The 285,532-nt window shown below is 43.0% G+C and overlaps 9 protein-coding genes and 1 non-coding gene across 41 annotated transcripts; 4 read left to right on the forward strand and 6 right to left on the reverse strand.

Annotated features, from left to right (window-relative positions):
* Positions 1-8,240: 8,240 nt before the first annotated feature.
* Positions 8,241-8,354, reverse strand: LOC123945302. Its single transcript, XR_006819149.1, has one exon. It is a non-coding gene; the product is annotated as a U5 spliceosomal RNA (small nuclear RNA).
* Positions 8,355-8,709: 355 nt separating this feature from the next.
* On the reverse strand, positions 8,710-10,838 carry LCMT2 (leucine carboxyl methyltransferase 2). The gene has a single exon (XM_046007677.1). It carries the CDS (start codon positions 10,821-10,823, stop codon positions 8,766-8,768), a length of 2,058 nt encoding a protein of 685 aa, XP_045863633.1. The 5' UTR covers positions 10,824-10,838; the 3' UTR covers positions 8,710-8,765.
* Positions 10,839-10,865: 27 nt separating this feature from the next.
* Positions 10,866-33,811, forward strand: ADAL (adenosine deaminase like). Of its 4 annotated transcripts, none has more exons than XM_046007679.1 (12): positions 10,866-11,212; positions 14,556-14,623; positions 15,880-16,095; positions 16,347-16,477; positions 16,980-17,040; positions 20,141-20,228; positions 22,109-22,190; positions 25,421-25,547; positions 27,051-27,131; positions 29,632-29,770; positions 31,547-31,647; positions 32,243-33,503. In XM_046007679.1, exons 3-12 carry the CDS (start codon positions 16,030-16,032, stop codon positions 32,435-32,437), a joined length of 1,071 nt encoding a protein of 356 aa, XP_045863635.1. In that variant the 5' UTR covers positions 10,866-11,212; positions 14,556-14,623; positions 15,880-16,029; the 3' UTR covers positions 32,438-33,503. The 4 variants fall into 4 exon arrangements, with proteins under 4 accessions (XP_045863635.1, XP_045863636.1, XP_045863634.1 ...); XM_046007680.1 differs by having other exon boundaries at positions 14,556-14,619; XM_046007678.1 differs by lacking the exon at positions 14,556-14,623 and having other exon boundaries at positions 32,243-33,502.
* A 115-nt stretch (positions 33,812-33,926) lies between these two features.
* ZSCAN29 (zinc finger and SCAN domain containing 29) lies at positions 33,927-47,197 on the reverse strand. 2 transcript variants are annotated; one of them, XM_046007688.1, is made up of 6 exons: positions 47,060-47,197; positions 45,674-46,106; positions 44,990-45,194; positions 42,234-42,923; positions 39,912-40,382; positions 33,927-38,177 (listed from the first exon to the last, which is right to left on the reverse strand). In XM_046007688.1, exons 2-6 carry the CDS (start codon positions 45,989-45,991, stop codon positions 37,312-37,314), a joined length of 2,550 nt encoding a protein of 849 aa, XP_045863644.1. In that variant the 5' UTR covers positions 45,992-46,106; positions 47,060-47,197; the 3' UTR covers positions 33,927-37,311. The 2 variants fall into 2 exon arrangements, with proteins under 2 accessions (XP_045863644.1, XP_045863643.1); XM_046007687.1 differs by lacking the exon at positions 47,060-47,197 and adding an exon at positions 46,667-46,804.
* On the forward strand, positions 46,100-84,965 carry TUBGCP4 (tubulin gamma complex associated protein 4). Of its 4 annotated transcripts, XM_046007693.1 has the most exons (19): positions 47,414-47,513; positions 49,905-49,958; positions 52,098-52,226; positions 55,238-55,360; positions 55,745-55,798; positions 56,983-57,039; positions 60,410-60,489; positions 62,739-62,940; positions 66,336-66,501; positions 66,723-66,847; positions 74,627-74,677; positions 75,573-75,678; positions 77,179-77,286; positions 77,743-77,881; positions 80,257-80,434; positions 80,922-81,056; positions 82,517-82,633; positions 83,267-83,406; positions 84,325-84,965. In XM_046007693.1, exons 2-19 carry the CDS (start codon positions 49,953-49,955, stop codon positions 84,335-84,337), a joined length of 1,929 nt encoding a protein of 642 aa, XP_045863649.1. In that variant the 5' UTR covers positions 47,414-47,513; positions 49,905-49,952; the 3' UTR covers positions 84,338-84,965. The 4 variants fall into 4 exon arrangements, with proteins under 4 accessions (XP_045863645.1, XP_045863646.1, XP_045863647.1 ...); XM_046007689.1 differs by lacking the exon at positions 49,905-49,958 and having other exon boundaries at positions 46,100-47,513; XM_046007690.1 differs by lacking the exons at positions 49,905-49,958; positions 56,983-57,039 and having other exon boundaries at positions 46,100-47,513.
* An 894-nt stretch (positions 84,966-85,859) lies between these two features.
* Positions 85,860-160,978, reverse strand: TP53BP1 (tumor protein p53 binding protein 1). Of its 4 annotated transcripts, XM_046007684.1 has the most exons (29): positions 160,855-160,978; positions 160,094-160,278; positions 159,796-159,889; positions 159,469-159,553; positions 150,526-150,656; positions 149,101-149,259; positions 148,702-148,761; positions 148,632-148,671; positions 146,845-147,011; positions 144,433-144,559; positions 143,339-143,433; positions 139,575-139,783; positions 127,804-129,127; positions 121,048-121,167; positions 120,088-120,291; positions 115,051-115,108; positions 112,434-112,526; positions 108,877-109,357; positions 104,879-105,031; positions 98,951-99,222; positions 98,137-98,286; positions 97,422-97,852; positions 94,698-94,889; positions 94,067-94,282; positions 92,201-92,416; positions 87,959-88,053; positions 87,229-87,428; positions 86,586-86,731; positions 85,860-86,204 (listed from the first exon to the last, which is right to left on the reverse strand). In XM_046007684.1, exons 1-29 carry the CDS (start codon positions 160,859-160,861, stop codon positions 86,017-86,019), a joined length of 5,898 nt encoding a protein of 1,965 aa, XP_045863640.1. In that variant the 5' UTR covers positions 160,862-160,978; the 3' UTR covers positions 85,860-86,016. The 4 variants fall into 4 exon arrangements, with proteins under 4 accessions (XP_045863640.1, XP_045863641.1, XP_045863639.1 ...); XM_046007685.1 differs by having other exon boundaries at positions 148,632-148,761; positions 150,556-150,656; XM_046007683.1 differs by having other exon boundaries at positions 148,632-148,761.
* Positions 160,979-191,290: 30,312 nt separating this feature from the next.
* Positions 191,291-211,416, forward strand: MAP1A (microtubule associated protein 1A). The gene is made up of 7 exons (XM_046009709.1): positions 191,291-191,559; positions 192,511-192,612; positions 200,366-200,448; positions 200,714-200,854; positions 201,092-209,258; positions 209,409-209,629; positions 209,829-211,416. Exons 1-7 carry the CDS (start codon positions 191,322-191,324, stop codon positions 209,982-209,984), a joined length of 9,108 nt encoding a protein of 3,035 aa, XP_045865665.1. The 5' UTR covers positions 191,291-191,321; the 3' UTR covers positions 209,985-211,416.
* PPIP5K1 (diphosphoinositol pentakisphosphate kinase 1) lies at positions 210,387-259,448 on the reverse strand. Of its 18 annotated transcripts, none has more exons than XM_046009710.1 (32): positions 259,427-259,448; positions 255,302-255,397; positions 254,651-254,825; positions 254,001-254,196; positions 253,485-253,575; positions 253,173-253,258; positions 252,686-252,840; positions 252,453-252,554; positions 251,845-252,006; positions 251,610-251,731; positions 250,232-250,333; positions 249,895-249,981; positions 249,702-249,777; positions 249,448-249,557; positions 249,280-249,362; positions 248,978-249,109; positions 248,691-248,812; positions 248,209-248,391; positions 243,810-243,951; positions 243,212-243,435; positions 242,770-242,897; positions 242,442-242,556; positions 242,169-242,276; positions 241,384-241,500; positions 241,068-241,232; positions 239,084-239,233; positions 238,382-238,472; positions 235,433-235,558; positions 231,597-231,779; positions 229,963-230,100; positions 218,725-218,838; positions 210,387-214,309 (listed from the first exon to the last, which is right to left on the reverse strand). In XM_046009710.1, the coding sequence occupies exons 3-32, from the start codon at positions 254,795-254,797 to the stop codon at positions 213,396-213,398; spliced, it is 4,671 nt and encodes a 1,556-aa protein (XP_045865666.1). In that variant the 5' UTR covers positions 254,798-254,825; positions 255,302-255,397; positions 259,427-259,448; the 3' UTR covers positions 210,387-213,395. The 18 variants fall into 18 exon arrangements, with proteins under 18 accessions (XP_045865666.1, XP_045865669.1, XP_045865668.1 ...); XM_046009713.1 differs by lacking the exon at positions 259,427-259,448 and adding an exon at positions 259,168-259,186; XM_046009712.1 differs by lacking the exon at positions 259,427-259,448 and adding an exon at positions 258,155-258,752.
* Positions 259,449-261,783: 2,335 nt separating this feature from the next.
* On the forward strand, positions 261,784-267,860 carry LOC123944807 (creatine kinase U-type, mitochondrial). Of its 5 annotated transcripts, none has more exons than XM_046010164.1 (10): positions 261,784-262,080; positions 262,818-263,135; positions 263,770-263,968; positions 264,174-264,269; positions 264,645-264,866; positions 264,993-265,078; positions 265,198-265,321; positions 266,956-267,090; positions 267,290-267,415; positions 267,618-267,860. In XM_046010164.1, the coding sequence occupies exons 2-10, from the start codon at positions 262,987-262,989 to the stop codon at positions 267,732-267,734; spliced, it is 1,254 nt and encodes a 417-aa protein (XP_045866120.1). In that variant the 5' UTR covers positions 261,784-262,080; positions 262,818-262,986; the 3' UTR covers positions 267,735-267,860. The 5 variants fall into 5 exon arrangements, with proteins under 5 accessions (XP_045866120.1, XP_045866119.1, XP_045866124.1 ...); XM_046010163.1 differs by having other exon boundaries at positions 261,784-261,987; XM_046010168.1 differs by having other exon boundaries at positions 261,784-261,987; positions 262,851-263,135.
* A 216-nt stretch (positions 267,861-268,076) lies between these two features.
* Positions 268,077-284,103, reverse strand: STRC (stereocilin). The gene is made up of 29 exons (XM_046009544.1): positions 284,058-284,103; positions 282,538-283,323; positions 282,425-282,449; positions 280,432-281,686; positions 279,374-279,436; positions 279,185-279,295; positions 278,841-279,007; positions 278,458-278,644; positions 278,218-278,333; positions 277,824-277,956; positions 277,287-277,469; positions 276,959-276,997; positions 276,614-276,781; positions 276,392-276,457; positions 275,849-275,974; positions 275,486-275,544; positions 274,565-274,688; positions 274,339-274,451; positions 272,660-272,795; positions 272,049-272,245; positions 271,759-271,849; positions 271,390-271,546; positions 270,580-270,749; positions 269,849-270,004; positions 269,329-269,471; positions 268,987-269,135; positions 268,639-268,736; positions 268,396-268,543; positions 268,077-268,204 (listed from the first exon to the last, which is right to left on the reverse strand). The coding sequence occupies exons 1-29, from the start codon at positions 284,101-284,103 to the stop codon at positions 268,098-268,100; spliced, it is 5,319 nt and encodes a 1,772-aa protein (XP_045865500.1). The 3' UTR covers positions 268,077-268,097.
* Between the last annotated feature and the right edge of the window lie 1,429 nt (positions 284,104-285,532).

A 285,532-nucleotide genomic window follows, 5' to 3' on the forward strand; every position in this document is an offset into this window, starting at 1 on the left:
GAAGAGACCATGTGTCACCCTGTAAGACCTAGCACAGTATTAAATAGTCATTAAACATTGGACTGACTGGCTAAACACTGGAGACAAACCACGCAGGGGAGGTCACAGACTACCCCCCTCCAGTTTGTCATGTCTAACATGAATGTCATATCTAACATAAATGTTAGTCCAGTCCAGTCCATGTCCTGGCCTAACATTTATAGAGTCCTTAGTGTACACCTCATACTGCACTAAAACGCTCTGTTTATGTTGTCTTATAAAATTCTTTCATCAACTTATGTGAGTTCCATTATTATACAATTATCTAAGGTCACATGATATTAAGGAGTGAAATCAGAATTTAAACCCAAGTCTGGGGCACCTGGGTGGCTCAGTGGGTTAAAGCCGCTGCCTTCGGCTCAGGTCATGATCTCAGGGTCCTGGGATCGAGCCCCACATCGGGCTCTCTGCTCAGTGGAGAGCCTGCTTCCCTTCTTCTCTCTCTCTGCCTGCCTCTCTGCCTACTTGTGATCTCTCTCTGTCAAATAAATAAATAAAATCCTTAAAAAAAAAATAAACCCAAGTCTGTCTGATTCCAGTCCCATGAGCCTAAACTACACAACTGCCCTTGGTTAGTTATGCAGCATGAACTTTTGTCACAGATCTATCTAGTTTCTTCTTTAGGATGAGCAAACCTTAATTCAGGTTGCCAATGGCTACACATTCGCTGTCATCCTCAGGTTTATATTTTACTCCCTTTCTATCCTGAGTAGCAGAACTTTGAATCTTCACTTGCAGGCTATTTTTCCCTCGGGTCTTTCCAGATTTTGCAGACCATATTTCTCATCTTGTGAAAAAAGAAAATGCTGGGGCACCTGGGTGGCTCAGTTGTTAAGCATCTGCCTTCAGCTCAGGTCATGATCCCAGGGTCCTGGAATGGAGCCCTACATAGGGCTCTCAGCAGGAAGCCTGCTTCTCCCTCTCCTGCTTCTCCTGCTTTGTGTTCCCTCTCTCACTGTCTCTCTCTGTCAAATAAATAAAATCTTTAAAAAAAATGCTATGAATAATACCATATAGGACACCTGGCTGACTAAGTTGGAAGAACATGCAACTCTTGATCTCAGGGTCCTGACATCAAGTACACCTTGGGCATAGTTCTTTCTTTTAAAAAAAGGGGGGGGGATAATATATTTCTTAGTTTCATAATCTTAGTAATCTTAGGAATTTGACGTTACTCTTATCAATGTAGGAAAGAGAAGGCAATCACTTATCAAAGAGGAATTCATCAGTTAAGAAATTGTCATGTAGGGGCGCCTGGGTGGCTCAGTGGGTTAAAGCCTCTGCCTTAGGCTCAGGTCATGATCCCAGGGTCCTGCGATCGAGCCCCACATCGGGCTCTCTGCTTGGCAGGGAGCCTGCTTCCTCCTCTCTGCCTGCCTCTCTGCCTACTTGTGATCTCTCTCTGTCTGTCAAATAAATAAATAAAAATCTATAAAAAAAAAAAAAAGAAATTGTCATGTAGATACCAGCTGAACAAGACATGCACAAAAACAATAAACAACTTGATTTTATCCCCCTGAGGTTACCTTTCTTTATAGTGGTGAAAGGATTTTTATTCAGAACTTGTAAGAAGGTAAACAATGCAACTGTAGCATGGTTGACAAGTCTTAGAAAGTGTTTAAATATAGCAGATTTTGCCTTTTAAAATATTTCTATAATGAGCATATATGTCTTATACAATAAATGACAGTAAGTGTTTTAAAATGAATTGTTGGCTAACACATAGCAGGATATGGAAGCCACAGTTTGTACTGTGTTCTAGCTGAATCGACACTAGTAGGAGTCTTAGGTGGTTAGCTCAAACCAAAAGTGACCGCTGGTGAATCTTAACCCAAACTGAAAATTTCAAAATATATTGGGCTAGAGGGTAAGTTGCAGGTTCAAGTTACTACTGAGTGGATCTTAATAGTTAGAATGTGGTTAATATACTGCTTTTCCTCAAAATAATACAAAAAATTCAATATCTCAGATTACTTATCTTTATTACTACTCACCAGATGTCTGAGTGGGAGATGGAGGAAGCAGTAGGACTAAGAATGGGGTTCCTGAGAACAGATGTGTATAATCACAACTGTATTCTAAAGGTTCTGGATGATTCTTTCTGAGTTTATGACTAACGGCACAGGCTTGCATGACAGGAGTTTGTGGTTTTGTTTTTGTTGTTGTTGTTGTTTTGTCATTATTCTTCACTGATATTTCTCTATTCTTCTATAGGAAGCCAGTGGCATAAGATTATTATACTGAAAGGGTATGAGAAAAGATTGGCTCCAAGAAGTTAAACACCCACAATGAGAGATCCTTGTTCAGTTTCAGTGTTTATAGTTTCAGGTGTTAGGAATATAAGATGAGTAAGATACTATTCCTGCCCTCAAGGAGTTAACTCTGCAGTGAGAAGACAGACTAGAAAACAGATTATAAGATAATATGGTTAAGTGCAATATGGAGGATATTTACAAGGTGTATTGAGATATAGAAGGGTAACCCATCCCAGCCTGAAAGGGTAAGGGTATTAAAATCATGGAATGCTTTTCAAAGATAAGCTTCAAGAGGTGCTTGGGTAGTGCAATTGGTTTAACATCCCACTCTTGGTTTCGGCTCAGTTCATAATCTCGGGGTCACAGGGTCAAGCCCCACATCTGGCCCTGGGCTCAGTGTGGAGTCTGCTTGAGACTATTTTTCCCTCCTCCCTCTACCCCTGCCTCCCATTTGTGCTCTCTCTCTCTCTCAAGTAAATAATAAATCTTAAAAAAAAAAAAGATAAGCTTTGAAAGGAGTTGTATACATACGTTAAGAGTAAGATAAGCATCAAGAGTCTCATAGGAAGAACACTGTAAGCAAAAGAACGGAGGTATTTGGAGACTCAGGTGTAGTTCCATATAACTGATATTTCAAGTCAGAGGAGGAGGTATAGCATGGGGTGAGGCTTGTGACATAGGGAATGTCAGACTCTGGCTTTATGAAAAATCTACTAATGGAAAATTACACAGCATGCATAGTAAATATTAATAGAGAAAGAAGTTAAAATCAGAAAAAAACCAAGACAGTGAATCTGAATGAAAGTGGCTCTGAGAAGGGCTCTGGGAGCCAGGAGCAGCCAGGCATGGGCCATCTCATAGAGGATTTGCCCCTCTTATTCTTTAAGTTACAATTTGTGTTTCCAACTCAGCCATTTTTATTTGCCAGTTCCATTCTTGTGTTTGGCCTGGTTATTTACAGTAGGCAAAGGAAAAAAATGAGTGAATGTAGAGAATAAGGAGGAAGGTTATAAAATAGACATTTGAGTAAGTGACTCTCCATTTGAATGTCTAACTGACATGGCAAAGTTAATATATCCAACTTGAACCACTGATCTACCTCCCCCTACTGCCCCCACAAATTTGCACCACCTTTTGGTGATGGCACCTCCAATCTTCCAGTTCCTTCAGACTAAAGTCTTAGAGCTCATTTTTCATTCCTCCCTTTTCATCATATTCCATACCCAGTCCATTAGGTAATTTTATTAGCTCTTCCTTCAGAATATACACCCAGTCCCACCATTTTTCACCACTCCAGTTGAATCCACATCATCTTTCATCTTTATGACTCCAACAGCTTTACAACAGGTCTCCCTGCTTTTACTCTTGACCTCCTACAATCTATTCCTCTTATGATGTCCAAAGGGATCCTTTAAAAATGTGAGTCAAATAGGGGCCCCTTTGGTGGCTCAGTCAGTTGGGTGTCTGACTCTTGATTTCTGCTCAGGTCATGGTCTCAGGGTCCTGAAATCAAGCCCCATGTTGGCCTCTGTGCTTGGCAGGGAATCTGCCTGAGATTCTCTCCCTCTGCACCTCCTGTCCCCTCTGCCCTCCCCCCATTCATTTGCTCTCTCGCTCTCTCTCTCAAATAAATAAAATAAGTCTTTTTTAAAAAATGTGAGTCAAAACCCTACACAGCCCTCCTTTTCACCCAGATCAAAGCTAGAGTTCTCACACTGAATTTCTTAAGGAGCTTTGCTCTGGCTATTCCCCCTACCTGAAATACTCTTTCCTTAACGATCTTCTTAGTTAACTCTTATTACCTTCCCAAATTTCATGGCTCCATAGAGTGATCCTGTCCACCCTTTTTAGTTATTGTAACCTGTTACCCCTATCCCCATGCACTCCTGATCCCCCTTATCCTATTATACTTTTACTTTTTTCCACAGTCCTTATCACTTCTAATAAAATATGTATTTATTATCCTTGTTGTTTAGTTTCTTGTCTCTCCTTGCTAGGCTGCAAATTCCACAAAGGATTATTTGGTTCACTGATCAATCCTGCTTAGAGTACTAACTACTGAATGGATGAATGAGTGAATGAGTTGCTTTGGTCATCTGAAAGCTTCACTTTATATTATCCAAATTTCCCATTGTTAACCTATCTCAGAAACTAGTACTGAGAAACAGAGGAATGAGTCACATGCATCTTAATTCTAGGGACTGAATAAAAAAAGGAAAACAAGTTTTCCTATGACCTGACCCTGTGGAGAGGGAAGAATGTATTTTCCTTATTGCTCTGAAGTTTTACATGAATAGTTATCAGATTTTTTTAAAATTTGGTTTGTATGTACGTATATATGTATGTAGGCCTTTCCTACACCTAAGATTATAAACGTACTCTTTTATACTTGTACTTGTGCTCATATAATTTAGTTTGGCTTTGTTTTTTAAGTCTGGTCTTTAATCCATCTGGAATTTATGATTGTGATTTGTGAGAAGTAGGAAGCCGACATCACTTTTCACAAATGATTAGCCAAGTAGTACCAAACTGTACATATACTTAAGAGGCCAGCCATTCATCACAGGTCTAAATGTCACTTTACTACACAATCTATTCTCCTTTTTTTTAAAGATTATATTTATTAACCTGACACAGAGAAAGAGAGTACAAACAGGCAGAGTGGCAGGCAGAGGGAGTAGAAGAAGCAGGCCCCCCCACTGAGCACAGAGCCCAGGACCCTGGATCATAACCTGAGCCAAAGGCAGATACTTAACCTACTGAGCCACCCAGGCACCCATAAACAAGAATATACAGATATTCTTGAATTCGTTGTTTCTTCAATCTATTCTGGCACCAATACCAAACTAATTACTATGACTTTACGATATATTTTGATTTTCTGGGATAATCTCTGATCTTAACATTATAACTCACTATTTATTATTAATTTTAGCCTGAATCAAACATAAAATCCATTCTTCATATGCAATTAATTGAACATTTACTATGTGTTATGCCTTGGAAATACAAATTGTTCGCTGGCTGCCCCCTGAATGGCTCAGTTGGTTAAGCATCCAACTTCTGATTTCGGCTCAGGTTGTGATCTCAGGGTTGAGATTGAGCCCCACGTCAAGCTCCATGCTGGGCATGGAGCTTGCTTAAGATAACTCTCTCCCTCTTGCCCTCTCACCCTCCTCCCTCTCAAAAAAAAAAAAAAAAAAATTGTTGGCTGGATTCAGTTGTCCAAATTTAAATTGTTTACTGAGGTCTAGATTGCCTTTTCAGTTAAGTTTTTAGAAGGGAAGAAAAGATGGGAAGGTTGGTTTTTCCTCTTAAGTACTGCTTAAGTTGCTGAAATAGCCATACATAAGATCTGCTTTACTAAATTTTTCTGAAATAGTAAGTCTACATATGAATCAGATGTTGAGAGGCTCTAATGAAAAGCCTAAAAATGTGGACAACGGCTAGGGAATGAGAAAAGCAGAATGTAGTATAATATACTAAATTTACAATTTATTTTCTAGCTTTAGACTGCCATTTGGGTGGCAAATAACTTTTTGCATAAATATTAGGGCAAGTTTTTTCCTCTCCCTGTATTAAACTTTGAGAGTTACACACCAAGTCATGCCCAGTGAAGCATCACCTCATCCTAGTAAGATCCTGTGTGTATGTGTTCATGAGCACATTTAATTACATGTTCCTACATCCTCAGATTGGCCTTTTGGCAAAGTTAACTCATTTCATTTGCAAAGGATATGGGGTAACCATGGTTCATCGCTGAGTAAAAAGGCATGAAGATCAGTTGGAAATTGCAATCAGAGAGGTTTTGGGTGTAATCTATAAAGCTAGGAGTAACACCAGGAAGCCTACCACATTTACCCATGTTGAAAGTTGAATTTTAAAAACTCTTATATAGGAGGTCTTTAAAAACTTTAATGCTCCCCCCACTAATTAAATGAATATTGACATCTGTTTGTGCATGGTATGTACAATAGTAATATTCAATATTAATTTATTTGAGTGTCAAATTGAACCTCCATCCAGTAAGTATTTATTAAGCATCAAGTATTTTGGGGATAGTGAAATGAACTAGACAGACCCAATTCCTTCCCTAGTCAAGGAATTGCCCCTTCCCAGCCAAATGCTTTATGTCATTGACCAAGAAAGATAAGTGAACAGTCTTTAAACTATGGAATGAAAGAAATCTTTTGTTTACATAATTATTGACATCCAAGGAAATCTCAATCTACTCTGAAGCTGATTAAAAGTTTCATAATTTTTGCTTGACATATTTTCGTTCTCTCCTTAAACATAAGTCCAAACATGATTAGCCAGGACTTATGACCCTCCTTGCCAGTGTAATGCTATTTTATATCCCCTTCATTACTGCAGTCAAAAACTGAGTTTAGTTTTAATGTCACACTAGACATTATTGGATCCCTATGAATAAGAACTCACCTTAGTGACTAGTTCTCATGTTCACCAGATTCTCCAAAGAGTACAGGCTTCTCTCCCACAGGAAAAGAAATAGTTGGCTACATTTGGGACTGCCATATGAGAGTATTTTCCAAAAGATATCATGTAGGATGGGTCCCAGAGTAGGCATGGGCTGTTCAGTGTTGGGTTTGGGATTACAAATGCATAGAGGATAAACCGGGACTTCAAGGTCTAACTAAGATCAGAGAAAGAGAAGACCAAACAGTCCTTGGGCACTGGAACATTATTGTTACATGTCAACTTCCTAACATCACTAAGGAGGATTAAACTTGCAGAAAGATAAAAAATGGACAGTTGATGGTAAAATCCAGAAAGCACACAAAGAAGTGACAGCACTGGCTTTTGAAGAACATATCCTAGAAGAGTTGTTCTTAACTTTGTTTACATATCCTCAGTGGTATGATATACTGTTTTTGAGACCCTGACAGAGTAGATACTCAAAAGAGAAATAGTCTTCCTTCTTTAACCAGTTTTTCTGGTATAAAAAGAAATGCAATCACTAAATGAGGTTAAAAAAAAAACAAAAAACAAAAAACAAAAAAACCCTTCATTGACTCTCATAACTGCACCAGGCTCCATATCAGAATTTTATAACAAAAATATTCAGCTGAGTTGGAGAAGCAAAAATCACTGTCCAACTTCAGTTCTCAATCTGGCCCAAATCTCTAATTAAACTGTTATGAAACTGGGATCCAGCACTAGTCCATACTGAGTGCTGCTCCAGAGGTACAGAGTTAATGCTGCTGACAAAACTTCTAAGTGTTCTAATGAGTAGAGCTTGAGAAGCAAATAATTCCTTAACTGAGTATGATGCATGTATAGGGTTAAAGGTGGAGGGCATGCTTAATCTGGTAATCACTTAGAGAAAATACGGGTAATTCCTCTGGCGAGAACAAGCCCAGTTACTCATAATGCACCACACCGGGCAGTACTCAAGAGGCACCATGCACTACTAATGTAGGTCTGGCTCACACCTACATTCTCTTAACAATCGTGCCCCCACCACCTTTTCTCTCCCCTCACCAAAACTAATGAAAAAAAAAAAAAAAAAAAAAAAAGATTGATGGCACCATCTGAGAAGTAGCATAATGGAAGGTATAACCTGGACTTTTAAGTCATTTCTAGGTTAGAATTCTAGAACTAATTACTACATAGCTGAGAACACTCATTTCATCAACATTCTGCTTTGATCCTTCCTGCAAGTTGGAGGCAGTCTGTGGTGAATTTAGAAACAAGAAATACAGAGCAGGCTTTCTGCCTCTGATTATATTCTTCCCAGTTATTTAGTATCTGGCCCACGCATAGCGTTACCAGATGCCAAGCTGTTAAGCCCTTTTTTCCTAGGGTTTATTAATATCCATATCTGATAAAGTAATGGGGTTCATTTCAGATTTCATACATGAAGAATGAGGTCAAACCATGTCTCTTCAGCCATATTCAACCTTGTATTCTTCTTTTTTAAAGGTAGTTTCGTAAAAACAAGGCCTCAAAAATTAGTTTAAAACTCATTACTGTTCTTCTCCATGGAAATCTTTAGAAAAAAGCAAAAGCTTTATGTACTCCAAAGAGAAACCAGAGTTACCAACTTTGTATTCTCACCAAGGATCTGTTTTAAACTTTTTCAAAGCCTAAGAGTGGAAAACTTTTCACTTGACTTAGGCTACCAGTCACCGTAACTCAATAAATGGATAAACTTAGATGAGGAAAATTAATAAACTAGGCACAAAGGGATCCAAAGGCTCCCCAATTCCTACTCTAGGACTGTATGGCCATTCTCTTCAGATAGGCCTACTCGTGTTTTATTTTTGTGTCATCTCTCTGAATGTTGTTATGTGTTTAACAAACTCTTTCACGTTCTGCACTGGATAGTAGTGCTAATGAGAAGGAAAAAAGGGGGAAGGAAGGAGTGGTAAGGTCTATAGAAACAGTCAAATCCTGTTTGTGGAAAACTTTATTGTCTAAGTGGGTCCTCAATATATCAAAAGTTCAGTCCTACTGTCCAGCATGTAAGGAAGAAAGGCCTAATGTCACTGTATGGGGGTTTAAGTAGGTGCCAAAGGAAAAGCAGTTCCCACCACCTCCAAGGAGCAGGAGCTGCTGCTCTTCAGGAAGGAGGATGCTGGTATGATTGTGTAACATTAATGGCCATGGCACACATGTTGTGCCAATCTGATACTCAGAGCTCAATCCTGTAGTCAAATCAATTACAGTCACTCCAGGAACTGAGGAAGAATGAATCCAGACCCCTCCAACTAGTAGAAGCTTCCCATTGAGCACATGAGCTGTGTGGGAGTACCTTGGTGTAATGGGAGGCTGGATGATTATGGATTCCCAGAGGAATCCACAAGAGATTGGTTTTAGAAAGAGTACAGAGCTTAGCGGCTCCTCAGAAGCACCCAGACCTCCAGCAATAAGGGCTCCCCCTTGCCAGCTGCAGGCACTGTGTGAATGCCGACCTTCAGGTGCTTCCCCCTCTACGGGGATATTGACCCAAGCCATTGTCCCCGTATGTAGGAAATGCCAGTCACTTAGTACAGGTTCTACCACACTTCGACCCCCATACACAAACAAGTATTTCTGATTGTCATAGGACACTTCTGTTGTTGAATGCCGCCAACATGACAACGTGAAATCTTCTGGATTCACCTTTGTTATTTTTACATTTAGGTCCTTGGTCGTATTATCCTTACTCTTAGAGATACCAAGTTGGAGAATCCCCAAGGCTGGAGTTACTGGGGACAGTCTCCCTCCAAGAACCAAAACCTCAGTGTCTGAAAGTCTTGTCATGGTGTGATACAGGCGCCCATCCCACTGGGTTCCAGTCTCACACCTGCGTATTTGGTTGCTTTTCCATTCGAAGTCACCATATCTTGAGAGCAAGTGAAACTTGCTCACTCGGCAATGCCGCCCTTCCTGCTCTCCAAATCCTCCTGCACTAAGAATAATGTTTCGGTTCAAAAGGACAGAGGCATGCCCATATCTCTTAAGGTTTGGGCCCCTGCTTGCACTAGTGACTACACTGGCAGGGAAGACGCCTGATGGAGAAGCAGGATCTATTCGAGGGAACACCTCTGAGGGTGGAAACACCAGAGTTTCGAAGAGAGTGTCTCCTCTAGAAGCGGCCAGAATGAAATAGTGGGCGCACTTCAAATGCCACTCCTCAAACTCATCAAAAGGTTCAAGATTCTCCACGCGCTGGCGTTCTTCTGAGGGGAGAAAGCAGCGATAGAATTCATTCATGTCCACGGCACAGCAGGCAGTCCAGCCAGCCTGCGGGAAGCGGTGCTTCTGGGCCTCCACGTCGGGAAAGCGGTCTAGACCATGCAGGGGAGAATTGAGCTGCCGAAAATGCTGCTGCATGACCTGGCCAAAGGCGTCATGCGGCCTCATCTGCTCGTAAGTCACGAAAATGGCATCAGGAAAACGCTGGGCTGCCCAGGCGATGAGGGCCGCGGCATCTTTCGGCTCAAGGTAGGTCAGCACAACTTCAGCTAGAAGCAGAGTGGGTGCGACCGCGTTAAGGCCAGCGGCGGCCAGGGCCTGATCCAAACGCGAGAGTTGTCGCAGGTCCACCCCTAGGAGGCGGTAGTCCACACTCTCAAAGCACAGCGCTGAGGCTGGGTCCCTGGTCTGGAAAGGCCCTGTTAACGCACACAGCTCCGGCGTATCTTGAATCCTCTCTGCCTTGCGCCGGGCCACGTCCGGAAAATCTACTTCCCAGACTGCAGCGCCGGCCAAATGGCCCGCAGATTTCAAGCGAAAATACAGCGAATCTGAACCCGCTCCCAGCGACAAGATCTGGGGTGGAAGAGTACTCGGTGCCGCGCATGTCCGTTCCAGGAAGGCGCGTACGCAATGCCCCACGGCGCATGCGCGGACGTAGTATCCGCGGTGGATGAGCGGCGTGCGCCGCGCGGTCCCCGGAACGAGCAGCGCGGCAAAGGGGTCGAGTACGTACCCGTGCGCGGCCAGGGAGCTCTTGCTGAGGGCGCTGCTGTCATTAGTGCTCTGTATTGCTCCAGCCCGACGCTCGCGGCTCCGCGGGCCCATGGTCGAGATGAGGGAGAGGAGAGACGGTTCGTCACCGGAATGAGCTCTCTTTCATTCTGCCGTACCCACCTCGGGGATTTCTGTACAGAAAAATCACCCCTCTTCCGTGACTCCCCTCCGTGCGTGTGCGTCACTTCCGCAAAGAGGGTACCTCACCAATCAAAATTGAGGAGGGTGTAGTTTGTGCTGAAGTTCGACTGTGAATGGCTTTTTTTGGATTTTTCTGGGACTGCGTTTTCGCGGAAGGTTGACCCCTACTGCTTATTGTGGTCACGTGGACTGTGTCAGGGAAGCTCAGGTTGTCGCTTTTCTACAAGCCTTTCCGTCCGAAGAGAAAATTTAGCTAAGTCCTCATAGTTGACTCAACTGTTGACAGAAATCTTTAAGGGGTGAGTGTGTGGGGACTGACAACCAGACCTTCTTGGACGACAGGGTCAGCATTGAGTAATCTGGTGGGGCAAAGTAGGGTTAGAACCACTGAGGTTAGTGGGTGGGCAGGAAGAAGAAGGGGTCATCCTCAGATGCTAACTACCAGTACTTATTTAATGTTTTCATAATTTAAAAAGAGATCTCATTTAAATCTGAAATTTAGTCATTGAGGCCAGGTGAAGAAACTTACAGAGGTTGTGATTCACCCCATAAATGATTCCCCACAGGTAAATACTGTTAATTCCCTTGTATTCGGGCTCTGCAAAGCTGACAAATAAAACACTCAGCCTCTGTTTCTCGGTTATAAAATGGCATTCCTCTCCACTTCGAAAAGTCTGTGATTCTAGGGTAATGTTGAATATATCCACGGCAGAGGGAAATCACATAAGAGAGGTGATTATTCCCTCTGATACCGTGTGAGTCTTGTCAGGGGTTTAAAATAATCATAAAGTTTCTTGAGTTGAGGGTCTGCAAGTCATCACTCCTAGGAAACCGCTTCCAGAGATATTTAGGAGATTTATAATTTATTGATTGGAATCTGGTGACTGACCGCAGGGGCTGAGGTGCAGAAGGGAATCGGGATAACTCTAAGTATGGTTATTTCGAAGCAGTCTAGCAGAATAGTAAGAGCAAGAGTTTAGGAGTCCAGCCAGTTTGGATTTGGATACTGTACTCAGAGGTTTGAGTCAAGATAAACTGAAAAGATTTAGTGTTGAAGAGCTCTTAATGACTTCAGGGAGAGCAATTCCTGTGGAGCAGTAAGGGCAGAATTCATGTTTCACCCTGAATGGGAGATAAGTAAATGGAGGCAGCCAGTCTAAATTGTGCTTTCAAGGAGCTTAGCTTAGAATGAAAGGAGGGACAGGGCAGTAAAGAGGAATTTGGGATACAAGAAAGGCTTTTGTTTGTTTGCTCTTTAGGTGAAAACAATAAAGTACATGCATGTTGGTTCCCTGAGGGAAATTAGCCAATGGAGAGAGAGGTTGAAGGAACATAAAATGGAGAGTAACTAAAAAAAAAAATAAAATAAAATAATGAGAGTAACTCAAAAGAAAAAAAAATTGAGAGTAACTGATGGAGTAATGACTTGAAATAGCTACGAGGGAATGGGATCTAGGGCACAGATCAGTGTTAAGGACAGAAGAATGAATCCTTTTTCTTGAGTTATGAGAGAAGAAAGTGTACAGATAAAGGTAAGCTAGGTGTCGGTGAGGGAATTCTTGCCTGATGGCTTCTCTTATCTTTGTAAAACTGGCAGCTGGGTTGTCAGTTCAGTGTGAGGTGATTGGGTCGAGTGGAGTGCTTGCGGTGTTTGGAATTGCCTCTGATGGAATGGGAGAAGCATTACCCTGAGGTTGTTAGGCCTGGGATATTCGTGTCTAAAATGAGAGGAGTAAGTGCTGCTTTCTGGGGTGTCTCAGAGTTGATTGCGGCCAAAGAAGAAGAAAAACAAATTGTAGGACTTTTAAAAATATATACAGTGCTGTAGAAGTGAATTTTTAAAAATTTAAGTGGTACTGGGGCATCTGGGTGGCTCAGTCTTGAAGCGTCTGCCTTCAGCTCAGGTCATGATCCAGGGTCCTGCTGTTGAACTCCCACATCACAGAGCCCCGTTTTGCATCGGGCTCCCTGCTTGGCGAGGAGCCTACTTCTCCCTCTCTCACTCCCCCTAGTTGTGCCCCCTCTCACCGTGTCTCTGTCAAATAAATAAATAAAATCTTTAAAAAAATAAAATTTAGGTGATATGTTAGAAATGCTACTTTTTTAAATAAAGAACAGATCAAGAAAACTGATTCAAGAAGAAAGAGAATGGAGCAAAATTTGTGATATGGGTAACAAAGAATTGTTTTCTGATTATTATTTTTTGATCTATTCATTCTTATGTAAAATGAGGATAATAATATCTCATGGGTTGTGAGGATTAAGTAAAACAACCATTTAAGAAACTTAGCATGCCTGGATCATGATAAGTGCTTAATAAAAAGTAACACATGTCTTTATTATTCTGAATTCCCTTTTCTTATTTGGGCATGAAAAAAGTTCTCTGGGAGACAGGAGACTTGGTCCTGGCCCTGCTCTAACTTGATGAAGTATAGTACAAATGTAGAAAGATCTTATCTCAGTGTGTTGCCTTACCGCTCCTCACTCCTATCCTAGCTTCTTCTCACCCACACCCAGTGTTGCCCAGGAAGATAGAATTTGGCAGGGCATGGTATTGTTGATGGCAGTATCTTAGGCATGGATCAGTGAAACAACAGTTTTTTAAATGTGTAAAGATTGTGCTTTGGGTGGATCTCAAATTTACAGAGGTTAACATTGTAGCCAGTGGGTCAGTAAATTTACTCAAAGACCAGTCCTGAGGGTGGTTTGAATGTAGCACAAAATAAGATCAGGATCCTAGAGTGGGATTGGAAATTTATTTATTTATTTATTTATTTATTTATTTATTTTTAAAGATTTTATTTATTTGACAGACAGAGATCACAAGTAGGCAGAGAGGCAGGCAGAGAGAGAGAGTGGAGGAAGCAGGCTTCCTGCCTAGCAGGGAGCCCTATGTGAGGCTCGATCCCAGGACCCTGGGATCATGACCAGAGCTGAAGGCAGAGGCTTAACTCACTGAGCCACCCAGGCGCCCCTATATTTATTTTTTTAAAGGTTTTTATTTATTTATTTGTCCGAGAGCGGGAGCCTACACCGGAAGGGGGAAACAGCAGGCCCAGGGAGAACCAGACTCCCCACTGAGCATTGTGGGACTCAATTCCAGGACCCTGGGATCATGACCTGAGCTGAAGGCAGACGCTTAACTGACTGAGGCACCCAGGCATCCCTGAAAATATATATAAAAAGCTAGCCATTTGTCAGATTTATTATCAGCCTGCTATGAAAAATGTCCTAAGTACTTTTTTAGGCTGTCATTCCATTGTCTAAACATAAAAGTTCTTCCCTATCAGAATTAATAATAATAAAATTGTTTTGCAAGGTTTTTTTTTAAAGATTTCATTTAATTATTTGAGAGAGAGAGAGAGAGCACAAGCAGGGGTGGCAGGGAGAGGGAGAGGGAGAAGCGGGCTCCCCACTGAGCAGGGAGCGGGATGCTGGGCTCTATCCCAGGACGCTGGGATCATGACCTGAGTGAGCCAAGAGCAGATGCTTAACTTACTGAGCCACTCATGCACCACTGTTCTGCAAGTTTTAAAAATTATTTAATTTTATAAATAATTACTTTAAACCATTTATTTATTTTTATTAAAATTATTAAGTAAATTATATAAATTTATTGATTAACATTTTAATGTATTAAAGTTATTTCAGAAAGAAGTCAAGTATTACATGCTTGTAAAACCTTTAGGTTGCAGAACACTATAAGGTAAGTTAAAGCAAAATTCTCTCCCCTGACCTTTGCCACTTCCAACCCATAATTATGAATAAATAAAACATGCTTTGTTCATAAATGCCATCTTTCTAAGCAATATATTTTGCTACTTTTTGGAAGTAACATTATATCATAGAAGTCTTTCCCTATAGTCATAGATACTCTGTTGGACTAAGATAAAATTAATTTAGCCAGTAGCCTACTGATAGACATTCAGATTGTTCCCAGTTTTTGCTATTATATGATATAAGAAATGTATTTGTGCATATCCTATAAGATATAATATAAATTTTTTTTAAGATTTTGTTTATTGGACAGAGAGAAAGAGAGTGTGCACACAAGCATGGGGAGTGGCAGGCAAAGGGAGAGGGAGAAGCAGGCTTCCCTGCTGAGCAGGGAGCCCAATGCAGGGCTCGATCCCAGGACCCCGGGATCATGATCTGAGCCGAAGGCAGACATCTAACCGACTAAGCGACCCAGATGCCCCAGGATAAATTCTTAAAAGTAGAATTATTGGGTCAGAAAATAAATGGTGTTTTGTGTTTGTGTGTGTTGATAGATAGTGCCAAATTGCTTTCCAAAAAGACCGTATCAAGTTTTGCTTCCACCAGAACTTTTACTCATACCTTCACTAATACTGGATATTTTTCTTTTGAGATCCACAATTTTTTCTGGATAATTTTATAAGTTAAGTCTTCCACATGAACTTTGAAAATCAATTTCTAAGAAATAACTTGGAATATTTTGATTAACATTGAGTTTAAAAGTCAATTTATGGTAAATTGATTTTACGTAGAGAAGATGTGTTTTTCCATCTTAACATTGTCTTCTATGTATTTTGGTAGGAGTAGTAAGCATGTTAGTTAAACAGCCTATCATTTTCATGTGTTACTATTTATGAAGCACCTACTATAGCATTTTGTTGAAGTGCCACTTTTATTTCATACTGTGTTGACCTTTCTGTGGATTTCTGTGGCTCTGTCCAGTCTTGCACAGTTTTTTAAAAAGATTTTATTTATTTATTGAGAGAGAGAAAATGTGCACACATGCATGAGCGGGGGAGTGGGGTAGGGGAAAAGAGATGGAGAGAGAGAAATCTCCAGCAGTCTGAGGCCTTTTCTTATTTCTAGGTTAGATTATTAATTTGCTTAAATAGCATTGAAGCGGCTTTTATCTTTTGAGGTATAAAATGGCAAAATTCTGTTTCTTTGTTTTTATGTCAACGTCTGAAAATGTTCACATTTGTTTAAATAGGGGAAGCCAAGCCCAGAGCTACATATACAGGTTATCTTATAAAAATGTGTGGACGTAACGCAATCTGAAGGAAATTCAAGACCACGAAACTTGCTGGCTAAAGCACATTGTACAAGAAGAGTATTTGGAGAAAGACCTTTCTGTGAAATCATGATGGAAGCAGAAGAACACCAACAGCCACGGACGACACCCTTTTACTCAGAATTACCTAAAGTGGTGAGAATTCAACCACAGAATTCTGGAGTGGTTGCTAATTATAAGGATGTCTGTGTTTGTTTGTTTGTTTTCCACACAGAAAAGTAAATTTTACCAGGAAAATTTGTAAGATTTATAAACCTTGAAAGTTATATATCTACATCTAGTAGGCAGTTTGCCTAGTGCAGATTACATACATCAGGTACCAGTAGGATGCTATTAATCTGGTGGATACTTGAGAAATTTTTACTGACTGTATTCTCTTGTTTTAGGAACTTCATGCCCACCTGAATGGATCCATTAGTTCTAATACCATGAAGAAATTGATAGCCAAGAATCCAGGTCTTAAAATCGACAATCAGATGACTATGATTGACAAGGGAAGGAAAAGAACTTTAGAAGAGTGAGTTTAGGGAAGTTTTGGACATACTTCTTTTTATCTCTGTTTGAGATTGGAAATAGTCTGTAAGAATCCAGATTTTAGTAGTTAAAGGAATTGGGTAGCCATCTGCTATAGAGAGTGTAACTTGACATACAGCATTTTTTTTTTCCAGCTGTTAGACCACTGACAGTATTTTTAATTCTTTATGTTGTTTATAAATTTATACTATATTAGAATATTCTTTAGACCTGAAAATGTGGGCTTATTGATTTTTCTCCCTGTTTGCTGCTATCTGCAGGGGGTGGGGAGTGGCAAAGAGAAACTGTCCTTTCCCACTTAAAAGTAACATTTTGTTTTCAGTTATTTGATTATCCTTCCAGGTCAGTGTAATTTTTGAAAAACCTATTCTGTAGTTCCTTACAATATATAATTAGTATTAGTCTAAAATATATACATTCAATTTAGTGGGCTTGTGTTGACAAGCTTTTGATGACTAGAGTATGTTAAAACTTTCCTGTTGCAGATGTTTCCAGATGTTTCAGATTATTCATCAGCTTGCTACTAGCCCTGAAGATATTCTAATGGTGAGAAATGAAGAATTATTAGAGTGGTTTAAAATTTTTTACGTAATTTATGCCCTTCTGGTTTTGCACATGAATTTTTGCTTTCATCAAGAGTCAAATGAAAAATATTTTTTGTTTTTTTATGCAACTCTTTTCAAAAGCCATGTAAGACATTTGCCAAGAGCTAATTATAAAAGATCTGAGAAGAGAAGCAAGGTCAATGTATTCTGTTACATAGAGGATAAAATCTTGTCCTGTTTTCCATATATAACATGAAATATTTGACCATAGGTGAGCATTCCTTTGATATATTTTTTAAAGATTTATTTATATGAGAGAAAGAGAGCACATGTGCACATGTGCAAACACATGATTCGGCAAGGGTTGGGGGAGGGGCAGAGCGAGCAAATCCCCAAGCGGACTCCTGCACTGAGCCTAAGGAGGGCTCAATCTTATAACCCTGATATCCTGATCTGAGCCAAGTACCAGGCAGGGACTCCTCCTTACCTCATTATTTTATTACTTTCAAAGCTGGTAAAAAGCTTTATTAAAATGTAGTAAGGGAGCACCTGGGTGGTTCAGTTGGTTGAGCATGTGCCTTCTGCTCAGGTCATGATCCCGGGGTCCTGGGATTGATTTCCACATCAGGCTCCCCGCTTCTCCCTCTCCCTCTGCCCTGTCCCCCTGGCTTGTGCTTTCTTTCTCTCTTGCTCTCTCTCAAATATATAAAATTTTTAAAAACAAAATAAAATGAGGTAAGGAGGAGTCCCTGCCTGGGTACTTGGCTCAGATCAGGATATCAGGGTTATAAGATTGAGCCCTCCTTAGGCTCAGTGCAGGAGTCCGCTTGGGGATTTGCTCGCTCTGCCCCTCCCCCAACCCTTGCCGAATCATGTGCTTGCACATGTGCTCTCTTTCTCTCATATAAGTAAATCTTTAAAAAATATAAAATGAGGTAAGGAATTAAGATTCTGTGATTTGACTTGGTGGTACTAAAATGAGCATCTTTAGGTGGTTCAGAAGGATGACACTGAGAGTGAAGTTAATAACATTTACATATAATAAATGAACACTGTAGGAATAAGCCAAGAGATTCTCTGTTGTGTGTGGATCACTTAACAGTCTAGTCAAGATGATCTGGATGTAATCTGAAAGAAAAAGGATTGGAATGTGCTTGAAATAATAATATTAACTATTACATGTGCCAGACACTACATTCAAGACTACTCTCTGAAGTGGGTATTTTTATTGTTCCCTTTTTGCAGATGAAAAAAAACCCTGAGGCTTAAATTGATTACATGTAACTTGCTCAAGGTCACTCACAGAGAGAGCAAGTGGTAGAATTGACTGTCTTTGGTTCTAGAGCTGATGTTCCTTCTCATTCAAGAGATGCAGTCTTACCATCCTTTGAGTAAGCAGAAACTTAATGAATTGTGAGGTACTCTGTCTGAAGAAGGAACTCGAATAAGAGGTGTCCTTAGTACCAGTTGCAGCATGGAGCAGAAAGGGCTGAGTCTGGCAGACACAGATGTGGAGCAAGGAAGTGTTATTGGACATGGGTAGGGATGATTCCACAGGTCTCGCTAGGACCTAGATAAATTGTCTCATTGCTCTCATTCCATACTTGCCAACAGCCTTCTATTGTTTTATTTGGTTTCACTGGCTGCTCAAGAAACGAAGAGAGGGGGCCTTGGATAGTAGCTGTGGTCTCATCAGTCACTGAGGACTGCCACTTCATACCCTCACTTCACCCTCCTTGTCACTGCATACATAACAGATAGGCTTCTGCATTGGCCACATGTGAGCTGGAGTAGAGGGAGTTGGCTTCTGTGTGTCTGCTCTAGAGCCAGTTCCGTAGCCTGCATAGATGAGGCCCACACTCTGGTGGTAGCATTGGCAGCAACACAGAGTGTGGGGAGCACCAGGGCCATGGGGTCCAGTGCCTGTGATGATGGTACAGAAGTTGCAGGGTCATGTTTGGTGGTGGAGGAAGCAGTGGTGTCTTGCTTGGTCCAAGAGTGTTACATGATTTTAAATGCTTTTGTGTTGTCCTGAGTTGTATAGTCTCTGAGGCTGATTCTCCAGACCTTCTAGTGAATCTCAGCTTAGTAATATTTATATTCTAATATTACAATAAGTTCCTTTTTGGCTTAGGTAAGCGCATGTGTGTACACACACACACACACACACACACAGGTAAGCGCATGTGTGTACACACACACACACACACACACACACACACACACCCCACCCCACCCCCCGATGAAGCCCAGACCTTGGATTACAATGAATCCACTAAAGTAGTCCCACCTTGTTAGGCACTGTCTACACAATCTGCCAACCCTTGTTCCCTTGCCAGGACGTTGCACTTGCCCACTTATGTGCATGTGGTCAAAACAGGTTAAGATTAGGATACCAACTGCAAGCACTAGCTAGGGCTGGTTGTCACAGCGTTTCCAACCAGGTCCTTTTTTCTTCTAGATTTGGTACTTTTTTAGGATTGATTGAAGAGAAGGAAAACATGCCCTCAATCCTTTTGATATCTTTTACCCTGGTCATTTAGTCATTTTTGGGTTGCTTAATTTGTGTTAAGTTGGATACCATTTTACTCATATTTATCACCGATTCTCTTTGCCAAAGAGAGTTTTCTTAGTACTCCTAGGGACAATTTCACCCTGCTTGAAGAAACTTTTGAAAAATACAACTTATTCATAAATAACTTGAATAAGAACCATAAGCCATGACTTTGAGTGGGACATCAGTAATGCCTAATCGTTTCAGCCACTTATTTCCATACATACCTTCCTAGTACTGCACTACACACTCAGTTTTAGTTTTGCTTCATTTCTCTGTCTTATCAGCTACTGTTATGAACACTAGAAAATGGAGAAATGGCTAAAAGGAGAGAAGAGAAAAAGTATGTGAGATGTGCAGACTTGTTTGATGTGAGCAGTCTCCAGCAAGGGTTGTGACAAAGCAGGTCATCTTAACCACCTGAGAGACTTCCATTATTTTTTGCAGATCAAACCTAATGCATGAAATAAAGCTGTAGCATTTGGCATTTTTATTGGGACCCTTTCACTGACATTATCAATATCGTGTCCATTGCCTTAACCATCAGGTCACAAAAGATGTCATTAAAGAATTTGCAGATGATGGTGTCAAGTACCTGGAACTAAGGAGCACACCCAGAGGAGAAAATGCTACAGGTAGAGTTTAATTACGTCTCAGCAAATGTACTTTTTCCTCTGTGCTTTGATGATTCATGTGTTTGTAAGTTGAGAATATGAAGCACTTACTTTTACACTGTAGTAGAGTCAACAGCCCAAATCTTCTGATGTGCATTAATGATGTACATTATTAATGAGTGAGGTGTTAAGTTAAAAAGTCAGGTCAAGGATTATGTGTTAAAGGGAAATTCAAAGGCCTAAAAAAATTTCGCTGGTTCTTGTTTTTTCCTCACTCTGAGGAAAGAATACTTGCTCCTATAGTTACATTGTCTTAAACAGAGGCTGCTTCTTGCTCCTTGCTTCAAGGGCACTTGTGAGACAGTGCCACTGAGTAGATGCTGAATTGTGTTTTATGACGATCACAGAAATGAAGGTTTTTCAGTCATTGCTCAGAGACTGATAGTGTCTTATGCCAGGAGCAAGTGGTGATGTGATAAAACCTCTCTGGATGGAGATGAGTGCATCTGGATGTGGTCTGGAGAAACTTCCTGGAACCCTCTTTTCATAAGGGCAGAATGGAGAGATATTATGTGGTGTCATTGGGTCCCTCTTAGTCCCTTGTCTGTGACCTGAAAAGGCTCTGCCAGTTCATCTTGTGACATGTGCAACCCAGGCATTTAGGGGAATAAGCTTTTTAAAACTCCATAAAGTAAGTGTTGAAATGGGACAAGCAGAAGATTCTTATCTCACATTTTTAAATTGTAGGATCAGTTCCAAGTTACCCTGGTGAGGATAGTGAAGGGGAAGGAGAGAAGAAACCTGCCACTTATTAGAGCTAGTTTGCTCTTTGAATGGAGATTCCAAGAGGGATGTTAACTTGATATGCAACAATAAGGGAATGGTTAGATAAGGGTTAATGGACTGTGAGGCAACCACTAAAAATATTTGCAAAGATACTATAAAGACTTGGGGATAACACTCAGAATATAGGACTGTATTAAACAACTGAATAGGATACATATATACCTGGTAGCATCTCATCTATTAAAAAAATATGTATACTTAGAAAAACAGAATGGTTATCTCTGAGTGGTGGAATTACATGTTACTCATTATTTTTTCTTTATAATTTTCTGTGTTATTGGAGATTTTGTGCCAAAAACAAGCATTCTGTGATTGGGTACAAGAGTATTTTAGAGGAAGTTGTTCTAGAGAGTGCTCTTTCAGAGCCCCCCAGAAGAAGAGGACTTGTACACCCAAAATTGGAAGAACTGCTCTAGTGCCCTGGACAGGAAACACTGAGCCTGACCAGGGTTGAAGAGACTGGAGCCCAAGAGGGGATTTTTTCCTGGCCCAGCAGGAAAACATTGTTCTAATAGAGGAAAATGGTTTGTTTTTGTTTCTGTTTTTTTTGAGGCCGAGCATTAGCAAAAGGCTGTTTTTCTGTTGTTAGAATAGGCATTTTAGATTTTTACAGCAATTTGTGCGTAGGTTTTTTTCGTTTTGTTTCTTAGTTTTTATTTTTTGTTTTTTGTTTTTTCAACTAGGCTCCACACTGAACACAGGGCTTAAACTCACGATCCTGAGATCAAGAGTTGCCTGCTCTACCAGCTGAGCTAGCCAGGCGCCCCATGAGAGTAGTTTAATGTCTGTTGGATCTAAGAATAGTTTTTAAATGGGCTTATATTTTATATGTCTTTCTTTCCATTTCTGCTTTTTAGTAGTTCATTTAAAAAATTTATTAAAGTACAGTTAGCATTTATGAAAATGTACCCATAGGACTATATTATAACTTCTCTCTAATTATGCCCTTGTCACAGCATAAAGTAAAAATGTAATTGTTCATAGAGGGATGCTGATGTTGAAGGATGAAATAGTTGATTATCTCTTTACAAATACTTTCTTTATGTCCTTTCCAGGAATGACTAAAAAGACTTATGTGGAATCTGTACTTGAGGGTATAAAACAGTCCAAACAAGAAAACATAGACATTGATGTTAGGTAAGAAGCATTGTACCTTAGTGATCACCATTTAAAAAAACTAGAATGTGAAAATGTTGTTATTTTGCTCAGAAGTGTAATGGATTTTTATAAATCAAACAATAACTGACTTTTAGAAAAATGGAGTCAAGAAATCTATTGCTTAAAGTATCATTTAGTTTCACTTATTTGTGGAGCATAACAAATGACATGGAGGACATTGGGAGAAGGAGAGGAGAAGGAAGTTGAGGGAACTTGGAAGGGGAGGCGAACCATAAGAGACTATGGACTCTGAAAAACAACCTGAAGGTTTTGAAGGGACGGGGGTGGGAGGTTGGGGGAACCAGGTGGTAGGTAATAAGGAGGACACGTATTGCATGGAGCACTGGGTGTTGTGCAAAAACAATGAATACTGTTACGCTGAAAAAATTAATTAATTAATTAAAAAAAAAAGAAATCTATTACTTAAAGTTGAGAATGCAGTTCTGAGTTCATTCATGTGGCAAAAAATTTTGAGTACTGTTGCTCTAGAGAAATACAGTTTCCCATTGCTCTTCAGCCAAAATCCAGACTTCTTATTTTGGCCTACATGGTCCCATGTGATCTGGTTGCCTCTCTTATTTCAATAGCCTTATGTGGACCACTTGTCATTATTACACACTGGTTTGTTCTCTGTTCCTCAAATAGCCCAAGAATGTCCCACGTCAGCATCTTTGTACATCCTGTTACAGTTCCTGCCATATCCTTGCATGGCTGGTTTTTCATTATCAAGTTCTCAATTTGGCTGTCCCTTCCTCAGAGGGGCCTTCCTTGACCACTTTATCTAAAGGTTCCCCCCACCCACCCACCCACAAATCCTCTAGTAATCCTTTCTATTTCCTTAGGGCACTCTTCTTGATAAGATCAGAAATTATCTTGTTTCATTTGTGTGTACATACCTACTAGAGTGTAAGTTCATGAGGCCAGGAACCTTGTCTTTTGTTCACCACAGTACTTAGAAGAGAGATGACACAAATCAGGGCTCAATAAGTCCTTGAAGGAAGAAAGCTACCTGTATAATTTCTGGCTATAAAATCTCTCCAAATTAAGCTTAACTAGACTAATACCCACACCCTTCCCAAAAGGAAGCAGGCAAAAGAAAAGAAGGGAATTCAGAAAAGAAGACCTACCAATGATGGATAAGTCTGTAGAGAACTATTTAATCTCACTAATCAGATAATTTTTTTTAAATTAAAGATTTATTTGCGAGAGAGAGAAAGTGTACAGGGAATAGGGGAAGGTCAGAGGGAGAGGGAGAGAGAATCTCACCCAGACTCCCTGCTGAGCATGGAGCCTGACATGGGGCTCGATCTCACAACCCTGAGATCATGACCTGAGCTGAAATTAAGAGTTGGACACTCAACCGACTGAGTCACCCAGGCATCCCAATCAGATAATTTTAAAGATTTTTATTTGTTTGTTTATTTATTTATTTGTTGACAGAAAGAGAGAGACAGAGAGGGAGCACAAGCAGGGGAAGTGGGAGAGGGAGAAGCAGGCTCCCCGCAGAGCAGAGCCCATTGCAGGGCTCAATCCCAGGACCCTGGGATCATGACCTGAGCTGAAGGCAGACACTTAATGACTGAACCACCCAGGTGCCCCCCAATCAGACAATTTTTTTTAAAGATTTTATTTATCCATTTGACAGACGGAGATCACAAGTAGGCAGAGAGGCAGGCAGAGACAGACAGGAAATCAGGCTCCCTGTTGAGCAGAGAGCCCAATGCAGGGCTCGATCCCAGGACCCTGGGATCATGACCTGAGCTGAAGGCAGAGGCTTTAACCCACTGAGCCACCCAGGCACCCCTTAGACAAATTTTAAAAAGAAATGTTACAATGCCATTTCTGTAGCACCCCCCCCCCCCCACGAAAACAGGGTAATGACCACTGTTTGTGAACTTACACACTGCTAGTAAGCGAATGGAATAAATAAAAGCTCTTTAAAAAGTAGTATGTATTAAGATGTATAAAAATGTTTCCTTCTGACCCAGTACTCCACTTCTAGAAATGTATCCTAAGGAAATAAATTGATTTTTGTGTAAGAGTCTTTATTGTAGTGTTATTTATTTGTTTGTTTATTTTAAATATTTATTTATTTTAGAGAGAGTAAGAATGTGAGAGAGCATGAGCAAAGGGGAAGGACAGAGGGAGAAGAAGCAGAATTCCTCCTGTTGAATGGGGAGCCCAACACTGGGCCAGTCCTAGGACCCTGGGATCATGACCCAAGCCCAAGGCAGATGTTTAACCAGCTGAGCCACCCAGGCGCCCCTATAGTGTTATTTATAAAAAAGTGGAAAATATCCTAAAACATTTAGCAGAAGACAGTTACATCATGTTATGGTCATATGATTTATATTGTTTTCTAATATTTAATGTCAGGATAAACTGTGAATTAAAAAAAAGACTGCATTTATATATAGTTGATCTAAATTTGATAAATAAATAAATGCTGGAGAAATTTTGTGTGTATAAAAAATAGATAAATTAATAAGTGTGGGAGGAAAATTATGCAATATTAGCAGCGATTCTCTGGGTGTTAGATGGTTTGTAGAATTTCAGCTAACATGAAGAATGAATTTGTATCAGCTATTGGATATGTGTTAGAATATTACCAATTTTTTAACACTTATTGAAATAATGAATCTAAGCCTCCTAGTGAAATAACACACCACCACTTAAGAAATAATCTTGCTAAAAAATTGAATCTGATCAAGCCTCTAGACTAGATCCAATTTTGAATTTATAAGAGATATAAGAAACAGGAGAAACAGGTTAACAACACAAGAATTCACTCAGCAAAATGAATATTGTAGGAGACTTTATAGAAAAGGATATGGTTTCTTTAAATTCAAGAAATAAATTCAAGAAAAGCGGTGAGGGTTTGCAGAGAAGGGAAGGTGGGGTGTGGAGGGAGTGCCTTCAGATTAAATCTGAAGTCCACTGTGGACTTTAGTTGAATTCTGAATCAAACAAAGAAACAAATGCAAGAATAAAAAAAACATGAAACATTTAAGAATTTGAACACTAACTAGATGTTGGTACTATTTAGGAATTTATGGTCTCGTGCCCTCTGGCAAAGTAAGCTGTCCTGTCAGGCTGTACTTTTGCTAAGGAACTTACATGTAGCCTACCATACCTCTCTGGCTGTACTCAGAGTTGTCTTTTTCATCCTCACTGTATTTGTTTTCAACTGTGTTTTTCTTATATTAAAGGTATTTGATAGCAATTGACAGAAGAGGTGGCCCTTCAGTAGCCAAGGAGACCGTTAAACTTGCTGAAGAGTTCTTCCTCTCTACTGACAATACAGTTCTTGGCCTTGACCTCAGTGGAGACCCTACTGTAAGCTGTTTTTCTTAAATACATTTTATTTCTGAAAAGTAGACTCAGGGGCGCCTGGGTGGCTCAGTGGGTTAAAGCCTGTGCCTTCGGCTCAGGTCATGATCCCAGGGTCCTGGGATTGAGCACCGCATTGGGCTCTCTGCTCCGCAGGGAGCCTGCTTCCTCCTCTCTCTGCCTGCCTCTCTGCCTACTTGTGATCTCTGTCTGTCAAATAAATAAATAAAATCTTAAAAAAAAAAAGAAAGAAAGAAAAGTAGAATCAGTTTGTGGGGTAAGTATTAGGTTGGGGGATCCTGCATTCTCCAGAGGTCTCGCAGACTCCCAGTGGATGAAGACCTATTCTTAAATAAAATCTTAAAAAAAAAAAAAAAAAAAAGGTGGATGGGGGGCAGCACCTGCGTGTCTCAGTCAGTTAAGCATCTGCCTTCAGGTCAGGTCAGGTCAGGTCATGATCCTAGGGTCCTGGGATTGAGCCCCACACTGGGACTCCCTGCTCAGCAGAAAGTCTGCTTCTCCCTCTCCCCCCTACTCATTCTCTCTCTTTCTCTTAAATAAATAAAACCTTAAAAAAAAAAAAAAAAAAAAAAGACCTGTTCTGCCCTGGATGACCAGAATGTCTATAGCAGCTGTTCTTAACCAGGGTTCTGTGGAATAATTAAGCCCTCTAAAAAAGAAAAAAGATTTGAATGAGAAGAGAGAAATTAAGTTATTACATACAGTGTATGTCTAATAATTAGTATTTAATTGTGGCTATGCCTTAATTATCTCACAGAACCCCTAGTTGAGAAAGGCTGGCCTAGAGCTTCTTGAATGTCAGATTCAAACACAGTGTCTCACTTATGTCACTATTGACATTTGGGCCAGATAATTCTTTGTCCTTGGAGAATGTCCTGTGTATTGCAGCATGTTTTGTAGCATTCCTTTCTTCTCTACCCACTGGATCCAGTAGCACCCTCCTAGTTGTCACAACCAAAAATGTTTCCAGATACTACCAAATTCCGGGGTGGTTGTGGGGGGGCGGGGGCAGAATTTTCCGGGGTTGAAAACCACTGGATTTAGATTGTCCCATGAAACTCGTTCTTAAGGCTTTGTCTAAACCTGGACCATTGTGCTCTTGTTTCATTCATCCATTTGATAGAAATTTTCTTTGCTGTAATCATACAGGTTCCTAAATCAGGTGGGTTCTCTTCCTTAGCACTAGATATCTAGATTTCCTTACAGAAATAAAACTTGGTAACCTCTATATCTAGTGTGGCTGATTGACTTCAGGTTCACTGGTATGTGACTTAACATTCTAGACAGCAGGGATTGTTTTTGCGAGCTTTGTGTTCCCTAAAGTGTCTGGCATACTGTAGGTGCTTTATAATGGAAATTTTCAAAGGAGTCAATCTGCCATTTTTTTCCTTGCCATTATTTTATTCCTTTGTTTATTGACACACAGTAGCTAATTCTTCAGTCTGCCTAGAATTTTCATGCATCTTCATTTTAACTTTTATCTTCAAGGTAGGACAGGCAAAAGACTTCTTGGAACCGCTTTTAGAAGCTAAAAAAGCCGGCCTGAAGTTGGCATTGCATCTTTCAGAGGTAAATAATATTGTAAAATTGGGCTGGAGAAGATAGATTATGGTGAAAATAATAATCATTTGTAAATGGCTAAAATTAAACCTGGAGGTTAAAAAAAAAAAGACAAGGAGGAAAGTAGAAATTTTTTAAAATGTAAATTATGATAAAGATATGACTTGCTTTAGTCCCTTGTTACTGTTTTATGTTTTTGTCATTTATGAGGGTGGCTATTGACTCACAGTACCACTATGTCATTAAAAAAGCTATTGACATCTTACTAGAGAAAATGCATAAGTTTTCATCTTCAGTGTTGTTATTGGCAAGCTGTCACTGAGAAAAGCACCAGTTCATCTCACCTGTCCTCGTAGGGTAAGGGACCTGAATGTATCACATGCACCGGCAAAAAAGGAAGTAGCTCGTTATTATTTTATAAGGCTCATCAGAAGATCGGGTGCCCATCATTGGTCCCCAGCTCCTTGGCAACATGAGTGCAATGACAGATAATGTAGAGATAATGGCTGGAGAACAGTCACTTTCTTAAGCACATCTCTGTGAAGCAAACAAGGGAGTCAACTACACTTTCCCCCATTTTACAGATGGGTTTACTTTATAAAGCAGTACTTCTATTGTTTTTTCTTTCTTTCTTTCTTTCTTTTTTTGACACACATTTTCTTTTTTCTTTTTTTTTTGACATACGAAAAGCTGTACATGATTAGTGACAGATTGATGAATCTGGAGTTTATTGTCTCAAGTGCAGGAAATAATACATAGGCTACTTACCTCGCAGAGTTATTTGTATTAGATGCAGTAATATATAAATGTTGAATAGCATCATGATTTAAAAATTAAGGAAAAATTGGAGCTTCTTGTCAATACTGATATTTTCATGTCCATAAGCAAAGAGTAATCTGGTGGCAGAACTTAAAAGGTAGGATCTCTGTTTCCACACTCTGAACAAAAAGATCTTTCACTCATAGGACTTCCTCTTGCTAACGTAACTGATGTCTGATTGAAGCTTTTGGTCAATAAAATAGAACAACCAGCATGTGTTACTGTGACCCGTTATCTGTGGTCTTTGTGCACAGCATCAGAACCTTCCCTTTACCTTAGTCTCTGTTGCTTTTCTTTTCTTTTGCCAATTTATTTCCTTAAAAATTCTTTTTAATATTCTTTATTCTGTTGCTTTTCTTGTTTGATCCATTGCGTATAAACACTTCATCATGTTATGGTCATTTGTCTTGTAGGCTATCTAGTAGATAGAGTACATCTAGACCTTTTCATGGTAGTTGTGGTATGTATGTAGCTACCTGTGTCAAAATAAAACATGAATGGGGCACCTGGGTGGCTCAGTCCATTAAGCGTCTGACTCTTGATTTCCACTTAAGTCATGATCTCAGGGTCATGAGATCGAATCCCACATGGGCTCTGCATGGAATCTGCTTGAGTTTCTCTCCTTCTCCCTCTCCCTCTGCCCCATCCCCCACTGCTTGAGCTCATTCTGTCTCCCTCTCTCTCAAATAAATGAATAAAATCCTTAAAAAAATAAATAAAAAATACAATAAAACATGAGCACACTACACACAAAATCTGGGCCCTGGAGTCAGATAGAGCTCCATGGCCTTAGAGAACTTAAAAAACAAAAAACAAAAAACAAAAACTTTATATTTTAACTACAAAAGTTAGGTATATCTGAAGAAATCCCAAGTGTAGAGAAGTGTAATATAGACGGAAAAATTAAAAAATGAAAGGTACCTTTCTCGTTTCAGTTCTGTTCCCGAGTTGATCCTATTACTTTTTCTGAACTTTAATTTTTTTTCATCTTAGTACTTTGTAAGAGTCTTTTGAGATTTAAAGGAGAATTTATGTGAAAAGGCACAAAGCAGGTCTAAAAGTGTTTATTATTATTATGCTTGTTAACCATAATTTTACTATCTTTGAAACAAATCTAGAAGAATATTGGGAAATGAAAGAGAAATGAAGAAGAAAGCTGGGAAGGTATAGATAGTTCAGCTTTCCAGAATGCATTATCTTCTCTGAGAGACAAAATAGCTGGCTACAGAAAAAAGTACCTTTAAAAATCACTGAAAGGGGCACCTGGGTGGCTCAGTCATTAAGCGCCTGCCTTTGGTTCAGGTCGTGATCCCGGGGTCCTGGGATCGAGCCCCACATTGAGCCCTGCATTAGGCTCCCTGCTCAGTGGGAAGCCTGCTTCTCCCTTTCCTGCTCCCCCTGCTTGTGTTGTCTCTCTCTGTCAAATAAATAAATCTTTTTTAAAAAATCACTGAAGGGCGCCTGGGTGGCTCAGTGGGTTAAGCCGCTGCCTTGGCTCAGGTCATGATCTCGGGGTCCTGGGATCGAGTCTCGCATCGGGCTCTCTGCTCAGCAGAGAGCTGGTTGTTCTCTCTCTGCCTGCCTCTCTATCTACTTGTGATCTCTTTCTGTCAAATAAATAAATAAAATATTAAAAAATTAAAAAAAAATCACTGAAAGAGGTTACTTATGCTCCCCCACTTTTTTTCAGATTCCAAACCAAAAACAAGAAACACAAGTACTTCTGGATCTGCTTCCTGACAGAATTGGGCATGGGACATTTCTCAACTCCTCTGAGGGAGGATCCCCGGATCTGGTAAACTTCGTGAGGCAATACCAGATACCACTGGGTAAGGTTTAGGGCTTCATGGCCTCCAGACAAGAGTGTACATTTGTCCCCAGCCACCAGGTTGCAACCCATATGTGGAGAACTCCTATTCTAAATATTTTAAGTGTCATTTAGAAATTAAAAGTTGCTTGGACATGTGCCTCCTGAGCCTTAAAGTAATAGAAAGTTTTAGCTTCCATTAGAGTATAAGCTCCATGAAAGCAGGGCCTTTGTCTGTCATGTTCACTGCTACATTCCCCTGTTCTTGGAACTCAATAATTATTTTACTGAAGGAATAAGAGTCATCTAGTATTTTAAAATGACTTTAATGAAATTAATGTGTTATGAAAATGTATGACATGTATTTAAAAATTAAGAATTATGGAAGATTCCAAGACATAGTTTTATATGTGTGTTGACTGTTAGGTATTTGTCTACATGTGTATTTAACAACAAATATTTATGAAGTGCCTGTTCTGTTTCAGTCACTGTTCAAATTGTTGGGAATAGGGCAGTAAACAAAACAGGCAAGGTTTCTTTCTCAAGGAACTTATTATTTTGGGATTGGTAAAAGAGACAGTAAACACTTACACAAGAAAATGTCAGTGTTTGAAGAAAATTAAACAGTTTGAGATAATAGTGATGAGATAACCACTGGTCAGTGTTATGGTTGGGAAAGGCCTTCTCCGGAGGAAAAAAAGCAGTTGGCTGAAAACCATTTTACTGAATGATTAATTTGCAAAAACATTTGTGTGTGATGTGTGTTTTTTAATTACTTATGGAGTTTTCAGCAATTCATAATGAGATTTTTTTTTTCTTTTTACTAAGGACATTTTTAAACATCCAGGGAAGTTGCGAAGATGGGAACACTTGCATAGTGATTAGTGTGGTAGTTCAGCTTTGTGCCAAGCTGTGTGAGGGGGGCAGGCTGCCATCCCTTAGACTGAGTTGGCCTTATGTTGAGGCTGCCATAAGTATCATACTGAGCAGATACCCACAATTAAGTCAGTGAAGTATTTCTGCTGTGGCTGCTGTGGCCATCATTCTTAAGATGGACTTAACTTGCAGCAGACAGGGAATAGATGGTTGTCTGAGTAAAGGAGTTCAGGGGTTTTCTTTAAGTCCATTTCTGTTCTTGGCTTTTTATATAATACTGTAACCCTCAAGCAGTGCTACCATTTGTTTTAGCCTCCACTAGAAGACCAGGAAGAAATGCAGCAACCATTCAAAAATTCCTTCATGATTCTATCCTGCTTTCTCCATGGGGACTGGCTTATAACATTCCCCTTTCCTCTCCATTTTGGATAAAAGAAAGGGGGACGCACATAGCTGTGAAGAAGGTATTAATTCCCTGTCTGGTACAATTGCTGCCAAAACTTGCAGCACATACATTCTGTACAACTACACTAATTGAACTATAAATTATTTATTTATTTATTTATTTATTTTTATTTAAAGATTTTATTTATTTATTCGACAGACAAAGATCACAAGTAGGCAGAGAGGCAGGCAGAGAGAGGAGGAAGCAGGCTCCCTGCAGAGCAGAGAGCCTGATGCGGGGCTCGATCCCAGGATCCTGGGATCATGACCCAAGCCAAAGGCAGAGGCTTTAACCCACTGAGCCACCCAGGCGCCCCTGAAGTATAAATTTTCATGCCTAAGGTCAGTTTTGTAAAGTGATGAACTATTGAAAATTAACATACCTCGGAAAAATTTCTCACGAATCTACTTGGTGAACACTGATGAATAAGTCTACTAATCTGCTTTTAATAAGAGACTTTTTCCTCCTTTCATCTAGAACTCTGTTTGACCTCAAACATCAAAAGTCAGACAGTTCCGTCTTATGACCAGCATCATTTTGGATTCTGGTACAGCATCGCCCATCCATCTGTGATCTGTGTAAGGTGTTTTGTATGAAGTATTTTGCTCCTTTTTTGTTTTATTACTGTAGTAGGTCGACAATCACTACTAGCTGACTGCCTTGTGTGCCTCATGTGCCTTGGGATGCTGCCCAAGTAGAGGAGTGAGAGAGGATCAGGGCATGTGAGGCTGCAGAGATCCAGGTGACTCAGGTTTAGCTCTATGGGTAAAGGTTCTAGGCAGTGCCCAGAGGAACCTAAAAAAATATTGATGCCCAAGTGCCCATCCCTTGAGATTCTGTTTTATCTGATCTGGGGTGAGTCCTGTACACAGATACATTTTAAAAGCTTCCTAGTGATTTTAATATGCAGCCATGGTTGAGAGCCCCTGCCCTGGTGTTTTTGGGTTTTGTTTTAAAAAGGATAAACAGGCCTATTTAGTTATAGATATGCATGGATGCATTTATAGACCTGTTTAGACTCTTAAAAGCAGCGTGGTAAAGAGGGAAATATAAACATGAGTTACTATTTTTAAAAAATCATTTCCTTGTTAATTTTAAAACTTTGGCTTTTTGTTTTATTTTGGTTTTTGGTTTTTTGTTTTATTTTTCTTTTGTTTTGTTTTGTTTTGGCAGACTGATGATAAGGGTGTTTTTGCAACAAACCTTTCTCAGGAGTACCAACTAGCAGCTGAGACATTTAATTTGACCCAGTCTCAGGTGTGGGATCTGTCTTACAAATCCATCGACTACATCTTTGCTTCTGACAGCACCAGGTCTGAACTGAGGAGGAAGTGGAATCATCTGAAACCCAAAGTGTTACATTTTTAAGCTGCAGTGAGGTGAACTACTTTTGAATATGTGTTGCAACCAAGAGCTTCCTGCCATCTCCCACATAGTAAACTTCCACTACTCCCTCTGAAGCACAGCAGCCAGGTACCACGGGCTCCATCACCAGTAGCTTACTCATGACTGGTCCCATGACTGGCAGGCTCTTAAGTCTTACAGAGCTTACCTCCATGCTGCTTACTGGAAGGGACCTGAAAGTGGCGGCTATCTAAACTCTCTACTTGGCACCTGGGTGGCTCAGTGGGTAAAAGCCTCTGCCTTCAGCTCAGGTTGATCCCAGGGTTCTGGCATCAAGCCCCGCATCAGGCTCTCTGCTCAGCAGGGAGCCTGCTTCCCCGTCTCTCTCTGCCTACCTCTCTGCCTACTTGTGATCTCTGTCAAATAAATAAATAAAATCTTTAAAAAAATAAAAAATAAACTCCCTACTCCACCAGATATTTGACTTAACAGTCCCTCTCCATTAATGATCATAAACCTTGAGGAAAATCAAAGGAGTTTGTCATCAAGAGTTTTAGAATAACTAAAGATGAGGAGAGGGAAAACAAATTGCCACCAAAACCGTTAAGCCTTGTAACTTGTGACAACAGTGCTGTGTATTTTGTTTTCCTTGTTTTACTCAAATTCCCTTAAGTATTCCTCAAAACTGCTGACTCCAGGTTATACTGTATACCATGGATTTTTTTGAATACCCAGTAGTCAGGGTTAATTTACTTTGGATGACCCTAGTGACAGATAAAGCTAGCTTCTGAGATCTGGCTTTGTCCCTCTCATGATTAATCCCCCTGGAATCAAGGTGGTGGGTTTTTTTAAAATGTTCCTAATTTATCCTTCTGTAATTTTGACCATAATGGAGCTATACCAACCAGATGCTTCTTGAGGTCTAAGGTACCTTAGGTTTCTATTTCCTGCTTTTAATCTGACTTCTGATTGTTCCAAAGTTTTGTTCCTGAAAGAGCACCATGGTGGATATAGAAGTAATTTAAACTCCTAACTAAAATATCTCCATATTACATGTTACTTTAAGCTTAATGATATCAGAGAATATATACCATTTTATATGTCTAAACTTTGATATGCATCTCACTGGACAGTTGAGTGTATAGGATTTTGAATTGAATAATGGAAGAATTGATTGCTTCTATCTCAGCTTCCCTTTCCTACCTGGTCACCATAAAAATAGTTCTCTACAGAGTTAGTTACTAACTATGTGGACTCAGAATATGGACTCAGCCTCCATATTCCAACTATAGTAAAAGAGAAATGGCAACAAGAGAAAACATACAAACATTATTAAGTTCTGTAGGATTGGCCATAGCAAGCAATCAAAAGGAAGAATGTGGAGCACCTAGTTGGCTCAGTTAGTGGAACATGCAACTCTTGACCTCATGGTCATGAGTTTAAGCCCCAAACCTACCTGGGGGTAGAGGTTACTAAAAAAAAAAAGTGGGCATCTGGATAGTTTAATTGCTTAAGTGTTTGACTCTTGGTTTTGGCTCAGGTCATGAGCTTAAGGTCCTGGGGCTAAGCCCGACCTGGAGGGCTGTATCTGGGTCTGCACTTAGCAGAGAGTCTGCTTGAGATTCTGTCTCTCTCTTTCTCCCTTTTTCTTCTCCCTCTTTCTCTCCTTTCTCCCTCTTCCCTGTTTGCAAGTGCATACTTTCTCTAAAATAAATAAATAAATACTTAAAAAAAATGGTAGTGTGGGGAAAATGAAGAAAAAGAAACAATAGCACTAGAAAACAACTGATGAGGATATGATTGTTCAGCTTCTGCTAATCCATCCTTACTTCCTTTGCTCTACATGTCGCTCAGTATGTCCCCACAAAGGTCTTATGAATATTAAAAGGGTAGGATGCACCTACTCCACCTACATCGGCCTTGGTTTCTCTTTCTTTGAATGTTGGCTATTTCTTGCTTCTTCCATCCTTAGGAATGGCAGACTGGGTAGGAGAAAAAGGTTTGTTAAGCTCTAGTTTGAGATGAAATGGGCTTTCCCCAGTAAGAGTTTGCCTTTGCCCTGTTCCTTAGGTACATTCTCTTCATCTGGAGGTTGGTGGGGAGAAGGGAGGCTGGTGCTGGGTCTTTTAAAGTAAGACTTACTGTCCATGACCAGTTATGATAGGTCATAATGCACTGTCCTAATGGATACAGATACAGACACCACAGAAGAATTTTCATTCTAATTTCTCTTCTACCACATCCTAATTTGTTTCTCAGTCTAGCACATAAAGATTCAAACAGGCATACTTCTGGTAAGCCCACACAGGGAGCCAAAAAAGTGGGTAAAAATTTCTTTTCCTAGCAACAACTTAGTAATTTGCACATGTATATTTGGTGGGGTGTGGGGTGGGGTGAAACACCTGAAGAAACACTGGGTACTTTATAGACATTAATTTTTATTAACGTGGTATCCCTGAGAGGCAGATTAAGGTGTAAACATTATTCTGCTTTACAGAAAGGGAGATGGAAACAGGTTGACTTACACACAAGACATCTGGAACCAGAATTCATATCTGCTGATACCCCCAACCAGTACTTTTTATACACAACTATCCATAAATATACCAAAGACAGTAGTCTCTCATATTAAAAAAAACACACATTTAAAAGACACACTTACTAAACCATCTCAAATCCCGAGGCACTGCTTTAGATTGGTGTTTCTTCTATCTTCCTGTCTCCTTAGGCCACATAATTAAGATACCATCTTGTCCTAATAAACATTAGGAAATTCTTTGTAGTAGGATCCCTCAACACCAGAACCCCACTCAACCTCTCATCTAACACAGCAAGCTATGAATTACAGAATATTCTATCTCCCCACTCCTCTTTGATACCTCATTCCAGCCACAGGACTCTGATTATATGTGAATATGAAACAGCTACTTATCCTAGACCTTAGCCATCTGTTCACATTCCTCTTTCCTCAGACCTGCCCCCTGTAGTATCTTCTCAAGATACTAGTTTCTGACCTTTGTCTCCCATAGGAACTAGTCCCCTCAAACAGCTCATTGTTCTTCTCCAGTGCAAGCTGGCTCTTTCATCAATAAGTACAACGCAGTATCTGATTTATTATAGCTGGATGGGACCACATCCTCATCTACCTCTGGCACTCCATGTCCCACCCAGTTAAGGCAGTTCTCTGCCTCATGCATAGCCTAGATAATACTATTCCTCAGATTTTGTGCTGTTCCAAGTTTTGTTTAACTTTCCTTACAGTCTGGCCTTTGCTCTTGGCTCCATCTGCATAAAACACCTTGCTCTCCAATCTTCCCATTTCTCACCCACTCAGCACTCAGTTTTGTGATTGGTTTGGGGATTTCATCCCACCCTAACTTACCCGGTAACCTTCCTTCCTTGAACACTTGCTGTTTCATGAAGCCTTCCTGAATAAAGAGAAGAAAATACCTCCCAGGTTTTTCTTATAGAAAACTATAATGCATTAGACCTTAACATTTATGCAAAATGTTACTAGATTTCTAGATTTCTCTAAAACTATTGCAGCTCTACATGTGCATTATTTGTCCATGTCAGTGTCATCTGTTTTAGGGTGTAAGAATAAGGACAGGGCTTGTTTACCTTGTGCTGTACAGGGCTCATCATACTACTATGAACAGGTGGGCAGTTATTCAATACTATTTGATTATACAGATCAAAATTACACTTGTGTTTGAAGAGCTTTTAGAAATAAATCTGTACATGAGTCCTGCATCAGGCTCCTTGCTCAGCAGGGAGCCTGCTTCTCTCTCTGCCTACTGCTCCCCGTTTGTGCTCTCACTCTCTGACAAATAAATGAATAAAATCTTTTTAAAAAAATTAATCTAGACAGTTGAATATGTGCATATGTGCAAGTGTTGGCAATTCCAGTGACCAAAGATAATCTGTCCTCCTTGCCATTAGGGTAAAGAGTTGTTGGCACAAAGTGGTCTGTTCCCTAATTCATGGGTATGTGGCAGTTTCTGCTCAATGCAGGTGAGTATTCAGTGCCCATGGGGTGCTGTGTAACACTATACTAGGTGTTTGTAGTGTGTGAAATGCAGACAGCCCCCTACTGGCAGCTTTAAATGCCTTCTCTCATATCAACCTATCCAGCTGGCTTGCTCTTTGCACTTCTGGACCAGCGGGACAGATGAAATTCATATCAGATGGAACAGAAGAAAAAAATGTATCAATCTAGAATGCTCTAAATATATATATGGAATATATTATGCTATTCCAGATCTTCTAGGGCTTTAAAGAACTTAAGAAATCCAGGGTTCACACCTCAATATTTATATAAGGTTTATACTGTTTCCCCATATAGAACACCTAGGCTTTTAACAAGATGATTCATAGGTCAGAACCAAGATGGATATTAAATTCTCCTTTAAGGTAAATGAAGAGTGGGCATGACAAATGTCATTCTGAGCACAGATTTATGTGAACAGGAAAAGCCACTTTTTCGCATTTCCATTATTGTATAAAGAGCTAGACCCATTCAGAAAAGTCTCACAACCTCTCCCTGAAATGCTGCTGTGGTAAGTTTTTCCAGTTGAAATGCAGCCGAGTAACAGAATAAATAAATACGTGGGATCTACTACTACATCCTCTCTATTAAGGAAATAACATAGGCACTGAGAGGTAAAAGTGTTATTTCTCATTTCCAGTGAAGGCAAGGAGAGAGACTGAAATCTTCCTTTCATTCTTAAGATATCTACCTTAGGAATTCATAGATCCAGGAAAAACATGGACAAAGTGGGGTAAATCTTAGAGTGTTTCTTAAGCTAGTTGGGCAGAGAATAGGAGATGGATCTACTATTGGAAGACTTTTCCTAACAATTTCAATGCATGTATCTTTTCTTTGAATTCTCAGGGGCTTACTTAGGTGCTGACTGTGACAGAAGTTTTTCTCGCATATGAATCTCTCGGTGCTTATTAAGGGCGGAGCTTTTACTGAAGCACTTGCCACAGTCATGACACCCATAGGGTTTCTCTCCTGTGTGGGTCCTATGGTGTGCACGTAAGTCAGAACTCTTACTGAAACTCTTTCCACAGTCAGGACACACATGGGGTCTCTCTCCTGTGTGTATCCTCCGATGTGCACTGAAATGAGAACTATTGTTGAAGCTTTTTCCACACTCTTCACATTGATAGGGCTTTTCTCCTGTGTGGGTTCTCTGGTGAATTATAAGGCTTGAGCTCTGATTGAAGCGTTTTCCACACTCACCACATTGATACGGTTTTTCTCCTGTGTGGATTCTCCTGTGGGTGATGAAATTTGAACTGTCACGGAAACTTTTCCCACAGTCAAGACACTTGTAAGGTTTCTCTCCAGTGTGGATTCTGCGGTGTCTGATGAGGCGTGCACTCCGACTGAAGCTTTTTCCACAATCAGCACATTTATATGGATTTTCCACTTGAGATATCTGATGCATGAGGTGGGAGTTTGGAACAAAGTTTTTGCTGTATCTGAGATATTTACAGGGTCTCTCTCCCAAGTAAGGTCTCTGATGATTTAGAACTTTACCTAAACTCCTCTCTGGGAGTGTTGGTTTTCCTCTTCTCTCCCCTGGGGTCGTTTCCCACTGTTGTCCTGATCTACATTCACTCTCACCACCTTTACCCTGAGTAAGATGCCGGGACAGTTTCCTTTCAGACCTTGCAAGTAATGTTCTATGTAGTTGTACTTCCTCAGAAATATCTCGTTTTAGATTCTCTTCATAATCAAATCCAGCCTCAAAACCTGATATAAGAATAGAATTTTAAAGGTTATACATTTCCTCAATATTATGTGCTGGGGGTAAAGTAAGTATCACATTAGATGATTAAAGATAAAAATTAGGGAGCACTAGATCCCCACTGACTACTACCAATTAGAATTCCAGTGTTTTTACTCCTGTGCTTAGTAACCAATCACATGTTTCTCATCTGTTATAGGGGCTGATTAATACATTCTTTTAATGCTTCCTGGATACCCATCATCTTCAGAAAACTCTCTCAGTATAACAAGGAAAACCTACCAGATTTAAGATAGGTCCAGGAGTACCCAGGAAAACCTTGAGAAACTTCTATATCCAAAAGAACTATCTGAGTCCCCCTCCTCTCAAATTCCAATGTATGTTGAGAATGAAAACAGAGTAGGAAAATATTTGGTGTCTTTCAAAGAATAGAAGGCCTTCTGAGAGAGAAATTTTGCTAGGAAATATCTCCCTAAAACAGTCTCTTTTCCCTGGAAGAATAAATATTAAATGTTCCTAAAGCACTACTCTAATGCCCAAGCTAAGCTTTTAATATTCTTCTAAGAGCCAAATACTAGGCTCTCCAGGCCTAGGCTATGTGAATTTGCAGATACTTGGCAAATTTTCAGTTTGCAAATTGACCTTGAATTTGCAGAATTTTCAGATGTTTCAGACAAATTCTGGATCCCAAATTCTCTGGACTAAATCTGAGAGCAAAGGAATACTGAGCGTCAGCCTGTTTATGTACCCCCTAAAGACAGTATTTCTATCCAGAAGCTTAGTCGTGTAAGATGCCCCCGTGAAACAGAGATTTGTTAAATTTAATGAAATCTCAGAACCTTAAATATGTGAGTGTGTATTGTGAGCCTCTGAGGAGGGTAATTTAGCACTTCCTAAACTTACATTTTTTTAGTGGAACATATTAATACCTCCATGGGGCACCCTTGAAGAATGTACATCTGAAGAACTTTTTGAAAAGAAAACTATTACTTATTAAATACTTACTGTGTGCCTGAGCACTGTGCTAGGTGCTTCACCATAGGACCTCATTTACATCAACTTCAGTGAGGTACATCGTAATATGTAAGCAAACGTAAAGGGTTAAATAACTTGCTCTGAGTCATTCAGCTGGCTAATGGACAAGAGAGTTAAGATTCACATACATGTATGACTCCAAAATCAGAATTATTCTTCCCACAAGGAGGGAAGCCATAGTGAAGTATTTCTTTTTCTTACACAACAGCTAAGTTTCAAACGGTCCATTCCCTAAGAAATCTTGGACTTTTGCCCAGCTGTGGCTGAAGAGGTTATTGGGTTTTCATAGGTGTGAATAAAGCAGACATGTGCAAGTTTGAAGTAGAGGAAAAAAAACATTTAACAAGAATGAACTTTCAAAATCAACTTCATCCCACTATGGGTATACAACATGCTACTTGGGAGATGTTAACTTTCATACTCCCTGCTAGGTAAACTGCCTAATAGCTCAGATGTAGATGAGAGCAAATTTATAAACTTTGCACCCATCAGACTGATGATGTATTATGAGACGGCAAGGCAGGTGAATAATTTATATCCCCTCTGTGAGCTGCTTTAATAGAAAAGAAACATGGAGAAGAGAGAAGAATCCATGAGAGCTGGGTGTAGAAGCCTGTCTCCTACTCTTCAGATTGTTGATTTTTCTCCTAAATCCCACTGTCTCCCTTCTGCTACTCAAACCTCAAAAAGTGAAAGGATCTTACCACTGGGGCTCTGGAATAAGACTGGAGCACGGGTCATGACAACCCCAAGGGGTACCTCAGTATCCTCTTCGTCATCCTCAGAATCTTCTTCTATGGTCTCTTCTGCAGCCTCAGCTTGCTTCTCAGCTTTGGTCTCACTGGTAGTCTGGATGGGGCAAGAGGCTGTCTCTTCTTCCTGGCTGTCACTGGGTAGGGCAACAACCCTGGCACTCACCAAAGCATCCATCTCTTCAAAGAAGGGACAGGTCTCTGGTGCTTGGCCATTCTTGACTTTCCGATAGCTGGTCTGTAGGCTTTTAAACTTGGTCCGACACTGCTCTGGTGTCCTTAAGAATCCATATTCCCATAACCGCTCAGCCACTGCTCCATACAGCTGGCTATTGCGGTGACAGTTCCGGAGGGCTTCGTAGAACTGGGTCTCACTAAGAATTGCAAGGTAAGTCTTTGTCTCTTCATAGCCCCAGTGTACACCTGCCACCAGAAAAGAAATTTCAGCACCACTTAGTCCAGGGCTTTATAGCCTCTATTCCTCAGTCCTACCAAGTGTATGATGAAAAACCACCTAAGCGTGGGCTCCTAGGTGAAAAAGTAAAAATACTTTGTTTCTAAAATCTATACAAACTCATTATAGAATGTTTTGCTTCTCTATATCCCACAGCAATTTCACAGGGACCTTGATTCCTATTTTCTCTTTAGCCATTAAAAAAAAAAAGTCTTTCACTAGATCACTGAAACACTCATTACATACACTGAGTCAAGAGTAGAGGATGCGTTTTCCCATTCTTCTAGTTATTTCTTTGGAATTCTGATCATAACTAGAAAATAACTTGCCAGGGGAATAAGACCTAGTCAATCACTGTCATGAGTCATCCCTAACTTTTCTGGTCACTCTTTTTCCATCAGCTCTACTTCCTTATGAATTAAGTGTTTCAAAGTATGACCCAGGACCCCAAGGAACAGTCTCCTACACAATCACACGGTTGCCCATTCCCTATTATGGCCCTTCTTCATTTGCCACAATCTCAAAAAAGCCCAGTAATAGCAAAGACCTGAAGGGTACAAGGTGAAAGCCTGAGAGTCATGCACCTTATCCTTAGGAGTAAAGGTCTGGTGGAAGCTGGAAAGAGGAAGAAAGTGAGAAGTATCTCCGGGCCTGAGCCTGTACTAGTGCTACAGGCTTCCTTTGGGCAGTACTTCAATAGGATTACAGGCTCTGCTCCTTGCTAGTCCCCAGGCTAGAGGGAAAGGAGATCCGAAGAGTTTTCCTCCCACTTGACAGCCACCTGGAGATGCTGCTGCTGCAATCATCCTCCACTCACTGTCAAGTAAAGGAGTTGGGGAAAGAACTGGAAGACAGAAAAAGCAGTGGAAAAAGATGAACAGATGATGAAAATAATGGCAGCTAGCATATGTGCCATGTCTGTGGTTTACCTGCATTTATTCCACTGTCAAAAAAAGAATGAAAGAAAAAAGCATACTGAGGGAAAAGAAGATAGGAAGACAAGAAACCTGGAACAGAACTGAAGTAACAACACACACATATAATAAAAAAATGAAAAGATCGCTGTTCACAGTGAAACTGCAACTTTAGAGAAGTAGTCCTGCTGCCACGCCCCATTTTACAGGTGAGGAAGCAGCTCAGAAATGGTCAGATGACTATCGAAGGTCAACCAAGGTGATTAGGAGTCAAGATTAGAAACAAACCACCGACTCCTATTCTGGTGTTCTTTCCGTAACAACATGGTTATAAAAATTATATCAACAGTAATAAATAATACTTAAAAACAGTTCCATGGGCAAATATTTCAACCAAGTGTTAAACTAAGATTTCTTACTACGTGTGTTGCGAATCTCCTATAAGAGTCTTAGAAAATGTTTCCCCAACTTTGGGAAGTCCCTCACTATGCTATGCTAAGTGAAAAGGAACACAAAATAAACTGACATTGAGAACTGGGGAAATAAAGCAGCAGTTTGTGTAAGGTGCTCAATAATATTTTCCTTAATAGCATAGTGCCAGGTTTTTCTCAGCTGTTAGTGATTTTATGATCAGGGAAAAAATATTTTAATAAAGAAATGGAATGACATTCTTTTAAAGAGCTCTAGAATTTTCTGAGTGTACATATTCAAAATATCTAAAATTACTCTGTACTATTATCTAATTTTCCCACAAGAGAATGAAATACACATAGAACTGAAAAGTGCCTGCCTCTTTTTCTATTTAAGTGACAAAACTGACAGGCAACATTAAACTTCCTGACTGCACATGAAGTCTCCTAACTCCTCAAATCTAATCCCAGAACCCCCAAAAGAAAAGCTTCTTACCACTTGGGCTTCGAAAAAGAACAGGTGCAGTTGAGTTGTCGGGGTCTTGGGGGGTGGCCTCCTGGCCCATTTCATCACTGTCCGACTCTTCAGCCACAGCCTCTTCTGCTTCCTCATGCTGCCAGCCCTCTTGTCCTGGCTCCTCTGTCTCAACATCACTGCCCACCAGGCCAGAGTGAGAGGCTGCCTCTTCCAAGCCATTACTGGGCAATGCAATGACTTGGGCACTCATCAGGGCCTCCATCTCTTCAAAGAAGGGGCAGGTTTCAGGTGGGTGACCACCCTTGACTTTCCTATAGCTCTTCTGGAGACCTTTGAACTTGGTCCGACACTGTTCCAATGTCCGAAGGAAGCCATACTCCCGGAGCCGCTCAGCCACAGCCCCATACACTTGGCTGTTTCGATGACAGTTTCGGAGAGCCTCATAAAACTCAGTCTGACTGAGAATTGCAAGGAGGGTTCTGGTCTCTTCATAGCCCCAGTGCACACCTGCTACCTTCTCATCCTCAAAGCCCCAGTGATCCTGGTCCACCCAGCTTCTTCTCTCTCTCTTGGGTAATAACAGATCAGCATGCATTTGTCTTTCTCCTGTGTGACAGCCTCTTGAGAGTTCCTTCTCCTTGGAGCCCAGATCAGGGGGCTCTCCTTGCTCCAACCTGGAGACCACACCGGATTTAGGAAATGGAAATCCTGCTTGCAGGGAAGCAAACAAAGGATATCACAATTTGAATTGATCATAAAAATACCTCTGAGTTCAGACCTGCCTTTTTTCGAATCCAAGAGGCTTATAAAGAAAGTGTCTAAGGAAGTGTTCTCAGAAAGTTCAATGGGTTGGAGAAAGTGGGGGAAATACATAAAACCTCAAGAAAAGAGAATATTTTCCAGAGCAGGGTTACAGAAAGGAAAAGGTTCTGTTTGTGTGTTCAGAGCAAATACTTTTGTTCCATGTTGCTCCCTAGCTCTCCTCACCACTTACAGGTCTTGGCACTGCTGGGAATCTTACAGGTCTTACCGGAGGTCTTGGTACTGCTGGGAATATTCACCTCCCATCTCCTATAAGTTCTCCACTTGGCGCTAGAGAATTAAACCAGAGTGATTCCAAGGGCGAAAAGAGTAGGGGAGAAACTTCAACTCATCCATTTCCTTCACAATGTCACCAAATTCTAAAGGCTTCTCCCACAGGATGTCCTGCTCTGTTCCTTAAGCCCCATCCAAGTCTAGAACCCTTATCCACTTACAGCCAGATAAATGCAGCAGTCACTGTTCTACCTAATTCCAGGCTCTTGCTTCCTCAGCTCAAACACTATACTGTTCAACCTTAACCTCCCATGCACTGTCCATTCATATCAGACTCCTCTCTAGATCACAGCAGACTATTACTCATCACTCTGGGCCTTTCCTGTAAGTCCTTCCTATCCAACTTTAACCCATTCTATGAGAAGTTGTATTTGCCAGAGCCACCCTACGAAGCCTTCCCTACTGCCCTCCCTCATCTCTTACTCTGCCAAACCCCTTTTGTACTCACACAAATTGACTAATAGTCATTGGCTGGCATGGTTTCAATATAGTTCAGTTCAGCACATATTTGTTTCCAATCACACCCTAAGCTCTTTGAGAAAAGGCACATTTACTTATTGCAGAGTACCTTGCAAGGCGTTAGAATGCATGGTGGGTATTCAAAAACTGATTAATTCTGCAAGTCTCTGTTTGGGGCTGAAGACTTGCATCTGGATTGCTAAACAGAGACCGTTACAAATGGCTGAGAAGGCTAGCTTCTTGGATGATAAGATCAGAATTCAAAACAACCTTAACAAGTTAAAGAAATGATCAAAAAAACCCCAAAGAGATAATAGGGAATTCAACTGAGAACAAATAAGAAAAACAAGTTCTACAAAATCAAATACAACAATAAGGAGTAGGCACAAAGACAATGGGGAAACCGGTAAGAGTCCTGAAAGTTACCGAGTAAACAATAATCACCAGTTAGTAGAGCTTTACTAAAAGAAAGTGTAGTGAAATTCTCAAGTAAAATTCCTACTCTGCCTCTACCTACCAGACCCTCCCTCAAATAATATAATTTAGTTCTCCACAATTAACTTGGTATTTGGAAGACTTCATTTCCAAAGGAGAATAACAAAAACTTAATAGGTCTAAAGAATAGCTTCTGAGGTGCCTGGGTGGCTCAGTGGGTTAAAGCCTCTACCTTCAGCTTGGGTCATGATCCCAGGGTTCTGGGATCTAGCCCCACGTGGGGCTCTCTGCTTAGTAGGGAACCTGCTCCCCTCCACCCCACCCCCACCCCCCCGCCTGCCTCTCTGTCTACTTGTGATCTCTGTCTGTCAAATAAATAAATAAAATCTTAAAAAAAAAAAAGAATGGAGCTTCTGAGGAAGAGCTTGAAGAAACAAATACAGTTCAATTTGGAGAAGGAAGATGACTAAAAAGAGGCTGTGCCTTCAAGTATACAAAAGAATTTTTATCTAGAAAATACCTAGTATCATCATTACCAGGAGGAAATAAAATAGTTCCAATTCTGATAAAAACTAGGAAGCCATCCTCTGGCAGACTTGTTCAAAGAGGAAATATAAAAATACTACACCAGAGGGCTAAACTACATACCTTCAGGAGGTCTCCAACAACTGCATACTCTACAATTTCAACTCATTTCCTGAAATCCCTTTCCCCACTCACTATTCCCAACCCTACTTCCCAATTTAGAATGGTATCCTATCTTCCCATATGAATCTACTCCTCACCGCTCCTTTGAAAAGGTCTGAGCTTCTCCTTTGGGTTCATCTGCTCCTGTGGTCCCAGGTCTGGGCTCCTTGCCCTCTCTTTCTTGGTTACACCCCTGGGCTGGGGTTCCACTGACTCCTGCCGAACACTTAATAACTCTCGTGATGATTTCAGGGGTGTCATCTTCTCCAAGCGCACTTCCTGCCCCTTCACAGAGACTGTGACCTAGAAACAACCCCCATTAATTGTCACTGCAAGGTTATAATGAGGGGCATTCCCAGAGGAGATTATTTAATACCCCAAAAGAGTTCATCCTTTTGGGACTTAGCTAGGTTTGGCAGGGGAGGAGGTTTAACAGTGAACATGGGTCTTTCTTATTCCATTAGTTTAGAGCAACTGGAGCTCCAGAAAGAAAAGCTCAAAATAGTAAACCCACCTACAGCTAAAAAATAATTCCCCTTTCTTCCCTCTTAAGTAAAGAACCTTAAGACTACGAATAACTCATTATGACAGGGTAGCAAAGGTACACCCAGGTATCATCTCCAGATAAGCTCTATCTGAAAAAGTTACCTGTTCCAGGACCTGAAGTATAAGCATCACCAAAGGAGATTGTGCCCCTCTTTAAAGCTGTATATACCTTAATATGGCCCTTTATCCTTGCCCCTTCCCAGTCACACACTTCTGAATTCCCCCTCCCTTCTCACCGAACGTCCAGGTCTTCCAGGCTCTCTTTCTAAATCTTCCACCAGAGCCACTGCCTCCTCTCCACTTTCTGGACATTGCTCCTGTACCCAATTCTGGATCTCCCCAGGTAAGATGGTCAGGAACTGCTCTAGCACCAACAATTCTACAATCTGCTCCTTGGTGCGCACCTCCGGCCTTAGCCAACGACAGCAAAGTTCCCAGAGTTGGCTGAAAGCCTCCCGGGGCCCAGCTACCTCCTGGTAGTGAAATCTCCTGAAGCGCTGTCGGAACGTCTCAGAGTTAGTGCCATTCCCTCTCAGAATGGGTTTGGCCATCATTCACAGCAGAAAGCAGCTTCCCTCCACTTAAGGGTTGGAGGGCTTACACCTATTTTCCCATGTCCTTGGAGAATCACCTGCAGATGAGTCTCTCAACTGTAAGAAGAGTTTCCTCCTAGGGTAGAGAGAGATGGCACTATCAGAAGAAATACACTCACTCATATGTCTAAAGTCTTGCCAAGAGTTGGTTTGACTTCCCATATACTCCACGTGGCCATGTGAGGTAGCACCAACTTAAGGACAGCAAGCCAAACAGCATGAAGACCTTTCAAAAGCTACCATTTCTGGGCAACTTTCAAGGCAGCCCGGCGAAGCAGCAAAGTATAAAGTATTGTCTGCCCTTCTTCCACCTCCCCCCAAACCTGATCCCAGTCAGCTCCCCTGACCAATGTTGCATAGTGAGTTCGAACCATATGGGAGACCTGGAGCTGGAGAGAATCTAAAAGCAAGGCACCCTCTTGCTGAAGACAACAAAAAGCCTCTGTCCAGCGGGTGGCAGCTGATCTCCCCTACTACCTCCGCAGTCCTTCCGGGGACCCTTTACATCCTCCCCGCCTCCTCAGACTACACAACTACCAATTCCCACCCGGGACAAAAATCAAATACTGAATACTGGGTCTTTGTTTTCCCTCACAGCCTAAGTAACCGCTCAGCAACTACTCGGGAACTACTGACGGGAAACCTCGCGCACTGGGAGGATTGGTTTGGGTTCCTGAAGCGAGGGCCGGTGGGCGTGGGGAGTCACACTGAGGTGGTGAAGAGAGGGAGTCCGAGGGGGCAGTAGTAATGGGCCTCCTGAGGACGAGTTCAGTTGCTGGCCAGGGGCTCCGGGCGCTGCGGGGTTCGCGGGAGCGGGACTCGACTCTAGGAGCGGCGGGTGCGGGATTCCGGCCTCTTTGTCTTCGGTCCCTCCGGCCAGGTCACTCTCGGAGCCGTCGTGCGGTCCCTCCAGAGGCCTCCGGCCGAGCTAAGGCGCCCTAAAAGCACCCTCCGGCCACCCCAGCTAGCGTCTCCTTCTCGGGGCTGCCCCTCAACCCACTCGCATCTCTGCCCCCGGGCCAGCCTCACCCTCTTAGGGTCGGGCCCCAGCCCCGGCTCTCCAGCCTCCCAGTCCAGCTTTCGAACCGGAAGTAAGAGCGGGCGACTCGGGCACTGAGGGCGCATGCGCAAGGGCACTCCGGCGATTCCTCCTGCAGAAGCTCGGCAGGAGCGAGCGACTGGGCCCAGCCGAGCGCGGCACACTTCCGGGACGTGGGGCGCCTATCCCGTAATATTTCCCCGCCGCTCTTCCCGCAGCAGTTGTCTTGCCACTTGGGATTCAGGACAAACCGCCTGTCCCAGGGCCTGTGCGCTTGTCGAGAAGGCGGCATTCGCCCCTGCGGTCCTCTGGAGGGACGTTGGAGGGGGGGGCGACGGATATAGGGACTCGAGATCCGCCGTGGGAATGATCCACGAACTGCTCTTGGCTCTAAGCGGGTACCCAGGGTCCATTTTCACGTGGAACAAGCGGAGTGGCCTCCAGGTACGGTCCAGCCCCTGCGCGGGAACTAGGGAGCGCAGAATGGGCGGGCCCGCGCCAGTGCCTGGGGGAGGAGTCTGCGAGGTCGAAGGGCGGGGCTTGCAGGGGTAGTGTTCGGGGAGCGAGTGCCTGGGCTGGTAATCCGGGAAGTGCCTGAGGGGCGTTGGCGCGTGGTCCCTCACCTCCGGAGGGCTGGACCCGGGCTGGCGAAGAGAAGGCGGACCCGAGAGGAGGGAGCACGCGACCCTGCCTGAGGTTGAGGTGTCTGAGCGAGAGTTGCTGAGGAACTCGTTGTGAAAGTGAAGGAGGCGTTTTCACCCGTTTTCACGCTTGCACTGCTTTAAAGTGAGCTTTGAAAACTAGTCCAAATACGTAGCGCTTAACACGCTATATAGGGGTCATCCAGTTTTGTTGACTAAAAAAATGAAGTGTTTCCCTCGTTGCTCCTTTCGCAGGAAATTTCTGCACTAGGAGAATTTGGAAGGCGATTTTTATGTAACCAGGAATGTATGAGGAGGAAGCGCTAGGTACTATATACATTCTCTCATTTAGTCTTCACAATTTAATCTTCACAACCTATCTCCATTTCACAGATTAACTCCCTGTATTTGGTAGCTAGTAATTATTGAGCTTCGTCTTGAACCCCAAGTCGGCTTGGCTCCTGTATCTGAACCATTCTTTTCTACTTCTGCTTTCTGTAATATTATCCAGTCCTCTCAATAACTTAGTAACTTAGGTATTGTTAGCCGGAATTGACGAAACAGCAAACTGAAGCTCAGAGAAATTTATGGTGACTAGTCCTCGTAATGGCAAGATTTGAATCTAGCTCACAAAGTCATGCCAATTCCAAACCAAGCAACATATTCTTAATTATAGAGAATAAATATAAATTATATTTATATATAAATATAAAATTATATTTAATTATGCTTAATATAACAATTATATCAATATTAATACAATAATAAATGTAATAAGATAAATATAATAATTATATTTATTAATTATATTTATATATTAATTATATTATTGATTATATTTATTCTCTGGTGGGACATGGGGGAATGGGTGAAATAGGTGATGGAGGTTAAGGGGTGCACTTCTTGTGATGAACACTGGGTATTGTTGCCATATAGTAGGTGTTCAGATATTTATGGAAGAAAAAAAGACTACTAAAAACAGAAAATATTGCATACTTTCTGCAGAGCATGTTTTTCACAATCAAATAAAGGGGATGGGGCACCTGGGTGGCTCAGTGGGTTAAGTCCTCTGCCTTCAGCTCAGGTCATGATCCCAGGGTCCTGGGATCGAGCCCCACATCGGGCTCTCTGCTCAGCAGGGAGCCTGCTTCCTCCTCTCTCTCTGCCTGCCTCTCTGCCTACTTGAGATCTCTGTCAAATAAATAAAATCTTTAAAAAAAAGGGAAAATTGTTATGAATGCCTAATATTGATAAAAATCATTTTATTATAACATTGAATATATGTACACATTAATCTAAGTATAAACTCAAGCATATTGCTCTTTAAAAACTGTAAAACCAATTATTTGTTACAAAATAAACAAAACTACCAAATGGATAAATTCAAAATAGCATTAATGTATGTTTCTCAACCTTGGCACTACTGACATTGTACACTGGATAATTCTTCGTTATGGGAGTGTGTCCTGCTTGTGCATTATAGGATGTTTAGCAGCATCCATGGCTTCTACCCACTAGATGTCAGTAGCACCCCCTGAATTGTGGCAATCAAAACTAACTCCAGACATTTACCGAATGGGGCAAAATTGCCTCTGATTGAGAACTGGTGATGTAATGTGACATATACTATTGTTTTGCTGAAATTAAATCTCCAACACTGAGTTTAATAATAGTATGACTGCTACAGATCTCTGTTTTGACGTCAGTAAGTCTGTGGTAAAGAATGCCTGTTCAGGGACCCCTGGGTGGCTCAGTCTATTAAGTGTCTGCCTTTGGCTTGGGGTTCGTGATCCTAGGGTTCTGGGATCGAGCCCCACATGGGGCTCCTTGCTCCGCGGGGTGCCTGCTTCCCCCTCTGTTTGCCTCTCCCTGTGCTTGTGTTGTCTCTGTCTGTCTTTCTCTCTCTCTGACAAATAAATAAGAATGCTTGTTCATATAAGTAGGTTGTACTGAATGGTATCAATAACTTCAAAGTACTGTCTGCTGTTTCAGAATAACTAGACCTTGAACTTTTCTAAAACTCTGTCAACAAAGCAGTGCTCAAAATTCCAGTTTTAATGGGAATTACCACTTGGTAACTGTGTAGAGCTGTCCTAATAATAAAAAATTGCTTTCATGTGTTGAGCACTTGCAATGTGCATGGCTTTATATGTATTAACATTTAATCCCCACAATTACCATCTCTACTTTCTAGGTATGAAGACTGAGGCACAGAGAGTTATTATAATATGCCCAAGTTTTCATGCAAGTAAGCAGCAACTCAGGGATTCAAAACTGGCACTCTGACTTCAAATATGAGTTTTGTTTGTTTGTTTGTTTCAAAGCCACAGGCAGGGCTTTATTGGGGGTATAGTTCCAGCTGAAGGGAGACACTGCACTAAACAGAGTAATTAGGTTGGCCTCCCAAAGACAGATTCTTAAGCACTGTGTTGTTAAGTTATTAACTTGGAGATATGGTTAGTGTTGTGTCATTAAAATATGCATGAAATGGATTCCTAAGGGGCGCCTGGGTGGCTCAGCCATTAAGCAGCTGCCTTCTACTCAGGTCTGATCCCAGCATACTGGGATCAGCCCCACATTGAACTCCCTGCTCCGTGGGGAGCCTGCTTCTCTCTCTCCCACTCCCCCAGCTTGTGTTCCCTCTCTCGCTGTGTCTCTCTCTGTCAAATAAATAAATAAAATATTTTAAAAATGGATTCCTAAACATAGTATGGATTTGGTAACAGAAAAATTCTTCTTTGCTCCTATTTATTACCACATTTACTATTATGTAAAGATGACATCCACAAAATACAGTACTCAATGATATAAATATGTAATATGCTGAGTTCTTTGGGGATAGTAACTACATCTGATTTTGTTCACTATTTAATCTCGGTATATTAACCAACAGGTGTTGGTTAAATAATGGTTGATCCTCCAAAGAAGATATACACTGGCCAATAAGCAAATGAAAAGATTATCAATATGGCTGATTATTAGGGGAATGCAGATCAATGAGATAGCATTTTATACCCATTCAGAAAAAATAAAATGACAAGTGCAGGTGAGGTCGAGGAGAAATGAGAACGCTTGTACATTACTGGTGGGAACAGAAGATGGTGCAGCCCTTGTGGAAGATAATAGGGTGACTCTTCAAAAAAATTAAACATAGAACTACCAAATGATCTAGCAATTTCAATTCTAGGTATATACCCAAAAAAGTTAAAGAAGAGACACGAATATGTATCGTATACAATGCCCAGATATTTGTATACCCACGTTCATGGCAGTATTATTTGCTGTAGCCAAAAGGTAAAAATAACTCAAGCATCCCTTGGCAGATGAATTGGATAAACAAAATGCCGAGCAAATATACAGTGGAATATTTTTCAGTCTTAGGAAGGAAATTCAGATGATGCATGCTACAACATGGATCAACTTTGGAGGCACCATATGAAGTGAAAAAGCCAGTCATCAAGGGACAAATATTGTATTTACACTTATTTGAAGTACTTAGAATGGTCAAAATTATAGAGACAAGCAAGAGAAGGGTGGTTGCCAGGGGCTGGGGGGAGGGAGGAATGGGAAGTTAATGTTTATTGGATACAGGGTTTCAGTTTGGGAAGATAAAAAAGTTCTGGAGATGGATGGTGGTGAGGGAGGCCCAACGGTGTGAATGCACTTAATGCCATAGAACTATACTTTTAAAGATAGCCAAAATGGTGACTTTTATGTATAGTTTACCAAAATATTTTAAAAATGTGGTTGAATGAGTACATTCTCCTACTACTTTGTTGTACTTGATCTGCTGTGAAACCTTTATATAGCACAGTAGGTTATTATTTGGCCTTCCTTTCAATTAAAATAATACCTAATGAAATGAAATACCAAATACAAATGAAAATATGGACACTATTTATATGTTGAGTTATAAGGTGCTTTTATAGATTATAGTATGTTACATTAATTTTACATTTTTATGGAAATGAAAATAAAATTTAAAATTTCAAAGAGAATTTGTAAATCTTAAGAATATATCTGAGAAACTCCTGGAGTCTGCAGATCCCGGTTTGAGCAGTAGCTCTAAAAAGAGACTTTGTTGAAATCAGGTAAAAAACTCCATATCCTTATATGGAAGATTGCAAAAGAAACAAGTAACAGTAGCCACCTCTGGGGAAGTTGGCTTGTTTTCAATGTGCAACACTTTGTAGTGTTTTATGGCGTGTTACCACCTATTTCGATAAACCTAATTAGGTCAGGGATGGGGAGCAACACCTTTTTAGCAGTTTGGAATTTACCCAACTTAAATGGGCATCCTGAGAAGGGGAGTGATTCATAGTATGAAGCATATGAATCACCTCAAGATACATGGGCATCAGTGTTTTTAGCCTGTCCTCTTCTGCAGGTGTCACAGGACTTCCCATTTCTCCATCCCAGTGAAACCAGCGTCCTGAATCGCCTCTGCCGGCTGGGCACAGACTATATTCGCTTCACCGAGTTTATTGAACAGTACACAGGCCATGTGCAGCAACAGGTAGGCTGCTGGTCCCAGGGAATGGACATCCCCAGAGGTCAGGAGCCATGTCAGGTTTTGAGTGAATCCATTGGTAATTGATATGAAGTGAGTCTTAAGATGTTATGAATTTCTTATCATTGGAATTATTCAAGTGAGGGCCAGGTAACTAGCTCAAACAAGGGAAAAAATATACACAGGGACCAATCTAGGCAGATTGGTATAAGAGAAAATATGCTTTGCCTGAATTTTTGGAGACCTGAGTTAAATTAGTTTGAGCTGGACCAGAATTCCAATTCCAGCAGTAAAAACATAAAGCATCATTTCAGATCTTTTTGTCATTTTCTTCTAACTTCCTTAGTCACATTAAGCCAATCAACTAAGCTCTTTGGGCTTCATTTTCCTTATTTGAAAATAAAAGAGTTAAATCAGAGAAGGTGCTTGGCACATAGCAAGCACTTAAATAGTATCCATTAATATGAGTGAATTGGAAGTGTATACTGTTAGTTGTGATTAATGGTGTAGAGGTCAAGGATTTGTGTCCTGCTCTATCACTTACTGGCCATAGACTGCTTGGCAGTAACCTAATGCTCAGTAACTTTGGCTCAGTTCACTTACCTATAAAGTAGGGGTAATAAGTGTACCTATTTCATAGAGTTGTAAGAATTAAACAAGGTAATTCATGCAAAGTGCCTGGCACATAGTAAGCACTCATATTTTTTTAAAGAGAAATTTTTAAATTCCCTTTCTTTTTTAGCAGTCTGTAATTCTGTCTGTGGTAAATAAAAAGATTGCTCGATTGTGTGACTGTGATTCAGTGATGACTGTTGCCCAGTTGAAACAATGATTCTGGTTGGGGAGAAAGGTGGGATTTCTAGAAAGGAAAAGGAAGGATTCCTGGAATAATGCAATCAATACCCTCTCTTACATAAATTGGTTGTCAGGCCTTTGGTGCTCATCTGTGGGGCAGAAGAGTTGGAGAATAATGTGTTATATTTCCCTTTCTGGGACAGGGATTCTGATTCTCTCAAAAGTATTATATTGGAAATGTGTAAGCTAAATGTGAGCTTAAAATCTAAGCAATGCCATTTTGCTATAAAATCATATTAATGAGGGCACATGAATTATCAGAGTTGGAACCCATGTATATATATTTATACAGATGAAAAGGCCTCTAGTTTTAATTTCTTAAGTAACACTTAAAAGAGAAAAAGCTGTCCTGTATTCCTGTGACTATATGGATTTTATCTTATATAATAAGTGAATTCCTACTTTCCCAAAATCTAAAGATAGCTATAGTGCCTCTTTTTTTTTGGAACAGTAAAAAGTATACTTAATTTCTCTTTCATTTTGTGATAAATGAAGACGTTTAGTTCTCTGGAATGACAGAAGATCAAAACAAAATTGGCTGGTTGCAAGCCCATCTGGTCGATTTCACCCTATACCCATGCCAGTCTTATTATAGCTGGGCTATAATTTATCTCCAGGAACTGCTAGTACCTTTTGCAGCATCCTCTGACTATACCAGGCCTCATGACCCCTGAGGCTGAGCTTCCTATCCTGATGGTTGTGGTGTCCTGTGATTGTATCTGCTGCTACTGGAGCCTGATCACCAAGTCAGGAGAACATAGCCCGAGAGGCTGGTCATCGTGGCCTCTAGTCAGCTCCCTCTGCAATTCCCTGTGTAAAATACAGAAGAGGCTCTTCGAAAAAAATTGCAGGTCTCCTGAAAGACAAGCCGTATTCGCGAGTAGGCTCTTGGTGAGGGTCTTACCACTCCTCATGTTGACGATCAGATTCGTGCTCCTGATGAGTTACCAGGCCAGGAGGGAGAAGGGATGTTAGAAGGATGATTGAGGTCATTTTATTTATTCAGTAAATATTTACCCTGTGTTCAAAGAACTGTGGTAGAAGCTGAAATACAAAGATGAATAAAGTGTGTGTCCTTCCTTCACCAAGCTCTTGGTGTAGGGAAGGGGGCATATAAACCAAAGTACAGTTCCAGCACTACATAGAGATGCTCTGAAAGCAACAATGTGGGGGTGATTCGTTTCCTCGGGAGAGTTAGGAAGGGCTCTGAGAAAAGAGATGCTTGAGTTGGGTCCTGTAGGAAGAGTAGGTATTTGTCACAAAGATGAGTACACTGTTATAAGTGGAACACATCCAGATTCATGGGGGTGAGAAATAGAAGCAAGGCACATTTGGCGAACTGTGGGTAGTTTGGAAATGAGAATGTGAAGTTGGAAGCAGTAAAAGATAATTTTAGAGAGATAGTTAGGGGTGCGAATGTAGAAGCCACTGTATGCCATGCAGAGGAGTTGAGATATTATTTTGGGGCAATGGGAAGCCACCAAAGGGATTTAAGCTGGAAGTTATAAGGTTAATTGTAGAAAAATCTCCACTGACAATATGAGGTAGTACCTGGTTGTTTATTTTAAAGAGGCAGAGAGAGAGAGAAGAGGGGAGAGGGAGAAAAAGAATCTTAAGGAGGCTCCGTGCTGAGCACAGAGCCCGATGTGGGGCTCCATCTCACGACCCTGAGATCATGACCTGAGCCGAAATCAAGAGTCAGATGCTTAACTGACTGAGCCACCCAGGTGACTGTTTGTAACATCTAGGCTGCATGGGAAATTAAAATATCACATTTTAAAAGGTAAAAACTCGGTGCACCTGGGTGGCTCCGTGGGTGAAAGCCTCTACCTTCAGCTCGGGTCATGATTCCAGGGTCCTGGGATCGAGCCCCATGTCGGGCTCTCTGCTCTGCGGGGAACCTGCTTCCTTCTCTCTCTCTCTCTCTCTCTGCCTGCCTCTCTGCCTACTTGTGATCATTGTCAAATAAATAAATAAAATATTTAAAAAAAATAAATAAAAGGTAAAAACTCAAAATCCGTCTCTCTAGTTGGTTTTTCCTCTCATTGAAGCACGGCTTTGCTACGGAATCAAGCAAAAACAGTAACACTAACAAAGGATAATGTTTTCATCAGGTTTTAGAGTGTGAGCCATGAGACTGAGTTCTCTGTGTTTGATTTCAGGATCACCATCCATCTCAGCAGGGCCAAGGTGGGTTACATGGAATCTACCTAAGGGCCTTCTGCACGGGGCTGGATTCCGTTTTGCAGCCTTATCGCCAAGCACTGCTTGATTTGGAACAAGAGGTGAGAGAGCAGATACGGGAAAGGTGTCTCTGGGACAGCGGCTTAGGGCATGTTCTTGAATTTGAAATACCCTTTGATGTGGTCAGGTAGTTAAGAGAGAGCTGTTTTCTGCATGGCTGTAGGGTACAGTATAGTCTGTGATTGCCTAAGCCACAGTCAAAGTGGCATGTAGATCATGGCAAAGGTTCTTGAGTGAGTTTATCAGAACGCTGTCTTTGTTTTTTTGGTCCCCTGAAAAATGAGAATTAATACTCTACGAACTATCAATTCTCAATAGCCTAAAACTAACACTGAGCCCATTCTCAGATTCCTATCTAGTTTTCAGAGATCAAATAGATTGAGATGTCTTATATGGAGCCCTAATCACAATGGTTTTTGTTGCAGTTCCTGGCTGACCCCCATCTTTCCACATCACATGTCAATTACTCCTTGGATCAGGTATGCTGCCCAAATAATAAAATACCTTAGGATCTGTTGATAACTGTTAGAATAATCTAACGTAAGGGGTGGCCGGCTGGCTCAGTTGGTGGAGCATGCGACTGTTGATATCAGGGTTGTGAGTTTGAGCCCCATGTTGGGTGGAGAGATTACTTAAAAAATCTTAAAAATAAGTGAAGAAGGGGCGCCTGGGTGGCTCAGTGGGTTAAAGCCTCTGCCTTCAGCTCAGGTCGTGATTCCAGGGTCCTGGGATCAAGCCCTGCTTCAGGCTTTCTGCTCAGCAGGGAGCCTGCTTCCCTTCCTCTCTCTCTGCTTGCCTCTCTGCCCACTTGTGATCTCTGTCAAATTAAAATAATAATAATAATAAATAAGTGAAGAATATGGGGTGCCTGGGTGGCTCAGTTGTTAGCATCTGCCTTTGGCTCAGGTCATGATCCCAGGGTCCTGGGATCAAGCCCCACAGCGGGAAGCCTGCTTCTGCTTCTCCCTCTCCCACTCTCTCTGTTTGTGTTCCCTCTCTCGCTGTCTCTCTCTCTCTCTCTCTGTCAAATAAATAAATAAAATCTTTTTTTTTTTAAAGTGAAGAATTAAAAAAAAAGAGGAGTGTCTGGGTGGGTCAATCATTTAAGCATCTGACTCTTGATTTTGGCTCAGGTCATGATCTCAGGGTGGTGAGATAAAGCCTCATGTCAGGCTCTGCTGGGCATGTGGCCTGCTTATAATTCTCTCTCTCTCTCCATCTGCCCACCCCCTCTCTCTAAAAAAAATTTTAAAAATTATAATTAAACCTATTTTTAAAAAGAAGAATAACTTAAGACATTATTTTTTGAGAACATTTTTCCTTCTGGATTCAGAGCCCGGCATTTTATATTTTGTATACTTTCTGAGATCAGAACTGTTTAGAAACCTCCAAATTTAGTAAAAATCTAATGTTCGATATTAATGCTCTGTGTTGACTTTAATATTAACAGTTATGATAGCCTCAGAAATAGAAACCGCTTCTGTCATTCTCTCTCTGCAGCCAAACCCGTATCGAATTGCCTTAGGATACTGGATCTTGGCTGTTCTGTGGTATTGCCGTCTTTGTGTTAAGTCAGACTATTTAGAAACAAAAGCATTTCCTGAGTCATTTTTTTCCCCTTATATTTGATTATGTGCCCCCCTAATTTTTCTGTGCTTTGCAGTTCCAGCTCCTTTTTCCCTCTGTAATGGTCGTGGTAGAACAAATTAAAAGTCAAAAGGTGAGAACTTTCTTTTTTTCCTTTGCTGTGGTAAGCACCAAGGATGTATTCATAATAAATTTTGCCTTACATTCTTTTTTGAGGACCATAGTTTTTAGTAGTTTTCATTTATTTATTCATTATTTTAATAATATTTGCTTGGGGGTGCCTGAGTGGCTCAGTGGGTTAAGCCGCTGCCTCCGGCTCAGGTCATGATCTCAGGGTCCCGGGATCGAGTCCCGCATCGGGCTCTCTGCTCAGCGGAGAGCCTGCTTCCCTCTCTCTCTCTCTGCCTGCCTCTCTATCTACTTGTGATCTCTCTCTATCAAATAAATAAATAAAATCTTAAAAAAAAAATTTGCTTGGATATCATGCTAAATGTCAGAAATGCAAAAAGAAGTTATGACACTGCCCTTAAGCACCTCCTGATCTGAAGATGGGGGTGATGTTATAGATGTACCCCAGAATACTGGTGGGTAAAAGCAAAATGCTATGGATGGTATTGGGAGGTGAGAGTGTTTTACATTAAGGATTTAGACATTTTGGATATGGGGATGTCTGGGGTGGCTTAAGAGGTCAAGCATCTCCCTTCAGCTCATGTCACCATCTCAGGGTCCCGGGATTGAGCCCCATGTCGTGCTCCCCATCCAGTTGGGAGTCTGCTTCTCCCTCTGCCTCTCCCTCTGGCTCATGCTTTCTCTTTCAAATAAATAAAATCTTTAAGAGAAATTGTTGGATACGGATCTTGGGAAGTGGAAAGTTCATCTTTAGAAAGAATAATAGATTTATGATTAGGGTGCTGGCAGTTTTCTGAGAATTAGATCATTGGTTGAAACCCAGATGCTTATTTTATTAAATATGCCTGTTCTTATCACAAGTTCTTATCATGTGCATTGAAAAGTGAGGGTCCCCAATAACAGGAGAATGCCTTTTCTGGGCAGAGGTAATAACTAAGGAAAAAATGCTTTGAGATTTCACAGTAGAATAATCTGCTAGTCTGTAACTGAATGAAAAAGGACAGATGGATTAAATATGTTTAGCTCATTTATGTTTTTAAGCTGTTATATTTGTGCCTTAGATTATTAGGAGTGTTTGCCTTGATAAATATAACTAATTAACTGGTTAATTTGCCGGCTTGATTCTTCATTTTTTGTGCTGTGTGAATATAGATATTTCTGCTGTGCTGAGCTCATTCTGAGCCCCCAAAGCCAGTAGGGGAGGTGCTGTTTGGCCTTCAAAGCTGATCACCCTCATCAGATAACATTCAGCTTTTATTATGTACTTACTGTATACCAGACAGTGCTAAGTGCTTCACATACTTGATCCCTTTCAGCCCTCTATGGGGTCAAGTAGGTTAGGGAATGTGCTTAATGTCACACAGATGGTAGGAGATGGCAGAGTAGGAATCTAAACCGAGATATGTCTGGCTCAAAAGATTATAGTCTTAACCGCTCTACTAAACTCTCCTCCCAAGATGGAGGGGACCTTCTAGATAAGTAGAGCTATGGTAAGGGTTCCGTGCTTAGCTACACATCTCAGTTGACTTCCAGTTTCCACTGGCCACAAGAAGAAGAGTAGAAACTGAGTAGAGCGACTGCAGATGGGCAAATCTTCCTGCTTGCCCGGGTAGTGGTAGAGAAGCCGGTGCGCTCTGGCTCTAGAGAGTTAAAAAAATGAGGTCTTAAGAACATGGGTTTGGGGGAGAACAGGGATGATAGCCCGCAGACATAAGGGATCCTTTTAGAGTGATGGAAATGTTATAAAACTAGATGATAGCAATGATTGCACAACACTGTAAATTTAGTAAGCATCGTTGAATAGTATACTTAAAACGGATGAATTTTATGGTAGATAAATTAAACCTCAATAAAGCAGTTTAAAGAAGAAAGCCAGAAATGGGTGGCTCCATAGGTTAAGCCCCTGCCTTCGGCTCAGGTCATGATCTCAGGATCCTGGGATCAAGCCCCACATCCAGCTCTCTGCTCAGCAGGGAGCCTGCTTCCCTCTCTCTCTCTCTCTGCCTGCCTCTCTGCCTACTTGTGATCATTGTCAAATAAATAAATAAATCTTAAAAAAAAAAAAAGCCAAAAGGACATAGAAGGAGGAAACAGATTTTTGGAAAATTTTGTTTTTATAAATAGTCTGAATTGGGCCTTAATCTGAAATAAAGAGCTTTCTTTACCTCTTAGCTTGGAATTTCAACTCTAAATGATTCTGGTTTCTCTAGCGCAAATAGTTCTCAAACTTCGTTGTACATTAGAATCACTTGGAACAGAATGTTAGAACCACATGGCTGGGCCCTACCCTGGAGATGCTGATTCAGTAAGGCTGGAGTTGGGCCCAACAATTTGCATTTCTTACAAACTTCAGGTGCTGCTGCGGCTGCTGCTGCTTGATAGGGGTGGGTGGAGAGGAGTAGGGAGGATTGAGGGTCCATACTTTTGAGAACAACTATTGTGATATTGTGATCTATAATAAGAAATGTAGGTTAGGTCTCCATCCGCTTTCTGACACAGGGCTTCTAAAACGCTTGGAATTTCCTAAATGACAAGAATGATAAAGGTGTCTTGATAGTCATAACAAACCCCGATCAACCACACCTGAGTCTATGTTCATGCGGTGACTTTTGGAAAGCGTACGTATCTAAGGGTGGGCTGGTTGCCAGGAGAACCAACCATTTGATTGGAGGATTGAGGCTGCGTATCCCTGACCTCTGGGGAGGAGGGCGGGGCTAGAGATTGAGTTCAGTTGCCAGTAGCTAGTGATTTAATCACCTGTGCCTCTGTAATGAAGCCTCCGTAAAAACCCGGAAGGTCTGCTTTCAGAGAACTTGTGGGTTGATGAACCAGAACACTTTGTGCTGCACTGCTGGGTCCACACTCCACAGGGACAGAAACTCCTTTGTTTGGGACCTCACACTGTGCATCTCTTCAGTTGACTCTTGATTCTGTCTTTTTTTTTTTTTTTTAAGTAAAGGGGTCTTCTGAGTTCTGTGAGCTGCACTAGCAAATTAATGGAATCCAAGGAGAGGCTCATGGGAAGTTGTGATTTATCAGCCGGTCAGTCCTGGGCTTGAGACTGGTGTCAGAGGCAGAGGACAGCCTTGTGGGACTGACCCCCTAACTTGTAGAATCTGATAATATTCTGGGTAGGTAGTGTCAGAATCTAGTTGACCTGTAGGACACCCAGCTGCTGTTCAAGAATTGCTTGGTGTTGTACGGGAAACCCCCCCCCCCCGCCCAAATACATTGGAGTCAGAATCAGAACTATACGTAGATCTTTAGCCCATTATCTGCTGGATTGTACCATCTGGATTGAATATAGAATATGAGTTTGTGCTACATGAACTATTAAAATGGAATTAAGTTTGACAAGGCTGTATTTTGCGCAGATTCATGGTTGTCAGATCCTGGAAACGGTATACAAACACAGCTGTGGAGGTTTGCCTCCTGTTCGCAGTGCGCTAGAAAAGTAAGTCATGGCTTAACTGGGAATTGGGGCCGGGGGCGGGTGATCAAGCGACTTGACTTTGTACTTGTTTTATTTTCAGGTCATCTCAGGTTTTCTCCTGGGGAAAGTTATGACCAGGATAGAAAAGATCCGTGAGGTTTTTTGTGTAGAGCAGGATAGAAAAGCCCCCAGGTATGATGGCTCGGAAACTGCATAAAGAGTGTTATGAAGTGTTGAGTATCAAAGCTAGGATAATTGCCTAGATAACCTTAAAGCAAAGCTTTTTATCCTTATCATTATCCTTGGAGAATTTCCATTACATGTGCAGGATAAAGTAGCTGTATCTAATCATGTGTATTTTGAGTAGCTGGTATTTCATATCAAGGGACTTAAAAATGTTTATACTCTATTATCCCATAATGCCACTCTTAAGAATTTTATCCTAAGTTATTCGAAAGAAGAAAATAACCATATGTAGAAACATTTGTTGTAATGGTGTCTGTTCTATCAGGAAATTAGAAAATTACCAGTAGCCGGAAGAAAGCAAAATAGAGGTATATTCACTTGATAGTCTATAAAATAAAATTAAAATTAAAAATACTATATTATTGTTAGAATCCACCAAAGGAAATGTTCCAGAACATGCTTAATTCTGTTTAATTCTCTATCACAGGGCTTTTTTTTTTCTAATAAAAGAACTGCGTTTTGATTATAGAAGATACATACAAAGAGAAGAAATATTTTCTGATCTTTGAGATAAACAATTTAACTTCTGCTGTATATTTCTTTCTATGTAAATATATATAGTTTTATGCATGGAATATAAAATCTTGCATAGATCATGTGATAAGTGCATGTTATATATTTGCAGGGACCAAATTTTATAGACCAAATACTCAAATGTGCACAATGTAAATGGCCTCCCATTTGATTTTTTTAAAGAGGGATTCCATCCAGTTAGCTTACTATAAATAGAGACTCAAGCTCATAGTTTCTTTTCTCCCCCAAATTATTTTGAAAATTTCCATGTCTATAAAAAGTTGAAAGAACAGTATAATAAACACCTGTATATCCTTTAGCTTCACTAATTGTTAACATTTGACCCCATTTTTCTTTTTCCCCTCTATGTGGAGTATGAAATATATGCATGTAAGTATATATAAATATACAAACACACACATAACACTTTTTTTTATGGAATCATTTGAAAGGCCTATCAAATACTTCAGCTTTGTATCTCTTTAGAAAAAAGGCTTATCTAATCTCAGTTCTCTTACGATAACCTTGTTACCATATTACACCCAAAAAAGTTAACATTAACAGTGTATTATCCAGAATAAATCTGAATGTCTCCATCTGTCCACCAGAAGTCCTTTCCCATTGTTCTTCTTTGTACTCCCAGACGCAGTACGTGTTCTTACATGGCATTTGGCAGTCACCTTGTTTTAGTCCCCTTTAATTTGGAACAGTGCCTTTCCTTGCCTTTTTAATCTTTGGTGACAATTGCCATTTTAAAAGTCTTGACTGGTTGTCTTGTAAACTGTTACACGATCCGGATTTTTCTGATTATTTCCTGATACTTGGCAGGAATACTACATACCATAGGCCACATTATTTCTTGTTGCATCACATCAGAAGGCACAGAAAGTAAGTGTGTTCCATTTTTGGTGTTGTAAAAGCTTGATCACTTGGTTTAGTGTTTTCTGTCAGATCTCTCCGTTTTAAAGGTACATTTTCCTTTGTAATTCATGTTATCTGGGAAGCGGTCCTTTGAAACCATGAGAATATCACTTTCTTCAACCTTTCTGCGTTTTGTTGGATTATCCTTCTTCAGGTGGACCTGCTTCTCACAGAGTGAATCTACTCTCTCTGTGTGATTCCAACAAAAACAAATTTAATATTGTGTCAGCCAAAAAGACTCCTGTAAGCACATTTAATTTTAACAAGAACCCTCAGTTTTGAAACTCACTTTACACAAAATGAGGAAAGAAAATGTGTCTCTTCTAAAAAACTAGTAGAACATTTACCGAACATTTAGACTTCAGTATATAGCCTACAAATTTGGGAAATTTAATCACTAGTTCATCCACAAACATTTAAGTTAAAATAGCACAATTATTTTTAGCTTAATTGGTTATTTTCCTTCTGAGTCATCAGACCTTCGGCCCTCTGTTTATCCTGTCACAGTTTAGAGCATGGCCTCTGTGCTGATGTGGGGTTTAATGTTTGTTAAGGGGACTTCTAAGGCTCCTGCTTTTCTCTCCACTCAGGATCCTGGCCGTGTGTCATGGGGTCATGTATAAGCAGCTCTCAGCCTGGATGCTACATGGACTCCTCCTGGACCAGCACGAAGAGTTCTTTATCAAACAAGGTCCCTCTTCTGGTAATGTCAGTGCCCAGCCAGAAGAGGATGAGGAGGATCTGGGCATTGGGGGACTTACAGGAAAACAGTTGCGAGAACTCCAGGACTTGGTGAGAGCATAGCAGAAAGCCTAATATACTCCTGCCAGGAGCCAGCAAAGTCTACAGCTAGTTGACCTTTCAGTGATTTCCAAACCCCCAATCCTCTGTCCCCCTGCTGTTCCCAGCTCGTAGTAGTTGAAGCACCTTTCACAAATTCTGCAGATATAAACACTTGCACTTGGTTTTATATTAGTTGCATTCTTAACACCTAACTTAATGTGAGACTACAAAATAGAAAATATATTTGTGAGATTCCTTCGTTTCCCCTTTACCCAGTATGTGCATTTCTGAGGTTAATAAGTCTTGTCTCTTAAGGTAGCCATGTAGCTACCCTATAACTTTTTTTTTTTTTTAAGATTTTATTTATTTGACAGAGCACAAGCAGGGGGAGAGGCAGAGGGAGATGGAGAAGCAGGCTCCCAGCTGAGCAGGGAGCCCGACATGGGGCCTGATGCCAGGACCCCAGGATCATGATCTGATCCAAAGGCAGATGCTTAACAATTGAGCCACCCAGGAGCCCCCTACCCTATAACTTTTAAATGCAGCTTGGAATTTCAATTTGAGTCCTCAAAGCTCTGCATTGTCTTTATTCACCCATTGATACGTTTATTTATTTATTTGTCCTGCTACAACATATTCTCAAATGCCTGTTACGTATGTGCCAGGCACTGTTCTAGGAGAGTTACTGGGTGTTGAACTGAAGTAAATGAATAAAATGTAGCAGACTCTATCCTTAAAGAGCTTACTGTTTAGTGGAGATCATAGAAAAGTCAACACTGACATTACAGTGCACTGAGTGCTCTGGAAAGTGCAATTATGGGTGTTCTCAGAACTTGGGCTTAGGATAGCTAGAGAAGCTTTGCAGTGGAATGTATATCTAAATTGCAAAGAGTTTGGGAGGAGAGGTCCAGAAATGTTCCAGGCAGGAGGATGGATGTGTACAAAGTACAGAGACCATGAAAGACGGTTTACTTGAGGAGCCAGTAGTAATTCAATTGAAATGGTCAAGTAAAGGCTGAAATACAAAGTGCAACGACAGTGGAGGGGGTCGGGGAAGTCGCAGTCGATGAAACTATTGAGATAAGATCATGAAAGCCCTTGTAAACTATGGGAAGGAATTTGGACTTGAACCTCAAAAGAACTGAGCCAGGGAAGAATTTGAGGCAAGAGGTTAGCACAATCAGACTTTATGATAGATGACTCTGGATAGTGTGTGGGGAAACTGTTTTTTAAAATATCAAGGCTATCCACAGGTAGGTCCAGTTAAGAGAATGTTGGGGACACTTAGGTGAAAAATAATGGTGGCCTAAACCAAGGGTGGTGACAGTAAATATGCAGGAGAATAGAGTGGCCTGAGGGAGATTTAGGACATGGAATAGGTAGGCCTTAGTGATTGGATAGGAGTGCAGAGGGAAGGATCAAGAATGTTACCCAGTTTCTGCCTTCAGCAGCTAGGTGAGTAGACATGATACGGAATGTGTATGGCAGGTATTGGGAGAAAGATGGATCTAATTTTGGGTCCATCTAATGGATTTAATGTTGAGGGGCACCTGAGTGGCTCATCCCTTAAGCATCTGATTCTTGCTGTCAGCTGGGGTCTTGATCTCAGAGTCATGAGTTCAAGCCTCACATTGGGCTTCATGCTGGGTTTGGAGCCTACTTTAAAAAAAAAAAAAAAAAGATTTGCTTTTGGACATGTTGAGTTTGAGGTACTTGGCAGGGAGTGTCCAGTGGGCTGAGCTTGTAGCTCATGAGAACAGTCTAGCTTGAAGATCAAGTTTAAGGAGTCATCAGCACCTAGCAGTTTTTAACCTGGGGCCCATGGGTGGCTTCAGGAGGTTCTGTTTAATGTATGTTTGTATATTTGTCTGAAAGGTCCATAGCTTTTATATATGGCAGAGAGTCCTGTGATGATGTAAAAAGATTTAAAACACCTGTTATGGGGCGCCTGTGTGGCTCAGTCATTAAGCATCTGCCTTTGGCTCAGGTCATGATCCCCGTGTCCTGGGATCAAGCCCCACATTGGGTTCCCTCTCATCGGGAAGCCTACTTTCCCTCTCCACCCCACCCCCTGCCTTGTGTTCCCTCTCTCACTCTCTCTATCAAGCAGATAAAATATTTTAAAACAAAAACAAAAAAAACCTGTTACAATGATCAGTTCAGTGACGGGAAAAGATAGGATCGTTCAAGAAGAGTTAGGAGATCGATAGGGAAATGCCCTGAGCACCACCTGCATTAAAGCGCAGAACAGGAAGGGTGAACAGCAGAGCTCTACGGCAGGATTGTGGAGCCCAAAGTTCCTGGTTGGAGCTGGAGAATAAGGGTCAAATCCAAAACAAGTGGGGGGGGGGCATCTGGGGCTTCATGGACCAATTCAGTTGTTCTCAAACTTCCACGTGTGTCAGAATCAGCTGGAGAGCTTGTTAAAACACAGAGGGATGGCTGGGCCTCATCTCCCAGGTTGTCCTGGATCTGGGGAGGGGCTTGAGAATTTTCATTTCTAACAAGCTTCCAAGTGAGACTCATGCTGCTTGTCTGGGAGCCACACTTTGAGAACCACTTGGCTTAATGACTCTGGCTACGTACTAGTGAAGAGCTGGGCAAAGCCCGCATAAATGGCGAGATAATGAAGTCATAGACCTATAGACCTGGAAAAATAAAGACTAATGATTCCATGCTACAGGTAAAGAAACTGAGTTCCCAATCTGCTACACAAATTCTTACATAGTAAAGAGTGAGGACTAAAATCCTAATGTTGAAAAACAAAAACAAAAAACAAAACAAAAAAACCAAAAAGACTGTTATTTCCACCGTGCTAACCAACTGTCTGAAAATGGAAGTATGTTCATCTCTCTGACATTGGTAGTTCAGGCATTGTGCAACTTCAGATTTAAATCCCTGCTTCTGGGGGCACCTGGCTCAGTCACTAAGCATCTGCCTTCTGCTCAGGTCATGATCTCAGGGTCCTGGGATCGAGCCCCCACATGGGGCTCCCTTATCAGTGGGAACCCTGCTTCTCTCTCTCCCACTCCCCCTGTTTGTGTTCCCTCTCTCACTGTGTCTCTATCAAATAAATAAAATTGTTTAAAAAAAAAAAAGTAAGTCCCTGCTTTGGGGTGCCTGGGTGACTGTGTTGGTTTGCATCCAACTCCTGATTCGGCTCAGGTCTGAGATCAAGCCCCATGTGCAGCTCTGTGCTCAACACGGAGTCTGCTTGAGATTCTCTGTCACCTCTGCCCCTCCCCCACTTGAGCACACCCTCTCTCTATATAATAATTTTAAAAAAATTCAAGCCCATACCTCTAGAAAAAAATAGAAATCATGGGTTGGGAGAGTTAATGTTTTCTTGCCTTCCAGTTCTTACTTCATACAGCATGTCTGATGTGGATTATTTCCTTGCCTAGCGCCTGATAGAGGAAGAGAACATGCTGGCTCCGTCCCTAAAACAGTTTTCCTTACGAGTGGAGATTTTGCCATCCTACATTCCAGTGAGGGTTGCTGAAAAAATCCTGTTTGTTGGAGAATCTGTCCAGATGTTTGAGAATCAAAATGTAAACCTGACAAGGAAAGGTAAGAACTTCCTTGCCCAGTGGGCCCTGTCTTCAAAGGTCCTTTTTAATAGCACGTGGCCCCTCCAAAGGAGTGGCTGATAAGGTTTCTGCACTGAGATTGCAGCACAGCCAGGATGCACTTACGTGAGAAACCAGAAGGAGATGCACCAGGGGGACCAGAAGTCCTTGCCCGTCCTGCTATTCTCTGCCTTTCTTTGATAGTGCCTGCCTGCTTTGTAGGATCCATTTTGAAGAACCAGGAGGACACTTTCGCTGCGGAGCTCCATCGGCTCAAACAGCAGCCACTCTTCAGCCTCGTGGATTTCGAGCAGGTGGTGGACCGTGTTCGTAGTACCGTGGCCGAGGTTTGTATGTCCTAGTAGACTTTCTTAGCAGGAAGACAGACTAGGCCCCCAGAAATTGAGCACTTGACTTCTATTGCTTCTAGATGTGGTTAGAGCTTAGCTTGGAGGGAATTGTGAGAGTTGCAGGGCAAGTTTTTCATAATAAACGCAGAACTGCTTTAGTCTTCACACCTGACAGGATTCTAGTTAGCTATTTACTTGAATAAAGGAAGGTCTCACTTTCAAATTCAGACAGTCAGCATTTTGAATCTGTCAGTGTAGTTGGTGATAATGGCTAGGAATCAATGGATTCTGACTGAATTTAGTGCCTTGCTTATATTTTAGATGGCTTTATTACTTTTTCATTAATGGGTATAATAACTATTAGGAACATAGAATAAGTTTTATTTTTCCATTTTTACAAATGAATAAAATAGAAAGCTAACTTGGCTAGTGTTGCATAGTAACAAAGGTGAAGTCAGAAGCAGGTCTTGTAACTCCTGGTTCAGTGTTTTTCTTTCTTTCTTTCTTCCTTTTTTTTTTTTTTTTAAGATTAATTTGTTTAGGGGCCCCCTGGGTGGCTCAGTCAGTTAAGTGTCTGCCTTAAGCGTCTGACTTCTGCTCAGATCATGATCCAAGGGTCCTGGGATTGAGCCGGGAGTCAGGCTCCCTGCTCAGCAAGGAGTCGGCTTCTGCCTCTACCTACTGTTCCCCCTGCTCATGCACTTTCTCTCTCTGTCTCAAATAAATCTTTTTTTTTTTTTTAAAGATAAATTTATTAGGGAGAGAGCAAGCATAAGCCGGAAGACAGGCAGAGGGAGAGGGAAACAAGCAGACTCCCCTCTGAGCAGAGAGCCAGATGCAGGGCTCAGTCCTGGACACTTGAGATCATGACCTGAGTGAAATTCAGGAGTTGGAGGCTTAACCGACTGAGCCACCCAGGTGCCCCCTAGTTCAGTATTCTTTTTTTTTTTTTTTAAGATTTTATTTATTTATTTGACAGACAGAGATTACCAGTAGGCAGAGAGGCAGGCAGAGAGAGATGAGGAAGCAGGTTCCCTGCCAAGCAGAGAGCCCGATGCGGGACTCAATCCCAGAACCCTGGGATCATGATCTGAGCTGAAGGCAGAGGCTTTAATCCACTGAGCCACCCAGGTGCCCTAGTTCAGTATTCTTAAGTGAATTCTGCTTTATTCACTGACTTAGATTGCGACCAGTAATTTTTGTGCATCTGTTCTGTGGCCTAAAATAAAATTTGGCTCACAGGTGTATGATAATATGAAATGGGATTTTTAGTTTAGTCAGCTGTTTTGTTCACTATATTACTGGTTTTCTTTCTTTTTTTTCTTAAAAGATTGATTTATTTGAGAGAGAGAAAGAGAGAATGAGAGAGAGCATGAGAAGGGGGAGTGTCAGAGGGAGAAGCAGACTCCCTGCCCAGCAGGGAGCCCGATGCAGGACTCCATCGTGGGGCTCCAGGATCATGACCTGAGCCAAAGGGGGTTGCTTAACCGATTCAGCCACCGAGGCACCTTGTATTAGTGGTTTTCATCTTCGGCCCTGACCTCCAGAGCTGCTGACTGGTAGATCTACATTGGGAGGGAGGGAGTAGCTACGTGTATTTACACCGTCCAACTGGACAACCAGCCAACAAACCGCTGTAGGTGATGGTGGAGCATACCCAGCGCACTGCAGTATCCAGAACTGAGAAGCTTAGCAGCACATCCTCACGTTGGAAGCACAGTAATCTACCATTAATATGATTTCCTTTTCTAGTCCCGCTTCAAAAATTCTAGACATGGGAGGTAGCTGTGATATTGACAGAATATTAGATCATAAGGTGACCTTTAGGTATCACTTCATTTGATTCTTTATAGGCAAATAATTGTTTAAACTCTTTTTAGAATACATGCTTTTGTCCTTTCGTAAATTCAAGATCCTACCCCTCCATCTATAGCCAAGGCAGCTCTTGTCTAAGGGGCTGGTGTGTTGCGGTCCTTGCAACTTATTTTATTAAATCTATTTCTGTTCTTTCGTTATTCTTGTGATAACTTTGGAGTTAATTCATGGAGGAAAGTAAAAATCATATTAAATGAATAATATGAGATTTAAAAAAAATTTTTTTTCTTGTGAAATACTGAAATGTGGATATTGGTAGAAATTACATTTCCAGTTTAAAAATGATAGATGAAGAGTGGAAGTTCAGACTCTTTGAAGTTTTTTATAATTGTAGCTAATAGGCCTTTTTCAGAGCTATTCTCTTAAAGTAACACTTAGTAATGAAAATGGTTTCCTTTTCAGAAGGAAAAGGGGGAGTGTCTTACAAATATATATCATACTCATCCCCTTTTGGTTTTCTTAGATAGAGATCACAAATAGGCAGAAAGGTAGGCAGAGAGAGGAGGAAGCAGGCTCCCTGCGGAGCAGAGCCCGATGCGGGGCTCGATCCCAGGACACTGGGATCATGACCAGAGCTGAAGGCAGAGGCTTTAATCCATTGAGCCACCTAGGCACCCCTTGGTTTTCTTTTTTTTAAGTATACATACTCTGAGTTTATTTATATAAAGTTCAAAAACAGTTAATGTAAAGTTTAATATAAAAGTTCAAATGCAGGGCCACCGAGTGGCTCAGTCAGTTAAGTGTTTACCTCTTTGATTTCAGCTCAGGTCGTGATCTCAGGGTTGTGAGATCCAAGTCCTGACTTGGACTCTGAGCTGGGTATGGAGTCTGCTTAAGATTCTCCCTCTCCTTCAGCCCCTTCCCAACCCCACTGTCTATCTCTCTCTCAAAAAAAAAAAAAAAAAAAAAAAGTTCAAAGGCAGAACTAATCTGATGTTAGATGTCAGAATAGAATTTGACCTTGATCAGTGGAAAGGGCAGGAGGAGGGCTTTCAGGATGCTGGTTATACAAGTGTGTTCAATTTGTGAAAATTCTCCAAGCTGTAAACTTATTATTTGTGTACTTTCTGTATATATATATATATTTTTAAAGATTTATTTATTTGACAGATAGAGATTACAAGTAGGCAGAGAGGCAGGCAGAGAGAGAGAGAGAGGAGGAAGCAGGCTCCCCGCTAAGCAGAGAGCCTGATGCGGGGCTCGATCCCAGGACTCTGGGATCATGACCTGAGCTGAAGGCAGAGGCTTTAACCCCCTGAGCCACCCAGGCGCCCCTCTGTATATTTTTTAGTACTTAAATGAAAAGATTTTGAAACTTAATTCCTAGATATTTATGTTGGTTATTTTTATTTTTTTTAGTTGCTTACTGTTTTATGTAGAGAAGTGGCAGCATTTTTGTGGGTTAATCTTCTGTGTGACAACTTGAAGTCTTTTTTTTTAGTTCTAACAGTTTGTTGTTTCTATTGATTTTTCTAAGTAATGATCATATCATTTTCAAATAATGAGTTTTACAACTTTCAGACTTCTGCTTTTCTTTTTCTTACAGTCTTGGATCTCTAATACTATATTAAACAGCTGGAGTGATAAGTTGGTATAAACTGTGTTAACCAGTGGAGGCAATAGTGGGCATTTTTGCTTTGCTGGCCCTTAGAGATCATGCATCAACAGTTTTTCTATTACTTTAATGTTTGCTGGAGGCTTTCGGCACATAAGTTTATCAGGTTAAAAAAGTTAACCTTGTTTCTAGTTTGTTATGTATTTTTATCATAAATAGATGTTGAATTTTGTCACCTGCTTTTTCTTTATCAATGATGGTGCAATTTCTTGCTCTGGGTTCTTTTTCTCCTTTAATCTATTCATAGGGTAAATTCCTGGTTAGATTTTCAGATGTTGAATCTTCCTGAGATAAACCGTACTTGAAAACATGAGGTTTTATTTTTTTTAAACACTGTTGGATTTGGTTAGGCAATACAATACTTGGAACTTTTGCATCTACATTTACAGAAATTAGATGATTCCTGTTTTATTCCCATGTGGCTGCAGAATAGTGTATAAGCCTTATAAATGAGCTAGGTATCTCTCACTTTTCTTTTTTTCTAGAATAATTTGTATAAGACTGGAGTTGTTACTGGAAGTTTGATTGAACTTATCTGAAAAATTATCTAAGCTAGAAGGGGAAATCTTCGGAGTGCCTGGGAGGCCCAGTCAGTTAAGCGTCCAGCTCTTGATTTTGGTTTAGGTGGTGATCTCAGGGTCCAGGGATCGAGCCCCACATGGGACTCCGCACTCATGGAGGCGTTTACTTGAGGATTTCTCTCCCTTTCCCTCTGCCCCTCTGCCCGCTCATGCCCCCCGCAAAAAATAAATAAATCTTTAAAAAAAAGAAAAGAAAATCTTTACCAAGTCAACATATTTTAAACCTATATTAATCTGTTCAAGACTGTTATTTCTTATACCAATTTTGGTATTTTCTACTTTTCTAGGAAGGCCCATTTTGTCTAGATTTAATTTTTTAGAATATCCATCTGTAGCTATTTGTTTTATTTTGTATTTTATTTTAATCTTTTACTGTTCAGTCTTAACTAATCTTTTCAAAGAGCCAGCTTGTGTTTTTATTCTTTTTTCTTTATCTCATTGATATCTGCCTTTATTATTTTTCTTCCCCTTTTTTTTAAGATTTTATTTATTTGACACTGAGACAGACAGCGAGAGAAGGAACACAGCAGGGGGAGTGGGAGAGAAGCAGGCTTCCCACTGAGCGGGGAGCCCAATGAGGGACTCCATCCCAGGATGCTGGGATCAGGATCTGAGCCACCCAGGTGCCCTGTTTTTCTTCCTTCTTATTTCTTTGAGTTTTCTGTTACTCTTTGCCAGTTTCCTGGGTTGAAAACTTGACTTTTCTATTTGTAACCCTTGCTTCCTAGGAAATATATGTAAAACTTTATTGCCTTGACCTTGTCCCACAAGTTTTTGGCGTGGGGTATATGTATATTATCATCCTGTTCTAAATAATTTATTTTCTTTCTGATTTTCTTTTTAACCCCAGGAATTTATTAAGCTTTAATTTTTATGGCAGTATAGTTGGAGAACACAGTCTGTAGATCGGTCCTTTGGAGTTGATTGAGGCTTCCTTTATGGATTAATGCAGGGCCCATTTTGTTTTTAGTTCTACCTGTGCCCAGAGAATGTATATTCTGTGAGTCTAGAGTTCTGTGCCTGTTCTAATATCTCATTTCCAAGCTGTATGTTAGGTATGTGCATATTTGTAATGAATATATATTTATTGTTTTCCTTTTATGTATATATAATGTCTTCTTTATATACTTATTTCTGTATACTAATATATATATGTACATACATATATACACACTCACATACACACATATCTATTTTTTAAACTTAAATTCTATTTTATTTGTTAAGAATCATTACCCACCTCTTTTCCAGGTCATTATTTACCTCATATCTTCTTCCATCCTTTCTTTGCAACTCTTTTTACCTCCCTGGCCCCAACCAACCAGGGCTTTCTGTCACTAGAGATTAGTTTGCATTTTCTAGAATTCATATAAATGGAGCCAAACAATATGTGCTCTTTTGGCGGAGGAGGTGGGTCAGGATGTTTTTGCTTATGATTATTTTGAGATTAATCCCTGTTGCATGTATCAATCATTTATTCCTTTTTTAAAGCTTGTACAGAATGTTTCTATAACCATCATAAATATAATTATTTTAAACATTTCTCTAAATGCATTGCTGAATGGTAAACACATCCCTGTACTTAAACACTCATGTCATAGCAATTAGGTAGCACTTTTATAAATACCGTTATCACAGCTGTTTATAAACACGTCTCTGAATGCATCATGGGAGAACAAGCACATCCATTCCCTGAAATAACAGTCTTCTCAACGTATCCTGAGCATACAATTTTTTTAGACTTTATTTTATTGAGGATCTTTATTGATCTTTTCCTGAAGATCTTTATTACATGTGTTTTTATTTTTTATTTATCATCATTAATACATGTGCTTTTATTTTTTAATCAAACTGTATTTGATATATAACATTGTGTAAATTTAAGGCATACAGCATATTGATCTGACACATTTATATATTCTTTTTTTTTTAAGATTTTATTTATTTATTGACAGAGAGAGAGAGAGATCACAAGTAGGTAGAGAGACAGGCAGAGAGAGAGGAGGAAGCAGGCTCACCACTAAGCAGAGAGCCCGATGCGGGACTCAATCCCAGAACCCTGAGATCATGACCTGAGCTGAAGGCAGAGGCTTAACCCACTGAGCCACCCAGGCGCCCATATATTCTTTTTTTTTTTTTAAGATTTTATTTATTTGACAGACAGATCACAAATAGGCAGAGAGGCAGGCGGGGGGTGGGGGAGCAGGCTCCCTGCCGAGCAGAGAGCCTGATGCGGGACTCGATCCCAGGACCCTGGGATCAGGACTTGAGCTAAAGGCAGAGGCTTTAACCCACTCAGCCACCCAGGCGCCCCACATTTATATATTCTAAGAAGATTGTCATCATAGGGATAGTTAGCACCTCTGCTCTATTCCATAACTATCATCTCTTTTTTGTGGTGGGAATAATTAAGATCTAGTCTCCTAGCAAATCAGATAATAATACAGCATTGTTGTCCATGTTCACTATACCACAACTTATATCTCCAGAACTCAATTACCTACTAGTTGAAGGTTGGTAACCTTAAACAACCTCTCTCCTATCCCTCTACCCTGCAGCTCCTGGTAACCACCATTTTACTCTGCTTTTATGAGTTTGGCTTTTTTGGACTATACATATAAACGATATCATTCAGTGTTTCTTTCTCTGACGTATCTCAGTATAATACGCTCAAGGTCCATCCATGTTGTCGCAAGTGGCAGAATTTCCTTTTTCAGAACTGAAACATATATATTTCATTATATATCACATCTTCTTTATCTGTTCACCCATCATGGACACTTCGTTGTCTGTCTCCGTATCTTGGCAGTTGTGAATAACGCTGCAGTAAATGTGGGAGTGCACGTATCTCTTTGATAATCCTGTTTCATTTCCTTTGTGTACACACCGAGAAGTGGAATTCAGAATCATGTAGCAGTTCAATTTCTAATTTTTCAGGGACCTCCGTACTGTTTTCCATGGTGACTGAACCAACTTACATTCCCACCAACAGTACACGAGGGTTCCTTTTGCTCCACATCCTCGCCAACAACTTGTTACCTCTTCGTGATGATAACCATTCTAATAGGTGTGAAATGATAGCTCTTTGGTTTTGACTCACATTTCCCTGTTGGCTAATGATATTGAGCATCTTGTCATGTACCTGTTGGCCATTTGTATGTCTTCTTTGGGGAAAAAAAACTGTTTAGTTCTTCTGTCCATTTTTTAATTGGATTCTTCGTGTTTTCTGGTGGTTGTTGTTGAGTTGTAGGACTTCTTTATATCTTTCAGATATTCCTTATCAAATATGTGGTTTGCATATATTTTCTCCCATTCTGGAGGTTGTCTTTCATTTTGTTGATTATTTCTTTTGCTGTGCAGAAGCTTTTGTTAAGATTTTATTTGTTTGAGAGTGAGAGAGCAGGGGCGGGTGGGGTTTGGGAGGGGCAGAACAAGAGGGAGAATCAGGCTCCCTGCTGAGCTGAGAGCCTGACATGGGGCTTGATCCCAGGACCCTGGGATCATGACCTGAGCCAAAGGCAGAGGCTTTAACCCACTGAGCCACCCGGCGCCCCCTTCTTTTAATTCTTAAAATGATGCTGGTGGACAGTGACTATTCTCTAGTCAGACGCTTAATGACTAAGCCACCCAGGTGCCCCACAAAACCATTCTCTATAGAAGTTTTCATTGGAATGAAATTTTGTTCCTGTTTTGTTCTTTTCACAGCATCTCTGGAAGCTCATGGTAGAAGAGTCAGATTTACTGGGTCAGCTGAAGGTAATAGCTGTCTTTTAATTCTTTTTTAAAAAATTTATTTATTTGACAGACAGAGATCACAAGGCAGAGAGGCAGGCAGAGAGAGAGAGGAAGCAGGCTCCCCACTGAGCAAAGAGCCTGATGTGGGGCTTCATGTGGGGCTCGATGTGGGGCTCGATCCCAGGACCCTGGGATCTTGACCTGAGCCAAAGCAGAGGCTTTAACCCATTGAGCCACCCAGGCGCCCCTTGTCTTTTAATTCTTAAAATGAGGGGCGCCTGGGTGGCTCAGCTGGTTAGAGCCTCTGCCTTCAGCTCAGGTCATGATCCCAGCGTCCTGGGATCGAGCCCCGCATCGGGCTCTCTGCTTGGCTGGGAGCCTGCTTCCTCCTCTCTCTCTGCCTGCCTCTCTGCCTACTTGTGATCTCTGTCTGTCAAATAAATAAATCTTAAAAAAAAATTCCCTCCCCCACTGTTAAAAAAAGAAAAAATAAATCGGCTCTGGTGGGAGTATTTAATTCTTAAAATGATGCTGGTGGGCAGCGACTTAATTCTGTAGGCTCTCTCTGAGAGCATTGGTTGCCTGTACCCAGACTTCCAGAGTGGCCTCACATGTCCTCACCCAAGAGGGCAAATTCTCCCTAATATTACACATGTACTGTAGCACAAAGGTTTGGGTGTTTACTTTCTTCTGGCAGAACAGACTTGTGTTGCCATTGAATAAATGACACTAAAGACACACCAGTCGTCCTGCCTTGACAAGTTGGGAAGTGTGCCCCTGTGAAATGCCAAAAGCCTGTATCCTTTTGTAGGCTGGGCTCACACTGATGACATTAGCAACTTCATGTGTAATTACGACGGTGAGCAGCTCCTGCCTTTCTAGATCACTGAACTGTAAACTGACATTCTTTCTGCAGATCATTAAAGACTTTTATCTTCTGGGACGTGGAGAACTGTTTCAGGCCTTCATTGACACAGCTCAACACATGTTAAAAACACCACCCACTGCAGTAACTGAACATGGTAATTGTCCTCTGGGGCTGAGAATTACCGGTTGACTGATGTTGTAGGGTGTTTCTTGACTGCTGCTACACCGCTCAGTCTGTTCCACGTAAGAGCAGCCTGGTGAGTTAGAGAGCAGGGTTTCCAAAGATGGAAGGCCCTTTGGTGGGCTGCGCACTGAAGTCACTGGGAGTAGCCTCTTGATCCTTCCTGGAAGAGTGGGTATAAATCAGGTATTATGTTATCATAGTGTCGTCCTACATCCCTACAGGACAGACATAGCGCTACTTACTGCCCCTTGTTGTATTCAAGTTCTTTGGTTTGCAAAAATGATGGAAACCTAACCTGAACCAACCTATGTAGAAAGGGGGAATTAATCTGCTATTTTATCTGTAACTCCGGGGGGATAGTATAGCTGGGCTTTAGAACAACAGAAACTAGGGACTCGAATATTGCTACAATTTTCTTTCTTACCATATCTTGTGTGTGCCTCTTCCATGCTCTCTAATGGCCTTCCACTCCAATTTGGAAACATGGCCAGCAATAGTTTTGAGCAAGTACCTCACAATGTCTACTGGAGGAGCCAAATCCAGCGTCTCTGTTAGCAAATTAGAAGATTCCAGGAAGGGGTTTTGATTAGCCCTGTCCAGATCATAAGCATACCCCTGCACCAAAGATGTCAGACATTAAGATACAGTGAAGTGTTCACCCTTGACTAATGGGAACGACGACCATTCCCATTCAGACTATGTGAGGAGAGTTGGGAAAGGATCAGAATAAAAATAAATAAATAAAAATTTAAAAAGAAGAAAATGGCGGGGGGAGACTAGGGTTTCCTTTTTTCTGACTCTGTAAATAATGGATGACCACTGTATTCACACAAGACTTTTTTCATTGCAGATATCAGAAAACCCAATTCAAACTCATGCAAAGGGGAAGAAAAATGTATTGATTCTGATAGCCCAAAAGGCCAGAGGATGAAAGTTTTAGGCAAAGTCTGATTTGGGGGCTCACATGATGCCTTTGGGACTTGGTGCCATTCCATCTTTTACCTCTGCGTTTTTTTCTCAGACAGGCCTGCTCCATCTGGTAGCAAGATGGCCTGCAACCAAGCTCACATCCCACTAAATCCCAGTTTATCTAATAAAAAAAAAAAGAAAAGAAAAGCTCTACTCTGAGTAGAGCCTCTGGATTGGCCTGGCTGGAGTCATGTTCATATCCCTAAACAAAAGAGTGTAACAAGTTAGACTTTTACATTCCATTGAGCATGCCTACCCCTAGCATCAGGTATTGTCAACCCCACTGAACCACATGGCTAATACTGGGAGGGGTGATTCTCTAGGGAAAACTGGATGCTGTTATCAGCAAGAGAAGGGGGAACGCGTGCGAGGCAGGTAAAAGCAGCCCGTCTCCACGCGTCCCACCATTAGTGTCAGGTGGGCTGGAGAAGTGGAAAGCCAGCGGCATCTGGTCTGTTACGTAGCCTAGTGTTCTTGTCCGCCACTGTGTTCCCCGTTGCAGATGTGAACGTGGCCTTCCAGCAGTCCGCACACAAGGTTCTGCTGGATGATGACAACCTTCTCCCGCTGTTGCACTTGACAATCGAATATCACGGAAAGGAGCATAAAGGTTTGCCATTCTCTCTTGCATCTTTCTGCTCCTATGGGTTCAGCATCTGTTCTCCCATCCGTGCTTCCACCCACCTCCACAGAAACCATTTCATTTTGGACCTTAGAAGCACGTTGTCTGGGGCCCTACTTTGTATGGGAGGAAAGGGAAGTCCAGAGAGGCAAGGCAGGATGCCCAGACCATGGTTTTTTTGCCCTGCTGCTGGAATGGTCTCTGTTTATTTCCAGCCACCAGACTTTTAAGGCTGAAAAAAGAATCTGAGAGACCTCCTAAGAGAATCTCACTTGCCTTCTAATGCAAGTCCCTTAGACTTCCCTTGCCTTCTAATGCAAGTCCCCTTTTTGTCGCCTGTATGCTTCTGACACTATAGGCTCAAGTGATGAGCCCTCCCTCATGAACGTGACTCACCTTGTCGAAGCCTAGTTCTGGATGAGCAACATTGTCTTTTCTTAACAGATGCTGCTCAGGCAAGAGAAGGGCCTTCTCGGGAAACGTCTCCCCGGGAAGCCCCTGCATCTGGCTGGGCAGCCCTCGGTCTCTCCTACAAAGTGCAGTGGCCACTACACATTCTCTTCACCCCTGCTGTTCTGGAAAAGTGAGTATTTCTGAATTTCTCCTAGGTCAGTATGACCTGACTTGCAAGGGTAGAAATAAACAGGAATAGAATTGTTGGGCACAAGATAACCACGCGGCTCGTGGTCATACAGTCTGTAAGTCAGAGGCGGCAAATGCAGTTGCCTTCAGGGCCTGGACAGAAAAGCTTAAGTGAAGCCAAGGACACGAGGCCATGGGGGCTGCTGAGTGCTGGGTGCTGGGATGAATGAAAGTGTCAAACCCTCAAACCACCAGTGTGGTGGTGGTGTGTGTGTGTGTTGTTAAGAATTTATGTTTTTAAGCAATCTCTGTACCCAGTGTGGGGCTTGAAATTACAGTCCCAAGATCAGGAGTCACAGGCTCCACCGACGGAGCCCGCCAGGTGCCCGTTGTCATGTTTTAAGTCGCACAATCAGCAGTTTGCACACTGCCTGTCTGTGGCCTCTGGAAGATGCAGTCTTGAGCACCTCATGAAGAATCTGGCCCTTGCCAATTCCATCAGACTAGCAAGTTTCCTCCCTAAAACTTGTGTAATTTTTTGTTGATCTACTTGGGAAGACTTTCCAAGCCCAGATGTTTGCTGTGGACTTGAGCCTCTGCAGAGGAGCTCGCCTTCTTACCCCCAGGGAGAGGCAGTGGGAATGGCTAAGCTGGGATGGACTACGGGAGTGGGACCAGTGTGGTAAGAGGCTCTGGGATCAGCTTTGTTCTTTATCCTGAGAGCCTGCCAGGTGCTGTTGCTCAGTTCCATCAGGACTTCATGTCCCTGAGGCAGGAAAGCAGAGCTCTAGGGGAAGGGAGGCTGGAGAAGCAGGCTTGGCTAGTGGTCACCTGTGGAATCCATCCCCAAACTTTAACAAATCTCTCAAATCCTGTCCTGGCCCGGGCTGTGGCTGGAGGACAGCAGCTTTTGTGCTCAGGTTGGAGGAATGGAGATAAAGGGAAATGATGAACAAAAGGACCTCTCTTCCACCCTCTGCTCCTGTTCCCAGTCCTCTCTATCTTTCTGAGTAGAGAAGCTTAGGGTATGAGAGTCTCGGCATGATCTGGAGAAGACAAGGCTGGTCCTGGGAGTTTGCTGGGGCAGGTTCAGGGCCCACAGCCCAACGAAGGAAGCTGCTCCTTGTCCTGGAGCCTTCACAGCTCCCAGTGTCCCACAGGCAAACACGTACATCGTCACTTGATATGCTCTGAACACCCTTGAAAAAATCAATCTCTGATGTAGTTTTAAAAGCTTTTTATCATGCGAATTTCCAAATATAAACAAAAGCATGGACCATAACGGCCCCATGTATACATGATCCAGCCGCGGCAGCTGTCAGCATCACTTGTTCGTCTCTTGTTTTAGCGGGAGCCTCACACAGCAAAGCCCAGGCGTGTCGTTTCGCTCCGGCACTGTGCGGTGCAGAGCTGGCGTGTTGTCAGTGTAGCTACAGTGCAGTTATCACAGCCAGTAAAATTAACAATAAGTCCTTATCTGTTATCTGGTACAGATTGAAACTTTCCCAGTTATCCAAAAATGTCTTGTTATGTTTCGGTTTGTTCAAATCCGAATCCAAACAAAGTGTACTATTTTTACTAGGTTGTTCCATTAGAAATAGATGATTTTAAAAACCAAATCATATTGGTTTCTGCAAGTCTGCCTACGAACAAGTAAATATATCCAGTTTCACCAGGAATCAGCTGTTCTTCCCATGTGTGTTCTCAGCGTGGGGCTCAGCATGAGGCATCTAGGCCCTGAGCTTGCTGTGAGGCAGGAGCTAGGGAGCCCTTAATTGCATTCTCTCTTCTTTGGGACAGAAAATTAAATTAACTGAAATCCTTGCCTCCTAACACATTATTATTATTGGGCCACACAAGACCCTCCTGCCTTCCTTTCACATACGCTGTAAAAGCACTTCCCAGCACAGAAACTGGAAAACCAACAGTAACGGTCTTTCTTAGTCTCCCTCCCTTGGCTCCCCCAGCCCAAGGTCACCCCTCTCCCACAGTCCCGTTTTCTGTCCTTTTAATATTTAGTTCTATAACATCAATATATATTCCCTCAAGGTATGTTTTTTTTCCCTACCCGCTTGTTTTAAGCTTTATTGAATAAAAGTATAAAAGGCTCTATGTACTCTGAGATTTACTTTTTATTCAGAATCCTACTGCTAGGAGTCCTCTTGGGCTGTGCAGCTGAAGCACGTTCATTCTGACAGCTATGTAATAGTCCACCATCTCAGCGAGCCACAGTCCATTCAGGCACAGCTCTGACCATTCTCCTTGCCTCCCTGTCTTTCAGGGAACAGGTGGCAGGCCCAGAGTCCTAGGGTCTGTCATGCAGGTAAGGTGGGCAGTGAAGTTTTATTCCTGAAGAGCCTGACATTTCTGTCGCAGGTACAACGTCGTCTTCAAGTACTTACTGAGTGTGCGCCGGGTGCAGGCCGAGCTGCAGCACTGCTGGGCCCTCCAGATGCAGCGCAAGCACCTCAAGTCCAACCAGACAGATGCTGTCAAGTGGCGCCTGAGAAACCACATGGCCTTCTTGGTGGATAATCTTCAGTACTATCTCCAGGTCCGGGCCCAGGGCTGACTAGAGGAAGGGCGACCAAAGTCTGGGAGGTGGGCGGGGTTGACTCAAAAGGGACTGCAACCCTGCAGTGGTTGACATGTTGAGAAAAGACAGATTTTATCACTGGGCAGGGGTTTCTTGGTGGCATTTTAGAGGAAAGTGGGAATAAAGGGAAGGAGACTGAGTATAGGGTTCTTGTCCGCAGTGCAGTATTTAATTCTTGTTTAATTCTTGTTGATCTGACCCTCATGTTTAGAGTTGGTGGAGGGGATGTGGCATGAGGCGGGGGGACCTGCCAGAACTTTGGAGCTTCTTAGGCATTAGACAGGTAACTTTGTAGAAAGCTAAGCAACACAAGGGGGTCTTTGGTCAGCTTTAAAGTGGCTTGAATAAGAGGGAGACTTTCTCTTTCATACTGTGAGGCATCTTAATGTCCTCGAGTGCTTAGAATTTGCCGGGTCCTGAAAGTACCTGTGTCCCTGCCCATCAGGTGGACGTGCTGGAGTCTCAGTTCTCACAGCTTCTGCATCAGATCAACTCCACCCGTGACTTTGAAAGCATCCGATTGGCTCATGACCACTTCCTTAGCAATCTACTGGCTCAGTCCTTTATCTTGTTGAAACCTGTAAGTAGGCCTGTTGGTTTCCTCAGACTGCTTCTCGCCTGACTGTCCCCTTAGATCCTGAGTTGCCAGGATACGTAACTATCATTAAGCAATTGCTGAATCTCCACTTTCAGACCTTTTTAACAACTTAAAGCAAAACTAAAAGGGAATGTTAAAAGGGAACTTAAATGTCTTTGAATTTCTGAAATAGTGTATCCTGGGGATGTGGTGAGCAGCTACAGAAGATAGAGTATGTGCTGAAAGAATTTAATTTAAAAAACCTGACATCACAGAAAGACTAACGAAAGCACATAGTACTTACTTTCTTAGCAATCTTTTGGGCCAGGATTCACCAGTTCCAAGTTGTTTTCACAGCCAAGAGGAGTAGTGTCTCCCTGCCCGTGTGTGTGTGTATGTACATCTCCTTCAGGGTCATTATCCTCAACCTTGGCTACACATGGGAATCACCTGGAAGCTTTACAAAATCTGGGACCCTGAACACTTAAATTAGAATCTCTGGAGTGAAACCCAGGGCCCGGTGTTATTTTTTAAAGCTCAACATGCATGCCAATTCCAGAATAGAAAGCCGGAAGGCTGAAATGACCCCTCATAGTTTCTCTGCTTATATGGGTTACATAGATTACACTTCATCTCTGATGTCCGCCAGCTCTTCTCAGTTCTGCCACACCACAAACACTGCAGACTTGTCTTTTGTTCCTATTTGAAGCTTTTTTTTGCTGCACTAAGGGAGAGTAGGTTTCATAGATGCCACTCCCAAGGGCTCTTTCTGTGAACTGACAACACCAAAAGCCGTTGTGACAGGCAGACTGTCCTCAAATGGCAGGAGTGCATCCTTGGGAAAAGGAGACGATGAGAGCCGGTGGTCACCATTAAATATTTATTGAGTGCTTACTGTGTGCAAGGCACTGGGGATACAAAGAGGTATAAGTCATGGCTCTGCCCTTAAGGAGCTCACAATCTAGTTGGAGAAACAGAACATACATACATACATACATACATAGATCAGTAACAACACAGGGGGCCTGAACAGGGGCCAAGAGAACAGTACAGGTAATAGAAGCAGGGGTCACTAAAGGCTACAGGGGGAAAGGAGTGTTCCACTGAGAAGGTAGAACGTGAAGTGGCTTCAAGGAGAGGATCCTGGGTGTAAGGACGAACAGTGAAAGCAAAGCTCAGGGCAGAAGCACACTGGGTGGGCCCAAGAAATGAGGACTAGCGTGACGTGACTGCAGTGGAAGGTTTGTGCAGGGGTGACTAAGAGAATGATAGCATCTTTGCAGGAAGGGAAGAGTTTGGTTTCCACTTGTTGCATTTTGAGGGGCCAGCAGGACTGACACGTGACATTGTCTCTCCTGAGGTCAAAGAGTGGGAATTAGGTAGCTCTTAGACGGTTTTCCCATATCTTTAATATCATACATGTATCTTCCTTCGTGTCCTAACACCAACTGTTTCCTGGGTAGGTGTTTCACTGCCTGAACGAAATCCTAGATCTCTGTCATGGCTTTTGCTCGCTGGTCAGTCAGAACCTGGGCCCGCTGGATGAACGTGGGGCTGCCCAGCTGGGCATCCTGGTGAAGGTGAGTCTGCCTGGCTGTTGGCCGTATGCAGCCCTGTCCAGAGGGCGGAGGATATTTTGTCAGTGGGGGAATCACCACCTTTTCCTCTGAGTCAGTAAAGCATTTCCCCCAATACATACATACACACAGAAATAACAAGATACAAAGATTAAAATGTTGGTATCAGTTCATTCTGAAGCAGCTAATTATGTGCCATCATCTCAGCGTTCAAAAATAGTTCCGCTGTGACTAGTTTCTTCAGCCCACAAACATGCACTGGCTTTGTTCTCACATTCTCCTATCCAACCTCCTTACTTCCTTGAATGAACTCTGCTTCACTGGGATTTTAATTATCTAACAAAAGCCGCCGGCTCTCCCTAGCCCCAGTATACAACAGAATATATTAATTTGAAAGCGGATGCTAACTTCCTACTGAGCACGGGAGTGTACTTTCACAGAAAGTCATGCTATCTGTGGACTCCGTCCTAAGAAGACCTTTTAGGAGCTAAGAGAAGCGAGGCTGTGGGAAGGCCAGCTGGTGCTGTAGAATTTTGAGGAAGAGTTTTTCAAGGAGCTCCCCCGCTCCCACCTCACTCCACACGGACGGTTGGTGAGTCTGAGAGGAGTGACAGCCCGGGTCCTTCTCCCTTGCAGGGCTTCAGCCGCCAGTCTTCACTGCTATTCAAGATTCTCTCCAGTGTTCGGAACCATCAGATCAACTCAGATTTGGCTCAACTACTCTTACGACTAGATTATAACAAATATTACACCCAGGCCGGTGGCACTCTGGGCAGGTACGAACAAGCCTTGGGGAAGTTTGTGGACTCTGACTTTTGAACAATTTATAATTCCAGAGCTAAGAGATGTTAGCCACCATCTCGTCCAAATGGCCTCATTTTTTTTTTTTTTTTCAAATGGCCTCATTTTATAAACAAGGAAACTAAGGCTGAGATAAAGGGCTGTGTCTGATCATCTTTATTTATATTAATGAAGCTTAACTTCTAGTAAAAGCCACCATCATCGTGAAATACTAAAACTCCTGATGCTGAGATGGGTTTTTAGTTCTCAGCTGGGCAGGAAGAACGAACTGGGAAGTAGAGTGGCTGTGGCTGGTTCCCAGTTCTGACATTAACCAGCTCTGCAGCGCCAGGCACCCTGCCTCCCTGGCTTCTAGCCCCCAGCTTCCATGCATGGGAAAGGTGATCGCCCCTTCAAGTTCTTAGCTTTTTAATCCAACATTCAGTGGAACCACCACCAAGACTGAGTGGTGGTTGGCTTTTCTCAGAGGTCTCTCCTATTTTTAAAAAGCACTTTATTGTTCTTTTTCTCTCTCAATGTCCTCAAGCAGACTTTTCCTAAGTGATTTTAAGCAGAAGAGTCCAAGAAACACTGTTTTAGATGACATTAGGTAGATTACAGGCTGCCCTGATTACTCTTTCTTTTTTTTTTTTTTTTTTTTAAAGATTTTATTTATTTATTTGACAGAGAGAGAGATCACAAGTAGGCAGAGAGGCAGACAGAGAGAGAGAGGGAAGCAGGTTCCCTGCTGAGCAGAGAGCCTGATGCGGGACTCGATCCCAGCACCCTGGGATCATGACCTGAGCCGAAGGCAGCGGCTTAACCCACTGAGCCACCCAGGCGCCCTGATTACTCTTTCTTTGAAGAAAATCTTGGGAAAGCATATTTGATGAGGTTCTTTTTTTCTTTTATAGTTTCGGGATGTGAAAATAATTGGTTCACAAACCAGCAGTCTCTCACTGCGTTCCCACATCCGTGACAGAAGATTCAAAACATCCCACTCTCCAGCCACTCTACAAATGCCTGCCATCTACTGAGGGCCCTACCTTTCCTCCTAGAAGCTACTACTATTGAACATTCATGGGTACAAATCCTTCCCGTGTCGAACAGTCTACCCCATCTTAAGGGAGTTCTTAACTCACCCACCATGGAGGACATGTGGTGCCAGCTCTCCCTCTGCTGACCTTGCAAGATCCATTGCATGGAGAACGTCTGTCCGACATGTCCATTTGTTGAGCACCTACTATGCGCCTAGGTACTGTTCAAGCTGCGAGAGACAGCAGTAAGTAATAACTTCCAATTATTTCAGACTGGAAAAAGGGCAATTCTAGCTACTGATGACATGTTTCATTATTCCTATTTTAACAAAGAAAAGGAGTCCTTAAGAAAAAGCCTGAGGTCAAATTTTTAGGTTCCAACTATTGAAAACTGCGAGTCTTATTATCCCCTCTTGGAAAAACCACAAGAGTTAAGGTTCCCCTAATCTGGCCCAACCATTACTGTAATTATTAATGTTCATATTGGTGTGAACAAAAATAAATGTTTTTTGAACAACTCCCTCTATAATGACAAAGAATGCAGCATTCCGGCCTCAGTCTGTAGCCTGTGATTCTGGTCCTTTTCTACCACATACTATATCCTATTTCCTACACTTGTGTGCTGAAGGTAACCCTTTCCACTGCTATCTGTGGAGAAGTTAGCAAACTCTGGCCCACTACCTGTTTTTATAAATGAAATTTTACTGGAACCCAGCCACACTCATTTACCTATTGTCTGTGATTGCTTTCATGCTGTCATGGCAAAGGTTTTGTGACACGTCAAATGGCCTAGAAGGCCTAAAATATTTACTAACTGGCAGGGAAAACTTTTTAACTCCTGCTTCAGAGAATGACAGGACATCAACAGGGATGCTGCTAGGGGTAGGGAAGGAATAGCTTCTAGGAACCATGACAGCAATAACAGTTACAAAATCGGACCTCTGGCCAGAGCTGCTAACATTTCCAAGTGTTGTCCCTGTGTTTCTCGTGTTTATCCTTGCAGAAAGTCACCACATCAGGCTTATAGTCACTGCCCTTTCACAGCAATTGGTGCATTTTCCTTTTTAGTTCTCAGAGTACAGTACCCACAGGTCAGCTGTCAGCTCAGCTCTAAGATGATTTTTTTTAATTAACAGAAGGTGCCCAACTCTATTTAACTTTAACTTTGCTCCATCTATTGATTTGAGCATACTGTAAAATCAGGTTTTTGGAAGTCAAATTTTAGCCCAGGATAACCTTTTGACAAAGATGCCACAGAAAATTTTTAAAATTTCACTTATTTACCTTGGCTAGCTGTCCTCCTCCTATGAACAAGTCTATTGAAAATCGCAGAAGGTACTAGGTTTGTCTTGCTTTTTGTTCTGCAATTAAGTTCAAAGAAATGGATGAAGAAATCCCAGTTACTACAACCAAAGAGATTCAACATTTATTTTATCATAAAAGTCCAGCAAATAAAACTATATACAAGATCCATGCAAAGAATCCAGTTACACACAAGACACATTTAAAACCTGGTTAAAACACAATCTCCACAACATCAGGGAATAAAATCAATGAGACGAAGTATCCTTAGTGAGAGACGTAATCGTGTTTGTATTTTGGATGCTGCTTGAATCCAATTCTCTCCCCAACAATGAGGCACTGGATCACCCACTCCTGCGACACCACAGGCAGCTGCAAGGCTTCCGCACACTTCAGCACCGAGGCCGGGCATGAGGGATCTGTCACCACCACGTCAAATACCCCTAACGCAATATCTGCAGGAAGCAGGGGAAGGTGAGGGAAGAGAGGAGACTGGATTTAGCCTTCCGCGGAAAAAGACGTGCTTCCTAGCCAGTGCGTAGCACTGCGCCCAAATTCAAGCTTTTCGTGTCAGTGTTACTGATCACAGCCAAAAGTGAAAAGTCACCATCATTAGATGCTAACCTTATAGGCATGTTTATCAGTAAACCACTGGACAGCAGCAGAATCGTCAACAACCCAGGGCCTAACTCCGAGTGGCTCACCTCTTGAGGGTGGTACCTTTCTTCTCTCAGAAACATGGATAAGGTCAGCCAGTCAGACCACAAGGCCGAGCACCCGCGGGTCTAAGGCCCTCCTTAGAGCAGTACCACCACACACACTCTGCAGGGACGCACCTTTGTTATGGGCACTTGAATGGTGCTGCTTCACGGAGGCTGCCCCCCCAGTCATGAGGATCTCAGACCAGAGCTCCAGGAAGTTCTGCTGTTGGTCTGACACCAAGAGTACCTTCAGATTGTGGAAAGGGTTTTCACGGGGTTGCCTATGAAGGAGTCAGAGACACAGCATCTTGGAACTGGAAAAGACCTTAGCATGACAGATTACTTCCAACAAAGAGCCCTTCTGCCAAGGATCTTGGGCCCATGTGAATGTTTCCCAAAGTCCTGCATTAGGATACCTCTCCCCTTCTCTCCTGTGAATCATGTATTTTCTGGAATCCTGGCATTCTAATTCAGCCCTAGTGTTGTCCAGATCCATCCTGGGGCTGAGAATTAAATGCCTTGCTTAAAACTTAGTCCCCTAACCTTAGAGGTCAAGAATACTGAACCTACATGGATCTCACACATTTTCAAAAGGTCCTTAACCAGGATACATCAGGAACATAAATTAGATGAACTGATGAAAAGAACTCACTGAAATCCTCTAATTTATCCTATGACGATTATAGTTTCTACAAATACACTCTCACCTAGATTCTCCCCCCTCCAAAAGCTTGCTGTCTTCCTGACTACCATCCTAGATGGGCTCTCAAATACTCACCAATCCAGAATTCTTTGCTCCTCAAGGCTGTACCCAGCAGGCAGCAAATAATTACGGTAATTCTGGAGCTGGTTGGCATGGCAACTATCATGGACCCAGACATGAGACACACAAGGAATCCCACTGGCAAGGCACAGGAAATACTTCCGGGTTCGACAGTGCTGATCCGCAATTAGGAGACACTGGTAGGCTGTGTTACACTGGAAGAAAAGGAACAGAACCAATAGGTCTGGTGACTTCTACAGAAAGCCCCTGAATAGCCCTGAGTTGCAGAGAACAGATCTTCCAAATACTACCCAAAATGGGATTGAGCCTATCCTTCTGCCCAACACTTCCTTTCTCAATGAAAGGCCCAAGGCACTGCCCTAGATACTCTCCCTGCCTCACCTGCAGGTTTTTCTGGGAGCCTAAACCCTCAAGGGACAACCCAAGCCCAGGTATTCAATCTTCCAGGCTGAGAATCAGCAACACTATAATGGGGATTTCTATTAAACACAAGTTTTAATCTGCTTTTGTCCCAAAAACAGAACCACAGCCTTTAACAAATAAGGGTTCCAACTTCTCTTCCTTACATAAAAGTAAAAATTCTATTTCATGCAAAACGTTGTAGCAGTTTCCCAGTTCCTGAACTGTGGAAAGGGTTTTCGTGGGGTTGCCTATGAAACCCATCCCCTCCCTCTCAGGTTCTTCTCATCATTGACCCACCCGGGAAGCTACACAAACTCCTTACCTGGGCTTCATTGAAGTCTTCAAGGATATAGCCAGCTCCTGCTCGAAGCTGGGATTCTGTATACTGCTTGTTGAAAGGAGGAATTTCTAAAAATTCTATTTAAAACAAAACAAAACCACCAAGATCATAATTACTAGTTGGTTTCTTATTCGCTACTTTAAGACTGCTTCTTACTGCCTCCTTTCACACTCCCCCCATATCTCTATAGCACCGTATCCCAAAGACGGATCAAGGGCTTTCCCATGGGTCAGAAAGAGCTCTGTCATGAGGACTACAAAATGCTGCCAAAAGAAGGGACAAGAGCAGAAGGGGTAGGGAAGATGAGAAATGGGGTAGGTCCTGGACCTAAAAACATCAAAGGTTTGTGTACTGAGTCATGGGACTGTTAAGAAGGATGCACACACAACCAGTTCCCATGGTGGGTATTCCAATGTGAGTAACCCTTACCATCAGGAAGCTGTCCTTTATGCCTACCCTCAATCTCTCCTGCAAAACTAAGCCCATTTCCTCTAATTCTGCCTGCTTGTGGAGACAAAGAATAGCTGATTCACACTTTTCCTAACAAAGCCTTCAAACTCCCCCTTCATCAGCAGTTTTACCCCCTACACACAACTGTGATGAACCAGAAGGCTCAAAGAAAGTAGGGTTTCTAAAATGTAACTGATTAAGTGGAGGTTAGCCAGAAAAATCCTATTTCAACCTTTTTATTGAAAACTATCTACCTTTGATGATCTTGAAGTACCTCAGGACACTGAACATCAATGACTGCCTTACAGTCTTGAGGCTGAAGTGGAAGTTATGAGAGATGAGGCTGAAGCTGTAATGACCCTAGGCAATTAGAAATTGCTTCTTTTGACCAAATATCTGCTCCTCTCATATATAAATAACACATTAAAAAAAGAAAAGAAAAAAGCAAGACATTAGAGATTTTAGTTAATTAAGATTTCTGAGAAATTAAGTTCTAATGAACTTATCACAAATAAAAAACCCAACCAAATTCATTAAGAGTTCAGAGTCAGGACCACTTCCCATCCCCCTCATGCCCAGTGGTAAACGCCAGCAGAGCAGACCCCTTGAGGCCAGCCCTGTGCTGCCCTCCCTGCCTGCTGGAGCCACCCAGAGTGCTGGTGCCCCACACTCAAGACTCTACACCTCCGGGAAGGTCTGACTGGCCAGCCCATTCACCTTCATTGCTCTTTTCTTGACTAAGCATTCTCCATGTTCCTCTTAAAATGAGAGCTCAAACTGGAAACTCTAAATGGCTGTAAACAACTCAGAATATAGTAGGACTATTTCTCGGGCTTGTCACTGCATCCTGTTGATCTATCTCAATACACCTCGTCACAATTTTTAGTACCAACACTCTACTGCTGAGTCTCTGCCAAGGCCTCGCGTGGTCCTTTCTTTTTCCCAAGACTTCTATATTACATCTGCTTAATCCAGGTCTGTTTCTAATCCTGACCTCTTTGGTTTTAATCGCCAATTATGTTTCCTTGCATCTGTATAATCAAACATTATCCCACCTAGGTAGCAGCAGTCTACTCCTCTACTTTTTCTCATTTTGGATTTTTCTTTATTTGCGACTTATGAGTGGCCCTGCCCCACCAGAGGCTAAAATGAACAGGTTTTTAATTCCATCATCTAAAGGATGAAGATACTAAATGAACCCAACTCTAGAGTCAAATCCCCATGGCTGATGGGTTACTGATGGTATGCCTCCCAACAATACCAAGTGCCATATTCTTAATTCATGAATAAATAGGTCTCATTAAATGAATTCAAATATTTTATGAGCTCCTTATCTAAAGTAGCATCTAAGAGATTCCCATTTATCTACAAGTCATACCACATGGTTTCTTTAAAACTTAATATTCTGTTAGAAGACTGTTTTAGTACAAATGTCTTTAGGCTTCTTGAGATTGAGGGATCTTCAATATACTAAAAAATCAAGGACTTTGGTACTTTGGGGCAATAATCCAATAATAAAGGAGCAACATAAAACAAATGTGTTCACTATAACCACATTTTCCACAGGAAACCTGGAAATCAGGGCACGTGAGTGGCTCAGTCAGTTAAGCATCTGCCTTGGGCTCAGGTCATGATCCCAGGGTTCTGGGATCAAGCCCTGCCTCAGGCTCCATGCTTAGCCCTGCCTCTCCCTCTGCCTGCTGCTCCTCCTGCTTGTGCACTCTGTCAAATAAAAAAGTAAAATCTTTAAAAAAAAAAAAAAAAAAGAAGAAACCTGGAAATCTCTTAAATGAGATTTTTTTTTTTTCAAAGATTTTATTTATTTATTTGACAGAGAGAGAGATCACAAGTAGGCAGAGAGGCAGGCAGAGAGAGAGAGGAGGAAGCAGGCTTCCTGCGGAGCAGAGAGCCCGATGCGGGGCTCAATCCCAGGACCCTGAGATCATGACCTGAGCCGAAGGCAGCGGCTTAATCCACTGAGCCACCCAGGCGCCCCGAAACCTGGAAATCTCTTTAAAAAAAGTCCAATTCCCTCCTCATTTAGACAAGGCCTACCTCCCCTCACGTTTGGTTAGAAGGTTGGGATTAAAAACATTTCATGTGGGGCGCCTGGGTGGCTCAGTGGGTTCAAGCCTCTGCCTTCGGCTCGGGTCATGATCCCAGGGTCCTGGGATCGAGCCCCACGTCGGGCTCTCTGCTCCGTGGGGAGCCTGCTTCCTCCTCTCTCTCTGCCTGCCTCTCTGCCTAGTTGTAATTTCTCTCTGTCAAATAAATAAAATATTAAAAAAAAAAAAAAAAAAAAAAACATTTCATGTATCAGCAATGGAGGGAATTCTTCTGAGCCGAGTTTATTAATCTTACACATGGTCACAGACGTTTAAGGAAATGGACAGTCTGCATCTCATACCAAAGCTGGCTTTCTTGACCATGCTGTACCAACCCACAAATAAAGTATCTACAGAACTGCGAAGTCCTGGGTCTAGGGAACGGCTAGGAGTTTGCTGGAGAATAAATAAGGGAAGGTCCAGAATCTAGCAATACTGCAAAAGCAAAAGAAAACAAGACCACACACACTGTTTTGATCCCCCAACACATCTCACACAATCCCCAAGGGACTCATTAATCAATGTAAAACTACACTCTTGGCTAGGAAAACAGACACCTTATCTCCTTGCCTATAGGTAGGACCTATACCTATCTCAATTCTGACAATTCTATACCTATCTCAATTTTGACAAAAAAGGCTGGGTGCACAACCCTGAAACCCCGCACATGCCACTCCCGCACGCTAGAGATGTTCTGCTGATGACTCTATTTATGCACCTTCCAAACAGCATAAACCCTAACTGCACCTCCCTGACCACCTGTAAAGATCTGTGTCCCTGTAAAGATCTCCACATGGCTGCAGTGGGTGAGATATAGTTTTGGTTAGTTAGCAGAGAGTCATCCACGCGCCTGACATGCCAACCATCACAGATCTGCGGTGCTGCTCTTTTACGATAACCATGTTCCCTAAAGTGATCCCCTCTTGCAAGATTCAACTCTAACCTGCAGAACATCATCCCATCTGGATGCTGCTGAGTCACTTACAGTGTATACATTTTTATCTGTCCATTTTCTCTCCTAGATCACATTTTTCAGACAGTTGAAACAATTTTTTAACTCTCCCCACTGCAGCCTTCACTCAAACCCTATGTAACAGACAACGCAGAAATGCAATATACAGATGAGGTTTAAGGTTGAAGAGAGGTACAAGAGCTGCAAAGGCTTAGAAGCTGCTTGTCTGTAAACACCCAGGGGCTCTGGGCACCCTACATTCTCAGTCTTACACTCAGACCTCAAGAGACTGAACTTCGGCCCTCACGTGGGTCTTCTCTAGCAGTTGCCCCTAGCACACAGATGGGAAAGCGGCAAGGCATTCAGAAACTTGACAGATCCGGATGACTATAGTAGGATAAAATGAATAGGGGTTCTAGTCCCAACTCTACCATTACTGCAGACAAAAAGGAATTATTTAACCTCTCCAAGCTGGTTTCCTCATCTGTAAAGCAGACGGTAAGATCTATCTCCCATCTGGCTCACAGGGTGGTTTTGAGGAGCCACCAAGAGGAATTCTGTGGAAACAGTCTATAAATCAAAAGGCAGGGCTCATTAATTTTCCCTGACCAAGATCCAAGATGCCACCTGGACTGCCACCTTTGTAGGCTCATAAAGTGAACAGAAAGGAAGAAAGTGCCCAAGTGTCAGAGCCCCCAGGGCTTCCTAAGGACTTACCCTCCTCTTCCTCACTGCTTCCTGTAGGACCATCTGGCAGTTTGGAGCGGCTAGCCAACTTGTCACTGGTTGTGGCCATGGTGAGAAGAAAAGCATAGCCCAAAAACAAGGTCTTGTTGAGGGGCAAGGGCCCTCTCTGCTCTTCCAGGGCAGAGGGTTCACCCATGTTGTCTCCACTCTCACAGGGGCTCACAAACTCTCCTGCCCCCACCGCACCTGGAAAGGACAGAGCGCAGTTACTAGAAGGCTACAGACCACTGCCTGGGCACGACAGGATGGGCTGGGAAGATCCTGACCAACTTTTCTGAGCTGTATGGCCAATAACGTAGGACCCAATTTACAGTGCAGAGAAATGTGATATATTTAAATTTTATAGTCATGATGATGTATACATTATTTTCATAGATTAAAATCAACTAGTATTGTTTTTATACAGCCAAACCAAATTTTGGTTTTGAAGAAGGTGGTGGTTCTAATACAAACAAAGCTTAGGTAGGAATGAAAAATTATTTGGAAATCTTCAGCCCACTTTCTTTGCCCAGAATCCCCCAAGATATGTGTTATTTTGAAATAGCCCTTAAAAACAGACAACAAAAAGCCCACCTTTTTTATTACCAAGAAATGTCCTTGGTCGATAGTCCATCTATGCCTGGCCCTCACCAGAACGGTGCACAGAATACTTGGTAAGAAAGTGTTCTTACACGTTGATGGAGCGCCACCAAACCAGCCTGCTTCAATTGTCCCAGCTGCCAACCCCTGGTGGTGGGTAAGTGAACCAGCCAGCCCAGGACTCCCAGAACACCCATGCTAGGAGTGCCCCAATTAGTCCACAGAAAGAAACAAATACCTGATTTGGAGAAGCGGAATCATAGCCTCATTAGGAGGCTAAGATGACAGACAGGTCATGCCTCCCTAAAACAAAACCAGCAGGAGAAGCACAGTCTGATGCAGTGTGTATAAGCTTTGACTTCAAAATCGAACTGCCTGAGTGTGACTTCTGGAAGACTCAGTCACCTTGGGAAAGTCAGCCCACTCTCCCGTGCCACAGATTCAACTGGAACATGAATTCTAACATCTATACCTCATAGGGATTATCTGAGGTCTTATGTGTAAAGCAGTTAGTTCCATGCCTCACGTAACCTGAACACAACAGGTGTGTGAGATATATATGGAGATGACACAACCCAAATACACAGGAAACAAAAGCAGTTCTGGTGCCAGGACAATGCACATGTAACAATCAATGAAGTCCTTCAGTCTGCTGGACTGAGAGGGCTCCGTCAGGGCAGACAGGAGGACTTTACCCCTGTGTCTCTAGAACCCCAATGGATGTGAAAGGATCATAGTAGAGACTATGAAACAAAGACAGATAAATTCCTGTTACTATGAATCATGAGGGACTGGAAAGCAGTTGTTTGGGAACAGTATGAGGACAGGAGATGCAGAGTGAGGTACTAGCTTTCAAGAGGAAGTCTGGGAGAGCCAGAGGACACTGAGGCAAGGGAGGGGGAAGGAGAGCTTCCTGAGGTAGAAGATGGTGCCAGGTAAAGAAGATATGTAAGACCAGTTTCACCTATTTTGAATCTGCTTAAAATTCAGTACTTCTTTCCCCCTCTTAGAACCTACACGGAAGTCAATGAATGTTTCCAAACAAGATTTCATGTCCTATCCACCTCTACTGGACTCTGCTGGAAGATGCATAAGGGTGGATGCAGTAAGCGGAGTACTACCTGGGGCTTGTATGGGACCCCATCTTTGTAGCCAGGACAGAGGAGCCGCCGCCACTTCTCAGGCTCCATCTCTCCCGCAGCTAGCCCTGCATTCCATAGTGGTCTGAGGGAGAATGAGGCAAAAGGGAGCACTCACCAGGTTTCATAGTGGCAGACTTCCGGCCTCGCTTGGCAGGGGACCGTTCCTCTTCAGAGGTGATCAGTTTTCTTTTGCCTGAGGGAACTCCCGAGGAGGCACGAGGGCTTTCTGTGGTCTTGCGGGTAGGGGTTGTGCTGCTGCTGCTGGAGGCAGCTGGGGTGGCGGGGGAACTGATGTTGCTGCGCCGTTTCCGCTTCCCTTCTACCAAATTGTCTAGGATAGGGTAAGCCAAAGGTTGGTCAACTCCATGAGACCATGAGGCCCTGGACTCCAAGAAGCTGGGTAGGGCCTGAGTTAGAGATCACCACACCCTTTCCTCCACCTCCCCAGGCAGCACAAAACCTCTTTTCAAGCCACCACCTTTTCTGTTTCAGTCTCAGTCATGACTGAAGTATGCCTGGCCCCCTGCAGAAAACTGGGGAGGTCAGAAGAATCTGAGGACTTACTGTCTGGTCCCAGGAAGGAAAAAGAGATAGGCATGGCTCCAGAAAACAGCAGCTCATCAGCATCTCACACGCCACAGGAGTAGTAAGATTTAGGGAAGCATGCTTACTGCTCTAGAATTCACTCCTCCTAACACAGACAGAGCAGGGCCTGGGGGCAGTTTTTCAGGAAGCAAAGGTCTTACCCAAGCTGATATCTGCTGCCTTGGTGAGGGGGGTTACTGCCTCGTATGGGCCAAGGCCATACTGCTCCCTCAGTCTGTTTCCTTGCTCCAAGGACAGGATGACGGCCATTCGCTTGTACCACTTCCTTTGGCCTTCTTTTTCAATGCTGTAGTACAATTCTCCAGATTCCTTCCTGTGCCCTTTCACCACCCCTGAGTGGGAACAACAGAAGAGCGGCCGGCTGTTGTTTTCGATTGCCTGGCACCCGCTCACCATGGCTCTGCACGGCAGGCTCGGGGCAGGGCATTAAAAGGTACAACAGGGGACTGAAGCCAGTACTTAAAGAAATTCCAGTGGTCAATCCCAGACACCACCACCACTTAGGAAGGTATGTAGCTACTACCCTAGGGTCGGGACATGGAAAGGTTCTTAACAGAAGGAACTCTTCAGTTATAAAATAACTTCCTAAAGCCAGCTTTTATGAGTTGTTAGTAGTTCAATTATTTTTTGAAGTGAGACAACATGTGGTTTCTTAACTTACTAAACCTTTCCTTCTTGGCTTCTTTGGAGGCTGAGTGATAATTCTTGAGTTAAGTTGTAGGTGAAAGATGACATCACGCTAAAAGAGAACATGTGTCTGTGTGGCTAAATCAAAACAGAGATACAGAGCAAAGAAAGGAAAAAATAAATAAATTCTGCCTCTCCTGCCTAATTTTCCCTCTTATCTATTTCTTGCTCTGATTCAGAACCTAAAAATAAGGCCTCTCGGTCAGAAGGAACACAATGTGGAATATAAAAGGGATCAGGGCTAGAATTCAGGAGACCTAGGCCTAGGTCTAATTCTGCCACCACCAAGCAGTGTGGTCTTGGGTAAAACCCATTCTGAAACCAATGAAAAGTTCCCTCTACCTATCAAGCAATTTACACACACGTGTGCAATATATATATGTGTGTGTGTGTGTACACACACAAAACACATATATGAGGTAAAAACAATGCATTATCATGAACACCTTTTAAAAGGGTCCATTTATTTTCCCCCATTAGCCTTTGCTTGAATGAAGGGCTAAAAGAAACCCAGAGCATATGCCACCAAGGAGAGAAATACAGACATGAAATCAAGCCTTGGTTCTATCTGTGCCACACAATCACTTCCTTTCCCCTTGCTTAAACCTCTATCAGGAAACTAATCACAAAGACCCCCTTGAAAAGGACAAGGAAGCCCAAAGCAAAAATAAACTTCATACTGATGAAGAGTTACTAAAACTAAAGGTGGCTAACACTGACATTAGTAGACAGCCTCAATAAATGAGACACAGACTCCCCCCAACACCGATGCCGTAATTCACCCTGGACACAGACTGTCCGTCTTAAGAGGACCTCCAAGATAAGCTTTACATCTGAAAGAGAAGAATGAATATATTTGATACAAACTACATAAGCTACAGACCATAAAAGACCTAAATCCATGTGCTACTAACTAAAGCCACATAGAGCTGTTATTCAGAGCTAAAAGCTTAAGTTTAACAACGAAATAAAGGGGAAACAACTACTCAGGAGTCTACATCACCGGAAGGTGTGAAGATACTTTAACAGAGTCACTGTTGCCCATTATATCCCAATCCACGTTCCAAACAATCTCCAGAAACGGTATTTTTAAATGACAAAACTCAACACAAACATTTATGTCCAAATTAGCTCACAGAAAAGAGGCAATATATTCAAAGAACTGGCACACGAAACAGTCATAACAAATACAAATCTCTCACCATCATGATTATAGGGAACTGGCTACTATAAGAAAAAAAAAGGTGCCATTTTTCAAACTAGACAGTAAATGGTCGGTAGGTGTGCAGGCACAAAAACACAGTACAAACAACTTCTTCCTAAGTAAAAATATCTCAATATATCTTCCACTCACCCACTGGGTTCCCAGCAAGGCAGGTACTATATGTAAGTCTCAGTGGTGAAAAGGAATAACACTAACTTTACAGTGGACAAAACTGGCAAACACTTTAACCAAGGGATGAGGACTAACGAGACCAGTGATGTCCTGTGGATGTCATGGCCTCTCTATCCCCTGTGATGTCACAAGAAGTGCACTTCACCTTCGCAGCATTCTTTTCAAAACCCTTAACACTCTGATCTAATCAAATAAAACATGAGAAGACCCAAACTGAGTGATATTCTACAAAATATTTAACCCCCCCAAACTGTCAAGGTCAAGAAAAAGAAGAAAAGATTCAGAAACTGTCACAGATCAAAGGAGATCAAAGGTCACATGAGGGCTAATGGATTGGATCCTAGAACAGAGAAAGAACACATAAAAGCTCATGAAATCCAAATAAGCTCTGGAATTTAGTTAGTAAGGAGTTAGGGTGGTTTCTTAGTTGTGACAAATGTACCATGCTAATGGAAGATGTTAACAACAGGGAAAGCTGGGAAGCTGGCTGAGGGGTGGACAGCAACTCCCTATGCTATCCCAGTGTTCTGTACTTGACACAGTACTATGTATATTTCCTGTAAATATAATATTATACCAAAGTAAGTTCATTCAAAAATAAGCAACAAAGGAAAACAAAAAAGGCAGTGTGAAAGTAACCAGTGTAGTAGGAATGGAACTGCCAACTTTGGAGACCCCCGCAGAGCAATTAGGCTGGAGCGCGGGCTCTTGGTAGTAACTGACTAGAGAGAAGACTGGCCCTGGCACAGCAAATCTCTTAGAGACTCCACCCCTTTATTACCTGCACTGAAGTACTCATCCTCGGAGAGGGCTGTCACTTCTGTATCCAGTGGGATGGGGTCACACAGCAGAATGTCTTTGCCCAAAACGTCACACTCGTATCCATCATCAAAGAGTAATTTATACTTCCCAGCTCCGACATCACGAGTGATTTTCCCAGAGTAAAAATAGCCATTTGACGACCACTTGGCTACAACACGGAGCCCTACAAAGCTATTCCCTGGGGAGGAGGCATCCAAACCATCAGAAGGACCAGCAGCGGCTTGGAAAGGAATCTCTGGAGAGTCACTTCGACGCAAAGCACCAGCACCCACGTCTGCCCGCCTAGTGGAGTCCGGCACTCGGGGCACAATACGAGTGAAGGATTTATCCTCCGGTGACATGCTGGGTGAAATGTCCTCTATGCCCAAGGGGCCAGGAACAGCTGCTTCTCTAAAGAGAGAGAAGAGATAGGAGGCAGTAGTAAAAATTAAGAAAAGTATTTCTCTACCAGGTTTCCCACTCCTTTGTCAGCCCGTTCTTGGAGGACCCGGCACAGGCATAAGCCTGGTTTCTCGGTAGCCTCTCTGATCCCTGCCCACTCCCCAGTCAGTGCGGACCCCTCATGTCCCTCCTGACACCCCGCATACCATACTCTCTACTCCCCTCTCTTCTCTCTACTCCCTTTTTTTCTGAACAAGTCATAGACTAAGCGTTATCTCACACTACCCGGGTACCTGGTTCCAGTGGTCCGAGAAGGCGGGCGGCCCCTTCGCCCGCGCCCACGAGGCGTGACTGGAGCCTTCCCTCCCTGTCTGATGCCAAGGCCTGCATCACCATCCTCCTCACACACTGGCGCCCCTGTCTGACTGACCCCTTTTCTAGGACTAGAGAATGAAGACAGGTTAGTCTGACAGTGCCTGCGACTGGGTCCTTTCTTCACAAACTCTCCCCACGGCCCTTAAACTACAAGCCAAGCCAACATGTGCTAGCCCTCCAGGGCAGCAGGAAGCCGGTCTGAACACCCACCACCAAAACTATCAGCCAGGGAGTGGGAGTGTTGGATAATAAGGAAAGGACATCCTCCTCTGCACAAGTCTATTCCCTCCTGACAAAGCCTCCTACTGCTGCCCTCAAAAACAGCACACCCATTTCCGCCCTGCCTTCTCTTCTACTTCAGGCTCTAGACACCTGCAGAGGATAACAAGAAGCTAGGATGTGTCAAGTTGGGGTCACTACCCTAAACTTTTTGTATTCCCAACCACAACACTTGTAGGCAAATGGGGATGGCAGCAGCATATGCCAGCACTCCCAAAGTCCCCTGGCCTGTTTTCCTACAATTTCTTAGAAGTCTAGCTCCCACAGAGCTCCACCCTACCTCCCATGCAAAACCAAACAGGAGAGGAACAAAAGGGGAGGAAGAGGATTTGAATTATCCTAGTTGGAGGATTGGGGGGGGGAGGTTTCCCATGACTCCCCTTTTTCTGTGATATTAAAGTGTCAGCAACCCTGCCCCTGCTGTAGCTCTCTCTCTGGAGACCCTGTCTGCACCTCAGTTTTCCTGGGCCTCCTCGGGAGCTGGGCAAGGCAAAATCTGCGGGTTCTGTCCCGCTGGTTTTCCCTTTGAGTGGTCCGGCTCCTCTCCCTGAGCTGCCACTGCTGTGCATGGCTGACAGACTTGTCCCACTTGACGTGCGGTGTAAGCTGGATGCCTTGGAGGAAAAGGAGCTGATATCCCCCAGGTCACCTGAGGAGCCCCCAGTCTGTGAAGGGGAAACTTCGGTTTCACATTCCTGACACTCTACAATTGGCTCTTCAGTCTCCTGCAAGAAAGAAATGGATACAAAAGCTAAAAGAAGCCACAATGACATCATGCTAATGTGGAAGTTGAAAAACCCTAGAGATGGATACAAATTTCAATTCAGAAAGGCAGGAATCAGGAGACTTTCTGGAATCATGGAGATGTTCTGTATCTCACTTTGAGTAGTGGTTACATACAACTGATTGTCAAAAGCCACTGAACTGAACATTTGAGACTTGAGCATTCTACGGGGATTAGATTATAGCTCAATAAAAAATAAATAAAGGTGGTACTGGATTGCAAAGAAAGAGACCTCTATTATAAGCTAATAAGTTAAATTATCTTTTTACTCAACAAGTCCACAACTTTTGGGTACTAAGAAAACAGTAAGGATTCTAATCCAGACTACAGAGGCAACTGTCTGGGAGAAGAGAGGTAAGAAGGAAGGAAAGTCAGAGGAGGAAAACAAGTTGTTAGGGGCCCTTCTGGGTATTTGATTAGAAGTGGATAAAATTACATGTTCTTTGAAATTAGTTATATTACTTTTCCATAAATGATAAAGGAAACAGAAAACTAGGCAAAAATGGGCTAAAAATGGTGCTACTGTTTAGAGAAATGAAAACCAAACAGGTAATAAAACGTGTAAGGTTGCAGTATCATGGAAGACAGGAATGTCAAACTGACTTTATCGCACATGCTTACTTTGATGCAGTGGTAAATGGAGCTCAGTTTTAAGCAGCCTTTAGAGGCTAATTCCCAGGCTTCTGCTAAAAGGTTCTGGGACCAATCAGCAACGTCCTCTCTGGGCATAGGACTGAAAATTACAGCCCAGGTGCTACATATTTGCCTTCCTGCTCTAGACTGTTCATGCATTATTATCCAAATCATCAGAGAAGATAGGGAGACATGTAGACAGACTCTCCTTTGGTGGAGTTTATTTATAGCCTCTCTGGGCATACAGTATGCAAAGCACACACATTTAAAGATAATTAAATGATTATCTTTGACCACTCCCTTCTTGAAAATCTCTCCCTTGGAATCTACAAAGTCACTTTTACTTTCATTCCACCTCTTTGGCTACGTCTTTATGTGCTTGTTTTTGGGGTTCCTCTTTCTTGGTCTGATCCTTTAGAAATAGTATTTCACAGGACTTTTCTCATTCCTTTCTCACTCTACTGTGCTTTCCCTGGTCAGTCTTACCAGACTCATCCCTGCATCCCTGCCAACACACAATGACGACTCCGCTCCAAACTCACAGATACAAATACCCAATAAAGTCTTCTCTCTGGATGTACTAAGGACACCTAACATTTAACCCATCCAAAATACAATGTCCTCCTCTTTCCATTTCCTTGCCTTCAATGAATGAATCCTGGATATGCCCAGTGCATCTCACATCCCCTACAGCTCTTTGCAGAGGCTGGTTTTTCTCAACCAACCTCAATTCAAGAGTTTGGAGGTAAGAGGCAACCTTGCTCCCCACTGCCATTAACAGACAATTTCTATCTCCCCACCTCTTGCTCCTACTAAACTATTATTTGCCATTCTGTTCAACTTTCCTCTCCCCATTACTCCCTAAATCTTCCTACCCACTCACTCTCATGAATGAACACTGTAATTCCTGGTTCACAGCCTCCCTTCCCAATCTATCCCTACATATGTCTCTACCTCTGTGGCTTACATTCATCAGATGACCCTTCTAGCAATTCGCAAGTTCCTGATCTAATTACCGCCATCAACCTTTTCCACTACCTCAGCCATGTATCCTCAGGGTCTTTACCAGAAATTGCACCACCTGTAAAAAGTGTCAGAGATAAATACGACTTTCTCAAATCACTGTCTCCTTTCACCAAATTGTCTGCTCCAGCCAGATTCCAGTCTCGTCATCTGCCAAGGTCATCTGACTACAACAGGTGTCATGAGCCCAGAACTGAAGTCGATCTCTTCACTTGGGTATGACAAATGAGTAGAGGCATGGTCAGCCTAAAAGGCTGGGATTCCAGGCTCTATCTCTGTTGGAGAGTAAGCCCCAGGAACAGTAGCAAGCTACTCCTGCCTTTGCAACTGTCCTGCAGTCAAAGCCACTGCTCTCCTAATGACTTAGACGCAGGCACTAAGCTGGCCTGTTAAAATCTTTTTAACGTATGTGCTTACTTGTTTTCCTGTGTGTCTCTTCTTTCAAACTACAGACAGAGATGGTAACACTGTCTTCTTTCCTGGGTATATATATCCCCCAAATCCAGCACAGTGATGCCACAAGAGAGACCCTCGGTAAGTATTTACTGAATGATCTTCTCTCTCAAACCAGTGTTCTATTTACATTCTTTGACACAGTGTGTGATACCACCATCTACCTAGCTGCACAGGCAAAAGGCCCAGGGACCATGCTATATTCCTCCCTCTCCCTTTATCCCCACATTCAGGAATTCACCATAGTCTATCAAAATTTTACACTCTATTTCTTGCATCTTGTCTCTCCTCTCAACCCCTACCACCACTGTCCTAACCTGGCACTCATTACCTATTGTCTCAACTATGCCTCAACCCATTCTAATCCATGGTTAAACAGCTACTAATCTGACCTTTCCCACATACAAATCTGAGCACATCACTCTTTTCTCCAAAATTCTTTCAAGGTTCTCCATCACACCAAAGATAAAAATCTAAATTCCTCTGTGGTATACAAAAGCTCATACGCTGTGGGCCTTTACCAACCCCGATGGCATTCTCTGCCACTCCCTACCCGACTTCAGTGTCATATTGAGCCTCTAAATATTCATTAAGCATATCATGCTATCTACATATTTACATAACTTTTCATTCTGTCTATAATGTCCTTCTCCCCCACTCAATGTCATCTGCTACTTCTGAGTACTACATCTGAAAAAATCTTTTAGCCACCTTCAGGTAAGCTGGCAGGTTCTGCCCCCTCTTCTAACACAACTTTCTACTACCTCAGCAACCAACAAGTTTTGGATTCGTTGCTCCTAGAGAACAGGAGTCTTTTTTTATCTTCGTAGTCCCAGGGCCTGCCAATGTATAGGAAACACAGTAAAAAAGAAGTTGCTGGTAAACAAATGAATAAAATCTCTAAAAGATAATAAGCAAAGGATACAAGATATGAGGAAAGTTAAGTTCCCAGAATCCTCTGACCTCAATCTTCACTCCTTCATGCATCTTTTTTGCTGCCTACCAACTAGACTGTTCATGCCTGTGTGCTCTTTACTCTACCTGTGCCTTTACTCACCAAGCTTTCTATATGGAATGCCTTTCCCCCTTATCAACCTAACTTCTAAAACCTTCAGTGTCCAACTCAAATGCTTTCTAGACATCATTCAGAAAGACTGTATCAAAATTCCCCTCAGATGAGTTTCTTCCTCATCACACTACCATATGAATCACACATCACTTCTTGCATACATCATTTTTACTCTTGAAAGTGAGCAAATGTAGTGGTTAAGAATGCAGGCTCCAGACCTAGACTGCATGGGATGAGTTCTAGTTCCTGTTTATTAGCTATGTAACCTAAAGTAGGTTATTTTTACTGGCTATGCTTCCATTTCTTCATCTAGAAAATGGGATAACAGCATCTACCTCATAGCTTAGTTGTGAGGATTAAGTAAGTTAAATCACTTAAAGTCCTTACAATAGTGCCTGGCATATAGTTAGTACTCCAAAAACATTAGTCCCTGTAATTACTGTATTTAATTACGGCAGCATTTTCCAAACTATGTTCCATATGGGTATAATAATCCATATGGGTATAATAAGTACTACCTTAAAAAATGTTCAGTTGTCAAATAAGTTTGGTTAACTTCTGTATTAAATGATAAAATAAACATCTTTAATAAAGAACTTCTTAGAGCCTTTAATGTAATATGCACTACGAATTTTCATGGGGGACGGGAGGTTTTACAGCATTCGGTATTTCTCAAACTTAAACCATGGAACATTTTTTTCCTCTCAGAGTATCTGAAAGACCTGCTGTTTCCAGAAATATACTTTAGAAAACACATCGGGCGCCTGAGTGGCTCAGTCAGTTAAGCATCTGACTTCAGCTCCTGTGATAATCTCAGGGTTCTGGGATCCTGCTCAGCGGGGAGTCTGCTTCTCCCTCTCCCTCTGCCTGCCGCTTGTGTTTTCTTGTTCCCTCTCTCTCACTCAAATAACTAACTAAAATCTTAAAAAAAAAAAAAAAAGGGGCACATCAAAAATAATAAATTGTTACAGTGTAACATTTTAGATTATAATATTTATAAAAACTATCCATGAAAGCAAATCGCTTTTCTAAAGCCGCTATAAGTTCCCAGTTTTTCCAAAATAGTAGTAACACCAAAAAAATTCCACAAATGTAAAACTGAAGATAACATCCGGGATTTTGGTATACAATAAAGAATACAAGACAATTTCTCAAACTAATGTCAAATCCTTTCTGCCGTGAGGGGCACAATGGCCCATCAATGAACAGCAGCAATAATATGTTCCATTTAATAAACTACATACAAGTTTAATTTTCCCTGAGCTCAACTTCCCGTATGGCTAGCTGGCAGATTTTTTGAAAAGTGCCTGAGTAAAGGAAGGAAAGTAAGTAGCTGTGTGTCTTATCAATTAATAAAATGGTTCTTAGAAATTAACATATGTACCAAGAATGGTGCCACATCTTTAATTCTAGAAAATGTGTTTACTTTCGGCTAGTATGAGATCTAAACAAAGTTCAGTATAATGCTGTCCAGTGACAATAAATAAATGCCAGTATTTTGCCAACACTGGGAATGAGTCCATAATGAATCCTACTAAGAAATAAAGGTGCATCTTTACCAGCAGGTATAACCACACATGAATGGAGACCAAGAAAGGACACAATGAATAAACATAAACACAAGTGAGAAAACAGCGAGAGACAATGAGAGAACACATGGAGTAAAGCAGAAGAGTTCTAAAGGTCCTTAAGAGTTTCCAAGGATTAAAAATAATACATAGTCTGGGGCGCCTGGGTGGCTCAGTGGTTTAAGCTGCTGCCTTCGGCTCAGGTCATGATCTCAGGGTCCTGGGATCGAGTCCCGCATCGGGCTCTCTGCTTGGCAGGGAGCCTGCTTCCCTCTCACTCTCTCTGCCTGCCTCTCTGCCTACTTGTGATCTCTCTCTGTCAAATAAATAAATAAAATCTTAAAATAATAATAATAATAATAATACATAGACTGTATTTATACATGACAGGGATTTACAGAGATTCATTAATCTGTTCTTTACAAAAACTGAAACCGTGATGGGACTGGTTAAATAAATGACCAAAGGTCAAACAGTAAGCTCATGGTTGGGAAAAAGAGAATTGAAGACTCTCCTCTTGGGGTGCCTGGGTGGTTCAGTGGGTTAAGCCTCTGCCTTCAGCTCAGGTTATGATCTCCGGGTCCTGGGATCGAGCCCCGCATTGGGCTCTCTGCTCTGTGGGGAGCCTGCTTCCCCCTTTCTCTCTGCCTACTTATCTCTCTGTCAAATAAATAAAATCTTTAATTAAAAAATAAAAAAGACTCTCCTCTTACCAAGTTCTTACATCTTTCTAACAAGACAAAGGAAAACACAAAAGCTAGGTGTACAATAAAGGCAGGCAGGGGTGGACGTGGAGAGCCAGGGAAACTTTTCTACTGAAATTTGCCACATAGACCCAAAGTATGTATTACCTCAGTTACTTTTCTTTCTACTTCTGTTCCATCCACATAATACACATCTGTAATGACACGGGTGACAAGCGTGCGAACCTCACGGATTGTTCTCATGTGGCGATGCAGGACATGGCCATGTGGGGGCTGAGGCATATCAAATTCTTCCTCTCCCTGTGACAGAAAATACGGAACACAAGCATGGGTCTCACTGCAAAAAGAATCATAGATCAATTTCTTCATGATGAGCATTGTTCAGAGGTTCCATGAATCTAGTGTGACGGAATTTTCTAGTTGTTCTGTACTCTACTCACCTAAAGATAAGAGAACAGGGATGGACCAGCTATATAGCCAGAAGCTAGGAAGAGTTTTTAACAGTTTATCACTTAAAATGACCTATTTCTGTCTAAATCAAAATCATAACATCTAGCACTTGTATCAAGGATATTTAAGTGAAACTCTGACCCCCATAAAAGTACACTTTAGGTTTTAATCCTTCAGATTTTGATGCTGACTTGTCAATCAGTATACAAACTTATACTTTCATCATCTCTTTAAATAAAAGGCATTCTTTAGAACTTTATATAAGAACAGAGTAATCTAGGGCGCCTGGGTGGCTCAGTGGGTTAAGCCGCGGCCTTCAGCTCAGGTCATGATCTCAGAGTCCTGGGATCGAGTCCCGCATCGGGCTCTCTGCTCAGCGGGGAGCCTGCTTCCCTTTCTCTCTCTCTCTGCCTGCCTCTCTGTCTACTTGTGATCTGTCAAATAAATAAATAAAATCTTTAAAAAAAAAAAAAAAGAACAGATTAATCTCAGTGCAGTTTGTTTTTCCCACATTAGTCACCAAAACTATAGTTTAATTATGCCTAGAACTAGATACAGATTTCTCTCAGAATTAAATATGAAATATTTCATGTTTCAAGTAGTAATTATAACTTAAGAGCCAAGCTAGTGTCCACAACAGAAGACATTAATAAATGAGGATTTTGTATTTACTTGTACCATAAAGAATAGTTAAATAGCTTAAATAAACCCTACATTTTTATGCTAACTGTTACATACATGTTTTCTCATTACACATATACCACATTTGACAGCATCCATGCTCTCCCCCCCACCCCACTGGCTCTCTATTTCTGAGCAGGAGAAAATGTACTTTTTCTCCCACTTTACTTCCCCACAGTAGACTGATTTTTCTTTTAACAGTCAATGTCAAGGTATCCAAGTCTTTCCAAAGAACTATATATACCACTGCAATGATGATGATCCTGGGTTTTTACTGCCTAATATGGTAGTAATATACCTAAAACTTTGAATAATTTTCCTAGTTCCCACTCCAACTACATCTTAGGGATAAAGTATCTACTAAAATGGGTATCTAAATTATGTGGATATAAATTAAAAAAAAGTACAGAAACATAAAGCAACTAATTTCTTAAAATACTTTTGTATAGTGCTCGCTTTGGCAGCACATACACTAAAATACTTTTGTATACATAACTCTGGTTAATGAGTGGTCAGAGCTCTGGTCTGTCACACTTCCATCATCAGGGTGCCCCTGTATCAGAACCATGACAGCCTAGACCTCCTTCCTATACAGGGAGAGCCAGGCCCTGGATCACAGAGGTCTTAAAGGTTTCAGGGATACATCAACACTCCCTGTGTTCAGACTTCTCAAGACTTCCTGCATTCTTCCACTACAACAGCCAGACAAGATGATCACTTCCAGAGAGACACTTAAAAATAAACATGTCTGATAGAATAAGAAAGGAGAGAAAAGAAAGGGGGCAGATAAAAAGAAAGCTATGCTTACTCTCTCTTCAAACAGTCTTCTGAAAAGAGGTCTCTGTAAAGATAAATAGCTTGATGATCTTAGCATTATAAAAGGAAGATAACATAATGAAAACAAAACCAAACGTTCTCTTCATTAAAAGCCTGGCTCTAGGAGCACTGGATACAGAAGTGAAATTTTAAGGACAGTCTAAGGTATGCTGCCTATGCTTTTCCCCAGCACTGGCTTGAGTCCGACCCAGAATGCAGTGGATACAAAAACACTGGCACCTGGAAAACCTCCACAGAGCCTTCCTCATTTTCCAACATTCTTCAAAATACAGCACAGCAATGCCGATTTGTTACTGTACCCATCTGTAATTTTTTACTGTAGTAAAATATACATGAAGTTTACCACTATAACCATTTGTAAGCATACAGTTAGTGACATTCACATTCACACTGCTGTGCAAACATCACCATAATCCACCTCCATAATGTCTCACCTTTCCCAAGTGAAACTGTACTTATTTTCCTAGCACCTTTCTTAGCAGGAAAAATTAGCTCTTAAATGTTATTTCACTCTGCATGACACAATAGCAGTACAGTATCAGCAGAATAATCTAGGCAGCAGCAATAACCAACATATACTGAGCCATCTACTATGTGCCAGGTGTAGTGTTAAGTAAGGGCTTCACATGCCTTATCTCATTTAATCCTCACAATATCCCAGACAGAAGTGGTCTGACTCCATAGCCTAGGCTTCACCACTCTGGCTCACTGGCTCCTGCTCTCATCATCATGAGATAGGAGCAGAGATTATTTCCCTATTTTACAAAGAAAGAAAGGAAGACATAAGCTAGTGGCTTCAACAAGACTGCTATCTTTAGGATCAAGTTTAACACTTTTTATAAAGGTAGAGAAACCACATTATTATGTGGCAGACTGTAAACACTTTAATGGTAAAAACAGGTGCAAAATAGGGTCTGATCTATTATAACCCCTATATTCAAAAAGCTATGCTATTTTTAATCTGTACAAACTGATAAAGTCTTAGGTCTCATAGACTGTGTTACCTTGAAAGGCTAATAATATAAACATAATTTCTGGGGTTCCTGGAGAGGCACAAATAAAGAGAACAAGACTACACAGGCCATGATTAATAAAGAGAAAAGCAACATAGCATAATGAAAAGAATACCGATTCTGAAGTCAGATATGCTGAGTTCAAATTCCAGTTCTGCCACCTACTGATGGCAAAATCTTGGGCAAGTTACTTAACCTCTCTTCAGCTCGGTTTCTTTACCTGTGAAATGGGAATAATAATACCAACCTCATGGGTTGTCTTGAGCACAATGCTGATACACTTTAGGTGTTCAATAAAGAGGAACTATATTATTTTATTTTTATAAAACAAACAACTTGGACAATTAGAACAAGAGGCACATCACTAATGAAGCTTTCCTAGGCAGATTCCAAGTGAAGACAGTTTACCAGAGCAACTGAAAAGGCAATTTAAGCACTATTAATAACTTCTAAATTTTCCCTGCCATGGAACCCAAATGCCATCTGATGAAATTTTATGAACTTCCTCTTATTTGTTAATAGGTACAGATCTACCACAACTTCTTACCCATTCAATTTTTATGACTACCTACACTTCCCAACTCTCTTCCCAAGAACCTGTTGCTCCTCCAGTCTTACTTCCATCAGCCCAAATCCTTTTCCTCCCATTATATCTAGCTGTAGCCTCTTTCTGCAGTCCTAGTCACCCAAGCACTCCTTCCTCTCTCTTACTGTTCTGTTTCTAATACTGTGGTATAGTATCCTTCATGTTTCTCTATCCCTTCTCCTCTGCTTTGTACTCTCTCAAGTTCCTGGGAACCTTGGTGAAATAAACTTGGGAGGGAAGCAATCAGCTCTGATGCTTGTAAGGGAAGATGAAAAATCGGGGCAGAAAAAGTTAAATGTAGAAAAATATTATAGGGCCTAGACTATATTCCTGGCTTTCTTTTCCAGTAAAGACCTACTTGACAAACTCCAACACTGTTTCAGACTACCTACTGGCTACAGCTACCCATAATTTTCACTACCCTATCTCTAGCTTGGAAAAATTGTTTTTGTTTTTAATAACTGTTATGTACAAAACCCTTAAGAATTATCATTAGGTACAAGTACCACATCTTCAATTCTCCAGGAATCCATGAAGTCAAAAACAGGGCCCCTGAGATACTCTGTATGTTGTCTCACCTGGCTATGGAGAGACTCTGTATCATCCCCAGGAGCACTGACTGGTTTTTCACCACTCCCCCTCTCAGTCTGAACTGTGGCATCTTGTTTTCCAGAATTCTGGTCCACCGTACTGGTCCCCTGTTCACATACATTCTTTACAGTCTGGGTTGCTGCTGAAACAGTTTCTGGGACCCACAGGGAACACTCTATGGTCTGGATTCCTATGTTATTTTGGCTGGGCCTTTCAATCAAGGCATTACTAGGTTTTTCCTGATTGGTATTCTGGCCTTCTTTCTGGCCTTCTAGCACATCTGTCTCCATTGCTTCCCCTTGAGGACTGGATGGCCCCTGTGTGGCCACCTGCTGGGAGACAGGAGGAGGGTCTTTGACAGGACAACTGGACTTCATAGGCTGTTGACTCTTCCTGGTCCTTTGTTCACCTTCCAATTTTTCCTTCTCTTCTTCATCTTGAGTACTTGGAAAACTGAGCGAATTCCCCCTAAAAATCAACCATAGGAAGAAGCCATGTCAAGTAAGCAAGTGTGTGTGTCTACTGGTAAGAGGAACTACACAAATTTGACAATCTGAGAAATGTGGGGAAGGGAGGAAATAAGGTGACTGAGCATATCACCTTACAAAGTTCAACATAATTTCACCTTTTTCTTTTTTTTAAGATGTATTTCTTTTAGAGAGAGCGAGAGAGAGAGCACAGTGGGGAGACGGAGGGAGTCTAAAGCAGAATCTGTGCTGAGCCTGACTTGGGACTGGGTCTTATCACCCTGAGATCACAATCTAAATCAAAACCAGGAGTCAGTCCCTCAACCACATGCACCACCTGGGTGCCCCAACCTAACTATACTCTCAAAAAAATAATCGTACATAGGACTATCCCACCATGATGATAAAATAGTCATAAAATTTATTCCCATCACTAGTTACGAACTCTGAAATCTGACACCGGAAAATAAGGTAAACAGAAAGATGTAAAGCTATTCCTGAAGTCAAAGTCAATGAAGGCAGTTTAGGGATATACTTCAAAAAAGCTCAATTAGGTCAAGATGTATAATTTGGGTTTTATTGGTTCTAACATTCTTAAATGACTCCTAGCAGTCTAGATACTTTCCATTACCTCCTACCCCAAACAATAATTTTAGGGAAAGAAATTTAATTTATACAGCATAGAGTTATAGGTGAGATTCTAGCTTTGCTAGCTATACTGGTATATCTTACAACTAACAATTCAGAATGACTTGGTTTCTTAAAGACATTCTCAAGATACAGCCCACTTCTTTTCATTAGTCTTCCCACTGGGCCATCAGTGACTTATTCACTTATTCCACAAGCATCTGATTAATGTCTCCTCAAACTAGATACCACCAAGCTCTGAGGTGCCTAGGGGCTTTTTTAAATGTCCTTAACCAGAATAAAAAGGCCCAGATTAACTCCAAGTGAGGTTACACAGAAACTTAACATTCATGTCTTATTCCTCTCTACTTCAAACACCTAACACAGAGCTTATTATACATTAAATGTTTAATAAATGTACTACGAACAAAAGACTTAATGTTCTGTCCATTAAGAGATTGAGTAATTGTAAAAATCTACTCTCAGATTACGTAAACTAATTGTATAAGTAGCAAATTCATATAGAAAATGCCTATACACTTTTAACTTTTTGGTAAATTAAAATTCAGTGAGTCATTACACTACAAACAAAACAAGAAACTAATGCATTTTAGGCTACATTAAATGCATATTAGCCAGGAAAAAGATAAAAGGAATCCATTCTCAACTGACCAGAGTATGACCATATCTGGACGTTTCAGTTTGGAGTATCATAGTTTATACAGCATAAACTGAGATACACCTAGAAGAGAACAGCCAGTATAATCAAGATCTAGAAACCACGATATATGTTGCTGAGAGCATTTGGCCAGAGAAAGATGGAACTAGTCACTGAGAAAGAGAAAGCTGTCTCCAATCAGGAAGGAGCGCTCATCCCTTAAGAACTGAGCTGACGAATGCAGGCAGAAAATAGGAAACATGAAGAGCTCTTGGAGAAATGCCCTGCTCTGGATCTTGAATAAAAAAGAGAAAAGAAGTTTCTGAGATATCTATCTTGTTAAGGTCAGTTTACCAAAACAGGATATTAAAGAGATTTAGAACAGAGGCGTAGCCCAAGACAGGCTGGTAAAAATTTGGTGGTCATAGCTTGAGTCCTGTCAGGAACCTCAAATGAATAAGGATATATAACAAAATAAAGAAAAGGTAACAGTAAGAGTCCACCAGGAGACAGAGGAGTAAAACCTACCTCTAAAGAGGTTGTAAGTGACCATATATATCGTTTACTTAGCACAGGGTTAGGTACACAGCAGATGCTCAATCAATATTAGTTGAGTAAAACAAAGCAATTAAGAAAATTCTATTCATCTTTTCTATGACCTAAATACTCATGTTTGAATCCTTCAGGCAGCGAACATCAATAGCTGAACAACAATGAAAGTCAAAAGCTGGAAGGAAAAGTACTTGATTAACTATTTGAAGAATTCAATTACCACTGTTTCCCACCCTTAAAGAAGCCCACCACATTTTACAGAAGCTGTTTATTTAGGGTAGAACTTCTGAACAGAGGGATGCCTGGGTGGCTCAGTCGTTAAATGTCTTTGGCTCAGGTCATGATCCCAGGGTTCTGGAATCAAGTCCTGCATTAGGTTCCTTGCTCACCAGGAAGCCTGCTTCTCCCTCTGCCTGCTGCTCCAGGTTGTGAGAATGTGACCTGAGCTATTTGATTCTCAAGAATACCAACTAGCTCACATTTAATAATCAGAATGCTAATAAAAGCACTGACATATTTCCTTCTGAATATTTATGTCAATAACATTAAAATTATGCTGCAAATAACATTAGGAATATACCCACTGACAAAACATTATCAAATTCTCTAATCACGGAATCACTGAACACCACCTAATAATGAAAATACAAGCTTATTTCCATTGCCTTATTTCCTTATACTAAATATAAGAACTGTATATCCCAAACAAGATACTCTATTTAAATAGAGAGAAAACACTTTGTAACTCAAAAATTTTTTTTTGTTTCAGAGCTATTCTAAGAGATTATGGAATAAAGAAATCGGGCAAATCTTAATTCCATCAAGTATGGCAAACTTTAAATTTGGGGTGAACATCTCAGTTTGCCCTTTGGGAAACTGAAGAAAAATGAAAAGTCTTATTAAAAGCAAACAGTTCCAAAACTAAGAAAAAAGGCATGATTTTAAAAATATAGAACTACAGGGTTTTTTTTAGAATGATATATTTTCATAAATTTATGAAGACTGAATCATTTCAAATTGATAGAACAAGTAAATCAAGACAAAAACCTGTACCTATAAAATATTAAATAAAATTTCTCACAACATCTCATTTATAAATCCATCTAGAATATGTCACAATCCCTCAGATAAAAATGTAAGCTCAAGTTCACAAAATGGTAGCAATGTACATTCTAGATTTTGGTACCAATCATTCTGCAAATCAATACGACTCAAAAGAGACTATGAAAATAATGCTCACCTCATGCGCACAGAGGGAGGATTCTGACTTCGAGCCTCGTCATCTTGTTGGGCTTCACAAACACAACTAAACACAGACACAGTCTTCGGAGAACTAAGATAATAAAGCAATACTGGGTTAGTATAGAAAGGGAAAGTACCTCTGGCGATTATCCTTCTTAGGCACAAAGGGAATAAAATCCTTGCTCTGCATCCCAAACTACCTTATACCAAAATACCCTTCATGCTTATTTCAAATTAGCACAGTTAAAAACTCTCAAGAAGATTCACAGGAAATAAGATGGGACAGAGAACTGTATCAAATACCAAAAAGATGCCATCAGCAAAGTCCAAACTTTAGTACTCTATAGTACAAACAACTCAGTTTCTTCAATAAATTGCTAGGGGGGAAAGGTGGGTGTTGGGGGTGGGGGGGAAGGAGATCCCAATAGAACAATGAATCATGGAACACTACATTAAAAACTAATGATGTAACTGTATGGTGACTAACACACACACACACACAAAAGGACATAATGAGATCTGATGAGACAAATCAAATCAAATTTTAACTTAAGAGACATAATATGTGGACCTTATTTGGATCTTGATTTAACCATGTAAAAAAAACCTTTTATGAGGCAATCAGAGAAATCTGAACACTGAACTTTTTTTTTCAAGGAATCACTGCCAATTTTAAAAGTATGATCATAGCACCGTGGTCAAGTTCAAAATAAAAAATCCTTATCCTTCAGAAATAGCAGTGAGATATTTATAGATAAAATGAGATACGCTGGAATTAGCTTCAAAATAATCCAGTGAGGGTGAGTGTGATGGGATGTATTTATAAATGAACCAAGACAATGAGTTGGTAATTTCTAACACTGGGTGGTGAATACATATTGGTGCATTCTATACTATTCTTTCTACTTCTGTATATACTTGAAACCTTCAATAATGAAATGTTTAAGAGAAAAAGAAGATAACAGCAAGTAATCTGAACAGAGCCCAGTTACAGATGACACTTTATAACAGTGGTACTGCTTCAGCTAAATGCAAAAGAAGAAATCATTTAAAATATTCAAGCACAGCGGTGCCTGGGTGGCTCAGTGGGTTGAGCCTCTGCCTTCGGCTCAGGTCATGGTCTCAGAGTCCTGAGATCAAGCCCCCCCATCGGGCTCTCTGCTTGGTGGGGAGCCTGCTTCCCCTCCCCCTCTGCCTGCCTCTCTGTCTGCTTGTGATCTCGCTCTGTCAAATAAAGAAGGTCTTTTAATAAATAGATAGATAGATAGATAGATAGATAAAATGTTCAAGCACAGCTTACTTAAATGGTTTCTATGGTGAACCTAACTGTAAAGTGAATAGTCAAAAGACTTTTAAAATCTAGATTCTCATATACACAATTTCCTTAACAACAGTACCAATGAATTTCATCTCATTCTCTGACTCCCCAATACCAATCCTCCAAACTCAAGTCTTACCCTTATTTTTCATCCCTCCATTTGGCACAAAAGGTTCAACAACACACTGTTCCCTCTTAATGTGCACATGGACAGACTAATAAAAAGTCATGTCTGATATACAATTATGTTAAAATCTAAGCAAGTGTATACTCCATTTTCTTTAACTTGTAACATTAAAGAGTCTTAAACTGAGTAAGGACCCTCAACTGCTTATCTTTCGGATTAAATATGCAAGAGCCCAGAGAACCATCTCTCTAAAACAGAACTGAGTACAGATCAAAGGATTTACATGTGGGTCTGAAACTTGCAACTAAGGGTCAAATTTAGTCCACAGACATGTTCTATTTAACCCAACAAGCAAGGAATTTTATTTTAAAAATCCAGCTTTCTCTTTAAAAGTGTAAAGGTCTGGCAACAGTAAGTTTGCACTCTTGCACAGTAATAACCAGCTGGAGTTGAACAGGGGCACAAGTTCAAATGGGACACACATTCAGCCGGCCAACGTCCGTAATAGTCTGTGCTCTGGCACCTGGCCTGCTTTACTTATTTACTGCACTTGCCAAGCCCCATTTAAGAATCCTCACCTATATTTCACCAACGACTGCTGCTAGTATGTTCATGCTGGATGACTCATGCTATAAACCAACAAAACAGTTCTACTCTCACAGCCACCAGATGGCAAAGCTTACCACAAGAGCCTCAGGATGGGGTCAAACTCATCCTTGAAGCATTACAGCATTCATGACAAAGCAAAAATTAACAGTTCAACACAGTAGTTAACTTGGCAGACAGAAGAGAAAATGGCCTGAGGTTGCGGCTGAGTCAGAATCTTTGAAGGAACAAGGTCTAAGGGTAGCTCTTATTAAACCCTTTACTACCTTACCAATAAGCAGCAATAACCTGTCTCACCAACAGGAAAAAGAAAAAAGGGTACTCCCACATGAACAAAAGGGAGAAAGAGAAACACCTTTAAATATCTTAGTTCTAAGTACAGGAAAAGCTTTATTAGACTGAAAGTATTAGTAAGACAGCCTACGTTAGATTCAACACATGGCAAAATCCTTTATGCTGGAGTTTCATTTTAAGTTTTTTCCCCTATCAATAAATCATCTTCTCCTTATTACCAGAGTGGCTTTGTATATTAAACTCCTCTAAATAGCAATCAGCTCTGGTTACCTGGCAACAGCCTCAGCAACAGCAGTAGATCCATTTTTTCTTTCGCCAGTTGTAGGCTCTGAATAAAAACAAAAGCAAGGACAGAAAGTAGAGAAACGGAATTCAGTTAGTACCACACTTAAAAACTTGCTCTACTAATAACTGCAACAAGTGACAAAAAGAGGTAAGAATAAGTGAACAAAGATTTATCATTTAACGGTACAAGTTTTTCTCACTTGCACCAAATCAATTTTCTTTCAAACCTCCTACAGAAGACAGTTTGTCCAGAAATACAATATAATGAATTACTAAACAGTGACATGTAAAAATGACAATCAAACTCCTCCTAAATCAATGCCTCTCTTCTCATACAAGACGTATAAAATTTATGTAAGAAAAAAAAAAAATTTCAGGGCCCCTGGGTGGCTCAGTTGGTTAAGCTGCTGCCTTTGGCTCAGGTAATCATCTCAGGGTCCTGGGATCCAGTCCCACATCAGGCTCCCTGCTCAGAGGAGAGTCTGCTTCTCCCTCTCCCTCTGCTGTTCCACTTGCTTGTACTTTTTCTCTCGCAAATAAATAAGTAAAATTAAAAAAAAAAAAAAAGAAAATACAAAATTTAAAACAAAACTAAAATTTAGGTAAAAAAAGTCTTAAACTAATGCACAAAATTTTATCTTTTTTGACACACAAATTTTATTTTTTTAATTGTTTTAAGATTTTATTTATTTATTTGACAGACAGAGATCACAAGTAGTCAGAGAGGCAAGCAGAGAGAGAGAAGAGGAAGCAGGCCTCCTGCTGAGCAGAGAGCCAGATGTGGGGCTCGATCCCAGGACCCTGGGATCATGACCTGAGCCGAAGGCAGAGGCTTTAACCCACTGAGCCACCCAGGCGCCCCTTGATGCACAAATTTTAAAATAGTGGGCAGTTTTAAGAGAACCCAAAACAGACAGTACTCAAGTTCTTCCCAAAGTGCCTTTGCGACAGATACTCAAAAAACAAAACACATTTTCAAGAAAGAATCTCTAGCAAAGAATTAAGGGTGATACTGAAAAAAATCCCATATTCCCAAACCAATGTTACTAATGCCGAAGGATTAAAATTTGCTCATGTACAATTTATTCCAGCCTTAGAGAAAATGGCAAATATTTTTAAACATTTCTAAAGCATTTATGACTGGACATAGTCTAAACAGGGTGGGAGTTAAAATGTTAGTGATTAGAGCCCCGGCTCTGAAACAGAAACCTGGCTCAGGCCCTGGCTCCAGCGTTTAGTACTCCAACCTGGGAATACACTCCATCTTCTGAGTCAGTTTCCTCATCTAGAAGACAGAGATAAAACAAAACCAACCTCACAGATTTGTTGTGAGGATGAAATGAGTAAAACTAAAGTACGGTGCTTGCCTGATACAATGCTCCTAGTATCAAGAAAGGCAGTATTATCATCCAGAACGTTAGCTCCATTTAAGGTCTTCCCAGTTATAATTTCAAATCTAAAGATTCAGTCTTTAAAAAAAGCAGGGGGTTGGGGAGGAGAACCTGGCTGGCTGAGTCAGTAGAGTACGTGTGACTCTGGATCTCTGGGCTGTGGGTTAAAGCCCCACGTTGAATGTAGAAAATACTTAAGAATAAAATCCTTAAGAGGCGCCTGGGTGGCTCAGTGGGTTAAAGCCTCTGCCTTTGGCTGAGGTCATGATGCCAGGGTCCCAGGATCAAGCCCCACATCGGGCTCTCTGCTCTGCGGGGAGCCTGCTTCCCTTCCTCTCTTCTCTGCCTGCCTCTCTGTCTACTTGTGATCTTTGTCTGTCAAATAAATAAATAAAAATCTTTAAAAATATATAAATAAAATCATTAAAAAATAAATATAAAGGTTCAAAGCTACCACATACTCTCTTGATAGCCCCTACTTGATATTAGATATAATAAAAATGGAAACATGTAATACTTTAATTTCTGAGATTCAAATTACTAAGCACTGAAAAGCATAATAGCAATGTAATTCAGAATCCAGACTTCTGGTTCTTAAAACGACTGTTGTTGTTTTTTAATTTTTAAAAAAGATGTATATATTTTGGGGGGGGGAGCGAGCACGTGTGCACAGGGTGTGGGAGGGATAGGGGCAATGGGAGGGGGGACAGACTCTCCAACAGACTTCCCACTGAGCACATAGCCCAATACTGAGCTCCATGTAACGACCCTGAGACCATAACCTAACCTGAAACCAAGAGTTGGATGCTTAACCAAATGAACCACCAAGGCACCCCATTTTTGTTTTATTTTTTTAATAATTTATTTTTTTAAGGAATCTCTACGTCGAACCCACAACCAACGCAGGGCTTGAACTTACAACCCCAAGATCAAAGAGTCGCATGCTCTTCCAACTGAACCAGCCATGCACTCCTGGTTCTTAAAACTACTTTGAATTCAGGCTATTCTATTTACTAGGCATTCAACTATAGGAAAGCTGCTGTCTCCCTATGCCTCAGTTCCTCAAGTATAAAATGAGGGTAAAAAAGGACCTATTTCACAGGTTTACTGTGAGATTTACTGAGCTGTACATGTAAAATGCCTGGTACATCTTAAGAACTCAAAGTATATTGGCTAATTTACTTTGGTCTCCACAGAGAATGCGAGGCACTTCTTATTCAAGTCCACCCGTTCTAGCAGTAGTCTTTGAAAACTTCCTTTGAAACTTCCTTTGAAAACTTCCCAATGCCCCCAAGGATTTTGATCCACCAACTAATTCCCTTGACCCCTCATCTTTAACCAATCTCTTTGGAGACTTTCTTTCACTCTATAAATCTCCTTAGGCCCCTATGTTTATAGGCATAAAAATGAAAAAATATCTCCAATCCTGAATTTCTAACTTGGCATATTTTTCCTTCTTTCCTCAAACTTCTCTAAAAGATAATGTATCTGCTACCTCTTTTCCCCATCAATCCTCAATTACCTTCAGTACAGCAACCACCCAAAGCACCATACTGAAAATAGTTCTTGCTAGAGTCACCAAATGGATTCTAATTGTCAAATCCACTGTTCGTTTTCAGATATAACATATCAGACCCTTACTTTTGTGTCTCACATTGTTACCTTCTTAATTCTCCTCCCCACAGACTTCCATCTTCATACGCTTCTAGTCTTCTTTGTTCAATGTTCCTTTACAATCCTTTAAGACTTCTTGCTCTAAAGCATTTATAAACTACCTAGTGGAAGTATTATAAACTTCTGTGTCAAATAGATCTGATTCAAACTCCAGGACTACCTCTTAGCAATTATTGTGACCTTAGCAGGGTGCATGGGTGGCACAGTGAGTTAAAGCATCAGACTCTTGGTTTCAGATGACCTCAGGGTCCTGAGATGGAGTCACGTATCAGGTTCCGTGCTCAGCAGGGATTCTACTTAAGACTCTCTCTTCCTCTCCCCCAACCCACCTCCCTGTTTTCTAAAATAAATATTTTTTAAAAAACTATTGGGGCACCTGGATGGTTCAGTCAGTTCAGAATCTGACTTTAGCTCAGGTCATGATCCCAGAGTCCTGGTGTCAAGCCCCTCGTGGGCCTCCACACTGTGGGGAGTCTGTTCATCCCTCTCCCTCTGCCCTGCCTCACCGCCTAGTTCATGCTCTATGTCTCTCTCAAATAAATACATAAAATCTTAAAAAAAAAAAAATATTGTGACCTTAGGTATGTAACTGGAACAGCTCTCTGTGTCTGGAAATAAGAGTTTCTACTTTAGAGTACTATCATGAAAACTAAATTCTAGGGGCGCCTGGGTGGCTCAGTGGGTTAAGCTTCTGCCTTCAGCTCAGGTCATGATCTCAGGGTCCTGGGATCGAGCCCCACATTGGGCTCTCTGCTCAGCAGGGAGCCTGTTTCCCCCCTCTCTCTGCCTGCCTCTCTGCCTACTTATTATCTCTGTCTGTCAAATAAATAAATAAAATCTTTTAAAAAAGAAAACTAAATTCTGATGTAAATTCACACTGTTTTTTCCCCTCAACCCTCTTTTTTCCCTGTCCCAAGGTTCTCTCTGGTCTACTATTCACCTCTCAGATTTATCCCCTCATTTCCACCTCCTCTAGTAGTGACCCTACTTCCTGGTTAAACAAAGAGGGACTTTTCCAGGCAGGAGAACAGGAAATGGGCAAGGCAAGGAAGAATGCAAAGGCAGAGTATTTTTAGACACTCAGCTGATCCTTTTAAAAAAAACAAATCTGGGGCACCTGGGTGGCTCTGTCAGTTGAGTGTCTGCCTTCAGCTCTGGTCGTGATGTGGAATCCTACATTACTGGGCTCCCTGATCCATGGTAACCTGCTTCTCCTTCTGCCTCTCTCTCTCTCTCTCATGAATAAATAAATAATCTTTAGGGGCACCTGGGTGGCTCAGTGGGTTAAAGCCCTGCTTTCGGCTCGGGTCATGATCCCGGGTTCCTGGGATCGAGCCCCGCATCGGGCTCTCTGCTCGGCAGGGGGCCTGCTTCCTCCTCTCTCTCTCTCTGCCTGCCTCTCTGCCTACTTGTGATCTCTGTCTGTCAAATAAATAAAATCTTTTAAATAAATAATCCTTTAAAAATAAATAAATAAAAATACAAAAACAAATCTGGTATTATTCCTTTACCTAAAATTCTTCAGTGTTTCAGCATCATGTAAAAGACCTTTTCGAATCTGGACCCTACTTTGCAGCCTCCTTTGTACTTTCTCTGCATTTTAGCCATACTAATGATGTGCAATTAATTAACATGAAAACAGTCAACAGAAGCCTAAACATGAATCCACAATCCTACAGTGTCTACCCTCTTCTTAACTGTTTCTGAATATGGAAACCAATTACTTTAGAGATACAGGTTTACTACAGAAAAACAAACAGCACAAAAGATTATAAAATGAAGTGTCTTCAGTAACACTACAGTGACTAGCCGAAAGCAAGAATGAAATCTATAAGAACAAGACTTCAGAGATACATTTATTAATACAAGTATTAATCACTGTAACTAGAAGATAACTAATACTTCTCAGATGATCTGCAGCTACTAATTACCCAAGATTAACATAAAATAAACTTACTTTCCAGACTAAACTGCAAAGATTCTTCACTTGTCTCAGTCTCAGGACTGACCAGTTTCATTTTTAGACACAATTTATCATCCATTTCTGGGGCAGCCCCAGGATCACCTTTTACATTCCCAAGTATGGGATCGTTGCTCTCCATCATGCTTTCAGACATGACATCACTGGTTGCTATGGTGCTTTCTGGATAATTGCTAATACCTGAAACAAGGGAGGCAGGAGGAAGAAAGAACACTAAAATACAAACAGGAAAAACTACAATTCAAGGTCATCATTTTGCCTGTTTGGCTCCACAGCTCTGCAGGACTGCAGGGGGTTCCTAGGATAGATCCTGTCACAGTATCAACAACTACGCACTAGTTTTGACACCTGGTCTTAAGAGGAGCAACAGGATTCAGTTCCACTTCTGCATCTGGACAAAGGATGCTGCATGAGCCCTCAGCCAACCCACATCTGCCAGCATCAGGCATAGGTAGCAGGAGACTCCAGACGGCATGATTGTTACCTCCCAGCACTGACTAGAGAAAACAAATAGGTTAATGCAGAAGACTACTGGCTGCTTCAGGGAAGGAGGATCTAAGTTTTCCTGCCCTGTCAAGCAGCAGACTGATAGCCAGGGTACTGAATAAATAGTACTTCTACCCTATTTCCTGACCCTACCTTATAAAAATAGCTCTGTATCATTCCTTAGCACTCAGATTCTACTGCCTTGAAAGTAACAGAATACAATCCTCATAAATAGTCTTTTTGTTCCTTCCTTCCACCCTTTCTTTTCATTACTGCTCAAAATCTTTTGGGAATAAATTCACAGAATCCAATACCACAACCTTATTCTTCCTAAGACAAAAACCAACCTTATCAGGCAGACCCAACTCCTCAGATCTAAACGAATCACTTGCATAAAGAATGGTACCTCAGAAATTCTGCTTTAAATACCATTATGTTTTAGCCACTCACCAATAGGAGTACTGTGTCTCTTGGGCTCCAATTTTAGGTGTCCAATAAGAGGTGGAGTTGCACCCGTCAATGGTGGGATAGTCTCACCTTCTTTGGGCAAAGTGAAATGAAATGGAGTTTCTGAAGATGGAAAAAAAGATGACCAAAATAAATGATCAATTATCAAATTATCAAAAAAAAGATGACCAAAATAAATTATCAATTATCAAATTATCAAAAAAAAGTAAAAGTGAAAAGAACTGCAAGAAATATTTCAATTATTCTTCTCCTATGCTCCCCAAATCAGCCTCATTCCCAACCCCCCTCACCAGGCCACCCAACCCATTTCCTACTATTCTCTGTGCTCTCATTATAGCCACCAACAGGACTGACACAAAGCATACAACCAGAAAACAGACAAATTGAAGACGTCCAAAGTTTAGAGGCCCTAAGAAACAGGAGATGAGAAGTAACATGTACTGACCAGCACTCACTCTAGGCCATGACAGTAATATTCACACCTAAATGTATGCACAGTGGCAAATCTCACATATATGAGCATTCCCTATACACACATTTTGGTTAGTCATCAATAACATAAAACATTTGTCAAGATATAAAACTTCACTTTTTAACTAGGCCTTGGTTCCAAATTTTTACTAATCAAAATAGTAAATGGCCAAAATCACATTTTCTGATTTGTTTACCTCTTTTAATAAAATGACTAAGTTTGGGAGAAAAAAAAGAACTGTGCCAGACTGTTCCTATTAAAACCTCACTTATGAGGGGCGCCTGGGTGGCTCAGTGGGTTAAAGCCTCTGCCTTCGGCTCAGGTCATGATCCCAGGGTTCTGGGATAGAGCCCCGCATAGGGCTCTCTGCTCAGCAGGGGGCCTGCTTCCTCCTCCCTCTCTCTGCCTGCCTCTCTGCCTACTTGTAATTTCTGTCTTTCAAATAAATAAATAAAATCTTTAAAAAAAAAACTCACTTATGAAAATTTGTACTTACTTTCCTTTTGATGGCTCAAAATACCTATAATCTGCTATACCCAGTCACTACTCCTTCGCAAATATTTTGCCCATTGTGTATCCTAATACCACCAAGCAATTCTCCAATGCTCAGCAGACACTGGGTGTCTCAATTCTGACACTATCTACCTGGAGACAGCATCAGATCCCACAAATTAAAAACTGAGTCCCACAAGACTCCCTCCACTAGAGATGCCAATCACAAAGCCAGGTTGTTACCAGTGTTATTGACCAACTAGCTGTATCTTAAAGATCCTATGACAGCCTCCTTCAGGTAATGACTAACTTACAAGAGCTGCTCACAGTACTCAGAGAAACACGTACTTACGTTTACAAATTATAAAGGGCACAGATGAACAGCCAGACGAAGCTGTACAGAAAGTGAAGTCCAGAAGGGTTCTGAGAGCAGGAGCTTCCGCCCCAAGCAACTAGGATGAAATACCTAGCCTCCCCGCTCCTAACAAGGAGGAACCTTATTAAATCTTATTCAAGAGTTTTACCCAGCTTTTATCTCTCCAGCCCTTCATTCCATGCTAAGGGTGGGCAGGGATGAAAGTTTCAATCCCCTAGTCGGTAGGTCTTCTTGGTATACAGCCCTATCCTGAGGCTATGTAGGAATTCCACCGTAAATCACCTCATCTGCATAATCTCATAGTGTCTGAAAGGGTTGAATATGAATAACAAAGAGGGGAACTCGGGTGGGACAGTCAGTTAAGCAGCTGCCTTAGGCTCAGTTCAAGATCCCAACATCCAGGGATCTAGCCCCACTTCAGGTCCCTGCTCAGCGCAGTCTGCTTCTCCCTCTCCTCCTTGTTCGTGTTCTCTCTCTCAAATAAATAAATAAAATCTTTAAAAAAAAAAAGTATAACAAACGATATTCCTATCACTTAGAAAATTACAAGGATTTTTGGAGCTCTGTGCCAGGAACTGGATGAAGAACAAGTTTATTTCTGATAATACATTTTTCTCTTTTCATCTTTTTCCAATTCCACTTCTGTTCTTTATTATCTTTTATATAAAGCACTTTGATACTTTTTTCTTCAAAGTCACAAAACAACAAAAAACATCTCTTACATCTACATATGAAAGAAAATGAATTAGTAACCTGAAGGGATGAAAAGAGAAAACGAAGAACACTTTAGAAATAAAGGGTGAGAAGTATATAAGCTCGGCTAAAGGAACTGTAAAGAGTATGAGTGAAGAATCAGTCAGACCTTTTTTTTTTTTTTTTTAAAGATTCATTTATTTTAGAGAGAGCAAGCGAGCAGATAGGTAGAGAGGGAGAGAAAGAGTCGTCAAGCAGACTCCCTGCCAGGCAGCAGTACCAGAGATCACAACCTGAGCCAAAATCAAAAGACAACACTTAACCAAATAAGCTACCCAGGCACCCCTCAGAATCACATCTTAAATGGCAAAGAATTCCACTACAGTAACAGAAAAAAGAGAAATGGGGCAGGTAGGTAAGGATTCATTCTCTGGCAATTCCCTAAAAAAGCAAGTCCTTTAGGTTAATAAAGAAGAACTTAGAAGAGATACAGAAACTAAAAAGTAAAAAAACATCTCACAAATATCAAACATTCCAAAGATGTATTTTACAGAATTTTGGTTCCTGGGACAATCACCTGCACTGCACTGTTCATTGACAGGAACCATCCCTCCTATTATGACTGACCATGCAGACGTTTTAAAAAATCTACATGAAATGTTTAAGTCCATCCTTCTATGTCATACTATAATATGCAAAGTAACATGCAAACACTAATTATTGAACACTATTTCCCTGTAAGAGGGTTTCCTTTGAACGGCACAAGATAACACGTATGAAAAACTATTTTAGCACCACTGACCCCGCTGCATTCCTAAAGCTTAATAGGAAAAAAGTCTAATTTTATAGGCAACACTGCCACTATTTATCTGGGCCTTCACTGACTCATTCCTGGATTATTACAACAGCCTATCAACTCCCTGCTCTGTCTCAAGTCTTCCCCTCTCCCCAACCCGGAATTCTTTCAGCACAAAACAACCAAAGCAACATTCCTATAAAATGTTACTTTGAACATGTTAATCCCTTGTCAAAATGCCAAAATTTCCACTAGAAGATAAATTCCTAAGTCTTTAGTCAGCATTCAATTAATCAGATGCAGCCTTTATGTTTAGTCTTTAATTATTCATATTCAAAAAGCCTCTATTCAATGTCCTCCAAATGCTTTCCCATGTCTCTGCTTTTGTTCAACTCAACTGAATGACACCACAAACCTAGTCAAGTTATCACCATTCTGCAAAATAATATTTTAGCCTTTAATACTAGAATTTTCCACATATTTAATTCTTTCTCTGACATTTAGCATGCCTACTGTTTAAATTATCAGGTCCCTTCTTGCTATCCCAGATTATCATGGGCTATCCTACTATATGCCAGAATACCAACCTATGAAGAAAGATAGCAATGAACAAAAGGAAATTGAATATCAATCATCAAACCAGCTGAACAGGGTGTTTGTCCTTATTACTAAGGACTTTAGAGAATTCATTAGTTCAAAGTAATTACTTAAAGCTCTTAATGTCAGGAAGGTCTCCCCAACTTCTAACTTTGTTACAATCTATAGCCCATTTAATCTTCTTTTGTGCTAGAAAGAACTGGTCACTTCTTGCAACTGATTAAAAACCATCTAATTAAAAATATAAGAACTTCTATACTGGGTGACCTCATGCATAAACAGTATACCCTAAGAGTCTCTCTGTGGCATTAACAGCTAATTAGAATGATAATTCCATAAAGTAAGCCAATAAAGGTTAGAGCTAAAGCACAAGACATACTAGCTTCCTTGATCATTATTAACCTATCACAGACTACCACTTGTGGATTTAATTACAGACTTGTTAACTTGTCACAATTTTTCACCTAATCAACCTACCAAAAGTGTATTTTATATTGAATAAGGCAGGTTTCTAAGTACCATCTTTCTAAATTTGCATTTTCAAATTTCAAGATCTTAAGGGGTGTCTGGGTGGCTCAATCAGTTAAGTGCCTGCCTTCACCTCAGGTCATGATCTCAGGGTCTTGGGATCACACCCAGAATCCAACTCCCTGCTCAGCAGGGAGTCTGTTCCCCCCTCAGCCTCTGCTCCTCCCTCCTGCTCGAGCTCGAAAACACGCAAGCCCGAAAACGCAAGCCCACTCCCTCACGCTTTGAGAGAGCAAGCAATCTCAAATAAGTAAAATCTTACAAAGAGAGACTCCTTAAAAAGATGTCTGAAAAGGTCTCCAAGTTATCTGTAGTTACAGGCACTTAATAGTGATTGTCTCCTTTTCTCTCCCAAATCCCCCTCTTCTCCTTCCTGTTTGAACAGGAAGCAGGTATATATATATTTTTTAAATCAATAAAGCTATTAACAAAAACAAAAGTACCCTTCTAACTTTAGTACACAGAGATCTAATTAAACCTGGGACTCAACCAATTCATACCTTTCATTCTGTCTTTCCAGACTAAAGAGCCATTAACTTTTTAGGTTATTCTCATTTAAATTAGTCTCTCTTTAACTTTAGCAACTAAATAACTGTATTTTAGGTATAGAATAATTTTTTCTCTTTTCTAGCAATGCTCTTCTGAATGATTTACTTTAGACTAATTCTCTAACAGTTCAACTAATGGCTTTACTATTTTTAGTTGTTTGCTCAAAAACTAAAATCTTAGGGTGCCTGGGTGGCTCAATTGTTAGGCACCAGCCTTCAGCTCAGGTCATGATCCCAGGGTCCTGTGATAGAGCCCCATTTCGGGCTCCCTGCTTGGCAGGAAGCCTGCTTCTCCCTCTCCCACTCGCCTTGCTTGTGTTCCCCTCTCTCCCTGTGTCTCTTTCTGTGCAATAAATACAATCTTTAAAAAAAAAACCAAAAAACTAAAATCTTGAAGCAAGCAGAAAATAACTTGCTAGTATCTTCAACAATCTAGATAAATATTAGCAAAATAAGTTTTACTATGGGAATGTCCACAATAAAAACTGTCCCTGCCAAGTAATATTGTAAGCAAGAATTCATGGAGAATATGGTTAACGTGACAGAATATCCCAATGTTAGAAGCTTCTTTTACATACAACTGCTAAGATAATTTAAAAATCTTAAGTAACCATATTAAAACAATCTATAGGTTCTAGTATTTTCTTAGCCTAGGTCAACAACGGTATTTAGATGTAACACGATTACAAAAATATTCAACAATATTAGATCATTCAGATGGTTGCCATTATTCGTCAGATTCAGAGGAACTATATTACACAGTTGACAGGAGTAAAAAGCAGAAACTTCAGAATCAGGAGACGTAGGTTCCAGTTCCACCTTAATTATTAACTAGTCCTGACTTTAGAGAGAGAGAGAGAGCGCGCCGAATCCTAACCACTAGACCACCAGGGAAGTCCTGACTTTAGAAAGAAAAGACTGGGGGGCGCCTGGGTGGCTCAGTGGATTAAGCCGCTGCCTTCGGCTCAGGTCATGATCTCAGGGTCCTGGGATCGAGCCCCGCATCAGGCTCTCTGCTCCGCGGGGAGCCTGCTTCCTCCTCTCTCTCTCTGCCTGCCTCTCTGCCTACTTGTGATCTCTCTCTCTGTGAAATAATAGAAAGAAAAGACTGAACCCATAACTCCTAACTTCTTTTTCAGTTACATTTTCTTGTTCTGAAAGTGCCGGGGGGCGGGGGTGGGGGTGGGGGGTGGGGATCCTTATTACAAAACCTAACTCCTAACGAACAGGGGCAATTCTGAAAGCTACCCAAAAAAAAAGTACTACTAATAATCACACCTAGACAAGTATAAGCCACCAGAAAGTCCGATCACCCATACTAATAGCTATGATGCCCAAATACTGCATTTTCATATCCCTAGAGGCTTGTTTTCTTAACTTGATGTCTTGTTTTTATTTTTTTATTTTTGGAGTTTGCTTTGTTTTTAAATTATACGAACTCAATCACTTTTTAAACTCAAAGTTTAAAAACTTTGCTTAAATTATACAAACTCTTGGCATTTAGAAAGTTGGGATTCTTTTCAGCTAATGTCATATAGAATATTCTACAAATATTTCAGAAAGTAATCTATGGGGCACCTGGGTGGCTCATTATGGTTAAGCGGCTACCTCCCGCTCAGGTTCTGGGATCAAGCCCTGCATGGAGCTCCCTGCTCAGTGGGGAGTTGTCTTCTCCCTCTCCCTCTGACTGCCCCTCTGCTTACTTGTGCTCTCTCTCTCTCTGTTAAATAAATAAAATAAAATATTAAAAAAAGAAAGTAATCTATATTCTCATTCTGATCTTAGATAAAATAGGTAAAGAACACAAACTAATACCTTTTCCAGTTTAACATTTAAGATGTGTATGTGTTGAACAAAATTTATAACTTTTGCCCATAAAGAGGAAAAAAAGAGTAACAGTACACTCATTAACAGAGCTCTAAATATTTTACTATGTAGGGTAAAAAAAAAAAAAAAAAAAAAATTCCTTGTATTTCAAGGAAACCGTCAAAGTACAAAAATATAAAAAATGGTTGGGACCTAAGTAGAAAACAACAGACTGATACAATTTCCAAATACTTAGAAAATTCGTGTTGATTATTCCTGAGTTACAAAGCTGACATACAACTATTATTGGCTATTCATAACCATAACTCCAAGTAAATTTTCTGCCCTGATATAAGCACAGTTCCCTCCTACCTTCCAGTCCAAGTTATAATTTGGTTGGAAACACACAACAATTTCCAAGCACACTCACCACTAGAGCTTTCACAGAAGCTTTGCGAAGCATGGGCAGAGCCCTTCTCCGGTTCCGGGGCATCTACACTTGAGCCCAGCTGCTTTTCGTTAGCTATTTTTGAGTCTTTTGTTAACGGGTTATCAGTATTCTCTGGAGGTTCTGCCTGCTGCATCTCTAGGTCAGGTCCCAGAGCATCACCTGCTCTCTCTAAAGTCAAGGGAGGTTGTGGAGAATGTACTTCTACAGGTTCCTTTTCTGCAGTCACTGATTTCAGATCTCCTTCATATTCTGCACTCTTTCCTTCCTGGGCATCAGCTCTATTCTCAGCACATGGTTCTATTTCTGGAGCATCATCCTCCCACGACTGGGAATCTGAGCATTTCTCCACTCCCTCTAAAGGTTCAGAAGAAACATCAACTCTGGGAGATGGTTCCTTCACATCTACAATGACAACACTTGAATCCTCTGAAGTAGCTTCTTCCCACGCTTCCTGATCCTTATGTTCCAATTCCTGGTCAAGTACTGGAATCTTTTGGGGGGAATCGATACTAATCACACTGGTTTCAACTTCCATAGCTTCCTGGCATTCCTGTTTTGGGATTTCTTTTGGAAGACAGAATGCTTGGGACTGAGTTTCAGTCAGAGAAAGGTGCAATGGGACACTCTCCATATTTTCTTCTTTGGGCTCCTCTCCTTGACTCTCACAAGGTGTCTCAGGGATTTCTTCAACCTCAGACCCTGAAGACCCCTCCTCTGGATGATGTTCTTTAATTTCCATAGCTTCCTCCTGATCTAACACACTAGAGAGTGCCTCAGATCGAGTAGCTGGAGAAGGAACTGCCTGACTCCCTGAATCACAAGTAAGATCAATACAAACATCCTCTGCTACAGTCTCTTCTCTGCCTTTGCAGACAGAGGCTAAAATACTAATGTCGTCCCTGGTTTCTGTGTCATCCCCTTTTGTTTTATCATTCTGATTCAGTTCTACTTGGCCATCTTGTGCTGGATTCATCGGGATATTATCATTTTCAGCAGGAGCAAGTTTAGAATTGAGAACTGGAGACATGGGTTCAGTATCCTCAATCTGTGTGTTTTCTCCATCTTCATCAATCCTGTGAGAACTCAAGCTCTCCATCTTTGGTGACTGACTATACTCACTTGTAGAGAGCATCAACTTACAAGAATCCCCTGTCAAAGATAGCCCAAGATCCTCAGTGGTATTCTTTGGTTCAATCTCTGAAGTTTTAGAACACTCAACAGTCAAAGATGAACTATGCAAATCTCCATCTTTCTTCCCATCACTTGATCGTTCTTCCAAACTTGGAGAGGGAATGAAAATGTCCTGAGGAACAAAAATAAATAAATCATTTGTTCATAATATTTCTTTTATATCTAATCTCTGAATTCATCTAAAATTTCTCAATCAATTGTTCAAGAATTATAGAACTCTAGGGCCATAATCTCAGAAATACAAAGCTCATAAATCACCAGTCTTTTCAACAATACAAATCACTCTGTTTAATCCTTTTCCTGTGAACCACTAATCTAGAATCAGCATAATACAAACAAAAACAATGAAGTATTACCTTATCCTTCTCAGGGTAGGAAGACACTTAAATTTAACTGTACATCACCAAGCTACTAAAATCATTTCATATGTTTGGTGGGCCTTCAATTTCATAGTAATCATTTGAACAAATGCTTACACAGCCCACTTCAGTTCTTACAATGTGGGAATATACACTTATTTCACTTTGTACTATTTCAAAACAGGCTAGCATTCATAAAACAGATGTTAATCCAAAGCTTACAGAATCATTGGTCAACAGATACCACTATATACCAACAAGGCCAGCTGAGGTTAAAAAGACTACATCCCGTGGGTGAGATGTGAACAAGTACAACTCTCATACACTGCTGGTTGGAAGGCAAAATGGAGATGAGCAGGACGGTATCTTACAAAGTAAAACATACATTACCATATGACCCAGAAATTCCACTTTTAAGTATTTACCCAAAAGAAATAAAATCCTATGCCCACCCTAGAATGTGTATGCAAATGTTTATAGCAGTATTATTCATAATAGTTCAAAACTGGAAGCAACTCAAGTATTTATCAACTGGCGAATAAACAAATTGTGGATATCTATATTATGGAATACTATTCACCAACGTAAAGGAATAAGATGCTAATACATGTAATATGAATGAACCTCAAAAATATGCTAAGAATTAAAACACAAAAGACCATATACACTTTACGATTCCAATTATGTGATATTCTCAAAAAACAAACACACACACACTACAGTGACAGAAGGCAGAGGAGTGGTTGCCTGAAGTTGAAGAGATCAGGAGGATGGGGAGGAGGAATTAACTGCAAAGGATTATAAAGAAACTTCTGAGCGTGAGGAGACTTTTCTACACATTGGTGGTGGCAGTTACACATTTGTACACAACTACCAAAATTCATCAAACTATCCACTTAAAATGGCACTTTATTTTAAATAATATCTTAATATCAGAAAAAGAGAAAATAACCCAAAGCTTAGACGTGTTTTTATGTAAGAACTTACATTTAGTGTGTTATTTTGCCTGACATAAATGCTATATAACTCTAGACATAGCTGGTAAGGCATTATTAATTGCTTATGATTTTTAAGAGAAAGAGAAAATCAAAGCAGGTTGCCAAACATTCCATATATTCTATAACCACTTACATTTCAACCTCTGGGGTTACCCTCTATTTACCCTCTCAGGTGATAAAAATCATTAATTTGAGACTCTCAAGTATGAGTAAAAAACTGGCTCAGTGTTTCTAAGTGCCATTAGGACAATAAACAACAGTCCTGAAACTTCATATACCCCTTCACTCAATAATTCCATTTCGGGGAAATGATTTGATGGAACTGGGACTTAAGCTACAATACTGTCCAGTGCAAATTTATTATTTTTTAAAAGATTTTATTTATTGATTTGAGAGAGAGAGAGAATGAGAGCGAGCAAGCATGAGAAGGGGACAGTCAAAGGGAGAAGCAGACCCTCTGCTGAGCAGGGAGCCCAATGTGGGACTCTATCTCAGGACTCCACTGATCATGACCTGAGCTAAAGGCAGTCATTCAACCAACTGAGCCACCCAGGCGCCCCAAATTTATTATCTAAAATAGAAAATAGAAAACAATATAAAACACCTCAAATGTCTAATAGGAGATTCATTTAAAGATTTTATTATTTTTTAACTAATCTCTACAACCAATGTGGGCTCAAACTCAAAACCCTAAGATCAAGAATCACATGTTCTCTGACTGAGCCAGCCAGGTGACCCAAGAAAGAGATTCATGTAAAACTTTTGACACAAAGTATTTACACAATCCCTGGGGTCTGGGACCGAGCCCTGCATTGGGCTCCCCGCTCAGCAGGAAACCTACTTCTCCCTCTCCCACTCCCGCTGCTTATGTTCCCTGTCTTTCTCTCTGTCAAACAAGTAAATAAAATCTTTAAAAAGAAAGTTACTTTTATGAACATTAAAAGAGGAAAACATTCAGGCTATGCACCAAATAGAAAGTCTCTATTTCAGTGGAGAAAAAAAAGTATATGAATATGTATTTTACTATACTTTTTATACATGTTTATATTAATTTCATGTACTCTTAAGTTAATAAATATATACATAAAAAAGTTAAACATGGGGCGCCTGGGTGGCTCAGTGGGTTAAAGCCTCTGCTTTCGGCTCAGTTCATGATCCCGGGGTCCTGGGATCCGGCCCCGCGTCGGGCTCTCTGTTCCGCAGAGAGCCTGCTTCCTCCTCTCTCCCTGCCTGCCTTTCTTGCCTACTTGTGATCTCTGTCTGTCAAGTCAATAAACAAAATCTTAAAAAAAAAAAAAAAAGAATTCTTTAAAAAAAGGTTAAACGTAGCTACTTCTGAGATAGAATAATTGATTTTTTAAAAGATTTTATTTATCTATTCAAGAGAGAGAGCACAAGCAGGGGAGCAGCAAGCAAAGGGAGAGGGAGGATCAGTCTCCTCACTGAGCAGGAAGCTGATGTGGGACTAGATCCCAGAACCCTGAGATCATGACCTGAGGCAAAGGCAGACACTTAACAGACTAAGCCACCCAGGTGCCCCAATATAATTATGATCTTAACTTTCATTTATTCTTATATTAGACATCCTCTAAACAAATACGTAATTTTCCCTACTGCAAAAAGTAAGTCATTTTACAAAGGCTTACATATAAGACACTGTTAATAAACTGCAAATATCTTTTAAGTGAAATTTACATAACAGAAAACTAACCACTTCAGAGTGAACACTTACTTACAAGGCAGTGCAACCACCACCACCTCTAGTTCAAAAAATTTTCATCACCCCAAAAGAAAACCATATATCCATTAAACAGTTGTCCCTCCTCAATTATGAATACCTTATAAGCATTATTAGAATAAATACTGGTGTGATTTTTACAGGATTTTTGCTTAATATATTGGAACTTTAGTCATGGGCTAACCAGCCTATCAACAAACTCTATTTCTAAGGACTGCCTGGATCTAGCCTCAAGAGTGTTTGGCCCATAATAATCCACAATGCTGAGACTCCCTGGAGGCCTGGTCAGAATAACTGAGCTAAGCAAACAGAAACTCCCCAGGGCTCTGAACAAAGAGTGATGGAGAAATGTCAGGTCTACGCTTAGTATGAGTCCATCTTTAAGTCTAGATTCAGTACAGACCTAAATCCATAGAACCCAACCTGTCAAAAACTGGTCTCACATATGTAGAGCTTAAGAGCTATTCATAGTCATCTGTAATCTGTCAACCCCGAATTAACATGTATATCGGATATGAAAAAGTGTCAAGTATCAAACCATATTTTACCAATCCTTTCCCACATCAGGATTCCTGCTCAGTGAGGAGCCCGCTTCTCCCTCTCCCTTTGCTTGCTGCTCCCCCTGCTTGTACTCTCTCAAATAAATAAATAAAATCTTTACACCCTTGTGAAGGGTCAAAGAAGCGATGCAATTAACAAATATATTAAGAAAGAAAAAAATACACAAAATTACCTTTATCCCAATTATCTTTTGATCAGTATTTATCTCATAAATATTTAGATCTTACAACGTCATAATTAGGTTGACTTGGACTCCAGGAATCAAGGTACAGAATAACAGATTTGCAAAGGTTAGCCATTAAGAATAAAATGTAGTAAGTTTAATAGAGAAGGACAAAAAATCAAAATGGTGGATTTAATACACACATTTACCTTAACTCTTTTCCAAAACCCCACTAAGAAACAGTAAACTTTTTTTTTTTTAAGATTTTATTTATTTATTTGACAGAGGGAGATCACAAGTAGGCAGAGAAGCAGGGAGAAGTAGGCTCCCTGCGAACCAGAGAGCCCGATGCAGGGCTCCATCCTAGGACCCTGGGATCACGACCTGAGCCAAAGGCAGACGCTTTAACCCACTGAGCCACCCAGCCGCCTCAGAAACAGTAAACTTTTTTTAAAAAAATTTTTTATTTGCTCAATTGAGAGGCAGAGTGAGCAAGTGAGAGAGCACGAGAGGGAGAGGGAGAGGGAGACGCAGACCCTCCACTGAGCATGGAGCCAGACGAGGTACTGGATCCCAGAACCCTGGGCTCCTGACTTGAGCCGAAAACAGATGCCCAACCGACTGAGCCACCCAGGTGCCTCAGTAAATTTTTTTAAAACATGTATTTTCAAGAGAAAGAATAGAAGAAATGATAACTGCAACAAAATTTTGGAAGAGTCATCATCTATTTCACAGACCAGTGAAAGCTAAATTCTAAGCCAGCAGAGGAGAAAGCCAAGCAACCCAAATTACACCACAGAACCACTATGTCCAAAAAAAGATTTAGGACTTGGCAGCAGCACCAGGTAGCTCTGGAAATGGTGGTGAGGGTGGAGCTAAAAACAGCAGGACTGGTTGGAAAGCTATTTAAGAAGCAGTTCAGAGGCGCCTGGCTGACTTCGGTGGAAGAACATGTGACTTTTGATCGCTGGGGTAGTGAGTTCAAGTCCCATGTTAGGTGCAGAGATTACTAAAACTGAAATAAAATAAAATACAAACTTTAAAAGAAGAAGAAGAAAAAGTAGCAGTAGTTGTTGTTCAACTCTCAGATACAGAGAGATGATGAAAATTCACATACTGAATGGAACCTGCACCTGCCTTCCAACACCCCCAGCCCTCTTCCATCAACAGACTTCTAGAACAATGGCAGACAGGAGACAGATTAGACATTTTTCTGGGGAAACTGACCATGCTGAAACAAATCAAGATACTGATACAATGGGATCACCAAAATTGCCCAGCAGACCACTTTACAGTGAATCCCAGAAATAAGTATCAACCACCAGTTCAGAACTTATAATCAGTGTTCTGGTATTATACTGTCAAAGCAGATAATCAAGGATTATCAGACACTTGAGGAAACCCTTTAATTTTAAAGTCAAACATCAAAACTAACTAAAATCTATTTGAAGAAATAGCGACTATTGCAGGGAAGAGAAAATTTCTCAAAAAACTATTAATAATATCCTGAGGCAGATAAGATAGTATACCCATAAAACAAGACAACATGCTATTTTTTTTTTTTTTACAAAAAGAACATTCAGAGAAAAAAAGAGTTTCTAAATTAAAAACCCAGAAGAAGAAATTAATAACTCAGGTCTAAAGAAGATTGAACCCAGCAACTGCACTCCTAGGCATATACCAGAAAAATATAAACGTATGTGCACGCAAAATCTTGTCCATGAATGTACACAGTAGCATATTCACCATAAGCAAAAATGGGAAACTACCCAAATGTCTATCAACTGATGAATGAATAAAATGTGTTATATACATAGAATCTAGTAGCACTATTCAGAACAAAAAGGAAGAAAAAAAAAAAGAGGGAATGGAGTTCTGATACATGCCACATCATGAATGAACCATGAAAACATGCTAATTTAAAGAAAACAAAAGACTACATATTGCATAATTCTACTTATGAAAAATAATCCAGAACAGACAAATCTCTAGAGACATGGAGCAGATTAGCAGCTGGCTAGGGCTGGGGATAGGGGAAATGGAGGGACTGCTAAAGGGCATGGGGTCTTTTAGAGGGAGGGGGAGAGATGAAAATGTTCTAAAATTAGATTGTGGAGACTAACTGCACAATTCTGTGAATATACTAAAAGTCACTGGATTAAACACTTTAAAAAATGGTGAGAGGTGACTGGGTGGCTCAGTTGGTTAAGCATCTGACTTCAGCTCAGGCGTTAATCTCTGGGTCCTAGGATTGAGCCCTGCACAGGGCTCCCTGCTCAGCAGGAAGTCTGCTTCTCCCTCTCCCTTTGCCCCTCCTCTGCTCTGTCCAATAAATCTTAAAAAAAAATTTGCAAAGACAGAAATGTAAAGTACATTACTGTACTTTACTAATGTAAAGAAAATTACAGGACTATTCTAGGAGTTTCAAAATCCCAAAATCAGGTATTCTAGTAAAAGAAAAAATTTTAAAAAGAGTGACAAAGGTGGGCACCTGGGTGGCTCAGTGGGTTAAGCCTCTGTCTTCAGCTCAGCATCCTGGGATCCAGTCTCATATCCGGCTCTCTGTTCAGTGGGGAGCCTGCTTCCTCTCACCCACCCACCCCCACCCCACGCCGCCTCTCTGCCTAATTGTGACCTCTTTCTGTCAAATAAATAAAATCTTAAAAAAAAAAAAAAGAATGACAAAGGGGAAGAAATTAAACAAATCTCCCTGAACTAAAGGGACCCAAATTTCTAGATTAAGATGGTTTAACAATTACCCATTACAATGAAAATAAACCTGTGTTGTGGAATTGGAAATTTCAGAACACTAGAGACAAAAAGAGTAAGTCCTACAAGATTTCATTAATGAGAAAAACAGCTTACATATTAAAAATCAAAATCCGACTGGCTGCACACTACTCAACAACAACACTGCAAGTTTGAAGACAGTGGAACAATGCCTTCAAAAATTAAAAGGAGTTATTTCAACCTAGGATTCTATACTTCTACAAACTATGAGTCAACAATGAGAATAGAGGGGCACCTCGGTGGCTCAGTCAGTTAAGCGTCTGACTTCAGCTCAGTTCATGAGCAGGGTCCTGGGATCAAGCCTCACATCAGGCTCCCCACTCAGAGGGGAGTCTGCTTATGTGCTCTCAAATAAGTAAATAAAATCTTAAAAAAAAAAGAGAGAGAATAGAGAGTATGCTACTAAACAATGTCCTCTACCAAAATGAGAGAGTAAACCAAGCAAGACATGGAACCCAAAAAGAATCCAACACAAAGACACATAAAGACAACCTCCAAGAACTGTGGTGAAAAGGAGGTGCATTAACACACCAGGCATAGAAGAAAACAGGAAAGATTAGAAATCGGGGGGGAGAGGGGGCTGAGTGCCTCAGTCAGTTAGCATCTGCCTCAAGCTCAGGTCATGATCTCAGGGTCCTGGGAACCAGGCCCATATCAGGCTCCCTGCCCTGCAGGAAGTCTGCTTCTCCCTCTCCCTCTCTCTCTCTTAAATAAATAAAATCGTTAATTTTTTTTCTTTTTTTTTAAAGATTAAATGGGGCGCCTCGGTGGCTCAGTCACTAAGCATCTGCCTTTAGCCCTTTGGCTCAGGTCATGATACCAGGGTCCTAGGATCCAGCTCTGCATCAGTCTCCCTGCTCAGCAGGAAGCCTGCTTCTGCCTCTCTCACTTCCCCTGCTTGTGTTCCCTTTCTAGCTATGTCTCTCTCTGTCAATAAATAAATAAAATCTTTTAAAAAAACAAAAGAAAAGATCAGAAATCAGGAGTCTCCAAAAGAGGTTTCTCCAAAGAGATGAAGTTTGAGACCCTCAAACATCTTGAAAGGAGATTTTGACAATTGGTGGAGAGCCTAGGGTTGATAAAATGAGAAATTTGTAGAAAACTAAAGAAATAAAAAAACTATATTATCAATTCCAGAGAAAACAAGAAATTATGCAAACATGAAAAATAATATTCCACAGATTCTGCTTTGAATAGTGTTTATAACATTCATAATATATAAATTCAATAATGATTTAAACAAAATTATGATGTAACTATACTGAGAAGATGGGGAAATAGCTAAAAAACTTTGGTGGGGGGCGGGGGGAGCAGGGAGGAGCAGAGGGAGAGGGACAGAATCTCCAGCTGGGTGTGAAGCCCGACACCAGGTTCAATCTCATAACTCTGAGATCATGACCAGAGTCAAAATCAAGTCAGACATTTAACCAACTGAGCCACCCAGGCATCGCTAAAATTTTTTTTAAAGAATCCATGAGGGATGTCTGGATGGCTCAGTGGGTTAAGCATCTGCCTCTGGCTCAGGTCCTGATCCCAGGGATCTAGTCATCCCAGGATCAAGTCCTACATCTTTGGGCTTTCTGCTCAGCGAGGAGCCTGCTTCTCCCTCTGCCTGCAGCTCTCCCTGCTTATGCTCATACTCTCTATCAATCTCTCTGACAAATAAATAAAATCTTTAAAAAAAATTAAAAATAGTGCATAAAAATATAATCATGATATACAGAGTAATGGAGATAACACAAGAAAAAGCTGAAGAAAATGAAAGTGGTTGTCTCTGGGTAGGGGTGAAGAGAGAACTTGTTTTAACCATCTGACTCCTTTTTTGGCTTTTATAGGGTTTATTAAGTAAAAACAGAGCCTTAACATAAAAACTGTTAAGGTATTCTTGAAAGATTTGTAAAGGTACTTTTTTTGTTTGTTTGTTGTTTTTTTGGAGACCTGGACCACTGAGGCATCTCAAAATATAAATCCAAAGAAATCTAGGTCATCTTAGGTTCAAAGGACCTTTGAACTATGTTCAACATCATTATTTGACTCAAATTTTTATTGCTGGTTTTATAGATGCTCTGGAGATCTTTAGTAAATGCTGAAGGTGAAGCAATTCCTTCAACAGTGCCTTGTTCTTCAAAAAGTCAGTTAACTCTTCGTGTACAGGCTTCACTTCTCCTGGTAGGGATACCTTTTTGCAAAGATACACATTTCCATGTAAGTCATGTTTGACCACTGATAAACATCTGTAACTGGTCTCTTTCACATCAGCTACCTTTTCTAGAAAATTCTTCTCAGTGCTCTTGGTCAGTGCTTACAGCTCATCCCTAAATTCTGATGATTCTTTAGAACTATATATATATCCACATACAACTTTCACAGAAAAACAAAAAACTAAAAGATGTACAGTGGATGAACACTGACTTCACCTCTAGGTAGCCATGTCTTCACTCTTTCACTACTGGCAAAGCTAATCCTTCTGAATCATGCAAGGCACTAATCTAGGCACTTGATATATATTAACCCATGTAACCTTCACAACTACCCTTGAGGTAGGTAGTATCCATATCCCAATTTGATTTGATGAGGAAACTGAGACTCAGCTCCAACTGGTCACAATGGCAATAATGGCAGTAAGTCTAGAAAGTTCTGACTCCGGCATCATTCTTAACCACCCTACCAAGTCACTTCTAATGATTGGCATAAAATGGAATTTCCAACAAAACAGACAAGTCTTAAAAACTGCAGAAGGCCATTGAACTTTTTTTTTTTTTTAAGATTTTATTTGAAAGAGAGAGTAAGTGAAAGAGAAAAGAGAGAGAGCACAGAAAGCACAGAGGGAGAGAGAGAAGCAGATTCCCTGGTGAGCAGGAAGCGAAGCTGGGCCGGATCCTAGAACCCTGGGATCACGACCTAAGCCAAAGGCAGACAACCAACTGAGCCACCGAGGTGCTCCGAAATTTTAACTTTTCTTCCTACTATCTCTATACTGAATTTATAGTATATTTCACTACTGTTCCTTATGAAATATAAACTTTCGTACAATACCCACAAATTGAAAGGCATGAAAGAAGTTCTCCCAGTAACACTAAAATAATCCCCCTGATTACATTCTTATAAGAAGAGGTATTTAGACTGAAAATATAATATACTCACTTAGATTTAATTAAGGACTTTCAATCCACTATGAATAAAACCTGCACTCTATTATTTTAAATTACACAGAAAAGATGTTAGTTTTCCCTTGCTTTTAGAAGAAAACTTCTCATTTGAAAATTAAGATCATCTTAATACTCTCCGTCCAGGAGTGATTAATTAGCTTATGGTATATCCACTCAGAGAAATACTATACAAGTTTTGAAAAGGTAGTATGGGGGTGCCTGGGTGGCTCAGTCAGTTAAGCAACCATCCAACTCTTGATTTGGCTCAGGTCACTATCTCATGGTTTTGAGACAGAGCACCAAGTTGGACTCTGCTTCTCTCCCTCTCACTTTCCCCATGCATGCCCTCTCTCTAATAAATAAATCTTAAACAAAAAAAAAAGAAGAAAGAGGAAAAGGTAGTATGAAGACTGTGTAACACTGAAAAATCATTATGATGCAATGTTACCTAGAAAAAGATTAAAGTTATATGTGCACTATAAGCAACTTCATTTAAAAAAAAAGTAGGCATGTGGAAAGACAAAATGTGTTACAGTAGAATTATGATTAACATCCCCTCCAATTTGCACGAACATTTTCAAAAAGCTCAAGACAATACAAAATTTAAACAAAAGTGACTCTGGAAGCGTTCTAAAACTAGACTGTAATGACAGCTGCACAACTCTGTAAATGTATTAAATACCACTAAATTATATATTTAAAATAGGTGAATTTTATGATTTATAAATTATACCTCAAAGATGGTTTAAAAAAAAAACAACAACAACATTAGGAGGAAAACACTCTTTCTACAATACTCACATGAGAAAACTCGGGCTGTGATGGGATAGGAAGTGACCCAGGAGTAAAGACTGGTGTGCTCTGAGATACTGGTGTTGAGGCCTGTGGTGATACAGTGGACTCAGGTGGGAGAGGAGGATTTTCTGTCTCTACTGGTTCATCGTCCTGGAATTTCTTCTCAAAAGACTCTCCTTTTCCTTCCGATAACACTGACATGTCCATTGGCTCATCTGGTTTAAAACAGGAAAAACAAATCAGTATCACTCATGTTCAAAATACCACTAGTAACAATTATGTTACAGAAATTTCCATTCCTCAAAAAATTATGATTTAATTTTTAGAAAAGCAGATTAACAGTAGACTGAATCACAGAAATCTATCAATTCTTTCTTTCCGTGGGAGGAGGAAGGTCCACACTTCCAAAATTCTCAGATATAGATGAAAATGGGGTTCACCTGGGGATATCCACTCCTCCACATGAAACATTAACTCGGCTCCTCTGAACCCCTTTCCCTACTATAACTCAGTTTTTCATATTTGGCATAGGAACATCCAGATTAATGTCATCTAATTAACCATCGTATATTCTGCCACAGGCCTTGAAAAGCAGAACTTGTCACCACTCCAATATCTACTTATTTATGAACTCATTATATTTGCCTTAACTGCTAACCAGAGAGATGAATGCAAGGACAAATACAGAAGAAAAAAAATCTAACAATGCCCATCAGCAGTGATTTATCAAAGAACGAAGTACCAAGCCACTAATCAAGAGATAAATTGCCCAGGGGGAAAACACACACGTTGGTGCACACACACGCACACCCACCCACACACTCACCACCACCTCCCCACTGCATTCCCGCAATATACTACCCATCTGCGGGTAACGGGCTCCCCCTCAGAACCCACCAGCTAGCTGGGTAGCTACCCAACACCTATTCAACAACTCTTTCCCCCGTTTTTACAACTTGACCCCACCAGGCTTCCCTCTAGACCATTGTCTATGCCACCAGGTTTTTCACTGCAATCTACGCTCACAGTACCGGCTATGCCTCACTTCAATACCTACCCCTGCTGCTTCACTTGACTTCAACCTCATATCCCAGTCTAATGCTAGGTTGCAATCTGGTGCTACCCGTCTTTAGCATGCTACTACAGCTGTGATAAGTATTTTCATAACATCTTTTGATCTGTCACCATGACAAAGCACTTATTAAAGACCAACTATTCTAAGCACCACATATAAAAAAGGCTTTAAGGGGGCGCCTGGGTGGCTCAATGGGTTAAGCGGCTGCCTTCGGTTCAGGTCATGATCTCAGGATCCTGGGATCCAGCCCTGCATCAGGATCCCTGGAAGCCTGCTTCCCCCTCCCTCTTGCCTGCCTCTCTGCCTACTTGTTCTCTCTCTCTGTGTGTCAAATAAATAAATAAATAAATAAGGCTTTAGGTTCATAATTTTAGAAAGAAAGAAAAAGAAGGAAGCAAGCAAATATAGACACACAAAGAGGCACATATTAAGCAAATACATTAACTCTAAAATACATTTGACAGGAGAAAATAGAGTATGTTACATAAAAAAAAGAACACTGAATCATATACTTAACATACCCCCAAGTGTGTAAAATACTTCTTTATGCATAGAAAACATTCTGAAAGTAAATATATCCTAATATTAATTATAGCTGGACTGCAATATCCACATGATTTTTATTTTCTCATTACTTTCCTATATGCTTTCCAAACTTTCCACAGTGCGTATTAACTATTTTACAGTCAGGGAGAAAGTATTTTTAATGTAATTTTTATGTATCTTCAATGTTCACACTACAAGTAGAAGGAATGGTTTTAAGTATAAATCAATTTTTTTTTTGTAATTTTTTTTGGAATTTTTTTTTTTTTGGAATTTTTTTGTACAATGGATTCACTTTTATTTTTTACTAAGATATCATTAATCATGTTATGCTTAAAGTTGTACTAGTCCATTTGAATACCTACAACTGATTTCAACACAAATTGCCAGACACAAACTTAGTGGCAAAAGAAAGATTAAATTTTGTCATGGATAAACTGCACCTGAAAAACAATTAAACATATTTCTATATTTACATCTCTTGACAGTAGAGACAGCAGGGTATTATAGAAGGCATGTAAACAACAGATAAGACCACTGGCCCTGGAAGTAGCTGCCTGAGTTCAAATCCTGCCTCTATGACTTATTAGTTGTGAATTCTCTCATGACTTATTTCTTCATCTGTAAAATGGAGATAAAAGTAGCACCTACTACTCAGGATTGTTGTGAGGGTTCAATAAAAATGAAAAAACAGGGCGCCTGGGTGGCTCAGTGGTGTAAGCCGCTGCCTTCGGCTCAGGTCATGATCTCAGGGTCCTGGGATCGAGCCCCACATCGGGCTCTCTGCTCAGCAGGGAGCCTGCTTCCTCCTCTCTCTCTGCCTGCCTCTCTGCCTACTTGCGATCTCTCTCTGTCAAATAAATAAATAAATAAAATCTTAAAAAAAATTTAAAAAAAAAAAAATGAAAAAACAAAACAAAACAGAAAGAAAAGCACCTAGAACCAAAGAGAAGTACACAAAACAACGCCTGGCATACACTAAGTGCTCAATAAATATTAACTATTACATCATTATTGGTTAAGTGAAAGAATGAAAAAGAAAATCATGAAATTTATTGGAAAAGTTTTCATGCAGAAGTAGTAAGAACTTAAAAATACCTTAACTGACTGGGGCACCTTGGTGGCTCAGATAAACACAGACTCTTGGATTTTGGCTTAGGTCATGATCTCAGGGTCATGAGATTTGAGACCTATGTCAGGCTCTGCACTGGGTAGGAGCCTGCTTCAGATTCCTTCTCTCCCTCTCTTTTTCTCTCCCTCTCTTTTTGCCCCTCCCCTGTGTATGTGTGATCTCACGCTCTAAAATAAATAAATAAATACATACATAATCCTTAAAAAAAAAAAAAGAAACATCTTGAGTGGCTGGATATGAGACTAGGACAGAATAAAAGAGGTTTAGTGAGATAAATTAAGTAAAAAGAATTCTTTCTTATGAATAAAATAATATAAAATCACTAGGTCCACAAAGGACGATGTGAATGAAGTTAAAATTTCTACCACTACCTCCTAGCCACTCCCTGGCTAAAATTGCTTTGATGATAGCAAAAGTAACCTTTAAAGAGCAAAAGAGGGATGCCTGGGTGGTTCAGTCAGTTAATCGTCTGTCTCCGGCTCAGATCACGATCCCAGGGTCCTGGGATCAAGTCCTGCATCAGGCTTTCTGCTCAGTGGGAAAGCCTGCTTCTCCCTTTCCCACTCCCTCTGCTTGTGTTCCCTCTCTCGCTGTGTGTCTCTCTGTCAAATAAATAAATAAAATCTTTAAAAATAAATAAATAGCAAAAGAATTTTTGGTTCCCTTTCACCAGAAGCATGTCAACATGCTCCTCTTCTAATCTACCAGTTCTTCATTAATATACTTCTACAATATACTACTTTGAGTTAAACTTTAAAAACATAAACATTTTGCCTTAAGGATCTTTTTAAAAGTTAAATCAACAATACAGAATTGGTATAAGAATCAGTGCAGTGCTACAAGAGCAGGGGACTAAGGAAAGCACTTTATACTAGGCCACATCTCTGAAGGTGAGTCAGACACAAGCCCTACTGAATAATGTCACAGTGTTCAAGCAAATAAAGAAACAGTACATTTTGCAAGGCAGAAGTGTTCCTCCTCTTCTAATCGGAGAACAACAGAAAAATCAAGAGAGCTCACCTTTTCTCCCTTCTTGCTCTGTGGGACTGCTAGGAACGATAAAAGGGGTAGATCGGAAAGCATCAGGGGAAGGAGCAACGAGATCTGAGGAATTCCTTTATATAAAGAGAGAATTCACAGGTTATTTTACTGTAGCCATAGTTTTGCATTTGTTTTTTACTTTAACAGCAAAAATGTCTAAGTCAATCAGACAAATCTTATTAGCAATCTCTCAAACAGCTACCAGAGGTTGGTGGAAGAGCAATGAACAATACTTAACTATTTCTCATACCATACCTATCCAAACTTAGAATGGAAAAAAAAAAAGAAAAAAAGAGTAAGGATAAAGCCATATGATTATAAGAGAAATAAACAATCTGACAAAAGAACATCAGGATTACAAAGAAGAGAAAGTGCTAAAAAATAAATTCATCTGCAGAACTCGGATTAATACCATTTTTTCCTTAAAAAAAAAAAAACCATTTTTTCCTAATTAGAAAGATCAGAAAGATTATGCACATTTTGTTTAAAAAAAAAAAAAGCAAGGGTGCCTGGGTGGCTCAGTGGGTTAAGCCTTCGCCTTCGGATCAGGTCATGATCTCAGGGTCCTGGAATCGAGTTCCACATCAGGCTCTCTGCTCAGATGTGGCCCCTCTCTCTCTGCCTACTTGTGATCTCTCTCTCTCTCTCTGTGTCAATAAATAAATAAAATCTTAAAAAAAAAAAAAGGCAACCTCTTTGCCATAAATAAAGAACTCTAACTACTGTCAACTCTAGTATAACCTATTCTCCACCCCTATGCTGCTAAATGGAAAGAACTGCTGGTCAAATGGAGGAGTAGAGTACTCGTTTTGGATGTGTAAGAGAACATAAACTGGGTGGTTTCTTCCTAGTGGAACCTCTGGGCTACTACTATAAAACCTCAAAACAGAAAAGAAGAGCTACCTGCCTTCAATAGGTCCACTAAATTTTTAACCCAAAAATTCTAAAGCCCAGAGTTTGCCTTTTAGTTTTAAAAAGAATTCTGGACTAGTAGACAATTTTAGCTCTTACAACCTTAGCCTAACACCCTCAGATACATGTTTCCTTGGCAGAGCTATTTTAGGTTTACTTACGTGGAAAGACTCTCCTGAGCAAGGGACCTCTGACCAGACAGCTGCAGGACATGCAGAGTAGTAGCAGGTGTGGAAGCCAGAGAACATCCACCTTCTTCCCTTGAAGGAGTAGAGCAACCATCAGAAGCTATTTTTCAAAAAAAAAGAGAGAGAGAGAGAGAAATTCTAGTTGCATTTGCTTCTCAGATTGACATCACGGAGTTGTATTAGAGAAGAAAGGAGGAAAGAGGAAAGAAAGAGGGAAGGGAATAAGGAAGGGAAGGGGAAAAAGAAAGAAACGACTCTGTACGGCAAGAAGAGTAATATCCATGTTTCCAACCATGTTCCAAGAGGGCAGAAACTGTTTTCTAATTGTAGTGTAGTCAATGAAATGGATGCTAACACAAATTCTGAGTGACCATTCAAACGCCCCCCACTGCTAAATTATGGGTTTCTTTCTTTCTTTCCTTTTTTTTTTTTTTTTAAGATTTTACTAATTTGGGGTGCCTGGGTGGCTCAGTAGGTTAAGCCTCTGCCTTCGGCTCAGGTCATGATCTCAAGGACCTGGGATCGAGCCCCGCATCGGGCTCTCTGCTCAGCGGGGAGCCTGCTTCCTCCTCTCTCTCTGCCTGCCTCTCTGCCTACTTGTGATCTCTGTCAAATAAATAAATAAATAAATAATCTTTAAAAAACCAAAAAAAAAAAAAAAGATTTTACTCATTTATTTGAAAGAGAGGCATGTGCATAAGTGGAGGGGAGGGGCAGAGGGAGAGGGACAAGCAGTATCTGTGCTGAGCACAGAGCCAATGCAGGGCTCAATCCCAGGACCCCAGGATCATGACCTGAACTGAAGGCAGATGTTTTACCCACTGAGCCACCCAGGCATCCTAAAATATGGATTTATTTAATACAGAATTGACAAAAAGTTTTCCTTTGTGTTTTTGTTTTGAAGATTTTATTTATTTGAGAGAGAGTGAGCAGGAGAGTACAGGAGCATGGGCAGAGAGAGAGGCAGAATTAGACTCCCCCAGCTGAGCAGGGAGCCCAATGTGGGGCTCAATCCCAGGACTCTAGGATCATGACCTGAGATGGAGGCACTTGCTTAACCAACCAAGGCACCCACGTGCCCCTCCTTAGTTCTATCATGACCAAAGCTTGGAGGAAAATGGCAGAAACCTAATACCTCTGCTTGGCTGCTCTTCTGTCTTGTGAAGCTTCTATTATAAAGCAGCAAGTGAGCCTTTTATTCCAAGGTCTGCCTAAGGTGATGTAAAGCTCAGGCCATGATGCAGAAGGGAGACATCAAAACAATGCGTGTTAACACCTGATGATACAGGGATGCCAGGGTGGCTCAGTCAGTTAAGTGTCTGCCTTTGGCTCAGGTTATGATCCCAGGGTCCTGGGATTGGGGCCACCTTGGTCTCCCTGTTCAGTGAGGGGAAAGTGGGGGGTCTCTGCTTCTCTCTCTCCCTCTCTCTCCCCCTATCTTGGCCCCAGCTCACATAAGCACACACGTACTCTCTCTCAAATTTAAAAAAAAAAAAATCTTTAAAAAAAATAAAATAAAATAAAAGGAATTTCTTAAATACAACCTAATAGCTTCAGTGAGAGGCCAAAAAAGTTTTTCTGGTGACCCTCTGAATGTCTTGAACATATTCACCGCAGAGTAAAGGAATATAACCTTCTCTTCTTCCCTCCTTATAACCAGCATATATTTTGCTGGCTGTTACTGAAGGTCTCTGGCTCTATCAGGTTTCAGAATGGGGGAATGGTGGAGGTTAGCAAAATGTGAAACAAACACCATTCCAGTCTCTAAGTTTTATGTTCTTTCTGCTAGACTGTAACTTCCTCTTTCTGACAGATGAGTAGGTAAACTGTTGTCCAGGTGATTATGAAAACTTACCCTTAATTATCATGATAGTTAAGATCTAAAGATCTATGATGACAGAAATAGCTACTCTGTCCACAATATTAAATTTACTATATTATTATTATTATTCCAGAGAGAGAAAACTATGTTAAAATGTTAACGAGCAGGGGCACCTCGGTGCTCTTTCGACCTTACAAACAAAAGCCTCTGCCTTCGCTCAGGTCATGATCCCAGGGTCCTGGGATGGAGCCCCGCATCGGGCTCTCTGCTCAGCAGGAAGCCTGCTTCCTCCTCTCTCTCTGCCTGCCTCTCTGCCTACTTGTGATCTCTGTCTGTCAAATGAATAAATCTTTTAAATAAATAAATAAATAAATAAAATGTTTACCAGCAACCATTCCCAAAAAGCCCTTCTCATCTATCAGGTAGAAACACATTTTCCTTCTACATTACAAACAAGTCTACATACCTATAAAGTGCCTTCTAACTTAAATGTAGCCTCCAAACAGAAATAAAGTTTAGATCTTTGGAGAAGAGGAGCTACAGCAACTAATTACTCTTTGTACCTGTTTTATTGCTCTGGTCAAACAAGTCTTCCTGAGTTGACAAAACCTCAGGCTCTGGTGACTTCTGAATCTTCAGTCCACCTTGCAAGAGTTCTTGAGCAGTTACTCGTTCATTTGTTTCCACAGCAGCAAAAGATACTTTGGGACTAGAAGGCATATCCTCTGACCTAGGAAATTCAAAACACCAGGAGAACAAGTTGCTATTTTCAAATGCATTCACGTTTGAATTAACAAGCTTCTTATGTTTTGTGTTTTCCTTTAATTTCAAAATTTCCAGTGGTTCCAGTTTATATAAATAATCACTGGAAGTGAATTAAGCTACTTTTTGTGATATAAAATCCTCAGCCCATTTCAAAGCCTGTTTCTCACACCAATATTTGTTTTCAACTTTGCTCACTGCTGTGCAGCATGCTGGCCAAGATTTCTGATAAGTGATTTAAGGATTTGTGTTACATATACCGTTATCTAGGGAAGCATGAAGGATTCTGATCCAGACCACAACAATGCCAGTCCTAATGAGGACCTTCCACAAAAAGGAGCTTGGGTGTGAATCATCAGTGGTGCTACTGCCACACACCATCTATTGTTGGCCTTGACCATCTGATCTGCTCAACCTAAGCCCCAAACCAAGAATCCTTCATACCGGGGCACCTGGGTGGCTCAGTAGGTTAAAGCCTCTGCCTTTGGCTCAGGGCATGATCCCAGGGTCCTGGGATCGAGCCCCACATCAGGCTCTCTGCTCAGCGGGGAGCCTGCTTCCTCCTCTCTCTCTCTGCCTGCGTCTCTGACTACTTATGATCTCTCTGTCTCTGTGAAATAAATAAATAAAATCTTAAAAAAAAAAAAGAATCCTTCATACCAATACTACTCATACGTGTAAGACTCAATCCTGGCCCCTTTCCAGAGACTTGGGAGACTCACATACTAAAATGATAGCATAACTAGCTACAAGAGCAACTTCCTAAGAAAAGCCTAAAAAGTCAGCCCAAGTTAGGCTGAGTATTTTGCATTGGAAAGACAACTTCTCTTGATATTCAGCTTTATTCAGGACCCCATTCCTCACCTTTTCTATTGCAGGAGATTACAAACTGAATGTTTATTCACTACCTCCCCTAAACTGGACACATCCCACTTTTCCTCTGCCATATTGAGCTTTTGACCAGAGGTAATGAAGTTTAGAATACAATAATCACCACAGGCAGAGCAGAGAAATATGCCTAATTCCTACCAAGTTAGGGCGCAGAGGACTTGAGAAAAGAATACCTCTTTACAGCTATACCAGAAACTTTCAGACACAGGATACCTGAGGACCCAAAGCAATCTGGCTGCTCCTCAATATAGGAACAGATTTTCAAATAGTCATGTGACCTCTCATAACACTAGAGAGGGCAGAAGTCCTCCCATAAGCAGTGCCTCTGTAGACAAAGATGAGAGAGAAGTAACAAGCAAAAATTAAGGAGTCGTGCTTATAGGGCACCTGGCTGGCTCAGTTGGTGGAGCACACGACTTTTGATCTTGGGGTTGTGAATTCGAGGACAAAACGCTGGGTGTAGAGATTACTTAAAAATGAAAATCTTAAAAAAAAAAAAAAAAAGAGGAGTCATGCTTATAGTTATAGCAGCAATAAAATGACTTTGTAATATACCTAAAGATGAGATGAGGACACAGCAAGAATTTGTAAATAATCAGTGTTTCCACCAGACCAGAAACATGCACCTAGCCAAGTAAAGCAAGTGTGACCCTAAAACAGAAACTCAAAAATACTTTCTAGAAAGAGCAGGGTTTACCTTGCAGGTGGTGGGTTTTGCTCTTCGACCACAGGTACATCCTTACTGGGCTGTGCTGCCACAGGGACACCCTTACTGGGCTGTTCTGCTGTGGGGGTGTCTTCACTGGACTGTTCTTCATGCTTAGTCCCTTGAAATTTTAAAAGACAGGAAGGAGACATTTAATTTTTCAAGGTACCAGAAGTCCCAAATGCTTTTTTAAAGGCAAAGATTTTAATAAAAAGAGAAGTCCAATTTCAAAATATATACAGGCATCATTTCAAAAAAGGAAAATAACCAGTAACCCACTTACAAAAACTTAATCTGCAAGCCATCAACTGACAAGTATTTGCCAGACAACCTTACTATATTAACTTAGATTATATTAATTTAGAAACAATAACATGTATCAAGGAAAAAAACAATTAGCTCTAGCTCAGGAGAAAAATGCTTATACACAATTCCGAATGCCTGAAAACATGTTTCATACCAGTATTAGCATCCACATCAGACAGCCTAGTATACGTAGAGTTGGTGGTTACTGACAGTGGAGGCTCTTTAGCTACTTCATATGGCACAGTATGTTCTTCAACATCCTGGCTCTGAGACAGTTCCAGAACTCCAAAGCCCAACTGTGACGAGGCAGAATCTAGAAACAAAATCCCAAGAAATTAGGTAGCATCTCACAATATTATGCATTGTGTAAGGTGCTGTTCCTTAGAAAAAAAAAGGGGGGGGGTCATTTTAAGTCCTCCACACCAAAGCCTTGCCCCAAAGCTTTTCAAAATAAAATAAAGAATAAAGGAACTCAATATACCTGGGTGGCTCAATGGGTTAAGCATCCCACCTCTTGATTTTGGTTTAGGACATGATTTCAGGGTTATGAGATTGAGCCTAGCACAGCGGGGCTGCATGCTCAGCTGGGAGTCTGCTTGAGATTCTCTCCCTCTGCCCCTCCCCCAGCTCCTGCGCTCACTCACATTCTCTCTCTTTAAAATAAATAAATCCTGGGGTGCCTGGGCGGCTCAGTCTTTAAGTGACTACCTCCAGTTCAGGTCACGATCCCAGTGTCCCGGGACAGAGGCCCTGCATAAGGCTCTCTGCTCAGCGGGAAGCCTGCTTCTCCCTCTCCCACTCCCCCTCCGTATGTTCCCTCTCTTACTGTGTCTGTCTGTCAAATAAAAAAATGAAATCTTTACCAAAAAAAAAGCTTAAAAAAAATCTTTTAAAAAAACATAAACATATGCTTATATGTTTATATGTTTATATGAACATAAAACAAATAAAAAGAATAAAGGCACTAAAAATGAAAAGGAAAATACGTAATGAAGTAAAAAATTACATGTTATAAAACCTTAGGAGCACCTAATATATAGGTAGTCTATGTCTACTTTCTAAAAATACACATAAACCATACCCACATACAGCAATTCAGATTGTACTTCCACACGCAAAGCATACATCCCCAAAATACTTGAAAAACAAATGCAAAAGAAGACGCAGAATGGGGACTATCCAATAAGTATCAAATTCCTGAACATCAAATTAGGTGGAGTATCTTAGACAACTGCAAATTTCTTAATGACTATTCTCAATTTAAGGATGAGAAATCTAAGACCCCATAAAGAGAAATTTTTTTTTAAGATTTTATTCATTTATTTAAGATAGAGTGAGAGAGCAAGATGGAGCAGGGGGAGGGGCAGAGGGAAAGGGAGAACCAGACTCCCCACAGACCAGAGAGCCCGAGGTGGGGTTCTCTGATCCAGGGACTCTGGGATCATGACCTGAGCTGAAGGCAGACGTTCAACTGACTGAGCCATCCAGGTGCCCCACGGACAAAGAAAAATTTACAAATCTACATGCTTATATTAAAGGGACTTAGAACAATCTACTATCCAGAAAAGCATAAAGCTACCTTCAGCACCAAGGGAGTGTGTGATAGTACCATCTCTAGTATCTTCTTCCTTTTCCTCCTCCTCATCTTCCACGTCTTCTTCCTTCTCTTCCCCCACAGGAGGAGCAGATTCCACTGAGATTCCCAAAACACTAAACGGCAGAAAGACACAATTATGTCTTTCCAGACAGGTTCAGACACTTTGCTCAAAGTATCTTTCGAAATTTATTTGTGACATCCCCACACACCAAAATCTTAAGCAAATTTGGAAAACGTAAAAGGCGTGGCCCCCATTAGTGCTTCTTTCTACAGAAAGCACCTGAAAGCAACTCAAAAAACATCGTGCAGAATTAAATAGCACAAACACTTAACAGAAGAAAGGAACAAACACACTTGGAATTTTACCTTTCTCTGAAAAAATATAACCAGGGAGAGAAAAATCTTACTCTCGAAAAAATTACTGGCAAGTGACATGAGAAGATATACATTAGATGTGCACTGAAGGGACTCAAAAATACATCAACTGAACCAGACGCAGATCACAAAAATATTTTAGTAAAAAAAACCTTAGAGTATATATATAGAATCAGTCTGAATAAAATTCTGGTAAGAGGCTTGTATATTTAAAGGAAATTAACACTACAGGTCAAAAAACATTATAAACAAAAGTAGAAGACAACAATTAGAAAAAATACTCCAACAAACAGAACAGCATCCAGAGAACATAAGGAATTCATATGAAGAACCCTGACATAAATGAACAGACAACTCATAAAAAAAGAAATACAAGTATCTTTAAACGTGTAGAAAAACAGAGAAACTAATTGTTGCCCATCAAATTAGGGGAAAAAAAATTACAGGATGCCTAGGTGGCTCATTTGGTTAAGCAACTGCCTTCAGCTCAGGTCATGATCCTGGACTCCCAGCAGGCTCCCTGCTTCTCCCTCTGACCTTCTCCCCTCTCATGCTCTCTCTCTCTCTCTTTCTCATTCTCTCACATATATAAATAAAATCTTTAAAAAAAATTATAAATACTGTACTAACATTCAGCATTGCCCAAAGCTGAGGTGAGATAAACACTGTCATTATATACTATTTATAACACTATTTAGTTTGCTATAAACTAAAAGAACCTTCTGGAGAACAATTTGGAAAGATGTTTCTAAAAAATGCTTATAACCCAATAAGTTCAGTAATTTCAAGAAATAATTTGAAATGTGCAAAAATCCTTGTACAAACTTATTTCTCAATGTTTACTGTGATTAAGAAATACCTATAAGGCCAGCATTAAGGAAATAATTAAATAATTTCCTGATCCATAAAATTACATATTATGCAGCTATTAAAAATGTTTGAGGGGCGCCTGGGTGGCTCAGTGGGTTAAGCCTCTGCCTTCAGCTCAGGTCATGATCCCAGGGTCCTGGGATCGAGCCCCACATTGGGCTCTCTGCTCAGTGGGGAGCCCGCTTCCCCCACCCTCCCCACCGCCTGCCTCTCTGCCTATTTGTGATCTCTATCTGTCAAATAAATAAAAATCTTTAACAAAAAAAAAGTTTGAAAAAAACAGATACAATGTGTAAAAAACCTGGATTGGATCCTGGATAACTAAATAGATAAATAAACATACTTGAGACAATGTTTATTGTAAAATATATTTTGACATCTGATACAACCGTGAAAATCTAAGTAGGAACTATTTTGCTAGGTATTACTGAATTAATATTTTCTTACATGTGATACTGGTATTACGATAATGTAAGATAATGTATTACATGATAGGGAACGATACTAAAGTATATAAGGGTAACTAAGATGTCTGCAGCTTAGTTTCAAACAATCCAGCCCCTCAAAACATGTATTTTATATATGTATGTTTATATATGTGTGTGTATACACATATATATACAAATGTGTAATATCCTTTCATCTTTTCTGTGAGTTTAAACTTTTAAAATAAAAAACTTGGGGAAAATGTTATTAAGAGTTTTAACTGTCATGGGAAAAATTCCATGTTGTTAAGCAAAAAGGTCAGCAAACAAACTTTTACTTTACACATGTCAACTACACATATATCAAGTGCACACACAAAAAAGAGGGAAAATATGCCAAAATGTTTACAGCAATTAGCCTCTGGGTGGCAGAATTATAGGTACCATTTTTCGCTTCCTTGAAACTATCTACACATTTAATGTTTCATACAAAGACGACTAAACATAACTATAATGAGCATAAAGAAGTGAAAACACAAATTTGTGAAGTTGGGGACCATGATCCAAGGAAATGGGACTAAGTAAAGATTTCCACAAAAATAAAATAGAACACTACCTATAACCAGTTAGACCAGTTACATAACCTTGGGAAATAAAGGGAAAGTCCAAAAGCAAACATGACAAAATGTAGAAGAGCAATGAAACAACGCAAATCACATACTTTGGCTTTTCATCAGTATCTTTTGGTGGTTTGGCTTCATGTCCCTTCCTGACCTCTAAACGCTGGTAGGCTCAGGGAGTCCCTGGAGCTCTTCTCCACCTTCACCCACTTCCTTAATGACCTTATCCAGACTCAGCTTTGAGTGTCATCCACATACTTATGACTGTGCAATTTAAACCTCCAGTTAGATACACCATCCCCCTGAGCTCCATCCAGATTTGACAACAATTGCCTCCAACTGTTCAATTCAATGAAAAGGCAAATCAATTTCAATACATCTAAACCTGACCTTCTCTTGCACTCCTGTTCATCTCCTCTAGCAGCAACTCTATTCTTCTAGTGCTGAAACCAAAAATGTGGTATCATTGTTACCAACCCTTTCTCTCATATTGCACATCCAATCAAAAAATCCTGCATCTCACCACTCCTCTTCCACTTCTACTCTGGTCTAGCCACAGGCATATGTTGCCTAAATTATTTCAGAGGATGCTTGGGCGGCACAGCTGGTAGAGCATCCAACTTCTTGGTTTTGGCTCGGGTCATGATCACAGGGTCATGGAGTCGAGTCCCACGCCAGGCTCCACATTCACTGCAGAGTCTGCCTGGGGTTCTCTCTTCCTCTCCCCCTCCCATTTGTGTGCATGTACACTCTCACTCTCTCTACAATAAATAAACCTTTTTTTAAAAAAAGATTTTATTTATTTATTTGACAGAGAGAAAACAAGCAGGCAGAACAAGAGCAGAGGGAGAGGGAGAAACAGGCTGCCCACTGAGCAGAGAGCCCTATGCAGGGCTCACTCCCAGGACCATGAGCCAAAGGCAGCCACAGACCTTCCATAAATAAATAAATACAGTAGTCTCCTAATTGGTCTTCCTGCCTCTACCCTTGCTCCCCCTTCAGTCTATTCTCCTCTTTAATTTTATTTAAATAGTTTTTTTCAGTATTTAAATTTATTTATTTTTTCAGTGTAACAGTATTCATTGTTTTTGCACAACACCCAGTGCTCCATGCAATACGTGCCCTCCCTATTACCCACCACCTGTTCCCCCAACCTCCCACCCCCGACCCTTCAAAACCCTCAGGTTGTTTTTCAGAGTCCATAGTCTCTTATGGTTCGCCTCCCCTTCCAATTTTTTTTTTTTATAAACATATAATGTATTTTTATCCCCAGGGGTACAGGTCTGTGAATCGCCAGGTTTACACACTTCACAGCACTCACAATAACACATACCCTCCCCAATGTCCATAACCCCCTCCCCCTCTCCTAACCCCACCTCCCCTCAGCAACCCCCAGTTTGTTTTGTGAGATTAAGAGTCATTTATGGTTTGCTTCTTTTAATTTTTTTCTCCAGCCTTTACAAGGCATAATCAACAAATAAAAATTGTTCACTCTTTAGTCTATTCTTAATCCAGCAGCCAGAGTGATCCTGTTAAAATCTTGAATCCGATCATGTCATTCCTCTGTTTAAAACCCTTAAATGCTTTCCTATCTCACTAAGAGAGTAACACCTGAATTCCTTACACTGTCCTGTAAGTCCTTACATATTCTGGTTCCCCCTTTACTTCTTTGACCTCTTCTCCCATTTCTCTCCATCACTCTCCTCCAGCCACACTAACCTTGCCATTTCTCAAATATTCTGGGCACATTGCTACCTCAGGGCCTTTGCACTTGCTGTTCTCTATGCCTGGACTGCACTTAATCCCAGATAACAGCAGACATCACTTAAGAACTTTTAATCAAATGTCCCATCGGTGAAACATTCCTTATGTCACCCTATCTAAACTTGGAAATCAGCTCTAACATTTCCTATCCCCTTCTCTGCTATATTTCTCTCTCCAGCCCTTATCAGTGTCTAACATACTATTTACTTATTATGTATTTACTTATTATGTATATCTCTCATACAAGAATGTAAGCTGCTCTATTAAGGTCTATGATTTTTATTTCTTCTGGTCCTTTTCATCTCCAAAATTCAACAGTGCTTGGCATATAGGAAATACCCAACAAATATTCATAGAATGATTAAATGAATCTGAAAAGGCCTGAAATCAGATTATAGACAAAAAATACTGATGTTAAATTTTTTTCCACTGTCTAAAGCTGATGGAAAAGAAAACAAAGGTTTAAATACATTATTTAGAAATATAAAAGTAGCTAATAAAATTTAGAACTAAAATAATTATTATCAAAACTTGGGAGTGTTTTGAGTTAAATCCTCATCTTTCATTATGGAATTCAATTGTCTTAATTTGATAAAATAAGAAATGGCAGTATAATGGTGTTAGCTTTACAAAAGATTTGAGAGCTAGGACAACAACCTCTCAAAGAAGTTAAAACACACTTAAACGGCTACCTCTGTGAAAGGGGACCAAGGGTGGAAAAGGACCCTGCTTTTCGTTATAAGCTCTTTTTCGCTTTTTATCTTTATTTTATTTAAGTAGGCTCCACACCCAGCATGGAGCCCATCATGGGGTCTGAACTCATGACCCTGAAATACTGAGTTGGAGACCTGAGCTGAAATCAAGGTCAGACACTTAACTGACTGAGCTACCCAGGTGCCCCAAAAGCCCTTTTTTTAAATAAATTAAGTATTTTTGAGGCGCTTGGGTGGCTCAGTGTGTTAAGGCCTCTGCCTTCTGCTTGGGTCATGGTCTTGGGGTCCTGGGATCAAGCCCCACATCGGGCTCTCTGCTTGGCAGGGAGCCTGCTTCCTCCTCTCTCTCTGCCTGCTTCTCTGCCTCCTTGTGATGTCTGTCTGTCAAATAAATAAATAAAATCTTTAAATTAAGTAAGTATTTTTATTGCCCTGTTAAAAATATTTGACAGATCTCATCAAAATTAAAAATCTGTTCTGTGAAAAACCCTCTGAAGAGGATGAAAAGACAAGCTATCAGGTGAGAAAAAAATATTTGCAAACCACATATCCTATGAAGGATTAATAACTAGAATATATTAAGAACACTCAAAACACAATTTTTAAAAATCCAATTAGAAAATGGACAGAACACATGAACATTTCCTTAAAAAGGATGTACAGATAGCAAATAAGCACATGAAAAGATGTTCAACATTACTTGCCACTAGGGAAACTCAAATTAAAATGAGATTATCACTATACACTTATCAGAATGGTCATAATAAAAAATAGTGACACCACCAAATGCTGGTGAGAATGAAGAGAGACTGGGTCTCTTACACTGCTAGTGAAACTATAAAATGATTCAGTCACTCCAGAAATCACTTCGGCAGTTTCTTAAAAAACTAAACATGTAGGTGACCACCTGGCCATTTATCCCAGCTTTGAAGACTTACGTTCACACAACAACTAGCATGCAAATGTTCAGAGCAACTTTATTTGTAATAGCCATAAACCAGATCAACCCATATTTCCTTCATTAGGTAAATGGTTTAACTGTGGTATATCCACACCATGGAACACTACTCAGCAATAAAAAGGAATGAACCACAGATACATGCAACAATTTGGACAGATCTCCCAGGAGTTATGTGGATGGAAAGAAGCCTATCTCAAAAGGTTACATGATGTATGCTCCCATTTATATAATATTTTGAAATGACAAAATATCACTAACGAAGGACAGTCTTAATTAGTGATCACCAGAGGTTCACTAATGGTTATAAAAGGATAGCACTAGGGATCCTTGTAGGGCTGGAACCATTCAGTATGTTGACCACAATGGTAGATACACAGGTAACTAGACTTTATAAAAATTCACACAGACAAACACAAGTAAAACTAGGGAAACCTAAGGACATGCAGTGGATTTTATCAATGTCAATAGCCTCATTATGAATTTATAGTATTTTTTTGTAAAACATTACCATTTGGGTAATGGGCAAAGTTTACAAAGGATCTCCAAGTATTATTTCTTAAAACTGCATGTTTTAACCTTAACTTTTTAAAAAAAAGTTTTTAAAAAAGCCAGCCACTGGCTGGCTCAGTCAATGGAGTATGCAATTCTTCATCTTGGGGTTATGAGTTCGAGCCCCATGGTGGGTGTAGAGATTACTTAATTTCAAAATTTTTACAAAAATAAAGTAAGACGTTTGACAGGGTTATCTTCAGTGTATTTTAGGATGCTCCATGTTTAGGGCCATCAGCTTATATCAACTGAACACTAGATAAGAGAGGAAGATCTTTTTGGAATTTTATGTAGAAAAGTTCAGAAACAGCTTTTTTCAAAATACTTGCATTAATGAATAAAGACAACATTTAAAAAATAAACATACATGTGTTTTGAAGGGCTTTCAATCTCTTGAAATCAACTCCAAGTCCTTTCTAGATTCACGGGCTTTGCACATATAATTCTGTCTGGAAAGCTCCTCCCCCCACATGCCAAACTTCTGCCCAACCCCTCAACTATGGCTAACAAATTCATATTTATAGTTTACACTACATTCCTTAGAGAAGCCTACCTCTATCACACAGATTAGGTTATATATTTTCCCTCCTCCTTTGCAAGGATCACAATTGTAACTGCATAGCTACTTATGTAATGATTTCAATAATTGTCTATTAAATTATAAGCTCCATGATGGCAAAGCCCCTTTAAAACACCTGTCACAGTGCCTGCACATTTATTGAATGTAAACATTCAAGGTGTTTTGTGAGTTTTTTGTTTTGTTTTGAGAAAGGGCAACACATTGATGCAAAAAGGGAAAAGCAGTAGCATGGGCCTTCTCTGACAGCACTGCTTCATATACAATAAGGGGTATGTATAATTCCTGTTCCCACTAGTTCAAACCAAGGGGCCACAAAAACATAAGCAAAGCATATGTTCCTAAAGAAGTACCATAAACTTAATGCCTACAGAAAGCAAAACAAGGTTACATAAATGAGTGAAGTGGCTAAGAAGAAAAGCAAAAGCACTACAATAAATGAAAACTTTGGGAGGCGCCTGGGTAGCTCAGTCGTTAAGTGTCTGCCTTGGGCTCAGGTCATGATCCCAGAGTCTGGGATCAAGCCCCGCATCGGGCTCCCTGCTCAGTGGGAAACCTGCTTCTCCCTCTCTCACTTCCCCTGCTTGTGTTCACTCTCTCGCTGTCAAATAAATAAATAAAATATTTTTAAAAAATAAAAAAATAATTGAATACTTGGCTTCAGTGTCCATGTTCAATAGTCAACAGTGAATTACAGGATCTATAACAGACCATAGCTCTCATGACCATCTAAGCAGACGTAAGCTGCTACTTACAGCTCCAGCCAATTGTTAGCAATAATATCAGAGCTGTATTACCCTGAACTGCTAATGCCAAAAGATGAAAATCCAAGTTTTATGCAAAATTTCCTCATTTTAAAATTCTATCAATTAATGTAAATATATTTTACAACCATGTGTGGGCCAAACAGAAACAACCTGCAGGCCAAAATAAACCCACCAATTTGCAGCTTGTTCTAAAGTATCCAACTGGTGATTTGGGAGAAAAAATTTATGTGCAGAGTATTAAATAGAATTTTTTTTTTAAAGAATTTTTTTTTTCTTAAGAGAAAACCATACTCTTTCACCACCTCAACCTAACATTCTCCTCTCTGACTGCTCCCTTTTCTACCCTGCCATCACAAGGCCCCTGAGGCTGTCTAAGTTCTCCTTTGATCTTAGATATTTTAGGAGGAAGATTAAGAAGTACTGAGTAGTAAAAAAGAAAGGGAAGGCACTTGAGTCAGGAGGGTTCAAAGCTCAGCCATCACTTACAACCAATGTACGCTACAGCAAGTTATTTAACTTCCTCACCCATCAGTTTCCCCCTTTATGTAATGGAAATAATAAAATGTCTTCACAATACAGCTACTTTAAGGATGAAATTAAATGGGACTATATATCAAACATCCAACTAATGCCTAACAGAGAATAAACTCAATAAATGGACAATATAAAACTAAACATAAGACGAAGTAAAAATTCAACGCTGTTTAGGGTATGAATTAAACATTGTCGTTCTAAAGGTAGGGTAATTTAGTTGGTACATCAAAAGCATGCCTAACAGTTTTGATAATATATATCTAAATATTTTTTTTAAAGATTTTATTTATTTATTTGACAGAGAGAGATCATAAGTAGGCAGAGAGGCAGACAGAGAGTGAGAGGGAAGCAGGCTCCCCGCTGAGCAGAGAGCCCGATGCGGGACTCGATCCCAGAACCCTGAGATCATGACCTGAGCTGAAGGCAGCAGCTTAAACCACTGAGCCACCCAGGCTCCCTATATCTAAATATTTTTTGATGATTTTTTTTCCTACTGTCATATCTATGCTAAGAATGAAAAATGCTTATTTTGTTTTACATGCACAAAATAGATCACAAAAATAATAATACAGGTGTAAAAATGTTATTACCTTTACAAAAGAGATTCTAGCCATCAGTATTAATGTACTAGTTAATACAATCCTCAAATCCCACTTTCTAATTCACAAAAATAACATTAATCCTTTTATCCTTGGGATAAGGCAATACGCACAAATGAAAGAATTCATCCATTAATAAATTTAAATAAATTCCTGCCAACACTAGTATACCTGCTTGTCCTGTTTGGCTGAGGTAACTGTTCAATGACCTGACTGATGGAACTACATGTGTCCAAATGAGAAGAATCCATAGGTTCTGAAAAAAATAACTGGGTATTAGTATAAAAGGCATTTACCACCAAACTTCAATGCAAGTTTAGAAATGTAGACAATCCAATCTAACCAGCTACATTAAAAAATCAACTTTTTGAGTGCCTACTATGCACCAAATACTGTGCTAAACCTTCTTATGTACATTCACCACAACCACATGTTTAGATCCACCCAGCTCCACAAGAGCACTCCTGCAAAAGGGACTAATAGCTTTAAACACCTCACCTGCAGCTTTGTTTTCTTTCAGGTGCTCATTGAACCCACTATTACTATCTCCTTGTTCTTCTCCAGCTGTTTGTTCAGGATTGGACACAACATCCTAGAAAATATACATACTTAATATCCCCACTATATATGAAATAATCCAAAATGAGGCATACTTTTTGTGAATGTGTTGTTTCATTTTTACAACCAATTTTAATCCAAGAGATAGTGATCTCCTAAGTACTTATGTTTGCTGATTGGTCTTGATTAAATGAAAAGTAATTTCTCCTCAATCACTTCCAACCAAGGTATCACTCACCAACACAGGGTTCTCTTTGTGTATCTGCAGATTAGGAAGGTGTCGGGATAGCATACTGAAGTGAGAACCAGAATCATCTTCTAGAACCTGGCTTTCGGGCTGAGAATCTTCTATTATCAGGCAAGGAGTGTCTTGCTGAGAGAAATCTGAATCCAACTGACTTCCAGTGGGGTCCATCTGCTCCCCTGGAATGGAATAACAAAAGATCAGTTCGGTGTAACCTACTAGCCTTCCTCACGCAGTCTGAGCTTAAATAATGGGGCGGAAGTGCAAGAGCTAGGAAAGGGGACCCGTCTAGGGCTCTAATTAGATTATATTTACAATCGCTGCAAGCACTTTCCTACCACACCTCCCAAAGCCTGATTTCCTCGTTATTTACTATCAGCCTGCCAATCCTTCTCCCCCTCTTCTTTTCCATTACCTTCCCCGTAGACACCCTTTCCTCCCCTTCCTAACCTCTTCTTTCCCCGCCTCTTTTTCCATCCCCCACAACCCTCCCTACGTCCTTATGGCGCCTCTATGGCCCCCCAAAAGGCTGCTTTGTAATCTGTTTGCCAGAACACCCACAGCCCTTCACGCTTCCTCAAGACCACCCAGCCTTCCCAGCTACTGCTTCCCCACCCCCTTCTCAGGGCCCTCCAACCCTTTCCCCGTCACCGCCGCCATGCTTGTCACCCCGCCCCCTCCGGTCAGCCATCCCTTCAGACCCGAAACCCAAGCCTTCAGAGCTCACTGCACCCCCACTTTTCTACAAATAGTACCAGGCATCCCGGCGGGAGATCACTCGCGCTAGAGCTAGAGGTCCCAGCACGCTCCCAGCTCCCTCCAGCTCGATCCCCAGGTCGCCGCTGTAGCCACCGCCGCCGCCGGCCGCGAACTCCCCCTTTTCCCGTCGCGTCACGCAGTATCAGCTCGCCCATTCGCTGCTGCTGTCCGCCATTCAAGATACCCTGTGGATAATTGGTGGCTGAGGCAGAGTGCCCCGCCCCACGTAAGAAAAAGGAACACCGCGGCGTGTTTCCATGGCAGCCTGGACGTAGCAGGCCCTCCCCCTAGTACAGCCAGAGAATGACAGTATCCTTGAACCGAAGGGACCTTGAGAGGGCGTGAAATGTATTCCCCTGCCTCTAGGAAAATTGTTTGAACTGAGACATAAGAGAAAAGACCTGTTTTCTATTGTACCTGCACCTTGAGGCCCCTTCTCTCACCCTCTTCCATAGAAAAGGAGAGGATTCCCCGGCTTTCTAATAAAAGGGTGAAGAAGAGGATCCAGGATGCCTAGTACTTCAGAGCTGTTGAAACTGAAGAAAGGGACGATGCTTTGGGTTTTACCTGTGTCCATCAGGATCCCTTTATGTGGGCCTCCGACTGAATTCCAGGCCCTCACATTACGTCTCCGCCAGTTTGGGGTTGGTTTTGGGAGGTTTTTTGTTTGTGCTGTTGTTGTTGTTTTCCTTTTTATTGTCTGAGGGCCCCAGTAAAGATTTTTTTTTTTTTTTTTTTTTTTTTTTTTTTTTTTTTTTTTTGGTCCCTATTGCCCTTTGCAGTCTGGAACATAGTTTGAGCTTCACGTTTGCTTATCATTGTTCTATCTTTTATATGAACTTGACGCCCAAGGAGAGTATATCCCCAGATATTTTTTGCACTTCCGTTGAGAGAATTGAGCACATTGATTTGCAGACTCGGTGGTGAAGAAAACAGCTGCCACCCCTTTAACTAGATGACCTCAAAGATCCCTTCAAACCTTAAGAGTCTCTATTAACCTAATTATGGTGCCAGGATCTTATAGAGGGTGTGGCAGCTGTGACTTGTATTAATGAACTAGACACCATGAGGAATACGTGTTTTGTTTTATTTAAGTGGTGGTTGCATCTGGAACGGAATTCTAGCCAGAGTAGCTGTCAACAGGGAAATCACCTAACACTCTGCCAAGCATACACATAGCAGACGTTCAATAGGAGGTAGTTCTTTCTCTCTACCTCAGGCTCTGAATGACTTAGGTGCAGCCCAATCATGATCTTCCAACCCTGTAAATACCCAGTTTAGCACTTGATACAGGCTAAGAGGAAGTGGAGCTTCCTATAAACCAGTCTTCTCCCTGCTGTTATAAATTACAGTGATCACATTTTTTAAGCCAACAACCAAAGTATATCATGTGAGTTTTACATTATTTATGGAAACAACAGGACAGAATCTTTGAAATGAATCTGTCCTGAAAAATCCAGAATCTATTGTTGCTGTAACTAGAATATAATTAGAGTCCCCAGAATGTTTTACTAGTGGAACAAAAATGGAATAGAACACACAGAAACAACACCCACTTCTTAATCTTGAAATCATTTATAATTGACTCCTCCTTTCTTCCACTCCTAATGCTTCAGAAGACCAGTGACCACATAAATTTAATTCTAAAAGGACCAGGGCAAGTCAATATTAACAACACGAGATAGACTTAAGTGAATTCATCTATTCCACTTGTGAGAGCTCAAGCAGTCAATTCCTACTGTCGACAAATCTTGACCTCGGTTTTCATAAAAATACCCCAAAAGTCACTATATATTTGCTCTTTTCTGTCCTGCTATTGCATCCCTCCCCAAGCAAGACATAAATAAATAGGCTTTCTTGATTATTTGAAAAGCAACCATATATGTTTGTTAAACATATATGGTGCACCAAAAAGGATAAACTGAACCTCAATAAACATAACTAAAAATAAATAAATAAACCTGAGCCATTCCTATTACTAAATAAAACTGTGAAGAAAAACTGTGAGGGGCACCTGGATGGCTCAGTCAGTTCAGTGTCCAACTTTTTATTTCGGTTCAGGTCATGATCTCAACATCATGAGATGGAGCACTACCTTGGGACTCCGCACTGGGTGTGGAACCTACCTACTTAAGCCTCTTCACAATTCTCTCTCTGCCCCTCAGCCCCACCTCATGTGAGCATGTGAACGGACTCTCTCTCTCTGTGTCAAAAAAAAAAAAAGAAAAAAGAAAAAACTGTGAAAATTCCTTGGTAGCCAGTAAAACAAATTAATCATTAAATCAGTCAAGAAGATTAGAAAATGCAGGCAAAATGGTTACCCACTGAGACTGTGACTGATTGTGGTTAGGTGAGCCAAAGACCTTTATCGACTCTTAGGCTGTCAAGGACTATCAGTTGGGCTACCTACCTGCAGGTGCATCTTTACCTAAGCCACCTCAGGGAGAGAGAAATCTAATTTACCTCTGAAGACAAGAAAACCCTATCAGACTTTATGTTAACTCACTTTAAAATTTAGTAAGCCTCATTGTCAGAAATTTTTCTTCTAATCATCTAATCTAAATCCTTTATTCTAGAACTTAAAGCTACTTCCTCTTCTATTGTCTTTAATTGGTAATTTTAAAAACTGGGTAAATTTTCATAAGGCTGGAATTATCTCATCTAGTCCAATAATTCTATAATATATTTCAATCAATCAAACAATAAATATAAGTGCTATATACTTCCTTTGCTAGTCTTTTTTTTTTTTAAAGATTTTATGTATTTATTTGACAGAGAGAGATCACAAGTAGGCAGAGAGGCAGGCAGAGAGAGTGAGAGGGAAGCAGGCTCCCCGCCGAGCAGAGAGCCCGATGTGGGACTCGATCCCAGGACCCTGAGATCATGACCTGAGCCGAAGGCAGCGGCCTAAACCACTGAGCCACCCAGGCGCCCCTAGTCTTTTTTTTTTATTAAGATTTTATTTATTTATTTGACAGCGAGAGAGGAAACACAAGCAGGGGAGTGGAAGAGAGAGAAGGAGGCTTCCCACCAAACAGGAAAGAACCCAATGATATGCTTGATCCCAGTACCCTGAGATTGTGACTGAGCCACCCAGGTGCCCCTGTTAGTCTTTTTCTGAGGTCTCATCACAGACTTCTCTAAGCAAAAGAACCCCAGATGATTTAGTCCCACCTCACAGACACTGTGGTGTCTGTGAATACACCAACCCTTAAATATGCTTTATTGTTTTCATCTGGAAACTCAGTTTGGGCATTCAGTGGCAGAGAACTTTACTGAGGATATAACAAGTGCTAAATTTAATGAAAAACTATTATAGATCCCTTTTAAGCTGCAATATTAAAGTATTACATTTCAACTTACATTTAAGGTATAGTTGATTCTGACCCCTGGGATACCTTCTGTTGCACTTGGACCTATACAATCATGTCCAGTCATGTACCAATGATATAATTAACTAATAACACATATTACACTTTTACTATGCAGCAGGTATTGTGCTCTGTTTTCCATTCATTCTCCTACCTAAAAGCCTCATAGTCTCTGAGGGTTACAGATGAGGACACTAAAGCTTAGAGAGACGAAATAATTTGCATAGTGTCTTAGAGCTAGTAAGAGTTAAAAGTTGAACACAGTCCCTAGTGTACTAGGAATTCATAATAATTAAAATAATATGACGAAAACAGAGGAAAAATTGAAAAGCTGTCAACTCTACATCCTTATGAAGAAGTTAAGTCAACAAAGAGGTGATGATGTAATTAAAATGTGAGAGAAATTTTCTTAAGGTACTGAATAATTGCCTACGGTACTATATAAACTTCCTAACACGAGGCTGGCAGACTTGATACCTGCAACCCAGGCAGTAGAAGCAAGCCGACTGGTCTGTATCTTATCTCTATAGAACTTCCTCTTGTTCATTTTAAGTAAACTTTTTATTTTGAAAAGAATTTCAGAGCAACAGAAAACTTGCAAAAATAGTATAATAAAAATAGTAAAGTGATCTCTTATAAACCCTTTCACCGAGATTCACACGTTAACATTTTGCCACATTGCTCCTACTCAATTTTTTTTTTACTGTGATAAAATACATATAACATGACATTTACTATTTTAGCCATTTTTAAGGGTACAGTTCTGTGGAATTAAGTACATTCACTTTTTTAATTAAAGATTTTATGTATTTATTTGTCAGAGAGAGAGAGAAAGAACCAGTGAGCACAAGCAGCGGGAGCAGCAGACAGAGGGAGAAGCAGGCTTCCAGCCAAGCAGGGAGCCCAATGTGGGACTTGATTCCAGGACGCTGGGATCATGACCTGAGCCAAAGACAGATGCTTACCCAACAGAGCCACCCAGACGTCCCAGTACATTCACGTTGTTATGCAACCATCACGACCATCCATCCCCAGAATTTTTTCATCTTCCCAAACTAAAACTCTGTACTCATTAAACAGTTACTCTTCCATCCCCCCTCCCACCAGCCCCTGGCAACCACCATGCTACTTTCTGTCTCTATGAATTTAACAACTTTAGGTACCTCGTATAAATGGAATCATACAATATTTGTCCTTTTGTGTCTAGCTTATTTCATTTAGCATAATATCCTCAAGATTCATCCATATTGTAATTTTAAAAGCATGTATCAGAATTTCCTTCCCTTTTAAGGCTGAATAGTGTTCTATTATATGTACATATCACTTTTTTTTTTAATTTTTTACTTTTACTTTTTACTTTTAAGTAAATCTCTCCACCCAACATGGGGCTTGAACTCATAACGCTGAGATCAAGGGTCGCATGCCCTACCAGTTGAGCCAGCCAGGTGCCCTGTATAAATCACATTTTCTTTGTCATCCTTGTCCATTTTAACCCACTTTTCTAATCTCTCCAGAGCCCCAAATTTGCCACAGACGAAGCCGTGGAACATGAGCAGAGCACACTGCCCCCTTCCGGCTAGCTTCATTTTCCAGCCAGCCAATCAGCTGTAGACCTTCTTACCAGCCTGAGTTTCTCTCAAATAGGCAATTCCAAACACAGACTGACTGCGGTATTAGCTGCAGTTTTCTGTCTTCCGCCTTTTCAGATTTCAATCTGAAGAGTTTAACTCCACTCTGAGCCACTTACCTGGAAACAGAAACAGAAAATTGTGGTGCTGGGGTGGGGTGGAGGGAGGAGGTGGAATCCTTGCCTAATCTGAATACTGACAGAGATTGCCATCCTTCCCCTGATTATTCCTCTTTTTCTAGAAGTATTCAAATATCCATATCCTGGTAGCATCTCCTCTCCATTTTACCTCTTTATCAAGTTCCCGGGCTTTCTGTTTTCCTTCCCTCCATACTTGGCTTTCTCCATACCAGTAACTCTGTAATCCTTTGCAATCTGGTTTCTGCGTCGGTAAACCTAGTGCCTTGTACAGTTCCGAGCACAAAGCAGTTACTCTAAAAAGGTTTGTTAATAACAGATTCTGAAAATTTCTTGTCAAATCACCTCATTAGCTTTGACCTTTACAGTGTATGATGATTCCTCGCTCTTTAAAATTCTCATTCAGTGACTGCAGAATTCCTGGTTCTCCTCCCTCTTGCTTTCTTTCCAATCCATAACTCCCTGGAATTCAGTACTACAAGAGAAGACTTAGGAGTGATACCAACCTGCCACAACATGGATAGAACTTGAAAACATTCTGCTAAGTGAAATAAGCCAGACATGAAAAGACAAATATTGTATGATTCCACTTACAGGACGTACCTAGAGTAGGCAAACTCTTAGAAACTGAAAGAAGAGTGGTTTCTGGAAGTTGTGGGGAGGAAGGAAAAGGGGAGTTATTGTTTAAATGGTACAGAGCTGCAGTTTGGGAAGACGAAAGAGTTCTGGAGATGTACGGTAGTAATGGTTGTGTAAGGTGAATGTACTTAATGCTACTGCACTGTATACTTAAAAATGTTTAAAATGCAGATACCTGGCTGGCTCAGTGTGGGGAGCATGTGACTCTTGATCTTGGGGTTGTGAGTTCCAGCCCCACACTGGCTGTAGAGATTACTTTAAAAAAATTTTTTTAATAAAATTTTTTTCAAATGTTTAAAATGGTTAAAGTTTATATGTCTTGTACTACAATTTAGGAGGTTTTTAAAAAGATTTTATTTATTCATTTTTCAGAGAGAGAGAACAAGCAGGGGAGTGGCAGGCAGAGGGAGAAGCAGACTCCCCGCTGAGCAGGGAGCCTGATATGTGGCTCCATCCCAGGATCCTGGGATCATGACCTGAGCCAAAGGCAGATGCTTAACCGACTGAGCCACCCAAGCTTCTTTATTTTAAAAGATCTTTAATGAGGGGCAGGCACCTTGGTGGCTCAGTCAGTTAAGCATCCAACTCTAGATTTTGGCTCTTGTGAACTTGTGGTCATGGGATGGAGTCCTGAGTCAGCTCTGTGATGAGCAGGGAGCCTGCTTGGGATTCTCTCTCTCCCCCTCTGCCCTCCCCCCACCAATCCCTCCCCCCCCCCCCCCGCACACGTGCTTGTGCTTTCTCTGTGTCCCTTGCCTCTAAGAAAAAAAAAATTTAATGAGACAACACTAAATTTCAGTATTTAAAGATGTGCACCTAGGTCACAAAAAATAATAATAACAAAGAAACTATATTATTGCAATAAAAGTCAGGACTAGTGGTTAATTTTAGAGGGGTAACAGGGTTTTAACTCTTTAAGAGGCAAGCAAGTTGCTTGGAAATGTTTACAATTTATAATTCATGCCTTTCTATGTATATATTTTATTCATTTTTATGTGTGTTGTATTTCACAATAAAGATGACTTAAATACATGTCATTTGTGCTCAAACTAACAATTGGTAGAAAAGAGGGTATTTACTTAGTCTCAAAGTATCTCCCTAAAATGTATTAAATTATTACAAACATAAAGTAGTACATTTGCAGTGAAAAAAAATTTGGTATTCACAAGCCTAATCAAGTGATTCCAGTTAACATCACCAATAATGGGATAAAATACCATTTTGTGTCACTTGATACGATGCACAGAGAAGGGCATAACATCACTTTAATTGTATTCCTGCCAAAAATTCATTACCTTAATCTGACCCTAAGGAGACATCAGATAAGCCTAAATTGATAGATGCTGTGCAAATAACCAGCCCTTATTCCTCAATTAGAGACATAAGAAATGGAGAGAAAGAGTTGCCAAGATCAAGAATAACAAAGAAAGACCTAGAAACTAATTCAGATTTGAACAGACTAAGGAGATAAGACCCAAAACCATCAAATGCAACATGATATCCAGAACCAAACCCTGGATAAGAACTTGGTTTTCTTTCTGCTATAAAGAACTTCAGTGGAAGTATGGGTGATAGCCGAATAAGGTCTGTAGATCATATAATAGTATTGAATCAATGTTATTTTCCTGATCTTGATGTGAAAGAAAGAAAGAGAGAGAGAGAAAAGAAAGGAGAAAATAGAGTAGTACTGAGTTAGGAAAGGGTTAAGGTATAGGCAGCGAGAGATGGGGGCCCCTCACTAGGCTGGAAACTATTCCTGGCAGGCAGAAGCTCTAAGACAGAGTGAAAAATAGATAAGGGAATAGAGCAGACCACCTGGCCCTGGATATTAGGGAGTATTTTTCATTGGCGGCTACACTGAAATCATAGAAAATGACCAGACCTCAAAGAGGTAAGTCATTAAGAGGGTTACCAATAGTCCCTGCTCAAACCAAGATGGCAGAAAAATCTCAAGGCTACAAGTTTTCCTGGTCAAGTTTTCAATAAAAGACTGGCCCTTAAAACCCTTAGTAGCCACACATTTGGGACCCCCTCACTCTAGAGAGCTTTTTCTCTTTCTTTCTTTCTTTCTTTCTTTTTTTAAGATTTATTTATTTGACAGAGAGAGAGAGAGATTACAAGTAGGCAGAGAGGCAGGGGGAAGCAGGCTCCCTGCTGAGCAGAGAGTCCGATTTTAAGATTTATTTATTTGACACAGAGAGACGTAGGGAGAGAGGGAACAACAGCAGGGGGAGTAGGAGAGAGAGAAACAGACTCCCCACTGAGCAGGGAGCCCAGCTTGGGGCTCAATCCCAGGACCCTGGGATCATGACCTGAGCCAAAGGCAGATGCCCAACTGACTGTGCCACCCAGGGCCCCCAAGGGAGTTTTTCTTTCCTTTCTGCTCTCACCTTCATTTAATAAACTTTCACTTCACTTCACCCTTTTCTGTCCATGAGATTCATTCTTTGACTCCCTGAGACAAGGACCCTGCTATCTTGCAACAATACCAAATAATCCAAGATTGTGAGCTGAGCAGGGGTGGTACTAACCAAAACTACAAGAAAATTTTACCTGCACCCAACATAGGAATAGGATGAGAGCAAGAAAAGGAATATTCTTAGAGCCTTTGGAAACTGCCAGGAATGAGAGCCAGGATGGTAGAAAATGAGAAAAGTCATCTTGCAGATTAAAACAAAAACGAAAACAAAAAGCTATTCCTGACTCTTAAGTCCCAATGGGGAGAATGTTCTGGAGCTAAGAAATAAAAGAAGAAAATAAAACACTTCAGTGGAAAAGGACACCAAGCTAATTCCTGTTCATGGATGGGTGGCTAAGCCATGAAATATTTACTCATCCTCTGAGGTAAGTGTGTGTATATATAAGATCACATACATGGTGTCAATTTTGTATCCTACTTCCCATATCACTATGTCATATTGCCCTTCATGCCACTCTTTGTCTCCATCCCCTCTCTGTACTTTTTTTTCAAGTACTATTATTATTTTTAAAGATTTTGTTTATTTCTTTATTTGAGGGTTGGGGAAGGAGGGTCAGAGGGAGCGGGAGAGGGAGGAGGAAAGAATCTCATGGAGGTTCTGTACTGAGGGTAGAGCCCAACGCAGGACTCCATCTCACATCTCTGAGATTATGACCTGAGCTGAAACCAAGAATCGGATGCTTAATCGATTGAAGCACCCCTTTAGTTATTATTTTAATTCCAGTATAGTTAACATGCAGTATTAAATTCATTTCAGGGGGGCACCTGGGTGGCTCAGTCAGTTAAACGTCTGCCTTCAGTTCAGGTTATGATTCCAGGGTCCTGGGATGGAGCCCCAAGCTGGGCTCCCTGCTCCATGGGGAGCCTGCTTCTCTCTCTCCCTCTGCCTGCCGCTCTGCCTGCTGGTATTCTCTCTCTGTCAAATAAATAAACAAAATCTTAAAAAAAAATAAATTCGTTTCAGGTGTACAATATAGTGATTCAACAATTCCATACATTACTCAGTGCTCATCAAGATGTGTACTCTTGGGGCGCCTGGGTAGCTCAGGTCATGATCCCAGAGTCCTGGGATCGAACCCCGCATCAGGCTCCCTGCTCTGCAGGAAGCCTGCTTCTCCCTCTCCCACTTCCCCCCACTTGTGTTCCGTCTCTCACTGTCTCTCTGTCAAATAAATAAATAAATCTTAAAAAAAAAATGTGTACTCTTAATCCCTTTCACCTATTTCACCCATCCCCCACCCACCTCCTCTCTGATAACTGCTTGCTTGTTCTCTATAGTTAAGTCTGTTTTTCTGGTTTGTCTCTTTTTTTCTGTTCCCGTTTCTTAAATTCCACAGATGAGTGAAATCATATGGTATTTATCTTTCTCTGACTGACTTATTTAGCTTAGCATAATACACTCTAGATCCATTTATGTTGTTGCAAACGGCAAGATTTCATCCTTTCTTACGGCCGAGTAAGGGTCCATTGTATATATATACTTCTTCATCCATTCATCTATTGATGACCCTTGGGCTACTTCCATAATTTAGCTACTGTAAATAATGCTACATAAACATAAGGGTGCATATATCTTTTCAAATTAGTGTTTCATATTCTTTTTTTTTTAAGATTTTATTTATTTATTTGACAGAGAGAGATCACAAGCAGGCAGAGAGGCAGGCAGAGAGGAGGAAGCAGGCTCCCCGCGGAGCAGTGAGCCGGATGTGGGGCTCAATCCCAGGACCCTGGGATCATGACCTGAGCTGAAGGCAGAGGCTTTAACCCACTGAGCCACCCAGGCGCCCCAGTCTTTCATATTCTTTAGGTAAATACCCAGGATTGGAATTACTGGATCATATGGTAGTTCTATTTTTTGTTTTTTGAGAAACCTCCATACTGTTTTCCACAGTGGCTGCTTCAGTTTGCATTCCCACCAACAGAGCATGGTGTTCCTTTCTCCCCACATCCTCATCAACACTTGTTTCTTGTGTTTTTTATTTTAGCCACTCTGTCAGATGTAAGATGGTATCTCACTGTGGTTTTGCCTTGCATTTTCCTGTTGATGAGTGATGCTGAGCATCTTTTCATGTGTCTGTTGGCCATTTGTATGTCTTTTTTGGACAAATGTCTGTTCAAGACTTCTGCCCATTTTCAGATTGGATTACTTGGGTTTTTCAGTGTTGAGTTTATAAGTTCTTTTTTTCTTTTAAGATTTTATTTATTTATTTGTCAGAGAGAGAGAGAGTGCACACACAATCAAGGGGAGCAGCAGGCAGAGGGAGAAGCAGACTTCCTGCTGAACACTGAGCCTTATGTGGGACTCAATCCCAGAACCTTGGGATCATGACCTGAGCTGAAGGCAGACACTTAAAGAACTGAGCCACCCCTATGTCCCATATAAATTCCTTATATATTCTGGATACTAACCTTTTATTGGATATGTCATTTGCAAATATCTTCTACCATTCAATAGGTTGCCTTTTGGTTTTGTTGAAGGTTTCCTTTTTTGTGCAAAAGCTTTTTTATTTGGATATAGTCCCAATAGTTTAGGTTTGCTTTTGTTTCCCTTGCCACAGAAGACATATCTAGAAAAATGTTGCTATGGCCCATGTCAGAGAGATTACTGCCTGGGCTCTCTTCTAGGATTTTTATGGTTTCAGGTCTCAGATTTAGGTTATTAATCCATTTTGAATTTATTTTTATGTATGGTGTCAGAAAGTGGTCCAGTTTGGATCTTTTGCATGTAGCTGTCCAGTTTTCCCAGCATCATTTATTGAAGAGATGTTTTCCCATTGCATATTCTTGCCTCCTTTGTCAAAGATTAATTGACCATATAATCATGATTTTGTTTCTCCTCTGTACTGTCTTAGATAGGGCTGGATCCCAAAGGCTGATCTAGGCTATACAGAGCCAGTGTGCTAACTAGTTAGCAAGAGCTACAGTAACACATTTTGGCCCTGCTAACGTATAAGCCCATCAATATAGGGAGTCTCATGAAACTGAAGGCAGAAAATCCATAGCGCTGACCAGAAATGTCTTTACAAACTCTAGTTCACTTATTGATTTCAAGTCAGCTATACGCAAGACACCATTCTGGCTCCATGGTGGTAGTGGAAGGAGAGCAATATATAAGGATGATTAAGACATTAATTCCCACAGTGTGCCTGGGTGGCTCAGTCAGTTAAGCATCTAACTCTTAATTTTGGCTCAGATCATGATCTCAGGGATGTGAGATTGACCTCTGCCTCAGGCTCCATGCTCAGCAGGTAGTCTGCTTAAGATTCTCTTTTTCCAGGATGTGGAGAAAGGGGAACCCTCCTCCACTGTTGGTGGGAATGCAAGCTGGTGCAACCACTCTGGAAAACAGCATGGAGGTTCCTCAAAATGTTGAAAATAGAACTACCCGATGACCCAGCAATTGCACTACTGGGTATTTACCCTAAAGATACAAACATAGTGATCCGAAGGGGCACGTGTACCCGAATGTTTATAGCAGCAATGTCTACAATAGCCAGACTATGGAAAGAACCTAGATGTCCATCAACAGATGAATGGATAAAGAAGAAGTGGTATATATAAACAATGGAATACTATGCAGCCATCAAAAGAAATGAAATCTTGCCATTTGCGACGACGTGGATGGAACTAGAGCGTATCATGCTTAGTGAAATAAGTCAATCGGAGAAAGACAACTATCATATGATCTCCCTGATATGAGGACATGGAGAAGCAACATGGGGTGGTAGGGGGATAGGAGAAGAATAAATGAAACAAGATGGGATTGGGAGGGAGACAAATCATAAATGACTCTTAATCTCACAAAACAAACTGGGGGTTGCTCGGGGGAGGTGGGATTGGGAGAGGGGGAGCGGGCTATGGACATTGGGGAGGGGAGGCGAACCATAAGAGACTATGGACTCTGAAAAACAACCTGAGGGTTTTGAAGGGTCAGGGGTGGGAGGTTGGGGCAACTTGAGGGTTTTGAAGGGTCAGGGGTGGGAGGTTGGGGGAACAGGTGGTGGGTAATGGGGAGGGCACGTTTTGCATGGAGCACTGGGTGTTGTGCAAAAAGAATGAATACTGTTACGCTGAAAAAATAAATAAAATGGAAAAAAAAAAGATTCTCTTTTTCCCTCTCTCTACCCCTCCCCACACCTCACTCCCTCTCTAAAATAAATAAGTAAATCTTTTTTTTTTAAGAGTCCATTCATTCATTTGACACAGAGAGAGAGAGCATAAGCAGGAGGAACAGCAGAGGGAGAGGGAGAAGCAGGCTCCCCACCGAGCAGAGAGCCCAAAATGGGTCTTGATCCCAGGACCTGGGATCATGACCAGAGCATAGGCAGATGCCTAACTGACTGAGCCACCCAGGTGCCCCAAATAAGTAAATCTTAAAAAAAAAAGAAAAAAATATATATATTTCCCACATTTAGGGAACTTATTTTATAGAGAGCATAATATAACTATATTATATATAATATGTAAATATATTACAGTAACTATAATACAGGATACTATAAAAGTATTGTAGGAATTCAGAGAGGAAAGAAATCAAAAGTGATAGTTTTAATCATATTTATAATGAATATTTATTGAGCACTTACTATGTTTACTCTTGTTCCTTTTTTGATCTCATCCAAACTCATTGCTATAAATGTCATTACAGGTTAATGACCCCCAACTTTATATCTTCAGCCTAGACCTATCTGCCAAATCCCAAATTTATATATCTAACTGCCTATTCAGTATCTCCATTTGGAGTTCAAATGACATCTCAAGTTCAATATGCTTAAAATTTAACTCATCTTTTCTATTAAACCTGCTCCACTTGCAGCCTTCCACATCTCAGTGATGGGGATGAAATTTCATCCTTCCTGTTGCTTATAACAAAAAGCTTATAGATAGTCTTTTTAATTTTTAATAGAAAAAGAAAATAAATAACCATGTATTTATCAACCAACTTCAACGATTATCAACAAACATCCAGTCTTGTTTCATCCAATTTCCCACCTCTTTCCCAACTGATTATTTTTAAGCAAATTCCAGATACCATACAATTTCATCCATAAAAACTTGTATTTGTTTGTAAAATGTAGAGAATCTTTTAAAAATACCATTAACACAAAGAAAATTAAACGTAATTTCTTAATGTTACCAAACATATAGTGTTCAAATTTCTCCAACTCTCTCTCTCTTTTTTTTTTTTGCAGTTCCAAAACAAGATTTACACATTGCATTTGGATGATTCTTTTCTTAGCTACCTTTTAATCTGTAAATCCCCCCTTGTTTTTATTTCCTGTAATTTATATATTTGTTGATGAAACTAGGTCATTTGTTCTGTAAAATTTCCAGCAGTGTGGGTTTCTTTTTATTGCATCCCCATGGTGTCATCTGATGTATTTCTTTGTCTCTTCTTATTTCCCATAAATGGACAGTTAGATATAGAGTTGTTATGATTTATGTTTCATTTTTTCTTTTTTGGCAAGAATACTTCATAGGTGATATCATTTACTTCCTATTGCATCTTTTTTTTAAAATTTAAACTCAATTAGTCAACATATACTACATCATTAGTTTCTTCCTATTGCATCTTATCAGGAGACATATAACATCTTGTTGAATGTATTTTTGTTTTGTTACAATTGATAAGTAGGCTCAAATGTGACTTTTTTTTTTACTTGATAGTTTAGCAGTCATTGGTAAGCATTACCTAGGTGTATTATCTCACTAAGAATGCAAAATAGTGATATTCTAATTTTAACATACTGTCTTCATTTATTAGCTGGAATTCTTTTATAACTAAGAAATTTTCCTTCATCAAACATTTGATTACCTAAGGAAAGGCAGATAGATGCTTGATTCTTTCTTTTGATTTGCTAGTTTTCAAATTGATAACTTGAGGTTCTCTACGTAATAGAGAATAGTTCTCCAAATGATGAAATTCCTTAGCATACTTCAAAAATGACCAATGAGATTTTTGTTTTTAGTCTCATTATCAACTCATGGATTTTAACACATTTAGCATATCCAATACATTGCAGTTATTGCTCATTTTGAAATGCATATCGTCACATCTTTGGACTGTGGAAATCCCTTCAGATTAGCTCCAGAGTCCTTCTGACTCGATTCTAGTGGTCTTTGGTAGTTTCCTTGTTCTCTGTTGTAAGACGATGTTCCAAGTTCACCTTGTTCATTTCCTGCACCAGATCTGGAATCAGATGTTCTGAGAGGCCTTGGTTCATTTTAGTAGTAAATAATATTTAGAGACCACAATCTGGATGGTTGGAAAGCTTATTGATAACATTGAATTGGTCACTGTTTTGCTTTTTCCAATTAAATTTTGGGATTTCAGGGATTTTACCGAAGTTTCTTGATCTTATATTTGTATCTTATATTTGTATCTTTGATCTTATATTTGATCTTACATTATATATCTTATATTTGATCTTATATTTGTATCTCTCTTAAGATTAACAACTTGGTTCCTGATAATGTTAACATTATCTCTAATCTTTATTCTGTTCTCTTTCTCTCTCTATATATATAATCATTTCAGAAAAAATACCAATATTATTACTAATGAGACAATTAATGAAAAAAGTTTAACATTCCTCTCTAGTTTAATTTTTTCCTTAGGGCACATCTCATAAAAAATGTACAGGTAAGACTTATGCTACAACATGGATGAATCTTTTTTTTTTAATTTTTTTTTTTAATTTATTTGACAGAGAGAGATCACAAGTAGATAGAGAGGCAGGCAGAGAGAGAGAGAGGGAAGCAGGCCCCTCCTGAGCAGAGAGCCCGATGCGGGACTCGATCCCAGGACCCCGAGATCATGACCTGAGCCAAAGGCAGCGGCTTAACCCACTGAGCCACCCAGGCGCCCAACATGGATGAATCTTGAAGTCGTTACGCTACAGGAAATAAGTTGATCACAAAAAGACAAATCCACTTATATGAGGTACTTATATACCTTATATAATTATATAGAGTAGCCAGAATCATAGAGGCAGAAAGTAGAATGGTGGCTGCCAAGATCTGGGGAGAGAGGAGGAATGGGGAGGCATGATTTCAAGGGTACAGAGTTTCTGTCTTATGAAATTAAAAAGAGGAATAGAGATGATGGTGGTTGCACAACACTATGAATATTTAGTATTACTGAACCATACACTTAAAATAGGCTATAATGTGGAAAAAATGGCCACAATGGTAAATTTTATGAGTATTTTACAATAAAAATTTTTTAAAACAGTACAGTTAAATTAGTGTATTTTAGAGTCATTTGAAATAATTCTACTAATTTAATACAGTGGTTAATTTATTTCATTTTGTTTTTTATTTTTAGTGACAATTTTAATTTTTTTAACTAAGATTAAATTCATTTTTATTTATTATTTTTTAAAGATTTTATTTATTTATTTGACAGAGAGAGATCACAAGTAGATAGAGAGGCAGGCAGAGAGAGAGAGAGAGAGAGAGGGAAGCAGGATCCCTGCTGAGCAGAGAGCCCGATGCGGGACTCGACCCCAGGACCCCGAGATCATGACCTGAGCCGAAGGTAGCGGCCCAACCCACTGAGCCACCCAGGCGCCCCAATTTTTATTTATTTTTTTATTAAAGATTTTTATTTATTTATTTGACAGAGAGAGAGATCACAAGTAGGCAGAGAGGCAGGCAGAGAGAGAGGAGGAAGCAGGCTCCCTGCTGAGCAGAGAGCCCAATGCGGGGCTCGATCCCAGGACCCTGGGATCATGACCTGAGCCAAGGCAGAGGCTTTAACCCAGTGAGCCACCCAGGCGCCCCAAGATTAAATTTAAATACAATGAAATGCACAGTGCTTCATTGTATAATGTGATGAGTTTTAACAAATGTATATATCTGTGAAACCTACATAACAATCAAGATATAAAACATTTTCTGGGGCATCTGGGTGGCTCAGTGGGTTAAGCCTCTGCCTTCGGCTCAGGTCATGGTCTTGGGGTCCTGGGATCGAGCCCCGCGTTGGGCTCTCTGCTCAGCGGGGAGCCTGCTTCCTCCTCTCTCTCTGCCTGCCTCTCTGCTTCCTCGTGATCTCTCTCTGTCAAATAAATAAATAAATCTTTAAAAAAATATATAAAACATTTTCTTCACTTCAGAGAGTTGCAACCATATATCAGACAAATTAGATTTTAAACCAAAGACCATAATAAGAGATGAGGAAGGACACTATATCAAACTAAAAGGTTCTATCTAACAAGAAGTTCTAACAATTTAAAATATCTATGCCCCTAACATGGGAGCAGCCAATTATATAAGTCAATTAATAATGAAATCAAAGAAATACATCAACAATAATACAATAACAGTAGGGGACTTGAACACCCCCTCACTGAAGGGACAGATCATCTTTTTTTTTTTTTTTCTTTTTTTTTTTTTAAAGATTTTTATTTATTTATTTGACAGAGAGAGAGATCACAAGTAGGCAGAGAGGCAGGCAGAGAGAGAGGAGGAAGCAGGCTCCCCGCGGAGCAGAGAGCCCGATGCAGGGCTCAATCCCAGGACCCTGAGATCATGACCTGAGCTGAAGGCAGAGGCTTAATCCACTGAGCCACCCAGGCGCCCCAAGGGACAGATCATCTAAGCAAAAGATCAATGAGGAAATAAGGGCTTTAAATGACACACTAGACCACATGGACATAACAGATATATTCAGAACATTCCATCCCAAAGCATCAGAATACACATTCTTCTCTAGTGCACATGGAACATTCTCCAGAATAGATCATGTCCTGGGTCACGAATCAGGTCTCAACCAGTACCAAAAGACTGGGATCATTCCCTGCATATTTTTAGACCACAATGCTTTAAAACTCAAACTCAGTCACAAGAGGAAAGTTGGAAAGAACTCAAATACATGGGGGTGAAAAAGCATCCTACTGAAGAATGAATGGGTCAACCAGGAAATTAAAGAAGAATTTTAAAAATTCATAGAAACAAATAGAAATGAAAACATGACTGTTCAAAATCTTTGGGATGCAGCAAAGGTGGTCCTAAGAGGAACATATATAGCAATACAAGCCTTTCTTAAGAAACAAGAAAGGTCTCAAATACCCTACACCAAAAGGAGCTGAAGAAAGAACCACAAATAAAGCCTACACCCAGCAGGAGAAGAGAAATAATAAAGATCAAAGCAGAAATCAATGAAATAGAAACCAAAAGAACAGTAGAACATACCAATGAAAGTAGGAGCTGTCTCTTTGAAAGAATTAATAAGATTAATAAACTCCTGGCCAAACTTATCAAAAAGAAAAGAGAAAGGACCCAAATTAATAAAATCATGAATGAAAGAGGAGAGATCACAACCAACACCAAAGAAATACAATTATAAGAACATATTATGAGCAACTATATGCCAACAAACTAGACAATCCGGAAGAAATGGATGTATAAACTACAAAAACTGGGTGCCTGGGTGGCTCAGTTGGTTAAGCCACTGCCTTCAGCTCAGGTGGTGATCCCAGAGTCCCGGGATCAAGTCCCACATCAGGGTCCCAGCTCCACAAAGAGTCTGCTTCTCCCTCTGACCTTCTCCCCTTTCATGCTCTCTCTCACTCTCTCTCCCTCAAATAAATAAATAAAATCTTTAAAACAAAACAAACAAACAAAGAAACAAACAAAAACTACCAAAACTGAACCAGGAAGAAATAGAAAACCTGAACAGACCCATAACCACTAAGGAAATTGAAACAATAATCAAAATCTCCCAACAAGCAAGAGCCCATGGCCAGATGGCTTCCCAGGGGAATTCTACCAAACATTTTTTTTTAAGATTTTATTTCTTTATTTGTCAGAGAGAGAACACAAGCAGGGGGAGAGGCAGGCAGAGGGAGAACCAGGCTCCCCGCTGAACAGAGAGCCTGATGCGGGACTTGATCCCAGGACCCTGAGGTCATGACCTGAGCCAAAGGCAGACGGTTAATAACTGAGCCACCCAGGTGCCCTTTACCAAACATTGAAAGAAGAATTAATTCCTATTCTCCTGAAACTATTCCAAAAAATAGAAATGGGAGGAAGACTTCCAAACTCATTTTATGAGGCCAGCATTACCTTGATCCCAAAACCAGACAAAAACCCCATCAAAAAGGAGAATTACATACCAATAACTGTGATGAACATGGTGCAAAAGTTCTCACCAAAATACTAGCTAACAGGATCCAACTGTACATTAAAAGGATTATTCACCACAACAAAGTGGGATTTATTCCTGAGATGCAAGGTTGGTTCAACATCCTCAAATCGATGTGATACAATACATTAATAAAAGAAAGGACAAGAACCATATGATACTCTCAGTAGATGCAGAAAATTCATTTGACAAAGGGAAGCAAGGGCAAAAATGAACTCTTGAGACTTCATCAAGATAAAAAGCTTTTGCACAGCAAAGGAAACAGTCAATAAAACCCAAAGAAAACCGACAGAATGGGAAAAGATTTGCAAATAACATAGCAGATAAAGTGCTAGTATCCAAAACCTGTAAAGAACTTATCAAACGCAACGCAACACCCAAAGAACAAAAAACCCAATCAAGAAATGGGAAGAAGACATGAACAGACATTTCTGCAAAGAAGACATCCAAATCACCAACAGACATATGAAAAAATGTTCAGCATCACTTGGCATCAGGGAAATACAAATCAAAACCACAATGAGGTACCACCTCACACCAGTCAGAATGGCTAAAATTAACAAGTGTGTAAACAACAGATGTTGGTAAGGATGCAGGAAAAGGAGAACCCTCCTACACTATTGGTCGAGATGCAAGCTGGTGCAACCACTCTGGAAAACAGTTTGGAGGTTTCTCAAAAAGTTGAAAATAGAGCTACCCTACAATCCAGCAACTGCACTACTGAGTATTTACACCAAAGATACAAATGTAGTTATTCTAAGGGGCACGTGCACCTGAATGTTTATAGCAGCAATGTCCACAATAGCCAAACTATGGAAAGAGCCTAGATTTCCATCAGCAGACGAATGGATAAAGAAGAAGTGGTAATATATACAATGGAATACTATGCAGCTATTAAAAATGAAATCTTGTCTTTTGCAATGACATGGATGGAACTAGAGGGTATAATGCTAAGTGAAATAAGTCAATCAGAGAAAGACAATTATCAGATGATCTTGCTGATACGTGGAGTTTGAGAAACAAAGCAAAGGATCATGGAGAAAGAGAGGAAAAAATGAAATGGGACAAAACTAGAGAGAGAGACTAACAATAAAAGACTCAATCACAGGAAACAAATTGAGGGTTGCTGTAGTGGAAGAAGATGGGAGGGAATGGTGGCTGGGTGATGGACACTGGGGAGGGTATATGCTATGGTGAGTACCGTGAACTGTGTAAGACTGATGTATCACAGGGCACCTGGGTGGCTCAGTGGGTTAAAGCCTCTGTTTTTGGCTCAGGTCATGATCCCAGGGTCCTGGGATCGAGCCCCACATTGGGCTCTCTGCTTGGCAGGGAGCCTGCTTCCTCCTCTCTCTCTGCCTGCCTCTTTGCCTACTTGTGATCTCTCTCTCTGTCAAATAAATAAATAAAATCTTTAAAAATTAAAAAAAAAAAGACTGGTGAATCACAGGCCTGTACCTCTGAAACAAATAACACATTCTATGTTAATATAAATAAATAAACTTTTGCAATATTCACAAATAGGTCTTTCAAGGACATATATGTTCATTTCTCTTGCATAGATATCTAAGAGTGGAATAACTGGGTCACAGGATAGGCATTTGCTTAACTTTGTAAGAAACTGCCAGTTTCCAAAAGGCTGTATAATTTTTTACTCCCACTAACCAGATGTGAGAAATTCAGGTGCTGCACATCTCACTACCATTTCATATTGTCATGGTAAAGTCGTATCTCATTGTGTTTTTTTAGCAAACTTTGTATATCATTTGTGTACAATAAAATGTGCCCATTTTAAGTGTAGCATTTTAATAAGTTCGACAAATGTGTGTGTGTGTGTGTGTGTGGGTAGCCACCACTACAATCAGACATAGAACATTTTCACCTTCCCCAAAAGTTCTCTTGTGCCCCTCTGCAATCACACCCTCCCCAGCTCCAAACCACCACTTACTTACTTTCTATCACTGTGGATTAGTTACTCCCATTCTGGAATTACACAAAAACTTAACCATGCAGTATATAGTAGTAGTGACCATGGAAACGCACCACTGAAATCTGCATTTGGGGGGCATAAATAACTAATGACCCCACCTGCTGCCTTTTGGGATCTACCACCACATTTGCACCAAAACCACACTTCCCACAGGCTGATCCTAGCCAATGACAGAGCACAGCTGGGGTATAGAAGCAGGTCCAATGCTGTAATAGACAAGATGCCTCCAACAGGTGCATTTTGACTTGAAGGCAATTTTTTAAGGATATAATATTTATTGAATTGTTTTTTTCTTGCTAGGACCTGTTCTTCAGAGCCATTTTAATATTCATTAGGTCTTAGGTTAATGGATACATTAAACCAATAGATTTGTTCACATTGGGTGCCTGGGTGGCTCAGTGGGTTAAGCCTCTGCCTTCTGCTCAGGTCATGGTCCCAGGGTTCTGGGATGGAGCCCCGCATCAGACTCTCTGCTCAGCGGGGATCCTGCTTCCTCCTCTCTCTCTCTCTGCCTGCCTCTCTGCCTGCTTGTGATCTCTGTCAAATAAATAAATAAAATATTTAAAAAAAAAGATTTGCTCACATTTTTGAAGGTAAAATTGGTGTATGACATATTAGTTTCAGGTATACAACATAATAATTCAATATTGGGGTTTTTAAAATAATATTATCTTTTTTTTTTTATTTGACAGAGAGAAATCACAACTAGGCAGAGAGGCAGGCAGAGAGAGAGGAGGAAGCAGGCTCCCCGCGGAGCAGAGAGCCTGATGCGGGGCTCGATCCCAGGACCCTGAGATCATGACCTGAGCCGAAGGCAGAGGCTTTAACCCACTGAGCCACCCAGGTGCCCCTAAAATAATTTTATCTTTAAGTAATCTCTACACTCAACTTGGGGCTTGAACTCACAACCCCTATATCAAGAGTCATGTGTTCTACTGACTCAGCCATCCAAGCACCACAATAATTCAATATTTGTATATGTTACTCAATATAATACAACTCAATAATTCAATATTTGTATACATTACAAAGTGGTCACCTATCAGTAAGTGTGGTGTTACCATCCATCACCATTCAATTAATCCCCTTCACCCATTTTTCCCACCTGCCTGACTTAAAGGTTCTTTATCAGTCCAAACCTTTCTTGGAATGATGCTGTAGGACAAGACTCTTCCATTAAAAGATTTATTTCTTCCTTCTCTCCTTCCACAGATATCAGACCTGTAGCTTGGTCTGAAGGCTCTCTCTGTCTTTCCCTGATCCTTCCCTGTAGTGGTTTAAGATATGCCCATAAATTCATTGACATTCCCTTCAAAAGGCAGAGCCTATTTCCCTCCTCTCGAGAGTGGAGTAGACTTACTGACTTGCTTTTAATAAATAGAATAAGACAGAAGTAACGGTGTCTAACTTCCAAAACTATGCTATAAAAGGGCATTGTGTCTCCTTCCTTCTTTTCTCTTTGCTCATTTGCTCTGAGAGAAGCCAGGTGCCACGTCATGTGGGTGCTCAAGTAGACCTAGGGAAACGCCTACATGGTGAAGGAACTAAGGATTTCCAGCCAATAGCCATGTGAGTGAGCCATATTGGAAGGAGATATCCAGTTTCAGTCAAGCCTTCAGATTACTATAAACTCAACCAACAACTTTGACCACAACCTTATGAGAAATCCTAAGCCAAAATCACTCAATTAATTTGCTCCTAGGTTTTAGATCCTTAAAAACTATGTGAGATGATAAATATTTGCCATTTTAAGCTGCTACATTTTGTGTTGATTTGTTTCAAACTGATAACCAATATACTCCCCAGATAAATCTCTTGCACATCTTTTTTAAGATTTTATTTATTTATCTGACAGAAAGAGAAAGATAGAGAGAGAAAGAGCACAAGCAGGGGGAGTAGCAAAGGGGGAGGAAGAAGCAGTCTCCCCGTGAGCAGGGAGCCCGACACAGGGCTTGATCCCAGAACCCTGAGATCATGACCTGAGCCAAAGGCAGCTGCTTAACCGACTAAGCCACTGAGGTGCCCCTCTTTTGCACATCTAATTATGTCTTGGCATTAGTTCCCCAGGAGACCAACTAACAATATTCTTTTGTATTTTGTTTCTTTTGTTCAGAATGATGTTTTTTAGTTTTTATCTATGTTGTGTACATTTATAGTTTCTTTTTTATCTTTATATTGCACGAAGATACCACAATTTGTTTATCCATTCTCCTACTGATGGACATTGGGTTGTTTCCAGTTTGGGGCTATTATGAATAAAGTTGTTATAAACAGCCATCACAACTCTTTTTGCAGACACATGTGTTTTCATTTTTCTTGGGTAACTGTCCAGGAATGGAACTACTAGGTCATAAGACAGGTATTTGTTTAATTTTACAAGAAACTTACAAATACTTTTCTAAAGTAGTTATAACATTTTATACTACTAGTAGCAGTGTATGAGAGTTCTATTTGTTCTATAATCTTGCTAACACTTGGTGTTATAGGTCTTTTAACTTTTACCATTCTGTGGGTGTTAACTGACAGTGCACTGTGGTTTTTTTTTTAATTTTTTAAAGATTTTATTTACTTATTTGACAGACAGAGATCACAAGTGGGCAGAGAGGCAAGCAGGGGGTTGGGAGGGGTGAAGCAGGCTCCCTGCTGAGCAGAGAGCCTGATGTGGGGCTTGATCCCAGGACCCTGAGATCATGACCTGAGCCAAAGGCAAAGCCTTAACCCACTGAACCATCCAGGGGCCCCTGCACTGTGGTTTTACTTTGCACTTCCCTAGGGCTAATGATGAACACTTTTTCTTGTATTTATTGGCCATGTGTGCATCTTCTCTTGTGGCTGTCCACTCAAAATGTCCACTTTATGATTGGGTTATCTTTTGTTATAGATGTCTAGATTAAAAAATATACTCTGGATCACATTATTTGTCAGATTGGTCATTTTGAGTTCATTTTGGCTCATACTTCTTTAAAACATTTCTATTTCAAAGTCAAATCTACAAAATAAGTTAAATTTTTAAAAGTCTACCTTCCCATCCCTGGCTGCCTCACAATCTGCTTCTTCTGTCCTCCTATGAGTAATTTCTTTTCTTTTTAAGTTTTTGGTTTATCTTGGGAGTCATTATTCTCTTTCTCTCTCACTTTTCATTTGATCAGACAGGAAATCAGGATGGATCTACCTTTAAAATACTATGCGTCTAGGGCACCTGGGTGGCTCAGTGAGTTAAAGCCTCTGCCTTCGGCTCAGGTCATGATCTCAGGGTCCTGGGATGGAGCCCCGCATTAGGCTCTCTGCTCAGCAGGGAGCTTGCTTCCCCCTCTCTCTCTGCCTGCTTCTCTGCCTACTTGTGATCTCTGTCAAATAAATTAAAATTTTAAAAAATCTTTAAAATACTATATGTCTAGAATCTCACTAATTGTTACCATCTCCACTGACATACTCTATCTAGTCTGAGTTACATCATTGCTTACCCAGGTCATGGCAAGATCCCTGAGAGACTTCCCACTGTAACCCTTACAATATCTACAGTCTATTCTCAACACAGCAGCCAAAGTGATCTTGTAAAAATCTAAGTCAAGCCATATCACTCCTCTGTTTATTTTTATTTTTTAAAAATATTTTATTTATTTATTTGACAGAGAGAGAGAGAGAGAGCCAGAGAGGGAACACAAGCAGGGGGAGTGAGAGAGGGAGAAGCAGACTTCCCGCTGAGCAGGGAGCCCAGTGCTGGGCTCGATCCCAGGACCCTGAGCCCAAGGCAGACACTTGACGACAGAGCCACACAGGTGCCCCTCACCCCTCTGTTTAAAAGCTTGCATATATTCCCCATTTCACTCAGAGAAAAAAACAAAGTCCAACAATGCCTATAAGGAAGGCCCTATGGGGGCACCTGCTTGGCTCAATCAGTTAAGCATCTGACTTTCTATTTTGGTTCAGGTCATGATCTCGGGGTTGTGAGATCAAGCCCCGCCTCAGGTTCCACATTCAGTGAGGAGTCTGCTTGAGATTCTCTCTCTCTCTCTGTCCCTACCCTTACCCCCATGCTCACTTGAGTGCTTTCTTTCTAAAATAAATAAATCTTAAAAAAAAGAGAGGTGCCTGGGTGGTTCAGTTGGTTAAATGTCTGCCTTCTGTTCAGGTCATGATCCCAGGGACCCGGGATAGAGCCTGCATCGGGATCCCTGCTTCTCCCTCTCCCTCTGCCCCTCCATCCATTTGTCTTCCTTCTCCCCCTCACTCAAATAGATAAATAAATAAAATCTTTAAGAAAAAAAAATAAAAAAAAGGAAAGCCCGATGTGATCTGGTCCCTATTATTCCCATGGTCTCATCTCTTACTCTTCTTTCTCTTACTCCTCCATTCCAGCTACAATGGGTGCCAGCTATTCCTTGGATATACCAGGCACACCGCTACTTTGTACTAGCCATCCTCTCATTCTACAAGACTCCTCTGCCAGATATTCAAGTGGCTATCTCCCTTATTGTCTTCCAAGTCTGCTCAAGTCTCATATTCTCAATAACACCTAGCCCATTTAAAACTGCAACCTCGAGATGCCTGGGTGGCTCAGTTGGTTGAGCATCTGCCTTTGGCTTGGGTCATGATCCCAGGGTTCTGGGATCAAGTCCCATATCGGGGTCCTTGCTTGGCGGGGAGCCTACTTCTCCTGCTGCCTGCTGCTCCTCTGCTTGTGTTTTCTCTCTCTGGTAAATAAATAAATAAAATCTAAAAAAAAAAAAAAACAAAAAAACCCAACCAAACAAACAAAAAAAAAACAAAACACCGCAACCTCTCCTATCCCTTCACCATTCTTCCCCATCACCACAGCCCACATCAGCATTCTCAGTCACACTTACCTTATCTTCTTTTTTGCCACAGCACTAATCACTTCTGACAGACTATATCATCTACCTCTTTACTAATTATCTGTCTCCCCCACTAGAATGTAAGCCCCACAGGAGCCGGAGTCTTTGTGTATTGTGTGCACTAGCACACAGTAGGTGCTCAATAAATATTACTGAAGGAATGAATAAGTAAATGAATTCCAAACATTGTTCTGAGCATATTCAAGAGATTGTCCCACTTAATTTTCAAAATAGCAATAAGGTAGGATGCAATTATTATAATTTTACAGAAGAGTTAACTAAAGCACAGAGAGGATAAGCACCTTGCCCAAGTTCACAGAGTTGGCAATTGTGGAAGTCAGTTTCATAGAAGCAGCTGTGTTTGAGTTTGGTCATACTCCTTAAATCCTTTGTGGAATGAGATGGGACCTTGTTCTATAAACAAAGTAAATCAAAAGGGTAAAGAAAATAAATCAGTAAATGAGAATGAGGGTGAACCAAAGCATCCAAGGAAAAAGAGAAAGCCTGAACAGAAAGTGTAAGAATGACTGAGGGATGAGGTGTCTGGGTGGCTCAGTCGGTTAAGCATTCGTCTCTTGGTTTTGACTCAGATCATGACCTCAGGGTTGTGAGACCAAACCCTACCACGGGCTTCACGCTCAGCATGAAGTCTGCTTGAGATTCTCTCTCCCTCTGCTCCTGCCCCTTCACCCCCCACTCATGCTTTCTATCTCTGTCTAAAATAAATAAAATCTTAAAAAGAAAAAAAAAGAATGAAGGAAACACAAGTGGTTCAGATTGACTGACTAAGGGTTATTGCAAAGTATTTGTAAGAAGTGATGTTAGAGGGGTGCCTAGGTGACTCAGTTAGTTAAGCATCTGCCTTTGGCTCAGGTCATGACCCCAGAGTCCTGGGATCAAGCTCCATTTTCCCTCTCGCTCTGCCTGCTTGTTCTCTCTCTCTCTCTCTCTCTCTGTGTGTGTCAAACAAATAAATAAAATCTTAAAAAAATAAAGAGGTAATATTAGAAAGAGAAGTTAGGGTATATTATGAAGGATCCTAAAGAAAGAACTAAGAAGGAAGGGAAAGGGTAATTATTGTTTTGTGATACTGAGAAGGGAATGTTACTTCTTCAACTCAAGCACTCCTTCAAGGCAAGTAACTCTATTCTACAAATACCTTTAAAAAATGATGTAAAATTTGATTCACACATGAGGCATGTGTGGCCATGAGGCATGGCCTCAAAACTGAGTTATACACTTAGATTTGGATTACGTTTAAGACCAGCATCTCTATCACCCCAAGAAAACCCATAGAGGTTCCTGTAGTAACTTTGTTCAGAAGGTGAAAGGAAAGTACTGACCACAGGCAGACGCTAACTTCCATCTCACAGGCTAAAGGAATGGGTAAGGGAAAATTTATCTCTAAATCTTCCTTTTTTTTACTCTTGGGAATTACTTTCTTCAACAAAAGAATGAGGGAAATGAGGGAGGAAAAGGGGTAAATATCTTCATTGTCCTTTTGCAATGTTCTTTGGGGAGAGGATAAATCCAATGCCTGTGTTTTTCCCATTATTTAATGTTAGCAAATAGCAATTAGGAAAATTATCCAACAGATAATTACTGTGGACCTCCTCCGTGTGCCAGACATAGTAATAAATGCAAGTTTCTCCCCCACCTCAACCTTTTTAGAGATGATTCTACTCAGTGCCTCTGCAGATAAACCAGCTGTTCATGCTAAGAGGTGACCCTATGGCTGCCAGTATACATTATGATCACACTATTTTCCCAAAAGCCAAGGATAAACCTCTGACACAGCAATCCTGTAATCCAACACTCCTCTCTCTGTGTAAAGAACGCTTTATAGGCAGAACAGAGTACAGGGTGGGAATCTGAGCTGCATGCATTTCCTTTTGGATATTTTAGTTGATAAGACCATGCAATCCAGAAGAGCAGGCTGGAATTCTGCCAAATGAGCTCAGATCCTCAGAAAAACTAATGACATTTATCAGGCTAGAAGTAAGGGAGGAGTCAGTGTCTCTTCTTTATGAATTATCAGAGCTGGCTTAAGTCCTGTGCAGACCTTAAGCATTGAAAGCATATTGCTGTCCTCCTCTCCCACATACACATCATTTAGGATGAGTGCAACTAATCTTTACAAAGTTCCAATTTTCTTAAGAGGACAACTAAACTTTTAAATTTAATTTAAATGCCAAATATGAAATTGTTTCCAGAAAATATTCAAATATGGCCCTCCTACTTTGTTAAATATGTGCATAATTCACCCATTTGATAACTTATCACTAGATATTATGGACTGGTGAAGTTCTGAGAATCCTTTAACTGGCTTACACTTAGCCAAGGCTACAATTACCTTTCATACTATTCCAGATTTATACAGTTTTCTGCCTTATGCCCACTGCAGTGTACACCGAAGGAAAGAGACTATTACAGCATCTTCCTTTTTTTTTTTTTTAGCATCTTCCTTTTGCATCTCCTCTAATCTCCCCTTTCAGTGGTAGATCCCTAGAGACCCCTTCTACAGTTCAAGAGCCCTTCACCACAAATAGTTTGAAAAGCATTGGTTATAATCACTATATCTGTTAATTCTACGTGAAAAGAGTGTGGAAGTAACTACAGAATAAGGGAGTTCCCAGAAGATCATATTGGGGTGCCTGGGTGGCTCAGTAAGCTAAGCATCCGCCTTTGGCTCAGGTCATGATCCCAGGGTCCGGGGATCAAGTCTGGCTCCCTGCTCAGTGGGGAGCTTCTCCCACTCCCTCTCCCCCTGCTTGTGCTCTCTGACAAATAAATAAATAAAATGTTTAAAAAAGAAAAGATCATATTTGGTCATTCCAGTGGTCCATAGTTGAAGGAAATACTGAAGTGGGCTCTATAACCACCACATACTAATGGGTGTTCCTCCCAATCAGGCATAACACAGGTGCCCAATAATCCCTTTGGAATGGTCTTTGAGTGACATCCTTTTATTATTAGGCTCCTGCCACAGCACCCTCTTCCTAAACACAAAATGGGTTTTTATGTACTTTGCAATTCATGTGTGTATTTCTTCAATATTTTTATTCAGCTTTCTGTGCCTTTTACATATGTGCATGTTTTCTGTCCTCGGTTTTAAAATTCTGAAACATAGATACTGATGCTAAACACCATAGTTTTCTTTATAGAGCATTGTGTACACAGTGCTATGTGCCATTCGATGCTTGAAAATATTTTCTGATAATATGACGATGACACTGGGATCATCACCCAATGGCTGGGATTAACCAAGAAAACCACGAAACCAAGAAGAGTGGGGTGATTAATAGATACCCCCAGTCAGTCTTTCTAGGACATTTTCTGCATTTTAAAGAACAGCCTGATGAATGCTCATCCAGCATGTATGTGCAATTTCAGTATTATCATAGTTTGCCTTTGCAGCTGTAATTAACAAAACCTAATTCTAGCAGGGCCTGAGATCATAGACCTGAATCTGTGCCCTTAACCATCCATCTGATCAGTGTGTGGTCCTTCCCTATACCATTCAGATCTATTGTCTAACCTCGTTGTCAGACTCAATGGAAGCAGAGCCTGTGGTTAACTGCTGCTGACCCTTATACTGAGGCTCCGTGCTAGCTAAAGGCCTCATCTCTGCAGTTGCCATGGAAACCGTCCCCTTCTTCTCCCTACAACCTATTCTGGCTTTCTGCCTCCACGGGGCACTCTTGTCTGATTGCGGAAGATGAGGAGTGCACATCTCTTCTCCAAGCTTTACCAGATTCAGATCTGCAAATGGTGGGGCGGAGATGTAGCAGAACATTGTTCCATGTGTCACACAAGGTGACGCACCGCCACCATCTGATATTTGGCTAGTACTCTTATTTCTCCTCTGCTATGGAAAGGATTTTCAGGGCCATGCCCATTTTTTTCAAATTGAGATATAATTGACATGTAATATTAGTTCCAGGTAAGGGCATATCCAAACAGATTGCAGAGAAGACTGGCTGTTTTGCTCTCATACATGCCCCATGATAAGGACTAGGACTGCAGTGAGGTACTTAATATTCATGCACTGTCTAGTCCTCCTCAGGGCCTCCAGAGAGGAGGGGGATTAGATTCAGGAACTGTGTTCCTTTCTACCCTGTACTATCCCTCCATTCTCTCCCCCGAAAAAAGTGCTGCTGGAGCCCAAGTACGAGAGACAGGTTCTCTGATACATACATGTACAGAATGATTCCAAATCTTGGGTAAAAGATGCTGGAGTGCAGAGTAAGTGATGGGGACACAGTGAGGAACAGGGGAGGTAAGACTAAACAGCACACACCAGTTCCCTAAGAACGTTCTAGTCGGTCATCAAACAGTGCCAGCCTCCTCAGTCCTCTTTCCCATCCCCTGGTTCTTGGATTTTGGACTGGTCAGCCTCTTCAGTTCAAACATTGCCCCTTCTGTTTTGAGAATTCCCTGAGGGAAGTAACACCACTGTCTCCCAAGGTTACCAGACTCACTGTGTCACATTACTCGTAGTCGGGAAGGTCTTTCCTGCGTTTTATTCAAATCCCCCTTGCTGCAGTCTGAGCTCATTGCACTGGAGTCCTGCACTCAGCAGAGATGGAGACTAGCCAACCACTATCTTCGGAATAACAACTCACCGGGGACTCAGGGCTGGAAGGTCATTCTGTCCCGCCAATACTGCGCAGCCTTCCCGAGCATTCCCCGGGCCTGGGGCAATGAGGACAAGTAAACTAAGGACGGAATCTAGGACCGGGGGGAAAATTTTTTTAAAAAGCACCAGACAATGATAATACACCGGCACAGATGGAGACAACGATACAAACTGGGAGACAGACAGGAGGGACAATATGGCTCCCCTCAGTTCTGGCGAGGCTGCGGAATTGCCAGACAGTACTTATCCGGGAAACATCCTAACCAGAAGCTTCTTCCGGCGCCGAGGCAATCGACTCGCCCCTGCACCCGGTCCCTCAGAGCCCCACCCCTGCCCAAGTCGGGGTGGGAGCTCCGTATGGAAAAACGAGAGGGGGATGACAGGGGCAGCCACCACCCCGCCGCCGCGGGTGTCCGCAGGGCCAGAACGTCGCTGCCCCAACCAAGCCCCTGCGGCGCCAGGGCTCCACCCCCTGACAGGCAGCAGCCAATGAACGGTTCTTGCCGCTGGCCTTTAAGAACCGCTCACACTCTCCCTGCAGCGGACGCTGCCGGCCTAGCACTCCAACGGAGTTTCCATGGAGACCGAGGCTGGGCCTGGGCGGCCTAGCGGCGTTGCCATGGAGACAAGTCCCGGGCTGGGGCTCCGAAGCCCCGACTCTCTCCTGGCTCAGAACCCCGCGGAGCCACTGTGCGAGGCCGGAGCCGCAGTGGCGGCAGCGCGCTGGGACCTGCGGAAACACTCTTTGCTCATCGTGATCGGTGATATCGGTACAGAGAGTCAGCTGAGGGCCGTGCGGGCCCACCTTGAACAAGGTGAGCCGCTGTCCTGGCCCTGCTTGGGGCATCCTCCATCCCGTGCTTCTCCGCTATCTGTGTACGTCTGCATTCTCCATCCCTAGGTTGCACGGGCTGAGATCTGCGCTCCCTGTTAATCTGAATCATCAGTCCTGGTCACCTGCATCTTTCATGTCGTGCGTCCATATCATCTCTAGCTACTAACATTCGCTTCCTCATCCCTGCCCCACATCCAATGGCGTTCTGCAATCTCCCGGAGGCTAGGGAGCTCTGCTCCCCTGGGGTCACCCTGGTCACACCCCTCCCACTAACAGTGTCTCGGGTCAAATGTCTTGAGGGTCCTCACCATCCCCTGCAGAGTCCATGTTCCTACCTTAGTTTCTTCTTTAGGGTCCCTGAACAGCAACAAGGTGCTTTCTGAATGCCGCAGACAAATCTTAAATCTCTCAGTGCCAGCGGTAAACCTGAGAGTGACCTTCGTGGCCAGAAGCTCCTCAGTCCTCACCTCCCTCTCCCTGTGGCGCAGTGCTGCGGAGCCACCTGCGGGTGGAAGCAAGCCCGGGAGGGGTGGAGGCAAGGAGAGGGCATAGAAGGAGAGTCCAGAATATTATTTAACTGTAAAGACCAGAAAGGCAGCCCCCAATATCTGGGAACCGGCCCTTGTCACTTCTATCCCAACTGGGCAACTCTGCAAGAAAATGACTATATACAAACTCATTGATGACCAAGTTTAGCCTAAACTCTGCCCTTCTCTCTCTGGCTGAGGCAAAGCTCAAGAAAGGCACGAGATGGAAAATAGATATAGGTACCAGCCACCTTTCTTAAAGACGTCACTGAGGCTGATCATGGCAATCCTTATCCTCTCGCTGTCCTTGCCCCTTCTGTGAGCTTTGGAAGTACTCCCCTAAGTCCACCTCCACTGACCTTATCTAGAGCCCTCTTTTTTTTTTCTCTCTCTCTCTCTCACAGGGATTCTCTCCTGGAACATTGACTTATCATCCTTTGACTTGAACCAACAACTGAGACTCTTCATCACCCGGCACCTAGCTCACTTCTCCTCAGAGGTCAAAGGTTAGGACTAGTGTCATTTGTTTCAGTTCTTTGGGTGAGGGTTGGTTATAGAAGAGCAGTGTTCCAGTCTCTCTGGCAGAGCTGGCTTTGTGAGAGCTTTGGGTTGGGCAGAAGGGAGAGACTCTTGAGGGAAAAGTTGCAAAGCTCCAAAGCTATCCTTGCATACCCAGTACCCTTTGCAGACAGATGGTATAATGGTGGAGGGAGCCTGGAGAACAGAGTATCTACCCGAGAAGAGGGTGGTTTAAGAAAAGCTGTTGACATGCACTAAGGGAATGAGGTACTTCTCTTGAGTGATCAATCATCTCCCATGCAAAAATCCACTCTTTTTGTGTTCCCCTTTCTGTATATTCTAGCCTTCTTGCTTCCCTTTATAGAGTCCCCCAGTCACCTTCCCAGGTCCTTGTTTAGCACTTTTCCCTCAGTTTGCACGGCCTATGGTTTCAGGATTTCTGGTTCCTTCTTTGGTTCAGCCAGCAGATCTCCAGAGCAGAGCAGAATCCAGGTACCAAAGGCTGATGAGTACCATCAAATCCAGGGTGGAAGCAGGGTCTCCTGGATTTGCTGCCACAAGAGCTGGTCACACTCAGATTTGGCTCTGAGATCAAAGTTCACAGGATTCAGTTTCCCATTCTACTGGGTGGGAAAAATGGGTTGGGGATTTAAGAAAATATTTTAGGAGTTATCATTCCATGTCAGTATCTGTAGGGTGACTGCAGAAAGCCCTATATCCCATTATAAAAGTGATGGGCATCTGGTCATGATATCGGTAAATGCTGACACACCAGTCCATGTGCCAGTGCCTTTATGGAATGTAAAATCCAACCACTCAACAATTGTTGATTGTTACTCAACAATCACTGCCACCAAATGACTGAAATCATATCTTATACAGATAGTTCTCAATTAGCCAGTGTAGTGGATAGTCACCTCCCCTTCTCTTCATACTCCTCCTGCTAACTGCCCCATCTTTAGTCATTTCCCTGATCACTGACTCCTCCAAAGATGCTCCTAGAGAGAGGCTATGAGAGGGTTAATATGACTAACATTCCATTATCCTAGGAATATGTGCAGCATTAAAAAAAATGAAGCTGGCATCTCCTTCATGTGACTGGCTTCCTGTGAAGCTAGCTACTCACTGTTTTGAGACTGCCTTCTCTTTAGTATTAGTCATGTCATGGCTACTTCCATTAGCACTGATGATTGAAAATCAACAGATTTGCTGTTTATTACTTCTAGGATCTCTGGTGTAAGCTGGATAAAGGGATGACAGTAGTTGAAATGAATGACTGTATTGAAGTTTGGGGGTTATCTGCTGATGTTAACAATTTACACTGAATTCTCTAACTTTGTCCTCCGAACAGAAATTTAAGAGTAGGCTGCTTTCTGGAATGGTGTAAGAATGAACAGAACTTAAACCAAAATGCTTACCCATTCTTCAGATTAACATTCGGAGATCCTTGGGAAGATACTTAACAGAGAGGTACATAGTTACCCTCAGGCAACTTTCAGAAATGAGCTCTACTATATAAACACCTACTTGACCTTTTTTAATCAAAGAGTTTTACCATAGTGTCCCTGGGGAGCATAGGGCAATAGTCCCAAGATCGGGGCTCACTTTAGCATACTGAATTTTTTTTGGGTTTGGACATTTTCATGGTGGCCTGTCTATGTCCCGGGAGAACAGTGGAGAATTTCCTGGCAAAACCCCCAGGGCTGAAGACAGCCACAGCCCCACCCCTGCTGGCTCCTCTTTCAGCTGTCCCCACAAACAACAGTCAGCTCAGAGCAGCTGCAGACACTGCCCCGCCCTTCAGCCTCCTGTTAGAAGAGAGGCAAGGGGAACCAGACTGCTGGGGTGGGCTTAAGGATATATGCTAGTCCGTTATGACTTAATCCTTTCTGCCCCCACCCCCACCCCCACAGGTGAGGCCACCATACTTCTCACCTCTCCTCAACCCTGGGACAAAAGGCCGAGAAAGGGGACAAACATGTATCCTGCAGCATCAGGGCAAGTGCAATCATTCCTATCCACTATCCACTCCTCACTGTCTGGAACACAGACAAGGAAGGACCCACTGATGGAGAGTCAGTGGCCCAGCTCCTTCTAGCGGTCAAATCTGGTAAAGGCTTTACAAGGTGAATTTTGGCGCTGGAAAGTCTCCAATGGTGACTTGGAGCCTTCCTTTCTAAATTCTGTGGATAATCTGGAGCTTCCAAGCATTATAAAACAAACCCAGAAACTATTAGGACATGGAAAACTGAGTTTAAACAACACTCTGATACTTCTATTGGGCACCTACAGGAAATGAAGAGACTTTCATAATTTATAATTCATGATTAATATTTTAAGACTCTAAGAAACATACTGAAGGAGAAACATACTGAAGTTTGTAGGCCTTCTGTGTGACTCTCCATGATCACTGATGTGTTCTGAAGGTGGCAGTTCTGTTATTCTGCAAACATGAAAGCCATTCTATATTACTATAGTAGCTCATTAGCCCCTACAACTGGGGGTCTGCACTGCTGTCTGAAAAGGGAAAGCATGAGTAGTATTTTAAGTCCCTTCCTGCAGACATCTCCGATTCTGGGTTTGCCTGGGAGCTAAGGGTATACTCTAGAGCTGGTCTGGTCTGAGATTCTGATTTAGGATTTCCCTGGTCATAAATTCTCCATGAAAGGAAGACAGACTTCCAGGGGCATTTGTGCACTGCAGGTTCAGGATTCTATGAATGAAGCACTTTTTCATCTCTTATGCCGTTCATTCTTCCTTGCATTATTAGATGGTATTAACATTATGCTTATTTTATAGTTCAGGAAGCAACCTTTTGGAGAGGTTAAGTGGCTTGTTTAACAGCATGGTTAATAAAATGGTAGAGTCAGGTCTCAAATCCAGGACTTGTAGTCGCATTTTGAGTCTGAGCTCAGGCATCTCTCTCTTTGGCATCTCACTATTTCATTGCTGAGACACAGCAGGTGGAGGGTCAGTTGTGGTGGGTGGCTGTTCAGAGGGTGAGGGCTGAAGGAAGACTCTAGTGTGAGTTGGAACTATGCCCATGCTGTGGCCCTTGGGGGCAGCAGCTGAGAATAAGGGTGGGCTGTGCATTGGGCTGGGATATGTTATTTTGTTCTCAAGCCAAATTTCTACTCAAGTTTCCTTCTTAGCACACTCCAGAGAGCCCTAGAAAGCAGGTAGGAGATAGAAGGTTTGCGGTGGGAAGAAATAAGAAATACAAAGTTGAAGAAGGGAGGAGTTTTCCTTTTGTGATGCTCAGAACTCAGCCTGGTTTGTGTTGTGTATCTCTGCAGATGGCCTCCTCAATCCAAATGGGGCTGTTGCCATGTTGCTGCTTTGCATCTCCGGATCTGAGCAAGGATTCCTCCTCCTCTGGTCTCCCTTCTCCCCCCCAACCCCCCACCAAGTTCTGGTGACTCAGCTCCTCCTCTCCTCTGGCTACAGTTAAGGGGGGGATGGGGGATGCTGAGAGCAGAGACTATTTTGGCTTCTCTGACCTTCAAAAGCAGCTCTTGGCAGTCTGGGGCAAGGGTGGGGCTGGTGCTGGGGTTTGAGTAGGTGGATGTCAATGTGTGGAAGGCGTTAGGAGTTGGCCAGGACTGGGGATGGTTGATGGATGCAAAGAGGGCGAGGAAGGACTCTGTGCGAACATGAGCATCACCGGATTGGAACCTTGTGCTAAAGCTCTCGAGATCCTCCCTTTGAGTCTTTTGAGTCCTGAGACAGGGGTAGAGGCTAAGGGAAACAGGACCAACATTGGAAGGATTAAAATAGTATAAGAAAGAGACATCAGAGGGAAATAAAAAAGTACAGAGACAAGGAGAGCACAGGGACACAAGACCCTACAAAGTCATTAAGACTTTTTTTTTTTTTTTTAACCCAAGCTTGTACTTTATGCTGTACTTAAAAATTGGCCTATAGTAAGTAAATCTTGCTTGGGCCTGGGACCCTGGTGATCCTCCTTGGTCCTGGTTAACTCTTTCACTGAACAGTAGAAACCACCCAGCCTCTTCAGATCCAATGACCCAAGAATTCCAAGTATCAGTGCTAGTGTGGCTACTGTGTGGTGTTGCACTGACATAGAACTACAAGCAGCTCCCAGGGTCCCTGTGTCCCGCCTGGATGGGCTAGGGACAAGTGTCCATTCTGGAATTTCAACCTACCCTGCAAGCCAAAATGAGACTTATTTCTACCCTCCCCGGGTTTCTGCAGCTGTGGCTCAGAAGCCCACAGAGCTCAGCACAAACCCTTCCCCAGCCTTCATCTCAAGTGGTCCACTCACTCTTCATTCTTGCGGGTCCCTAGTCCCTTTGTCTCCTGCTCCTCCAGGAATTGAAGGTCATTCCCTGGGTCTGAAGGGAGAGGCGGCAGATGGTTCCTGAGGAAAGGGGGAGGGCTAGGCAGCCCATACCTCCTGTGTCCCTGCAGTGTGCCCTAGCACAGGGCTGTTGACTGACGCTAAAAGGGTCTTTCTTGACTAAACAGCATGGGGGGTGGGGGAGAAGGGCCCTGTGGGCCATTGGAAACCACCCGGGCTCTTTGAGCTGCTAGACAACTCCTCAGACCCCCAGAGCCAAAGAGAAGCCCCAGAGCATGACATGATGAAGGCAAAGAAAGAGTTAAGTCTCCAGTGCCTCGTCATGGACCAGCCCCTCTTCCCCGCCCAGGCGCCGCCCTCCCCATCAAGCGCCCCCCCCCCCACTCCCACCCCAAGTGCGGCAGACTCTTCCCTGAAGCTGCCGGCTGAGGCCGGAGCTGCAGCCTCCATGAGGGGCTCCCGCCCACACCCCTGGGTAAGAACCTAACCAAAGGGCTTTGCATGGTGGGGGGGTGGGGTGGGGTGGAAATGCTGCCGTAGGGGTAACGGGAAAGGAGTTGATACCTAATCTGGTTTGTTTGGAATTAGCCCAGCACGATGGGCAAAGTGGGGGAACCGAGAGGGAAGATGAACATTACTGGCTGTGGGGTCGGCCTAGACCCATGACCAGGTGGAGTCCATTGGGCCCGGGACTGTGACAGTCCCTTCTCAGGCTGGGCTGGGGCGGGAGACATCACCCAAGGGTCAGCAGCAGAGGGTGGTGTTCCTCGCTCTGTCTGGCAGCCCGCGGTGCTGGAGGAGTTTAGGGGCTATGTCTTTGGGCCGAAGCAGAAGAATCTGAAGGAAAGGCGGATGTTATGGGACTGCGCCTAATGGGAGGGTCTCTGGTGTCAGCTGCTGGATTGCTCAGCTGCTTCTATGCTGGGGGTGAGCAGAATAGCCAGTTTTTGCCAAGTAAGGGAAGGTAGGGGACACTGGGGGGCGGGGAGGGAGTAAAGGGTCATTAAGACGTGGCACTCGCCTCCTTGCAGACCAACCTATTCGCAGTGGGCTCCGCGCTCCCATTCCCTGCGGCCAGCTTGAGACCCGGACTCTAAGCCCCCACTTCTGGCTCCCTCCGGAGACTGGAGACTGCGAGCACTCCCTCCCCAGCAGCTGCCCTGCATTCCCAAGTCCTGTCAACCTCACAGGTTCCAAGTCTCAGCCCCACCCCCACCCCATCTCTGCTTCTTTTCCCAAGATGGGGGCTCTGGAACAGAGGCGCCAGTTTCTTCTCCCTCTCTGCGTCCCCCCCCCCCATGCAGAGGCAGCCAAGAAAATGACTTGTCATGCTGGGGTGGGGGGTGGGGGCGGAGCTGGAGTCTGAGCTCAGCGCGCACACTCGCATACACTCACACACTGCGGCACACTGCAGCTGCCCAAGCGGCCCCCCCTCCCCTTCTGCCTCACTGCGGAGACACCTGCCCTCCTGCCTGCTCAGCCTCAGCACCCGGGCCCTCCTCCACCCCAGCACTGGCCATGGCAAGTGCCCCTGCCTCACAAGAAGTCCCTTCCAAAGAAAAAGGAAAAACAAGTCCACTCTCTTCGGTGGGATTGCTGGGGGAACAGAAGGGAGAAATCAGGCTTTCTCCCAGGCCTCAAAAGGAGGGGTACAGGATACAGACCATTTCATTGCCGGTCAGAATTGGAGAGCACATGGCTGAGGAACAGGGTCTTTCGCCAAGACAGGAACAGGGATCAGAGAAGTCTAATGGTCATAACAGAGGGGACTGTGAGGAATGGGCTGCTAAGGGGAGGAAGAGGAAAGCAAATCAGTCTGTACCACAGATATTTCTCTTCAGACCATCCTAGCTTGAATGTGTGGGCCTGTGCATCTGTGTTGTGGGGAGTGCAGGAATTGCCTGTGCCTATGACCAGACCACGGCTAGCCTGGCCCTTCCCTGAACCTTGATACCCCTCACTGGCCCAAGCCCTGCCCCAGCCTGTCTCTAAGGTGTTTCTCAGCCTATGAATTGACCTCAAAGCTTCCTTCAGTTGCCAAGTTTATAGAAAAGAACCCTTGAACTCCTTTTGGGCCCCACCCACACCCACCATCCGTGAGGTTGGTTCTTCTGACCCCATCCACAGCTCATTTCCCTGCAGCTTCAAGTTTGGTCCCAAGCTGCCAGATCTGCCTGATCCTGGCACTAGGGTTTGTTCTCCTAACAAAGGCCCTGGCCCCAGGCTTCTCTTATCCAAACCCCAGAAAGAGGAGAGAGCTGGATCACATAATCTAGGGGAAGGTTATGAGCTCTTCCACCCTTATCTCCCAGATAGCCCCCTTGCAGGCTGAGTGTTCAAGTCTGCATGCAGCCCCTAGGAAGGCCCAGAGCAGGGGAGGGCCACATCCTCCTCCCTTATCTTTGAACCTGCCACCTTTTTGCTGCACTGCTTGGTGTTTCCTGTGAGTCTGGAGAAGGAAAGTAGATAGGGGAGTTGAGGCTGTCTTGTCTTTCTCCATGGCCTGGGAAACACTCTGAATCTCTCCATCTTTGGTTGTTTCTTGTTGGTGGGCCCCTAACTCCAGTTTGTGGCTTTCCGTCTCCATGGCAAAGGGCCCATGGGAGAGGGGTAAGGATGACAAAAGACACTGTTCACAGGGGATGGGTTGTGGGGCAGTGAACCAGGCCTCTCTTGTGCCTGAGGATATGGAGGTGAGGAGGGAGAGGGAATGGTGGTGGCAATAGTATGATTGTGTGTATGTTTTTAAGTATAGGCTTGGCCTCTGAGGAAGTAGAAAACAGAATGAGAAATTACAGTCCTGTTTCTCCTCTTTGAATTGTAACACCCCAAAGGCTTGGAGAGATAGAAACTGAGTCTTTTGGAATGGGAATTCTGGCCTTGGATAGGGGATGGAAAGGAGGATAGGGAGTCTGTAGACTCTGCAAAGAAGTGTCTATGTCCTTATTTCCAGGGATTTTGCTGGCGTGAAAGCCCAGAACAGAGGCAGGCTAGTGAGGAGAGAGCTGAGTAAGGATCATGATCCCGGGAGCCCTCCCTCCAGCTGAGCCCCCCATCCCCAGGCAGCACCAGGAGCTTAGTGCTCCAGAGGGACAAAAGCTTCTTGTCAATAGGGCAGCCTGAGGCAGGAGTTCTGGGCTGAGGGGGTGTGGGTACCAGACTGAGCAGGCAGAGGGTGTGGCAGATGAAGGGAGTGAGAAGACTGCCAGTGTGGGAGAGGGGAGGAGGAAACCCTGAAAGGGAAGGGCTGGAGGAGCCAGTTCCTAGACCTTAGTCAGCAGTATCCAGAGTGGCAGAATCTAAGACTAGCTGGGCTTCTCTTTCCCCTTAGTCCCATTTTGTGATACTATATTCTTTTCTCTCTTGCCCCACTATACCCACTCTCTTCAATACAAAATCCTGCATCTCTCCTCCCTCAGGCCAGAGGACCCTCTCCCACCAGAGTGAGATCCTAGAGACCATCATCCTGGTAAACCCCAGTGCCGACAGCATCAGCTCTGAGGTAAGATCAGGGCCTGAGCCTTGCCACTAGGGCTCGCTGGAAATGTTATAACCCGCCTCTGCCAGTACTACTGCTGGAAGGCCCAGAGTGCCTGGACTTGGCTTTGAACCATCTAAGCTGCCTTATGATCCCCAGCCCCACACTAGAGATGTTGTGGGCCTACCAGTGGGGAATGTGTCCTAGCAGTACTGAGGGCAAACAGGAATAACCAGGGCCCTTCCCTGGGTTTCCTCCATCTGCGACCACTCCCATCTTTCCCTTCCAGGTTCACCATCTCCTTAGCAGTCCATCAGCTCACAAACTACTAATCTTGAGTGGGCAAAGTTTAGAGCCCGGGGGAGACCTCATCCTTCAGAGCGGTACCTACTCTTATCAAAACTTTGCCCAGGTCCTTCACAACCCAGAGGTAAGTTCCAGATCTGCATATCTGGGAGGAACAGAGTATGGGGTAGGACTAGAGTTGTGGGGAGGGATCCAAGCATGGGAAAATCTCAGGTTGCTTGACCAGAGGGAACACTGGCAGAAAGGTAGGAGGAAATCCCCTCACAAAGCAGTGGAGACTAGCAGATTGAATCTAAGTCGGATTAAGACAACCCCAGGTCTCCACCTGACCTGATCAGCCTTTCGTCTCCCATTCTTCTAGATTGCCCAGTTGCTCAGCAATAGAGACCCTGGGATCCAGGCCTTCCTCACTGTTTCCTGCTTAGGGGAGGGTGATTGGAGCCACCTGGGACTATCCAGTTCCCAAGAGACCCTGCATCTCCGACTAAACCCTGAGCCCACACTGCCCACCATGGATGGTGTGGCCGAGTTCTCCGAGTATGTCTCTGAGACTGTGGATGTGCCATCTCCCTTTGACCTGCTAGAGCCCCCTACCTCAGGGGGCTTCCTCAAGCTCTCCAAGCCTTGCTGCTACATCTTCCCTGGTGGCCGCGGGGACTCTGCCCTCTTTGCCGTCAATGGTTTCAACATCTTGGTGGATGGTGGTTCTGATCGCAAGTCCTGCTTCTGGAAGCTGGTGCGGCACCTGGACCGCATTGACTCAGTGCTGCTCACACACATCGGGGCAGACAACCTGCCAGGCATCAATGGACTCCTGCAGCGCAAAGTGGCAGAACTGGAGGAGGAGCAGTCCCAGGGCTCTAGCAGCTACAGCGACTGGGTGAAGAATCTCATCTCCCCTGAGCTTGGAGTTGTCTTCTTCAACGTGCCAGATAAACTGCGGCTCCCTGATGCCTCCCGGAAAGCCAAGCGCAGCATTGAGGAGGCCTGCCTCACTCTGCAACACCTAAACCGCCTGGGCATCCAGGCCGAACCTCTCTACCGTGTGGTCAGCAACACCATTGAACCACTGACCCTCTTTCACAAAATGGGTGTGGGCCGGCTGGACATGTATGTCCTCAACCCTGTGAAGGACAGCAAGGAGATGCAGTTCCTCATGCAAAAGTGGGCAGGCAACAGTAAAGCTAAGACAGGCATTGTGCTGGCTAACGGGAAGGAGGCTGAGATCTCGGTGCCCTACCTGACCTCTATCACTGCTCTGGTGGTCTGGCTACCAGCCAACCCCACTGAGAAGATTGTACGTGTGCTTTTTCCAGGGAATGCTCCCCAGAACAAGATCTTGGAAGGCCTGGAAAAGCTGAGGCACCTGGACTTCCTGCGGTACCCTGTGGCTACACAGAAGGACTTGGCCTCTGGTGCAGTGCCTGCCAACCTCAAACCCAGCAAAATCAAACAGCGGGCTGACAGCAAGGAGAGCCTCAAGGCCACTGCCAAAACAGCTCTAAGCAAGCTGGCCAAACGGGAGGAGGTGGCTGAAGAGGGAGCCAAGGAAGCTCGCTCAGAACTGGCCAAGGAGTTAGCCAAGACAGAGAAAAAAATAAAGGAGTCATCTGAGAAGCCCCCAGAGAAGCCTACCAAGCCCGAGAGGGTAAAGACAGAGTCAAGTGAGGCCCTGAAGGCAGAGAAGCGAAAGCTGATCAAAGACAAGGTGGGGAAGAAGCACCTGAAAGAAAAGATATCAAAGCTGGAAGAAAAAAAAGACAAAGAGAAAAAAGAGATCAAGAAGGAGAGAAAGGAGCTCAAGAAGGATGAAGGAAGGAAGGAGGAGAAGAAGGATGCCAAAAAGGAGGAGAAGAGGAAAGATACCAAACCTGAGGTCAAGAAAATTTCCAAGCCAGACCTTAAGCCCTTTACCCCTGAGGTTCGTAAGACCCTCTACAAAGCCAAGGCCCCTGGCAGGGTCAAAATGGACAAGAGTCGGGCTGCTCGTGCAGAGAAGGAGCTGTCTTCCGAGCCCCGGACGCCCCCAGCCCAAAAGGGGGCTGTACCACCCCCAGTAGTCAGTGGGCACAGGGAACTGGCTCTGTCTTCACCAGAGGACCTCACACAGGACTTTGAGGAGCTGAAGCGTGAGGAGAGGGGGTTGCTGGCTGAACAAAGGGACACAGAACTAGGAGAGAAACCATTCCCTCCAGACACTGCAGAGGAGGGACCCCCGAGCACAAATGGCCAGGGGATACCACCCTCTGTCCCAGGGCTGGAACATGAAGAGCCTATGGTGAAGGAGAAAGAGATTGTCCCAGATGTCCCTGAAGAACAAGGAAGCAAAGATAGAGGCCCAGACTCTGGGGCTGAAACAGAGGAAGAGAAAGAGACCTGGGAGGAAAAGAAGCAGAAGGAAACAGAGAGGCTCCCTGACAGAATAGAAGCCAGAGAGGAAAGTGAACCTGAGGTAAAGGAGGATGTGATAGAGAAGGCCGAGTTAGAAGAAATGGAGGAGTTGCACCCTTCAGATGAGGAGGAAGAGGAAGAGACAAAGGCTGAGGGTTTTTACCAAAAACATATGCAGGAAGCCTTGAAGGTAACTCTGAGGGGCAAGGAGGCCCTCGGGGGCCGGGAAGTAGGACTCCAGGGCAAAGCTCCTGAGAAGGAGACCTCGTCCTTCCTAAGCAGCCTGGCCACACCTGCAGGAGCCACTGAGCATGTCTCTTACATCCAGGATGAAACAATCCCTGGCTACTCAGAGACAGAGCAGACCATCTCAGATGAGGAGATTCATGACGAGCCAGAAGAGCGCCCAGCTCCACCTAGATTTCCTGTAAGTACATATGACCTCCCTGGGGCTGAAGGTCCTGGCCCCTTTGAAGCCAGCCAGCCTGCAGACAGTGCTGTTCCTACTGCCTCTAGCAAAGGCTACGGAGCGCCAGAAACTGAACTCACCTACCCCCCCAACATGGTGGCCGCCCCTTTGGCTGAAGAGGAGCATGTGTCCTCGGCCACCTCAATCACTGAGTGTGACAAGCTTTCTTCCTTTGCCACATCTGTGGCTGAGGACCAGTCTGTGGCTTCACTCACAGCTCCCCAGACAGAGGAGACAGGCAAGAGCTCCCTGCTGCTTGACACGGTCACAAGCATCCCCTCATCCCGCACTGAAGCCACTCAGGGCTTGGACTATGTGCCATCGGCTGGAACCATCTCACCCACTTCCTCACTGGAAGAAGACAAGGGCTTCAAATCACCACCCTGTGAGGATTTCTCTGTGACTGGGGAGTCAGAGAAGAAAGGAGAGATTGCAGGGAGAGGGTTGCCTGGAGAGAAAGCTGTGGAAGAGGAAGAGGAGGAGACCACAAATGTAGAGAAGTCTGAGAAACTTTCTAGTCAATTTGGAGCTCCGATGTTTGGTGTCCCTGCGCATACCCTACATCCGGGGGAACCAATCCTTGGAGAAGTGGAGGAGCGCTGCCTCAGCCCAGATGATAGCACAGTGAAGATGGCCTCTCCTCCACCATCTGGCCCACCCAGTGCCACCCACACACCCTTTCATCAGTCCCCAGTGGAAGAAAAGTCTGAGCCCCAAGACTTCCAGGAAGCAGACTCCTGGGAAGGAACTAGGCGTATATCAGGTGTGGGCAAGGAAGATGCTATAGAGCAGATAGTTAAGCCAGGGCCTGAAGAGGTCACACTAGAGGAAGAAGGAAAGTTGCCTTCTCCCAGGAGCCCCCCTGCCCAGGAAGCACCTGTCAGCATTGTTGAGGGACATACAGGCTGCACTATCCAGCTGTTGCCAGAACAGGACAAAGCAATAGTCTTTGAGAGTGTGGAGGCAAGAGAGCCCCCAGGCCCAATTCTGGGAACAGAAGCCCTTCCCAGAGATTTGAGAACATCACTCCAAGAACCTGGTGAAACTCAGAAAGATGAAGTGCTCCAATTTCCTGACCAAAGCCTCTCCCCTGAAGATGCAGAGTCCGTATCTATACTCAGTGTGGTCTCCCCAGATACAGCCCACCAAGAAGCCATCCCCAGGTCTCCCTGTGGCCTGACAGAGCAGCAGCTACGCAAAGACCTTTGGCCAGAGGTATCTCCAGAAGAAACCCAGTCACTTTCTCTCTCAGAAGAGAGTCCCAGCAAGGAGACCTCCCTGGATATCTCTTCTAAGCAGCTCTCTCCAGAAAACCTTGGCACCCTCCAGTTTGGGGAACTAAGCCTTGGAAAGGAAGAAAAGGGGCCTCTAATGCAGGCTGAGGACACTTCTCACCATCTAGTGCCTGCATCTATTCCAGAACCCCATGCAGCCCCAGTGTCACCTCTCCCAGATGGGACCACTGCATACCCTGCTCTGGCAGACACCACAGATGAGAGCCCTGATAGGAAATTACCTGCCAGCCCCTTCTTTCATTCTACATTGTTGGGAGATGGGAAGCATTCACCTGGTGTGATCACCAGCCCTAGTGAACACATTCTGACACCTGATAGCTCCCTCACCAAGAGTCCTGAGTCTTTGCCAAGCCCTGCCATGGAGGGCATTGCCATGGAATGGGAAGGTAAAGTTTCAGAGTTGAAAGACAGAACCCCAGAGCAGAGGGACGAGGGGCCTAAACCAAAATATGAAGTCCTACAGCAGGACAAAACTCTGGAACAGAGGGATATTGTTGTGGAGCAAAAGGATACAGCCATTGGTCAGAAAGATAAGGCTCTGGAAGAAAAGAACAAGGCTGTAGAACAGCAAGATAAGTGTCTAGAACAAAAAGGCAGAGACTTAGAACAAAAGGTCACAGTCCTGGGACACCAGGACAAGGCCCTGGAAACAAAAGACAAAGACATAGAACAAAAAGACAAAATTCTAGAACAGAAGGACAAGATCCTAGAAGAAAAAGATGAAACCTTAGAACAAAAAGTCAAAGACACTGAACAGAAACACAAGGCTCCAGAGGACAAGGTTCCTGAACTGAAGGGCAGAGCCTTAGGACAGACAGACGAAGCCCCTGAACAGAAGGACAAGGCTCATGGACAGAAGGATAAGACCTTAGAACAAAAAGACATTGACTTGGAACAAAGAGACAAGACTCTAGAACAGGAGGACGAGGCCTGGGAAAAGAAGGATGAGGCCTTAGAACAAAAATACTGGGCCTTGGGACAGAAGGCTGAAGCTCTGGAACAAAACAATAAGGCTGCTGAAGAGAAAGACAAGGCTCTGGAAGACAAGGACAAAACTCAGGAGCATGAGAGCCCAGTGCAGGAGGATAAAACCATGAAACAAAAGGAGAAAATCTTAGAGGAAAAATCTCAAGAAAAAGTAGAGGCCGTACAGCAGAAGGAAGAAGTTCTGCTAGAAAATACCAGAGCTCTAGGTCTGGAAGAGAGCCCAGTGCAGGAGGACAAGGCCCGGGATCAGGGAGAAAAGTATGGGAAGGAGCGGGATGTGGTCCAGGAGTGGCAAGAAACATCCCCGTCCAGAGCAGAGCCAGCTGGAGAACAGAAAGAGGCTGTCCGGACATGGGAGGACACCTCTCCTGAGCAGGAGGGCAGGTACTGGAGGGGCAGAGAGGATGTGGGCCTGGAACAGGACACATACTGGAGGGAGCTGAGCTGTGAGCGCAAGGTGTGGTTTCCTCATGAGCTGGATGGTCAGGGGACCCGACCACGGTACACAGAAGAGCGGGAGAGCACTTTCCTCGATGAAGGACCAGATGATGAACAAGAAGTGCCCCCACTGGAGCACACGCCCCAGAGTCCCTGGGCCTCAGACTTCAAGGGTTTCCAGGAGCCCTCACCACAGAAGGGGCTGGAGGTGGAGCGCTGGCTTGCTGAGTCACCAGTTGGGCTGCCACCAGAGGAAGAGGACAAGCTGACCCGTTCTCCTTTTGAGATCATTTCTCCTCCGGCCTCCCCACCTGAGATGGTTGGACAGAGGGTTCCTCCAGCCCCAGGGCGGGAAAGCCCTATCCCAGAGCCTGAGCCCATGCCTCCTGTGAGGAACGAACCCACCACCCCCTCGTGGCTGGCTGGCATCCCACCATGGGTGCCCAAGGACAGACCCCTGCCCCCTGCACCCCTCTCCCCAGCTCCAGCTCCCCCGACACCTGCCCCAGAGCCACACACTCCTGTGCCCTTCTCCTGGGGCACAGCTGAGTATGGCAGTGTGGTGACGGCAGTGCAAGAGGCAGCAGCGGAGTTGGAAGGTGGGCCATACTCCCCCTTGGGGAAGGACTACTGCAAGGCTGAAGGGGAAAGGGAAGAAGAAGGTGGAACTGGTGCTCCTGGCAGCAGCCCTCAAAGCTCAAGGGTCCCAGAGGCCAGCGTGAGCCATGCCACCAAGGAGCCTGAGCAGATGGAGCCCGAGGAGAGAGAGCCCACACCCTATCCTGATGAGAGAAGTTTTCAGTATGCAGACATCTATGAGCAGATGATGCTCACTGGGCTTGGCCCTGCATGCCCCATCAGAGAGCCTCCGCTTGGGGCAGCTGGGGATTGGCTGCCACACATCTCAGCCAAGGAGGAGGCTGCTGGCCGAAACCCATCTGCAGAGAAGGAGCTTTCATCTCCTGTCTCACCCAAGAGTCTCCAATCTGACACTCCAACCTTTAGCTATGCAGCCCTGGCGGGACCCACTTTACCCCCCAGACAGGAACCTGAGCCAGGACCGAGTGTGGAGCCCAGCCTTACCCCACCTGCAGTGCCCCCCCGTGTTCCTATCCCACTGAGCAAAGGCCCAAGCCCTGCTCTTAATGGTAATATCCTGAGCTGTAGCCCAGACAGGAGAACCCTATCCCCCAAGGAATCAGGCCAGGGTCACTGGGAAGATAGCACTAGTGACTCGGAGCTGGAGAAGGGGGCTCGGGAACAGCCAGAGAAAGAGGCCCAATCTCCAAGTCCCCCTCATCCTGTCTCTGCAGGGCCCCCCGCATTGTGGCCTGAAAGTGAGGTACATTCCAGCCCTCCCTCAGACTCACACCTGGGTCCTGCCCGACCCAGCCTGGACTTCCCTGCTTCAGCCTTTGGCTTCTCCTCTTTGCAGCCAGCTCCCCCACAGCTGCCCTCTCCTGCTGAACCCCGCTCGGCACCCTGTGGCTCCCTCGCCTTCTCCGGGGACCGAGCTCTGGCTCTGGCTCCGGGGCCCCCCACCAGAGCCCGGCATGATGAATATCTAGAAGTGACCAAGGCCCCCAGCCTGGACTCCTCGCTGCCCCAGCTTCCATCACCCAGCTCTCCCGAGGCCCCTCTCCTTTCCAGTCTGCCACGACCTGCTTCACCAGCCCTGTCTGAAGGCTCCTCCTCAGAGGCCACTACACCTGTGATTTCGAGTGTGGCTGAGCGCTTTCCTCCTGGCCTGGAGGCTGCAGAACGGGGGTCTGGAGAGCTGGTCCCAGGAATGGAACCAGCTGCCCACAGCATCTGGGATCTCACTCCTCTGAGCCCAGCACCCCCACCTTCACTGGACTTGGCCCCAGCTCCAGCTCCAAGCTTGCCTGGAGACACAGATGACAGCACTCTGCCCTGCCACCTGGAGTGCACAGGGACCCTGACCAAGAAGCCAAGCCCCTCCGAGAGTCCCTCTGGGGATTGTGCCACCAACGGCCCAACTGAAACCAGTCCCAAACCCCCAGGCCCTGCCCTGGCCAAGGCTGAGGAAGAAGCAGCTGAGACCTGCCCTGCCTGGGAATGTGGGGACTGGCCTGAGGGAGCAGAGAGGAGTTCCCGGCCTGAGACGCTGCTCTCCCCTGAGCAGCCACTGTGTCCTGGAGGGGCTTCTGGAGGTCAACCCAGGAGCATCTCACCTGAGGTTGAGGCTGGGCCTCAGGGATGTGCTGCTGAGCCTCGGCCACACCGGGGGGAACTCTCCCCATCCTTTCTGAACCCACCTCTGCCCCAATCCACAGATGAAGGTGACCTCTCAAGTGAAGAAGCTCGACTAGTAGGGAGAGGGGGACGGCGCCGGGCGGGGGGCCCAGGGGCCACAGGGGGCCCATGCCCTGTGACTGATGAGACACCCCCAACATCAGCCAGTGACTCAGGCTCCTCACAATCAGATTCTGATGTTCCACCAGAAACTGAGGAGTGTCCATCCATCACAGCTGAGGCAGCCCTCGACTCAGATGAAGATGGGGACTTCCTGCCTGTGGACAAAGCTGGGGGGGTCAGTGGAACTCACCATCCCAGGCCTGGCCATGACCCACCCCCTATCCCTCAACCAGACCCCCGCCCATCCCCTCCTCGCCCTGATGTGTGCATGGCTGATCCCGAGGGGCTCAGCTCAGAATCTGGGAGGGTAGAAAAGCTACGGGAGAAGGAGAAGGCACAGGGGAGAGTAGGGCGCAGAGCCCCAGGCAGGGCCAAGCCAGCATCTCCTGCCCGGCGTCTGGATCTTCGGGGAAAACGCTCACCCACCCCTGGTAAAGGGCCTGCAGATCGAGCATCCCGGGTCCCACCCCGACCACGCAGCACTCCAAGCCAGGTCACCCCAGCAGAGGAAAAGGATGGACACAGCCCCATGTCCAAAGGCCTAGTCAATGGACTCAAAACAGGACCATGTAAGTATAACATGAATGGTGGGAGAGTTGGTGGGTTGGGATTGGGTACGGCTGGTCAAAGACTCCAGGAGTAGAGGGACTGTGGGAGGAAGAAGATTGCTAAAAGTTTTCTACTTTACCTCTCCAATGAGTCCTGGCTTATCTCTACAGTGGCCTTGGGTTCCAAAGGAGGCTCTGGCCCCCCTGTGTACGTGGATCTCGCCTATATCCCAAATCATTGCAGTGGCAAGACTGCTGACCTTGACTTCTTCCGTCGAGTGCGTGCATCCTACTATGTGGTCAGTGGGAATGACCCTGTCAATGGAGAGCCGAGCCGGGCTGTGCTGGATGCGTTGCTGGAGGGCAAGGCCCAGTGGGGGGAGAACCTTCAGGTAAGTGGCAAGGGATGCTGAAGAGGAGGTCTGGTTGAAGCTTACTCAGAGGCAATAGTGGAACAGAGTCTCTATTCATAAAAGGACTGAGCCCTTTCTGTGGGCAGTGGGACTACTTCCTAGACCATCAGGCATAATGACCCATCCTCCTTACTTCTCTTCACATTGTCACATCAGGCACTTCTTGTCTCCCTCCTAGGTGACTCTGATCCCTACTCATGACACAGAGGTGACTCGTGAGTGGTACCAGCAGACTCATGAGCAGCAGCAACAATTGAACGTCCTGGTCCTGGCTAGCAGCAGCACCGTGGTCATGCAGGATGAGTCCTTCCCAGCCTGCAAGATTGAGTTCTGAGAGAACTACTCTCCTTTCCCCAAGGATCTGCTCCCCCAGCTCTCGTAGAGAATGGCTATTGCTGAGTCCTCTGGGGTTGAGGGACGTGGGAGCTGGGGTGGGAGAGACGGGACGGGATGTCTTATTATGGGAACTTGGGCTGGGCTAAATGGAAGGGTTGTCCCTCCCCCTCATCCATACCCGAAAGGAATTTCAAAACCAAAGGCAACAGGGAGAGGTTAGAAGGAGGGTAAAAATTGGGATAGGAGATCATCTGATGCCTGAGAACCCTGGAGTACCCCTTCTCTTAATACTACCAAGGGTTTTATTGGGCGGGGAGGAAGAGTGGGTCTCAGCAACCTCCTCCCCCATGGAGCGAGATCATATCCCCAAACCCGGGGACCTCTTTATCTCTATTTATTTAGCATCCTAAGGAAGGATCTCCAGTAGTAATTTATGTGACCTGGGGGGCAGGATTCTGTCAGTGAGGTGCCCAGAGCTGCGCCCTTTCCTCCATCTCCCATTCCCTTACCCACCAGGGTTCCAGCAGGGGTCCAGGGGTCCACCGCTGCCACACTGTCCTACTGCTTCCCTCCATATCTGAATGTCTCAGTCCAAAACTTGAAGCTCTTTTGACCAATAGACTGGTGAGAGAAGAAAGTTGCTTATCCTCCCAGTCCCTGCTTCATACCATTCACATCCCAGAACTGTGCTCAGACCAGGCCTATTGGGCAGCACATAGGGGCAAGGAGAGCCCAGCCCCAATCCCAGAATTCTTCCAAGCTCCCTGACCTTTTGAAGTTTTCACCCACCCATTCCAGTTATCCTCATCCCTTTTCGTCCCCTGCTTGGCTTCTCTGCATGTGGTCATCTGCTGTGGCCTGGTGTGTAATGGGTTAAAAATAAGCCACTGCCTGACAACCCAACATTTGACACCCCAGCAATGTGTGACTCCCCCAACATTCCACTATGCCATCCTGCAGCTGAAATGGGAACACTGGTTGCCTTTCCAGCCCCAAACTCTTGAACAGAGGATCTGGGAGGTTGAGGCCATGCCAGAGAACTTGGGGAAGATGAGAGGGAGGAAGGGAAGGAGGAGACAAAGCTGAGCTAAAGCTGAACTCCTACTAAGATGAAAACTGGCTGAAAAAACAAAAAAAAAAACAAAAAACAAAAAAAAAAAACAAAACCACCCCAGGAAGGACCTCTCCCCAAGCAAGCCAACGAGCAGCCCTGCCAGACTACTGCCGGACTGAGAAATCCAGACGCTCGCCAGGGCTTGGCTTCTCTGCCAAATGACTGTGTGGAAACCAAAATGAGCCGGCCTGTGTTCTTCCTAGCTCCTACCCTCCCTGTGCTGCTGTGCTCTGCTCCTCCCCACACTTCCCTGCTATAGTTCCCAGCTGCTGTAATGGAGCCGCCTCCAATTCTAACAATAAAATCAAGTTCATTACAGATGCTGTAGTGCTGCTTAGGCTTTTTCTGACTGTACACATTGCTTAGTTGCTGGCCCTTGGCTTCTACCTCTCTGCTTCTCCCACCACTGTCATTTATCTCAATGTCTTTGATAACTGAAAGCAGCTCCAGGACCCAGGGAGGCCAGAGAACATAGGGTAAAGGGAGAAAAAGATATGGGGAGCCAGCTAATTTCTGAAAATGAGAACACCAGAATATGAGTAAGAGGGGCCTAAGATGGGGAGATGCATTTGGTTTGGGGGAGGGAAGAGGGGCAGGGGTTCTAGGAAGGGGATCTACCTACTTTGGGGTCAAGAGCCAAGGACTGGATAAGGGAACACCAAACAGGCAAACAGTTGAGAAGCCCTAAGAGATCCAGAGTCTAATGAGGCTGTAAAGAGCACTTACCTGTGCAGTTAGGACTTGTACTAAGTAAAGGCTGGATTTTGCCCTGCAGGGAAACCCTTTATAGTCCTGGGTATGTCAGAAGAGGCCAGGTTGTGAACATAAATATATGGGAAAGGGGATATTGCAGTTCTCCCAGTGTTCTGGGCTTTCCCAATGTAAATATGTCAAGGAGGCAAAGAAAGACCATAACCCCTTTATATCAACTCCTCCAGACACTCCAAAGCATCAGAGTGAAAAACTAAGAGGGTGATTCCAAGGGTCTGGTGAGAAGGCAAGTACTCAGTGGTGCTTCATAGAGATAGAAACTCTCTCCCTGACAACACCATTCAGATGACATTTTGGGATGGTGGGCTGACTGCCACAGAGACCTCTGGACCTTCTAGGACGCCTTATCTCTTTATCTTATGGTCCCTTTCCACTCAACTACAACAGCTTTTGAGAGGTTCAGATTAATTCAGTCACAGATAGGATGGATTTATATTCTTGAACTCACAAGGACATCATCACCATCACCACCACTCTTATTATTTCATATTTATTGAGCACTCATAATGTTCCGGCCACCCCACTCCAGTGACTGCATTACTCCTCCTACCCACACCCATTCCCATCCCCATATCTTTGGGAAAAGCTTCATAATCACACCTGACCCTAAAGACACAATGACAAAAGGAAATACCTCTTGGGGACCCTGGAGTGTTTGGTCTTTGGCCAGTCTGTCCCTGGCACCACTACAGAAATATATATAATCTTTGCTCATGTCTGTACAATATTGATCTCTGCAGATTGCTTAAAATAGAACCTGATTTTCTCTACTACATCATCTTTTAAGCCAAGTAGCCCCACAACTAAAGGGGGCCCAGCTTCACAGATTGGCCAAGAACCCCTAGAGCATTTTAAGTAGTTATTCTTAAATTTTCACAGCAATCTAATACCTATTCTTCCCTGGAGCTATTGGGACAGGTCTGGGGCAGAGGGGGAATGTGGGATGATAAACAAAACACCCATAAGCCCAATCTAAAGATTAGTGGCCACAGTGTATGTTTGTTGGAAAGGGGACTCTCTTTTTTCCCAGACATTTCAGACAGACATGCTGGGCCCACCTGAGGAGTGCTAGCAAACACAAGAGTCCTCCTGAATGCACATATGGTCTAAGGGTACCTTGTGAAGTTGTGAATATTTCCCCAGAAAAGTGGAGACCTTGTAGCCCTCTTTTGCACTTGCTGTCCCTGGATGGTGTCTTCAGCAGTTAAATGGCATTTCCTTTAACAATCTGGAATTTCCTGGGATGCTCAGAGGAGGTTGCGTAATGATAGATCAGCCCACCCCTTGACGGAAATCCTATTCCAGTCTAATGGTCAAGTGAGGAGTCAATGGCTGCTTTGAGCATCAAACTGGCTCCTTCTCAAGCCCAGCTCTGGCACAGTTCTTGGCTTCATGCCAAGAGGGCTGCTTCCTCAGACACCTCTGGTGCGATCCAAGGTCTTACACTGGCAGGTGAGTTAGCCAACAGAAGAAGTTGCTAGCTCAAATAGCTGGTATAGTGTGATACCACTAATGAGAACATGATTAATCACATGTTGCTGGTGGGAGGGCTGAGTACTGGTCATGGGCTAAAGACTGGCTCTGAGGGTTTGGATCACTAGATGGATACTGGGCTTGGGGAATATCCTCTCCAGGCAGCTGGTCAATCACCTCAGAGACCACCCAGGACTGCTGATTAACCTCAGGGACTTTCTGGACCTGCAGATCATCTTCTCCAGGGAATTCTTGGGATGGTTTATCAGCCTCAAGAATGTCCTGAGACAATAGATTGATTGCAGAAGCCTCTTGGGTCAGCCGGCTAACCTCTGCAAAGAACTCTTGGCATGGCTGGCTGAGCTCCTCAGGGGTCTCTTGGGTTGGCTTGCCAACTTCCATATGGATTTCCTGGACTAGATCACTAACCCCTTGAGGGAACCCATGGGCCAGCCTGCCAACTTCCACAGGGACCTCCTTGGATGGATGGCTGACCTCAGGGTTCTCCGGGCAAAGCTGGCAAGCTTCATCAGAGATTTTCTGGCACAGGTGGCTCACTTTCTGGCATGGCTGGTGGATCTGAGGAACCTTCTGACATATCTGGTCAACGTTGTCATGACTCTCCTGGCATGGCTGGCTGATGTCAGGAACCTCCTGGCATGGCTGGCTGATGTCAGGAACCTCTTGGCATGGCTGGCTGATCACCTCAGCAACCTCCTGGCATGGCTGGCTGGTTTCCACAGGTGGTTCCTGTGAAGACTGGCTTGGTTCAAAAGGCTCTTGCACCCCTTCAATGGGGAACTCTTGTTCTCCATTCCTAGGGAGCATTCCAAGGCTCTGATGTTCATCAATCACGTGTGAACTTACAGAAGGTTGATCACTAAAGCCAAAAGGGCAGTTACCATCCACTGCAGTGGGGGAGGAAGGACCAGCACTGGACACAGTGCTGGAAGGGCCACTGCTGTCTGTAAAACAAAGTCAGGAGACCAAGTCAGGCAACTTGGAAGAGTAGGCTCTATTCTGTGTATGTAGTGCAAATGCCAGAGTCTGAATTCTTCCCAAGCTATGCACAGATTGCTCAATTAGCCCAGCTCAGGAACTGTTACTCTGACCTAATGTACACTACAAGAGTACACAGGAGCGCTAAGGTACATCTAAGACTTCGGGAGAGAGTGATGAGGCCCACTTCATCCAGTTCTTTCACAAACATACCCCGAACCCAACTCTGAATTCACATGGTCTACTTCCTACTTTGGAAGCATACCAAGCTGAATCCCAGTGGTTCATAATGAGATAATTTTTAAAAATATGAATTTCAAGGTTCCATCTTTAGAGATTCTAATTCTGTAGGTTTAGGGTAAACGTCGGGTGGAGAGGGAATGAGGTCTAATGGCCTTTTGTTTTTTGTTGAAATACTCCCAATTAAATTTTGTTGAAATACTCCCAATTAAATCCGAGGTACATCTTTTGCAAAGAGTCATTTTTTTAAAGCAATCAATGTATTTCTGGGGCAAAGGTAATCATTGTTTATAGCCCAAGAGGCAGTTAAGCAGGAGAATGTAGAAAAATCTTGTGAATGAAAACAGTAGGAAGGAAAATTACCTGAAGATTGAAGACTTCCATGGAATCTCTAAACGGCAAAGGTTCTTAATTAATCTTCCTGGGGGGGTCACTGAACCCTTTGAAACTCTAATGACAGTCATGGGCAATCTTCCCAGAAAAATATACATATGGATATTCATACTAATCTTCACAAATAATTCCTGGGGTTCAAAGACTTTACCCTGAAATCCATCCAAGGATCCAAGGTCAAGACCTTCTAAGTCTTGGGACACACAATGTTATAGGCTTATGGATGTTACAGATATATACAACATAAAAATTAATTATCCCATATTGACAGTAATAAAATGAAGGGCTCAATTATACTGGGGGACAATTCCTACCCCAATCTCTACTACTTCATTGACCTCTAGCAGGGGACTAATCCACTTTTCATTTTATAAATGTATTTATTAATTGTATTCTAATTTTATATTCAAAGTATTCCAATATAAATAATGATCGATTTTGGATAGAGGGGGCACCTGAATATCTTGTCATCAAAGAGAACCTGGGAAAGCTGGCAAGCCTGAGCCTGCAAAGGCTGAATCAGTCATTGAGTTTAGGGTATGCCAGTTTTCTCTTTTCTGTAAAGGGCCACAGGTGGCATGCTTCAAGCAGAAAAAGAGGAACATGGTTTGGGCCAACAGGGACTATTTACGGCAGATAAACCCTAAAGAAAATATTTACCAATGAGGCTACACACCTCATACAGAGTCAAAGATGTGAAAGTAGATTAAAAACAAGAAGAAAAAGAGTTACCCAAGGATAGAAGTAGCCTTAATATTCACTTAGTGGTTTGATTCAGGCAAATCAAAGAGGTCAGACAGAAGCAGAAACAGGAAAGGCACCTGGGTGGCTCAGTCAGTTAAGTATCTGCCTCTGGCTCAGGTCATGATCTCAGGTCCTGGGATGGAGCCCCACATGGGACTCCCTGCTCAGCAGGGTTCTGCTTCTCCCTCTGCCCCTCCCACCTCATGCTTTCTCTCTCTCTCCCTCTCAAAGAAAGAAAGGAAGAAGCAGAAGCAGGAGAAAGATAAAGTTTCCAGAGGCAGTCAAAGCAATCTTGAGAAAGAAGAACGAAGACGGAGGTATCACAATTCCCGATTTCAAGATATACTACAAAACTGTAGTAATCAAACAGTACTGACACAAAAACAGACTCATAGATCAATGGAACAGAACAGAGACCCATACTCATATGGTCAGTTAATCTATAACAAAGGAGACAAGAATAGAGCAGGGGGAAAAACAGTCTTTAGTAAATGGTGCTGGGAAAACTGGATAGCTACATGCAAGAGAATGAAACTGAACCACTTTTTGACACCATACAGAAAAATAAACTCAAAATGGATCAAGGACCTAAATATGAGACTTGAAACCATAAAAATCCTAGAAGCAAGCACAGGCAATAATCTCTCTGACATGAGCCGTAGCAACATTTTTTTAGACATGTGTTCTGAGGCTAAAGGAAATAAAAGCAAAAATAAACTACTGGGACTATATTCAAATAAAAAGCTTTTGCACAACAAAGTAAACTACCAACAAAACAAAAAGGCAACCTAATGAATGATAGAAGATATTTGCAAATGTTATATCCAATAAAGGGTTAGCATCTAAAATGTACAAAGAACTTACACAACTCAACACCAAAAAACCCCAAAAAATCCAATTAAAATCTGGGCAGAGGACCTGAATAGACATTTTTCCAAAGAAGACATACAGATGGCCAACAGACACAGGCAAAGATGTTCAATATCACTAATCATCAGGGAAATGCAAATCAAGACCACAGTGAGAAATCACCTCACACTTGTCAGAACAGCTAGAATCAGAAAGACAGAGAATGCTTTATGTTAACTAACTAGAGTTAAAATAAAAACTTAAAAAAAAAAAGACAAGAAATAGCAAGTGCTGGAGAGCATGTGTAAAAAAAGGAAAGTCTGTGCACTGCTGGTGGGAATGTAAATTGGTGTAGCCACTGCAGAAAACAGTATGGAGATTCCTCAAAAAATTAAAATAGAATTGCCATATGATCCAGTAATTCCACTACTGAGTATTTGCCCAAAGAAAATGAAAACTCTAACTTCAAAAGATACATGCATCCCTATATTTATTGTAGCATTATTGACAATAGCCAAGTTATGGAAGCAGCCTAAGTGTTCACCAACAGATGAATGGATAAAGAAGATGTATTTAAAAAAAAGAAGAAGAAGATACACACACACACACACACACACACAGACACACACAGAGGAATATTACTCAACCATGAAAAGATGAGTTTTTACCATTTGTGACCGTATGGATGGACTTAGAAGATATTATGCTAAGTGAAATAAAGGAAGACCAACACCACTGGTTTCACTTATATGTAGACTCCAAAAAGAAAAAAAAAAGAATAAGCAAACAAATAAAAAGCAGAATCAGACCTAAAATACAGAGAACAAGCTGATATGAAGGGTTGGTGAGAGGCTGGGCAAAATGGGTGAAGGGGAGTGGAAGATACAGGCTTCCAGTTATGAAATGAGTAAGTCACAGGAACAAAAGGTACAGCACAGGGAATAGAGTAAATGCTACTGTACTAGCATTGTATTGTGACAGATGGTAGCTACACTTGTGGTGATCATAGCATAATGTATAGTCTTGTTGAACTAGTATGTTGTGTAACATTGCATATCAACTATACTCAAATTAAAAAATGTATGTATTATTAAAATGTATGTATTATATGTATAAAAATGTATGTATTATTAAAAAAGAGATAAAAGGCGCAATGGCAAGGTGAATTAAGATAATATGAAATTCAGCGGAAGAGCTCTTGGCGTTGGAACGGAATGTTTCTTCTGCATACAGGGTGCCAATTCTGCAACTGTTTAACCCAATGCTGAAATATGAATCTTTGCTTCACTCCTATCCAATGAAATAATAAAAGCCATGTTTGATTTTAGTTATTTTCTGGAGGCAGTTTGAATAAGGAAAGGATTTTTTCATCACTGGTGTCTCTGGTCCTTATCCTCCCTCTGTTACCAGGATCTCCCCTTCCCTACAATTACACTAGGAAGGCCCTGTGACTCCACTATTCACACTGTTGCCAAGGAAAAGTAGTGATAGGCTAGAGATTTTATTTGTTCATTTGTTTATTTATTTATTTATTTAGAGAGCACCGGTGGGAGGGGCAGAGGTAAAGAGAGAGAGAGACTCTGAAGCAGACTCGATCTCACAACCCTGAGATCGTGACCTGAGCCTAATACAAGAGTCAAATACTTAACCAACTGTGCCACCCAGGCGCACCTTGTGATAGGCTAGAGGTTATAAAGAAGAGATGGGAAAAAGCAGCACTTCAATTTGAACAGCTGAGAACAGACAACTTGAGAAAAGGGATATGTAGAAAGTAGTAGCAAATTCTAGTTCCCTTCTCCCAGCTTTTCTATATACTCAGGTATCCTCTCAAGTTATCTGTACTTGAGAAAGGTATAGAGATCAAATCAAAAAAGGAGAATGAAGTTTCTGTCCTTTGTTCCCCCAAAGTACCCTCTGGGACACTAGCTTTTAGGAGCCTCTCCAATGAAACAGAGGGATCATGGAGAATGGAGATAATGAGATAGAGTAAACAGATCCTCCCTTCACCTTGGAAACAAATGAGACTGGTTTCCCTACTGGTTATTCTTGGTCTTTCAACCCTCATCTTCATTTCCCTCATGAGACAGGTCTCTCACTCACCAATCCCTCCATCCCTCTTGGCCTTTCTCCAAGCAGTTCCAAAAGGATTACTTACACCAAGGGGGCTTCTCAGAGCGCTGCCGGAGTTGTAGGGTGGGTGAATGAAGAGTACGGGGTGGGGAAAAGAGGCTATCTGAGGCTTGGTTGCTGTGCATAGAGTCGAAGAGGGCTGGATAGACAGGGGAGAAAGAAGGAAGGAAAAAAAGAGTTTGAGGAAGCATTCAAGAGTCATGGTTCTCAACATAAGTCAAAACCAACTTACACATTCTCCGGCTGAAAAGTAGCATTTCCTAAGGGCCCTTCATATAAACTGTTTTTAATATTTTAAAATTTATATTATGAATATTTTCAAACATTTTTTGCTCTCTCCCCATTCCCCCTTTTTAAAAAAAGTTGTTGGGAGACTAGTACAATCCATACTGATATCTCATTTCCTATATTTACCACATCAGTGTGTTAACATTTTGCCATATTTGTTTCACCCATTTCTTCATGCGGAAGTTCTGTGCTCGCTTCGGCAGCACATATACTTCATGCGGAAGTTCTTTTTTAAAAATGACAGACATTATGAAACATTTTACCTCGAAGTACATCAATATGCATCTTTAAAATATAAGGAATTTTTCCTACATAGCTACACACCATTAACAAACATTACAAAATTTTAAAATAATACCCTAATATCATCTAATACCCAATTCATATTTAAATCTCCCACAATTATTCCCCAAATGTCTTTTATTTTTTATTTTTTAAAAGATTTTATCTGTTTATTTGACAGAGAGAGAGAGCAAGCAGGGGAAGCAGCAGAGGGAGAGAGAGAAGCAGGCTTCCCGCTTGATCCCAGGCTTGATCCCAGGACCCCGGAATCATGACCTGAGCTGAAGGCAGACACTTAACCGACTGAGCCACCCAGGTGCCCCCAACAAATGTCTTTTATAGTAATATCCAAATATGAACCATGCATTGCATTTTGTTACATCTCCAAAGTCTCTTTTAATCTAGAGTATTATCTCCCCCAACACCATTTATTTTCCTCAAAGTGATTTTTTTTTCAAAGTGATTTTTTTAAAGATTTTATTTATTTTATTTTATTTTTTTTAAGATTTTTATTTATTTATTGGACAGAGAGAGATCACAAGTAGGCAGAGAGACAGGCAGAGAGTGAGAGGGAAGCAGGCTCCCCACCCAGGCACCCCTCAAAGTGATTTTTTTCAAGATTTCTTTATTTATTTAAGAGAGAGAGCAAGCATGGGGCACCTGGGTGGCTCTATGGGTTAAGCCTCTGCCTTCAGCTCAGGTCATGATCTCAGGGTCCTGGGATTGAGACCTGTATCGGCCTCTTTGTTCCACAGGGAGCCTGCTTCCTCCTCTCTCTCTTTCTGCCTGCCTCTCTACCTACTTGTGATCTCTGTCAAATAAATAAATAAAATCTTTTAAAAAAGAAAGAGAGAGAGAGCGCAAGCATGTGCACATGAGCAGGGGGAGGGGCAGAGGGAGAATGGGGAGTATCTCAAGCAGACTCCCTGCTGAGCATGGAGCTGATGCCGGGCTTGGTCCCATGACCCTGAGATCATAACCTGAGCCAAAATCAAGAGTTGTATGCTTAACCAACTGAGTCACCCAGATGCCCCTCAGAGTGACTTTTTGAAAAGAACAGATCAGTTGTCTCATAGAACTATCATGTCTTGCATTCTGGATTTGTCCGATTGCTCCCTCATAGAATCATTTAACTTGTTTCACTATTGCTTATATTTCTTATAAACTGGAAGTTATATATAAAAGTTTTGATTGGATGATTCAATTTAAATAACTTTGGTAAAAATATCAAATAGGTGATCCTATGTACTTTTATATCATATTAGAGGGACATAATGTCTCACTGTCCCATTAAGTAAAGCTAAGTTTACTAACTGGGTTAAAGTGGTAGCCACAAGTTCTCACCATGAAGTTTTCCCCTTCTGATTAGAGGTAATCCTTCAGCGCCATGCAACCCCATCAACATCTTACCTAATTGTGTTAGTATCCATTGATGATTCTTAATTATTTAAGTGGTGATTTTCTATTTTTAAATTTTTTAAAATTATTTTTATTAACATATATTACTTGCCCCAGGGGTACAGGTCTGTGAATTGTCAGGCTTACACATTTCACAGCACTCACCATATCATATACCCTCCCCAGTGTCCCTAATCCAGCCACCCTCTCCTTACTCCCTCTCCCCAGCAACCCTCAGTTTGTTTTGTGAGATTAAGAGTCTCTTATGGTTTGTCATGATTTTCTATTTTTTTTAAAAGATTCCACTTATTCATTTGACAGAAAGAGAGAGGGAGAAAGGGAACACAAGCAGGGGGAGTGGGAGAGGGAGAAGCAAGCCTCCTACTTAGCAGAGAGTCTGATGTGGGGCTCAATCCCAGAACCCTGGGACCATGATCTGAGCCAAAGGCAGACACCCAACAACTGAGCCACCCAGGCACCCCAAGTGGTGATTTTCTAATTCTATCAATCCTCCAACATTTATTAGCTGGTATATTTTCTGTAAAAAAGAGCTTTCCCTCTGGGGCTATTTGATTACACTGAAACGCAGTTCCTACTGAAAAGGCAGAATAAGTGTTTATTTCCTTTTAATTAGTTTTCAGAGAAAAGAGGTGGTGAAAAGTATTTTCCAAATGTGGCAGATGAGAATTATTTTATTTTTGCTTTCTTTTTTGTAGAATTATTTACTTATTATTTATTATGAGTGTGGATTTTTATATTTCAGTGTACTTTAATCAATTATAGTATATTATTTTGTTTTTTTTTTGGTTTTTTTTTTTTTTAAAGATTTTATTTATTTATTTGACGGAGAGAGAGATCACAAGCAGGCAGAGAGGCAGGCAGAGAGAGAGGAGGAAGCAGGCTCCCTGCGGAGCAGAGAGCCCGATGCGGGGCTCGATCCCAGGACCCCGAGATCATGACCCGAGCCGAAGGCAGCGGCTTAATCCACTGAGCCACCCAGGCGCCCCTAGTATATTATTTTGAATGCTAAAATGTTCTAGTTGCATCATTTCTTGGCCTTTTGGCTAAGACCAAGTGTAAAATGTTCCAGTTGTGGTCAGTAAGAGCCTCTTCAGGCTTGACTGCTTCCTTGCTTCTGTTATAACATGCTTCAGGATGACCTTGTACTTTCCTTGCCCTAGGCCATGTATTCTCAACAAACTTGGTTCTTGGTGAGGGTAAAAAAATTTTTAGGTATTCCATTGGTTTGTGGTCCATCACATGGCCATGGACCATAAACAGACATATATTGTATATTTGTGGTATTAGAATTTCATGTGGGAAGGTTACTAGGGAAAAGAATGTCTAAAAAGACTGAAGGGTGGTGTGAACATGGGATGTCTTTCTACTTATTTAGATCATCTTTATTTCAGCAATGTTTTGTAGTTTTCAGTGTACAAGTCTTTAAACTTACTGGTTAAATTTGTTCCCAGGTATTTTATTTTGTGGATGCTTTTATAAATTATATTCTCTTAATTTCCTTTTTGGACTTTTAATTGCTGGTATAGGGACACAAAATTGATTTTTGTGAGTTGATCTTGTCCATGCAAACTGTGCTGAACTTGTTCATTAGTTCTGGAAGTTTTTTTGAGGATCTTTGCATTTTTTCTACATAGGACCATGTCCTCTGTGAATAGAGATAGTTTTACTTTTTCCTTTCCAATTTCTATGCCAATTTTTTTCTTGACTAATTGTTCTGCCTAAATTACCAGTACAATGTTGAACAGCAGTGGTGAATGTGGGCATCCTTGTCTTGTTCCTGATCATAGGGGAAAAACTTTCAGTCTTTCACCAGTGAGTATGATGTGCACTATGGGTTGTTCATAAATGCCCTTTATCATGTTGAGGAAGTTCCCTTCCATTCCTAGTTTGCTGGTTGTTTTTATCATGAAAGGGTAGTGGATTTTATCAAATTAAAGGTAGTGGATTTTATCAAATTAAGATTTTATCAAATCTTAATTTTACCAAATTAAGATGATTTTGAGTTTTCCCCTTTGTTCTTTTAATATAGTATATTACACTGAGTGATCTTCTTATTTTGAATCACCCTTGCATTCTTGAGATAAATCTCACTTTGTCAACTTGCTGTTAGATTTGGTTTGCTAGCATTTTATTGGGAGCTTTAGCTTCTGGGCCACCTGGCTGGCTCATTCTGTTAAAGATCTGATTCTTGACCTCAACTCGGGTCTTCAACTCAGTGTCATGAGCTCAAGCCCCTCATTGGGCACGGCACCTACCCAAAAAAATACAGAGAATTTTTGTTTCTATATTCATAAGGGATTCAGGTTTGTTGTTTTCTTATGGTGTCTTTGTCTGGCTTTCATATCAGGGTAATGCTGGCTTCACAGAACTGTGGTAGATTTCACCAGTGAAGCTATCTTATCCTGGACTTTTCTTTGTTGAAAGTTTTTCTACTGATTCAGTCTTTTTCTGTGTTATAGATTATGTTCAGATTTTCCACTTCTTCTTGGGTCAATTTTTATAGTTTATGTGCTTCTAGGAGTTTGTTTATCTAGGTTATGTGATTCACTGGCATGTAACTGTACATAGTGCTCTTTTTAAAAAAATTCTATTTACCTATTTGAGAGAGAGAGAATGAGAACATGCGTGCATGAGCAGGGGCGGTGGGGGAGAGGGGACAGGGAGAGGGAGAAGCAGACTCCTCACTGAGCAGGAAGCCAGATGTGTGGACCTTGGGAACATGACCTGAGCTGAAGGCAAATTCTTAACTGACTGAGCTACCCAGGTGCCCCCATAGTGCTCTCTTATAATTCTTTTTATTTCTGTAAGGTCAGTAGCAATGTCCCCACTTTTATTCTTGATTTTGGTTATTTTGCATCAACACTCAATTTTTCTTAGTCTGCTTAAGGTTTGTCAATTTTGTTGATTTTTTCCAAAGAACCAACTTTTGGTTTTGCTGATTCTGTTTTCTATTCTTTACTTCTTTGTTCTAATCCTTATTATTTCAATCTTTCTATAAGCTTTGGGTTTAGGATGCTCTTCTTTTCTTATTTCCTTAAGGTATACAGTTAGGTTTTTGGTTTATGATCTTTCCTGGGTTTAAATGTAGGTGTTTACAGCTGTAAATTTCTCTCTTAGCACTGATTTTGCTGCATTCCATAACTTCTGGAATGTTGCATTTTCACTTTCATTCATCTCAAAGTATATTCTAATTTCCCATGTGATTTCTTCCTTGACCTGAAGAAGGTTAAGAATGTGTTTAATTTCAACATATTTGTGAATTTTTGTTTTCCTTTCATTAATGATTTCTAGCGCCATTCTCCACTGTGCTAGAGAGGATATTTTGTATGATTTCAATATTTTAAAATTATTTAACTTTTTTTGTGGCCTACCATATGGTGTATCATGTGCACTTAAGAAGAATCTGTATTTTGTTGGTGGTAGAATGTTCTATATGTCTCTTAGGTTTAGCTGGTTTAGAGTGTTACTGAAACTCTGTTTCCTTACTGATCTTCTGTCCGGTTGTTTTATCTTTTATTAAAGGTGAGATATTAAAGTCTACAACTGTTATTATAAAACTATCTACTTATCCCTTCAATTCTGTCAATGTTTGCTTCATATCTTTGGGGGCTCTGTTGTTTGGTGGGTGTATGTTTATAATTTTTGTATGCTCTTGATGAATTAACCTTTTGATCAATACATAATGACATCTGTCTCTTAGAACAATTTTTGACTTAAAGATTATTTTGTCTGACATTAGAATAGTTACCCCAGCTCTCATTTGGTTATTATTTGCATGGAATATCTTTTTATTTCATTTTCAACCTATTTTTACTGTTGGATCTAAAGTATAGACACTTTTGTGTAGACAACATACAGTTGGATGATTTTTTTATAAAAATCCACTCTGCTGGGGCGCCTGGGGGTAGTCAGTTGGGCATCCTACTCTTAGTTTCAGCTCAGGTTGTGGTCTCAGGGTGGTGGGATTGAGCCCTGCATCAGGCTCTACCCTCAGTGGGGAGTCTGCTTGGGACTTCTCTCCCGCCCTCTGTCCCTCCTCACTCCCCATCTTCAGTTTCTCTCTGTCTCTAAAATAAATAAATAAATCTTTTAAAAAACCCATTCTTAAGAAAACATCCATTCTGATAATCTCTGCCTTTTAATTGGAGAGTTTTATTCATTTACATTTTAGACTAGTCAATGATAAGGAGGGGCTTAATCCTGCCATTTCACTATTTTTTATACATCTTAGACTGTATTTTGTTCCTCATTTCCTCCATTACTAACATCTTTGTGGGTTTTTCTTTTTAAGATTTTTAAGATTTTATTTATTTGAGACAGAGAACAAGTAGTGGGGAGGAGCAGAGGGAGAAAGAGAGGAGCAGACTCCCTGCTGAGTAGGAAGGCCAATGTAGGGTTCAACCCCAGGACCTGGCTATTACAACCTGAGCTAAACGCAAACACCCAGCTGACTGAGCCATCCAGGCACCCCTCATCTTTATGTTTCAATGATTTGTTTGTAGTGTATCATTTTGATTCCCTTATTTCTTTTTCTGTACATTTTTTAGATATTTCATAGTGGTTACTATGGAGATACAATTAATATCCTGAATTTATAACAATCTTGTTTGAATTGATGGCAAATTTAGCTTCAGTAACATAAAAAAAAGTAAATAAAAACATATAAAGCTCAGTCCTCACCTTATGTTATTGTCACAAATTATTGTATCGTTATGCACTGCATGCCCATTAATACAGACTTATAATGACTATTTTATTCATTTGTGTGTTAAGTTATATATGAAACAAAAAAAGGAGTTACAAACCAAAAATACAGAAATGCTAACTTTTTTATTTACCAACGTAATTATCTCTACCAGGGTTCTTCATTTTTTGGTATGGTATCAAGTCACTATCTAGTGTCCTTTTATTTCATCCCAAAAAGCTTTTAGCGTTTCTTGTAAGGCAGTTTTACTTATGAAAAACTCCTTCAACTTTTGTTTACCTGGTAATGTCTTAATTTCTTCTTCATTTCTGAACAGTTTGGCTAGACAAAGAATACTTTTTTTTTTTTAAAGATTTTATTTATTTATTTGACAGAGAGAGATCACAAGTAGGCAGAGAGGCAGGCAGAGAGAGAGGAGGAAGCAGGCTCCCTGTGGAGCAGAGAGCCCGATGCGGGGCTCGATCCCAGGACCCCGAGATCATGACCTGAGCCGAAGGCAGCGGCTCAATCCACTGAGCCACCCAGGCGCGCCTAGACAAAGAATTCTTGGTTGACTTTTTTTTTTTTTTTTTTTTACTTTTAGCACTTTATATATGTCATCCCACTGCTTTCTGGCCTCTGTGATTTCTTCTTTTTTTTTTCTTTTTTTAAGATTATTTATTTATTTATTTGACAGACACAGATCACAGGTAGGCAGAGAGGCAGGCAGAGAGAGAGGAAGGGAAGTAGACTCCCTATTGAGCAGAGAGCCTGATGTGGGGCTCGATCCCAGGACTCTGGGATCATGACCTGAGCCGAAGGCAGAGGCTTTAACCCACTGAGCCATTCAGGCACCCCGCCTCTGTGATTTCTGATGAGAAATTGGTTGTTGGGGTACCTGGGTGGCTCAGTTGGTTAAGCATCTGACTTTGGCTCAGGTCATGATCCCAGAGTCCTGGGATTAAGCCCCCACATGGGGCTCCTTGCTCAGCAGGGAGCATGCTTCTCACTCTGCCTGTCAAATAAATAAATAAAATCTTAAAAAAAAAAATTGGTTGTTAATCTTATTAAAGATCCCTTGTATGTGATAAGTTGCTTTTCTTTTGCTACTTTCAAGATTTTCTGTCTTTTGACAATTTGATTATAGTATATCTCAGTGGGGATCTCTTTGAATTTATCCTTGTTGGTGTTTGAACTATTTGGATGTATAGACTTGTGTCTTTATCCAAGTTGAGAAAGGGCTCTTCAGAGTCCTTATTTCTTCAAATATTTTTTCTGCCTCTTTCTGTCTTCTCCTTCTGAGACTCTGATCATGCATATGCTGGTATTCTTTTTTTTTTTTCGACAGAGAAAGAGAGAGAGCACGAGCTGGGGGGAGCAGCAGAGGGAGAGGAAGAAGCAGGTGCCCCAAGGACCAGGGAGCCTGATGTGGGGCTTGATTCCAGGACCCCAGGATCATGACCTGAGCTAAAGGCATATAATTAACTGACTGAGCTACCCAGGCGCCTGTGTATGTTCATATTCTTGATGGTGTCCCACAGATCTCTTTAGCTCTGTTAATTTTTTTTTCTTGTTCTTTTTTTCTTTCTCCTCTTCAGACTAGACATTTTCAAATGACTTGTCTTTAATTTTGCTGACTCTTTCTTTCGCCTGCTTGTATCTTTTAAGACACCTTCTAGTAAATTTTGCATTTCTGTTATACTTTTTACTCTCAGAATTTGTTTGGTTTCTTTTTATATTTTCTATATCTTTAATGATATCTCTATTTGCTGAGACATCATTCTCCTGATTTCATTCAGTTCTCTATCATTTCCCTTAGCTCTTTAAGCATATTTAAGATAGCTGATTTAAATTACTTGTCCCAGTAAGTCTAACATCTGTGCTTCTTTAGCAACTGTTTCTGTTCATTCTTCTGTAAATGGACCATACTGTCCTGTATCTTAGCATATTTTATTGAAAACTGGACATTTTGAATATTATAATTTTGCTAACTCTGAATATCAGATTATCCCCCCCCCCCCCCCCGGCCAGGGTTTCTTTTCATTGTTTGCTGTGGGCTGTGGCTGTTTAGTGACTTTTCTAAGCTGTTTTTGTTAAGTCTGTCTTTGTCATATGTGGTCTCTGAAATCTCTCTTCTTTTAGCTTATTTCACAGCTAGTGGTTTTTTGTTTTTTGTTTTTTTTTTTTAGATTTTATTTATTTGAGACAGAGAGAGAGAGAACAAGCAGGGAGAGAGGGGCAGAGAGAGGGGAAAAGTGAGAGGAAGATTCCCCAAAGACTCCCTGACACGGGGCTTGATCCCAGGACTCCAAGATCATGATCTGAGCTGAAGTCAGACATTTAATCAACTGAGCCACCCAGGTGCCCCACAGCTAGTATTCTGACAAGAATTTCCTTGACTGCCAAGAACCAAAAGAAGGGAAGAAGAAGATAGGAGGAAAGGAGGCAAAGGGAGGGGAGGGGAATTCTCTGTCTTTGCAGATTGGTTCTTTGTTGAGGTATTCCTTCAACATTTAGCTAGACTGTTTACAAAGTCCTCTTAGCCTTCAATTCTTGCCTGTGCTGAGTCTAGAGTTCGGGCAGAGGGAAAATCTTAGGGTAGTCTCATGTGTTTTCTGCGCCTGTGTCCCTCCCTAGGCATGCACATGGCTTCTAACTTCCCTAGTATAGGTGGAGGCTTTTGAATGCCTTAATTTTCCTCCTTTTTAAAATGTATTTTATTTATTTATTTGTCAGAGAGAGAGCAAGCGAAGAGTGTGAGCACAAGCAGGGAGAGCAGCAGGCAGAGGGAGAAGCAGGCTCCCCAGTGATCAAGGAGCCAGATGAGGGACTTCATTCTAGGATCATGACCTGAGCTGAAGGCAAACACTTAACTGACTGAGCCACCCAGGCATCCCTTGAGTGCCTTAATTTTCCAAAGAAACTCTCTACCTAAGTTTTCACTCCAGGCTTTCAGCACACTTATTGTCTGCCTCAAGTATAATTTTTGTCCCAGGCAGCAGTATGTTGTTCATTTGCCTTACAATGTTTTCAAGGAACACTTTCTGCATAGCTACTTTCCTGCCCTGATTCAATGAAACAAGGGTAAGCACCTTGTGACAGTTCTTCAAGTTAGACAAGTCAGAGTAGATAAGTTAGACAAACACAATTCTTTGAGAATAAAGTCAGTTCTGCTCCTTTAGGAACTAGGGACTAGAGTTTCACACTGACACCATGCTCTGCTATCTTTAAGACTGCTGTTGAGGTAGGGGAGAGGGTAGGATAAAAGAAAGAAAAAATGATAGGAAGTTTCCTGCCACTGTTAGGGTGCCTCTTTCTTGATTTAGCATTTTTCTGGTTGCTGCAAACTTTTGATTCTTTTCCAGAGGTCTGACAAAGCTGATCTGATAGTTTTTGATTGGTTTTTTGGTGCTTCTGTGAAGGACAAACCATTGGAGCAATCTATTGCTTAATTTTTACATTTAGATTTCTGAAACATATGGAGTTCATATGTATATATATATGATATATATATCATATATATATTCATATATATATGAACTCTATATATGAACATATATATATTCATATATATATATGAACTCCATATATATATATACATATATATATATTCATATATATACATGAACTCCATATATATGAACAAATATCTTCATATATAGCATGAAGTATGAATTCAATTTTAATTTTTGTCAAATGACCACTTAGCTGTGCCAACTTTACTTACTGAAAAATCTATCTTGGGGTACCTGGGTAGCTCAGTCGGTTAAGTGTCTGCCTTCAGCTCAGGTCATGATCTCAGGGTCCTGGGATTGAGCCCTGCATCGGGATTTCTGCTCAGTGGGGAGCCTGCTTCTCTCTCTCAGTCTGCCCCTCGTGCTCGCTCCCTCTCTCTCAAATAAACAAATAAAATCTTAAAAAAAAAAAAAAAAAGTCTGTCTTTCCCCCAGTATTTTGAAATGCTAACTTCATCTATTTCTGTGTCTTCTATTTTGCTTGATTGGTCTCTCTCTATTCATGTATCAACACAACACTGTTCTCGTTATAGAAGTTTTATGGAATATTATAAAATCTGATAGGGCTAGAAGCTTTTCATTACTCTGGGGTGCCTGGGTGGGGTGCCAGTTGGTTAAGTGCCTGCCTTCAGCTTCAGCTCAGGTCATGATCCGAGAGTCCTGGGATCAAGCCCCATGTGGGATCAACGCAGTCCCTGGGTCCCTTCTCTGAGCAGGGAGCCTGCTTCTCGCTCTCCCTCTGCCCCTCCCCCCAGCTCGTGCACACACACACATACTGTCTCTCTCTCAAATGAAAAAAAAATATTAAAAAAAAAACTTTTCAAAACTTTTCAATTTGTCTGACTTTAGAAAAACATCAGCATTTTTATTGGAATCATGTTAAATTTATAAATTAATTTGGGAAGCTTTGATGTTGAACTGGCCTATGCAATTAAATAATTTTCAAGGCTAGTTCTGTGTCTTTTTGGAGCACCTATCTTTTTAATTTACACACTTTTTAATTTAATGACATTCTAGGAAGGACAGGAGTAGGGACAGAGACAGGGGTACAAGATTAGAAGAGTATTCTCCATACCTGCAGATGCCTGTGCTTGAGCATCAGTATGGCGCTGGCAGACTCTACTTAGGAATTCACTCACTTGACGCAGGGAAAGGGCATTATGCAGTGTTTCCAGGGGGTAGATGGTAGGCACCATGGAACACCCTTCAAATCCTGTTAGAAAAGAGATGGGCAAAGCCAATGTTATTCCAGCCAGATATACCCCAACTGTCCAAGGAAGCATGGAGAGTCCCTGAGAGCCATCAGGAGAATCCGTGGCTTTTGGAGTATGGGGTATCCAAGATTTCAGGACAGGGAACTCTTTAGAGCCCCTACAAGTGTCTGTTTCTCACCTCCAGAACCCTAAGAAATCTACCTGCTAAGGCCTCCAAGTGAATCAAATCACCTCTCATCCTACCCATGGAGAGCCTGTAATGACCCATGGAAAAATCAACAGAATTCCAATAGGGTAAGCACCTATATTGCTCTTGCTCTTTCTAGGGGAATAAAACAAAAGTCCAGAGGTAAGGGGTGAAACTGAAGGTCTAAATGAGGTAGGGAGGTCATGGAGCTGGGAAGAAACAGCAGATTTTAGGGATTGTGTAAAGAGAACCGGATTAAGGAGGAAGGCATGGAATCTGAAGAAGGATTCATGCAGATCTGGGATATGGGTAGAAAGGCTAGACTATCTGGAAGCAAGCTGGAGAGCATGCAATACACATGAAGCTCAGCCAAGGGAAAAAACATGCATGAACAGGCTGGGGGATGGAAGTTCTTTCTTGGTCATTTCCATCACATCAAAGCTTTTCCCTTCTGCTCTCACTGGAAAACCCCAGACTTGCTAGGATTTCTCTATTCCATCAGGAAAATGAGGCAAATCTCTAGGAAGAAGAATAAATTCTGATTCTCTATCTGAACCCAACAATCCCAATGCAGTTTCACCAGTCTGGTTAGGGTAAAGGGTAAACCTAAATATAATAACCCTAATCCCAGAGCGTGTTGATGAAAAAAAAATGTTTCCATGGGAGGATCAAGAAGCATTGTCATCTTAAGCATTGTTTCAGCCTGCAATCTTTCCTATGTTTCTTTATAACTCCTTAAAGAAACGAATAGTAGGCAGGACAGCAATATCTATGTAAGACATAGCCTCCTGTTCACTAATGAGTAATTCGAAAGGATTATACCTGACCATCTTCTAACTCTGGCCCTTGTTTGCTTCAAAGATTCAATTAAGGCCTTTGTGCCTCAATTCCGTGCCCCCACCCCCAGCCCCCGTACTCTTGTGGCAGGAGCGTCAGAGAAGTACAGTCTCTAGCTCCTCAGCATGGCTACTAGAAAAATGTATGCATCTGAGGATGGTAATTAGCAGTGGGTTATAGAGACAAGAACAGATTTCAGGGCAAGAGACTACTCCTACACTGAACAGAATTGGGAACGGGTAACATTAGGAGGCAATAAGGAAGGAAAACAGTAAGGGGAAGAGCAGCCAATGCTACAGCTACCAGGCAGTCTGGCTCCAATCCCATATCCAAGCAACTAAATGCAAGTCACATAACCTTAGGGTAAATAGGAGAAAGGAATAGGTGGGCTCTCCTGCCAGAAGTGCAATAAGCAAAGCAGTCAGTCCCAGCCAGGGCAGTGGCAGCAGCCAGCTTGGTGGCAGGGGGTACCGTAGAGGCACTCGGGGTCATCCTGGCCTGAGCGCAGCCAGTTCCGGAAGAGGCGCAGGTGGTAGGAGCACTGGTGCAGGTGATGCGCCAGCGTGGCATCCAAGGAGACTGGCCGGCCCCCTGGACAGTCAGAGGAAAAACTGCGCAGCAACCGGACCACAGGGTGCTGGTCATCCAGCAGCTCTGGAGGGGATGGGGGAGGACCACGGCAGGAAGCACAAAGATAAAGAAAGAGAAGAGGGAGAGACAATGAGGGGGGCACTGAGTGGCATAAGCATTACTGGGAGGTGGGGCCACTCAGCTCCAAGGTGAGCTAAGAGAGAAGCAGAGATGGTCAGAACAACTGGGTGTCTCTTGCAGGGAAGAAGAGTGTCGGCATCACACTGAGTCTAAAAGAAGGGACTAGTGAGACATCATCATACAGTGAGGCCCTCCCCTCTTTCACTGAGCATAATTAAGTCAGTGCTTACAGACAGCAATCACATCATTCTGGATGGGGGTAAGCGGGCAGTTTTGTAGCTGGAGTCTTGATTAGCGCTCTAGGGCCCCTGTTTGTTCCTGGAGAAATCCTACTTACGACCTGCTTCACAGACCAATGTATTTATAAAGTTGGTATAGAGATGCAAAGATTCAAAGTCACTTAGAGAAGAGGGTCAAGAATGGTATAGGATATTAAGGTGAAGTTTGAAGCTAAAAAGGCTCAGGCCGGGTCTTCTGGATGAGACTCTACAATAGCCATAAACAGGGCTGGGGTTAGGCAAATGGCAAAGGAGATTGACAGGACACCAGGTATAAAGGTCCTTTAAAACAGAGTATGTAAAAAACAGAATCAGTATGTGAAAATGAAGATACTGACTAATCAGCCTTTACTCTTGTCCAAATATACAGATTTTAAAGAAATATTCATATAAATCTCAGGATTCGGGGGACTCTGTATCTACTACTGAAGCAGGGATGGCTGAGAGATATTCTCTCATTAAGGTAAGGAGACAGCACTGCCTTGCTTCCTTTCCAAAGCTAGGTCCAGGTTTTCCAGCTGCTCTTTCAAAGCAAGACAGCACAGCAAAGAGATGGTGACAATGGGACAGTAGGGTGCGTATTGTTGTCACTAATGTGCCATAAGTATTTGAGACAGACCATCCCCTCTGTAACTGCTAGGTCAGTCAAGCAAGATTTGACCATGGGATAGAGCCCTCATATTGTCCTTAGGAACAAATTAAGTCTAGGTAATCTTCAGCAAGTGACATAATAGCTCCACATTTCTCCTGATACCAACAGGGAGATCCCAGATTCTGGCTTCTCAAGCACTTTAGCTACCAAACTCAAGTACAAGAAGAAGAATGGCCAGAAGGCCCCTGAGGAAGTCTGCAGGGTGTTAGAGAAGACTCTCCTGTACTCTACTGAATTATCCAGGTCTTTCTTCTTCTCTTCCTTTTGGTAGAATTAATTCATCTCTTCTTTAACCAGTGAGGCTGCTAATCAAGGCCTCGGGGAACTGGAAATAAATAGGTTTGAGGATCTGTTTCATGAATCTGGATCTTTTCTCACAAAGCCTAAGAACTAGAAGATCAGTGATTTAACTCTGATTTCAGGAGCCCAGTTCCCAGTACTAGATTCTATACTCTAAGTAACACTTCTCCTAAGTCCAAGTCCCAGGCTGTGGGGCTGGGGCTGGTGCATAAGGTTCTACTCTGGAGATGACTGGGGCACATGAAGGCCAGAAGAATTTGAAACTCTATGTGGAGGCACAGCCACGCCACTCTGAAAGGGGAGCTCCGATTACAGGCACACATGGGAGCTGGGGTGGGGGGTGGGGTTAGCCAACTTATGGAAATTTGGCAGTGCCTAGTGGAGAGGTATGGCCTGATTGGGCTAAAATCTAGCAGTTGCCACTGGCTAAGGAGTTTTTTCCAGCCAGGAAGCCAAGCTAATTTTACCTCCTTTGGAGAAACTTAGTACTTGGACAGAAGAAAACCATGTATAAGAAAACTGGATTTACCTTGAAAACAAGATACAAGGCATAGAGAAACTAAGAATACAAAGGATAAAACATGGAGTAAGCCCTGCCACACCCTACAAAGAGACCACTGCCCTTTAGTTTTTGGTTTACACAGATCTCTAAACTCTCACACCTAAGTATGGCTAGACCAATTCTTCAATATTTTTGAAATATTATTCATTCCCAAGCCCCCCCCTCCCCAGAATTCCCAGGAGACATCTCAACTTCCACTTCAAGCTTCTCTGAGATAACCAGTGTCTTAGGTAGGCTGGGGCTACAGGGAAACTGTATGGTAATTTAGGCTGTATAATTCAAGGTACAATCCCTTTTCCTTTATCTACTGCCTCCTACTCCCGTCTTTCTCTCTTTATCCCAAATCAATCTGGGCTCCTGTTTTCTAGGCCCAGACCCTAAGTTAGTAGTAACATAAAGCAGATGTCGGGAGCACAAGAGCCACATAAAGTACACACAATGATAGGTGGTAAGAATATGGTGATGGAAAACCATAAACTCAAGACCAGTACCCATAGGGGTATGTTTGGGAATGGGGAACTGCAGCAGCACTGCTCCATTTAAGAGAAACAAACGAGGCATTCACTCCAACAAGGAGTTGGAGAAAAAAACAGAGAGATCAAAATTGTATAAGCTGAGGAGTAGGGGGGAAAAAGAAGACATGGAGATGATAGAGAAAATACTATTCTCTTCCTACGAAGGAGAACCACTGTTTAATTTGTATAAAGCCCAGCAGTCATGTGATGGGAAAGGGAAGGGTTTAATTAATGTTTTGGGGATGATGCTGAAAAAAAGTGACAGAATGGTGATGATGGTGACCATGGACATAAGTCCCTGAGTTGCCACACAGATAGGGCAGCCAGGCTGCAGCCAAGACTAAAGTTTGTCACAACAAAGGGTATGCCCCAAGAGGGACACTTAGTGAGTGGTTCATTCAGAGACAGCACGTTGTCAACATAGTGGAAGGCAGAGGCAAAGTCAGTGTCAGAACTCAGAGGTTAAGTATCTGGAGGTGACATGATGAGGGGGAATGACGTTGAGTCAGAAGCAAACGTACCGTTAGTCGGATGCTTTGCAAACGACACAGAAAATCGTTTTACGGCCGGGACAAACAAGAGCTCTGGGGAGAAAAGACATCATGGGGATTATACCCACCCCTGGCCCCGCCCTCGGCTCTGGAATTTGCCCGCAATATACTCTTTTCTTTACAGTAAGTATATGACCTGCTCCAACCCCCCCTCAGATTCCTGACTACCACGTTTCAATCTTCTTTGGAATAATCTTCTTGTAGGAATCTGTGTGTCATCTCTACCACAATATGGCTCCACAAACAACCCTAATTTCACCACCACATCCTCTTTCTGGTCATTTGGAAATAAAATCTGTGCAAAACCTTTCATCCCTTCCCCCAATCTCTTTCTGTATCATCTTTCCTGCCTTGACTGACCAACTTCCCCATCCCTGATTTCCTAGATTTGAGTCAAGACTCTGCTGCATTTCTCCTGACCATGGATCATCATCCTTGGTCCTTACTCCTACAGGCCAGAATCCAGGAAAGAATACAGAGGTGGAGTAAATTGATGTAGCAGGGCTGTATGTGGGAGATTATGAAGGGATAAGCGTAAGTAAGTAGTATTTATTGCACTGAGAGGGAATGCAAATGGAGGGTGGATGGGGTCTTGGTTCCTTCTCCCCTCTATAACTGATGAAGCAACTTGTTATAAGGCCAGTGTCAGTGCCATCTTAAGTATGAATGGTTCTTGAGCTGTATCTGTGCTGGGGGACAAAGGAAGAAAAGAGCTGCCCCCAAAACCCACCCACATACCATCTCGGTGCTTCAGACTGGCAGGTGGTAGCTTTTTGCCATGGCTGCGGGCGTAGTCCTGAAGATTCGGGGCGCTGGAGGAGCCGCCCAGCACTGTGGTGCTGAACAGCCCTGTGCACTGTGAGCCTGCAAGGCCGGGAGTGCATTAGTAGCCACACAAAGCTGCAATTACCACACAGAAGTACACATAACTTCACATGCCAACATGAAGACACACACACATAGTCACTCAGAGCCACCCATATGTGGCCACTATGCATAACCACAAACAGATTTCACTACTGTCCGTAGCTACACTGGGCAAGCAAGGTAGGGATTCTGTTGAAGATCTACATGGTAGATACAAGAGGTCACTACAAATACAGGGTTAGTCATATTAGGGGAGTCAAAGATACTGAAAGGGGTAGACTATGCTCTCCAGGTACAACTTAGGAATGCGAAAAGAAAGGTAGATCTCTCTAGATTTAATTCAGTGCTCCTTAACCTGGATATAGAGTTTGAAGAAGCCAGAATTATCGTCCCTTATAGACTTAAAAGGAAAGAACTTTGATTGAAATTAGAGACTAGGTTTTGAGCACTCAGCTCAAATTCCAAATTCACGTAAGTTCCAATTCCTCCTAAGTCCTTCCATTCCCTTCCTTCTATCTCTCTTCAGGCCTTTTTCACTTTTCTCAAGAAAAGAAGTATGTATGAGACTCACTGAATTTTTAAAGCCAGAGGGGACGCAAAGATCATCCAGTACAATCTCCTCATTTTAGAGGTAAAGAAACTGAGATTCAAAAGGGATCTCATTTGCTCAAGTTCATACAGTTTCCCAGAAGCTAATAAACTAGATTGGAATCCAGGTCTCCTGATTCTGAAGATCAATTGTGTTCAGTCAGAAAAGAAACAACTATTTTTTTCATCAAGAAGAAAGAAGTGAAGACAAACACAAACTGAAGACATGTGAAGAGTCAGGTGATTACATGGAGGGCATGCCTACTATGTGCTGAGGGCCCTATTAAGGAGGAGGACCTGGTAAATAGGAAACAATAAAAAAAAGCCATGTTTTTTCTACTCTCAAAAGTTATAAGCCTTATAAGCCCTATGCTCAAAGCCTACACATTAAGTTCAAAGAAAGCAAAGGGAGCTATACTGCCAATCAGAGGAGTAAATAAAACTTTAAAAATCTCTGAAGCAAATAAACTAGTCAATGCTCCAAATACGACTGAGAACAGGGTTGGGACTCTATAGTCCTCTCTTCTACTCTAGGTCATGAGGACAGAGTGGGAGGAAGAGACAAGACTAATACCCAAGTTTATGGGATTTGGCCCTCTACTTCCAAATCCATTTTACCCAAGAACCTGGGTGTGGCTTAGGAACTTAACAAAGCAGAGATGGTCAGAATGGAAAGAAGGTCAAATTCCTTTGAGCCCACAAGGGGCGGGTCATGGTTTCAGGGGTCTCAAGCATTTCAAGGCCACTATAGAAATCAAGAAAACTTCGATGGATAATAATCTGGAATTCAAGATTGCTGCTCTATGCAGCAACTTTTCCTACCTTTCATATGTAAATTGGCTCTAGAATCGGGTTCCAGAGAGTAATAAAGACTGTTAAATATGTCTACTTTGCTTCAGAGAAGCTGAAACTAACTGGCTTTATCTCAGACCACCAGAGCTTTGTTCCACATTTACTTCCTTCACTAAATAATTTTCTGGTACAGTCCTGCCAATCCTGCCCTGTCCAGGCCTAGGATCATCTCAGACCGTAGTGTCTACCTTACCACCACCTTTGTCAACCAGTCCCACCTTCATACTTCGGTCTCATTCTTGACAGCATTCCTACTTAACTGGACCAGACACAACTATCTCATTTTCAGCTTACCTGAAGCCAATTCTTTACTGAAACTTCTGGGAAGAGAAGTCCATGTCACAGATCTATATATTTGTCATTTATTTTTCATGCCCCAATCCATCTACCTCATTTCGGGGATCCAGAAGGCAACCTACTCCCATAAAATTAGCCAAAAAAGTTACAAAAACCTTTTTCCCCCTTGCTGGTCCAAAAGCTAACCATTTTGCAGCCAGGAAACTGGGTGTCAAGGACAAAAGTAACAGAAAATGAAAGGCGATAAAGAATAATAGGACAAGATAGAAGCCAGGGGACCAAGTCCAGACCCCACACAATTGTCTCAAACTGCCAGTTTTACTTACTGGCTCACAAGGCCCTGTATTCAAAGATAGCCCCTCCCAAGGACCACTCCCCACTCCCAAAGAATACAATACCCTCTGAGGCTTGGTCCTTCCTGCAGTCTGCGTTCTTAGGAAAGGTTGAATGATGTTCTCCACCCCTCTCCAGGAATCAAAAAAATCAAGAGACATTCCCTCAAAGTCCTGAGAGAAGCCTCTGCCACTACACCAGTCTCAGATATGTCCCTCAAATTTCAGGAAGGAAGGAAAAAAAATTACAGAATTAGGAGAGGATGAAGGAGAGGGCATGGAGGTAGGAGGGGCCAGAGCAGGGATATAATAAACATAGGTCTCAGAGGAAGACATGGCACAAGTTCTCCAAATGAGGAACAGGACACTTATGAGGAGGTCACAAGTACCTCTAGTTTTGTCTCTGATAACTCTGAAGTTTCAGAGTCTCCATAGTCCCTTAAGGTCTGGGCTAGACCAGGAGGACAGATAGGGAGTGAGAGGGGAAAGCCAGAAAATGCCCTTGAGCCAGAGAAATGGGGGTGGGTGTAAAAAACCGAAAGACAAACACCTTCCTGGAATGGAAACAATCACCTGGGATCAAAGTTCACACCTAAACATGGCTTCTCCCTATTCATCCTCCCTAGCCCCACCCAACAATTCCATTGACTAGATGACCCCAACACCCGTGACTAAGGTTTCCCACAATTGAACCTTTAAGAACAGACAGACACCCTTTCCCAACTACAGTTGAAATGCAGGAAAACCATACCTAGGCCACTCTGCTTCATCTCTGTTGGTGGCCGTGCAGACGAAAAGAGCCGGTAGCCACCAGGCCTAGAAGATGAAGTCTCAGAAAGCACCTGGAGAAAAAGGATTCTATATTATCATTTTGCCACCTCAACCAAGACATCTAAAACCCAGGTCCCGAATTCCTGCCCCTATAAAGCCAAGCAATGTCAAAGTCTGGACGAACCAAAGGTTTTTTAATGGGGAAAAAGAATGGAAAGGGAATTGTAGAGCGTACTTTGCAGATGGAACTGTCCAGGGAATCCTATATACCAGATGGCACTTGTATTTCCAAGATGCCTGTCCCCACAGCCCTGCTATCCCAAATCTGAGCAATGATTATTCAACCATTCTCAGTTGTCAGCAGAGAAGGGTTCCTTAATCTTATGTATCCCTCCACAGGACTCAGAAAGCCAATCACAATAAGTGAGCCATGATAAGAAGGAAAGTCTGGCTACCTTCTCCTCTTTCCATGGGACAGTTGTGGTTATGGCAACCATACTCGGTTTCTCGTCTGTACCAGGAAACCCTCCCTTCCATGTCTGGAGACATTTCTAAAAAGGCTACAAGGGCCTAATCACACGAAACACACATACCCCACCACCCCCAGATAGTGTTCTGAATCCCTAGATCCCAAAAGGCAAAGACAGAGGTAGGAAAGGAAGATGAAGTAGGGGGAGGACACCTGTGTGCAGGATGCCAGGTGAGTGGTGGACACAGCCCGGGGCTGTAGGCCGATGGCTGGGGAAGGCCTGGGGAGGTCTCCTGACCTCCTGCGGCGCCGTCCCCGCAAGGGGATCAGGTCCAGGTTCCCCGTGCACTGCATGTTCATGACCTGCAATCAGACCGGGTGGAAAGCCGGTCACAGCTCCTTTAACTCCTAGGCTCCCAAAAGCCCCAGTGCCCATTGGGCAGAGCTAGTCCTAAGTCTGGAGAGGATGATCACCTAGGGCATAGCTGCTATGAAGGCACAGATTCTGTATTCTAAAACTGTCCAAAAATTTGACATGACAAGAGGAGAAAGGATGGGTGGGGAAGGGTTACAGTTGATAAGGATAAGAACAGCAATGCCTATACCTATAGAATAAGAAAAGGAAATACTAGTATTAAAAGGCTGTGTGACCAAGGAATAGAGAGAAGATTTTCTTGCAAAGCTGAGGAGCATGTCTTGGGCAACCACCATCCTGGATGAGCCATAGTAGAAGCAACACAAGGAACTAAGAGGAAGAAATGTGATTACAACAGGAAGCTTTCTGTAGGCTTGAAAGAACAAAAGTCAACTCACCAAGTCTGAGAGATGATACACAGACAACTGTGCTTTGCCTGTCTCTTGACTCATTAAACCAGAAGAAGAAAAAGAGTTAAGCACAACAGTGCCAGAGAGACTGGCAGACCATGTGAATGGGGAAGACATTTAGATGTGGAGAAGCAGTTTACTGATGGAAGATTACACGTCATTCTTGTCCACTTGATTGATCCACATTAGTCTGTAGGGGACTAGTGTATTGCGGATACTAAGTTAACTTACACCTCAAAGAGAAAACAATGCCTACCCCTCCTAAAGAAGCTCCGAGTATTTATAACATCAAACCTACACTAAAATAATCAGGAAGAAAAGAATAAACAGATTGTAGTTTGTCTTCTTAGCTTTCTCCAAAATCTGAACTATAAACGTCTGGCTGAACCTATATAAGCTAGTTACAGATTCTTCTGAGATATTCCTAAAATGAAAGACCAATTCCTTTAAGACAGAGAGCTGGTACAGAGCCAGGTGAATAGATTTATCTGTCAAAGCAGGACCCCAATCAGACAAAGTTCCTGAGACAAGGATAAATCATGGGGTCAAAAAGAGTGTCACTAAGTCAAAGAGGGTAAAAAAATCTTTCCAAGAAAAAAGACCTGAACAAAAACATCAGCAGAGTTAGCTGGACACAATGTGACATTACAATAGTTCCTCCTTTTAGGCTAGAGAACTAGAACCAAGCCTTAGAGACAGACACCAAAAACAGTGGACATAGGTCCAGGCCAATAACCATCCTCATCAGAACAGAGGGAAGACAAAGAGCCCTTCAGACTTGCTTCCCTTTCTGGGATGAGTACAGATAACCCTAAAAGGATGATATTAAAGTGTCATGTAATTGCTCCTATCTGAGCTATAATTTTACTCAAGGCAACAAAGAGATGGAGAGAGCCTGGTCTTTAATAGCTATTGATTTATTATTATAGTTACTGTTTACTGAGCATCTATATAGTAGATATTGTTTCATAGATGAAAAACTGAAGCTTGGAGAAGTTACCTGTCCAAGGTCACACAGCTTGTAAGTATCAGACTGGGAGTTCAGCCCAGAGTTCATGCTGTTTCTACTATACTTCCTTTTAAAGAACAGCATTTTCACATTCATCCAGAGGCCTCCTCCTCAATCTCATCTTTTAAAATCCTAATCTCAGGTACCACTCACTAGCATCTCTTTAATCTCAGAAGTAGCAGCCAACTTAAGGAGCTTTACTAGGAGACCAGCTGTGAAAGAGAAATGAAGTAAAACATGTCTACCAGGGACAGGAGGACTCTGCTTAAGGTCCCAAGAATCTCCCAAGGGCATTCAGAGGATTCATGGATATTGCCCTATGAGCAATTCCACCACTTCTTTCTCTCAAGCCCCTCCCATTACCTCCATGGAGCCGGCTTTTCGGTTACGAATGAGGGGTGATCTCCTTGGGAGTCCAGGGCCCTCAGGGGGCTGGGGTGAAGTCTGCAATGCCCGGTCTGGTTCATCCGACACCTTCCCTGGGCACAGGTTCTCCATGCTGCCTTGGTCTGTTTTCATCTCTTCATTCTACCCAAAAACAGGAACAGATAGGAAAGGCGTTAATGGCCTCTAGCCTCCTAATCCCACACTCTCCAATCTTTTTACTTCCTTACACTGTTTCCAAGTTTCCCATCACTTGGTTAGTCCTCTAATTTGAAATCCCAGCACTTGGACCCACCTCAGAAGAAGCTGGACGGAATCCACAGCCAGTTGGGGCACTGCCTTCTTCCTCAACACCTTTCACTCCCGGGCTGAAGTGTAGCTCCACATGGAACCGCTCCTCTGATAAGGGATCCTATAGGGCATCAACAGATGAAGGGGCAGTGGGAAAAGTTAGATATGGTGGTGGAAGACCAAGCAGGGACAACAGAAAGGAACTCAGGATACATCCTCCCAGGACTGAGGTTTCAACGTCTTACTCCATTCTGGGGCTGATCTATTATATCTTCCCCTTAACTACAGTCTAGTGTTAAAGGATCCTCATTCCCTCACCTCCACCATTTGAGATCCACCACCCCACATGTCTTTCTAACCCCCAGTTCCACAACTCTTTCCACCCACCCCCCACAGTCATTCAGCTTTGCTATAGTACATGCAATAGCATGCTTAATACATACATACAACACACACATCCATACAACACTACACTTATCTTTGTGGAGCCAGATTAAAAAAGGTGTTAATGTTTGAGAGAAAAAGACTCATTATAACATCAACCCAAATTCTATACCCTCCCTAATGCAGAGCTATGCTCTATGTTATCTCTCTGGCTCAACACTCAACATTCCCAAACACTTTATCTGTTCCAGTAGGAACCTCCAGGTTCCTCTCTGTGACATGCTGTGCTTCCGTATCACACCTAGCTGAATTCTACAAATTATAAGGATTTGAAAGTTTCTTTCTAAAAGGGGAAGGAGGAGAAAGAGGGGGCACCCTCCTCACCCCACCCTGTTAGCTCCTCACCCGTGTGTTGTCCTCATAAAGCATAATGACAATCTGGGTCATATAGTTGAGCTCTGAGATGGCACTGAGATAAGCCAAAGCTCTCTGCCATTGTGCATCCTGGGTCTCCTACAGAACACAAGAAGAGGAAAACTAATACTCAAGGACAAGGGAGTTAAGGAAGGGGCAGGGAGACAAAGAGAATACAGAAAGCTTGCAGTAAAAGAGAAACATGAGGAGAGTAAAAAAATGCTGGAAAAAGCATTCATAGATTGGAGGAGAAAAGATCCTTACATCAAGAAGACCCCCATAACGGAAGACACTGAGTAGGGAGTGGACGTGGCTTTCGCTGGTGAAATAGAGACGTGTTCGAACATGGCGGCCTGGGGAGAGCACCCCTCGGGAGTACCTGAGATAAGAGCTAAGTCATTCACACCATCACATAATCTTCTTCCCACCCTTCCACAAACTCCTTCCTCCCATCTCAAATACTTCTCTCCTTTCCACCCCAGGATCTCTTCTATTCTTGGTTTCTTCCCCAAGCTGTCCCAACCTGTATTCCCCCAAGGGCTCCCTGACACACCCCTCCCTCCATCCAGCACCCCTCCCAGCCCTCCCTCACAGGGGATGCAGCTTGTTGACAGACTCATCCTCGTGGGTTCTCTGCAGGTCAAGTAGTATCTTCCGCAACAGTGGAAGACAGAAGCCCACAGCAATTTCCAGTTTCTCCTCCCGACTGATCCCGTATTCCTAGGGGCCACAGGCCAGGAATAAGTACCTCAGTGAATCTTGTTTCCCTCTTGCCTCATATTCCTAGGCCCAAGATGATGTTTTTCTTCACCTCAGGTCTAGGGTTTCTTTCATATCCACCACATTCCCCCTCTCCAGATTTCTCCTCAGCTAGCCTCTTGGACTTACTCAGAGCCAGAGCAGAGACAGAGAATTACAGCAACTCAACTTATTCTTTCTTTAAGTTTCTTTCCTCTGGGCCCCGCACCATCCCTCCTTTCTGCTTTTCTCCCCTTCCTTTCCCAGTGCCCATACCCCTAGGCTAGGAGACACACCTGGGGAATGACCACATCAGCCAATGCCTTAGAGAGACGTAGCAACTCTGCTGTGCCTTGAAGTCCCAGACTCCCATTGTGCTGCACATCATACTTCACACAGTCATAGATGTCAGGGATCTTACTGATATCATAGCGCCCACTCTTCTGTCGAAAGTCACGCTCCAGTTTGCTCCAACGTTGTAGCATGAGCTCTAGTGTCTCACTGTGGTAGAGTTGCAGGTCTGGAAGGAAGACGTGCAGTCAGAATGAACTGAAGATTTTCTCTCTAACAAAAGACCCTGGGAGCCTGGGTGGCTCAGGTCATGATCCCAGGGTTCTGGGACTGAGCCCCACATTGGGCTCCCCACTCAGTGGGGAGTCTGCTTCTCCCTCTCCCTCTGCCCTTCCTCCCTGCTTATGCCCTCCATCTCTCTCTGTGTCCCAAATAAATAAAATCTTTAAAAAAAAAAAAAAAAAAAAAGACCCTAAAAAATCTGCATAGAATCCGAGGGATGAGACTGCCTTGTCTCAGACATTTAGGAGAGGACACAGGAGTGCCTGAGGAACCCATCCATATCTGAAACCTTGGAGGGAAGATAGTACTATTAATACCCACCTACAGAGTTGGGGTCCTGCATCCGTTCCCGGATCTGGTGAGTGAGGTTTTCAATCAGGGCAAATACCTGATCACAGACCTTCACAGGATTCTGGATGACAGCCATGGAGTTGAGGAGGGAAGTGCTTCCAGTAGGAGCCAGCTACGGGGAACAGAGAGATGAAAAGCAAGATATACCAATCCTAAATTGGTATAAATTGACCAGAATCCTGTGAGGTTATTACAGAAACTACCCGCAAGTAAGATCCATTTTGTAGGTTCACTCTAATGAAGATTCCTAGGCTACAGGGCATACTATCAGTTCTAGGATGAGGTGACTGCTCTAACATACAGTCATCTAAGAAGGGTTGAGGGCAAAAGTCTTAGAATCCAGAGGAAATCAAATAGACCTAGGCTCTCTCTTTTTTTTTTTTTTTTCTTTCTGAGAGAGGGAGAGAGAGGGTTGGAGAGGGGCAGAGAGAGAGAATCTTAAGCAGGCTCCATGGCTCCATGTCCAGCACATGTGTCCCCCACCCAAGTGTATTTTAGAACCCCCAGTAAAAGAACTAAAGTCAGGGCACCTGGTGGCTCAGTTGGTTGAGCATCCAACTCCTGGTTTTTGTTTGATTCGCAGTCAAGTCGTGGTGGTGAGATTAAGCCCCACATTGGGCTCTGCACTGGGCATGGAACCTGTATGGGATTCTCTCTCCCGTTCCCTCCCTCCGCTCATGCACGCCTACTCTCTCCCCGCAACCTCTCTTCCTCTCAAATAAATGGTATCTTTAAAAATATATATATAATTTTTTTAATATTTTTTTAAAATTTTTTTTGACAGACAGAGATCACAAGTAGGCAGAGAGGCAGGCAGAGAGAGAGGGGGAAGCAGGCTCCCCACTGGACAGAGAGCCCAATGTGGGGCTTGATCCCAGGACCCTGGGATCATGACCTAAGCCAAAGGCAGAGACTTTAACCCACTGAGCCACCCAGAAGCCCCATATATATAAATAATTTTAAAAATACACATGGAAAATACTTGGGAGGGGCACCTGGGTGGCTCAGTCAGTTAATTGTCCAACACTGGAATTCAGCTCAGGTCATGATCTCAGGGTCGTGAGACTGAGACCCACGTGAGGCCCTGCACAGAGCATGGAGTCTCCTTGAGATTCTTCCTCTGCTCTCCCTCGGCCCCTCCCCTGAACCCTGCTTGTGTGCGCTCTCTTTCTCTCAAGGAGAGAGAGAGAGAGAGAGAGAGAAAGAAAGAAAGAAAGAAAGAAAGAAAGAAAGAAAGAAAGGAAGAATGGAAGTAAAGGGGCGCCTGGGTGGCTCAGTGGGTTAAGGACTCTGCCTTTGGCTCGGGTCATAAAATCTTTAAAAAAAAAGAATGGAAGGAAAGAAGGAAGGAAGGGAAGTGCTGGGGAATAAAGATTAAACCAAAACCCTTCAAAATCCCCACAGAATGTTTCATGAGTGGGTAACAGAGATAACAAAATCTTATTCCTCTTAACAAAATGCTAGCTTGACCTAGAGCAAAGGCCCTGCCTCAGAGTGAGGTTCCAGCTTAAGCTTTCAGGACAGTAACAGTCAATGAAGAATGGGGAAGGGAAAAGAGGCTTGTGGGTAGAATGCACACATTCAACCCAGGTCCTTTTTGCTAGCAAAAAGAAGCAAGGGAGAAAGAAAAAGCGATTTAGCTTTTTGAGTTTGACATTGAGCGATGGATTAGAACATAAGAGAGCAAGGTCCTGCCCTTATCAAGTCTTGCTCAGAGAAAAACACAAAAGATGACATTCTCCAGGCAATGTGCACAGCTATTAGCTCACAGAAGAACCTATCAGAAATGGTTACGTGATACTCTGAATATACTTAATGCCACTGAACTGTATGCTTGAAAATGATTCTAGTGCAAAGAGCATGCAACTCTTGATCTTGAGGTTGTGATTTCAAGCCCCATGTTAAGTGTAAAGAGTACTTTAAAAAAATTTTTAAAAAGAATCGTTTAAAAAATTGATTCAAGTGGTACTACAATTAAAAAAAGGTATTTTCGGGGCGCCTGGGTGGCTCAGTGGGTTAAAGCCTCTGCCTTTGGCTCAGGTCATGATCCCAGGGTCCTGGGGTCGAGCCCCGCATCCAGCTCTGCTCAGCGGGGAGTCTTGTTTCCTCCTCGCTCTCTGCCTGCCTCTCTGCCTATTTGTGATCTGTCAAATAAATATATAAAATCTTTAAGAAAAAAAAAAAGGTATTTTCTTTAAAAAAAGAACTCATCAGAAATGAGATACCAGTAGTAGGATGGCATAAAATCACTGTCTGGCATGTGATCTCTAGTCAATCATGGCTGGATACATAGGAAAAAAGATGACACTGGGAAATGGCACCCACTGTGATTAATACTGTGAGGCAATGCACTATAGTGGCTAACAGCCTGGGCTCTCAGGTTAGACTCCTTGGGTTCATACTAGCTGGGTGACCTTGGAAAGGTTCCTTCAATTCTTCTGAGCCTAGGTTTTCTCATCTGTAAAATGGGAGAAAAGTAGTACAAGTCCACAGTTCTTATGGTGGATTAAATATAGTCATCAATTCTTTGTCACCTTCCCTTGCCTAGAATCTGCACAGGCCCTGTGACTGCTTGCAACCAATAAACAATCACAACAGAACCACAAAGTTACATTATATTAATTAATTCTGGGCCTACACTTCTTTAAGAGTTTGGAAGGGGCACCTGGCTGGCTCAGTTGGTGGAGCATGCAGCTCTTTGATTTCGAGGCTGTGAGTTCAAGCCCATTTGGTGTAGAGGTTACTTAAAAATAAAGTATTTTTTGAAATTTATTTGAGAGAGAGAGAGAGCATGAGCAGGAGGGGCAGGTGGAGAGAGAGAGAAAATCTCAAGCAGACTCCCTAGTGAGGGTGACCTGATGTGGGGCTCGATCTTACAACCATTAGAGCACAACCTTAAAAATAGGGGCACCGGGATGCCTGGATGGCTCGGTGTTAAGCCTCTGCCTTCAGCTCAGGTCATGATCTCAGGGTCCTGGGATCAAGCCCCGCATTGGGCTCTCTGCTCACCAGGGAGCCCGCTTCCCTCCCCCTCTGCCTGCCTCTCTGTCTACTTGTGATCTCTGTCAAATAAATAAATAAAATCATAAAAAAAAAATAGGGGCATCTGGGTGGCACAGTTAAGCATCTGACTCTTGGTTCTGGCTGGGTCATGATCTCAGGGTTGTGAGCTTAAGCCCCACATTCAGCACAGAGTCTGCTTAAAAAACTCTTTCTCCCTCTCCCTCTGCTCCTCCCTCCAAGGGTGTGCATGTGTACTTTTTCTCTCAAATAAATACAATTTTAAAAATAATATTAAAAAAATAAAATTCTTAAAAATAAAAAACCAGCTTGGAAGCTTCTGCTTCTGTGGTGTCCTAAACTACCATTTAAGAAGTCTGGCTATGGGATGCCTGGGTGGCTCAGTCAGTTAAGCATCTGCCTTTGGCTCAGGGCATGATCCCAGGGTCCTAGGATTGAGTCCCACATCAGGCTCCTTGTGCAGCGAGAAGCTTACTTCTTCCTCTGCCTGCTGCTTCCCCTGCTTGTGCTCTCTCTCTGACAAATTAATAAAATTTTTTTAAAGATCTTTTCTTTTTTTCTTCGACAGAAAGAGAGAGTGAGAGAGGGAATACAAGCAGGGGGAGTGGGAGAGAGAGGGAGAAGAGGCTTCCTGCTGAGCAGGAAGCCCAACGCAGGGGCTTGATCCCCTATAGGGACCTTAGGGAGAGCAAGAAGGAGAAAGTCCAGCCATCTTAGCAACCCAGTCAAGCCTTCAGATGGTTTCAGCCCCAAAACCTGGCCAGTAGCAGGGCAATTTTAGGGGACACCCCAGTCAAGACCAGCTGAGCTTAGGATTATGAGTCAGATAATAGAATGGATATTATTTTAAGTCACTGAGTTTGGGATAGTTTTTTATGCATCAATAAACAACTGAAACATTATTTTATTCAGAATCCTTATGACCTGCTGAGTTTCGGAATTGAGAATTTTCAAACTTTAGGAAATTAATACAGTGCATATGCCACATATTATATAATACCTCCAACAGGGCTTAGGGCATAACTAAACACATTTATATTTCTGCCACACAATATATGACTATTTACACTAAACAAAATAAACAGGAATTAGAAATAGTCTTAAAAAAAAAAAAAAGAAATAGTCTTATCATGTCAGGTTTTGCTACCAAATAAATCTTGGTGCCCAATCTTTTTCTTGTTTCTGAAATTGTAGATAAGAGATTATAGACCTATACTTACCTCTAAGGGTAAGGATTAAAGGAGATAATGTACGGAAAGCAGTGCCTACCATTAGTGATCACTACCACTTAGAATTCTAGGAATTTGGGATGGGGGTAGGCTGGGCACAAAAATAGGGAGAGCCTGACCTGATCGTAGTCTTCAGGACCAAAAGGTGCATCCTGCTGCAAAATATGGTGCAGTCGAGCCTTCACCCGATGCTGGCAGCTGCTCAAAGAATCACCATCGCTGTCTAGGAGCCCATTCATGTTGGCACTCTTCACCATTTGTACCAAAATGGGTGTTAGCTCTCCTTCTAGAGCCAGAAGGCCCTGGAGAGGAAGCATGACATCTATTAGTTTTCCTTCCAGTTTACTTCCTCTAGATCTAGAAGGCCTAGATCCCAGAGATCAAATGGGAGCTGGCTTGGAGAGGAGGGATATAGATCAAGGGGCTTATCCCCACTAATTATTCTCAGCTTATTCTCAGTAGTATAGAAGGTGTTAGACACAAGAAGAAACTTCTCTGAGACAGCACATAAACATCCTAACATTTTCCAACTAGATCTCCAAACTCTTGGTTTCTCTACCTAATGGAAGCTGGGACTGTGGGAGAACTGTTAAGTGTTCACCTTGGCAAAGGCAGCAGCAGTCATCTGGACACGGCCCTCATCAGAGGCATAGATCTTGAGATCATGGCGGAAAGTGCTATGGAGACGAAGTAGCCCACAACCGGGAAAGCCAGCATAGTCACCTGAGGTAAAGGGGAAGAACAGGAATGGACTGCTATAAATACCCACATGGAAGAAAGAATGCTCTTTCCCCCATTAACTTCCCCATTGCCTCGAAATATTCATTCCATCAACTTATTCTCTAACCATCTTACCCAGGTCCTGCTATTTAACTCCAAAATACTCACCCTGTCCTCCAGGGTACATGCAGCGAAAAGCTCGCCCCAGCTCCTCAGCCTGAACACGGCCATCAGGAGTCAGTTCTCCCCCCCACTTCAGTACCAGCAGGAGAGATGGGGCCAGGGCCTCCTGCTGTGGGTCTGCAGGAATAAGGGGCAAAGAATAGGTCTCATCTAAAGAAAATAGTGGAGATGACTAAATGTCAGGACTTCTGAGGAGCCCAGAAAGGTGATTTGAGGTAGAAGTCATCTAAAGGTTTAAGAATAAGAGGAGACTTGAATAATAATGGGAAGGGGGTATTATAGCTTACCTTGCCCCTCATTAGTAGCTTTTACTCCATGAGGATAGTAGGTCAATTGCACCTTCCGGTTGATCCCAGAGAAATGACCATACCTGCAGGATAAACTCACAGTTTACTTTGTATCCTAGCACCCAGTTCTCACTGTCATTGGCTCCCCTTTCCTATTCCCTTTCTCACATCTCCAGCACAGACTTCAGCTGCTCTAGTTTCCCAGTCTTCTCCTCGATCTCACCACCTGGTTCTTTCTCCAGTTCAGCCAGTAACAGCCTTGTGATATCCAGCACCTCCTAGAGGAAATAACAGGACATTCATGCGAGAGCCCAAGTCCTGGTAAGTTACCCTTTCATCCTGGCCTCTCATTGAGGCCCCCAATCCTATTTCCTCTATTTTTTCTGTAGCACTGCTCCCCCCAGCTAGAGTCACCACATTACCTGTAGCTGCTCGGGCCGCTTCAGCTTTAATTTACCCGTCTTATAGCCACCATGTTTTTCAAATAGACTGAAAAATCTGAAGAAATAAGGAAAAGCTTCAGTATGGGGTGAGACAGTTAAAACCTTGGGGAGCTGCCCCATCCCCATCTCCTTCACAAGAATGTATCTGTCTAAATTAGGACATTCCTCCTACCTTGGATGTGTCACCTCCATCTTCATTTTCTGTTTGGGGGTACGATCCCCATGACGGATAATTGCAATGACACAACGAAGTTCCATCCTAAGATAGGGAATGTTGTTAGAGCCTTTCCTCCAACCCACCCCACGCCAACTCCCATCATTTCATCTTATTTGATAGGTCAAAGAACAGAGGAAAACCTATCCTGAGATTAGGCATATAGGCAAGGTCAAGGAAAATGCCTGGAAGACACCCAGGCTCCACTAGTCAGATGGTACAGTGTCAGAAAGTAACCCCTGGTCTGACTCAGGTGCCTTAAGTAGGTTACTCCAGATTTTATACTTTTGCTCACATAGTGCCAGATGTGGTAGGGACAATGGGAATGTCCTCAGCCTCTGTGGGGATGGACCAGGGGATCTGGAACTGTGGAGCAAGCTCCCGCATGATGGTGTTCCTAGAAGGAGAAACATGAAAAACTACATGAATGAACTAGCACCACACATGTGAATAAAGCTCACAAAAACTAGCAAGCTATAGAAGAATAAATTATATAAAGTCTAAAAACATGTCCCCCCCAATCCCCGTAGATGTAGTAAAGTATTAACAAATGCATGGGAATAATAGGGGCGGATTGTTTGGTTTGTTTGGTTAAGTTTCTGACACTTGGTTTCGGCTCAGGTCATGATCTCATGGGTCTTGAGATTGAGCCTCACATTAGGCTCTGTGCTTACTGGGGAGTCTGCCTGAGATTCTCTCCCTCTGTCCCTTCCCCCACTTTCTCTCTTGCACATGCTCGCTTTCTCTAAAATAAATAAATCTTAAAAAAAAAATGCATGAGAATGACAAACACCAAATTAAGGATTGTGGTTATATCTGGGTGGAAGGGAAAGGGATGTAACTAGCAAGGGGAAGGTAGGGGCCTCAACTTTTATATATATATATATTTTAAGATCTATTTATTTAGGGGTGCATGGGTGGCTCAGTTGTTAGACGGCTGCCTTCGGCACAGGTCGTGATCCCAGTGTCCTGGGATCAAGCCCCACATCAGGCTCCCTGCTCGGCAGGAAGCCTGTTTCTCCCTTCTCCCACCACCCCCCCGCTTGGGTTCCCTCTCTTGCTGTGTCTCTCTCTAGCAAACAAAATAAAATAAAATCTTTAAAAAAAAGATCTATTTATTTATTTTAGAGACAAAGAATGTGAACGGGGGGAGGGGCACAGGGAGAGGGAGAATCCTTAAGCAGACTCCCCATAGAGCATGGAGCCCAAAACAGGGCTCGATCCCCAGGACCCTGAGATCATGACCTGAGCAGAAATTGAGAGTCGGCCACTTAACCAACTGAGCCACCCAGGTACCCCAATTCTTAATATTCTATTTCTAAAGCTTGACAGTGAACACATGAATACTCACTATATTCATCATTCCACATTTTTAAATAACATGTGGTAAATTTAAAAAAAAAGCTTCAAAACAGTATTACAGTATGATCACATTTAGTACAATAAATATAGTTTGCTTATATATAGGAGAAGAAGACACATTGGTATGTATAAAATTGTTAACAGTTTTAACTGGGGAGTGCGACATTAGGAAGGCAAGAAGGTAAGGAGCCCTTTTCCTGTTTTCCTTTCTCACCTGTAAGTCCTTTTTACAATATTTAAAATAAAACAATAGCTTTCTAACTCTCTTCTCTAAGCCCATTCTGCCCAGTCCAGACCACTGTGCCCCTTACCCCAGAATCTTGGCACAGTCATCATAGTATTTCATCGAATTCTTGACAAAACTGAAGCCATTGACGTCACACACAAAGGAGTGACCATTGGCACGAAGAAGGTCAAAACCACAAACTGTTTGCTGCAGTGGAAAGAGGCAAGATGAAAACAAGAGAGCCGCTCTTTCTTCCCAGACCCCTGCTCCTGTCTCGTGCCCTCATTCCACAGCACCACCCACCATGGGCCCTCCTCCACCTTAAAAGCTACGCAGACTTTCCTGGCCACCAGCTTTTCCATGGCAGTCAGCATGACTGGATATCGAATCTCTTTTCCTTCACTGTCTCGTTCGACCTTCCCATCCAGAGCTGGAGATTTTCTGGCTTCAGCATGGGCATAATCAGGCCCCACTGTATATACCTGCAGGTACATAGCATCACTGAGTATGCCCACTGCTCATCCTGCATATGAGAAGATAATATGAGCACTAGGTCTGAAAACTAGTTTCAGAGTAAAAACAAAAATAAAAAACCTTGAGTACAAAGAACAAGGAGACCAACATTCTTCTCACGGAGTCCCACCAAAATATCTTTATGAAGGTTTCTCTTTGGGCCTCCAGATCTATTACCCAGTCCTCGTTAAGAAATAACTTACCAACATTATACCATTTTCCACACTACCCTTGCCCTTGTTCTGATAGTAACATGTAAAGGTCCACTTCTCTCACTATCTTCACCCAAATACAAAAGCAAATCACATTCACGCTTTATTTTCTATGACTCTCTCCATACACCTCTACTTGCTTCCCAAGCATCCCATCCCACCCAGACATTTATGACTTCTTAAATCCCTATATCCACCATAACCTTGACATCTGTGCCATCTGTTGGCATAAACTCCTCATAGATGTATGATCCTGTCTTTCGGACACTGCTCTCAGGAGAGTAAACGCTGCTTCGGCTGCCAATCTTCAGGAAGAAAAGGAAGAAAAAAATGTTGCCACCACATTGTCCTCACATCCTCCAGCTTCCCTCCCCACAGCCACATTCTTGTCCTTCTACCTATCTGACTTCCCCAAATGCTCAAATGTCTCCCATACCTTACGGAAGAGGCGCTGACTTCCACCTCCAGCTGAACTGGGATAGTAGATGTAAACATTATGGTCCTCTGCACTCACTGGCTTCTCCACAAAGGGCTTAGGGAAGACAGCTCCATTTACCTCTACCTGGTCTTCACCTTCTATCAGGTTGCATTCTGAAAGATAGGTATGTGGTCATTTCCAGGGTTGAGAATTACAGAATACTTCCAACTCCCATTTCTCTGAGTTTTAATCTCCATAACCCCCCAATTTCTATGACCATATGTTAGTAATAGGTACGGCAATATTTATGTGGCATATAAATATAGTAGTACCTACATAAGAGATCCAAGGCTCTGTTAAAGGACCCATAGCTCTAACTCTACACATAACCCAATAACCAAAGGCTCACTGAGATAAGTAGTATATGGAGATGTCTAGAGATGGACAACTGGGTTAAGTCATAGAAAGCAAGGCAGGGCAGGACTGGACAAAGCCAAGTACTCACCCTCAGGCCGGGCAGGGTCCCGGTTGAGCACAGCATACCGAGGCAGATCAATGCCTTCCTCCTGCAGGATCCGGTAAACCTCCCTCCTGTTGCCCCCAAATAAATTAGCTGGGAGAGGTGGGCAATGGTGACCAAGGGAAGAGGCTAGGGATTTCATTTGCTGAGGAACTGGTAGATATCAGGGTACAGAACTCAAGAGGGCATGATACAAAAATTAGGCATGTTTGTTTGACTCTGCCCCTCCCAGAGAGGGCTCTATAAACGGACATGATCTCAGGGCCAACCATCCCACCAATCAACAGAAAGCTATACCTATCCTGGATGTAATACTGCATAGCCAGGTCATTGATAAGAAAGGGGTTTCGAAGCTTGGAGTAAGCAACAGCTTTGTCCAGAGGAAATCCTGGGATAGACAAAGGAAACAGATCAAAGAAAAAATGTGAAGGAGTGAGAAAAGAGCAAGAGAAATGGATGTATTAAAGTTAAAGTTCCCACTAAGCTCCTCCACCCATCCAACCAACTACTTGTCCTTCTGCCCAACTTCCCAAGTCTAGAATATCCATCAGGAAAAAATGAAAAAGATATTATTTTTAGGGTCCTTCCAGAGACACAGTTCAGTCAGAGACCCTCAGAGACTTAGATTCTGAGCTTCACATGAGATCTTTAAACCACCTCCAGCAACTCTTCCATGATATGGGAAAGCAAACCCCTCTGCACTGTTCTCCGGTATGTCAGGAAGAGCTGATGACCTCTCTACTATTTGACAGTAATTTCCCAGTCCACCATTCTCAACTCTATTCCCTCCCATTTTCCTTCACAGACTCCAACCTTTGGAGTGGAAAGAGATGAGGCAGTGGCAAGATGGCCAGTTTTCCACAGGTTCGTTGAGGATCACATCTTCTCCCAGAATGATAACAGTTAGGTAATCAAACCTGCAGAGTCGCTCTAGGATTTGGGTCATCGGCTTGGACTTGGATTTCTTGGTCATGGCGCAGATGCCAACAATAATCTGAGGTTCAGGAGGCTATAGAGAAGAAGTATTGTCAGGAACTTAAGAACTTTCCACTGAGACCACCCCTATTAAGGAACCCCGTCTCATCTCCTCTGGGCACAGTTCCTTGCCAGGACTTTGGACCTATGGGGTAAATGTTGTCTCCTAACTTATATCTAGAATGGAGTAAATATAGGGATTCCTACTGCCTAAAGGAGTCTTTCCATGGTAGGAAATGCGTGCCCAGGCAAAAGAGCCAGAGAACCAATGACAATGATGCAACAGGATGAGAGCATAATGGCAGGGGATTCAAAGAGAGGTAATCTAACCAATTTCTACTGCCTCTCCACTTAATCGGGATAAGGCCTGTTTATGACAGGAAACCTATGCATCTCAAGAGAGCAGAGAAGTATCTCCAACCAATGGAACCTCAACTCTCTATGAAAAGGGTCCCCACACCAAGTTACATCATTTTCCTTAGTCTTACCACTTCATCCTCCTCATCCTCAAGGAGCTCGCTGTCACTCTCTTCTGTCCTCATGCCTATTCCACGGGTGCCCAGGCCCTCATCTCCAGCTCCCAGGAAGAAGTGGGCTGTGGCACTCTCGCCCTCACTGGCCGGCAGTGACCACATCCCCACTGGAGCACCCACTCATCCCGCTCTGCAATGGAGGGTATCCCATTAGCTCAGAATCCAAACACCATTACAGTGGTGGGAATGGGGGGTATGGGGAGTGATAGAGAGGGAACCACAAGGAGACTAGGGGAAACGGAACAAAACTATGATAGGAAGGAGAAACAGGGGGGCGCCTAGGTGGCTCAGTGGGTTAAGCCTCTGCCTTTGGCTCAGGTCATGATCTCAGGGTTCTGGGATCGAGCCCCCCATTGGGCTCTCTGTTCAGCAAGGAGTCTGCTTCTCCCCTATCTCTCTGCCTATTTGTGATCTCTCTCTCTCTCTGTCAAATAAATAAATCAAATCTTAAAAAAAAAAAAAAGGAAGGAGCAACAGGAAAGGAGGCACGTGAGTTATGACTTGACAGGCTATGACTTGACATGACTAAAGATGCCTAAGAAAAAAGGAAGGTCTTCCTTTTCCCAACCATGAGACTGGTGAGAGAATAAGCAAGTTAACCCTTACAGTGCTGGCATGTCCCCGATTCTGCCAGCAGGAAACACCATTAACTCCAGCAGCAAGTGGAAAAGGCAGTTCCTCATGGAAGGCTACTGTTGATTCCTACTAGAAGAAAAAATTAGAGTGACATTTCCCATTTTGGATTCACTCCAAAATGTTCCTATCCCTTTACCATCCCCCCACAGTAGTGTAGAACTCAGAAATTTAATTAAAGGGCAGAGGGAATGTGAGAGCTCAACTGCTTTTGACCTTAAGCCCCATCTTCATTCCTACCAAGGATTAACTCAAAACAGATGTATTGAGGGAACCCTATGTCCTTAGCATTATATCAGAACATTAAAATCCTCTATAACCTCTGTCCCTCCCTCACGTGTTCTACTTTAAAAGACAAATGCCCAAGTCCAGAAAAATCTGCCAAGGAAAGAGGTCTAGTGCTGACTGGAAGGTTGAGGATACAGGCATCCATACAATAGCCTCTAACCCATTATTAGACCGAAATATCAGTTTTCTCTCTACCATGTCCTGGTACTACAGACCCAAGTCTGCTCTAGGCCAAGGTCCCTTACACCAGAAGCTCTAACAGGATAAAATTTTGTCTAGAGCCATTATCAGTAAGAGTATCTTAAGACTTACACTTGAGTTAGAACAATCTGGTAGCTCCACTTCTCCATACATACACCTACCACAGTGGTTCTTAACTAACTGTGATTATGCTGGGCAGGGGATGTTTGCTTGGAAGCATTTTTGGTTGTCACAACTGGGAAGATGCTATTGACATCTAATGAGTAGAGGCCAAGGATGCTGCTTAACAGTTTAAAATGCATAGGATATTCCCCCACAACAAAGAATTATCCAGTCCAAAATGTTAGTAGTGTCGAGGCTGAGAATTTCTGCAATAAAAAACTCTTCCACATAACAAGACATGGGCAAAGATGTTCATAACCTTACAGCTGGTAACAGGAAGAACTGAAAACTCAGAGGTCACAAGCAGAATGGATAAATACAGTATAGTAATACAAATGATAACAGCAGTTTTTAAAACTAACAGCAGTTTTTAAAAATCAATCAAAGCTGTAACGATACGGACAATTTCCAAATGCAAACTGCAGAAATACAACATGCAGTACAATTCAGTTTACATAAGTAAAAAAAAATTACATAAACTTATGACTGTATACATAATTAGTAAAAGCCTAAAAATATGGACTCGAAAGAAAGACATTAAAGTCATGGTAATGGTTACCTCTGAGAGGGGAAAATGAAGTGAGAAGGATCTGAGTGAACTTTACAAATTTATCTGTAATGTTTACTTCAATTTCTTGAAATATGTCAAAAAATCTAAGGCAAATACACAAAAGGTTAACATTTGTTAATACTAACTTGCAGGGATAAGTATATGCTGCTTTTTTCCAAAAATATAATTGAGTCACCCAGCAGCAATTTTTCACATTCTCTAAAAGATCTCAGAAATACTAACCAAGGGGGCGCCTGGGTGGCTCAGTGGTTTAGGCCACTGCCTTCGGCTCAGGTCATGATCTCAGGGTCCTGGGATCGAGTCCCGCATCGGGCTCTCTGCTCGGCAGGGAGCCTGCTTCCCTCTCACTCTCTCTGCTTGCCTCTCTGCCTACTTGTGATCTCTCTCTGTCAAATAAATAAATAAAATCTTTAAAAAAAAAAAAAAAAAAAAAAGAAATACTAACCAATGACTCTAATGAAAGCCACAAACACCATAAGCAAATGGATTTCATCTTATGGACTTTTTAAATAGGCTTCAACAATTACTTTGTATTTTTATTTTAAATCCTTCCATTGCAAGTGGGATTTGCAGCTTTGATTAGAAAGTTAGAGCTAACCTTTATGCAGACCTTGACCTTTCTAGTCTTTTTTTTTTAATTTTTTTTAAGGATTTTATTTATTTATTTGACAGAGAGAAATTACAAGTAGGCAGAGAGGCAGGCAGAGAGAGAGGAGGAAGCAGGCTCCCTGCCGAGCAGAGAGCCCGATGTGGGACTCGATCCCAGGACCCTGAGATCATGACCTGAGCGAAGGCAGAGGCTTAACCCACTGAGCCACCCAGGCGCCCGACCTTTCTATTCTTTACCATCTGCTTAACTCCACTACTCAACTACTACGTGCTTCTTTGACTTAACATTTCCAGTACTCAGGGAGGCTGAGTGGCTGTCAGTGAAGTGTTTGCTTTCAGCTCAGGTCATGATCTCAGGATTCTGGGATCAAGTCCTGTGTCATGATCCCAGGGTCTGGGATTGAGCCCCATGTAGGGATCCCTGCTCTGTGGGGAATCATCTTCTCCCTCTCCCTCACTCAGGGTATGCTCTCACTCACTGTCTCAAGTAAACAAATAAATCTTAAAAGAAACACCACCACCGCCACATTTCCAGTTGTCTATTGCAGGTCTTACACATACACTTCCCCTCCTGATTAATAGGCTGTTTCCTTGAACTCCTTTTTAGTGACCTGACCCAACTTCCAGATCTGTGGCATTCCCAAGGTCCCTGTATAGTTTAAGCAAGCTGAATTTTCTTGCACCCTTTATCCTTCGGATATTCCTTTATCCGAAGCAGGGGTTTTCCCTCATGTCTAAGAGTCCTAATCCTTCACCCTTTTTTCCCATTAAGTCCTTCCTGGTTTTCTACTGAATGTATAGAGTCATTTTCCTGAAATTCTATTATAACTTTAAAACGGGGTTGGATGGGGTGGAGTGTAATAGAATGGGAAAGAGTCTGTTCACAAGCATGGGGCTAAAGAGAGATGGAAAGGCTTAAATTCATAGTTAACAAAGCAAAGATAGAAGCCTGACAGAAATAGCTATGATATAAGCCAGGATTTATTTAGATGTACCTCTGAGAAGCTGGGATTTGATGTGGTATTCCAAGAGCTATTCCCGTTTTCTGGGCCCTTCTCCCCATCCCCCTCTCCTTCAATACTTTGTTGCGAAACAAAAGAAAACTTCAAGCTCTGCAAAACGGTTAAAGGGCAGTCTAACTCCCGCCTGAATCAATGCAAATGGACGGAAAAAAAGGGAGGGTCAGAGGTGGGGAGAAGGTAGGTAGGTAAGGAGGAAGGGTGAGGCAGATGGGTGATCTCAGAAACACGGATGTTAAATCAGATCTAAGAGGGCAGAAGAGAGGGTAAACTGTCTAACTTCTTTATCCCTTTGAATTCGGGGTTGTTTGCAGGAGTCCTCTAATTTCCTTAATCAACATGCACTTAATACAGGGCACCATTAGTGCTAAAGGGGGAAACACTAATACACAGTTCAGGCAGAATATTTCCAAGAAGGTAAAACTCCTCGGGCCACCAACACGATCTTCTTCCCACCTAAATTCCCTCTAGATGCAATGCTTACTCCTTCATACATACCCATATTCTGACACTGATGAATTGGGCCGATGCCCTTGTTCTATCAACCCAACCATACTTCTTTCTTCCCCTAATTTGCTAAAAATGACTCTCCATTGACCCCCCCTCACCACACTGCTGCCCCTCCCCCGCCACTGACCAACTAATCCAATTAATAATCCAACTAATCCTCTCAGAGATTCTCCAGCATTAAGCAGTTCTCGAAACCCGCAGAGTCGTCACTACACTTGATAACATATTTATATCGAACCCTCAATGATTCCCCACAAAGAATGCCTACGATCCGTTCCGTCCCCACACTAGCTCTCTCCAGGGTCCCCTCTTCTCTGCAACAACCCCTGCCTGCAGCGATCCTCTCCCGCGTCGACTCCATTCCACCCTTCCTCACGCAGACCTCCCCACCCTGACCCGCTCCCCTGCTGCCTCCTTTCCTCACGCAGGACTCCCTCTTCCTCCCGCAAATCTTCAAACCCCGCTCTTCTCTCGCTGACCCCCTCCGGTGTCTCTCCTCACACAGCTCCCGGTCACGAATACCGCCCTCCGATGCGACTCCACCAGCCTTCGCCCGCCCCCGCCTTACTCTCCCTACGCTGACATTGAGGCCTCTCCGCCGGGCCTCTTTCGAAGCTGCCCCCAGCGGGTACTAAACACTGCCCTCCGCACCAACCGAGCCCACTCTACCCAGCCCACCCCCTCAGATACCGCCCCCAGCCCCCAGCCACTCCCCCACCGCCCCCGGCCCTCGCTCACCCGCCTCCCTGCGCTCGCGCAGCCGAACCTGCCGTCAGCGACACCTGACAGCAGCCCAATCAAAGCGCGGCTTCCCTGCGGTGTCACCAATCAGCGGAGGGCGCGCACCGGCAACAGAGTCAGGCTGCGTTGGCCCGCACTTCTGCGTGGAGGAGGGTGGCCCCTAGCGGCTGTGGCGAGGGAATGCAACCTGATGCTCCCCTTCCTCCGATTTCTAACTGCGTTGGTATGGCACAGCCCAGATGCTTGGTTTTTGACAGAAACTTTACAGGGAGACCAAGAGCAGGGAAGAAGCAAGATGCAGAGGAAGAGGTACAGTTTGTGTCACTGCACGTCCTTGAAAACAAAACCAGGTTTTCTGTTGGTTTGTTTGTTTAAACAAAAGGAGTATGACATACTTAGATAGCTAATAAATGTTAACAGATGTAGAAGAGTAGACTGGAGACAAAAAGAGACAAAGAGAAAAACAAATCAGAAAGTTAAGGAAAGGAACAAAGAGACTTATTATGGAGGAGACGAGAAAATGGATGGACAGGGAAGACTGGACAAGATGGTTCCAATCTCCACACTGGGCTTGTTTTTTACCCCTCCTCCAGCCTTGGAACCAGACAAATCCGGGTTTGAATCCTGGCCTTGCCTTTAATAGCTGTGCAGCGTTGGACAAGCCACTGAACTTCCAACAGCCTCCATTTCTTCATCTGAAAGAGAGTGGTTTAAAAACCTAATCAGGGGCGCCTGGGTGGCTCCATTAGTTAAGTGTCTTCTTTGGCTCAGGTCATGATCCCAGGACCCTAGGATGGAGCACAACAGGCTCCCTGCTCCATGGGGAGCCTGCTTCTCTCTCTCCCTGTGTCTGCCACTCCCACAGCTTGTGCTCACACTCTCTCGCTCTGTGAAATAAATAAATCTTAAAAAAAAAAAAACCCTAATCATACAGTACTGATTATATGAAAGCATTTTGTATATGTTTGCATTTTTATTCCTATCTTTTCATCCTTACTTAGGTTTCCTTGGCCAAGACGATTTCAAGTTCTCTGTTTCTCTTCTGCAACTTCACCTACCACTTTTTCAGTCAGGTGCCTCTTTATATTGACCCCAAGGCATCCTGAATGTGATTGGGATGATTCTAAGGACTGTCCCTTAGGGAAATAGAATCCTCCCGAGTTCTACTCGGGCTCGTGTTCTCTGCACCACTCCAGCCCTTCAATCAAGTTATTAAACCATCTTCTAGGTAATTAACTTGTCTTTCTCACCCCACCCTGAAAAATGTAGGCTTAGTCCCTGGTCATCCATTGGAACAATCCAATTCAATGAAATAACCATACAAGAGCTCCTTATAATTGTAAAGTGCTTTATAAATGTTAAGTAGTATTGATATCATTATCATTAAAGAAATCAAATACATATATATCAATTACTTCCTGCATGCCATACGATAATTTTTTAAAGTGAGCTTTAATATATTATGTGGCTGTTAGAGGCTCACAGGGAATAAGAAAAGTAGACACATCATGTCTTTTCTCAGTGGAGCTAGTATTCAAATTTGGATGACTAGTCTCCAAACTTGAGTGCTTTCTCTATTCCTCTGGGCAAGACTTATTTTTCCTTCTGTAATTCTCTCTTCTTGTTTCCTACATCTTTAATCATAGTAACCACCCTCTCAATCAAATAACAACCCTACTGCTCTGGAAAATTATCTCCCTTCTTTATCTGGGTAAATATACACCATTCCAAGTAATTATATTTGCTTGCTCATGACTACTCCTTAACCTAGACAATGAGCCCACAGGTAACATTTTCCATCTCTCCAAAAGGGACTCTTAACTATAGAACTCTGTTCTCTGATACTTGCTCTCTTACCAGAAGAAGAAATTAAATGACAGACACAAAAGAAAGGTGGGTGGCTTCTAAGGACACCCACAAATGAGAAGGGGAGAAAAAGGGAAGCCTGAGAGGAATGAAGAGAACCTCAGTAGGGTCTCTTCAGTGGGGCCAGAGGTCTATGTGAAGGGAATTTCTCTTTCTCAAATAAGATTTCCAAGTATCTTACTATCTTGTGGGCGTACCAAGATAGCTGAGATTTGGGACTAACACTACCATACCCACCCCACCTTAACTGACTTCCATACTGAAGCCCCACATCTCTATTTTGGCTCCAGCATTCATTCTCTTTCCTGCCAGGACAAAGGTCAAGTCACACTCTGAACTGTGGGAACACACCCTCTCAAATCAGAATACACACCTTTTGAGAAGAGAGGACAGAGGACCAGTAAGAAGGGAGAGATTCTCTGGCAACCTTAGGCCCTTGAACACCACTCCCCTTTACACACTGTATTAAATAGCATTAGGGAGCCAAGAAAGTAACACTTGCGGTGGTTGGAGACCTGTGTCTGCCTGTCCCATTCCTACACCTCGTCATCTTACCACACCCTTCACTTCACCTTACACTCTCCTCCAGCCCAGGAACTGAAGCTACAAAGAGGGAAGAGAAGGGAGCAGAGAAGGAGGAAACTAACGATTCCTGGCCCAACCCCAAGCTCCATATCCAGTGCAACCAACAGGTAGGCAAGCTTGCAGAGAATACTCAGAGGGAGTCCTGTGGGCAGCAAACACTTCTGAACCTGGATAAAGCATGAAGAATTAAAAGATCAAAGGTGAAGTAGAGGTTGGGGAGGAGAGGGGGGGAGAAGAGCGGGAGATCATGAGAAGTGGGGTCAGGACAGGGCTTCAGGCTTGGGGGCTGAGTGGGGGTAGGGAACACAATATAAATGGGCAAGAGTTAATGTTTTTCTGGTTCCTCTTAGGGAATGCTTCCACAACCTTGTAAGAATAGCACAGGGGTGGCAGAAGGGCTCCTTGGTCCTCTTCCTGGTGCTAAGGAAAAGGTGACCTTGAACCACCTGCGTCTTTTTCAGTGTCTGCCTCTGTGTGTTTTCTTCCTGCCTTTCTCTGGTATCTGTACTTATTCTGCGGTTTCTCCAGCGGCCGCCTCCCCTGAGAATATGAAGAGGTTACTGGGGAAGGCCAAAAACTAGAGAAGAGCTTGTGCAATGTCACCCTTTCACACCCAGAGTGACGATTCGGGTTCCCGATTAAGTGGAGCAGCTTGGGGGAAGGGTGTTCGGCTTTCTCGGGTCCCCTCGGGTGCTGTCCTGTACTTGGTGCTGAAATCTGGGAGAGCTCCTCTCACGTGGGCCCGCATGCCCGGCCTAGAGTTGGGGAGCTCCGGTCCCCTAATCTACCTGGCGGTGCTTACCTCCTCTGCCCCCACACACCTAGCACGGTCGCAGGCGGAAAGGCGGAGCCTGCGTCAGCCCCACCCCTGGAGACTGCGGCTGGGGCCTCCCTCTCCTCCACCACCCGCCGCTAGCTCATTGCGCCTCTCCTGCAGTCTGGTTGGAACACGCTCCATCTCCCGCTCCAGTCTCCACTCCCGCCCCCATTTCGGCTCCAGTCTCGCATCGAGTGCCGGTCCTCGGTCCTCCGGGTTGCAACCTCCCTCCCCGTTCCTGCCCTCCGCCAGCTCCCGCTCCGGGATTGAGTAGCCGGATCCTGAAGGCATGGCTGGTCCCTTCTCTCGTCTGCTGTCCGCCCGCCCGGGGCTCAGGCTCCTGGCTTTGGCTGGAGCTGGGTCTCTAGCCGCTGGGTTTCTGCTCCGCCCGGAACCTGTAAGAGCCGCCAGTGAACGACGAAGGCTGTATCCCCCGAGGTATCAGTGTCTGAGGTGCAGGGATGTCGGGTGGGGGGGGGCGGTAAGTGGTGACGGGAACGAAGATGGGGATGGAGATGAGGACCCGGGCAACAGAGAAGGGTTATAATCACGAAGGCTCTGGAGTGGAGTGCTGTACAGTCTGGAGACCTCAGTGGGTTAGGGATCGAGGCCAAAACCGTGAGGTTAAACGCATTCCTGGGGACCTGTAACCCGCAGCCCCCGGCCCCAAGACCTGCTCTGGCCCTGTGAGTTTTGGCTGCACCCACTCTGCCCAAATCCCTAATTGAGAAACCAGGAACTATCCTTTTCGCTTTCCTGCTGTTTCCCCCCATTTCCTGAATTCCCCTCCTTGGTCTTTCCCCTCCCCCATCCCTAATGTTGTGTTAATGGTAGGAAAGAACTGAGCAAATCTGGGGGAATTGAGCCGGTTAGCCAGAGGAAGCTAGAACTGTTGGGAAAGAATAGACCCTGAAAGTCCGTAAAGAGATTACCAAGGTTTAGGCTCCCTCTAATCTCCCCTCCTCCCAAGGAGCAAAGCCTGTCATGGCTAACTGGATAGCTCCCAGCTGACTGCCCTGGGTCTAGGCCCCCTGTGCTCTCCCTCCATGGTTACTGGGTACCCCCTCCCTAGCGCTGAGTACCCAGACCTCCGAAAGCACAACAACTGCATGGCCAGTCACCTGACCCCAGCAGTCTATGCCCGGCTCTGCGACAAGACCACACCCACTGGTTGGACGCTAGATCAGTGTATCCAGACTGGCGTGGACAACCCCGGCCACCCCTTCATCAAGACTGTGGGCATGGTAGCTGGAGATGAGGAGACCTATGAGGTAGGGGGCCCCCAGAGTCTCCCTGGTGACCCAACTCATCTTCCCAGTAATCCCAGCTCCTTCCCCCTACAGACCCTTCACTTTCCCTTAAGGCTGGACCTTCCATACGCACGTTTTCTGACCCAGTGAAATCAGTCCACAGCTAAAGCCTGGAAAGGGATCCCCTCTCTTTAACCACCCTCTCCCTCTACCTATTCCTCATCAGGTATTTGCTGAGCTGTTTGATCCTGTAATACAAGAGCGACACAATGGATATGACCCCCGAACAATGAAACATACCACTGATCTGGATGCCAGTAAGGTAGGTCAGACATTCCCCTTCTGATTTGCATTGCCTTATGTACAACACTCTGTTTCTCTAATCCCTTCACCTTAATCATTTCCTGACTCCGAGTCATTAGACTGTTGAGATTTTAGTCTTGGTGTGGGGGAAGGAATTGTATCTTAAGAAGCAGCAGATATGGAGAAGAGAGGAGAGGGTGGATGAGAATGACCATACCCCAAAGTAGGTGATTGGAGGGAGGGTTCCTAATGCTCCCTTCCGTTGGAGTACTTGCTGATTGGACTCCTACCAATGCATGCAGTAAGGATCCTTAAAGTTCTTGAAGGTCTCTCCTTCCCCAAGTTCCCACCCACTGTGTTCCTGTGACTTACATTAATTCCTCTTATTCCCTAGATACGTTCTGGCTACTTTGATGAGAGGTATGTATTGTCCTCGAGAGTCAGAACTGGCCGAAGCATCCGCGGACTCAGTCTTCCTCCAGCCTGCACTCGGGCAGAGCGACGAGAGGTGGAACGTGTTGTAGTAGATGCACTGAGTGGCCTGAAGGGTGACCTGGCTGGACGTTACTATCGGCTCAGTGAGATGACGGAGGCTGAACAGCAGCAGCTTATTGATGTGAGGGGCCTTGAGAAGGAGCAGGATTGAGAAGCAGATGGAAAGAAGAATCAGAGGGGAGGGTGGGCCAGAGGGCCTAGGGGCTACTGTGAAGATTCTTAAACCAAGTCCTTTTACTTGCCTCAGGATCACTTCCTATTTGATAAGCCTGTGTCCCCATTGCTGACTGCAGCAGGAATGGCTCGAGACTGGCCAGATGCTCGTGGGATCTGGTATGAGGCCTACCTAACTCTTTTGTCCCCATGCCCCTTAATGCCTTTTTCCCCCCTCTATCTCCTCCAGTTCTGGACCTGCCTCTTGATCCCTGTCTTTTCTTCTTTTCTGCTCTCAGGCACAACAATGAGAAGAGCTTCTTGATCTGGGTGAATGAGGAGGATCATACAAGGGTCATCTCTATGGAGAAGGGTGGCAACATGAAGAAAGTGTTTGAAAGATTCTGTCGAGGCCTCAAAGAGGTTGGAGAAGACTGTATAAGGGAACTATGTGGGAGGACATAAGGAAAAACCAAAGTCTAGACTATATATTTTATCAACCAACTCAGGATACTTTTGATAGCAAAGGGGATTATCATCAGTCACTCCAGGACAATATATCAGGACTCTCCAGGAAAACCAGGGTATATGGTCACACAAGAATAGAAGGAGAGAAAGAATGTCATGAGTACGAGGTAGTAAATAAAGCAGTTGCCGTATAAGACAAAGGAGTAACTCAGTGCCTGGGATATGTGGAGTGTTCAAATGAGGAAAAGTTTGAGCCTGGATCAAGGTAGGGAGTGAAAGATTGGTGTGTCCATGATTCCAATGTAACCACCCAGTTCTGAGCCAAGGTAGGTCTTGGCTCTGAATTCTGTCATTTTCACTAAAGTATCATGTCTAGGTTTTAAGCTGAGAGCAGGAGGAAGACTGGGGGAAATGGAAGATGGAATGGCATAAGTTGCAGAATGTGTGGCTCTACTGAATTCCTCAGTCTTACATGGATTAGGTCTCCATATTCTATTCTAGATTAGAAATCCCTATAAACTAGTTCTTACTGTATGTTCTCCTATACAATTCTATTTTAGACTTGTAAAGACAGAGAGCTCCTCTTCTTTTAGATTCTAGCTGGGAAGTTTTTATTGTTTTTGGCAAATAACAGATAATATATTCTGTCAGTGGGTAGGGAAGTACTTTTCAAATGATATGCCTCAGGTGTCTTCATCTGTAAAATTGGGATAGTAAGGCTTCCTACATTTTATGTTATTGTGGTGATTAAGTGAGATAATGCATGTGAAATGCTTGGCCCATGATAGATGTTCAGTAAATCTTAGCTCTTACTACTATTTTTCTAGATGGAAGGGTTTCCCCTTGGCCAGCCTGTTAAATATGCCCCCATACAAGAGTTTTGTTTTGTTTCTGAACTAAGAATAGGGTCCACTTTACTCATGCTAGGTAGTTTTCATGTCCAGTACTCTGGCAGATCCCCTGTGTCTTGAACTCTAATGGCCAACTCCATGATTAGGATGCTCAAGTGAAACAAAACACCCTTCTCCTACTTCCTCCCAACCCCCTCACGCACACCCTTAACTATGAGTCTGGCTCTTCTGGACTGTTTGCACCTTTCTCTCTGCCTTCTCACATGTGCGTTTTCCACAGCTAACAGAAGGCTTTCTTGCCTCTTCCTGTTGCGAAGCCTACACCCCCCTCATTTTATGTGTGAGAGAACCCTTCCAAACTCTAGGCTCATTAGCAAAGCAAAGATAATCCATGTATGCTGAGCTCATTGAATAATCATCCCTTTCTCAGTTCAGTCTACCACCCCCACTTATTTCCCTAGATCATCCCAAATGCATCATTCTCCCAAGTTTCTCCTCTTTCACATGTAAGATATTTTGCTGTAATCACACCATTATGGGCTTGCAACATCAAAATTACCTTGTATGCATGATAATAACAAACCATTTACACACAAACACACACACACACCCCACAGTGTCATTCTCTCACAGCCCAAGTTTCTGGTTCTAGATACACTTCCAGAGTTCCCGTAGGTCTGGCTAAGGGAGGGTTCACATATCCCTGACTTTTCACTAACAGAGCCTTTATGGACTCAGGTGGAGCGGCTGATCCAGGAGCGTGGCTGGGAGTTCATGTGGAATGAGCGTTTGGGATACATCTTGACCTGTCCGTCTAACCTGGGCACTGGACTTCGGGCAGGAGTGCACATCAAACTGCCCCTGCTAAGCAAAGTAAAGGAATTGTGGGGTTAGAGTGGAGCGTGAGTGAGGACAGTGGCTGTGTGTGGTTGGGAGGGGGTGAGCATTTTGGAAAGGAGCCAGGCATATTGTGGCTAGAAATGTCAGGGGGAAGGGCTCTGAGCTCATTCCGGGTATAAACAGTCTTTGCCCCTATTGACCCTGCCCCCAACCCCTATCTCTTCCCTTCTAGGATAGCCGCTTCCCAAAGATCCTAGAGAACTTAAGGCTCCAGAAGCGTGGTACTGGAGGAGTGGACACAGCTGCCACAGGCAGCGTCTTTGACATCTCTAATTTGGACCGACTGGGCAAGTCCGAGGTGAGATCTTAGAGGTTAGGGTGAGGAGAGGTATAGGTCTGTGGGGGTTGAAATATAATGGTGAATGGGCCCTAGGAATCTGAAATGAAATTCAGATTGAGTGGGAAGGCAACTGGAAAGGAGTTCCTAGAGCAGGCAAATCAGTGCTGAAGAAGGAAACTCAAGTTACGGGAAGCAGAGATCAAGGGTTAGTGTCCTTCAGGTGGAGCTGGTGCAGCTGGTCATCGATGGCGTGAACTATTTGATTGATTGTGAACGGCGTCTGGAGAGAGGCCAGGACATCCGCATCCCTCCTCCTCTTGTCCACAATAAGCATTAAATCCCCCTCCCCAGAAGATGACTCAAGATCCCCAAGTCTTCTGCTCGTTCTAATGTGACCCATTCTACTTGCCTTGGATGCCCCCAACTCCCTTCTGTCCTAGTAAAGACTCCTTGCTGTGCTCTAGCTGTCTGTGTTATTTCTCATGGTTGGGGTGAAGAGGACTAGCCTCCAGGAAAGGAAAAGAAGCAGTGGGGTTATTTATGATGGAAAGAAGTCTCCAGATATGGCATGCCAGGAACACTGATTCTCAGGTGGGTGGAAGGCATTAGCATTTTACCCATATTCCTCATCGGCTTCCTGAGGATAATTAGAACGCATTTCCATTTGCACTTTATTAAAGTTTCTTTCCCAACAATCTCTTTAACTGTAGAGACAGGTTTGTAGCAGGTTGCCAAGGAAGCAGATGGTCAACGCCATGGCCCAGGAGGGTTGTGACCAGTCCTGAAGGCCCCAGGCTGTGCTTCGACCTATAATGAGACAGAGAATGGGAGAAATATTACATCTCTATTCCCCAGGGACCACTAATAGATGGAAGCTATCTGCCTAGACCCCTTTATTCCAGGGATCTCCCTGAGCGAGTCCTATGAGACAGAACTAAGTTCAGGGTCAGATTCTGGGTCAGGAGTTGGAGGGTCAGGCTGCGCATCTGGGAACTCACCCTGCTGCGCTGGATTCTCCTTCCCCTCGTGCTGGGCCCATGCCACAGCTCGTCGCTGCTCAGGACTCAGAAAGGCCATTTGTTCGGGAGTGACAGCCACAGCCTGAACACTTGTGAGGCTTGATAGCTGGGTGGGGCTGAACACCACCTGGGGGTGGGGACAGGAATCAGTGCATCCACTGTAGCCTCCGTTGGGCCCTGGCTCTTCATGGTCACCCCAAACCCCCGCCCATCAATACTTACAGCAAATTTAGGAGCAGGGATGACAGAAATAGCAAGAGGGGTAAGGCCCTGGATCTGTTCCTGCAGCAGTGCTGAAAGAGCCAGGTCTGGGATCCCTGCTGTTAAGCGGGTGGGATGGCATTCAACCGCTATTGTATACTGCCCTCCCCCCTTCTCTTTAAACTTACAGACCTTCTCCAACCTCTCCCAAAGTACCATACACCTTTCCCAACACATCTCCAACCTCTTACCTAAATACCTTCTCAGACTCCCACCTTAAGAATTCCAGAGCAGTCCTCCACCCAGTCTAGCCATGGTACAGAAACCAACCCATGACAACCAGAACCAGCAGTGGTCCAGCCTCCCTACCTGCTATGGTGCCGATTTCGGTGAAGATCTCAGGCCCCCAGTTACTGATGGGACCAAAACCACCAGGCAGCACAAGGAGCTGGGCCAGAACTTCCAGCTGCTGCTCAGAACACCGGAGATGCAGACTGCCCAGGAAGAGAGCTGCTTGGCTACGGAAGAGTGAGGTGGAAGGGAGGAAGATTCAGCCACAGTGATAGGGCCCATGGTTGTGAGATGGGAGTATAGACTGCTCCAAGTGAGATCCCTTCTTCCATGGGACCTTCATTCACTCCTTCATGAGCCTTCCAACCCGGTCCACCTTTACCTCAGCACCACCACCCACACCCCCCCTCCACAGGTGACCTAAATTCCCAACTGCTGATATGCCGTAGCTCCTCTGGCCGAAGTCCACAGAGCGTATAACCCAGGGCAGTCAGGTGAAGGAAGTCCAGGTGGCTCACATGCCGGCCACTCTGCCGCAAGAAACTGGAGACCACAACCCGGAGCTGATACGGGGATGGAGGGCAGAGAATAAGGAGAGAAATCATGGGGAATTCACGGAAGAGGAAGTGATTAGGGAAGTGACAAGTGCTACTGGACTATATACTTATATTCTTAAGACCAGAAGATCCACTAGCCATGGGGAAGGTTGAGGATCCAAAACTAGAAGGCCAGGGAAAACAGGCAGGAGGGAGTTTTACCTGTTCAGGGGCTCGAAGTGAATAAATCACAGAGTTTCTAGTGCCAAAGTATGGGGTATTTAAAAATAGAAAGAATGGCCAGGCAGGGTGACAGGAAAACATTCCTTGGGCTTTAGGTGACCTAGAGGCCTGGACCTGTGGAATGGATGTTTGGAAGGTAGTGGAAAAAGGGAAGGTGTTACCTGGACAGAGCTCCAGCCATCTATCTGTCCCAGGGTGCTCAGCACTCCCCAGTCCGCTAGGGTCAGCTCCTGTAGTTCCCGCTCTCCTAGACCTATTAAGAGCCGACCCAGCTGCAGGATCTGCTCAGGACGGAATCCCCGGGGAGGACCCCACAACTAGGAGAAAGAGAAGAACAATGTGAATGGAAAAGCATTGGTCTAGGAGTCAGAATGCTGGGTCTTAGTCATGCCTCTGACCTTAGCTGTGTAACTGAAGGCAAATCACTTGCCTCTCTAGGTCTTTAGCTTCCTAAGCTGTAAAATGAGGATGGTTTAAGGTTCCTCTGACTAGGCTGTTACTGAAAAACGCTAGAGTCTCAGTAGGGAAGAATAGCAGACACTTAGTCCATGATTTCTAAACGTTTATGTGAACCAGACTGGCTGGGAATGCCTGTTAAAATGCAGATCCCTATAGCACTAAGACAATTCTTCAGTGAGCAGCATGGGACTCTTGCATCAGCATTTTAAAAACCTGCTCCTGGATAATTTTGATACACAGTAAAGTTTGGTAACCACTGCTTTCTTCCCTCTATCCACTGCACTAACTTCCTTTCCTCTGACTCCCTACTCAGGATCCAAATTCTCTAATTCTTTAATCTCCTGTTTCTCCCTCCTCTTACCCAACTATCCATTTCCTTGTGTCCCACACTGCACCCAACCAGCTTCCTCATGTTGGTCTCTCCATCCCTAACCTGTTTTGCCTTGCCCATCGCTGCCCGTAGTTCTTCAGGCCCAAGTCCTGGGTCTCCCGCAAATAATGCCAGGCAGTCCTCAAAGTCTGAGAGCTCCATCTCCGCAATCTGGGTTGCTGACCAGGCTGCTGGGAATGTCCCCCGTACATCTGCACAATTTGGCACAGGTTCTGAAGAGGTAAGGCAGGCACAGGGAATCAGTGTAGAACTAAATTATGCCCCGAGAGATATCTATCGATGGAATGACTCCTCCAACCTTTGGAAAGGGCAATGTGGACACTATGGGCCAAAGGATTACTATAATGTGAGAATTACAGGACTCAAAGGACATTAGAACAAGTAAGTGACTAGAGAGGACAAGCTCCACATTATATAAATGGAAGACTGAGGGAGGTTGCCTAGGGATTTAATGGCAGATCTAGATCAGAACCCAGGTCTCAGGTCCCAGAGGGTCTCCCGCCTACATCCTAAGCATCTTCCAGCAGACAGCTCCATACTCTAGCATAGAGCCGAGCCTACAAGCTGGGTCACTGTTAACAGGGATAAGAGAATAGGAAATGGGAAGTCCTGAGCTCAAAGTGTAATGGGTTCTAAATTCTAGGGCTATAGAACCCTAGAACTAGAAAAGACCTTGAAGATCATCCCGCTAACCACTTTGGTTTATAGACTAGAAAACCGAGCCCAGAGAACAGAAAATGTGTAAATCTTCTCAAAGGGCACATCATACCTAAAGCCTAATATTCTGATTCCATTGCTGGATATTCTTCCCTATACACTCCAATAGACTTATGAATATTTGGGTAGTTTCACCTGGGAGATCTTCTGCAGTAGACCGTACAATCCCAGCTACCAAGGCGGCTTTCTTGGGGGCAAGCTGTGGACCACCACATAGCTGTCCAATTCTGCTCTGCTCCCAGCTCCGCTCCTTCTCTAGGAGCCGCTCCAGGGTCTCTGGTCCCAAGGCTTCCTGTGTGAGAAGTGAGATGGAGAGTGCAGAGACCTAGGAAGGTCAGGGTCAACTGCTGCAGCTCTAATTCTAAAGTCCTGTCTCTTTTTAGCAATTTCCCCAGATTCAGGCTTTATAACCCTTGCCCCAAAACCTCCTTAGCCTTAGCTCCCCAGAACCAGCTCACCAGTCCCCTCTCTGCCCTTACTCCCTCCCTTGTTCCTTCACCTCACCCTGGGGATCAAGGAAATAGCTTCAGTAGACAGAGTGAGTACTAGGCGTCCAGCTTGTTCTACTTCACTCTGGCTCCACAACTCTGGCTTCCTGGGGGACAGGAAGAAGATCAGGGGCTGGGATGCTGAGAGAACAGTGATGGAAAGGAAGGGGAAAAGAGGACATGCTAGGATTGGGGACTCAGGGCTCCAAGGACCCTTGAGTGTATTAAATGAGCTGCCACTGATGATGGTGGTTAAGAGGGTGGGTGTGGGATGAGTTAGAATTGGAAGTTTCCAAAGGTTCATACCCAAGAACAGGCTCCTGCGACAGGAGCCATCCCAGCTCTGTGGCAAATGGCTCTCCTAGGCAGAAGCCCTGCAGCTGATTGAGATGGGCCAGGAGGATCGGTAGGGGGATCCGTCGTGTACTCTCTATCCCCAGGAATCCAACCAAGGGGCCCAATGTCTCCAGCACTTCCCTTGAGACTGTTGTCTCCTTTGGAGCCTAGAGAGGGGCATCAGGCCTTGGGACAATGCATCTCTGACTCAGGCGACCAGACTCTTTGATCAAGACACCAAAACCTTTGATTCTTCTCTCCCTCCAAGCTCCCAACTCAAAACCCTATAATGTTCACTGCCATTGTTTACTTTCTTAAATCAGGAGCCCAGATAGGTGGAGGCAGAAAGGCTAGGAGATGGAATCCAAAGGATTTCTGGGACTCCAGTGAATGTGGATAAGAAATAGGAAGCAGGTTCTCAAGGAATGGAACCTAGAGGTAGATCTAGGGGCTAGGGCCTTGTGGACAAGATCCTGTTTGGCATCAAAAGTGTGGGGCTGGGCCTAGAAGACAGAGAGCATTGTCTGAGAGGTAAAAATTATCCAGGCAGCAGCTCTGAGTCTGGTAGGTTGGACTCTTACCAAGTTTTGTAGGGCTCTCTCTGCCAGGGCTACACGGTGGAGTGGGATCAGTGCCAGCAGCTGCTCTGGAGCTCCTCGTACCAGCTCCACCACCAACATAATAGATTCATTGGACAGTCTATCCATCAACCGGACCCTATAGCAATTTGGCAACAGGGGCCCTCAGAAATGAGCCCTGTTGAAGAGGGACCACAGAACGCCACATTGCCCAGACAAAAGAGGTAACATCAGAACAAACCTTATGGCCCTAGACAGGATCTGATAGTAAATTGTCCCAGATGCAATTCCCATCATAGTGTTTAAAGGGAGAGAACAAAAGGAATGACATACTTCTAGTATTCCCGAAAAGAAATGACCAATGATCCTACCATCTAATGGAACCCAAAGCCCCAAATATCAACTATCTTTAAAATCCCCCCACCCCCGCCAATGATAGATTAGGAGACAGGTTCCCAGAGGTGGTGGGATCTTACTCCCAGTTCCTCTCTTCTACAGCACCACCCTTCCTTTACTTGTCGGGAGGAGGTCCTCTCTTATTTGCATCATGCTACACAGTTTACCAAGTTATTTTGGGTGTTCTCTCATTTGATCCTTACAACAAGATCTTGAGGTAAGAAAGGTATTTTTCTTACTCTTTCACAGATGAGGGACTCAGGTCTTCCAGCTCATGGTCTAGGATTTTTCACTTTATCTAGGTCCTTGGAATTCTAAATTAGCTAAATTTAAAAGATTTGAATGGCTTTTTTTTTAAGCCCTCTTGCCCCCAAATTGGGAGTGATATTGTATACTCTAGGGCTGCCAAATCTGGAACTGGAACTAGGCTGTGTAGCACAAGGGCCAAAATCTGTGGAAAGGTCTATAAAAATGTAAGCATGGAATCAACCACTTTGACTACCACCTCATCCCTAGGAAGGCTAACACCAGCCTTTTTCTACCCTGACTTACAATTCAGATGGCAGTGGGGTAGGAATGGGGGTAAAATGGAAAACGAGGCCTATGAGAGATACTCATAAACTCCTAGAGTCTGTGTTAGGAGGACTCAGGTTCATGAGTTTTCTCTCCCCATAACCCTTACCCATACTTGAATGTGCTCTACAACATTCCGCTATGGGACCATCCAGCCTAGACTTGAATAGCTCTTGAATGGTTGATGTTGACAATTCACTACATCAATTTTCCTTATAATTTGCAAGACTCTGATTTTTATTCCTTCGTCCTTGCAATGCTCAATAGGGCCCTTCAGAAACATGCCCATCTATTTTCTATTTGATAGCCTTTGGGGTATTTGAAGGCATTTATCATGCATGTTTCATACATGTTCTCTTTCTGTACTCCACTGAACACACTGACAACATGCTTGCTTAAACAGACTATAATCCTCTAGGGCAGAATTGGACCACTGCCTCCCTCAGCTTAGATAGTCTTCTATCTCTACTAATGTAGTCCATTATATTATGATTGCTTGGCAGTCCACATCATAGTGTTACCCACCCTCAGCTGTCCCATGTTGGGACCATGTTCTGGGAACCAGTCAATACATAGAGCAACTTTGAATAGAATCCTCCACTTTGGGCTATAACTGATATCAGGGAACCACCTTAAGGGCACTTCCTAAGGGCAGATCTTCTACCCCAAGTTGAGACTTCTAAGGAGCCAGTTTCTCAATTTGGAGCACTTACGGTAAATCCAGGAGTAGCTTTGCATCTAGCCCACTCAGTTCTGGCCCCAGGGTTGCCAACTCTGGCTCTGGCATGGACATCCTCCGCTGTAACTCTGCCCAGATACAAGCCCTCTGTAGGACAGGGTGGGGAAACATGTCAGGACAGAGTTAAGCTTGGGAACTGGATTCTGTATCCAGGGTCCCTGCCTCCCTGCTCCAACTAATGCCTAAGCACACCCTCTCACCAGGCTCCCTCGAACCCCAGTGGGCAGCTGATAGATCATGTGCACAACTTCGAGGAAGTCTGCCATCGAGTTGATCTGCTGCAGAAACTCACACGACATGCCCCCCGCCAGGGTGCCCAGAGCCCTGTAGGTGTGTGAGTGGACAGATGCTCATTCATCACATGTCAGTGTCTGTCTGCTCATTGTATCAACACTCCCGAAACAAGTACAGATGCTCATTTACGGTAACTTATAGTTTGAGATAGGATTTTCCACAGATGTTCTCATTGGCTCCCCACATCATCACTGTTTATCAGAGAGGAAAACAAACATTCACAGAGGTCGAGCGACGTTCCCCACATTACTCTATTACAAACATGCTAAACTGAGCCTAGAGCTAGGTCTTTAGATTCTGAAGACCATGATTCTTCTACTGTGGGTGGAGGTTAGGTGATACTTACTTATTCCTGTTTATTCTGCTTGGCCAGTGGTTCTGATTAACTCACTGGATCAAACTAACAACAGCAAATGTCTGTTGGAAGCTTGCACAGGGCCAGCCACTCTATTAAGTCCCTTACATGCCTTATCTCATTTAAACCTTATAACCACATCCTATGAGGTAGGTACTATTTTAATTCTCATTCTATAGAAGGAAAAAACTGAAGCTTAGAGAAATTAAATGACTTGTCCAAGATCACAAATACATGTCAGGGCCAGGACATGAACCCAGGTTTTCTGAATCCCTTAGACTCATCAGGGTAGTTGTGGTCCTGTGGGAGGGCAGGAGGGTAAAGAGAGGAAGAGCCAAGAGGGGGACCACAGGCTGGCACGATGTGTCATTCATCCCTACATCTCCCACCACATCACATGGTATCTGGCACATGGTAAGTGCTCAAAAGTTGTTAGTTGAATTAAACTCACTGTGCAACACAGGTTACTCACTGCAGATTCCTGAGTGTCAGGTTGGTGGGCACCTGCATCTTCTTCCAGAGAAACTGTGCCTACAAGAGAAAAAAGAGGAGCAGCGCCCCAGCAGAGATAGTTGCGTAAGAACTTAAGTTGCCTTGCACCCAGTCTTGCCTCCCCACCGTGTAGGTCCCATTAGCCTCCTACTCTCCCAAATGCACATTCCTCTCTGAGAGAGAGACAGAGAAATGGAGGATTAGGAAGGAGGGAGAAGAAATGAGCCAAGCAAGTCACATTATAAAATATAAAGGATGCTCAGGCTAACGTGCCCAATGTAGGGCTGCTGGGTAAAAGAGGTGGGACACAGAGGGTAGTCCTGGGCTAAGTGGGGAGAATTACCTGCTGCTCAGACCAGGGCAGCTGGCGGTAGCGCCTTCGGTTAGCCAGAAGAGCCGCAGAGTCCAGCTGCAGCAGCTTCAGCGGGAGCAGGGGAAGTAGGCAGTCTGGCCAGGTGGTGGGGATGGGCTGCCGGTGGCCATGTGTGTGTCGCAGTGCAGCGGTAGGTAAGGGGAGCCATGGGGGCAGGAAGGGACCAGAGCTAGGATAAGGCTGGATGGTCTGTGCCACTAGAGCGGTGCACGCCTGAGAGGCCTCACCTCAAGGCAGCTGCGAGCAAGTCTTGCTGCTATTTGGGCACCTGGTGGACTAAAGTCCTCTATGAGCTTTGGTCTTTTTTATCTGGAAGCAGGGTGGTTGGCCTTGACATTCTAGGCCAGTGTGGATCATGCTTTCCTGTTCTCTGGAAATGGGGAGGGCAACTAATGTCTTGGGGGGGCCACAGAGCCAGCCTGGATTCTTGGGGGTAGTATGTGAGGCAGCACCAGCCATATGAAACTGCCCTGGGACAGGGAGAGGAGTTTAGTTGGGAGATGCCACACATACCTGACCAGGGATACACACAGCTGCACCGGCACCTGTCGTACCTATGTTTTTAACTCCGTCTTTCACCTGCATGAGAATTGGCTGTGTGTGTGTGTGTGTGTGTGTGTGTGTGTAAGAAAGTGGGGAAGTGTGGGAGACCTTCCCTGGCCGAAGGGAAGATTCCCTGCTCCTTCCCCAGAACCCACATCCTTAAGGGTCTCATCCTCCCTGCCACTCTCATACCCGAAAGGTCTGCAACAATGCTGCGGTCTGGCAGGCTGAGAGGCGTGATAGTTCGGGGGCTAGGCAGGAGCAGGCCCCAATCAGAACTCGCCTAGGGATGGCCTGGAGTGTCCGGGAGCTGAGGCCTGGCAGCAGAGGGTGCAAGGAGCAGAGTTCCTCCAGGGACAGCTGGGGAGCAAGAGAGACAAGAATCCTGAAGAAGAGGCAGGGCCGTAGGGAAGACAGCAAACCTGGTACAGTAAGTGGCAGGTGAGGAAGCAGGGAGGGAAGAAAGGGGCAGATGCGGGAGGCAGGGAAAGGGGGACAAGGACCTCTGGAGGATGTTGAGCAGGGGCTGCTACTCACATCACGTCTGGGGAGGAGCCGTCCAAGCAGTAAAACAGCCTAAGGTGGGAGGGGACAGGAAACAACAGCTTTCAGGTCCTGGCAGCCAGGTTTGAAACAAGTCCGGAGGGCCTACCCTTCAAAACTTCTAGCTCCCTCTCTACCACCCTCACTGACTAGCCTGGCTCATGGATCTTCTTGATCTGAAGAAGGGGGGATGAGGAGGCCCTCCTTGGGACAGAGAAAAAGGAGGAGGCTCTAGAGGAACTAATGGTATCCCTGAATGTAATTCTCTTGACTGGTGTTCCCAGGGCTGGAGGGTGGACACCAGAGAGCAAGACAGGCCCACCTGGGCGGGTGTGACACTGGTTCCCCGCAGGGCAGGAAGCATGGCTCTTAGCTGAGGCTCTGACAGCTCCTGCAGGAAGCGGAGGCCCAGCTGAGGGAAGAGAGGGGCCCAGACTCGCAGCTCCCCGGGGCTCAGCACAGCCCCTCCGGAAGAGCGCAACACTCCCAGAAGCTCATACGCCACCTGTAACCAAAGAAGTTTTGGGACTGGAGAGAAAAGATAAGTGAACTTTAAACTTCCTGTCTGATCCCACATTTGGATTTCCTAGGGCCTGGTCTGGGGCTTAGAACCAGGGCTGGGATAAGAACAGATTGGGTTGAAGAGGTCAGAGGGTATGCTTGGGGTCTCATAAACCAAATGGCATAGGTCCGGAAGAGGTGGTAAGAGATAAGAATGACCATGGATAAAGGAACAGAGGTGGCAGAGGTCAGGGAGGGCTGGCACTATTGTGCTCGTGTGGTTGAGATGACTGGGCGAGCCCTCCACACTGACTCAAGGAAAGCCTGGAGTCTTGTAGGCCTGTGCCAAGGGGCTCACCCGTCCTTGTGGGCTGAGAGTCCCGTTGGCCGCACATTCCAGCAGCCCCCGTTCCACCGGCCCCATTGGATCACTCAAGGGTACCAGGCTTTGCAGCTCCTCAGGGCTCAGGAAACAGGCGAGGGACCCCAGCCTGAGAAGGGCACGAAGCTGGCCTCCATGTGGTCACGGAAGCTGGCACTAAGGTGTACCACGTGGGTACAGAGAGTGGGCACTCTGACCACTAAACTAGGAAATACGGGTGCCATAGATAGAACTCTGTCCTGGAATCCAATACTGCCTGTGTCCCTTGCCTACTTTCTTGCCCCTGCCTTCCTAGGACCCCAACCTACCCAGGAGCCATCCTCGCCGCTCTCCCAATGTGACCTTGATCACCGACCCCACAACCACTCACCTGCGCACCTGCTCCTCTCCATCCTGGACACTTTGGTTCACCAGGCTGCGTAGCACATGTCGAGCATGCCCTGGCCCAAGACCTGCTGCTGGCCAGCTACCCTCCAGGGCCTGGATCTGAGATGAGGATGGGCAGCTTGTGTTGGGGTCACTGTGAGACTCTTGTGGGGAGGAGCCAACCAGGACTCCTGTCCCACCTAGCACAAGATGGGCTGGTTAAGTTAAGAGGATCATGTCCTACCTGGTGAGGGCTGAGCTGCAGAAAATTTTCCAGAGGGAGGTGGGGGAGCAGGGGCAGCACGGCCCACAGAAGTTCCTGGGACCAGGCAGGCACTTCCCCGAAAAGCTCAGGGGCCAGCAGGCGCTTTGCAAGAGCCTCCTTCTGTTCAGGCTTCATTCCTGGACTGTAATCCCGGATGGCAGCCAGGCTGGGGAGAGTAATGGCTCTCAACCCTTGGCCCTGTTCCAAACAGTTTTCCCCGGGTTTTCTGCAGCCCTACAGTCATGGGCAGGAAGGAGACTCTCCCTAATTTTAACAGAGAGGATCTCAGAAAGGGGTTGCCCTAGGCTGGTGGGGTCGGCCTGACCCCAGCAGGATAAGGAAGGGTGGTGCGGGGTCCTCACACACTGTCATTGGCCAACAAGGATGGTGGGAAGCGCATCAGGTCAGAGACAGCCAAGAAGGGGATGAGCGGTGACAGGTCAATGAAGAGCTGGGAGGTGAGGCGTGGGTACCGCTGGAGTAGCAAGGCTGTCAGGCGACCCAGGGCCTGCTCCTCCGACGGTGGTACCTGGGGATGTGGGGGGGGGACAGGAATGGATACTGGCTCTGGAAATGCTCAGTATCCTTGCCCATCTCCTCTCAAGATCCTCCTTCCACTGGGCAAGCCCTCTGCACACCGGGTTCTAAGTGCCCTTGATTCCTAGATTTCTCCCTCCACCCCAGTTCCCCCTCTCTTAATACCCACCTGCAGCTGGGCCCAGGAACGGTGCATGAGTGTCAGGAAGCCCTGAGCAGCCTCCCTCTCTGCTGAAAGCACCAGCTGCTGGAGATTTTCCGGCGGCATGTGCAGATATGCCTAGGAGTGGGAGGTTATGGTAGACACAGCCTCATGGGGTTGTGACCCAGCCCACCCATGTGCCCCTCCAACTGTTACCTGCACTAGAATCTGCAAGGCCCAAACACTCTTCTCCCTCTGGAGCAGATCCCATAGCACAGGCTGGTGGGGAGACAGGATGCCAAGAGATATTTCCTCTGTCCCTCCTGAAGCTTCCCCAGGCGCTCCAACTCCTCTTGCTAGGATGCTTGTCCTTCATCTGAAGCTAGGATGTGTGTCTCCTCAGGTATTAAATTCTTTTAGGCCAGAGACAATGTCTCTAACCTCTCCTGAATCCCTTTCCATGCCAGGTCCATTGCTGGCTCAATAAATAAATAAATACTTGGAGATCGGAACCAAATTGCTATGAATCTGTCTAAAATCATTTCACTAGATGCAGGGCTTGAGAAAGGTGGGCCCCAACGTGGAGTAAGGAATTTTTACATACCCTGCAGAACCTAGCAAAGTGCCTTTCATAAAACAGGGAACCAATGAATGACTTATGGTATTTACGTATTCTAGTCCTCTCACTCTACAGAGAAGAAACAGAAGCCCAGAAAACCTAAATTAAATTATTTGCCTAACACCACACTAATTTGTAACATAATTGACCCCAGAACCCAAGTCTTCCAATTTGTAGTGGCCCTGAAGTTTTCTCATTTCTGCCTAATCTTCCTCTATTTTGTCAGCCTCCAATTCTCACTCTCTAGGGACAGAATTAGGGCCCTCCAACTTGATCCCTTTCCCTTCCAGAGCAGAAAGGGGGAGAGTCAAAGAGTCAGAATAATGAGATAACATTTATCGCGGTTTCTGTATCTTGCTGTATACATAACCCACAACATGTCTTATCTTATGTAATCCTTACAGCCACCCTACAAAAAAATTGGCATGAGTATTCACCCTCATTTATAGATTAAAAAAAAGTATAGCCCAGAGAGGTTAAATAACTTGTCCAAGGTTAATCATAGAACTAAGATGTGAACCCAAGCCTGTCTGACTCCAGAGCTATGTGCTTAAACCACTGGAGTATACTATACTATTATCCTCTCAGCATTAGGGAAATCATTTGGAGGTCCTTCCCTCTGTTCCCGGGGCTTTCACCTTGGCAGATCACTCACACTGAAGCAAGCCAGCAGCTCCATCTTCTTTGTAACAGAGCTGGGGCTTTCAGTGGGTTCGAAGCCCAGCAGGGTCGGCAGTTCCTCCTGTTCCAGGTACTCTCCGACCGTCCGCAGCACGCTGCGCCGGCCCTCTGGGCGGAAGGCATCCCAGAAGGAACAGTTGTCTGGGAGACTGGAGAGCATCAGGGCCTGCCCCAGCATTCCCTGGGCCTCAGTGCCCCTGGCCCCTGGCCCCAGGAGAAAGGTCAGCAGACGCAGGAGATAGTGTAGGCGTGTGGAATGGGCAAGGGCTGGTACAGAGGACTTACAGCGTGGCAACTGGGATAGCATGCCAAGCAGGAAGGGAGCTGGGGCCAGGCACAATGGGGATGGTCCCAGTGGTGTCAGGGAGGGCAGAAGAGGGCCCAGGAGCCCCTCTAGGAAGCAAGTATCATTACCCCCACGACTTATCCTGCACTGGCCTGCGAGCCAAGGCCAGAAGGGTGCCAGGGCTTCATACATGGTGTCATTGACACAGACCATCATCAGGAAGCTGCCCCCATCTGGGCAGCGCTCCCCACAAGGTCCAACGTGGCAGGGTGGGAAGGCAGTGACATCTGGGGTGGGGCCCTGGCACACATGCTGAACCCACGCCTGATTGCTCGGGGGGACAGCCTGCAGACCCTCCTCTCCACACAGCCGCTCAGCCCACAGAGTCTCGTTCTCCAAGAAGCATCCCCAGAAGATCTCTGGGGTGAGGGGCACAGGGGGCAGGCCTTCAGGACAGCTGGTAGGGGGTGGGAGCAGGCCAGCACACAGCCGCTTCACCAGGCGGCGGTTGGGGCCAGACAGGGCTGAAAAGGAGAGGTTGCTACATATTGCCTCCAGAAACTGATCGGGAAGCTGGTCATGGCAAGCCTGGAGCCAGGCTTGGGCACCTGGTACCCATGAGACTGCATACCACACAGCTGTCTGACAGATGGCAGCAGGGCTGGGAGGGGGCCGTGGGGTGGCCGGCTTGGCGTGCTGGCAGAGCAGGTAGATGGAGAAGTTGGAAATGCTGTAGGGTGGTGCTGGGCCTGAGTGGTTCTCGCAGAGGGCCTCCACAGAGATGGCTCGCCGTTGGCGAGGGCTGATGTGGGCTGAGGGCTGGGAAGCCCTAGGCAGAGGCACACCCGTGCTCAGGCAGTGGAGGAGGGCAGGGGGTGGAGGTGGTGATCCAGACAGAAACCCCAGCGCCTGGACATCCCAGGAAAGGTTGTGCCGGATGCCCCTGGGTGTAGAGGGAGGAGAAGGCAGCATCTGGTCAGTTTACATTTCCTCCATTTGAACATTCTGACCCTGGCCCAGAGCCCTTCAAGGAGTGTAGCAAGCATAGGCTTTTCCAAAAGGTCCCAGGGACCATAGATGTTACTGGTTTAGGTGGAAATGGGAGAGAGATCTGTCCTGCCAAGGCACGAAATCACCTAGGAGGAGCCCAGTTGGAGTCCCTTCTGTCCATCTGGCTCCTTTCTTTCTCCTTTCTTCATATGATTTTGGGTAGCTTAGGTCCAACCCTTGGTTGGCCTCATTTCAGGAAGTCTGCCGAGCAACTGAGGAAATCTGACCGTGCTCTGGCATTGTTGTGCTGAAATAGTAAGTGATGGAGGAATCCAGTCTTGTCCTTTCTTCCCATATCCCATATCTATGGGGTAACATTTATGAAACATTGTGTGCGAGGCACAGTTCTAAGTGGCTTATACATACGGTATCAACCCATTTAATCTTTTTTGACAACTCTATGGTGGCTAATATTATCTATATTTTATAAGTAGGGACACTGAGGCATAGAATGAGAATGTAATCTCCCCAAGGTCACATGGCTAGGTAAAGGTAGAGCTGGGACACCAACCCAGTCAGTCACGCTCTGAAGCCACTAAACAACACCCCTCCCATCAGTTCTCTCCACCCTGGAGGCTGATGACTTCCCAGGCCCAATCAGAACTCCTTTCCTGGGAAGAGAGTTACTTACCATAAAAGCAGCTGCTGAAGGTTGCCTAGGAGGGAAACAGTAAGGAAGAGGACTCTCCCAGTCTCACCCCTTCTTTGCCCTACCACAGCCCAGCAGACCTTAGCAGCACTCACCTCCCTGGCACTGCCCATTGGCATCAGGCTCTGGTTGCCCCAGGATGGAAAAGACCTCATCCTGTAGGGAGTCAGTGACACGCAGAAGCCCCTCCTGGAAGGCAGCATAAAGGGGGGCCCCCACTGTGCGCAGCAGGCCTCCCCAAAGAGCCTCCTCAGAGCCCAGCTCCCCCACTGGGGTGAGCAAACCCAACAGACCTTGCAAAAAGTGGGGGGCTGGCTCCCTCCCATCAAGGCCTGTGGCATTGGTGGGGTCTACGCTGGGCTGCACCTGCACCAGGGTCTGCCAGCGTGTACCCTCTAACAGCAGCAGCAGAGAAGGCAACCAGTCAGCCACGAGGACACAGTCAGATGGCCCATCACGGGTACATGGGGGGCGGGAAGGGGTAGGCGGTCCCACAGGAACTAAGGCTCCTAGCAGCGCCTCTGCGAGTCCACCCAGCACACCTGCCTGGTGCCCCAGGAAGTCCCGGGGGGTCTGCTCCTGTCCCAGCAGTGCCAGCACATCCCCTAGCAGCCCTAGCATTGGCTCCCAGTCTGGACTGCCTCTCAGTGTCACTAGGAAATCATGGAGCCGGAGGGCAGGGGGCTGGAGAGATGGGGGCTCCCCCACGGGTCCCTCCCCCATTCTCCCAGGCTCAAAGGAAGAAGAAATGTTGGCTAGGAGTGCAGAGAACTGTGAACGGCTGAGGGACCCCGGGGGAGCCTGGTCCATGGCAGAGAGCAATGACTTCAGGAGGGAGAGCCCAGGGTCCAGGGACTGAATCCCAGTAGGGACCAGAGTCACTGTAAAGAGAGAAACAGGAGCTCACTCAAGGGGAAGAGCCTAGAACCCAATTCAGCCTTGCCCTGGAACCCAGCCCTAGCTTAGATCTAAAGATGAAGCTCAGGATTTGGTGAGCTGAATACCTTGACTGAATCAGCCTACAGGAAGTCTTGACCTGCTTCCTTTTCTTCTTCCTTTTTTTTTTTTAAGGTTTTATTTATTTGACACAGAGAGAGAGAGTACAAGCAGGCAGAGCAGCAGGCAGAGGAAGAGGGAGAAGCAGGCTCTCCACTGAGCAGGGAGCCCAATGTGGGGCTCAATCTCAGGACCCTGAGATCATGACCTGAGCCAAAGGCAGAGGCTTAACCCACTGAGCCACCCAGGTACCCCTTGACCTGCTTTCTTAACTTTCGCTTTCTCCCTAGCTCCAGTCTCTGCCCATCTTCCTTTATCTTTTTTTTTTTTTAAGATTTTATTTATTTGACAGAGAAAAAACAGGAGAGCACAAGCAGGGGGAGTGGCAGAGGGAGAAGGAGAAGCAGGCTCCCTTGCTCAGCAATTGCCAATGCCAATTGCAGACTCCATCCCAGGACCCTGCGATCATGACCTGAGCCAAAGGCAGATGCTTAACCGACTGAGCCACCCAGGTACTCCTTCCTTTGTCTTTTATAGAAACCAGTTAATCTCTGCATTCTTAAGTCTCTCTTTAGCAACCACCCCTCTCATCCCCAGCCCTGCTCACTGTTCCTCTCACCGGCACAGGATAGCGGCAACAGCAGAGACCAGAGGTTCAGAGCCATGTTTCCAGGTGAGCACCGGTAAGAGGCGAGTTCTTGTTATTCTCACCTTGCGTGGGATAGCCAGGTAAGGGCAGGGCACCACAGGCAGCCCGAGTTGCCACTGACACTATAGTGTGGTCTTTCAGGAAACAATATCTGTAACCTGACAGGTTTGTCACCTGAGCCTCTGAATACCTGATCCTCTGGCTTTGGAAAAAGGTGTGCTTCTGTGAGAGGGACCCGTTATAGGGGATCCCAGGGGGCCCTTGGAGGAGCCCAAGGAGATAGCCTCAGTTAAGAGCCAGGATTCAGATAAGGGTGTAATCTGGTAGGGGGGTGGCGTTCTGCAGAAAAATGTAAGAAAACAAAGAGGATCCAAAGGACTTAAAAAGCAAGTAGGATTTGAAGGAGTCAAGGAAGAAAGGCGGGGGGGGGGGGGGCGCCTGGGTGGCTCAGTGGGTTAAAGCCTCTGTCTTTGGCTCAGGTCATGATCTCAGGGTCCTGGGATCAAGCCCCGCATTGGGCTCTCTGCTCAGTGGGGAGCCTGCTTCCTCCTCTCTCTCTGCCTGCCTCTCTGCCTACTTGTGATCTCTGTCTGTCAAATAAATAAATAAAATCTTAAAAAAAAAAAAAAAAAAGGAAGAAAGGGGACCCAGAAAAAGAAGCTGGGCAGCCAGGTATAAACAGAGAAGAGGAATAAAGACCAAGGTCTGGTCCAAGGACATAACATTTAGGAAGAGGAAAGCTGCTTTCAGTTCAGTCCAGGAACCACAAAATGCTCAGAATGGGGCAGGACTTCAGAGGTTACGTAGACAAAACCTCTCATTTTATGGATGTGCGACTTGCTCAAGGGGCCATTCAAATGTTTGGGTTTGCCTTCTGGCTCTCTTCCTGTGGCCTAGGTGAAAGCCCTGTAGAAAATTCTGAGCTGAGAAAAGAGATAAGCCAGATTACATCACTGTGCAAGGGGGCTACTTCACACAGTCACACATACATGAATACACACACGCATGCAGGCTCACACACACAGAGAGAGAGAGAGTACTGCTCATAGATCAGAGAGATCCCATTCAGAATAATTGGGTCTGGTCAAGGTAAGAAGTCTTTTCTGTCCTCCATTTATATTTCCTCAAAGGCTTTTACCTGATACCAGCTCTAAATAGTAATTCAACACTGAGGCTCCACTTAAACAATTATTCTGTCCCTCTTTCCTCAGAACCCTCCTCTATTCTATCCCCTAAACCCACACATTCAAATCTATTATTAATGAGCTTCTGCCCTACGAGATTCACTTAGGATCATAGAATTTTAGAACTGGAAGGGACCTGAGGGAATCCTGTGGTAAAAATTTCTCATTCTGTAAATGAGGAAATTGAAACCCCTCCCTCCCACACACACAAAATGGAAAGACTTGGGCAAGTCTCCAGAGTTGAGGACAGTGCTAGGATTT

The sequence above is a fragment of the Meles meles genome, chromosome 6, assembly GCF_922984935.1.
Source record: "Meles meles chromosome 6, mMelMel3.1 paternal haplotype, whole genome shotgun sequence".
In the NCBI taxonomy this organism is placed as follows: Eukaryota; Metazoa; Chordata; class Mammalia; order Carnivora; family Mustelidae; genus Meles; species Meles meles.

Bases quoted from the DNA above. Each gene is read 5' to 3' on its own strand.
- LCMT2 (XM_046007677.1), bottom strand. From the start codon at position 10,823: ATGGGCCCGCGGAGCCGCGAGCGTCGGGCTGGAGCAATACAGAGCACT.
- ADAL (XM_046007679.1), top strand. From the start codon at position 16,030: ATGATGGAAGCAGAAGAACACCAACAGCCACGGACGACACCCTTTTAC. The intron at 16,096-16,346 runs GTGAGAATTCAA...CTCTTGTTTTAG, and splicing joins ACTCAGAATTACCTAAAGTG to GAACTTCATGCCCACCTGAA. The intron at 29,771-31,546 runs GTAAGGTTTAGG...CCTTTCATCTAG, and splicing joins GCAATACCAGATACCACTGG to AACTCTGTTTGACCTCAAAC.
- ZSCAN29 (XM_046007688.1), bottom strand. From the start codon at position 45,991: ATGATGGCCAAACCCATTCTGAGAGGGAATGGCACTAACTCTGAGACG. The intron at 40,383-42,233 runs GTAAGAAGCTTT...TTCTGGTGGCAG, and splicing joins TCTTTTTCGAAGCCCAAGTG to GTGTACACTGGGGCTATGAA. The intron at 38,178-39,911 runs GTAAGATCCTTT...TTCTTATATCAG, and splicing joins CTTATTCCAGAGCCCCAGTG to GTTTTGAGGCTGGATTTGAT.
- TUBGCP4 (XM_046007689.1), top strand. From the start codon at position 47,154: ATGCGCAAGGGCACTCCGGCGATTCCTCCTGCAGAAGCTCGGCAGGAG. The intron at 66,502-66,722 runs GTAAGAACTTCC...CCTGCTTTGTAG, and splicing joins TGTAAACCTGACAAGGAAAG to GATCCATTTTGAAGAACCAG. The intron at 81,057-82,516 runs GTAAGTAGGCCT...TTTCCTGGGTAG, and splicing joins CCTTTATCTTGTTGAAACCT to GTGTTTCACTGCCTGAACGA.
- TP53BP1 (XM_046007683.1), bottom strand. The intron at 112,527-115,050 runs GTAACCAGAGCT...TTATTATCTTAG, and splicing joins GTTGCTGAGGCTGTTGCCAG to TTCTCCGAAGACTGTGTCTG. The intron at 109,358-112,433 runs GTGAGCATTATT...GTTGATTTTTAG, and splicing joins CCTCCCTCTGTGCGCATGAG to GGGGAATTCGCTCAGTTTTC.
- MAP1A (XM_046009709.1), top strand. From the start codon at position 191,322: ATGGAGACCGAGGCTGGGCCTGGGCGGCCTAGCGGCGTTGCCATGGAG. The intron at 191,560-192,510 runs GTGAGCCGCTGT...TCTCTCTCACAG, and splicing joins GCGGGCCCACCTTGAACAAG to GGATTCTCTCCTGGAACATT. The intron at 200,449-200,713 runs GTAAGATCAGGG...TTTCCCTTCCAG, and splicing joins CCGACAGCATCAGCTCTGAG to GTTCACCATCTCCTTAGCAG.
- PPIP5K1 (XM_046009710.1), bottom strand. From the start codon at position 254,797: ATGTGGTCACTGCCGGCCAGTGAGGGCGAGAGTGCCACAGCCCACTTC. The intron at 249,363-249,447 runs GTGAGAAAGGGA...TTTATCCTGCAG, and splicing joins CTGAAGTCTGTGCTGGAGAT to GTATGGTCATTTCTCTGGGA. The intron at 239,234-241,067 runs GTAATGGGAGGG...GTCTGATTGCAG, and splicing joins GAAAAGCCGGCTCCATGGAG to GTCATGAACATGCAGTGCAC.
- LOC123944807 (XM_046010164.1), top strand. From the start codon at position 262,987: ATGGCTGGTCCCTTCTCTCGTCTGCTGTCCGCCCGCCCGGGGCTCAGG. The intron at 265,079-265,197 runs GTATGAGGCCTA...TTCTGCTCTCAG, and splicing joins CCAGATGCTCGTGGGATCTG to GCACAACAATGAGAAGAGCT. The intron at 267,416-267,617 runs GTGAGATCTTAG...AGTGTCCTTCAG, and splicing joins ACCGACTGGGCAAGTCCGAG to GTGGAGCTGGTGCAGCTGGT.
- STRC (XM_046009544.1), bottom strand. From the start codon at position 284,103: ATGGCTCTGAACCTCTGGTCTCTGCTGTTGCCGCTATCCTGTGCCG. The intron at 277,957-278,217 runs GTGAGTGGTTGT...TGCCCTTCTCAG, and splicing joins GGAGAGGAGCAGGTGCGCAG to GCTGGGGTCCCTCGCCTGTT. The intron at 277,470-277,823 runs GTGAGCCCCTTG...CTTTGGTTACAG, and splicing joins CTCTCAGCCCACAAGGACGG to GTGGCGTATGAGCTTCTGGG.